The sequence below is a fragment of the Mesoplodon bidens genome, assembly GCF_964165515.1.
Source record: "Mesoplodon bidens genome assembly, chromosome: 10".
NCBI classification, from domain to species: Eukaryota; Metazoa; Chordata; class Mammalia; order Artiodactyla; family Ziphiidae; genus Mesoplodon; species Mesoplodon bidens.
This window is the reverse complement of record NC_138172.1, coordinates 20,826,637-21,114,994: the sequence shown is the minus strand read 5'-3', so window position 1 is coordinate 21,114,994 and position 288,358 is coordinate 20,826,637. Positions and strand designations below refer to the sequence as shown.

Genomic DNA, 288,358 nt, shown 5'->3' with positions numbered 1-288,358 from the left:
TTCTATTTTATTTTATTTTATTTTATTCTATTTATTATTATTATTATTATTATTTGTCTGCATTGGGTCTTCATTGCTGCGCTTGGGCATTTTCCAGTTGCTACGAGCGGATGCTACACTTTGCTGTGGTGTGCGGGCTTCTCACTGTAGTGGCCTCTCCTGTTGCAGGTCACGGGCTCCAGGAGCTCGGGCGTCAGTAGTTGCAGCACGCGGGCTCAGCAGTTGTGGCACGCAGGCCCTAGAGCACGCGGGCTTCAGTAGTTGTGGTGCGTGGGCTGTGTAGTTGTGGCTCTCGGGCTCTAGAGCGCAGGCTTAGTAGTTGTGGCACACGGGCCCAGCTGCTCCGCGGCATGTGGGATCCTCCTGGGCCAGGGATAGAACCTGCATTGGCAGACAGATTCCCAACCACTGCTCCACCAGGGAAGTCCCTGACTCAGGGAATTCTGATGCAAACCATCCAAATTCACGAACGGTGGGCCAGATTGCCACACAGCAACAGGGGGCGCTATTCACTTGCTCTGCAATGAGAATATCAGCTGCGGGCGCTGTGCACTGGCCGGCCTGGGAAGGCTAACCTGGCTCTGTGAGGATCAGGCCCCAGTGAAAACTATCAGAAATGGCCCTTGACCCTTTTCTAATGGCAGAGAAAGGGCCATGAACTTCTGCTAAGCACCCTCGATGCATTAGAGTTTTCACACACATTATCTTTTTTTTTTTTTTTTTTTTTGCGGTACGCGGGTCTCTCACTGCTGTGGACTCTCCCGTTGCTGAGCACAGGCTCCGGACGCGCAGGCCCAGCGGCCATGGCCCATGGGCCCAGCCGCTCCGCGGCATGTGGGATCCTCCCGGACCGGGGCACGAACCCGTGTCCCCTGCATAGACAGGCGGAATCTCAACCACTGCGCCACCAGGGAAGCCCCGTTATCTTTTTTAAAAATTAAAATTTCTATTGAGGTGGAATTGACATAAAAATCAACCATTTTAAAGCCTACAATTCAGTGGCATTTAGTACATTCACAATGTTGCACAACTACCACCACTATCTGGTTCCACATATATGTTATCTTTAATCCTCACAACATTCTGAAAGATCGACTATTTGTTATTTGCATTTTCAAGCAGCAGAAGAAGGCTAGAAAAGTGTTAGTATTGTAGGAGATTGGACAATTAGGGAGGGAGGAAGCTGGCATTCAAATTCAGGTCAGACACCCAAAGCTCTTTCAAATACATGAATGGAGGGAGGGACCCCAGGGTTCCCTATTTTCATGTGTTCTACACATGCCCAATCACAAGTTTAAATCTAACCACAAGGTAAGTCAACAATTTTACCCTGTTATATACCCTCAGGAAAAGAAAGGGAACTTTCTCAGACTATAGGTAAACCCATACAGAGTAAGATGTAAAAGGATGTGTCTTCAGTCGCTGGATCCATAGGATCCAAGCGTGTTCAGCCCTGGTCTGCAGATTAAAGTGGAACAAACCCACTTTCAGGTAGGGTGACCATGTAATTTATCCCCCAACTGGTTACCTTCTCAAAAGAATACTTGGACTGGACACTAGAATGACAGGCCACACAAGCACTGTCCAAGACAAATGAGGACGTATGGTCACGCAATTCATAGAATCTCTTACCAGGAGGCTGAAAAGCCATTACTCCCTCAGCAAAGTCCCAGAGCAGGAGAGGAGCAAACAAAGTATACTGATAAATAAATGAGAAATAAACACATAAAACAGTAAAACTCAACTAGGAAAAATAAAGCCAAGTGAGATACCTGTGAAGATTTAAAGTTACTTGATTGCAAAACAATAGGGGAGAAAGGAGTGAAAAGTAAGAAAGTACACAAGAAAATATGGACCTGGCCAAGCCAAATGAATCTCAGAAATCCGGCACCCATAAAACGAACAGAAACAAAACTTCAGCAAGAGACTGTACCAGAACAATTAAGTCCAACTGAAACGACTCTAAAAGAAAATGCATCTTGAAGCTGGAGCAGCATCTAAATGGAAATCAGATGACCTGGAAGAAGACAAGCCAGCAAATGACTCATAAAAATATCCCTTGAAAAGGAAAGTTAACAGAAAAACAGAGAAACATCCAAATAATATGAATTCTACTAGTTCAGGATCTGGTCCAGCAGAAGGTTTCTTGTGGCCTATCGAGTCTCAGACACAGGAGAGAATTGCCAACCCTGCTTGCAGCCCAACTCACTCCATTGGAAATTGTTAGGCAGATGGCGTGTGTGTGTGTGTGTGTGTGTGTGTGTGTGTGTGTGTGTGTGTGTGTGTGTGTGTGTGTGTGTGTGTGTGTGTGTGTGTGTGTGTGTGTGTGTGTGTGTGTGTGTGTGTGTGTGTGTGTGTGTGTGTGTGTGTGTGTGTGTGTGTGTGTGTGTGTGTGTGTGTGTGTGTGTGTGTGTGTGTGTGTGTGTGTGTGTGTGTGTGTGTGTGTGTGTGTGTGTGTGTGTGTGTGTGTGTAGCTGAGCATGACAAATGTGGAGCTTCCCAAGACTGAGTAAATGAGTTACGCCCCTCCCAGCCTCCCTGACTCCCAGTTCTCAGTCCGTCCGCCTGCCGGGAGCTCCCTGGGCCTCCACAACGTGAAGGGCTTCAGGGCAGCGTGGACTTAAACACCACCTGCTTCCTGGCTGCGGGTGTCACAAGTAGCAAAGATGAACTGAGGCTGTGAGCAGGGTAGTTAAGAAGGAAGGAAGGAAGGAAGGAAAGAAAGAAGGGCGCACGCCTTACTGAGCACAGCAACAAGTCTTCATCATTTTGAGAGGACTTTTGCTTGCCCAGTGTTGCAGTGTTCTACAAGAAGCGCTGCCCTGTATGATTGGGTAGTGCTTGGATTGTGGTGGGTTTCCCCATTTCATCTTGGGTGATAGGAAGAGCAAGGGTTTGGGAATTTTAAAGGCCTGGCCTCAAAGCTTAATTTTTTTCATTAGTAGCCGAGTGACCTTGGGCATATATATACCTTTAGTTTTCCTGGTCTTAGTTTTCTTGTCTGTTAACAGAGAAAAATATCTCGTCTTGATACTTGAAAAGTTCCGGAGTCCCCTCGGGAATTCCCAGGGGATTCATCTCCACCCGGTATGTGCTCACAATGAAAGTCATTCCTTCCCCTTTCCTGTAATAGGAGAGAAATGGTTAAAGGCACGGAAGACTTAAGTGCTTAGTCAAACAATATTTACTGTCCATGTCAGGACTGAGATCCAGTGCTTTTGCCTTTGCCCCAGCACGGGTGCTGTTCTCAGCCTGCTTCACCTCCCTGTGGCTACCTCTGTGTTCACCTGCGGCTGGGGTAGAACACGAGCTCCCAGTTTAAGTGTGGGAATGGCCCTGCTCTCCGTGTGCCTTAAGACTTTCTCCAGTACCATGGCAGTGACTCCTCTTCAGCAAGACAAACCTGTAAGTGCAGAGTGAAGGGCAGGTTAATATGCCCCAGAGGCAAACTCCAATCAGTGAAGGTTAGGAGTCAATGGAAAAATGGCCCCTGGTCTCTCTGTCCTAGTTCCTCCAAGGTTCTCCCTTGGCCTCGAGTGCTCACCCACTTATTCCATGCCCGTTATCAGCTTTTCTCCCTTTCCCGTCTCACTCCATCTCCCTGCCTCTCCCTGCTTCCTGGCTCCCACATAAACCGCCAGCATCCAAGTCCTTGTCTCAGGTCCTGCTTTGGGAAAACCCAACTAAGACAGCATCTGATTTCTCTGTCTTAGGCTTTGCTTTCTGCCTTCTGCTCTCAGAACTGCAAATATCTCACCCCAAGGAAAGCATCATCATAAGGGCTCCGTTTACCGAGCGTTTACTATGTGCTAGGTAAGGTGCAGAGGGAAAAAGGTATAACTACAAAAAACTTTTCTTCTAATGGCGCTAGCCTAAGTTATATCAGTATGGGGATAAGTGTGTTTACCTTTTTCCTCATACTGAGAGCAGAGAGAACGGTGAGGCACACCTGAGGTTTTTGTAATCATGTTAAAGAACGGATGTATGTCACAGGTTCTGTGGCTGCTTTGCTATGTGAGAAGTTAAAGGTCCTCCAGTAGATGGCCTCTTGTAGAGCAGAACCCTTTAAAGAATTTTGGATATGCAGCTGTAGGCTCAGTTTAAGGTGGAGTCACGAAAAGCTAAAAACGCAAACATTGAGGAAGAGGTTATAGGCGGCTGTGAGAAAGAAAAAGTGGATGAGGCCTGGAAGTGTGGTGGGGGCATGTGGTATCCCCAGCAAAACACATTCAGTGACAGATTTCCATGGGGGATGTTTAATAAAACTTTAAGAGTAGCTAAGTTTACTAGACAGCTGTATTTTGCTGGGACGTAAGTCACCTGTGCTACTGAGCATGGGCCACACAATTGCCTTGTGCTAATTAACTCTTGCTGGGGATGGTTAAAGAAATAGTCCACATTTCCTTCAACACAGGGCAGAGAAAGGAAATCAGCAGCCAAAGAGCAGTCACAGTTCAGAGACACAGGGAACCCCAGAGTAAGAAGCTACTAGCAGAAAACTAACCTCCTCCCACTTGAAAACAATCCAGGGACCCCTGGATTTCACAGTGTAGATGGGAAAATAAATTTAGCCAGGTTTTTTTTTTTTTTTTTTTTTAATAAGGGAAAGTGACTCAGAGAGCTGTGTTTTGGGGTTTGGGTTTTACCAGCAGTTGACTTGTAAATTCGTTATCTCACATAGTTCTCGGTGATTAAATGGTGATGCCCATTTGATGGATGAGGATGCTAAAGTTCAGGAGAGTGAAAGTAGATTGTCTGAGGTCTCAAAGGTGAGATTTCAACCCAGCCCTGCCTTTGAAGCCTTACACTACACATCCTGGACTGGGCTTATGTTAGACTAGAAGGGGACACAGATCTCACTCAGATCTGCCCCTCCCCTTTCGGATTATGCTTTTTAAAACCCAGTTTCAAATGTTTTTCTCATTGGATAAAAGTATAAGACAAAAGTCTTGAAGATTTATGAAATTCCCTCTTTTTACTCTCTAATTACCAATTACCAGAGAAGAAATTAGTTCTTCCTTTCACATTATGTTCATCTTCAAAATCCTGTGTGGGACACACACACACACACACACACACACACACGCACACATGCACACACACACAGAGCAGAGTCTACTTGGGAGAGTACCAACTGGAGTTGCATATGTGTCACTGCATTTCTATTGCTGATCATTATAGAGTATGAATTGTATTAGAATAAAAGCTACATCTGGCACCGGGGACTGTGGCTCTCCATGCACATATATTCATTGCAACCAAAACCCTTAATAGCTTCAAGGTTCCCAAGTATTTCATGTCATGGGCCAGGAGAAAGCATTCATTCATTCATTCAATCAAGAAATACTTACTGAGTTCTCTCTGTGCATCAGGCACTCTTTTAGGCACTTGGAATTTAATTAGACCAAACAAACAAACCCCCAACACCTCTGCTCTTGTGCAGTAAAAGGAAAGTACAGAAAATAAATAACATGCATAAGAATAAATAAATTAGGTAATATATTGGAAGGTGATAAAGGCAATGAAAAAGGGAAACACTAGAACAGCGTGAAAGATTAGGAGCGGGGGGTGTGAGTTGCTGTTTTAAACAGAGGAGGCTGCATAGGACTCATTGAGAAGGTGACAATTGTATAAAGACTTGAATATTAATAATCCACGAACAAAACAGTTAGGACCCCAGGGAAACTTTCTGATTGGCTTGGTGATGAAATCCTGGGCCTGACGCTTCACCGGTCTATTGACTGTGTCTATGAAACTCCACAGGGAGGCAGCAGATCCTAGTGATGATGGCAGCCTTGGGGAATTTGGACGATGAAGGCCTTGTGCTTCCCAGTTACAGACGAGGGTCTCAAGGAATCTGTCTTTGACCTGAGTGCTCGTCAAGTTATTTCTTATGTATTCAAGATGTTAGCTGGATTTGGCTCTTCGTAACAACAGCAACAACAGTAGGTTTCACATACTGAGACTTTACTCTGTGCCATGTACTAGTTGCATTGTTGCATTTACAGTCTCTGAGCTTCATCTTGTTGTCCCCATTTCTCAGATGGGGATGCTGAGGCTCAGAATCTCATCACAAGTGAAGGTGGGAACCAGGATTTGCCATAAAGTCTTTGGAAAATCTTTGGACCCTGAGTTGATAGAAGGAAGGAATCTTTAGATTTGTTTATGGAAGTTTCATGTGGGATGCAATTCAGTTAACTGAAAGCTAGAAACTCAGAGATCAGCAATATCAAGAAAATAGTAATAACCATGTTTACTGAGTGGTGCCAAGCACTGTACTAAATGCTTTACATACATCATGTAATTTAATCCTTACCTATTTGCTCACTCCATGCTGGGCATTGTCTATATTGTCATATCAATTTCCCTCCCAAAATAACTTTATTCATAAATGTCATACATGATCAAAATCAATATTCAAACAACCAAAGGTATATAAAATGTAACAGAACTAAGACAAAACCTCTCCCTGCCATGTCAACCAATGTAAGAGTCTTATGTAGTCTTTAATAATTAAAATAGTAATTATCTATATCTGAAGCTATATAAACATAATATCTGAATATTATAAGTTTTTATTAAACAGTATAGAATACTATTATGAAAAGTTATGTCTCTCCTGGTCTTACTACCTAGAAAAAATTGCCAAAATCATATTTGGGGTTTTTTCCCTGGCATTTACCATTAAACTTCCATATTGTATTTATGCTGTTAGTTCTTCACAGCATAGCTATTTTCTCCTTGCTAGCTTGTTATTACCCAAGAAACTCCCAATTTTTGTTAACTCGACCTTTTCAGTTTTTTTTTCCTACTGATTAATTTTGGGGCTTTGATTAATAGTACATGTAAGTTTCTATTTTTAATATATAAAATTTAAAGCATGTTTGCTAACTTTTTCATACTCAGAAGAAGAGAAAATTCGTGAACTCATTTATTGCATACTTATTGTTCACACATTTGTGGTCCACCTTCCTCCTATCTCTTATCACTCACTGGTCAGTTTGCCCCACTGGAATTAATTCACCTCCAATGCTAGTTATATCATCCATCCCTTCTGGGGGAAGCCAGAACGCACACCATTTCCAGAAATGGTGAGAGAAGCCAGAAACTATGGGGTGTAACTGGTTGGCCTCACATGATGTAATTGCCTGGCAGTCGTTACAATGTTAGGTGGGCTGAGGCCCAGAATGCCGCTGTGCGTCTGTGAAACTGGGGAAGCTTGGAGAATCTGAGGCTGTACCTTAGTTGTATTTGTTGTATCTCATACTGTCTTGTTGCCCCTTTTTATGCATTCAGTATTTTCTTGAATATTATTAAGGTTATTTACTGAAATTTGCTAATCTCAACTATTCCCCGAATGATTCTCTAAATGTTTCTTGGAGATTTAGTTGTTCTATTTGTTTATCTTGGCTCTTCCATTTATTGGTTTTCCTCAGATATCTGAGGCTTAGGTTCTTGTTTATTTTCATAATTGTAGAATGTTTATGACATCAACAAACAAACACTAAATGAATATTTATCATATGCCAGCAACTATTATAAGTACTTTTTAGGATCGCCTCCTTTAATTGTTAACTCAGATAAGGAAATGTAGTGCTAAGGGCACGATACAGGATTCAATCCCCAGCCCTCTGATCCTAGAGCTTGAACTCTTTTTTTTTTTTTTGCCGTACGCGGGCCTCTCACTGTTGTGGCCTCTCCCGCTGCGGAGCACAGGCTCCGGACGCGCAGGCTCAGCGGCCATGGCTCACGGGCCCAGCGGCTCCGCGGCATGTGGGATCTTCCCGGACCGGGGCACAAACCCGCGTCCCCTGCATCGGCAGGCGGACTCTCAACCACTGCGCCACCAGGGAAGCCTGAGCTTGAACTCTTAACTACCACATAACACACGGTGTTGTATTTGGTTTGCTTTTAGATTTTATTTTGATTAAAGTTTCAGAAATTTAAAGTAATCAGTAAGTGCTTATGGGAACAACTAGTTGTATTCCATATCCAATCTCCTGTTCTTCCACGGCAAGAAATCTGTAGCCAGGCATGTGTCTGTCCCAAATAAACACTGTACTTTAAGCTCCCTTTGCAGCCAAATGTGGGCATGGGATAGGTCCTGGCCAATAGGATGCAAGGAGTGTTGTGTGGCTTCAAGGAGACTTCCTGAAAAGACTGCTGGTCCCAGCCTGATTTGCTTTCTTCTTCGTCCCTTCCCCACCTTGTTGGGAGGAAGGTGGCTTTGGATTGAAAGGCTACTTCCTAGGGGTTGTGAGCTGGGAGGAGTTTTGTCCTCCTGAGTTTTATTCATGGAATGGAGCTCCCACACCAGAACTGACTACACCCCTATGGAATTTCATCTGAGCGAGAAATAGACTTTCTTATATTTAAGCAATTGTTACTTGCATACATTTTGTTGATGTCGGTGTTACTTGCAGCCTAGTACAACCCTAACTAATATAGTGCTATAAGGCTTATGATGAAAAAAAATAGTTTCCTGGCCTGTGTCCAGCTCCCCAGCCATGTGCAACACTTCCTGCTGTTTCTTCCCATGTTTCCATCCACATTTCTAAATGATTTGTTCTTGCTGCTTTTTCTTTTTTTTTTTAATTTATTTATTTTATTTATTTATTTTTGGCTGTGTTGGGTTTTCGTTGCTGCTGCACACAGGCTTTCTCTAGCTGCAGTGAGTGGGAGCTACTCTTTGTTGTGGTGCGCGGGCTTCTCATTGCAGTGGCTTCTCTTGTTGTGGAGCACAGGCTCTAGGCACGTGGGCTTCAGTAGTTGTGGCACACGGGCTCAGTGGTTGTGGCACGTGGGCTCAGTAGTTGTGGCTCGCGGGCTCTAGAGCACAGGCTCAGTAGTTGTGGCTCACGGGCTTAGTTGCTCCGTGGCACGTGGGATCTTCCCGGACCAGGGCTTGAACCTGCGTCCCCTGCATTGGCAGGCATATTCTTAACCACTGCACCACCAGGGAAGCCCTGCTGCTTTTTCTTGATTAATCAATTTGGTATTTAATGACTGCCTCTTATAGTACATGTGAACTTTACTCTCTTAAAATTTTCCTTCCCCTCACTCACCCTCCCCATATAGATCTATTACAATATATTTAGTTAAACTGATATTCTCTAATTACCTTGATATGCTGAACTAACTATTATCTACTGATGAGGCAAACTTTAAATTTTGGTTACATTTCTTCGTCTTCTTTTTGGTATAATTTTCCTTTTTATAATTGTAGGTTTTCTCCACAATTGTCAGATTTTCCTTTAATCCTCCTATTGGACAGGTTTTTAATTACCATTTTATAGCTGAAGACTTTCAGGGTTTCTTTTTTTACTTTAATGATAATAGCAAACATGTATTGGTTGTGTACATTATGCCAGACCCTGAGCTTGGTGCTCATTTAATATCCAGTAGTGCCTACTGTTGTTCCCGCTTTAAAGAAGCTGAGGCAATAGAGCTTAAGTAACTTGTCTGAGATCACAGAGCTGGTGGGAGGCAGAGTCAGGATTCAGACCCAGGTCTTTCTGACCCCGGAGCTCACATACACCTTAACTCTCCTAATTAGGGAGGGGAGGAGGAGGAAAGGGATGTTGCCAAAATATATAAAATTCAGTGCAGGGTGAGAATGAGCAGACAGAATAGCTGCTGGCCTAACCAGAAAGGAAGACAGCTGTTATTTACCAGTGCATACCAGATAAATATCAGCTCTATCTTAACTAAGAACTCCTGACTCAGCCCAAGATGAAAAGACAGCATTTTGTTTTTGTGTTTGTTTTCTGTTACCAGTTTATAGATGAACCTGCACATTTAACTTTAAAGTAGAAGAAGGGCAAGTGACAGGGGCCTACAGACATTTATTTTCCAAGGAGAAAACTTGAATTAAGCAATTTGCCTATGCCCACAGCTCTGTGGCAAAGGAGGGTCTCACCCTAGACCCTCAGCTTCCATAATCCAGACTCTCCTAATACTGGGACATTTTTCATGGTTGTGCTCTCAAATTTACTGCCTCAATAATCTATGGGGGAAAAAGTCTATGGGGCTTGGGGACGATATTTTTTCCTAGTTGAAATACATGCACACACACTATGAAAAGACGATTCTACTTGTGTATGCCACTGTCCATCTGGGAGATGACTTGAGATGCTCTAATAATGGCACTTCCTTGAGAGAGATTTTGATGATTTGAGGGGAACACAATAGGATCTTTAAAATTAGAGCTGTCTCAGAGATTTGGGGACCTGTCACCAAAATAGAGGTATTGGAAGTAATGAGATTAATAATGAGACATTAATGAAGTAATGACCCATCTCCTGCCAGTTGAGTTAGCACCTGCCTATGTGTAAATAAATAATGAATTACAGGAATAACATTACCTGAGATTTATAGGATATCTCCCAACTGTTTGAAAAAGCTGTCTCTCCCTGAGGATCAGTCAGAGGGAGATTTTTTTTAATTATCTTGAATTACAAAGATTACCATTTAGTAGTGAATAGTCACTTCCTACTGGACTCTCAAAAGGACTTAATTATACTTAGAGAATAATTTGCTCCAGTTTTAAAAATAAACTTGGATATTGCCTAAGTCCCTTTTTAAAAACCCCTATGGGAATATGGTACCTAATATAAATGAAATCAATGTCTACACAATTCCCAGAGTAGCAGTGTAGCCTCACCCCAGTCTATAAAATTAGTATTTTAATCTTACCTCTTGGGGTTTTGGTGAAGGCTGAGTGATGATAATCAGCAACTGGTTACATACCAGGGTGTTCCCAGCACTTCATATACATTAACTTACTATCCTTACAAGCACCCTATTAGGTGGGTACTATTGTTATCTTTATAGGTCGGGATACTGAGGCACAGAGAGGTTAAGTAACTTGCCTATGTCACACTGTCAGTAAGGGATAGATCTCAGATTTTAACTTAGACTGTCTAACTGCCGAATTCCTGCTCTGGGAAAGAAGAAGAAGGTTCGACTGGGACAGAAGCAGAAGGTGTGTGATAAAATCACATGGCGGGTAAAAGCAGCCAGACACAGCAGGGGAAAACAGTTAGGTTATGACTAATTGATGATGCTACGTGCTAGGAGTATTAAAAAAGTGGAAAGAGAGAAGGAATAGTATTTTCAACATTAGGAAAGGGCCAGAGGTCTCTGGGTCCCACCAGTACCACGAGAACCCGTGCCCCCTGGCTGGCCATGCCCTGGGTAGGGAGTCTGGGGCTGGCAAGACCTCAGAAGGGAATGGCTCTAGGGGGGCACCGGGGAGGCTGTACCCTGGACCTCTGGCCACAGCAATGATTCCTCTGCCCTGCAACATGGCAGGGAAACAGAAAGTCTCTGACTTCAACCATTAAGAGAGCACTACATTTGGAGTTGGTTTGTCCTAAATTATAGAGGTGACTTCATTGGTGTTTGAAGGAGACCAATGAATAGCACTACCTTCCTACCCGCCTCCTCAGTTCATAAGCAAGGAAAAGATGGACTCACATGAGAAAGAAGTAGATCTAAGTACAGATTTGTTGTTGTTGGTGGTGGTGGTAAAAGTGAGTTGAAGGAAGTAGCCTGATCTGCAGCCACTTCTGGACCTCATAAGTATTCTGCCCAAATGTAGACCTTCATGCATGTCACCCAAGCAAGAATTAGTATTCATGGAATTACTACTTTGCCTTCTTCCTGGAACGGAGAAAGAAAGATGAACTTCTGAACCTGATTCTTGAAGGAAGTCCTGGGGTCAACTCTTAAATCCTTACTATCTGGTAGTAGGAACAGAGCATAAAACACTCATTTCATCCCAAGTTCACGTTGATCCAGAACCAGAAGAAAAAAAGAGAGTCAAGAATCATGCTGTTCGGTGCTCTGTGACCACCTAGAGGGGTGGGATAGGGAGGGTGGGAGGGAGACACAAGAGGGAGGGGATATGGGGACATATGTATACATACAGCTGATTTTCTCTGTTATAGGGCAGAAACTAACACACCACTGTAAAGCAATTATACTTCAATAAAGATGTTAAAAAAAGAATCATGCTGCTCCGTTCCTTCTCCCAACATTTGTTGAGTGCTTTCTGTGTGCTGGCCAACTTTCTCAATGCTTTCATGAGTTAATTCATTGAATCCTTGTAGTGGCTGAATGTATTATTATTACCAGCTCCATTCTTACAGCAGAAGAAACTAAGGTGCAGAGAGATTACCTCCTTTGCTGACAACTTGAACTTTGAGCTCTGTCTGACTCCAGAGCCCTCGCACTTACCCATTCCCCAAAAGTGCTTCAGAAATGTTACCTGTTTCTTGGGGAGGAGGGAAGAAAGGCTGGATGTGTTACTTCATTACTGTTGCTAATACAAACATGAGGATGGGAGATTAAAGTTCCCATTTTCATCCCCGATCGTGGGGCCGAAAAAGATCATGTCACCTCTCTGATTCTCAGTTTCTTCATATGTGAAGCAAAGAGGTTGGGTGTAACAGGGTGCTACATTTGTGACATGGGTGCAGCTACTCTCTTTCCTCTTGCTGCGAAAACCATTGCTGATCAATCACAGCCAAGGTCTGGGGGGCCTGAAACTTGTACAACTGGGGGTACTCCTTTAAGCAAAAGAATACAGAATCACAAATACGAATATTGTGTATGAAAGGGAATATATGCGCGGAATGAGAAAAGGGTAATTTAGGACTCAAATTATGTTTTATTTAGGGTATGCTCAGCTTCTCTGGATGTTCTTTCTCTCAAAGCTTATTTGGTTCTTTTCCTGCAGATATACAAGACTTTAGAGACTAGCTACCATCCAGTCAGTTAGCATCTATCTCGTACCTATTTATTAGACAAGCTGGGTCCCCTCTGAGCCTCCACCTGTCATGCACTCGAGTTCAAGACAAACTCTGTGGTTTAAAGAATAGCCTTTGTTGGAGAAAGGAGAAACTTAACACAGGTCAATATCAGCAAGAGACGAGAAGGCCTGAGTCCCCATTCTCTCATTACTCCACAGAAGTCCACACCAGATCAGGGTATTCCACTGCATTCTCTCCTGTGGTGGTGTGGAGGGAGTGGGTTGGAAGTCACAGGTTTCTTGGTACTAGGTGGCCTCAGTTTGGGGATCAGCTCTTCAGAAGGAGTTTTCTGGCAATACCAGGTGCCCAGCACCTGGAGACCTTAGAGCCTATGTGATGTTGCAACCTTTCCCAGCAGGGAAAGGGAGCCCCTGGTTCCATGGGAAGCTGAGCTTGAGTGCAGCCCCTCCTTGTAGAAGACAGGCGCACCTCTGATGTGATCCTAGCTAGCCTGTTGTCCACTTAATCTGGAGTGAGCACACACGATCACCTCCAGACATTTTTGCTCATTGCACCACACATTTGGTTCACATTAACTGATGATTTTAAATGGTTTGCTATACAATCTAGCATTTCCTGAGCACTTAATACAAGCTAATCAAAAAAAACTATACCTATATAATCCCACTAACTCTGTGGGATAGGTACTATTATAGGTACTATTATGATCTCCATGTTGTAGAGAAAGAAATGGAGGCCTAGAGCAGTCATGTAATGCATCATCACGCTTAGCACAAGGCAGATGTAGGAATTTGACTCTGATACCAAAGCCAGTGTCCTAAAACCTTTTCCCATAATGACTCCCAGCATGGAAGGGAGGAAAAACCAGGGCTTGGAAAATCAAGCTCAGTCTCAGTTCTGGGACTCACTCTGGCAGCCTTGTTGTCCAGTCACTTCCAGCCTTAGAGCTGGCCGTAGAGCTAACTCCATACCTGAGGGCAGGAAGGATCCCTCCTCCTGGGGTTGAAAAATCCATCAAAGGAGATAAATTTCTAAGTGGAAGCTCTATAAAAATGTTAATGAACCAGAGTTTGTGTCTTTTGCATTTTTGGATCTTTGGTGTCTGTTGGGTACTCGATGGATGTTAAATGAATGATTGAAATGAGAATTCCTATTGGGTCAAGACCTAGAATTTTAACATGGGTTAGAAAACAAAAGGCTTAAAGAAACAGATAAAGTGGACTCAATAATATCCTATTTTAGTTCACATGTCTTTGATAATAAGCCACTGAGGTGAACACATACAAAACTCTCTCTCTCACACACACACACACACACACACACATCACACTACATACACCATACACTGCAAATGATTCTTGAAGCTACGTGTGACTAAATTACCTGGCAAAGCTTTCAATGAGATTCAAAAGATTCCTTTTAAATTGTTGCTGACATCATGCTATCAGATTAATTTTTTTAAATTGATGTGTCTTGGGTGTATCTTGGAGGTAAAAATGAAGAACTGTATTTCTTCCTTTCTCACCTTTCTAGTGTAACTTTCAGGTACAAATATAAATTGAAGTGTTGCTGTTGTTAAAATGACACACTTTTTCACATGGGCTAAGATTAGAGAGTTTCAGAAGAGAAATTTGTAAGCCCATGGTCCAGCCCAGGAGAAGGAAGAAATCATTCAGTTTCCCTGAGTTTACTACCTACTCTGTGCTGTGGATGAGTCAGAGAGACGTTATAAAGATGTTCTCGTCTTAATGTATTTTCAATGTCATTGAAGAGGCAGGGCCTAAATATAGGCACGTTTACTAAGGGTGCAGTTAGTGCCTAAGAATTAAGACTCATGACTAGTGTTATAACTACTAGAGGCTTAAACAGTAAAATAATGTAATTGACTACATACCAAGATTTTGGGGGGTTAGTAGTCTTAGGATTGATTGAGTGATTTAACCATTTCAGGGATAGGAATTTCTGAGATAGTCCTGGTTTTTTCCTCAGGATCATGAGACACCTGCTACATGTTTAGAATCTGCCACATGGCTGTGTCCAAAGGCAATGAATGCTGTATCCAATGAGAGAGATCTCCTTGAAGACTTCTCTCTTTGATCATACAAAAGAACTTTAGCCCTCCCAACAAGCATACTCTTATATTGCATTGGCCAGATCTGGACAAGCTTACTTGCAAGGGAGTCTGGAAATAGAAGTATCTGAGTTTTTCAGGATCTGTAATAGGCGACAAAGCAGTAAGGGAGTTGGAAATTGGCTATGGAAAAGCCAACCCAAAGTCAGAAATAGTGATTAAATGCCAAATAACTGGCATAGACTTAGCTTTCCAAAAGAATTTTCTGCACTGATGGAAGTGCTCTATGTCTGTGCTGTCCAATATGGTGGCCACTAGTCACTGTGGTTACTGAGCACTAGAAGTGCGGCCAGTGTGAATGAGAAACTGAATTTTAGTTTTATATAAATTTAAATAGGCACATGAGGCTAGCATCTACCCTACTGGACAGGGTAGAATTATAAACAGTGTCTTCTTGGAGGTGAGAGGCAACAGAGACATAACTGTGGGCCAGGATAATCTGGTAGCCTTCATGGAGGATGAGGAACTTGACATGGATTCGAAGAATAGTTGGGGCCTGGAAGTTTTCTAAGAGGGTGGACTTGCCCTGAGACAAGGAGGCAGAAGATAATAAGACATTCTTGAGAGATGCTAAGCAGATCAGTTAGGCAGAAATGTATTTTTTGGAGAGGACTGGCCAGAAAACTGAAAAACAGGTTTAAGTCAGATGGCGGGAATATTTGGCCTGTGTGCAATGGGCAACATATGATATTGAGAGAAGAGTAAAATATGAAGTGGTTTCCTAAGTGGGAAACCGTTAGCTTTGTGATGGTAAAAAAGATTAACCTGGTGATGGTTAGAACGATGGATAGAAGGCAGAAGATTCAATTACAACAGTGTTTTCCAAAATTTTCATTTTATGGCACATATGAAAACAGATGAATGTATTGCTCACTGTGGCAATTAGACAATACAGCTCCTGGTCGGGAGTGACCAGTCCAGAGGCCAGCTGCCCTAGGGGTTCACCCCAAGATCTTCAAATGATGATCACCCTATCCTCATACCTTATAGCCTTTTCGTAGCATGGTAGTGAGTACCAGCACACAGCTGGAGCCCCCTAAGTTCGTAGACTGTCCTGGACAAAATAAGTAGTGGTGGTGTATATGAAAAAGAAAGGAAAGAATGTGAGATATTTTACAGGAAAAAGTGGAAAAGAATTAGAGGTAGTTAGGATAGATTTTGGAGTCAACAATAACTCCTAACTTTTGAGAATGGTGATACCAGAAGTAAAAATTTGCAATGTGAGTTTGTTTTGAAGGCACATGGTGATTTCAGTTTAAGATATGGAGGTGAAAAATGGACCCCTATGGTGGACCGTCTCTTTGGTGGTCCCTAGTGATCTATGGCTCTAGTACTCATGCTGTTGTATAGTTCCCTCCCACATTGACTCTGTGCTTAGCCATGTGACTTATTTGGCTGATGAGACATTAACATAGTGCAGGAAGAGGCTTCATGAGTGTCTGTGCATTGAGTCTTGTCCTCTTGGAACCAGCCACCATGATATAAGGAAGCTCAGGCTAAACCACAGAATGTTGGTAGGACTTGGGCAGAGAGATACAGGGCTATTGAGAGTACATCTTGCATGTTCCAGCCTCAGCCCAACTACTAGCTGAGTGTAGGCAGGGAAGTAACTGCAGCAGAAGAACTACTCAGCTGAGCTCAGTCAATCTGAAAATTGATGAGAAATAATAACTCATTGTTATTTTAAGCCAGTACATTTTGGGTTTTTGTTAGGCAGCAATAAATAATAAAAACAATATCCAAATGAAAATGTTCAACAGATCCTTGGTGATATGGGCATGGAACTCAGGCAAGAGGTCTGGGATGTAGATGTAATTTTTTTTTTTTTTTTTTTTTTTGCGGTACACGGGCCTCTCACTGTTGTGGCCTCTCCCGTTGCGGAGCACAGGCTCCAGACACGCAGGCTCAGCGGCCATGGCTCACGGGCCCAGCCACTCTGCGGCATGTGGGATCTTCCCAGACCGGGGCACGAACTCGTGTCCCCTGCATCGGCAGGCGGACTCTCAACCACTGCGCCACCAGGGAAGCCCTGTAGATGTAATTTTGCAAAGTATGCATGCTTCTGTCATAGCAGTTATATTGTAATTAAATTGACTGCTTATCTCCCTTGCTAGACTGTGAGCTCTTTGAAGACAGGGACTGGGTCTTTTGTGTTCACAGCAGATGCTCAAGAGATCTGGGCTGAATAATAGAACAAGACAATTAATATAGTGAGTGTAGTGGAAAGGGAGTGGACTCTGAAGTCAGATAGACCAGTCTTGAACTCCAACTCTCCCAGTTACTATCTGTGTGACCTTTAGTAAGTCACTGATCCTTACTGTAAGATGTAAGTAATGCCAGCTACCTCTCAGAGCCATTGAGAGGAGCAAATATACAGAAGACACTCAACAAACAGTAGCTGGTACTAGTCAGGATAAAGTGATCATAGAAATGTGAGAACAAATGAAATAAATAAAGGAGTAGGTATAGAAAGAGAAGAGCTCTGAGCCTGGAGAAGACAAGTAGGGACTAGAAGAAAGAAAATGATTCACAGAGAGATAGAAAGCAGGAATGAGAGGGTAAGAGAAGCAGAACCAGACCAAGTGGAATGACAAGAAAAGAACAAAGGTAGGGTGCATTCTAATGGCCATAAAAGGGCAAGTCAACCCTACTACAATGAATAGTTATAGTTTATGGAGTATATTTTTATGTTTTTATTCAAACTCAGACACTGCTCCTGGACTGTCACTAGTGAAATCTCTGAAGAAAAAGAGTAGGCTGTCTTGAATGATCTGTGTCTTTACTGAAAGCAGTGGATAAGACAGAATTCTGAGGTATGCCCACTGAATGCCTGATGGTTGATAAGAAAGCTTAAACTTTCTGTGGTTGGGTTTTCAGCATCTAGTAGAATCATTGGAAGGAAGGAATTTGTTGAGAATAAAGAAATGGTACAAGAAAGGAGAGTGCTATCCACATTAGGCCTCTTGGGAGAGATTAAACCTTAGTGTACTAATTCTCTGAAGTCATTTCTCTCTGGAGAGACAAACAACATAAAAGACTGAAAAGGCACAGTTCTTTGAAACATTGTAAAACATCCAATAAAATCAACAACTGCAAAAACAAAATCATCAGTTATGCAAATATCTCTCATTCCATTGCCATGGAGTTGGCAAGAAATTAGGCCAGACTCTCAGTGATATCAGATTCTGTGAGTAAGAACTCTGAAGTTTACATTTGTGAGTTTTGCTGCCGAAGTCCTTTCTTTTTTTAATCAGATAACAGCGTGGGGATTTTGTTTTGGAGGAGCATCTTTCTCCCACTCTTAGTTCATAGCTTTTTTTTTTAATAATGTAATTTTTTTGGTTTCTTTTAAAAAATATATTTATTTTCGGCTGCATCAGGCCTTAGTTGCAGCACATGGGATCTTTTGTTGAGGTGCGCAGGCTTCTCTCTTGTTGTGGCATGTGGACTTAGTTGCCCTGCAGCATGTGGGATCTTAGTTCCCCGACCAGGGATCGAACTGGCATCCCCTGCATTGCAGGATGGATTCTTAACCACTGGACCACTGGGGAAGTCCCTTAGTTCATATCTTTGAATGGCATGGCTTTCACCTCCCCTTTACCCTCTGCTGCAGGAGTAGATGTGTGACAAAGACCCAATCAGCAGAATATCACATTCATGCAACCATGCGATATATTCAAAGATGGATATTTACCCTAAGCCAAGCCAGTCTGGTTCAATCTAAGCTAATTCTGATGTTTCGCTTGAGCACCTGTAAAAGAGATATGCTCCTTTTCTACTGACTGTAAACTTGGGATGATGTAAGCCTGGAGCTGCCAGATACCATCCTTGGAAGAGAAGTTGTCTGACAATATGGTCAACAAAGTAGAAAACAGCATGGAGGAATGGAGAGGGATCAGTCCCCAGTGACATTGCCTAAACCTCTGGATGCAACTATATCTGAGCTTTTTGTTATGTATAAGCTAAAAAAATATCCTTTACTGTTGAAGCCAGTGTGAATTGGATTTTTATTATTTGCATTTGAAAGAATCCTGACTAATAAAACACCAAGAAAATGTGAATGCATTAGTGTATGGAGATGGAAGGGTACCAGACATAGATGTTTCAACATAATTCTCAAGTAGTTCTGTTATATTGGGCCCACTAACCACTCCATTTTAAAGATGAGAACTCTGATACTAAGAGAGATGAATAAGTTTGTCCAATGCCAAAGAAGGGAAAAAAATGTCATTTAAATTGGATGACAAAGGAACAGTCAACAAATTACTATAGGACGGCCAAATCCAGCCCACCACTCATTTTTGTATGTTACACGAGTTAGGAATGGTTTTTATATTTTAAATGGTAGAAAAGAAATTAAAAGATGACCATGATTTCATGATACGTGAAAATTATATGAAGTTGCTACTTTGGAAGACAGTTTGGTAGTTTCTTGTAAAAGTACACATACCCTTACCATATGATCCAGCAATCATGCTCCTTGGTATTTACCCAAAGGAGATGAAAACTTATTTCTACTTGAAAAGCTGCACACAGCTGTTTACAGCAGCTTTATTCATGATTGCCAAAACTTGGAAGCAACCAAGATGTCTTTCATAGGTGAATGGAAAAATAATAACTGTGTACATCCAGACAATGGAATATCATTCAGCACTAAAAAGAAAAACGAGCTTATAAGCCATGTAAAGACATGGAGGAAACTTAAATGCATACTACTAAGTGAAAGAAGCCGATCTGAAAATGCTACATACTGTATGATTCCAACTCTGTGACATTCTGGAAAACGCAAAATTATGAAGACAATAAAAAGATCAGTGCTTGCCGGGGTGGAGTGTGTGTGTGGAGGGGTGGTGGCTGAGATGAATAGCCAGAGCACAGAGGAATTTTAGGGAAGATCCTTTGTATAAGATTGTATTGGTGGATATTCATTATACGTGTAATACATTTGTCCAAGAGTGACCCCTAAAAAAAAAGAGTGAACCTTAAGGTAAACTACGGAGTTTGGGTGATTATGATGTATCAATGCAGGTTCACCCTTGGTGAAAAATGGACCATTCTGGTGGGGGATGTTGATAATGGGGGAGGAAGCTCTGCATGTGTGTGAAAAGGGGGTATGTGGGAAATCTCTGTACCCTCCTCTCAATTTTGCTCTGAAAAATTGTCTTTAAAACAATTATATTAAGTTCAAATTTCAGTGTCCATAAATGAAGTTTTATTGGCACACAGCCATACCCATTCATTTATGTATTGTCTATGGCTGTTTTCACATGTCAACGACAAGAGTTGAGTGGATTACACAGAGACTACATGATCTGCAAAGCTTAAATTATTTACTCCTTTGTCCTTTATGGAAAAAGCTTACTGTCCTTTGTGGTGGAAGATATACACATGAAGAACTCTTTGTTCCTATGGCAGGATATCTACATGTGCACATATTGTGTGTTGTGTATGTGAATACAAGTGCACATACATTTATGCATACATGTATTTTGGAGAATAAGAATAGAAAGAAAACAAATCGGCTCCTTTTCCACTTGGGGATGACCCATTGCTTGGAAGTTATGCCATAGGAGTAATTTCCTTCAGATGGAACAATAATTTTGGAATATTTTTAGCAGCAGAATCCCTTTCTCAAAAGAAATTTCTGGTAATCTCCCAGAATATGTAGTAGTTGAAAGTAGGGCTTTTGTATGTGTGTGTCTCCATCCTTGTCTACTAATCACTGCCCTTGGCCTCACTTCCATTCTCCCCCAGCCACTGCCACCCCTACCAGTTTCAACCATAGACCCCAGACACTGCCTTCATACCTGAAGACAGTTTGAATCACTTAATTTGAAAAGCACAGAGAGATTTTTGCCCTCGGCCAGTGATTTTCAAACCTGTCTGCTTGTCAGAAAGAAAGGATATTACATTTAAATGTGAATTCGTCATTTGCTGCCACACTCCTCAATTCTCTATCAGAAGCTCTGGGATGCGGCCCCGGAATCTGTATGCTTAATAAGCTCTATAGGTGATTCTCTTAAATTGCTAGGATTAGAGTTCCTGTTGCAGGTAATTACAAATTATCTCAGCGCTCTTCATCTCTTTCTTTCTCTTTTCAATAAAATATACGTGCATCTGTTAAAATTCAAACTCTACAGAAGAAAGTTTCTCTCTGGCTCGTGACCCAAAGTCCACCAATTGCCTCTCCACTGGAGTTCAGAGGTGCTAATTTTGGGTACATCCTTCCAGAGATAGCATATACAAGTATTTGTGCCCATCTACCCTTTTCTTTTTTATATCAAAACTAGAAAACCACACACACTTGCTATTTTTCACTTAACCATATTATATTTGAGATCATATATGACATCTGAAATACAGAATTATCTAATTAGTTTTATTGTGTGCATAGTATTATTATTCCTGCACACTACTTCTTCACAGTATTATATCCTATTGAAAGATGGTTGGGCTACTAATCAATAATATGTTGTGTATGTACGTGTGTGTGTGTGTGTCACACACACACATGCACACAGACACTTGGACTTACATGTTTGCTGACATATGTAAATCTAAGGGGTGCATTTCAGAGAGCTTTACATTAATTTCTTATGATAGTGATAAGAATTTGAATGAAACATTCTCTTTAAATATCTTGTTTTTTTCAAGTTTACTTGTTTGGGTTTGAAGTGGCAATCGGGCATAGGAAAAAAGAAGTGCCTGAAAATTGTATTTTTAAAAAATCTATCTAATAAGAGTTCTACTTTCTTAATTTAAAAAGTTACCAACTATCTTCTATGGGCAGCCACTATGCTTACGTTTTTATATAATTTACCTTACTGAAACTTCTGTGAAGTGGATGTTCTTTTTTTTGTCGTACAGATGAGGAAGCTGAGTCTCTGAGTAGTGGCATAAGCCACTTCCCATGTGTTATGAAGTAGCAAGATGAGATTTGGAACTTTGTCTTCCATCTTTAGAAATCCAAGTTCCTTTCACAAGACATGGTACTTGAGCCTTAAAAAAACTAATCTAGTGAGGTGCTATCTAATGATTTCAGGTTTAGATTTTTAAAACCCTCCAGTGACGAGTAGGAGTAGTATTCCACAAACTTCTCTTCTTACCAATGCACCACTGAGGTAGAAAGAGGAGGGACAGAACCCTGTTTCTTCCAACATGTGAGCAGAGAGCTGGGAGATTTATTATATAAGAGGGCTATGAACAGAAATAATAGAAAATAGTCATCCTAACTGAATTCAATATCTGCTTATCTAAGTCTTTCTAAATTTCTCTCCTTGACGGTACCAATTAGCTACACCTCACGAGGAGATTTATAATGTGAGAAGCCTGAAACCCTGGTAATTAGGAAACTCCTCATTATCACTCATCTTTTGAACAGTGAAGACTGGCAGGCAATTGTCAGCTTTAAGTTGGTCAAGCCTTAAATTGGCCAAGGATTTCTGAAGCCTCTCCCTCATGTCAGGAGGAGAAGAAAAAAAAAGCTGCAGAGTTTGGGGCCCCTTTCTTGAACTCTCTGAAATGGGATTCAAGCCACATAAGGGGGTCATCTTACTAGCTGAGGCTAAACATCTACTCTGACCTCTGACATCATGGTTTTTTAATTGGTAGTCTCCATATAACAGCCTAGATTTTCCAGTTTACATCACTTGTGTCCTGTCTTAATACTTAACAAATCACTCAACATATTGTAACTGTGAAGCAGAAAAGGCAGCCACACTCTTAATTAATAATAATGACAGTTAATATTTATTGATTTTTTTTTCACTAAGCACTGCTTGAAGATCTTTCACATGAATCTCTCACCCAACTTAAGCAACACCTCTGTGAGGTGGGTTCTCTTAACTATTCCATTTTGCAGATGAGAAAGCTGAAGCACAAGAAATGAAATAACTGTCTCAAGGACTCATTGTTTGGAAGTTACAGAGCTGGAATTTGAACCCATTACTGACTGACTTCACAGTCATAGGCTGTAAATATCAGGCTCTAGTACATGGAAAAACAAATTCTGTAATTACAAATCTCCCCAATGGAGCAATTTTCTGTTTGCAGGAGATGGACACTTGCCATTATTCTGGGGCTAAATGTCCCTTGGTTAGGGGAAAGCAATGATTGTACAAATGTGACAGAAGATTCTTGCTGGAGGAACCGTGGCTTGAGGAGTTTAAATGCTCTGCAGGGGAACACACAAAACTGTCTTAGTCAATGAAAATCTTCATCTCTGCAGACTATGATTCCTACAATGTCTATATATTATTGCTTGGTTTTGGAGTAGAGTGTGTGTAAGTGTGTGTGTGTAAGTGTGTGTGTGTGTGTGTGTGTGTGTGTGTATTTAAACAGTTGTATGCTGGAGAAAGAGAGCCAAGAAAATAAAATAGCAGGAGGATGTGTAGACCTGATTATCAGAATGAACCAGAGGAATTCCTTGGTCATCTATGCTTTCCCTAAACTCTTTTTTTTTGTGTGGTACGCGGGCCTCTCACTGTTGTGGCCTCTCCCGTTGCGGAGCACAGGCTCCGGACGCGCTAAGCACAGGCTTAGCGGCCATGGCTCACGGGCCCAGCCGCTCCGCGGCACGTGGGATCTTCCCAGACCGGGGCACGAACCCGTGTCCCCTGCATCGACAGGTGGACTCTCAACCGCTGCGCCACCAGGGAAGCCCTCCCCAAACTCTTGATGTCTGAAGCACTTCTGTGGAAGCCCTGAGATCACTCTTGGGAAAAACATGGCCCTGTTGAACACCTTAGAGCTATGGAGAGAATGGTAATTCCCACCACACGTCATCCTGGAAAGAGGCCAGTCCTGACCCCGAAATAAGGACTTCATTGGAAAGCCTAAGACTTCAGGGGTACAAGGAGACCTCCTTCATCTGTTTGGTTTTTATAGACACAGGCAGAAGAGGTGTATTCAAGGTGTCCCAAAGAGGAGATGTGAGCTGTTCCCTGAAACATGGGGCAAAGTTTGGGTTAATTACACACGCAACTGATCCCTCTTGAAATGAAGTGGACCTATGGACTCTGAGAGAAGACAAATTTAACGACTAATTTAAAATTTCCCTGTGTGGCAGTGAACTTCAATTGGTCTGAGGTCTTTGGTAAAGTCTTGCTGAACATTATAGCCTGATCTCAGCCTCCCATTGAGTTGAGTATATTCTCTTTGATTACGCTTGAAATGAGGTGATTCGACGAGGAACAGCAGCAGACTGAGTAAAGACAGCCTGTAACTGATGTTTCCTGGTTCAAAATGTCAGATAGACCACCTGTGTTTATGTATTCCCCTTCCCAAAATTCCACAAAATGACACCGAAGCGATAAGTAAGTAAGTTATTAATCCATATAGTAGATGTTATTGGTGCCCTATTCATATCTCTCAGATTCATCATCCTGTTAGATGACCACAACAAGCATATTGGAAAATAAAGTTGAAGAAACATCTTGGGATGAAAAGATCAGAGACAGTCAATAGAAAAAGAAATATGAGGATTAGAAGGTCAGTTCTACAGAAGCAAAATATGACTCATAGGGAAAAAAAAGAAGATAACAAGAAAAGGAAGAAAGGAAACTATCAAATAATGAACACAAGAAAATTTTCCCCAAATTGAAGGACTTAGGTGTTCAGACTGAATAAGTCCAGCAAGGGCTCAACACAATGATTAAACTAAGACCCATATTATAGTGGATAATATTGTGTGCCACCCAGATTTCCCTACAGGACTGAAGCACTCATTTCCACATGACCCAGCTTTGTTGATAGTTGACAGTTCTCAGATGATTCCCTCTTGGGCATTTAACACTGTCTCAAGGGCGTTGCCTCATCCACGATCAGCCCCTTCTTGGGAATGGCTCAAATCCCTGACTACTCAACAGGGGAAGGGTGCGTAAAGGCTCAGCCTACCTGCCTAAGGTGGGACAGCTTTGAAGTGTTATTCCTCCCCACAGAGCTCTCCCTCTCTATGAGGAGGAAGCGTTGGCTGGCAGAGCTCTCCACAGAACTGGCTGGAGTCTCTGTGGCAGCTCAGCTTCTGCCTCTGCCCAATCCTGCCATCCCTCTCCCTCACAGCGCTGTTTTCAAGAGCAGTCCCCAGTAAGCTTCCTGCACATCCATCTCCGTCTTTGGACCCAAGCTGAGACCATACCAAGGCGTATTGTGGTAACGCTTCATAACTCAAAGGAAAAAAACATGATCGTAAAATCTTCCAGGGAGGAAAAACAGTAGATCAACTATAACAGAACTGGAAGCCAAATGACATTAGTTTTCTCAACACAACAGCAGTACTGAAATCTTAAAAAGCACCTTTTAAATATTTTCATCCTAGATTTAGACTTACTCCTAGACTCTAGATTTTATTCTAGAAATATATAACTATCAAAATAAGTGCAAGGATGGCATAAAGAAATTTTCATGTGCACAAGTACTCAATACATCAGTATCTTTCTCAATCTTTCTTTGGAAAAGACTGGAGTGAAATGATGCAAGGAGGAATAGCAGCAAACTGAGTATTGATAGTAGACCAAAACGAAGGGGTAAACCAAGAAAGAGGGAGATATGAGGTGTAGGAAAATATGGCATGTTATCCTGAAGATTGACAAAGGGCCAGCCCCAGGAATGCTGTCTTTCAGCAAGCTAAGAGAAAAATCAGCCCAGGTAGGACGAGGAGGACAGAGGGCTCTAGGAACCAGGAAAATTAATACTCATTATTAATAAAGTATTAACTCCAGCAGAAATATATGTTTGGACACAAAAGGAAGCATAATTCTAGTGAATTGAATAGTACTTGCAAAATCGTAAAAATGTAAACATGGACTGTTGATTTAGTAAAACATATGACTATGTTGGAGTGTTCTGGAGAAAAAGGAAAATGGTGGGACATGGCTTTGGGCTAAGTCTTTATGCAGCATGTAGAGAAGTCAGTGGATACCTTAGTATATGCAAAATTCTAGAAATAAGGAAGTAAATACTGGGGGAGGTAGCTAGAAGAGTTAAGGAGGCATTGCTTCTGGGGGACAGAAATGAAGGTCAGTGCAAGGAATAACTTTTAAAATGATAAACCTTTAAGGACTGCCTATGTTAGCCTTTTTTTTTTTTTTTTTTTTTTAATGCAGTACGTGGGCCTCTCACTGTTGTGGCCTCTCCCGTTGCGGAGCACAGGCTCCGAACGCGCAGGCTCAGCGGCCATGGCTCACGGGCCTAGCCGCTCCGCGGCATGTGGGATCCTCCCAGACCAGGGCACGAACCCGTGTCCCCTGCATCGGCAGGCGGACTCTCAACCACTGCGCCACCAGGGAAGCCCTTATGTTAGACTTTTAAGGTTATGTGCATGTGTTCACTAAATACAAAATTTATGGGGGTCCCCCGCCCGCTGAGGAGATGGATGAGGATGGGCTTTCTCTCATGGGGTCAGGCATAGACCTGACTAAGGTGCCAGCTATTCAACAGAAAAGAATGGTGGCATTTCTAAACCAATTTGTGGTGCACACTGTATTGTTCCTCAACCACTTCTCTACAGTTTGTGAGGAGAAATTGGCAGACCTTTCTCTTTGTATCCAGCAAATTGAAACAACTCTCAATATTTTAGATGCAAAGTTGACATCCATCCCAGGGCTAGATGATGTCACATTTGAAGTATCTCCTATAAGTGTCACTAGGATCACAAATGAAGCACATTGTGAAACCACTTCAGAGCAATCACAGCAGTTTACAAGACTCTGGACACAGGAAAGTGAAGTAACACCAGAAAATATCTTAACTGTAGTCAAGGATCCAAGATATGCCAGATATCTCAAAATGGTTCAAGTGGGTGTTCCAGTGACAGCAATAAGAAGCAAAATGATATCGGAAGGACTAGACCCAGGTTTTCTTGAGAGGCCAGATGGTCCAGTGCCTGATGGTGAAGGTGAAAAAAATACAGAAGAAAGTTCAGATAGCGAATCTTCTTTTAGTGACTAAGCTTAATTTTGATAACAATTACATATACATGTGTTGGTGCACATTTACATTCTATAAGAAAGAGAGCCTGAGCTTTAACTCTTAGTCATAAAAACATCAAATGGCTACATATTCACCACCAAGCTTCCTCTATGTTAAAAAAATAAATACATAAAGCATTTATAATAATAATAAAAAATTTTAAGTTATTTAATAAAAAAGTTAGAAGTGGTAGAAAATGGCCTGCTCCATCGTGATAGTGGCAAATGGGGAGTGCAAAGATGCAGAGCTGGATGACTGATGGAGATGGCATGCATCAACCAGCACAGACTCATGGAACATGCAAGCATTCCCTGGGAGTTGCTAGAAAACCTTGACAAAGGAATCCTGATAAAAGACTGATCTTCCTAAAATCAAACCATCATGATACAACACTTTCACACTTAGGTTCTGCAGGCAGGTCTGAAACATAATGACAAGTGCCTGGCATCCGTAAGCGCTTGTGCTGATGGCTGATTGCTAACTCAGCACTGCTCTATTCCATACATAGGTATGATCAATTAGCAATGTCTGTCATGGGCACAGAAAGGAGGAGTGGCAGCACATTTGCCTAAACCCTGTAACTTCAGAATCCTTCTCAACACAGGGCTCCAAGAGCCATACCACTGGGACAGTGGGACAACTCTGAAGGGCTGTTCCAGTTTCAGAATTCCTCATAGGATTGATATCCCTGTATACAAATTGCCATTCCTCGTATAAAAGTCCAGCTTCAATATGTTAGTTTGGGTCCTTTCAGAAACAAATGCTAACACAGGATTAACTCTACAAAAGTGATTAGGGGAAATGGCTGTGAGAGAAAATGGAGAGGCTGGGTGACCCTCTCCCCTACCTCATTGCAAATGTGTTCCCAACGAAAAAGAGAGAAAAGTTCTAAGTGCAGTTCTAAGGAAACTTTGGCAAGGCCATCAAGAGTTCTCAAGCCCAAGTCACCCATCAGAGGAGCTCTGTGCCCTCCAGGAATGGGCCTACCTCAGTATCTGTCCACAGTCAGTCGCTGGCCACTGGAAGCGTGGCCTTAGCCCAAGCACAGTGATGCACGTCAGACATAGCAGCTGAGACTTAGTCAATAGTCCTCCCTGCACTTGGAGGTCTGTGGTTCACATTCCCATGGTCAGCACACCCCACCTTGGCAAATGAAGAGAGCTGAGTGGGTTTCAGAATGGCCTGTGGAACTAGATACCTGAAATCACAGGTGTGACCATGGAGTCACAAAGGAAGAGTGAGGAATTACAATGTGGACCAGGCCAGACTGTAGGCAGTAGCAGACAGACTAAGTTGCTGGTGTCTGCCTCCCAACAGACTCATCATGGCCACTGGCCAGGGCTGGATGGGGAGAGAGGGATAGGAACTTTGTTAGCCTGAATTTGGGCAGTGAGGTGAGAGGAAGAACTCAGAATCAAGATCTAGGAAGACACTGATAGGAACCCTCCTAAGTATTTGTCCAGGACTCCAGAGCACTGATCCAACATATTTCTGTTCAATGGCTCAAAGCTGTTCTAATCAGTAATTACATTAAAAGCTACAATTAGTTACTGCACTAGCAACAAAAACAATTAGTAAGCTCATATATACACTAATATGTATAAAATGGATAACTAATAAGAACCTGCTGTATAAAAAAATAAATTTTAAAAAGTCTATGTTTGAAAAAAAAAAGCACCCTCTAAATACTTATTCCTTTGTAGTGGGTATTAAAAACACAGTTCTTGACCTCCAGGTTTTTATAGCAGAGTTGTAGCATAAGCAAACTCAATCAGTGTACACTGCAAACACAGACACACACACACACACACACACACATCCACCCAACAAACAAAAAATGAGCAGTTCCCTTTACTTCAAAGAAAGATGTTTGCACAAAAGAGCCCCTAAAATTTGTTGCTTCATCTGCTATGCCATCAAAGAAACAGACTTATTTCCAATGTTAGATAATACAGTTTCAGTCTCTAGTTGCTGTTTTCCTCAAACTCACGATGTAAGGATCTTCCTATTTTGAATTCATTTGTGTCATCATGTCTACAGAACTACACAGGCCAAATCACTTAGGTTATTGAAAAGCATTCTTTGTTCCATCAAGGGCCAACCATTGGTCATTTAGACATATCTGTTGTAGTTGATCCCCATTAAAGGCTAAGGTCATTGACAGAACTGTCAAAACACATAAGACTCTTAACAGTCATCGTGGTTGGAGGTACTTACAAAGTGCTTAAGATTCTCTGTCGTGTTATTAAATATGTGGTGGGATGGAGTGTCTTTCCCTGCTTCCAAATCTGAATATCTGAGTAATGAACAGCACCAGGACAATTCTAGGTTTGGCTTATATATACTAATTCACAGAGCTTCAATGCTCTGTGAAGGATGAATTTGTTACCATGTTACCCATTAGGGCAGCTGTGTTAGAGAAGTTATTCAAGGTCACATCATGAGTCATGAGGCAGTATCGGAACATGAACACTTGGCTTAATGTGTACTTTTGTGTCCCATCATATGTGTCATTTGGTCCAACCTCGTGTTGCCAGCAGCGGTCTCCACCAAATCTAGACTCTAGAGATCAATCAAGGTACTTGGCAGAGAGTCGTCTTTGTCATCGACTTTCTAAAGCAAAGTCCAAATGACTCTGCTATTGGTTCCTTAATGACACCACATATTGTTTCCAAACCTACCTTCTGAATCTGAAAGGAATAAGGAAAAGACTCCAGAACTTTCAGTTCTTTTGGCCAGTCTGGTAATTATAGTAAAATAATCTACCATTTTATCCATCTCTGGAAAAGTATTATGCTTTCAAAAAAGTGATGTGAAGGGCTTCCCTGGTGGCCCAGTGGTTTAGAGTCCACCTGCCGATGCAGGGGACATGGGTTCGTGCCCCGGTCCGGGAAGATCCCACATGCCGCGGAGTGGCTGGGCCCGTGAGCCATGGCCGCTGGGCCTGCGCATCCAGAGCCTGTGCTCCACAACGGGAGAGGCCACAACAGTGAGAGGCCCGCGTACCGCACAAAAAAAAAAAGTGATGTGAAGACCAACTAAAAACGACAGGAGGACACTCTCTGAAAAAGAAGAGGTCCCCAAACGACAAATGCTAAAGGTGTTGATCACTCAGATGCTAGCTGTCCTCTCCGAATAATCCGACACTTCCAAAGCTGCACACTTATTACGTGCCTTGGCCACAACCCTCCCATTAGCACTAATGAACATCTCAGGGACCTGCCTAGCCACATTCCCATCATGTGTACTGAGCTAAGGACATACTCCACATGGGATACTCAAAGTCCTTCCTTCCCCTGGGAGTTGCTTCATCATATTTTGGGGGGGGGGAGTATATTCCTAACTCTATGTAATAAAAAAACAGTTGAGTTCGTAACATTCTGCATTTGGGAAGATGATTCAGGATTTGTCTGAGAAGTGGTAGCACTTTGGGGTTTTTTGGTTTAAATATTAAAAATAAGAAGGAACATTTGACTGAAACCCAGTTCTTAAAGATACTGTATCATTCTAACCATTAAATATAAGGAATTTCGGTATATGCTTCTTAACTATTATTTTTGTCAAATGTGTAACTCCTGAAATTTCTCCTGCCAACCTTAACTATATTAATTTTACTCCAACTACAAAAAGCAGAAAGAAAGTCATGCTACAATTCCTCCTTCCCCCAAGCAGTTGTTCTTTGGTTCATCTTTAAGAGTTAAGAAAAAATATACTAAAAATTAAAAATATTCATCTAAAGAATGTAACTTTCATGAGGAAATAAAGAGATTAAATAACATTTTACCTTAGAAACTATCATGACAGAAAAAATAATGCATTTCAGTTTTACTCTTAAAAAATTCTTTTGACAATTTCCAGCAAGCATACACACTCTCACAACACAACACGCACGCTCTCACCCATATAAACTCACAAATACTCTTAGACACCACATGTACACCCTCATACATACATTTCCTCATATGCACACCCTCACCATGTTATCTAGATTCTACTGCATAGGTTTATACCTAAGTACTGATTTCTTTTTGGAATGGTCAAAAGAAAGTGTTTTTAAAATTTTTTTAAAAATTTTATTTTATGTTGCACTATAGTTGATTTACAATGTTGTGTTAGTTTCAGGTATACAGCAAAGTGATTCAGTTATACATATACATATATTATTTTTTATAACAAATGTTTTCGGAAGGACTAATTCTGTAGGATTTAAATAGGTGTTCCAGGTGTGTGTGTGTGTCTGTGTGTGTGTGTGTGTGCTCCTGGTCAGATGGGTTTGAGAAATAATGAGATAAGGAAAGTTAAGTAGGTCTTCTTAGGATAGAATCTTAAGATAGACTTTCTCAGAGCTTTTAATGAACTAATGTGTTCTACATATACCTAAGAGAGGTATACTGTATATAGGGCTGTGCTGTCCAATTGGCAGCCACTTGTCACATGGCTATTGAGACCTGAGTTGAGATCTGAGTTGAGATATGCTGAAAGTGGAAAACACACACTGCCGTAGAGAAGAGAAAGTAAAGTATCTCGTTAATAAAGGTTTTCTATTGATTACATCTTGAAATGGTAATAATTTAGATGTATTGGATTAAACAAATAGATCATTAAATTTAATTTCACCTGTTTCATTTTACCTTTATTTATGTGGCTATTATGTGGCTATCATAACCTAAAAATTACATAGTAGGCTTTAAATTCTGAGATTATACTGTCTACCATTAAGATGAGGGAGCAGTCAAAAGTGAAGGTGGTTTTGCATTCACCTGGGAGTGCTGGTGGGACTGAGGATGAATGTTGTGTCTAAAAGTACTTTCCTGTGATCCTACTCTGTGCCAGCCAGGCTCTTTATTAGGCAAGAGGATAGGTCAGTGAATCCCATATACAGTGCTCAAAACACTGCAGTAGAGACCAGCAAGTAAAAACATTGTGCTTTCAATGCTTACTCAAATCAGATTCCTGGGCACCGCTTCAGACCTACCAGATGAGCTCTCTGGGAGTGGAGCATTTTTAATGAGCGCTCCTAGTGATTCTGAGACACACTGAAGTTTAGAACAACTGTGCTAGCTGGGTGCATAAACACAAATAAAAACTTTGTCAGCTTCTTGGTTGCAGACAACAGACATGGACAGCAGCTATCTTAAGTAAAAAGGGAATGAATCAATTGGAAGGAGATCAAGGGCTTACAGAATTAAAGGCAGGCTAGAAAAACAGGCTTGGAAAACAGAAAGCAAGGACATTTCAGAGGCTTGGCAGCAGGAGCTGTAGCTTAGGTCTGGTCAAGACACCACCAGATTTTCAACCTCCAATGGTTTCCACCATCTTTGCATCATGCGTGTGAGATTCAAAGTGTGAGGTAGGTCATGTATATGTGGGGGGGAGGGCAACGTTTGATCTCTTCTGTTTCTGTTTTAGGAAACAGCAGTGAGAGGTAGCTTCTGGGAATAGCCATCCTTTACTACCAGCCCTACAATTACAAATAATGGAGAATCCCTCCACAGGAGAGGTCAAAATACTACTCAGAAAGTGTGTGTGATGAAGTGAAAGAGGGAGAGGTTGAATACTCAACAGCACCCAAATAACCATCATCCTAGAGTAAAATAGTCTCCAAAGTGGACAATCTAGGGGAGCGGTATTAGTTGAGAAGGGGATATTAATATATATTACTTAGGACTCTTCTGTAAGGAAGATGTATTTCTTCTCCCTAATTTAGTTATTTATTTCTCATTTTTTTCATAACATTATGGACACATAAGTATGTTACTCTTTGGGTTATAATCCAGTGCTGTTGTTCCTTATCTTGTTGCTCAGTTGTTTTAACTTTGGCCATTGGGAGCTCTTTCAGATTGGCTCCTATGTCCTCTCTTCAGATTAGTCTCGGGACTAGACTAATCATAACCTTCTTGAAGGTTATGATTGTGTCTTATATGACTTTACAGAATGAATAATGCCTTATCCGTAGATGTCACTGGGTTGGAAGTTAAAAGTCCAAGTTATTCTTCTAATGTAGCAGATACTCTTGAGTGTGAGCTTGTGCAACAAGTAGCTTTTCTCTAGGACAGTAACACGTGCAGAGAGTTGAATGATTTCTAATGCATATCCTGATGCATGATGCCATTCCATTTCCACACCACCCTGTGAAGGTCGTGTTCAAAATACTTGATAACCAGTATTGGTATGAGCACCACTGACCAGTCAAGGCCCACACTGGCCTTGGCTGTGGAGCAGGGCCTCAGGGGCTCTCTGCAGGGTCAGGCTTCAACTCCTTAGCTGCTGAAGAGGTCTAGGTCCAGTCCAGGAGATTCTGAGAAATAAATCTGGGTGTCTAGGACAGCAGTTTGGGGACAGTTATCAGGCATGAGTCAAGGGATGTAGTTCTGTACCAGTCCCTGAAAAAATATCTAAATATTTTAACATTTGGTATAGCCACATTGGTGTATACCAGAACATAACGACTGAGAACTTTCCCTGTCTATAAGGCAAGGGTTAATAGGCCCATTTTATAAATTGAAATCAAATAATGTTCCCAAGGCTGCAGAGTTACAGGTAAGCCTAGATTTTCCAATAGTGTTCTGTTCACAACACCATAAAATTTGTAAATTAAGGAAATTAATTTGAATTTTGAAAGTAAACCAGATTCAGATGCACCTTCTACCTTTCTCAGAATTCCTCCTCATGGTATAAAATGGCACATTATTGCATTCAAATCCTAACCCAAAGATGCTCAAATTGACACCTGACACTTTGATTAGACTTTCTGTTTACAGGGGGGAGAAAAGGTACTTTTTCCTGTCTTTTTTCTTATACACCAAGTATTAAAGTGTGTTTCCCTATTTTCCAACCTGGAACTCCATCTTTCTGCTCCCTGGAGCTGGCAGGTCTCTAAAGGCTTAATGTCAGTGGTGGCCACGTGACTTCCTCCTTAATCTACTTCATTGGACCATCTGTAGCTCTGCACAGCCAAGGTTGATAAGAGGTTGCTGTTCTCATTGGGCGTATTTTTAAATTCTTCATTTCATCCTTCATTCTGCAGATCAGATCCTCATCCCTGGGTAGATGTACAGGTTTACACTTTCTGCCTTCCAACAAGGGAGTCAAATCAGTGCATACACCTGTGTAAATGGATGTGTGTGTGTGTGTGTGTGTGTGTATCTGTGTGTAGGGGATTGTGGATTGTGGGCTCAATTTTGCTTTTTGCTGACTCATTCAAAAGCCCAGAGGTCCTAACTTTGAACAGGTGTAATTAAATTTTTTAAAATTTAATTAGCAGATATCTGTACAGGAAGATGATATTATCCATCACTCTGTGTGAAAATTGCATATTTACTCTTTTCAACGTGATATGCAGGAAAGATCACTGGAATGCATTGGGCTGTGGTTAGGCATCCAGTAAAAATAACCAAAATTGTTTTTCTATACATTTTATATGGAGGTGGAGGTAGATGGTAATGAGTTTACTTTGGGACGGTGTGATTATTCAATTTCTAAATTTGGTAACTCTGCCCTTTTTTTTTTTAACGATAGGAATTATCAATGGGCTTCAAAAAATTGTGCTTATGTGGAGACTCTGAATACAATATTGATACTGTTCATTTTAAGGAAGAGAAGGTCTTCAGATCCCTCTAGAAGCAGGCCAAGGCCTTTCTTTAAAAAAATCCAAACTGAATCAGTTGCCACTAACTACAAAGATTTTGCTTTATATTAAAATCATTCCCTTAACAGAGTATCTAATGAATGTTTAAATGTTCCTCCTGGACCTGATTTGCAAGATTTTCCACAGCCAGGCTCCCTCCTCTGGATCCTTCACTGTTCTCTGTATCTACTAGAACCTTTCCTCCTTGGGCCTTCTAGGAGGAACAGGGCCAGTGAAGATGCAATCCTCACAGAAGATGCAGCAGTAGGCAACCATGTTCAGAGACAGCATGTTTAATTTCTAAGCCTGAAAGTTCCCATCTTAAAAAGGGAAATAATAATAGCACCTACCTTATGAGGTTGTATTGTAAAATAAATGAGATAACTGATAAAAGTTTCCTTACCCAGAGTTAATGTTCAATGCATATCAGCTAGCATTATTGTTGTGTTCAGTCCTTTGGGGCCAGGGCTGACTGGACCATAAGTAAGGGAAACCAGCATCCTATGTCAAGGATGACATAACTTGATAAGTCCTCAGAAATTTGGCTGGATGATACTAAGAGGAAAAGCTATTCTTTGTAGACACTAAAGCTGTAAGGTCAGGATGTAGAAGAAAGGTCACACTGGGAACTGTGATGAACCATAGAAAAACAGTCTCTAGGCTTCTCTGATTTCTGCCTTCTGTGAACACTTTTTGGACTATTCAATTTACTCATTTAATCATACAGTTTTGTTACTTTTGACTTTTGAATGCATGTGTGTTGGTTTTGTGTGTCATTTAGGGTCCAGACAAGAAAACTGCAATTACTCTAGGTGTCTCAAACGGAGGAATTAATATAGAGGGTTGGTTACACAGGTGATGAAAAAGCTGAAAAGTGATACAGGGGACATGAGATTAGAAATAGTGGGAAGCTAGTCCCAGCCCTAGGACTGGAGAGAGGAAGTTTCCAAATAAGTTATCTGATATGTTAGCGAAGCCCAGTATTTGGGGCTATATGCTGGAAGCTGCCAGGCAGGAACTGGGGTCGGGAAGAGACGGGCTATCCTGCAGAAAGGAAGCTACAAAGCAGATACAACCATCTCAGAGGTACCCTGTGAAGCAGAGAGTAAAGAGGAAGTACAGCAGCTTCTGCCCTCCTCTTGTCCTTCAGCCTTGCATCAATGCCTGCCATTGGCCAAACTGCCTGAAGGCCAGAGGCAGTCAACAGAATCTGAGGAATGTCATTCCCTAAGGAATGGAGCTGAGAGCAAAAAGGCACAGGACCAACAAGGGCCCAACTGTATAAGCTGCGCAATGTCATCTCTGGTGTCTCCTGGGTGTTCCCTCTCTGTAAAGCTTTATCCTTGTGGTAGACATGTATTATTGCCTCTGTTTGAGGTGTGATTCTCTCTCTAAAGATACGAGCTATGAGAAGAAGAGCACTGAAATTCCATAGTCAAATTCAAGAGAACAGGCTTAAAAGTAAAAAGGATATTTTTATTTTATTTTATTTTTTTTTTTGCTGTACGCGGGCCTCTCACTGCTGTGGCCTCTCCCGTTGCGGAGCACAGGCTCCGGACACACAGGCTCCGCGGCCATGGCTCGCGGGCCCAGCCGCTGCGCGGCATGTGGGATCTTCCGGGATAGGGGCACGAACCCGTGTCCCCTGCATCGGCAGGCGGACTCTCAACCACTGCGCCACCAGGGAAGCCCAAAGGATATTTTTAAACTCATAGAACTCTGCAGCTCATGTCTCATGTTTGCCAGCTACAAGCTGATGACTCAGAAGATTTGTGGGGGGGGGTTTGTTTGATCAAATCTTGATTATTAATGTGATCAGCCCTTTCTACCGAATCTGGAGGGAATGATTAGCAGGAGGCTAGCTGTGAACTGAACAAGATAACTTTGCACTCGAAAGGGATTCATTTTGCATCCTTAATCTCAAGGATATTTTAAATAGCATTGAAATAAATGCACACAACCTGTGTTGGTGATGGTTTCTGAATTTTGCATATGTAATTACTTTCCCAGTTAGTTCGATGTGTGTGTGTGTGTGTATTAATCACATCTAGATTAAAATATCAAAGCAATTGAAAATCCCAGGCAGTTTTTACATTGTAAAAGCTAATTTTAGTTCATCTATGCAGTGTCAGAAATTGTATCTACTTGTAAACTGTTACTTTGTGACACAGCTTTTGCCATTTCCGTTGCCTCATGGCAGAGAGGTAGATATCAACAGGACTGGCCATTAACATTCTGCTATTGCTAGACACAAACTAGTAAAAGTGAGCTAGACATCTTCAACATCTGGAAACCCTAAGGAAACTCCGTCCAAGCATAGTATTAACTCATTCTGACACTTGTTCCTTTGTTCACGCTTTGCCTTGAGGAGTTCACCCACGGTGTATTTATTATTAAACCAATCCTTGTAAGAGTTATCACCTTACTGACAAACAAATCAAAGACTTACTGAGTTTGGGGCTGAAAATATCCCTGGATGTCCATGGAGACTGGGATTACATGGCCATGAACTCCATGGTTTGTAACATAACATGCTACATTTCACACATTGTCTCTAAGGTTACCCCTTGTTTACTAAAATATTATCCTTCCTGCCATTTCTAGGTGGAATCAGTCCAGCCATATGAATGTAGGTGTAGCCTGTTTTGGAAGATCCTGAGGAGGTTCCCCAACTCTCCACATTTCCATCTCACCATCAGTTCCTGAATATGGGGTCCAGCAGAACACTTATGTCTTATCTTTCACTCCTTTGAGTGTGTGAGGCATTTAGAGTTGGATACTGGTGGTGTGTCTGCCAGGCCCATTTTAACCCTCTTCCTCTGACAATTGCCCCTCTCCATACATGCAGAGGATTGGACCCCAGGCAGCTGTGTCTCTACAACTTGACTTCATCCACATTAATTGGACCAGAGTGGTCAGTCACATGACCCATTTAGGGCCAGTGGGTTTCTCTATCCCTAGAATTTACAACTGACAGACTGCTTTTCAGGGCAGTCTGGTGCCTTGAACCAAGAAGATATTACCTAGGAAGATATAAGTGGCTATTTCAGCCAAGGGCATGAAGTTGAGGAATTACGTGAAAAGAGAGGCGAGAACAAAGAAGATATATAGAGAAAAGCCAAAGAAAAAGAGGTGAAAGTATTGCCTGGTGAATTCATTATCTCTTATTGTACAACAAATCACCCCAAAATGACCACCATTTAGTAGCTCACATAGTTTCTAGGGTCAGGAATCTGAGACTGACTTAGCTGGATATTTGTAACTCAGGATCTCTCATGAGTGTGCAGTCAAGATGTCAGCAGGGGCTGGAGAATGCACTTCCAAACTCACTTGTGTAGCTGTTGGCAGGAGGTTTCATTTCCTTGCCATATGATCCTCTCCATTGTGTTGCTTACTTGACATGGCAGTTGACTCTCCCAAGAGCTGAGAGACAGAGAGAGAGAGAGAGAGAGAGAGTGCACCCTAGATGGTGGTGGACCTTAATTCTTCTCCTGTAGAGTGTGTGCTGGACTTGGTGCCTCTTCCAAAGAAAAAAATATGGAAAGGGAAAAGTAGTAACTGTACAGTGGAGAAATATGGTAGACATCAGCTTAACCAAACAATCAAGGTTGACATCACTAATGATAAGTCATGTTGATATTATATACTCTTGATATGATATGATGAGAAGCTTACCTCACCTTGTGGTATTCTTCCCCAAATCCATAATCCCAGACTAGCTCTGAGAAGATAGCAGACAAACCCAAATTGATAGACATTCTACAAGATACCTGTCCAGTACTCCTCAAAAGTTATAAGGTCTTAAAAAAGAAAAGACTGAGAAATTGTCACAGACTTTAGGAGATTAAGGATATTTGATGAATAAATTCAATGTGGTATCCTGGATTCGATGCTGGAACAGAAAAAAGAACATTAGTAGGAAAACTGGGAAAATCTGAATGAAGACTATAGTTTAATTAATAGTATTAATTTCTTAGTTTTGACAAATGTACCATGGCGATGTTAACATAAGGGAAAGCTGTGTGAATGTGATGTGGAAACCCTCGGTACTATCTTTGCAACTTTTCTGTAAATGTAAAATTATCCCAAAAGTAAAAAAAAAAAAATTTTGTTTAACTAAAGAAGATCCTCGAAGACCAAACAACTAACCAACCAAACAAAAAATGTGCAAAATGACAAGCCCTGGGTGGGATGAAAACTTTTAGGAAAGAGATCTAGGTTAGACTTGTATGTGGGTGGATGGAATAGTCCAAGAAAGCTTCGTAGAGAAAAAAGGGGCTGGTGGCGTACAAAAGAGAGCGAAAAATATAGCTGTAGCATCATAAAATACTCAGATAACTTCTAATAGAATTGTATAAGCTCAGCAAAATGGGGTGGCCATGGTGGTGATGCATGGGGTGAGAGAGAGAATCACATAAACAATGCTAGAGAAATAGTTCCGGGCTCTTTGGTTAACACTGACACAGCATTGACTTTCTGTAGGAGATTGTAATAGTCAGCTTGGGATGCCATAACAAAATACAATAGACTAGGTGGTTTATACAACAGAAATTTATTTCCATAATTCTGGATACTTGGGTAGTCCAGGATCAGGGTGCCAGCCTGGTTGGGTTTCGACCAGGACTCTCTTCCTGACTTGCAGATGGCTGCCTTCTCGCTGCATCCTCATATAGTGGAGAGAGGTGGAGAGAGGGCTCTCTGGTGTCTCTTCTCAGAAGGGCACTAATCCCATCATAAGGCCCCCACCCTCATAACCTCATATAATCCTACTTACTTCCCAAATGCCCCATCTCAAATATACATCTGGTAGGATTAGGGCATCAACATATGAATTTGAGGTGGGGGAGGGACACAAACATTCAGTCCATAACAGAGATCTTTTGAGACAGTGGTATCTAGCTCTGGGATAGATACACCCCATGATATGCTGAGGTTATAAAAATACATATCCCTGAATCTCAGTGGCTTAAATAAAACTTTATTTCTCACTTATGCTCCATGTCCATCATGGGTTGGAGCTGGGGGGAGGCTGTGTTTCTTGTCATCCTCACTCGGGGACCCAGGCCATAAGGAGTCTCTACCATCAGTGATTGCGTAGATAAGGGAAGAGAATGTGACAGATCACTGACCATTAAAGGCTTCTGCCTTGGATGTGACATGACTTGCTTTCATTCACATTTTTTTTGGCCAAAGCAAGACACATGGCCAAGTCTAACTTCAAGGGTATGGGAAGTTCAGTCTTACCATGTGCCTGGAAGAAGGAAAATGGAATACTGGTGAACCGTCCTGAGGATCACCAAGGAATCCATGGAAGAGCGCCACAGGGAGTGTCACTGTCCTTCTGCCTTCTCATCCCCTTCTGCTTCCTCCTTTTTACTTCCCTCCTTAGCTTTATATCTTTTTCATCCTTTTTTCTCTCTTTCTTTCCCCTCATTCCCTTTCCTTAATTTAAACAATTATTTTCTAATCAGAAAAGTGATATATTTAAACTGCAAAAAAATTCAAATCACACTGAAACCTAAAGAAATTTCTTACTTCTTTTCTTCTGCCAGAGATGACCACTCTTAACAGTTAGGATGGGGAACCTAATTCCAGATCATTTTTTTACACAATGCAATTATAAATATTACAGTACATTTTAGGTTTATGAAAGTAAGATCACATAATACATAGCATTTTGTGAAGTGCATTTTTTATTTAACAGTATATCCTGGACATGTTTCCTTATTTTTAAGTCAGGAAACAAAAAAAATGACTACACAACGGTAACAGCAATCATTTGTTGAATACCTAGGTTGTGCACACCACTGTGTTAGGGATGGGGTTCTCACCATGAAACAAGATCCTGTTTCTGTTCTTAAGATTTTTATATTCTATTGAGGACAGATCTGTGCCTGGTCCTGCCTCTGTCGCCAGCAGTTGTGAGACCTTAGCCAGATATCTTGGCATTATTGGGCCTGTGTGTGTGTGTATTTTAAACAACAACAAAAATCAAGGGGTGGGCCGTATGTTCTCACTCTACCTATGAGTCTAGTTCTAACTGTATTAGGACTTGTGTTTTTGTTGTTGCCAACAATAGACACTGACTCTCACCAAGTAAAGCAAAAAGAGGGAACTAACTGGAAGAATATTGTGAGACTTGGAGACCAGAAGGAAGAGTTGAACTATCATGTCTGGGGAAGGGCAGGAACCAGGGGTCCTTGGGAGATCTCTGTAGCAGGAACCCATGGGTTGATTTTGTAGGGTACTGCTATCAGATGACTCAGCTCCAATGGTCTTCCCTCCAGGGGTTTCTGTAGGAGAATGTTCAGGAAGACATGAAAGGTATGGAGTACTGCGATATTATTGAGACTCTTTGTGTTGAAAAACAGGGGAATGTGCTGCAGTTCAAACATCTATGCAGAAGACATTTTCTTAGAGTCATCAAAGTAGAGATTAGAAACCCCCAGACACTGGAACCCGACAAGCTCAATTACATAAAGCCTGTCACTGGCTGCCAAACCTAAGACAGTGATCGGCAGAATAAAAGCAGAAAATTCAGAATAGGAAATGAGAGAGAAGACAGGAACAGCTCAGCCATAAAAGAAAAAAGAATGAAATAATGCCATTTGTAGCAACATGGAGGGACCTAGAGATTATCATACTAAGTGAAGTAAGTCAGAAAAAGAAAGACAAATATATGATATCGCTTATATATGGAATCTTAAAAAAGAACACATATGAACTCATTTACAAAACAGAAATAGATTCACAAATAGAGAAAACAAACTTATGGTTACCAAAGTGGAAAGGGAGGGGGGATAAACCAGGAGTTTGTGGTTAACATATACACACTAATATATAAAAGAGATAACTAACAAGGACCTACTGTATAGCACAGGGAAATATACTCAATATCTTGTAATAAGCTATAAGGGAAAAGAATCTGAAGCAGTTTTCTGTATACCTGAAACTAATACAACACTGTAAGCCAACTATACTTCAAAAAACAAAAAAACAAAAAAAAAAAAAGGAAAAAAGAAAAGAAAAGAAAATGGGAAAAAAAGATAGGAACAGGATGGGGAAAAAGAAGGAAATTAGTGCAGTGAACATCAGTCTTTTGATTGAGTCAGCCTTCCTTCCTTTTTTCCTTCTTCTCTTAAGAGCACCTCCCTTTCCCTTTGGGGGACTGCCCCACCTCCATCCCATGTGGTATTGGTACATCTGTCAATCAACAGTACCCAACTCCCTCTGGTCAAAGGAGTGAACTGCTGACCCAAGCTTTCATCTTGTTTATGCTGTCCTTTGCTGTGTGTGTGTGTTTGTGTGTGTGTAGTAACATTAGTAATAAATTTGGACAGCTGTCCAGGAAAATACTAAGTGTATTTCTCTCTGGTGGTTCAATTACAGATAATTTTTTCTTTTTGTTTATTGTAGTCTTTTCCAAGTCTTCTAAAATGAATATATATTGCTCGTGAAAATTTTAAAAAGGGAGTATGATAAAGGAAATATATACTTTAGTTATTTATGGCTCAGCTTTTTTATGCTGTCTGGTTTTCACAGCTCTTTGATTAACTGTAGAAATGATTGGGAAGCGTGGATAAAAGAAGGTCCTATGTCAAACACTAAAGCGAGTCCTAAGGGTTAAATCTATAATTTATTACTTTTTCTCATCGTAATCATTGCCATTCTTGTTACTGACCCAAATGGCAAATTTTAAAATAACCATTTTCCCCTTTACTTTCAAAAGCCATGTATGTATGTTGTTACAAAATAAGACATTACAAAACGTGTGATTTTGAAAGTGAAATTTCTTTATAATTCCTCCTTTGGCCCCAGTAATAGCCGTTAATGGTTTAATTTATATACACCATCACACGCACACACACACACACACATGCAAAGTTTGTTCCTTAAATGAAAATAGAATTGACATATATTGCTTGCAATGTGCTTTTTTTCATGTAAAATTTATTTTGGACATCTTTCTATGTCTGCCCATAGAGCTCATTCTCACTGTCTCACTTGCATAGAATTCAGCTGTAAGAGTGCATCATAATTTCACTATAGCCTCTGTGCCATGGACCCAGTTTTCCAGAATAATGAAAAACATTGCAAAAAAATTCTTGTATATACATCTTCACATCTTTGTGAGAGTATTTCTGTAGTATAGATTCCTAGAAATGGAATTCATATCCTTACTTTTTTCCCAGGTAACTGATTTGCAGTCCCCATTTCTTAGTTAGTTTGTGTGTCCTACTGAAATGGTAGCAGAGTACAAAGGGCTGAGCCATCCCACATGGCTGTGGATTGAAGGTACTCAAGATTGCTGCTTGATCAAACAGCTTAAATATTAAGAAAACATGATTTTCTGAGTCTGTAGCAGGTTGAAAATGTGTTTGCTTTAATTGTCAGTCAGAGGAAAATATATCCCAGGAGGGTGTATGTCTCCACCCCATCCTTTCCTCTAGTCTATTTGAGAGGCAGAGAAGTCTACTGTCTACTTCTGTGGTGATATGAAGGGCAAGTAAGGCTGTCACTCGGGATGACTGTGTTTACAGTGAAAAGAGATAAGGATCATTCCAAAAACGTCTTGTTTTTTGGTTATTCAAGATATCTGGATTACTAAAATACTAATGGTAAACTTGGCCTCAAAGGTGTCAAATGCTGTTTATCCTCCCCTCCCATACTGGCAGAAAACTGCCTCCAAATCAACAAGTATCCCTTCTCAAGCCCTGCAAGTTAAGAATCCCCCCCCAACCCCCCCAACCCCCACCCCCGACCCAGACAAAAATGTTTATAGAAGTCAAAGCAAAATGTATCCATATAGTAATAGAAATAAAGTTAAACACAGTGTCATACAGATGTATCTTTAAAAGAATTTTGAGCAGAAGAATCAAGATACAAGGGAATTCACGTTGTGTAATTTCTGATTATTTATCTATTGCTTCATAACAAATTATTCCAAAGCTTCTTGGTTTAATACAACAGAAATTATTTATCATTGCTCATGGTTTTTGTGGGTCAGAGATTTGGGAGTGGATTGGAGTGTTTCTGGCTCAGGGGTGCTCATGAAGTTGTAGCCAAATGCCCTTTGGGGCTACAGTCATCTGAAGCCTTGGCTTGGGCTGGGGGATCCACTTCTAAGGTGGTTCAATCACAAGGCTGGCTAGTTGGTGCTGGCTGTGGTGCTGGCTGTTGGTGGGAGACCTCAGTTCCTGTCCACATGGGCCTCTTCTAGTTTCCTCATGGTCCCCTCAGATTGAACAATCTGAAAGTACGCAGAAGTTGCAGTAAACTTTTTTGATAGCCTTAGAGTTTGGTCACACAAACTAGTCCTGATTCAATGTAGGGAGAGAGCACCAGGAGACCAGGATCACTGGGGGCCATCTTGGAAGCTGGTTGGCATAATTTCATTTATCTAAAGCCCCCAAATAGGCAAGAAAAAACTATATTGCTTAGGGTGGCATATTTAGGTGTTAAAACTATAGAAGACGGGCTTCCCTGGTGGCGCAGTGGTTAAGAGTCCGCCTGCCGATGCAGGAGACGTGGGTTCATGCCCCGGTCCGGGAAGATCCCACATGCCGCGGAGCGGCTGGGCCCGTGAGCCATGGCCGCTGAGCCTGCGCGTCTGGAGCCTGTGCTCCGCAACAGGAAAGGCCATAACAGTGAGAGGCCCGCGTACCGCAAAAAAAAAAAACTATAGAAGAAAAGAAGAAATGTTTACTGTAAAAGTGGTTACCTCTTTGAGGGAAGAAGTTGTAAGTGGACAAAGATCATTATTTGTAAAAGAATACATTTATGTTTTGTGCACTTTTCCAAACTGTAATTTATTTCATAATTGCAAGAAAAGATCTTTAAAAAAAAGAGAGAGAATTGACATTGGAAACAAAGTGTTCTGTTCTCTTTTGTGCCTCAAACATAGATTAGTGGATTCCTAAAGGCTAATTTAAGGTATGGTCAAAAGAGGAACAGAAACAATGATAGCAACAATCCACAGTAATAATAATATAAAATTTGCCAAGAGTTCTTATGAGTTCCAGACAATATAAAGCAAAGTGCATTATACTGATTTCCTTATTTAATTCTCACTAACACCAATTTGCTTCTATCACCCCATTTTTACATAAAAGGAAATTGAGATTAGGGTGATTTAGGTATCTTACTTAAGGTCACACAGCTGGTTAGTGGTGGAGCCAAAGAATAGAGCCAGCCAGTAGGCCCTTCTGATGCAGAAAAGGAGGTCAGACTATTACTATACATTTAAACCTATTTTTGCTTAAATTGAACAAACTCTGGAAACCTTTAGTGAATCAGTCAACTAGTCTTTCTCAGTATGTGAGTGGCACAGAGTAAGTACGACACAGATATTTTTTAAATGAATAAAGAAATAAAGATTTATTTATTTTACTTATTTTACAAAAGTCTTGTGTGGAGTGTGTCATATGCCATTCACTGGTCTATGTGTTTTACAAGTATTAATTCCTTTGTGGTCCACTCTAATTCATCGCTAAGAAGTAAGTCCCTGGGGACCGCCCCTTCTTCATTTGCTCCTAGGCCAGAAGTTTTGTTTTTTCCAGCTACTTGACTTTGATCCCTGGGGTTTCATATTTTAGCATACTACTTTGGCAAGCCAATGCAACAGCAGTGCATTGAGTCTTCACTCCTCACTGGGTTCTAGGGGGAAATAAAGATGAATATATTTTCATCTGCAACCTGACAAATGAGTCCTTGTCTTTTAAAACTTTCTGACACTATTTTGTGCTAACATGGTTGGGAACGTCAAATCCCTTGAGGTTTACCCCAGCTACCTTCACAACAGGAAATGTGCATGTATCTTGGCTTATTTTGGTTTCTGATTTTAGTTCCTTTAATAAGTGCTAACTGATTCATTCGGTTATTTTCCAGCATGATATTTTTCCAAATCTCCCACTAGCAAGTCTGAATGTGTCCACTTGTTGCTCTAATGAAGAGATCTCAGCTTCCTTATCAGGAATGCTACTGGGATACAGGCTAAATTCTGCTCTGATAAATCAATTCAGACTAGGATAGAGCATTAGTGATGGAGAAGAAATTAGTTCTTTTGTTCCATCAGTATTTGCCTATGTACAAATGGACACTGTGGAAAACCTTCTAAAAATTCTATTTTCACTTGCAATATCTTTGCTCTCATTACAAAAAGAAACAATGTGAGTTTGCTAAAAAACATACTTTCTTTTACTTGATGACTAACACATTCATTTATTCAATAGACAGTTCTTAAACATCCGTTGTGGTCATGGTTGCAGCCCTCTGGGAGCTCACAGTCTGGGCAGGGAGAGGGGTGCGTTGGCTGTGTGTGTTTGTGGTGGTGATGGGAGTAGGGTTGTGGGGTGGTGGGAGCTGTGTACAGAAAGTTAAGCAGAAATTATAATACAGGGTACTGGAGATAGTATATCTAGGGAACTTAGGGATGGGGCCCTTAAACCAACTGGGAACTTGATGAAGCTTGGCAGGCTTCCTGGAGATAACGTCTGAGCTCAGTCTTAAAGGCTAAAGAAGTGTGTAGGCAAAAGAGGAGGGAAAGATGCCCCAGACAGAGAGAAATGGACTGGCATATTCCAGGAGCTTCAGCAGTTTGGGGTCACTGGAGCTACTCAATATGGAAGTCAGGGAGTGATCTCAGAGGAGGTCCAGAGGGGTAGGAAGATCCAGGACACGGAGAGCTGGGTATCCAATGTTAAAGCGCCTGGTCTTTGTTCTGGAGCAATGGGGATCCTAAAATTTTAAACTAAGGAAAGGACAAGATGAGATTTGTGTTCTAGAAAGAGCCCTCTTGAAAAAATTTCAAAAGCATGCCTGCTTTTTGGCCTAGCAATTCAATCCCTAGGCGATTATTGTGGATGGGAGCAAAGATTTAGTTACTAGGATAGGAGCGGAATTACCTGTAATAGTGGAAAATGGAAAACAATCTAAAGGTCCAGCAATACAGAAATTAGAAAAATAAGTTCTAGTAAATTTACTGAATGGAAAGTATATTTTAAAAATATTAACATGATGTTATAGACGAGGAAAGCCACTTATAATACTACATGAAAGGGAAAAGTAGGTGATGAAATGGTATATTTAGTATGATCTCCTTCTGAATATTTCTTTTTTTTTTTTTTTTTCGGTACGCGGGCCTCACACTGTTGTGACCTCTCCCATTGCGGAGCACAGGCTCTGGACGCGCAGGCTCAGCGGCCATGGCTCACGGGCCCAGCCGCTCCGTGGCATGTGGGATCTTACCGGACCGGGGCACAAACCCGTGTCCCCTGCATCGGCAGGCGGACTCCCAACCACTGCGCCACCAGGGAAGCCCCTGAGTATTTCTTGAAATTATATATATGATATATATATATTTATATATAATGATATATATATATACCTAGGTACAAATATCTCTGGATAGTGGTATTATAGGTGTTTACAATTCTTTCCCTTTTACTTATCTGTATTTTCTAATTAAAAAAATTATTATTTTTCTATAAGAAAAATATGTTTTAAATATTTTACATACAAGCCAGTAACCTCACTTTGGTAGCTGTTTATAGGAATTTAGAGAAGCAGGAATGCCCACTTTGGAGTGTATATCTCCTCTTTCTGCTATATTATCTTATGGAATGTTTGGTGTTCTCCTTCTTACTTCAGTTCCTGTGGCCGAAGATAACTTGGAACAAGAATGAAAGCATGACTTTCACTGATAGCTCTGCATTGGGTTTAGAGTCAAAGTCCAGATGAGGGTCAAACCACTCTTCTTCCATTGCCCTGATAACTGTGGGGTGACAGTCACCTGCTGCCACAGCCTGGATTTGGGCCTCATGAGCTATAAAAGGCACTTCTTTTAAAAAAATTTTTTTTAAATTTTTTTTCTAATTTTAAATATTGAAGTAGAATTGATTTATACAGTATTAATTTCAAAAGTACAACATAGTGATTTGATATTTTATAGATTATACTCCATTTAAAGTTGTTACGAAATGTTGGCTGTATTCCCTATAAAAGGCACTTCTTTGCTTTGAATCTCTCCTTGACGAAATTTTAGTCAGTCTCCTCTGAATCCTCTTCCCAACTAGGCCTTGACTTTTGGACTTCCACTTGCATTGACCAATTTCAGCAAGAATCCTGTCAAGTCAGTTTAACCAGCACCTCCCACCCTCAATATCTGATCACCTTTTTCATCCCGCCATCCCCCAGGAAATATCTGATTACCCGAGCCTGCCTTCAGCAAGAATCCTGTTAGGTCAGTTTAAGCCAAGAATTACACTACACTTTTAGTAACCTTCTACCCACTGACCACCTTCCGCACCCCAGTACACATTCTGTTTCTTGGATATAAACCCCCACCTTTCCTTGCTGTATTTGAAGTTGAGCCCAATATCTTTCCTCTACTGCAAAACCCCACCCATTGCAGTAGTTCCTACACCTATGGCGATAGTCCCCCTGAATAAAGTTGGGCTTACTGTTCTTCAATAAGTGTCAGAATAATCTTTTCTTTAACAGTTCTTAACAAGGTAAAACTCTCCCCAGACCCATTGCTCAGCTCTTAACCCTGATGACTCTTCAGTTGCTCCATTGCAATCAGCTTCATATCCAAGCTTCACAAATTTTGCATTGGATTGTTTATTAATCATCCTCTTTGCTTTGCTCAAATCAGAACTCAGATAAAGTCCACAGAATGTATTTGAGTGATATGTCTCTTTTTTTTTCCAGATCATTTTTAAAATCAAGATGTAATTCACACATCTAATATGTCTTTTAAATCTTTAAAAGCCTGTACCAGTTCCTCCTGCCCCTTTATTTCATGCTATTTGTTTTTTGAAGATTTCTTAATGTCTTGTAGAATTTCTCAGTATCTGGGTTTGTCTTACTGAATCCTTGTGGTATTATTAACATATTTCTCTCTCATTTTTTTTTCTGTGAATTGGTGGTAGTTTTCATATTTTATACCTTACATTTCTTTCTTTTCTTTTCTTTCTTTCTTTCTTTTCTTTCTTTCCTTCTTTTTCTTTCTTTTCTCTTTCTCTTCCTTCCTCCCTCCCTCCTTTCCTTCCTTCCTTCCACTTTCTTTCTTTCTTCCTTCCTTTCTTTTTTCCTCCAAGAACTCATCTCTTTCTTGCCCTCAGTGGTTGCTCCTTTTTCAGACACTTGTAGTATTTACCTGTCTATCACTTTATTTATCCATGAAATCACTTTCATTCCTATTTCTAAAAAGGCAGGGACCATGTCCTGAGTATAGGGAATACAGGTAGCTCATCACTGCTATTTCCCCTATATCTAGCACATAATGTGGCTGGCACAGAATAGGTGCTCCATAAATAGTTGTTAAGATAAATGAATATAAAAGTATAAATCACACACCAGTTATCACTGCCTAGCATTTGCTGCCTTCGGTATGGTTTCTCATTGTGTTGCAGACCTTGACTCAACTCCTGGACTTCGAGCCTCTTGAGGGCAGGAAGGAAGTCAAACACATTCTTGTAGTCTGGGTACCTAACACAATGCCATGTTCATAACCAGTGCATGTTCAATGCATATTAAAATGGGGACCCTTGCCTATCTATCCCTGCTGGATTTTTAAAAATTTTTAATTTAATTAATTTATTTATTATACAGCAGGTTTTTAATAGTTATCTATTTTATACATATTAGTGTATATATGTCAATCCCAATCTCCCAATTCATCCCACCACCACCATCCCCCTGCCACTTTCCCCCCTTGGTGTCCATATGTTTGTTCTCTACATCTGTGTCTCTATTTCTGCCTTTCAAACTGGTTCATCTGTACCATTTTTCTAGATTCCACATCTGTGCATTAATATACGATATTTGTTTTTCTCTTTCTGACTTACTTCCTCTGTATGACAGTCTCTAGATCCATCCATGTCTCTAAAAATGACCCAGTTTCGTTCCTTTCTATGGCTGAGTAATATTCCATTGTATATATGTACCACTTCTTCTTTATCCATTTGCCTATTGATGGGCATTTAGGTTGCTTCCATGACCTGGCTATTGTAAATAGTGCTGCAATGAACACTGGGGTGCATGTATCTTTTTGAATTATGGTTTTCTCTGGGTATATGCCCAGTAGTGGGATTGCTGGGTCATATGCTAATTCTATTTTTAGTTTATTAAGGAACTTCCATACTGTTCTCCATAGTGGCTGTATCAATCTACATTCCCACCAACAGTTCAAGAGGGTTCCCTTTTCTCCACACCCTCTCCAGCATTTATTGTTTGTAGACTTTTTGATGATGGCCATTCTAACTGGTGTGAGGTGATACCTCGTAGTTTTGATTTGCATTTCTCTAATAATCAGTGATGTTGAGCAGCTTTTCACGTGCTTCTTGGCCATCTGTATGTCTTCTTTGGAGAAATGTCTATTTAGGTCTTCTGCCCATTTTTGGATTGGGTTGTTTGTTTTTTTAATATTGAGCTGCATGAGCTGTTTATATATTTTGGAGATTAATCCTTTGTCCGTTGATTCATTTGCAAATCCTTTATCCCATTCTGAGGGTTGTCTTTTCATCTTGTTTGTAGTTTCCTTTGGTGTGCAAAAGATTTTAAGTTTCATTAGGTCCCATTTGTTTATTTTTGTTTTTATTTCCATTACCCTAGGAGGTGGATCAAAAAAGATCTTGCTGTGATTTATGTCAAAGAATGTTTTTCCTATGTTTTCCTCTAAGAGTTTTATAGTGTCCTGTCTTACATTTAGATCTTTAATCCATTTTGAGTTTATTTTTGTGTATGGTGTTAGGGAGTGTTCTAATTTCATTCTTTTACATGTAGCTGTCCAGTTTTCCCAGCACCACTTATGGAAGAGACTGTCTTTTCTCCATTGTATATCCTTGCCTCCTTTGTCATAGATTAGTTGACCATAGGTGCAAGGGTTTATCTCTGGGCTTTCTATCCTGTTCCATTGATCTATATTTCTGTTTTTGTGCCAGTACCATATTGTCTTGATTACTGTAGATTTGTAGTATAGTCTGAAGTACGGGAGTCTGATTCCTCCAGCTCCACTTTTTTCCCCTCAAGACTGCTTTGGCTATTCAGGGTCTTTTGTGTCTCCATACAGATTTTAAGATTTTTTTTGTTCTAGTTCTGTAAAAATGCTACTGGTAATTTGATAGGGATTTCATTGAATCTGTAGATTGCTTTGGGTAGTATAGTCATTTTCACAATATTGATTCTGTCAATCCAAGAACATGGTATATTTGTCCATCTGTTTGTGTCATCTTTGATTTCTTTCATCAGTGTCTTATAGTTTTCTGAGTACAGGTCTTTTACCTCCTTAGGTAGGTTTATTCCTAGGTATTTTATTCTTTTTGTTGCAATGGTGAATGGGATTGTTTCCTTAATTTCTCTTTCTGATCTTTCATTGTTAGTATATAGGAATGCAAGAGATTTGTATGCATTAATTTTGTATCCTGCAACTTTACCAAATTCATTGCTTAGCTCTAGTAATTTTCTGGTGGCATCTTTAGGATTCTCTATGTATAGTACCATGTCATCTGCAAACATTGATAGTTTTACTTCTTCTTTTCCAATTTGTGTTCTGTTTATTTCTTTTTCTTCTCTGATTGCTGTGGCTAGGACTTCTAAAACTAAGTTGAATAAGAGTGGCAAGAGTGGACATCCTTGTCTTGTTCCTGATCTTAGAGGAAATGCTTTCAGTTTTCACCATTGAGAATGATGTTTGCTGTGGGCTTGTTGTATATGGCCTTTATTATGTTGAGGTAGATTCCCTCTATGCCCACTTTCTGGAGAGTTTTTATCATAAATGGGTGTTGAATTTTGTCAAAAGTTTTTTTGCATCTGTTGAGATGATCATATGGTTTTTATTCTTCAGTTTGTTAATATGGTATATCACATTGATTGATTTGCATATATTGAAGAATCATTGCACACCTGGGATAAACCCCACTTGATCATGGTGTATGATCCTTTTAATGTGTTGTTGGATTCTGTTTGCTAGTATTTTGTCAAGGATTTTTGCATCTATATTCATCAGTGATATTGGTCTGTAATTTTCTTTTTTTGTAGTATCTTTGTTTGATTTTGGTAGTAGGGTGATTGTGGCCTTGTAGAATGAGTTTGGGAGTGTTCTTTACTCTGCAATTTTTTGGAAGAGTTCGAGAAGGATGGGTGTTAGTTCTTCTCTGAATGTTTGATGGAATTCACCTGTGAAGCCATCTGGTCCTGGACTTTTGTTTGTTGGAAGATTTTTAATCACAGTTTCAATTTCAGTGCTTGTGATCGGTCTTTTCATATTTTCTGTTTCTTCCTGGATCAGTCTGGGAAGGTTATACCTTTCTAAGAATTTATTCCAGGTTGTCCATTTTATTGGCATAGAGTTGCTTGTAGTAGTCTTTTATGATGCTTTGTATTTCTGCGGTGTCCATTGTTACTTCTCCTTTTTCATTTCTAATTTTATTGATTTGAGTCCTCTCCCTCTTTTTCTTGATGAGTCTGGCTAAAGGTTTATCAACTTTGTTTATCTTCTCAAAGAACCAGCTTTTAGTTGTATTGATCTTTGCTGTAGTTTTCTTTGTTTCTACTTCATTTATTTCTGCTCTGATCTTTATGATTTCTTTCTCCTTGCTGGATTCTTAAGTGCTACAATAAGAGGTACATGTGACAAACGTGTAAAAAAAGTAAAGTATTACATAAATGTAGGTCATATTATTAATGACAATAATTATAATCTCTAGCCATTGCCTTGGTGCTTTTAACAGTCATGGTCCTTGGTTGAAATGTATGGAGCTATTGATCTTTATCACCTTTTTAAAAGAAGAGGCATCTACTCCTAGGGTTTAATTCACTAATGAAGAGGGATTACAGGGGTCATCTGCCAGGGGCCATCCCCAACTTTTTGTTACATGAATTAATGGCATGGAAGTCCACAGAAAACTGTCCATTAAATGGAGTAAAAGGTTTTTAAGGTAATTACTCAAAGCTCTTTTGGTTGCAAGTGACAGAAGCGTAAACCAAAACAGTTCCACCAAAAAGAAAAAAAATCTTTGGTTCATATATCTGAAAAGTCCAAGGATATCTGGCTTCAGGTATGGTTGGAACAGGGAGCTGAAACAATGTTATTGTTGTTTTCTATTTCTCAGTTTTGCTTGTTTCTGCTTCTCTTTGATTGTTGATCTTGTCTCATTCTCTCTCATTTTTGATCAGCTTCCCTTTGGGGCCATAAGTAATAAGCTCTAGCTTTCCTTCCATCCAGCACTGTGCTTCCAAGAATCAGACAGTCTTCCCCAGTTGCCCTAGAAGAAAAGTCCCAAGGAGGACTTCTAGTCATGTTAGGGTACTGTGTCCATCCCTAAAGGAATCACCATGGCTAGGAAAATGGACCCACTGGTGGCTCAGGACTAGTCACATATCCATTCCCACTGGGTAGCGATGGCACTGTCATCAGTAACCCTACTATAGGTAATGGAAGAGTAGGACGAACCAAGAGTAGGATGAGATCAGAAGAAAAGGTGTAGGGGAAAAAATAACAGCCATCTCTGTGTACCTATGGGCAAGCTTACTTAGTTGGAGCTAAGTTCAGGTGTGTTAGCTTTTCTGACAGTTTTTTCCCCTTTGGGTTTGGTCCCTTAGGTCTAGCAGGTCACTATTGGATATAATGACAAAATGGACTGTTTCATTATAGTTCTAAAGAGGTTATAAACTACAGTTCTAACTGAAGTCCTTGATAGCCTTTAAAGGTCAACAGACCAAAATTATGCACAAGAATCTTGTTTTCATCTACATTTTCTGGGGAGAGGGTCCATAGCTTTCCTCACATTAAAAGGCTTCTGGTGAAGCAAAAGATTAAGAAGACTCCAGTGTTTCTCAACGCGGGTACCAATGATATTTGGACAAGACAGTTTGTCATTGTGCAAGATGTATAGCATCTCTGGCCCATACCCCTTAAATGCCTGTAATACCCCAAACTTATTATTATAATCAACCCCTTCTACCACATTCCAACCACCTACAGTTGAGAAACAAGATGAGACTAGGAGTCTAGACTCAATGTTTCCTGCATGTTTTACATTTCCTCTCCCTTCTGGCACAGAATAACACTTTTTAAAAAAAACTTTTAACATCTAATTTCTAGCAGTCTCTATCACGGAATCTGGGATCCCATATTCATGAGCACAAAAAGCCTATTTTTCTTAGGAAGGTTCAGGTTCTGTCATATTTTAATGGTATGGACCTAATGTGAACTTAAAAATGCCTCATGTGAGGCAAACTAGCAAACAGCCAACTCCTGGGAGGTGCCCATCATTAGTCTAGCCTCCTTAGAGTTTTCTCGCAGGGTGATCATTTAATTTTTACTTTTGAAAGGACAAACTCACAGATGAAGTGTTAGTCTGAAAGGGATATCTTCAAGAGCTAATAAATAAAACTGACCATTGAGCAGCATTTTTATAGATTACAAACCACTCTCTTGCATTTGACCTTGCAACAGCTTCAAAAAACAAGTTTGCCAATCTCCTCCTTTACAGATGAAGAAATTGAGGCTTCTAGGAATCAAGTGACAAGCTGATGATTACACAGCACTTTAGAGAAGGACTCGGGATTTCAACTGTGGGTCTTAGAACTTTAAAAGCCACCCTCCAACTCTCTACTTCCTCCCTGATACCTCAAAACACTTTTAAAAGGAGGAAAACACCCTACTGGAACTAATCAGAGGGAAAGACTGGAAGTTCAAACGAGCCATAACAGAACCTGTTAATCTGTTACCTAAATGAGTGCCGGGAAGGTGGGGTGGGGGTGGGGGGTTGACGCTTGTACATTTCACGCGCCCCACAACTGCACGTCTGAAATGTCAGGACAATCTCATTTGAACTCCCAGCCAACTGAGAAATTAAAAGCAGACGGTGACGACGCTGTTTTGTAACTTCGTGCGTTTTAAAATTAACCGCACCTTTCAAGTACCGCTTTAGATTAGAAGTGGCTAATTGGATAAAGGGGAGAGTCATCCAGATGGATGAACAGTATTGTAAAAGCCCAGATTGAGTTACGGGAAAGGAACAAACAAGAACACTTTCTACAGTACTGTTTTACTTACAAAGTGAAGGAAAGTTCCTCCACTCAGTTCCAAACCGAGGACAAGTTGATTTGTCGCAGCAGCGCTGGGAAGCATGTAGCCTGATAGAAAGTCTTCTTATTTTAAGGGAGGCTTGAAGGCTGAAACTTTTCAGTGTCAAAACCCTTTTTTAAAAAAAATAAGGACTTGGCGTGCCCTCGCGAATGTGTGAGCTGGGAGGAGGAGTGATGGTACGAGAGCTGGGCTGAAGTCCGTTCTTATTAATATTAAATAGCCACGTCTGTACCGTTGAAGCAAGTGGCGAGAGAGGAGGGATAGGAGCTGCTGACATTGACAATGAATCCAAACAGGAGTTGCACTAGCGGTGTCTACCACGTTGCCTCTGCCCTCGCTTGGCCTTCTGGGAATTGTAGTTTTCGGGGTAGCGGCTTTCGTGGCAAGCCGGGAGTGCCCCGCCCGGTCGGGACTACAGATCCCAGGCGGCGCCGGGAAGCCGCCCCTCCCGCCCGGGTGCGAGTGTAAACTCCGGGCGCCTGGGTTGGCGGCCGCCGCGGGCCAGCGGGCTGAGCTCTGCACTGCGCGGGGGCGCACCGCTCGGGGGACCCAGGCCCCGCCACCTCCCCTCCGCCCCCAGGCTCGGTTCTCACTTTGGAGCAGTGGGAGGACGGGAAGCGGGAGCCATGCAGTCGGAATCGGGGATCGTGCCGGATTTCGAAGTCGGGGAGGAGTTTCACGAAGAGCCCAAAACCTATTACGAACTCAAGAGTCAACCCCTGAAGAGCAGGTGAGTGGTGACAGCTGGAGGGAGGCGCGGCCGGCGGCTAGGGAACCCCGCGCCTCCCACCCTGGGGCGACGAAAGCTGCTCGCCGGGGCTCTGGGACAAGGACCCCGTGCCCTTGCCCCGGGGCAGAGGGCGAACTGATCCCCGCAGTTGGGGGCCGCGACCGCTGGGTCGGTGCGCCAACGGGGTTCTCCGCCCAGGCGCACTTTGGGGGCGCGGCGGGCAGCCCGGGACGGGCCGCGCGGACGAGGGGACCCTCGGTTGGGGATACCAGCTGCTGAGAGCTGTTGGGGGCTGGGGAGTGTCGCGGCGCGGAGGTGGGGGAGGAGGAGCGCCGGGCCCGGACGCTGTCCGGATGGGAAGGAGGAAAAAGAGTTTCGAGTGAACCCTTTTCCTGAAGATCCCAGCGGGCTGAGCACTTGGAGAGGGAGAGCTTGGGGTGGATCGAGCGCGATGTTAGAGGGAAGCAGTTAGCTCCTGTGTGGTTGCCTCTTAGGAGTCCGACCACCCCTCTGGGAAAACCCGCCCCAGGCGGCCTCCAGGTGAGGTTTCCCAAGGCCCGCCCCTCACCTTCCTGGCCGCTGCACCCCAGCGCGGGAGGGGCGGGGGGGGGTGGCGAGCAGCGGGGGGGCGGGGGGCGTGTCTCCTCGTCCAGCTTGAACTCCCCGGGCTATAGGGTCCCGTTCAAATGCAGGCCTTCCCTGGAGGGGAAGAAGCTTTCAGATGGAGGGTTTGAGGAGTGTCCCCTGTTGGGCAGCGACAAGTGTTTAATTCTCTGGGGACTTAAAAAACTTTCTGGGAGAGGAATGAAGACATCTGCTGCTCTGGCGCCCCACCACCCCTAGTGCCCACTTCCTACGCTGGCTCCATTCCCACTCGTCCGTCGGAACGGGTTGGGTGTCTTCCTTTTTGTCTGCCCTGTGGCTACTCAGGACATTTCCAATGTTTACTAAGAGGGAGATGGTCATTTGAGGCCGTGAGTAGAGAGGGTTTAGTTCCACCTCTCTCAGTTGTGAGGTAAGATGAGGCTGTAACTGGAAGGTTCTGCAGTGCTTCTGCACCCTTCTCAGACCTTCCTTCCCGCCCCTCTCGGTGGGTAGGGCCTGGGTGAAGGGCCCTGGCTGGCAGAGGGGAGGAGGGTCCAGAAATCAGGGTGAATCAAGAGAGACAGCTGAATCAGGAGTGAGGTGGTGTGATGTTAGCTGCTGGGGCACATGGGTCTGGTACTTGATCCAGTGGAAAGTGTAGCCAGGTTTGCTTCTTTCACGGCTGTGTGAGAGTCTGAATCCACTTCGGGGAAGAAAATGTGGGAACAGTGCATGCACTGACTGGGTGGCTGAAGCAGCCTCTTGGCAGATGCTTAACAGAGATTGGAAGGAAACCTCCTGTGCAGTTAGTTGCCTAAAACCAGCCTTTAGTTGATGGTTTCTCTTCATAATGGCTGTTTTGTGTGTGAGCCTAGATTGTGTGCATTGGGGGTTGGGGGTGTGGAGTAATAGTGTGTAAAGGGTATTGTTGGTTATGCTCATTGGGGCTTTATCTGCATTCGGCTGAAGGGACCAGTGTTTTACCGAGCAGTCTCTGCTTTTGCTTCTATAAGCAAATGCTTACATGGCCAGAATGAGGGTGTGTGTGTGTGTGTGTGTGTGTGTGTGTGTGTGGTCCTGAAAGAAATAACCGGACTGTTTGGAACGTTTTTGATGGTAGCTGATAAATAATATAAATGAGTTTGAGAGAGCGAGGAAAATACCATCTGGAAAAACCCAAATGAATTTCATGAAACTCACGTTGGAGGATTTGGGGCCTGTTCTTTTTCAGAGTCGGCAAAAAAAAAAAAAAAAAAAAAAAGACTTGCAAGGGTTGAATGTCCTCAGGAGCTAGCTTGCACGTGTAAGGAAAAATTTGGGGATGTGGGAAGCTCTGGCTTCACACGTTGAAGCTGGAAACAGGTGCGGGACAGAACTGGTGTGCAGAGGAAGGCTAAATTAAAAACGCTGTAAAACTTGTCTGTGGAGCAGACACATGCTCTTTGAAATAAACCAGTGAAATAAAATCTGTGAATAAATATATGGGGTTGGCAAAATTTCTGTATAGTACTGTTTTCCACAGTTGTCTAATGTACTGTCATCAACATCTGTTGTATGACTCTACAAGGGCTGCACGTTCAGGGCCTCCTCGTGGCTTTTTGTTGTTAAGTCTTTGCCGGGGCACCTCCCTTCTTTTAATTTTGCTTGGAAAAAGTTGAAATTGGAAGGTGAAGACTGCTGCAACTATTTTGTCTCTCAGTTTTATTTTCTGGATTGTCTCTTGGAGTTGAAAATATGTCTAGAATCTGCCCACTTGTCACCAACTCCTCTGCCTCCACTTTGGTTCAAACTGCCACCCGCCCTCGCCTGGGTGACTGTCTCTTACCTGGTCTCCTGCCTTCATCCTTACCCGCTTTCAGTGGTTTTTTCATACAGGAGCCAAAATGTTCCTGTTAAAACTGGTGTTCAACCTAGGGGTGATTTGCCCCCCACGGGTCATTTGGCAATGTCTGGAGACATTTTTGGTGGCCACAATGGATGGGGGTTGCTACTGGCCTCTAGTAAGTAGAGGCCAGAGATGCTGCTAAACATTCTCCAGTACACAGGACAGCCCCACAATGAAGAATTGTCTGACCCCAAATTGTCACTGCCGAGGTTGAGAAACCCCGTGTTAAAATGTGTTACATCGGGCTTCCCTGGTGGCGCAGTGGTTGAGAATCTGCCTGCCGATGCAGGGGACATGGGTTCGTGCCCCGGTCCGGGAGGATCCCACATTCCGTGGAGCCGCTGGGCCCGTGGGCCATGGCCGCTGAGCCTGCGCGTCCGGAGCCTGTGCTCCGCAACGGGAGAGGCCACGGCAGTGGGAGGTTCGCATACCGCAAAAAAAAAAAAAAAAAAAAAGGTGTTACATCATGTTATTCTCTCCTCAGAACCCTCAAAACACTCCAGTAGCTCCTAATATCAGTAAAACTCGAGACCTTTAAAATGGTACCAGGCAGATTGTATGGGAAAGCTTCCTGTCTGCTCTCATTGTATCTCTTGCTGCCACTCTCCTGGCCCCCTCCGCTCCAGCCAGTGTCCTCACCATTCCCGGAATACTCCAGACCCTTCCACCTCTGGGCCTTTGTATGTTGCACTTGCTGACCCCTCTTTCTGTCTTTGTCCAGAGAGCAATAGCATTCGTTCCTTCCCCAACCAACTTCACATCTTCCTTTAAATGTCATTCCCACCAAGCCTACTTGACCACGCTCTGCGCAGTGGCTCTCCCTCCAAACTCTCAGTCTTCCTCGCCCTGCTCTGTTTTTTTCCATAGTACTTACATTATAACCTAGTCTATACTTTTCTAATGTGTTACATTTATAATATGTTTCTCCACACTAGACTGCAGGGTCCAAGGGGGCAGGGACTTCTGTCTCTTCCTTGTTTACTGTGGTGTCCCCAGAGCCTAGAACAGAGTTTCTCAACCTCAGTGCTGTTGACATTTTGGACTGGATAGCTCTTTGATGTGGGGCTGTCCTGGGCATTGCAGGTTATTTAACAGCATCCCAGGCCTCCACCTGCTAGAGGCCAGTTGCTCCCCTCCCTCAGCTGTGACAACCAAATTCGTCTCCAGACACCACCAGTGTCCACGGGGGACAGACTCACCCCTGTTGCAGGTTGACTGGCCTAGGACAATGCCTGGCACAATAGTGTTTTGTCGTTTGAATATGTGTTGCTTTCTCCCTTTGCATCCCGCTCAGGATGGGGTGTTTGGTTCTGGTTTCTTTTAAAATAGGTATCCACCAGGGTCTGTCCAAAGAGGAGTTTTATATTCTTCATTTGGGCTAAGCTCAGATGTGCAGGTGTTTGATGAGGAGAGACAGTTTCATTCCTAACCCAGACCTCCTGGCCATTAGGAGTGTGAAGCTGATGGATTTAGATGATGGGAACTCCCTTTTGTTCAGTGACTGGCAAAGCTGTGTCGTATGGTGGAAGACACACACTATGAGAAAAGGTTCTCGTGAAGAACTGTTGGCAGTTTGGTTCCTCCCCAAAGGTTTTTGAAACGTTTGTGTGTTCTCCTGGGAATGAGCCCTGAATGGTGGGTGGCAGAGGAAGAGTGCCGAATATGAGGGGGTGAACCCAGAATTCACACATTGGCACAGTCGGGTCGGGGTCAGATGTGGAACCGTTGAATGGGCTCCTAGCAGGGAAGGGACTCTCTGTAGGGCTTTGGGTCCTGAAAAAAAAACATTAAAAAAAGATGGTAGCATCTTTCAGGTTCATGGTTCTTTTGTTTTGTTTACGCAGTGCTAAATTCTGTGATTTTTTAGCTGCTAATGCCCTTTTCCTGGGCAGACTTCAGAATTGGTTTAATCTAATTCCAGTTTCTCCTCTACTCAAAGTTTTAATAATGGTTTAGATAATGGTTATTTAACTTCCCACAAATAAGAAATGGGAATGAAAGTGAGTATTAGGTTTATAATGGCAGGACGAGATACAGCAGTGGTTCCCAAATGCTGATTCAAAGAGGTGTGTGTGAAGCTGTCACAGGTTTGTGTCGAAATGACAAAGAAAAAGACTGTTGTGTCACATGCACGCTCACACACACGTATTTCTGTGTAAGGCTACTGTCATTCCTTGGACTTAATTCTGAGATTTTTCCCTCCTGTCTTCCTACTAAACATACCCTTTTGTTTATGAAATGATAACCCATTCTTGGCAAGACAGAACTGTCCATCTTTTATTGATTTCTGAAAGTTTTCTTGATTTTTTTATCTGTCCAATCTGCAGGGAACTACTTTGCATGGAGATTAAGAGCATTGTTCTGGCATTTCTGTCTGTCCCTAACAAGCTGGGTGACCTTGGGGAGGCTAGGTGACCTTTAACCTCAGTTTCCTCATCTGGCAAGTGGGGACCTGCCTCCTAGGAGTCTTAAGGACATTAACTGTGATATTGGCTATGGAAAAGTATTAGCATGGTGCTGGGCACATGGTAAGTGCTCGGTAAATGTTAGCAGATGTTGTTCTTGTTGTTATTTCTTTATTACTTCGCAGAGAGTCCTGACCTTCCAGAAAGTGTTCGCTTTTGGTTGACTCCGGCTTTCTTCTCTAAGGCCAGTGTTTTTATGCAATAAAATTACCCCAAGTTTGGTAAAACCCTTTTTGCTTTCCTCCTAATGAGGTGCTGCAGATAAATCTTTCGCACTTTATAATTTTGATCCGGTCCTTAACAGTTTCTTTATGCTGGTTTAAAAAAAAAAAACAGTTGTGGTGTCAGCACATACATACAAATTCATATTCAACATATATCTATTGAGTACATGCAAATTAATACCAATAAACCCAACTAACATTAACTGAGGCCACACTGTGTGCCAGCCTCTGTTCTAAGTGTTTGTATGTGTGTTAACTTAATCTTGCAAAACCCACATAAAATGATAATAATAAATGAGAAAAATAGTGTTAATTATAATTTTGAAAACAGGTGAAACTTATGCAGTGCTTACTACATGCCAGGAATGATTCTGAATATTTTACTTGAATTAACGCAGTTAATTCTCACTTCAACCTTTGGTGTATGTATTTTTATTATTCTCATTTTACAGAGAAGGAAACTAAGGCATAGCAAGTAGATGGGCCTGGATCTGGCTCTGGGCCCGTGCTCTCATGCGCTAGTCTGTGCTGCCATGTGCAAGGCGCGGGGCCTGCCCATGGGGAATCATGCTGCACCTTCTCCAAAACTTGCCTCAGTGGGGTGAGGGAAGGAGAACATGTAGATCCAGCCAAACAAACAGGATGGAGTTTGATCACCATGGGGCGTGGGCATCAGCAGTGGGAATTTAATAGAGGAAGGGAAATTGAGGCTCAATTTTGTCAGTGAATAAGGGTATTCAATTTGGCCTTGAAGGTCGAGCAGTACTCAAATATATTTCTTTATAACATTAAATAAAATGTTAGATGCCTTGGAAGGCATAAGCTTAAAACAGACTTTTAGGATTTCTGATTGCCTTTTATATTTCTAACCAGAATCCCAGCTCTTCCTTGTGGTCTTCGGGCACCTGGGGTGGCAGAGACTGGATGGATGTGCACAGGTTCAGAAGTAGCTGTGCCTAAGTGCTGTGCCCATGGCTTTGCCACTTAACTCCCGTGTCTGAGTTCAAGACAAGACGCTTAGCCTCTTGGAGTCTCGATTTCTTTACCTGTAAAGTGGGATCAGTAGAACCGTCCTCTTAGGGTTGGTGAAGTTTTAAAAGTGAGAAAACACATGTAAAAGTGCTTTGCAGGGTGCCTAGCACATGTTAGTAAGTAATATCAGTTCCTTCTCTTCTACTTTACCATGAGTGCAATTTTCCCCCTCCTCATACCAACAATAAAGCATGTACAGAATTATGTATCTGAAGCAAAATAGACAAGATGGGGGTGCCTTAACCTGGCAGATGTTCAGATTTTATTATGCAAATTGCTTGTGTGGTATGATTAGATGGAAAACTTGATTAAAGTGGAATTCTAAGTGTTGGTTTTGTGTGTTATTGGAGATTTCCTTTTCCTGAGTACTACTATTTATAGAATTATTTAAGTGTATGTATGTGTGTGTGTTTTTAATTCCCTTTTGAGTTCTGCAGGGCAGTTTGCACAGGCTGATGTTTATATCTGCTCCAGTTGTGCAAGAAGTGGAAAATATCCTTTTTTTAGAACAGGTCACATGTGCTTACTGTCAGGAATAGGACCTCAGTGTAAAAAAATGTATCTTGGGACAAATCAAAGTTACTAAATTTCTGCTTCCAACTGCTTTGTTTCAGAACTGGCAGTATTAGGATAAATAATAGAGGGAAAAAAAAACTCTGGCTAAATGTTTTTTGTCATTTTTCAAGGACAGTAAGCAAGAGTTTCCTTTGTTTTGTGTGTGTGTTTTAAGTATAAAACGTACTTTGCTGTTAGGTCTGTCTCATCAAACTAAATTATAAAAATGTGTTTGACTCATCTCCAAATGTGCATTATTTGAAGAAAATAGTCCAGAAGGCAGGTCAAAGATAGTTAATGTAGTCACCACAGGCTTTTGATATTGTAAAGACAAATGTGAAGTTTATAAGGAGGATTTTGTGAGTCTGGTGAACGCTGTGTACTTGAGGGCAAGGAATTAAAGCAAGCCATGAAGTCTGCATCTTTCCTGAGGCAGCTGAGGGCTGAGGGTGAGAGGACCTGCAGGCAGGTCTGGGATCTCTTTTGAAACTCCCACACCTCTTTCTGTTCCTGAGGACTTGGGGAGGAGGACCAGGCTCCTCATTTCTCTAGGTTGGCTCTTAAACATGGCCTCCTTCTTTCTTTGCTGCGTCTTTCCTTCCGTGACCTTTCTTGCACATCATGAAGAATAAAGACGTACACCTTTGGAGTGTTTACACAGAAGTTGAACCGGGGCAGGCTGAGAGGGATGCAGTGCTTTGGGGAGTGGTGATACTGGTGAGAGAAAGACACACAAAGATATAAATGGTACCTCAAAGTCGTGAGCCCCTGTTGTCTTCCCTAAGTCATTTCTAAAACGTCCCTCAGTTGCTTTCAGCAAAGGCAGTATCACTTTGGGGTCAGAAGGACCTAGATTTGTTTGTTTTTCTTCTCTTCCTTCCCTTCCTCCTTTCCCTCCCTCCTTGCAATACTTATTTATTAAGTGCCTATCGTGTGACAGCTTTTCGCCAGCTGTAGGGGATCAAAACTAGAACCAGACAGACTAGGTTCCTGCTAGTATGGTGCTCCTGTCTTGGAGGTGGGGGCATAGCTAATAATGAACTAAATAGATGAACAAGATAAGTTTTGGTGCTATGAAAACTAAATAGAATGTTATGTATAGAGTGTGACTGGGAAAGAAGAGGCTTTATTGGGTGGGTCTTTAGGAATGACCTCATGGAGGAAGTGATTTTGAGGCACTGAATGTCTGAGTTAAATGTGCAGATCTTGGTGATGTTGTTCATTAGCTGTGTGACTTTGGACAAGTTCGCCAACCTCTCTGAACCTGAGTTCCCTCCTCTGTAAAATGGAGCAATAGCTACCTTGCAAGGGTGCTGTGAAGATGAAAGGTAATGCGTGTAAAGAGTTAACAGTAGGCTTGACCTTATAGTTGCTCAGGAAGACGCATAGGACTGGTTTAAGGTAATTTTAAGGTAATATATGAATAGTAGAAGAAGAAATGCAGGCATTAATCTTCCCCATAAGTATTTATAACTTGGTCTTAAGTGTCTTCCCTAATGTCAAGTGAGTCAGAGATGTATACTTGTCTTCATAAATCTACCCCTGGACTAAACGTGGAGATGGGTCTTGATATTTTTGTTATCCTTTCTTTCCTCCAGGATCATCTTACTCGAATTGTCCCATTGCTCATCTCACTGTTGTTGCATTGAGATCATTCAGGTCTGAGCATACTTCCCTTATGTTTAGTTTAGGAATGATTTTTGGCTGCATTTTGAACTACTTTTTGGCACAAAGGAGAGGTCCAAGTCATCTAGGATTAAACAGTAAAACCTGAGATTGATTTCACCAAAGACGCACACCACAAACAAATGACCCATGTAGAACTCCTGACTCCCAGTCCTGTGTTTCAGCCCCTAGATCACACGCTTCCTGTCTACACTGATGTGAAAATGTCAGCATTGGTGCAGAAAGGAAAAGAAGCCTCTTCTCCCACACACCACTTCGCCCTTTCATTAACATTGACATCCATAGGCAATGGTGTGTTTTTAATTCGACCCTTTACGAAAGAAATCTTCAAAGCATTCGAATTTCAGTAGCTGTGTTCTTTGATTGAAGTGCCCACGGAGTGGTAACTTTCAAAAGGAAAAAATCTGGGTTGTGTGGGAACAAATATTTTAAATCCAAATGTAGTGAGTTGTGTTTAGGGAAGGCACTGGTAGAATCATGTCTTTCTATAAGAAAATTGTGGGTTATTGAGCAATTTCAGGAAGGCATCTGTGGCCTGGGCCCTCCCCGCCCCCTCCCCAGAGTGGGATAACTTGCTGACTCATTCACACACATTCCCCTATTTTCCCACGTGGTCAAGGGCAGATGGGAAAGGTGGTTGTCCCCACTGGTGGGAGCATGTGTAGCTGTTGTTTGTAGGATAGGTTTTCCTTCTGGGAAGCTTAACTTGCTTTCATGGGAAGAAGATTTGAGGCAGGGAAGATTTATGTAGCCCGATGGTTAAGGTTGTATGTGAGATTAGGATAAAATAGACAGATAGGAATGCTGTATTTACTTCGGTACCTTTATTGTGATATGTTCCTAAATATTAACTGGTTCTAAAAAGCATGTTTTTCAAAACATACATTTTATTTTTATAACTGGTGATTTGAAACTTAGTGTAGGGAAGAGCACACAGAAATCCTAAAGATGATTTTCCTGTTTAATTTGGGATCTAGTACAATCCCCATGTAGTCTACCTGGGCACCTCAGTGAGATGTGGCCACCTTGTTCCTCTTGCGTGAGTCTGTCCCAAACAGCTGGAGATAGTATTCACAGACACACCAATATTGTAACAATCCCTTCTCCATCAAAAGGATTGGGTATATTTTTGTTCTATTTTTTTGCATTTGAAGTTTTTCACCAATGATGAAAAGGTATTATTTCAGGGTCAGCTTTGCTCTGTGGTATTACTAAGCCTGCATAATCACACCACCTAAATTTAGAATTTTGGCACCTCAGCCAATAGAACACTTTGCAACAAATTTATAATACTTGGGGCAGAGAATGACTATGAATAAACATTAAAATAGTATTGGCCAGTTAGGGTCATTTACTTTCAAGGGAAAAGGATGACATCCACTATACATTCTTGAAAATTCTATTTATTTTTCAAGGTAGGGTTTACAGTAGCTTATGTAAAACAGTCTCTAAAAATATAAGCAACTGGCACTATTCCTGGTGACATTCCAAATAAAAGTTGGCCCGTTTGCTGCAAAGAAGTGTGCTTGGAGAGTAACTTGGAGAGATTGGCCACTGGCTTGTGGTGTATTGACAATCGGTGGGTAGACTTTTTGGAACCACATCTTGCATCACCTTGGCATGGTCATTAATCCACTGGTCTTCAGGTAGATAAACACTAATCATGTCTTATCTAGATAAAGGCTAGTTGTATAAATGCTAAACAATGGGGTCTTGGAATGCAATTCTAATGATACTGATTGTGTGTGGATGCTTTAAATCCTTGTTGATTCAGAAATGAATGAGAGAGAGGATTTGATGGTGCTTGCTTGGTCATAGTGTCATAGTCACTAAGATGCATGCTTTAATGGTAGGGGGCTGAGTGGCAAGCACAATGAATTGGGATTTGTTTCTGGGGTCAGCGATGCACAGGTCACTCTGCTGGCTTAGGGTATCCCTCTTTCTCACTCTTGGGTTCAAATACCTGACATCTTTCTCATCAGATCTCACTGGCAGCCAGCTTCCCTTTCCTTATGCATTTCCCCCAGTGGACAGTAGAGGAAATGTATTTGGCCTGCCTGTAGTCACTTTTCCAAATTATTATAACAACCCCTTCCCACATGCTTAGCCCACGTGCTTGAGTGTCATGGCTTTGGGGTGGAGAATTTGACACAGACTTAGCCACTCTTCTGTATCACAGGGATTGCTTTCAGGGAGTTACATGTTGACTAATGTCACGCATCCCAGGGATTTGCTTGGGTGCTAACAGAAAGAGAGTCTCCCTTTTTTTTTTTCAGTACGTGGGCCTCTCACTGTTGTGGCCTCTCCCGTTGTGGAGCACAGGCTCCGGACGCGCAGGCTCAGCAGCCATGGCTCACGGGCCTAGCCACTCCGCGGCATGTGGGATCTTCCTGGACCGGGGTACGAACCCGTGTCCCCTGCATCGGCAGGCGGACTCTCAACCACTGCGCCACCAGGGAAGCCCGAGAGTCTCCCTTTATTTCCGTTGATCTTGAACTTGGGAAGGTGTTGTGCTCGAGAATAAAGCCTTATCTTGGAGGCAGAGAAAAACGAAATCCTTGTATTGGGTTAATGTTAGTTGCTATAACAAAGTGGCAGGTGATAGTCACATAGGTAGTAGTTCCTGGTTGGCAGACAGCTTTCCTCCGTATGACAAATCAAGAACCCAGGCTCCTTCTATCTTCTGGTTCTGCCATTGCCTAGAACCCTGGCATCTTTTGTGTCTGGTGGTGGAAAGGAAGAGGAGAAGGCACAACTAAGGTCCCAAAGTGACAGGCATCACTTTTGCTCACATTCTTTCAGCAAGGACCAGGTTCATACCGAGATCTGGATGCAGGGGTGGGAACTGGGGAATAGAGACCCCAGCTGGGCATCAACACCACTGTCCTAGGAAAGAGAACACCCTTCTGATGGATAGCTAACCTTCATTGCCATGGTCCTAGTAGTAGGGTTTTGGCTTCTGGATCAAGTTGTGCCTATCTTTGGTTAGGTTTATCCTTGGAATTTTCTGTTATTTTATCAATAAATTCTTTTTCTGAGTAAATACGGTTAATTTGGATTTTCTGCTACCTGAGGGGGTGCTGCCGGAGCTGATCCGTTCCCAGAATCCCACCTCTATGCAGTGCTTCCTATTCCAAGTTCATGGATTAAATCACTGCCCCACTTCCCAACAGCAACAATACATCCGTCACTACCACCACCACCTTAGAGCAATGGTTTTCAAAATGTGGCCCGCAGACCAGCAGCTTCAGTGTCACTTAAAAACTTGTTTGAAATGCACATTCTCGGACCCTACTCCAATGCCTCCTGAATCGGAAACTGTTGGTGGGGAGTCCCAGCAGTCTGTGTCTTTTAGCAAGCCCTCCAGGAGATGCTGATGCACACTCAAGTTTGCAAACTACTTCCCTAATGCTTTTACCATAAATCCTTTGTCTCCACATTAAATTGTTCCTGTTTTGGAATGAAAAATATCCTGGATTGGAGTGTATTTCGTAAAAAATGCCGTGTTGCTTGTTATGGTCAGGCTAGAGATGATCATTGATAATAATCGCTCACTGATTAAAAAAAAAAAAAAGGAAAATCCCCTCTAGAAAGTTAGCTATCAGGTTTAGGTTAATGAAACCAGGTAGGATGCTTGGTTGTCCAGATGTGATCTCTAAGAGACTTGGAGTTAAGCTAGCTGTACTACCATAAGGAGCCCTGGCCCAGATCTTGGAGGGTTGTAGTTTAATGGAGACTCACAAAGTGTGAAACTTGAAGCACACTGCAGTCACTTGACTGAATGATTTGATGGAGAAACAGGGTAATGGTGGTTATGAGTGTGCCCACATGACCAAATTGTTTTTCACAAAACTGCTGAATAAAATTTGAAATACGACTGTCAGCCTGTTTTCCCCTCTTAATGAATTCCAGACAGTTTGTAGAGTGTGGGAGCTTCCAAAACAGAGGGGCGGGGTGACTGCGACCAGGCAGCCTCTGTTTTGTCACATGTTAGGGTGTCCTGACATAACAGATCGTCCCCCTCATCCTGAGTCTCACCAGGCCATCCTCATTTCAGGTGGAGAGGAAAGGGCAGGGTCAATGTTGTATCAGACAAGTAGGACCTATAGGGCAGTTCCGGATTCCTTACTCACCAGGAAATTCAGCCTACTCTTATTTTTAATCCACTAAAACCCAAGCATTTTTATTTTTATTTTTTTCCTTTTGCTGCATGCTGACCTTCTCCAGACAAAAAGCCCTGATGCTTTTTGGCAAAGAATCTGTTCTTATTGTAAACTGGTTAAGGGCTCTAACCAGTCTAAGAAGTCTAGAGTTCTGGGTTTAACCTTCAGAGAGAAGAAGGATTTTTAACTTAAATTTCAATTTGACCACTTACTAGTTTTTCTCTCTTTGGGCAAGTTATTCTAGTAGCCTCTATTTCAACAGAGGACTAAGTGGGGTGAGTGGATAATAGTATGATCTAAGTTGTAGTTAGTTGTGTGGATTAAAAGAAATACTTGTGTAAAATCCTCAGGCTGAAGCCTTGGCTCTTGTGCTCATAACCGGGCCCTCATTCTGGTTCCATCTTTGCCCACAGCACCAACAGGGTTTTTGACTTGAAATGACTTTTTAGTTTTAGACCCTGTCATTAAGAGAAAACGACTCAAAGGCAATCAGCAGGATACAAGAGGGTCCATAGAAGAGAAGGGAAGTAGGGCCAGATCATCCCTCGGTTGGATGATCAACAGCAGGACCTTTGGGAGTGGATGCAGATCAGATAATGGTGAACTTTGGGATGCCTAACAGGGAAGTATTTAAAGACAGCACATGCTATTTACAGGTAAGGCATTACTTTTGTTGCCAGAACAGTCTTTGTCTTTATCAACATGTTTCCTTTCATCGTAATGATAGACTATAGCTAGGTGGAGGAATAAATAATAAGATGCACTAATTGGGGTTTCACAACACCATGCAGGGTAGAAGCCGAGCTCCACGGCTGTGTCCACACGGGCATCTGTCATTCCTAACTGTCACGTTTGAACTTGGCCTGTAGTGAGTTCCTGCTTTATCTTTTCACATTTCACAAGACAGCCTCATTATACAATTATCTCTATGCAGTATAAGCCATAATACTCTGTGTTCTTGAATCTCAAAATCTTTATATCTTTCACTCTTCTAGGATTTTTCCTTCCTAGTAGCACTGCGTAGCGAGGCTGGGTACCCACACCAACACGACAGCTTGCTTTTCTTTTCTTTTTTCCAGCTTTATTGAGGTATGATTGACAGATAAGAACTGGGTGTATTTCAGGTGTATAACTTGATGCTTTGGTATACATATACATTGTGAAACGATCACCGCAATCAGATGACATGCTTTGCTTGAGCCTCACAAAATTTCTCCCCCAAACCTGTGGCTAAACCGATCCCTGGAAAGCAGAAAGGGGGGTTAGCTTGAAGAGCCACCATCTTTCTTAGAAGGAAAATTCCCATTATCTTGCACACATAAGTGGATGTCTTCATCAGTTACAGCTTACGACGCGTACGACGCGTTACCTGGGTAACGAGGGCCCCCGCCTCACTGGCTGGCTGGGAAGATTCAGTAAGGTAATGAGAGTACTACCTGTGGTAAGGGCGCAGTAGATGCTGCTGCCCCAATTACCGCTCCACCTGCTGCTGTGCCTGCATTACTGCTGCTCTCTGCCTGCTACTGTACCCAAGGGCTACTCCTGGTGCCATTGCCATTAGAATTCAGGGGTTTACATAAGAATGAAAGAAGTGGTTCATCTGTGTAGGTGCTGCTGACGCTACCATTGTTTTGTCACTGTTAAGTACATATAGTCAGTTCTCACAACCAACCATATAGTCAGTTCTCATACGTTTGGGATTTATGCAGTGAGTTTTCAAACCTGGACTTGGACTTGGCTGTCACCCAGCAGTCTTCTGGACCACTTCCTCCAGCTCTCAGCTGTTGTGTGCAGAGGGGTGGGAACTAGTTTGATTACCAATTAATGGAAGACATTTTCTACCAGAAACCATACATATATTCATACAAGCACCTACAGGATTCTCAAAACAGTATTTTTCAGAGTATCTTCAGCTTTTCTGTGGTATTGTCCTGACTAATTGAAATTTGGTTCTTGGCTAAACAGTTCCTCTCCTGAGTTTTATAACGAAACAGGGAAAATGACAGTTTCCCTCTTTCCATGTAATTGAAACACCCCTGCCTCCTCCACACACACAGAGGTGAAAGACACGTAGAGTTAGATGCTTTAGGGTGAGATCCAGTGTGCTTGGGGAACTCAGGAGCACAGGACAGAATGAAGCCTGAGAAGGATGGTCAGTCAGAAGACTGACCATCCTTCTCAGGCTTCACACCACCCAGTGTGATGGGTTTGTGAGCTCTGTGTTTTTGTGAGAGAAGAGGATCAATCAGCTGTGCAGGCTGGAGTTAGAATGAAGATACCCATAGCTCAGGGAAGAGGAAATGGACAAGGCAGTTTGGGGAGTTTTCAGAGTAGATTTATTTCTTGGATGTCTCAAGAGGTGGACGTGAAGAGATCTAACTCTCCCTCTTATTTTTTCAGAGTCATGGTTTGGGAACTATTTGGAAGATCCTTCGGTAAATTTTCCTTGCCTATGAGGTAGAATGATGTTCAGTAAACACTTATTGAGTCTACTGTGGAGTCAGGAGATAATGGTGAACAAAAAGGGTCAACCGTAAACTGCCATTGCTTTTGGCAGATGGGTGGCTGCCAAGGGCTGGCACGGAACCCAGATCAGGTCATCGAGGGCTAGAGGAGCTCTTTCTGGGGAAAGAAAAGAGCCCAGTTGGTTGTCACATCAGTTACCCTGTGAAAGAAATACATTTAAGTGATTTATTTATTTATTAAATAAGAGTAGTATGTTATTTAATCCAGTACATCCAAAATAATTCCAAGTCAAAATGTAATCATTATAAAAATTATTATTATTTTTATGGAGGTATAATTGACTTATAACATTATATTAGTTTCAGGTACACAATGTAGTGATTCAGTATTTGTATACTGTATATTTATATATTGTCATGTATATTGGGAGATGATCACCACAATAAATCTAGTTAATATCTGTCACCATACAATAGTTACAAAATTTTTTCTTCTTGTGATGAGAACTTTTTTTTTTTTTTTTTTTGCTGTACGCGGGCCTCTCACTCCTGTGGCCTCTCCCGTTGCGGAGCACAGGCTCCGGACACACAGGCTCCGCGGCCATGGCTCGCGGGCCCAGCCGCTCCGCGGCATGTGGGATCTTCCAGGATAGGGGCACGAACCCGTGTCCCCTGCATCGGCAGGCGGACTCTCAACCACTGCGCCACCAGGGAAGCCCTGATGAGAACTTTTTAAAGATTTATTCTCTTGGTACCTTTCAAATATGCAATACATGATTTTTTGTTTTCTTCTGATTTTTATTTAAAAATTATTTTTTAAAAATTGAAGTATAGGTGATTTACAATATTATATTAGTTTCAGGTGTATAGTATTGTGATTCAGTATTTCTACAGATTATACTCCATTAAACTTTATTGCAAGATAATGGCTATAATTCCCTGTGCTATGCAGTATATCCTTGTTGCTTACTGTAATACACTATTATTAACTATAGTCACCATGCTGATTACATTCTCATGACTTATTTATCTTATAACTGGAATTTTGTATCATTTGAGTGCCTTCAGTCTTTTGCCCACCCCCAATCCCTGCCTCTGGCAATCACCATTCTGTTTTCTGTGTCTATGAATCTATGAGCTCCTTTTTTTTTAGATTCCACATATAAGTGAGATCATATATAATGTAAGAGATCATGTATAGTATAAGGGAGAATATATTTTAAACTGATATTCACTGAATACAGCCTTTAGCTCTTACCTTGTTTGAAGGCTTATTTAAAAAATAATGTGTATTTTAAGAAATCAAGCATCTTTTACTTATATTGGGTTGGCCAAAAAGTTCCATAACATCTTATGGAAAAACCCGAACGAGCTTTTTGGCCAGCCCAATACATAGTTTGATAGGTAATATTTATTCGATTGTCTGTTATTCCTCACTTGAAAGAGGCCCTACGAGAACAGGGAAGTTGTTAGTTCCCTGGGCATCTCTAGGATCCAGTATAGTGAGTGTCTATATATATTTCTTGAATAAAGAGTGACCAAAATGAATGAAGTGTTTCTGGCATGCCAGAAGGGATCAATAACTTTGGGGAATTCTGTTAAACTCTATCAGGAAAATGTGTATGAAAATATCTTGACCTTTTTTCTTACTAACTGTGGACCCTTGTACAGGTTTTTTGAACCTCAGTTTTCTCACCTAAAATATGAGGGTAATAGTATTTTCTTCTTGGAATAGCTGTGAAGATGATAGAAGATTATGTGCACATGCCTGGTAAATATAAAATGCTCAATACAGTAAGTTAGTAGGGGCACTAATTGTAGTTACTACTGTTGGTGCTAGGAGATGAAATAAACATACAGTCAATTTCTGTTGTTTGTGGTAGTAGTTCTGTTCTATGAAGTCACAATGAACATTTAATTTGGAACAGGGTTAGGTTCCTGCAAGCCTGTGGTCACAGCGTATTTGTCACCCGATTGATACATAACCTTGTTTTATGTGTGTTTCTGTTTAAAGACACTTTATTTAATAATTACTGACTCATTAACATTGAACTCATGGGCAACAGCACTGTAAGTCATGTCAGGGAGCTTATCTGGCACTTGCGCTTTTCTCCGTGAGACACCTCACAGCCGTCTCATGCTCAGCAACACTAGACTGCACTTCAGCACTAGGTAGGCTTGGAGGTCGTCAGTAAAGTCACCAACAAAAAAAATACAAAAATGCAAAAAGCATAGCACAAAATGGACACCCCCCCCAAAGGACACTTGTTTACCATGTGAAAATTGAAACAAGGAGAGAGAGCATCACCTTGTTTGACCTCAGTTGGGAATGCATGTTGTGGGTGGCTCAGATCTCTCATTTCTCTGTCCACAAATGACTGTAAAAATGCTACATATATTAATTTTGGGGTTACAGATAAATTTTAGTGACAGGTAAATTTGAAAATAGGGAATCCACGAATAATGAGGGTTGACTGTATTCAAACTTGTTTTCTTGTGCCTGTCTTTCTCTGACAGTTCTTTGAGCTAAAAAACATGCTCACTGGGGAAAACATTTTTAAACACTGTCTGCATCAACATTGTTGTGGACTATACATGAAGCCACAATAATCAAGCTTTTCCAGATACCCAATCTTCTATTTTTACGAGTTTATTTGCCAATAAAAATGACCCATCAGGCTTCCCTGGTGGCGCAGTGGTTGAGAGTCCGCCTGCCGATGCAGGGGACACGGGTTCATGCCCCGGTCTGGGAAGATCCCACATGCCGCGGAGCACCTAGGCCTGTGAGCCATGGCCGCTGAGCCTGAAAAACGACCCATCAAAAAAAAAAAGGCCCATCACTTCCAGATCTTTAAAGTTGAATGGGGCTGTTCAGATATGTTACTCTTTATTTTGGCATAATTTCTACTGTTCTTTAGAAGGTGGAGAGTGAGAATGGGGACCTGGGAAAAGAGCACAGAGAAATTGTGGGGATCACTGCTGAAGAATCCAGCAGAAAGCAGTAAAATGGCTTAGAAATTTTGGTGCAGGCAGTTTTTTTGTTTTTTTTTTTGCGGTACGCGGGCCTCCCACCGTTGTGGCCCCTCCCGCCATGGAGCACTGGCTCCGGACGTGCAAGCTCAGCGGCCATGGCTCACGGGCCCAGCCGCTCCGTGGCACGTGGGGCACGTGGGATCCTCCTGGACCGGGGCACGAACCTGCGCGCCCCCCGCATCGGCAGGTGGACTCTCAGCCACTGCGCCACCAGGGAAGCCCTGCAGGCAGTTTTTGAAGTAACCAGGCTCAACTTACTCATGGCCTAGAAGATAAAGGTGATGTTTTTGACTTCTCAGTGTATTGGAAATTAGCATATTATAATTATAAGCCTAGTCATTATTGTAAACGTTAACTGAGTACTTGTTTAGAGTGCTTGGAATTCTTTTAGGAAGGAAGGAAGAAAAGAATTGTTTTCAGTAGGTCCAGTAGTTTCGAGTGACATAGCAGATACATCATACAATTTAATAACAACAAAGAAAAACAAACAACAACAGTAATAACAGCAACACCTAGCATTTCAGAGTCCTTACTACAGGCTGTGTCTTGTGTTAGTGCTTTAATTTCTTCTGCATTTTGGAAACCGAAACCCACTGGGGTTAAAGTGATGAAAATGATAGAACATTGGAGTTAAAGTATTGAAAGTTGCATCTTTTTCTGCCTTGCATCTGTACCTTTTGCATTTCATAACGTATCCTTGTGTATTATTAAAAGAGTGGCTTCTTCATTTGAAGCAACATGGAGGGACCCTAGAGATTGTCATACTGAGTGATGTAAGTCAGACAGAGAAAGGAGAAATATTGTATGATATCGCTTATATGCGGAATCTAAAAAGAAATGATACAAATGAACGTATTTACAAAACAGAAACAGACTCACAGACTTAGAGAACAAACTTATGGTTACCAGTGGGGAAGGGTAGACGGAAGGGATAGTTATGGAGTTTGGGAATGACATGTACACACTATTATATTTAAAAAGGATAACCAACAAGGACCTACTGTAGAGCACAGGGAACTCTGCTCAATGTTATGTGGCAGCCTGGATGGGAGGGGAGTCTGGGGGAGAATGGATACATGTATATGTACGGCTGAGTCGCTTTGCTGTGCACCTGAAACTATCACCACATTGTTAATCGGCTATACTCCAATATACAATAAAAAGTTAAAAAAAATAAAAAGAATGGCTTCTTTACTTTGTATGTGTATGTATATGTGCATGTGTGTGTGTGTCTGTCTGTCCATCTGTCTTAGTCCTGGGATAAGGAGGGTACCTATGTAATTTTTTTTTTTTTCAGATTTTTCCTGTGTTAGAAAAGTCAAGAAGCTGAAACAGCAGGAATGAATAACTCAGATCTAGTTGAATTACAAACATATTAAGACACGTACTAGGTACGTTTCAAATGCTTTGTATATTTAATTCTGTGAGGTGGGCAGGATCCCATTTTAAAAGAAACTGAGGCTGCGCCATCATAAGTCACTTGCCGAAGGTCATTCAAATAAGGGTGGAACCAAGACTTAAACTGGAGGACTGTCTAACTTCAAAGCTTACCCTCTTATCTGCCCTACTGAAGTGGTTACTGTATATATTGGGGCATGGAGCGGGGAGGCAGGATAGGAAGAGATCAGGGGCAACAACTCATGTTGATTTTGGAATAGAAAGAGGACTAGGTGTCTGATGAAGTAAAGGGAGACTCTGGGTATGGTTGAACATCTTAATCCAAGATAAATAGATCTATTAAAGGTGCTCACAGAGTGCTTGGCTGAATAGTCCTTTGTTTTCAAAGCTGTTTCTGATGATTTAAAGGAGATAGGCTGTGAAGACTTCAAGAGAGGTAGCAAAAGGTGGGACAGTGGATGCTTAATCATTCACAAGCGTGTGGTATTAAGTTATAGATTTTCCTCATTCCTCTTTAAAGATCTTTTTTTTTTCTTCTTCTGGTACGTGGGACTCTCACTGCTGTGGCCTCCCCTGTTGCGGAGCGCAGGCTCAGCGGCCATGGCTCATGGGCCCAGCCGCTCCGTGGCATGTGGGATCTTCCCGGACCGGAGCATGAACCCGTGTCCCCCGCATCGGCAGGCGGACTCTCAACCACTGCGCCACCAGGGAAGCCCCATTAAAGATCTTTGAATGGCCCTAGTTGGTGACATCAAGAAGTCTTGTCTACATACCCATCCTTGTGGGCTACCATTGAACATGTAGCTCCTAACCTCTTGATGTTTTCCATTCATCTCTCTATTTTTCCCCTCTAACCTGAGTTGTTAATTGCTTTTCATGTATGTCTTTATGAAGTCGTAGCCAGTCTATTACATTCTGGACTGTTTATCTTTGAATGCCAAAGGTCTTGAAACATCATAATGTTGTGTAATAAACATAACTTCTGCCTTGACATTTGGGCGTTAAGGACATTAGTCATTGCAAAGTATTGAGTTAAATATTTTCAATAATAGGATATAAGGATCTAATAGAGAGGGAGAAGTTATAAAAATACTAGATGGTGGCTTTAACGATGAGCCGTATATATACTCAGTGGGTTCCAGCAGTGATAGGTTAGACATTCACCGAATGAATGTAAAGGCATTCTTACTTTTTATTAGTGGGAAAGGAGAAAGACGAACACAAATAAAAAACAACACTTAATTCTCATGCCTACTAAGAAAAATGTAAACCATTTGAGTTTTCAACGCTCCTGCTCCTGATTTACTACCTCACATGCATCTTTAGCTGCCACGAGAAAAGTTGGAGATTTCCATGAGATATTATCAATAGGGACTCCTGGGCTGCGTCTTGTCAGGAAGCCCTTAGTCTTTCAGTGATCTGTTTTTTGTAGAGCATCCATCAGGTCATCCTCTGCAAGACCATCAGAGAGCCAGGGATTTCCTGAGCGAATGAACGCGGTGGGTCTTTACTTGTGGAGTTGATTTTATGAAGAGTTTTGGTCAGCATTAATCGTTATGAAACTATGTGCCTGCTTCCCTGGTTTATCTCTCCAGACATCTCCCCCATGGCAGAAGATGGAATCCTCGTCTCTCCATGTCTCTGGGCATCTAAAGATGTTAGAGGTTCATTGGTCTATTTCTTGCTAGGGAGTGTTCAGTAGATATTGGTCTTCTCTGAGGGAATATTGTCTAGTTGAGTGTTTGGTAATGAGTACTGTTATTTCTTGGGGTTGGGAGGTCTAAACTGGAGATACTGGGTGCTAACTGTCCTCTACCTTGCCAGAAATCTTCAGTCATACCGGTCAAAAACTTCTGAGCTAAATACCTTTTCTTTCCTAGAGAGGTTACAACCAAGAAATTGTTTTAATTTCAGACTGGAGAGCGTAAACTGTGTCTGTGGCTGCTGTTAAAAGTTTCTTAACAGCCTGGTTATTTTCAAAGGATGTCCAAGTCAAATGTATCACTTATGGGAAAAATGTTCTTTTCCAGTATGACATCATGTACAAGTTGATAGTTATCTTCATGATCAATGTATGACATTTTGGGTGTTGGAGAGTGTGTGGAAGGGACATCAGGGAAATCTGTGGTAATACTTCTGGAAGGATTATTGATCTCTAGTCCTCCTGTATGTGATTTTCAGTTTATTTGCTCGCATTATTAACTGAGTGTGTAGATAAGGAGGTAGTTTTGAATGGGAGCCAAGTAACCTGTTGATGTAAGTCTTTTTTACGTTTTATGATTCCCATCGTTAGCACCTCCCTCTTTGCTGGCTGGATTCTCTGTCATTTTAAGTAGGCAGCAATTACTGGTTTGTTCAAGAAGCTGGCTCCTGCTGCCAAGAATCCTATTAATTATCACTCCATCTCTCATTTAGTCTTCCTAGTGTTGAGAGAAGGTGCATGTAAGCGTGTGGCAGAGCAGCTACAATCACATCTTTGTAATCATCTCCTTTCTGAGACGGTTCAGTGGACTCAATGTTCAGCCAAAGGGCTGAGGCAGCCATGGTGAGTCTTTTCAACTCTTCTACAGGTTGTTTGGTCAGTCAGGTTTGGTGTGGTTTTCTTCTCCCTCTGACTCTGACATGAGTAAAAGGTAATGGTTGGCATTTATATTGGGAGTTCAGACCTGTTCCAGGTCCATCTGTGAACTCAGATGGGACACCTTGAAATTACTGTGGTGGTTTTTTCACGAGCTGTTTTCTCTCTCTGGGGGAAAAGGAGACCATGGAATTGACTCTGTCTTCAAGAAGGTAATGCAAGTAATAACCAAAGTAACTCACTTTTTACAGGTTCTCGTATAGCATATATTTTTTTGAAGAGTGACAATCTTTGTATAATATTGAATCTTTGGTTCTTGTCATTTACAAATAGTTAGATTGCTTTCTGTCTGTTTTCAGAAATGTTTACTTCACTTATTTCAGTGACATTCTTTTTTTCAGACGTTCCACTGGATCATTTGATTAGGTTTGGGGTGCTTATCCTTCCTTTTCCACTTTTTCTGGTTCTTTTTTTTTTTTTTTTTGGCAGTGTTGGTGTTTGAAGCCGTTGAAGTGATTCACTGCAAAGTGAATTAATTTTCCACATCTTCAGATGTGTTTTCCAGTTGCCCCCACGTTTGTCTTCCCCACCTCTCATATGATTCTGCATTTGTAGTTCTGTCATTCTTGCTGGATCCAGTATAAACGCTGATGTCACTGAATTTCTTAAATTACAGCTGGTGGGGATTAACAGAAATTGTAAGAGAATACCACTTCCTCATTTTGCTGTTTTCTTGACTAATTATTGTCCTTTCAAGTTCTGTAGGAGGATGGGGGTTTGGAAGTAAGTTCTCTGTCTTGAAGTTAAAACAGCACTTTTCTGTTGATGTTATTCTTCAAAAATAATTTGGTTTTTACGATGCTACCCTAATCATTAAGAGTTATTAATGCTCTTTAATAACCTCGGATATACTTTCCCCACTTAGGATTTTGCACATCGAGTTGTCTTCTATCCTGGTTGAAGGGTTTTGAATACTTCCCTTAAGTTTCCTTATATAGAATATTTTTACTCAACAGCCCTTTGCCAGCTCCAGGCTGTTAATGGTAGTAGGTGAAGGGTTGTGATTCATTTACGTTTTTCTCCAGAGCCTTTTGTTCTTTAAGGAATGCCTACCTCTGTCCCCATTGTTTTCTTATTTAGAATCTGAATGTTCTTGGTGAGAGTTCTGGTTGCTCGACACCTTCAAAGATTAATTTTTCTGGATTTCCAGTGCTTGTTCTAGCAGTTGGAGTCTCGGGTCCAGACTTTCTTGTCACCCTCTGTGTGGCTTGATTGATGGCTCCCTAAACCTTGTCTGGGAGTTCTCTGGACTCTCTGGGTGGGACATTGGAGGCCACCTGGAAGTGTGCATAAATGGCGGCAGAGCTCTGCAGGCGGCGGTATTGATTGAATTGCAGTCCATGGAAACAGAAATAGAAAGGGTTCAGCATTTGCACTTTCCTCTGGTGGTGTTTTTGCTTATTTTGTGTATTTGGAAAAGGCAGCCGTATGCAAACTGCTGACTTACTATTTTCCCTGGAATGGAAACCATTTGGATTATTTCAATGAGTTTTAGCTAAGATTTGTTTGTTCACAGTATTAGTTTTGTTTTCTGGTGTCCTCTTTAGAATAAGGCCAGAATGTCTCTTTCTACTCTATGGAAATAAGTGTTCCTTGGTGCCTCGGGATTTTGCAGACCATGAATTTGAAAAATCATGTGTTTACTCCAGAGTCAAAATGGAAACTCCTTAGTGAAAATTATAGGTACATAAATATATCTTTTTGGGTCAGTTACTTTCTTTGAAAAAAAATTTTTTTTTGGCTAAATTATTTAAGATTTCAGAGCAGTCCCTTCTCCTGCTAACTTTTCCCACAAATTACTTTTTCTCATTAAAAAAAAATTATTTATTTTATTTTTGGCTGCACTGGGTCTTTGTTGCTGCACCCGGGCTTTTCTCTAGTTGAGGCGAGCAGGGGCCACTCTTCGCCACGGTGCTTGGGCTTCTCATTGCGGTGGCCTCTCCCGTTGTGGAGCACGGGCTCTAGAGCACAGGCTCAGCAGCTGTGGCGCACGAGCTTAGTTGCTCCGCGGCATGTGGGATCTTCCTGGACCAGGGCTCGAACCCACGTCCCCTGAATTGGCAGGCGGACTCCCAACCCCTGCGCCACCACGGAAGCCCTTTTTCTCATTTTTAAAGAGAAAAAGATGAAACTGAAGAATTGCAGACCGAAAGCATATGTACTCCACTATTTGATGTAAGGTGGTGACTGGTTCTTTTCTGTTGTCTTTGATGATACAGTGGATCTAGTTTAACTTTTAGTGGTAAGATTCAGATTAGGTTTAAAAATAGAATTTCCTTGCTGTAAGAACTATTAAGCACTCATTTGAGCTCCTCAGTATAAAGATGGTTGTTCAACCTCTGGAAAATGTGAACTATAGGGTCTCTATAAGCTTAGCTAACACTTCCTTTTAACATTGTGATAAGTTCTTTGATGATAAGATTTGGGAATGATATAGCTATCTGAAAAAAATTTCAAATATCACTATGGAGTTATTGGTTAAATGTGAGTTTTTAAAAGTTTGGATAAATAGAATGGGGGGGGAGAATGAATAGTTATGAATTGGTTGAATTGTTTGGAATTAGGTATTTTTTTAAAAAGAGTTTTTATATTTTTCTGGGCAATGTCACTACATATAATAAAATGGGAGTTTTATAGTGGGGAGGTGGGAGTTGGAGACATTATTGAGGTAGTAGGAGGACCTATGGATTAGGCTTCGAGGAAACTGAATTTCACTAGGTTGATGACCATGAATATTTTTGTTCATCATTTTATCTCAGCAGATGGCACCATGCAGGACCTCATACTCAGTAAATGTTGAATGAATGCACGTATTGGCCAGCTGTGCCACTCACTAATCGTGTGACCCTCAGCTAACCATTTCTGAGGGCTCTGTCTCCTCTTAATGTCCAGTGAAGGGGAAGGACTAGATCAAGGTGACTGTGTGGTAGTACTCGACTGCTTCTGCCCCCAGCTATACCACTGTAGATACCGCCTACAGTCATCTCCCTTTGTTGTGTAAACCCAGGAGGAGCCTTGGGCCCTTCTGAATTCATTGCTCCAGGCTTCCACGTCTCACCATGGACATTAGGGGCAAAACTTATTTGCTATCCCAGAAGTATCTTCTTTCTGAGGTCCCTTATCATGGTTCCTTGCTTTTGGGTCCTTTTGTTTTTGATACCTCAATCCCAATTACAAGTAGGCAATATTCTATGAAGTCTCTTGCTCAGCAGGTGTTCATAATAGCAACAACAGAACACACCATTGTCCCTCCTTTCATTAATTTTTCTGGTAGATTTAGCAGATAAATATAGAACTTAATGAATGGGTCCAGACAGTATTCCTCTAGCACAGTAAGAGATCAAGAAATGATTAGCTTACCAAAGTTTTCCACTCTTATTTTCCAAAACCCACTTATCCATCAAGGAAGGGATTATTCAACACCTACTACATGCCAGACACTGTGCTAGTGATAAAATGGCCAGTCCATAAGACATGGGCTCTGCCTTCTTGTAACTCACAGTGACATGAATGTGATGCTAGGTCTGTAATTATACCTTCAGGGACAAAAAATGGAGGGGTTGGTTCCTCTGAGGGGAGAAGGGAAGAGTAAAGTCTCATAGAAAAATAAAGTTTGAGTTCATTATGGAAAGATGATTGCCAAGCAAATGAGAGGAGAGCCTTTGGGGTAGACGGGAGCCTTGGAAGTACAGCACAAGTATGGTGCCTTTGGGACAGTGTAAGCTTTTGAATGTGGCTGGAGCACCAGGGAGCATGGCCGGATTTAAGCAGAGGAATAGTACTCTGGCTGCCAAATGAAGAACAGGTTGGAAGATGGCCAAGGTCTAGTGTCACAGAGGCCAGTTAGGAGGGTGCCAGCTTAATAGTCTTTGTGAGAAATGATGATACACATGCACTATTCAGCCCTGAAGGGAGGTTGGGATTGCAAGAGGATACAAGTCTTGGTTACAGATTTTAAGGGCAGTGAGGCCAAATGTAAGATTGTGTGCACACTGCTTACTGGTGGCAGTAGTGGTTGCTCATTCATTCATTCATCCTATCACTGGGTGCCTGTTTTGTACCATACACCTGGGAAGCACAATGGTGAATACAACAGATATGGTCCCTGCTCTCAAGAAGCCTATATTCTCATGGGAGACACAGTCAAGTATTCAGACGGTTATAGATTACTACGTAGTTATAAGTTACATGAGAAAAATTCTTTGTGTCCATTCTATCCACAGACAACCCCCTCCTTTTCTTGCAGCTAACTCATGTTCTGAGCAACATGCTCTCTGCTCCCTATAGGAAATTTTGAGGGGAAAGTTAGGTAAGCATTGTATTGTATATGCCTTGTATTGCACATGCTTAAACACACACTCCCTCTCATTCTCTCTCTCTCTCTCTCTCACTCTCACTCTCTTTCTCTCTCTGATTAAAGGCATCTGTCTTCATTCCAGAGGTAGACAAACACCTAAAATAACGCATATGAGGGTTCCCATAGGCAACTCTGCCCCAGGTAAAGTTCTGGATAGCTTCTGATGTTTTCTGAACTCTGATGTTTTACATGCAGTAATGCTGGTTGTTTAGTTCTAGATCCAAGCAGAAAAATCTTAGCTCTTGTCATCTTTTCACACATAATTGGATCTTGAAGGTGGCTTTGGTGGCTGGTTCAAATTGGCCTTCCTGTCTGTGTTCCAGGTTATAGCCAGTGTTTGGGATTCATGTGCAGGAAGAAGAATTTGTCTCCAGGCAGCAAGACTGGTATGCATCAGATAAGTGGCTTATTTGATAGAGATGTTTTGGTACAGAAATGACAGCAACCACAAATTCTTCCCCCAAATAGAACTCTTCTCCACATTCCCCATCTAACTCAGGATAACCTTTAGATTATAAGGAGTCAAAATTCAGCTGGATGGATCTGATAAGAATTCCGAGGAGGCCATTCTAGGTTCAGGCACTGTTCTTTGAAGATGAAGCATTCTGACTTATGACAATGGTAATCGCAGCTGGTTTAGGTGGGAAAGGGACTTTCCCCATTTTGCATGACTTGGAGAGGTAGTGTATTGTTGGGACCAAGACTCTGGATTCAGACTTTCCTAGGTTTGAATCCCAGCTGTACTGATGAGCAGCTGTGTGTCTGGGCAAAATGCTAAGATTCTCAGTTTCTTCACCTGTAAAATGTGGTAGCCGTTAAGCACGTTAAGCCCTTTTGTTAAACCTGCCTGTGTTTGACTCTCTACTAGTCTGTGACATTGTGCAACTTGTTCACCTTGTATCTTGCTTTCTTTGATAATAATAATAATAGTAATAATAATAGTTCCTACCGCATGAAGATGGGGTAAGAATTAAATGAGATAATTTGGAATAGTACCCAGCACATAGTTAGTTTAGTACTCAGTGTACTTCACTTTCTGTTTTTCTTGCAGTCATTATATTGAGCTTTCTGAAATGTTCTATAATGCTATAGATGACTTATTGTATTCTTTCTGAAAATTAAACCTTCACAAAATGCATTCATTGCTCTGTGCTTTCTTTTTTCTTTCTTTCTTTTTTTTTCTTTAATACAATTTCTGGGTTTGGAGTAGGGTTGCCAGATAAAATACTGGATGTCCAGGTAAGTTTGAATTGCACACAAAGAATAATTTTTTAGTTATACTAGAAAATACATGCCTTGAATATTTCATGGAGTGCTTATACTAAAAAAATTATTCTTTGATCATCTGAATTTACATTTAACTGGGCATTCTATATTTTTATTTGTTAGATCTGGCAATCCTAGTTTTGGGGTAATACTTACCCCTTTACCCTCTGATCCTTTTTTTTTTTACTCACTGAGAGGTATGTGGATGCTTATGCAAACACAGCGAATGAAATCCTTGGAACATGAGCATAGATATAGTTACACAAATTTGATGGGACATTTCCTAGTATCTCTAGTAAATATGCCTCCTAATTCATTGTGAGCAGTGGGACCATCACATTGAGATTATGTTGACACCTGAGTACTATGTAATGAGGAGTTGCTTGAAAATTCTGAAGTGCTCTAGTGTCATTTCTACCCAAAGGAGCTGGGTATTAATAATGACACATTAATGGGGAGGTGTGTATTCCAGAGAATCCTGGAAATCTCATCATTCTTTGAAGGAAAGTACCTCATTATTCTTAGAGTTACCTATCTAGGAATGGTCATACCCAGTGGCTGGCCTGTTTTTCCAAACTAGGAAAATAAACACATCAAGTGGTTAGGTTAATTACTTAGAGTGATTTCATTGTACTTAAAACTTAAGTTAATTTTTAAGTAGGTTTGGGTCTTAAGCTGTTAGACTAGTTGTAGACGTTGAGAGAATTAAATCCAAAACTGAGATTCTTTCCATTCAACCAGTATTTATTTAGAGTATCTCTTGGGTGTGAAGCAACTGCATAGAAGTAGAGAGGAATTGAAAGGATAGTTCTGGTCCCCCAAATCCTTAGTGTTAAGTGGAACAGTAAAGCAAGAAACCATTATGACACAAGACAAAATAAATAAAGTCAGGGTCTTAGGCAAGTAAAGCCAGGTCCCAGATGGCTGAATGTAGGAAGTGATTAAATCTGAAGAACAGATGGAGTAGGAATGGATTACACTGTATTAAGAAGGGCTTCTTGGAGGGTCATATTGGAGAGAATTTTTCAAAGATGAGAATGATTTCATTGGGGGAAATGAAGTGTTCTAGGTGTAGTCTTAGCCTGAAGGTGGCCACATTATGAAATGAATATGTTATTTAGACCTGTCAAAAATATACATAGCACCATCACTGGCTATGACCTCTTCTCTCCTGTGTGACTGTTCATGGTCTAGAATTTCCAGATCAGGAACTTGACTTTATATAGGAGGAGGTGGGCTCATTCCATGCTGGCTTCCTAAATATTTTTTCATGCACCTGCTGTTGCTATGTGTGAGGCGGCCCGAGAGACCTGGGCAACCTTCAGAGACTCTTCGTTAGTCACTTCAAACCCACTGAAAGTCACTCCATTGAAATGTGGGTTTTTCCTGAAATGAGCATTTCCAGTGATCTCTGATTTAAATTGGACAAAATCAACAGCAGAAGAATTTAATGAGAGACTTTTTGTGAGGTACTCTGACCATGGGAATATTTGCTTAAATGATTTTGAAGGCTAGCTTAACTCATTTCCTTTTGGGATATCACTTGTTTATTAGACTTGACCCAAGTCAGAGTTTATAGCCTTAATAGTTTTGAATGGTCCCAAATGATTCTCCAGCTGTGTGCCATTAGCAAGTGGGGAGGTTTCTACAGATGGCATATAATACACAAACAACTGCTTCAGGCATTGTAGGTTTAAGAGAAGAGCTATCCCCATCTTAGATTTAGCTATGGAAATGTGGAGTACTGGAAGGTAAGAGTTACCATTGCAGTAAATGCTAGAATATTTTTCAACAGCATTTGGCTCCAGCGTTTGGAACTTGTAGAGATCACCCCAAACTCTCCAGGAAATGTATTAAAACGGGACAGGGAGTTCACATTGGTCAACGGATAATAAGGCGTGTCATGAGGAACATTGGATTGAGTAGCATGTCCATTGCATGGGAGGGACCACTGATAGTGGGAATGGAAAACTCTAGTTTTCAATTTGTCTATTTGTTGGGCTGTCAAGGTCTAAATTAGACTAGAAATTAGCAAGACATTTAGAGGTCCCTGCTATTTCCTGTTTGTAAATTAGGACTAGCTTGTGTCTTTCAAGTTCAGACAGGTAGCTCTTTGTGGATGTTTTTGCTATTTCAGGTGCTGGTGGGGTGAGATATAACCTAGATGCAAACCTTCCCTGGGTTCTTAGACATGAAAGACCATAAACTGCTTATGTTAGTTTGGGTCTGTCTGAATATTGTTGTTGTTGTTTTTTTCCTTGATGACTGGGCTAAATATTACATAGTTTTAATATCTGCCCTTGGTTCCTACTGCCTTGTTTTTGGCTACTCTTAGTATCTTCCTTTATATATCTGTCATTAAGGTATAATTGAAGCTTGGTGTTTTATGTTTAGAATGATGCATGGAGGTTCGGCTGTGCCAGCCATTCAGGCTTCATAGCAGATGTGGGTTCATGCCAGTTTTTGAAATTTTGTCTCTTTTTTGGGATGTCCAATCTGAGCAAACCGTCCCCTTCTACTTAAGCTGAAGGGCACAGGGAAGCAATTCAGAAGTGATTTCTGCATCTGGACATGTAAGAGGCATCTTGTTGCTGATAAAAAATATTGGCTTGCTAGTTACCTCTCTAACCGAGAGTCATGAAGCCTCAAACGGGATTGCTTTGACAAGTCTTCATGTCACCTCATTCCTTAGTTTACTGTGTTTCACCCAGAGTATCAGTGAATGCCAGTTCTGGAGTGGGCACATAGTGATGGTAGATGACACCCAGGCCACAGGCTGTTTCCCAGGGGCTGCCAGATTCTGTCAGACATTTCACAGCTCTTAAATTCTCTGGATTTGAGCCACTTTTGAATTCCATCCATCAATCCATATAACCAGTTATTCAACTTATATTTATGAGGTTTTACTGTGGGCCAGGCATTCATCTAGGTTCGAAGAACAAAGAAGTGAACGAGATGGTTGAAAATCCTTGTATTCATGGAGCTTACATGGTGGAGAAGGAGAGAACTGTAGAAATAAATATATAAATAAGTAAAATTTACAGTATGTTAAATGGCAATGTGTGCTATAGAGAAAATAAAGGATGGATGGGTTTGGGGTGACATGTAACTTAAAATTGAGTGGACAAGGAAGGCCTCACTGAGAAAATGACATTGGAGGAAAAATCTGAAGGAGATGAGAGAGTGGATCATGCCAGTATTGGGGGGGAAAGGCTCAGCAGACAGAGGGAAGGATTAGGACATAGGCCCTGGGCAGGAGTGTGCCTGATTCAAGAACAGCACAACTACCACAGTGGCTGGGACAGGCTGAGCAAAGGGATAAGTGGTAGAAAAGGCATGAAAAGAAATGGGATCCAAGTGGAGGAAAACCCTGTAGGGGTTTGTACACACTTTCCCATTTACTCATGAAAAATGGAGAGCCTTTGCGGATTTCCAGCTACAGGAGTAACATGATGTGATTAATTCAGGTGGCAGCCCAGTGTGGTAGGGAAAACAATGATCTAAAAGTTGGAGATCATTTAAGTCATGGTTTTGTCACCAGGTAGAGCCATATTAGTTCAGCATTCTGAGCTTCAATTTTTTTCCACCTTGTAAAGCAAAGCTAGTGGAGTAGATAATTTTAAATGACCTTCCAGGGTTTGATACGGCCTCTCTGCATTCACTGATTTCCCCCCCACCGAATCTCAATGTGTTTGAGTATTTCATATTGGCTGATTTCATTTCTGTGTGTATTCAGAGCAGGACCTCAGGTGTATGAAGTCTCATACTGCACTTTAATTTTTTGTAATTTTCCATAAACATCTCACACTGAAAACCTTGCGAACTATGAAGTAATTTTATGTATTGACGTTAAAGGTTGCTCGCAGACTTATTGGTCTAGATCAACACAGATTATAAAGCATTTGTCTTATAGCCTTAATACTAGTTTTTGATTATATGACATAGAGCTAATTTATCGATAGCTCACTGCTACAGTGAGCTATCAATTGGGGTAGAGTGGTAAACAAGAAACAGCTTCTGCCCTCAAGGAGTTGAGTAGGAGGAGACAGGTCTGGTTAAGAAAGTACCACAGAAGGTAGTGTTCATGGCAGGAAAGAGGGCAGGAAGTCATGGCCAGCCTGAGGCCCGTAGGAGTCCTAGGCAGATTAATCAGGTGAACTTTCACACCAGTATTCTTTTTTTTTTTTTTTTTTTTTTTTGTGGTACGTGGGCCTCCCACTGCTGTGGCCTCTCCCGTTGCGGAGCACAGGCTCCGGACGCACAGGCCCAGCGGCTATGGCTCACGGGCCCAGCCGCTCCGCGGTACGTAGGAACCTCCCAGACCAAGGCACGAACCCGTGTCCCCTGCATCGGCAGGCGGACTCCCAACCACTGCGCCACCAGGGAAGCCCCACACCAGTATTCTTTAAGTATGTTTGCACCATCCATTTAGACCTAGTGCTGTGCAAGGTGTGAGGTGTCAGGAGCGTGGCAGCCTCTCTTCTACAGCCCCGAGCAATTTGGCTCTGCCCCAAACCTGCATCACACTGTTTAGTACATCAAGGTCCTGCAATTCACCCTCTTTAGGAGGCAGTGTAGGGACCATCTTTTATTACTTGAGAATGTCCTTTGGGCATCTCAATCCTCTCCCTTCCATCAGAATATTTCTTCTGCTTCTTTTGATGTTTCACTGCCCCATACAGACTGGTGCCCCTGGGAGGTGCATGGCTGGTCAGTTCCTCTGTCTCCCTTGTGGAGAAGTATTGCCCTACCTTTGCCTTATCTCAGGCCTTCCATGTGAACTCTTTTGTCAGGAGTCAGTTGGAGCTCCAGTCATTTTACCCACTGACATAATGTATTCCTCATGTTTTATTAACTGACCTTGTCTTGGGCAGCCTAGAGATGTCGTAAGTTTCCAGGTTGATGATTCTGGACACAGCTTCCCAGGAGGTAGCAGGGCTGCCACTTGGCTAGACTGGCCCTTCCACTGAGTCTCCTGGCACGTTGTGGGGAGTGGGGTGCCGGAGGCACTGCTGCTAGTGGGAGTTACTATGGTTCCTGCTGCCACGACTCTGAGAAGAATGAGGCCAGCCTTTTAGCACCTAAGCTGTCCTTGTGGCAACACGTAGGAGGCCGTTGACTGTGCCAATGAACGCTGTTGGAGCTGGAGGGGAAACTGAGGCCTAGAAAGGTGAAGAACATTCCCAGGTTAGTGGTTGAGCTGGAAGTAGAGCCAGGAGTTCTTGACTCCTGTGGCATTGCCTTCTTTTAATTCTTTTCTACCTCAGGCCTTTGCACACATTCTTTCTGTCATCTTGAATGCTTTCTGAGCACTCTTTTGTCTACTATCTACTCCATCTTTCAGTCTCAATTTAAAGGTTGCTCCTTGCCCCCTCATCTGAATTAGCTTGCTGTGCTATTCTTTTATGGTTTCCTGATCTTTTCCTTCATACTGGGAACTTACATACTCAATTACTTACATAATTATCCTATATGCATCTATGTCTTCACTGTCTGTCTCCCAACTCCATGAAGTCAGAGAGTGTGGCTCTTTCGTTCATCGTTGTGTTCCCAGAGATTAGCCCACGGATAGACACTGTATAAATATTTGTTGATTAAATGAGTCCGTAAATGAAAGAATGATTAAAAGGCAGACCCTGCATTTTCTCTTGTCTATTCATATTAAATGTCTGTGCCTATCCTGGCCAAGGGTAACAACTGTTACTGACTTTGTATATTATTGTGGATGCTGAAGATGTGATTTTTGTCTCCATGTGACTCTGTGGCCTTGTGGAATTCTATTAAAGTTGTCTCTGCAAAAACCAAAACCCAGTGACACACACCAATCAGCATTCTTTAGTTGGTGTGGGCCTGACATGTTAGGCTTTGATTTATCAATTTATTTTGCTGTAGTTGCATTTTTTATTTCTTAATACTGTTTCCAGAAATGAGCTTTAATTCTTTTTTAGATCGTACTCCTTTCTTTTTATTAAAAATGAATAAAGAAACAATTGCTTTTTCTTAACAAGATTCATAATGCCTTTTTGGAGAGATTTGTTTGGGTTTAAAGAATGGGACTTTTAAGTGGATAGGAGTAGAAAACTGAGAGGTACTTTCTCTAGAAGAAAGAGTGAAGTGTGTATGAAAAAGAAAAGCAACAACAGTGGACTTTCTTTTTAAAACTAAATTGTCCTAAGTGTTCATATTGCACAGATGGTCTTTTCCCAAGCTGGGTTGGTGTGTTTAATCTATAGAGAAAGCATACATTGTTCTGAAGTGTGCATTGTGGTTGCACTGGCTCCCAGTAGATTAGCTGAAAGGTATCTATGAATAGTCACACCCTAAATTACACGAACTGAATGGTTTTACAGAGCTGGAAAGTCTGATGCATACTGTTTCCCAGCCACTCAAGCCTCAGGAAAAGAACTGGGGAGGTAGGGAGCGAAACCCAACTGTTGCTCTTTATATTTTCCAATGTGGCACTTGGCTGTGTGACCCTGGGCAACTGACTTAACTTCTCTGAGCCACAGACTCTCCATCTGTAAAGTGGAGATAAAAATACCACCTACTTCAGAGTTATTCGAGGATTTCATGAGGTAGTGTATGGAAAGTTTCACAATGCCCAGCACATGATAAATGCCCTAGAGATGTTATTACTTGGGGGATAGTACAGTGGATAGGGCGGTAGTTTAAAGGTACATGCTCTGGAGGTGCTGGCCTGGGGGCATATCCTGGATCTGCAGCTTATCCTCTGGACCATTTTGACCTAGTAACTTGACCTTTCCATGTTGGAGTTTCCTCATATGTAAAATGAGAATAGTAATAATAGCTGCTATGTAGGATTGTTGTGAAGATTAACTGAGTGTTTGTCAAATCCTGGTACATGATAAATGTTATGTGGATGTTTGCACTTGTGATTAAGAAGCCTGGGTTCTGCAGAGGGATGGTCTGGGATCATAAATCAGTTTCCATCATGTACTGGATGTCTGACCATGAAGAAATTGCTAACTTCTTTTAGCCTCAGTTTCTTCTTTTTGTAATATGGGGATGATTCTAGTTGTAGTGCCAGGTTCTGTGAGAGTTCAGTGAGATAATGCATATGCGTAGTGCTTAGCATAGGGCCTGGACCATGGAAAATACTCAGTAAGTCATAGCTACAGCAAAGGCTTTTGTTGTCATTGTTATTACCATCACTAAGATTGTTTCCGTTTAAAAAAATTTACTGATAATATGTCTCTGTCTTATATAGAGTGTATATTCTAAGATGGATTCCACAAACCCTCTTTGGAAATCAACATGACTAATGTGTGGAAATTGATGTTGAGGTCCGTTGTTACAGTTGATATATTTATATAAATGGAGCTATTTCAGCAAATTGAAAATACTCAGTAAAAGCCTTATAATCATGCATTTGCAATTTTCTGTGTTACAAAAGATCAAAGTTAGTCAGGGTCAATGTTAGGTGGACAGTTTTATATTCATGGAAAATGACTCATAGGAAACGTCAGGAGCTAAACTTTCCAAAATAAAAAAATAAAAAGCCATCACATGAACCATGTTTAAATCAAGTCTGTGTCTATTTCATATCTTAACTGGCATTGTGTTCATGAAGTTTTGACATTGTTTGAATTTCTGCTGTTAAAACTCATTTAGGACTAACAACCATGCATCATAACCACACATCACCGGAAATGGATAAGCACTGATTCCAGCGTTAGTAACATTTTCCACTTCAGTCATCTGGGTCACTGGGTCTACAGTATCCCTATTTAAACCTTTATGTTGTTTTGCAATGTATCTTTAAGTTCAACTTCCCTTTTTTAAAAGGAGAAAAAAACCAAAAAGGTTAGGGAAGCAACAACAGCGATTGTAATCCAGAGCTATAAATGGCGTTTGAGAAAAGCAGGGTTTTGTCTTGTGATTGATCCGGGAATCCCCTGTGTTTTAATGGAAGGTGAGAACTTGCCCTGAACCATTGGGTGTGCAGAGAACTGCAAATGGTCGTACCTAGGTTGTAGAAACTCACAATTCAAAATATGGAAGTGCTGATGGAATTCCTAGATTATATGTTCTGGAAGGATGAGTAAAGCTATTCAATCAAAGGTATGTGGGAGAACTTCCTCCAGGCATGTGCATATATCTGCTGAGATGTGGGTTGGTTTGAAGGCTGGAGCTTGGAGAGAAAGTTAATTTGAGTTCAGTGTCAATGGAGGACCTTTTCAGCCATGATTAGGAGGGTGGGCTTTATTCAAAGGCCAATAAGAAGCATGGAAAAGTTTTAAACAGGAGCCAAAGGATCCTGTTTGTGTTTCTGAAAGATCACTGTGGCAGGGGCACAGAGAGTGGATTGCAGAAGGTGGTGGCAAAGAAGACCAATGAGGAGCAGTGCAGGTAGGAGATGATGCCCACCTGGACTTGCATGGTGGTTGTAGAGATGGATGGGACTGAGAAGTACTAGGGATGAGGAAGCACAGCCCTGGGTGATTGGTTGGACTTAAAGTGGAGAGACAGTGAGGAGGGAAGGATGGCTTTTAGATTTCTCACATGGGCAGGTGGTAGAACAATAGTGCTGTTTACAGAGATGGAGCGCTTGGGAGGGAACAGGTTGGGGAGGGTGGATATTAGTTCTTCTTTGTGTGTGAGGTGGAACAGCTGTCACCTGAGAGAGCTTTAGGGCAGGCATGATTCTGGGGATAGAGTTTGTGTTTCAGTCAGGTTTACATTTTCATGCATGAAACTCAATAGCCAACTAACAGTTGCCTAAACAGATGGGGATCCATTTGTCTCCCATGCAAGAAGCACAGGGCTACATGACCACTGCCATTCTTTTAGTGGTTCCATGATGTCAGAACCATCCTTGCAGTGATTTGTCTTGGCTTATTTCTGATGCTTTTTACCTTGTGGCTGCAAGATGGCTGCTGCTCCTCCAGGCATTACATCTGCTTTAAGAGGAGGGGGAAAATAAGAGGGTAAGACCTGTAGCAGAAAAGCACAAGTCTTTCTAGAAACCCCCTGTAGGTGTCTCCTTGCACCTCATTGGCCAGAACTGTGTCAGATGGCAGCTCTTCACTGGGCACGTTGCTGTCCTGAGCAAATTATGGTTCTGTTAGTAGGAAGCAAAGGAAGTGGAACTTCTGTATGCAAATAGTCGCCTGGTTGGCCTCAGCCAGGTTTCTGGTAAGGGATGAAGGGGTATGAAATGTTTGAGGACATAGAGGAGTTTAATCACATGGATGAGAGCTTTCAATGGACACGTTTTCTCTTAACTCTGTAGTCAGCCCCAAGCTATCATTTCCTATTAATGTGTAAATTATGAGGTGTGTTTAAACTTCAACTGTATTTTTGTTTGTTACCTTCAAACACATATAACTCTGAATTGTCTTTAAAATATATTAAACCCAGCGTTTCCTCTGTCTGATTAAAGTTCTCAACCTGCAGAAGACATTTTTTTCAAATTTATTCCAAATCTTCCTTATCCATAAACTCTCTCTCAGTGGATCGCTTTGGGATTAGAGCAAATGAGGAGAATTCCATTTGGTGTTCTTACTGATATGCATGTACAAGCAGGGATGGAAAATGTCATCCCCTTTACTATGACTTTTGTATCTGTGAAGGATATAATTATTCTGAGTTTAAAACTAGAGAGAGGAAATATTTGTTCACTGTTTTTGAAGGTAATGTTATTCAGGGTATGGTAAGATGCAAATATTCGTCCTCTATTCCAGTTTAATTCAAGAGAGTCTCCCCACCTAATATATGCGGAATTCTCTCAGTGACTGTTTTAGCTAAGAGTGGTTCTGAAGATGAATAATTTTTCAGCCCCTGAGGTAGAGGAGAGGAGCAGAGATTTTGGAAAGAGGCATCTCAAGCCTCCCGCTATGCTGTGCCATCTTGGGAATATAATTTAACCTCTCTGAACTGGTTGATTCTATGAAATTGGGATGAGAGCAAGTGATAGTTTTATGGTCCCTATCACATACATATAGGAAAATACCTCTGCAACAAGGGTGGCTGGGGCACACTGAAGAGGCACGTAAAATCCAAGGGGGTGTAGGATAAGGAGAGATTAATTTCTGCTGGGAGACTTTAAGAAGGCTTTTGGGAAGAGAGGGTTTGAACCCCATGTTGGAGAATGCTGTAAACCCATGAGGGTTTAGGGTGATGGAGGATGGCCCCAGGCTGAGCCCATGCAGGGTATGTTTGAGGATTTCAGAGATTTACTGTTTTTAATAGAGGACAAAATGAGGAGAGCCTTGAAAGTCTGGCTGAGTGAGTTTGGACTTTGTCTCACAGGTGATGGGGAGCGACTGAAGACACTTAAAAAATTCGTACAAATTCAGTTTTGATAGAAGTGGATATAATTATGGGTCAACGAATATGTACATTTAAAACTTTCATAGATTTTAAAAATTAAACTTTGTATCTGAGATAATGGTAGATTCCTAACACACATGGTTTTAAGAAATAATACCCAGAGATCCCAAGTACTTGCCCCATTTTCCCCAATGGTACCATCTAGTACAATATCATAGCCAGAAATCCACTGAAGACTTTTGAGAGGAGTCCACGATATGCCCGAATCTGTGTTTTAAATGGGTGATCCTAGTGGGGATGGACTGGAATGGATTGGAGGTACAGCCTGGAGGCTAAGAGACCCTTTGGAGCTTCTTGCAATGATCTAAGAGAGAACATGAAGACCATGGTCATAGGATTGGATGGGAAAGGATAGCCAAGGTAGTCAGTACAGGATTTGGCAATCATGTGGGAGTGATAAGAGCATTTGATGCTTAGTGCAATTGCTCAGTAAATAGGTATTGAGCACCAGTTGTGTGTCTTTCACTCTGCTAAACCTCAGGTTAAAAGATGATCTGACAGAGACCAGGCACTGTGATTGAGGGGAGGTGGGCCCGGTGAAGCTGTGTTGCACTGGGCAGGACAGTGAGCCCTTTTTAGAGGGGGTAACTGCTATTCTGTTGCTGCTGGTTATGACCATGTGGGAATGTAGATCCAGTGTGGTGCGTGTTCTGGTTTCTCAGAAGCCAGCAATTACATTTTTATGTGAGATCTCCCAATTTTTAAATGTTACGTAGTACAACTTAAAAAAAAAAAGATGCACACTAATTAGCACTCATCTGTGGGCTTGGTTTACTTCATTATTGCCAGTTCCTAGGCTCTCTTTTCTCAGTGGAATGTTTAGAGCTTATTTCAGGAATGTTTAGGGTTTATTTCAGTTATCCACTGCTGTGTAACAAAATCAGCCCAAACGTAGTGGCTTAAAACCATAACTGTTTTTACATGTATATGTATGGCTGAGTTGCTTTGCTTTGTACCTGAAATTAGCACAACATTGTTCATCGGCTATACCCCAATATAAAATAAAAAGTTTAAAAAAATAACTGTTTTATTAATTCTCTCTGTTCTCAGTGTTGACTGGGCTCACCTGGGCAGTTCTTCTGCTGGTCTTGCTTGGGGTCCCTCATAAAGGTAGAGTTGTAGGTAGATGATGGCCAGGGCTGGAGAACTCTGGAGATCTGTCGTGGGCCCTGATACAACTGGGATTTTGTCTTCCTCCATGTAGTTTCAGGGCTCTGATGGCATCTCCCTGTGGTCTCTCTAGCAGGCTAACTTGGTTTCTTATATGGTGGCTCAGAGATCTCCAGAGTGAATGTTCCAGGAGGGAGTAGCTGGAAGGAAGCGAACAGTCTCCTTGAATCTGGGTCCAGAATTGCCAAAGCATCACTCTTGCCACCTTCTGTTGGTTAATGCTAGTCACAGGCCAGCCCAGATTTATTGTGGGAGAAAACTACACAAGGGCATGAATACTGGGAGGCCTGTTTGGTTCATTGACTACAGTCTTTGGAGACTACCTACAACTGAAGTCTAGGTGTCCGGATATTGGTGACATTGTTGATCAAGATAAGTTGGGAAGGCAGGGCAAATTTTTACCAGCCCATGTTACTCTGAAGTTTTTGAGAAGTGTCTGATGCTAAGTTTTTTTATGCTGTCTGTGATTCTGGAGAGAATTTAGTTTTCAATACAGTGATGTCCTTTGGAAACGTAACTCATTTGTAGTTATTTGCTTTCTAGTCCTTTAAAAATAATAATATTATTAAGTGATGAGACAGATTGATTCTGGTTTTGGTGAGTGTGTGTTTTTCAAATATATGACCAGGTTATTAATTAATGTTGGATCCCTAGTCATGTATTCTTTCAAGAAGGAAGCCCTCAAATAAAGTCTGTCGAATAAGAATCCCAAGTCTTTACTGGCCCTAAATAGGTGCAGCTGTCCATTATTATGGCACTTTTGTATTCCTAAGTATTCCTTGAACCAGCTACATAATTTGCAGGGCCCAGTACAAAATGGAAATATGGGACCCCTTATTTAAAAAGTAAGAATTTCAAGATGCTGACAGCAGAGCATGAAACCAAGCCCAGGCCCAATGCACTGCGTGTCACACGCCCCCCACGCTGGCCCTGTTTAGACCCTGGAACATGTGTGCAAATGTTGAGGTAAAGTATGTTTTTCCAGTTGAGGGCCATTGGCTCTAATCAAATTCTCATTCGATTTTGACACCCAGAAAAGTTTTAGAAGCACTGCTTAGACAAATCAGAAAAGGTGGAAGCTTTGTGTTTGAACAGTCCTCTCCTCCCAAGCAAGCAGTATACCTTTTGGCCACAGCAACTGGTCTTGGCAGACATTAGGCTGAGCATTCTGCTGTTCATCCTCCTGAATTCCAGTGGCAGCAACACAGCAGGGATGGTATATGTTGCTGAGTGTTTGATAGGTCGTCTCCGGAATGTACTTGCTCCCTTTTTACTGAACTCTGTTTCTGAAACATACAGAATAGATTGCCTGTCCAATTGATGGGCATTTAAGTTCATTTGGAACAGACAGTAGCACTGTTCGTTATGCTGGGGATTTGGAGATCAACATTTCTGGAAGGCGGTTGGTGGACTTCAGATAGGTCTGCTGCATTGCCCGACTTCACAGGGTTTATCAGTTTGGTAGGGCTGCCAAAACAAAGTACCACAAATGGAGTGGCTTGAACAACAGAAATGTTTTGTCTTATAGTTCTGGAGGCTGTAAGTCTGGAATCAAGGTGTCAGTAGGGCTGTGCTCCCTCTGAAAGATCTAGGGAGGGATCTATTCCAGGCGTCCCTCCTGTCTTCTGGTGGTTCCTTAGCTTGTGGCAACATAACTCCAGTCTTCACACGCCTTCTCTCTGTTCAAATTTCCCGTTTTTATAAGGACACCAGTCATACTGGATTAGGGGCCTGTTCTACTCCAGTATGTCTTCACCTTAACTAATTGTATCTCTAATGATCCTATTTCCAAATAAGGTCCCATTCTGAGGTATTGGGGGTTGAGACTTCAACATAAAAATTTGGGGGGCACACAATTCAACCCATATAAGGGGTATTTTCAGATCGTGGTTTAGGAATGGCAGGTCCTGGCATTGTGTACCGCTCAGCCCAAGCGGCCCTACACAGAGGACTTGCCCTGTATGGACCTCAGCCTGCTATAATAATTTAGAGAGGTGTTTGTGGAGCTGGTTATTTATTTATTTATTCATTCATTCATTCATTCATTCATTTATTTATTTATGGCTGCATTAGGTCTTCATTGCTGCACGTGGGCTTTCTCTAGTTGCGGTGAGCAGGGGCTACTCTTCATTGTGGTGGGCAGGCTTCTCATTGCGGTGGTTTCTCCTGTTACGGAGCACGGGCTCTAGGCACGTGGTCTTCAGTAGCTGTGGCTCGCGGGCTCTAGAGCGCAGGCTCAGTAGTTGTGGTGCATGAGCTTAGTTGCTCTGCGGCGTGTGGGATCTTCCCCAGACCAGGGCACAAACCTGTGTCCCCTGCATTGGCAGGTGGATTCTTAACCACTGTGCCATCGGGGAAGCCCCTGGAGCTGGTTTTTTAATAATACATGAGCCACTTTGAATTACTTGTTTGGGCCCTTGACCTGTAGCATCATAAGCTCTTAAATTATTTTTTTAATTATCCCTGTCAGTCAGTAGATGCCAAGGTCAAATTACTGTCACACCTACATGCCTGACACTTATAATAGAATAATAATAAGCTAACATTTATTGAATGCTTATTATATGCTAAGAACTCTGCATGCATTATCTAATTTTATCTTCACAACAGCTCTATTATATAGTGGCTGTTCATCTTCCATTTAACAGGTGCGGACACTGAGATCACATATGGTTGTATGACATGCCCATAGTCACATAGCTCATAAAGTGGCAAGCTGAGATTCAAATCCAGTTCTGTCTGATTTCCAAACCCAAGCAACATTACATTGGATGTGCCCTGTATTTTTAGAGGAATGTTTGCATATGACAGTTCACCGTTCAAAGCCTGTTTTGTCATGGGCCTTTTCTTTTTTTCTATATCATTCCCTGATTAAATATTCTCCACCTATGTTTATTTCTCTTAGGATTCTTAACCTTTTGCAAAGTAACCACCAGGCTTTCCATAGGTTTTATTGCTATCTACTTCAATAAATCTAGGAATGTTCATCTGAATTAATTGAAATTACAAATGGTAAATGGGATTATGTTCAAGTTGTGTGTTTTACAGATCCTTAAGAGAACATAGAAATTAACTAATTTCCTTGACACAGGTAAGAATAGAGCCTTAAACATCGCCAGAGAATTTCCTAGTAGTGATAAGGAAATTTACTGTCATCTAACGTATACTGCTTTCAGTATAGTGTGCTATATGATTAGAGTGAGGAGACGAGTTCTCTCGAAAAACACCTTTTTGCTTTGTTCCTTCTTGTCCAGGTAGCAACTAGAATTCTCTTACTCCATCAGAGTGATAGTCCAATTAAATTCATGCAGGTGAATAGATAGGTTCTTTTGCAGGTGTGTGAACAATGCTGGTTTGGAAGCAGAGACTGGGTATCCTCTGACAGATTATGGGTAAGTTCACCTGCCAGAAATTATATTTTGCTTGGATGCTTCTTGTCTCTCTTGCCCATCTGTACAGTATTAAATTGCAGACAGTATGATAGAGTCATCTTTTTAAAAATCCTGGTTATTCTTGACTATTAGTTTATTTGGGCAGGTAGAAAAAAGAAAGATAAGGTGCTTTATTTGACTGTAGTATACTTAGTCAAATATGTACACAGAAACACATACATATATGTGTATACAGACACACACACATGCGCGCATTTATACACACACATACATCCACATAGAGCCTTTGTTAAAATGGCGTGTCAGCTTATGTGGCTTTCAGCACAATAAAAATTGAGGATTTCCCTACTCTAATTGAAGTATTTGCCAGGGGCTATGGGATAATTTATTATACTTATTTGTAAGGTTCTATAAAGGATGTTTTGAATAATCCAGAACATGTTTTGTTCCCCCATGTGTCTAAAAGCAATGTTTCACAAAGTGTAGTCTGAGGGTCACCTGTGTCAGAATCATCTGGGAGCACATTAGATATGAATTTCTGGGTCCTGGGACTCCAGCCATACTGATTTCGAGGTTTCCAGGAAACTGCATTTTGCTCATCTCCTTTGTGATTCTTTGCCACACCATCCTTTGAGAACCATGGTCTGATCTGTATGAACAGGAGAATAAAGATTCAATTTAATTTTCTCCTTTTTGGTTTACTTTCCTCTTGTCTGTCTTTCCTCCTCCTCCCCTTCCCTCAAATGTAGTAAAACTATTTCAAGAGTTATTCTAATGGCATATATTTTTTGTTGTTCATGAAAGCCTTTCGTTAATTTTAGCAATATCACAATTCCATGTTTTCCTTTGTGGTCTATATAAAAGGAGCCATTGGGGAAGAGAGAGAGAGAGAGAGAGAGAGAGAGAGAGAGAGAGAGAGAGAGAGAGAGAGAGAGAGAGAGAGAGTGTGTGTGTGTGTGTGTGTGTGTGTGTAGAGAGTGTGTGTGTGTGTGTGTGTGTGTGTGTGTGTGTGTTTTAATACCCACTATTCTGCATAGCAAATCTCCAGGAAGGAACAACATGCTGTTTGTTCTTTTCTCAGGATGAACCATGGCTTTCTTTGCACAAGTGGGTATTGTCATCAGTGCTTTTCAGCAACTTATGATCCTTCCTTTTTATAAATCCCAGAATTTAGTGTGGACATTTAAAAAGTTTCTAGAGGCTACTTTTTGGGGCGAGTGAAGGGAATCAGAATTGTTTGAGCAATCATTTCGAGGATTTTTTCTGGGATCTCAGAATAGGCAGTAAAGGCTCCCTCAGTGTATGGTGTCGAGGACTTTGAGGTCTCCAAGTATAGGAAACAGTCATAAAACTAGAGGTTTTAATGGATTTTTAGCAATAGGAAGTTTTTAACCAAAAGTATTCCTGACAGGTGAATTGCCTCCCTTCCTCCTCCATATTAGAGAAATTCCTTTGTTGAGAAGCTGAACTAGCAAGATTGTCTCCACTTTAATCCATGGTAAATAACTAGTTGGATTTCAAGAGATTAGGAATTTTCCAGGTGACTTGGATGGATGCTTCTAAAGGTATATTAGTCCAGACAATGATTTTAGAGACAGATTCTTCTTTGTAAAAGGATTTTTTTAGCCTAGGAAAATCATAACTTAAGTATTATAAAGTTAAGAAAATGTGGTGGTGATTTCTTCTGAAGTGTCAGATCCAAGGTATGTTTTCTCTTGGAGACCCTCAGGTCAATCTCAAGCATCCTATATTCCAATCTGGAAAGGTTGGCCTGGATTGTGGGCTCCAGCAACTAACTGTTTTTTGTTCGCTTGGATTGGTTAATACAAGTGAGAGTCTGTTATTTTTGCCTACGTGCTGTGGTTGGATTTTTTTTTTCCCTAGTGGTACAAGTCTCTTATCTTCCTGCTGTGTCTCTTCCATGAAGGCTTTGCACTGGCAGAGAACCCCTGGCTGCAGAGCTGGGCTGATAGACGTGGCACTGAGTATAATTCGGGTTATTCTGAGAGGGGCTTGAGCGTTCTTCATGAGGGCTGAGGCTGGCTGGCTGAGTGGCGGTAATGTGCTGGGACACTTGTGTCCTGAAATAACAGCAGTGGCAGCAGCAACAATTTAATAGCAGTAGCTGGCTGATCATGTATTGATACTTCCACTGTGCCAGGCACTGTAAGTGCCTTCCATGCGTTATCTCATTTAAATTGGCAATAGTCCCATCAGCTAAGCACCATCTTTAATCTCCATGTTACAGATAATCATCTCAAAGACAGGAGACTACTAAGAAGTAGAAGTGGAACTTGAACTCTGATCTCTTGGGTGCCCACATGAGTGCATTTAACAACCACATTACATTCTCTCTGACTGAAGTACACATTGTTACCGGCTTTTTTTTTTCCTCGCCTTCAATCACATCATAGTTTTTACTAAGTAATTCATACTTAGTAATCTAGGAACCTAAAGACTCTCTTTCCTTATTTTTCATGAGTTGAGGTTTTGAGTGAGTGAGCAAGTTCAACCTTGGGAAACTGAGCTTGAGCATGGACATTCAACATGAGACCATGTCCATTTACTGAATGCTGGGATAAAAGGAATCTTGGAGCGGGGGTAAGGGTTGGGAGGGTTGGGTAAGAGAGAAAGAGATAGGTGGACACACCCAGGGTGATTTTTATCTTCTTAGAGGAGCAAGAGGGATATTAAATATAATTTAAGAACTAGAGTTCAGAGGTGAGCCAGGTAATAATGCCGTAGGATGCTTTATGTAAAAAAAAAAGTTGTGTAATCAAGTAACTAAATTTGGTAAACTACCTTCTAACATCCAATTGGAGGGCGTCAACAACCAAAGCACCCATAGCACCTAACGCTTATTGAGTGCTTCCTGTGTGCACCTTAAGCACTTTATATATACCAGTGCTATAAGGTAGGTATTATTTTGATCCCAATTTCACAGATGAAGAAAGGTTATCCTGCTATTGTGTGGCAGAGCTGGGATCCTAACCAAGGCAGTATGGCCTCAGATACTGGACTCCTACCTACTAGTGCCTCTTTTGTGACATCTACTGAGCACATATATATGTGCCAGGCCCCAGTCTTAGTTCTTATTTATGCTTACTTTTTAACCTTCTCAAGCATCATAGTGTGCATCAACATATTAAAGGTTCTGAAATGTCCAACAAACACACTTGTTTATCTTTGTCCAGTTTTTCTCAGATTTACTTGAGTACAGAATTCTCCTGTCTTTGGAGGGGAGGAGGAGTGACAGGAGAATATCTGCCTATGTGCACTTGGGGAAATGATGAATGAGAGAATCATTTTATTCTGACTTTGCTTCCCCCACAAACGCAGGTTTGAGACATGATTTATTTTCAAAACAGAGCAGATTCCCTGAGAGTCTGGCCTCATTCTATAACTGCCCAGTGTCTGGTGACCTTCATCAGGGCTCCATCTTGCTGACCCTGGGGCATGAATACCTGCTTCTGTCTACTTTATGGGAATGTTGACAGTAAATGACTGTGAAGCTCTTTGAGCTCCTTAGAAGAAAGAAACTATTGAAGTCCAAGGTCTTTGTAATGTCATATCAAATATCCAGGGTTCCTTCATTTTGGTTAACATGGAAAAATGAATGTATGTCCTAGCAGCACAGATTAGGTAGTGTTAGCTTACTCAGGGGAGGGAAGGAGATATATCTGGAAAATATTTACTGCTCCCTGGAGTCAAATGTTCAGGCTCTTATAGGCGGCACGGAGATGATTGCTCACAACACTTGAGTAACATTGTTGTTGAGTTCCCTATAAGACTGTGGGAGCCATAGAATTGTTTGTGTTGTCTTACTCTTTTGAGGTACAAATATCTGAGGCCAGAGACCCAAATGCATACATCTGGGCATACATGCTTGGAAATGTACACTATTTTAAAAGTTTTGCTTTAGCATTAGAGTTTGATCAGTATATCAGGTAAAAATCCGTTCAGTTGTAAATGACATAAAATCCAGCTCGAGCAAGAAAGGAAATTTACTGGTTCCTTGAGGTGAAGAATGCAGGTCCCTTCAGGGTTGGTTTGAACTTCAGGATTGTTTTGACTGAGAGGCCTGGTGTTAGTTAGTATCATGGGTCTTGTTTCTGATACCGTCCACTGTGCCTTCACGGTGACATGTCACCTTTGGTCTGTTTTTGGTTCTACCTCATGTCCAGATGTCTACCAGATATTCCTGAGGCTACTTGTCCCTTCCACATCCAGAGAGAGAGTGTGAGAGAGATTGAGAGATTAGATATATTTCTGGAGGACCTTTCAGAGCAGCAAGGAAGATCAAACCTTTCTTATTAGCCAGACTTAAATCATGTTCCTGTTCATGAGCCAGTGCCTCTGATGAGGGAATGGGTTTAGGCTGATTGGTGTAGACCATGGCGCCATATTCTACTCCTAGATTCTAAGGTGGCGTGAGCTTTGCCAAGGAGGTATGGAAAATCAGATGGTTTCCAGAGTAAGTGAGAATGGATACAGATTTAAACTTTTGAGACTCATGGCACAATTTACCTGACTGTTTTCTCTTATACACTCATGTGAGCAGTTACATGTAAAACTGGCCAGTTAATGAATAAAAGACCTAGATCAAGATTTAACTTCTAAAGGATTTAGTTTCAAGCTCCTCTCTTTCTTAGTAGCACAGGCTACACCAGACCAAACTGACGGATTCTCTTCCTTTTAGCTTGTTGGAAAGTGTTGATGTTTTAGTTTTGAATTTGTTTATTAAATGGCATTAATTTGAATTTCTGTCTGGCCAGTGGTTTTCTATACCAAATGCGTTTTGGATGAGTGAATCTGAGGTTTCATTAAGGAAATATAAATTACCCTAGCTTTATTACTCTCTTCTTTGTATTAATCTCAGCATGACTGCTCCTTGCTTCTGACATTGAACTCCTGTTTTACTAAATAAAGGACATCTGTTTCCACATTGGTGTCCTAGATGCCTGGCATTACATTTTATTCCATAAAAATTATGCCACTGATAAAAAGAAAATCATTAATATTGAGAGGCATAAATTCCAAGATTGATGTAGTAGTCAGAAGTGGATTGAGTGCTGACTGTGTGACAGGGATGCACTGTGCTAAGTGCTTTATCTGCATTGTTCTGTTTTTTCATCACAACAGCCCTGGGAGGTGCTGTCATTACTTCCATTTTATAGATGGGGAGACTGAGATTAAATAATACACACAAGGTCACATAAACAGGAAATTGTGGAACCAAAACACAGATCTCTTTGAGTCTTGTCCTCTTAATCACTATTCCCTCCACTATCAAAGCCAGGATATTTAGATGTATCTGCTCCATCTAATGTTAAGTTTAGAATTCCTGGGAAGTTGCATTATGTCTTTAAATCCTTCTGAAGTTAGTGCTTCTATATTCTAGTAGTGGTAGAGGATTGAAAAAGAGCATTTGCTAGCATGGATCTTGGAAAAACCTGACCTAAGAGCCTTTCATGAAAAATGTGCATTTTTCCTGATAGCCAAAACAGTTTTGAAAAAGGACAGAGTTGGAGGACTTACACTTCCTGATTTCAAAGCTTATTACAAAGCTACAGTAATTTAAACAGTATGGCACTGACATTAAGACACAGAAATAGACCAGTGGAATAGAATAGAGAGCTCAGAAGTAAATCCTTACATACATGGTCAGATGATCTTTGACAGGGGTGCCAAAACCACAAAATGGGGAAAGGACAGTCTCTTTGACCAATGGTGTTGGGAGATATCCATATACAAAAGAATGAAGTTGGGCCCTTATCTTACACCATATACAAAAATTAACTCAAGATGGATTAAGATAGAAATATAAGATCCAAAACTATAAAACTAAAGGAACATGGTGGAAAAGCTTCATGACATTGGACTTGGCAATGATTTCTTGGATATGACACCAAAAGCACAGGTAAGAAAAGGAATGATAGACTAGTGGGACTACATCAAACCTAAAAACTTCTGTGCATCAAAGGACTTAATCAATAGAGTGAAAAGGTAAGCTGTGGAATAATAGAAAATATTAGCAAATCATATATCTGATGGGGTTAATCCAGAATACATAAAGAATGCCTCAACTCAACAACAAAAAATCAACCCAGTTAAAAAATGGGCAGGGGCTTCCCTGGTGGTCCAGTGGTTAAGACTCTGCCCTCCCAATGCAGGGGGCCTGGGTTCGATCCCTGATCAAGGAACTAGATCCTGCATGCCGCAACTAAAGATCCTGTGTGCCGCAACGAAGATCCCGCACACAGCAGTGAAGATCCCACATGCTGCAACTAAGACCTGGTGTAGCCACATAAATAAATAAATAAATAAATATTTAAAAATGGGCAAAGGACTTGAATAGACATTTCTCCAAAGATGACATACAAATGACCAACAAGGATGGGAACAGATGTTCAGCATTACTAATCATAAGAGAAATGCAAATGAAAGCCACAATGAGGTATCACCTCTCACCTATTAGGATGGCTATTATTAAACAACAGCAACAACCAACCAACCAGCCAACCCGGCCAAAACAAACAAACAAATAAACAAACAACTCAGAAAATAATGAGTGTTGGCAAGGATGTGAAGAAATTGGAAACCTTGTGCACTGTTAGAAGGGATTGTAATATGGTGCAAGTGCTGTGGAAAACAATATGGTGGTTCCTCAAAAAATTAAAAATAGAACTACCATATGATTCAGCAGTTCCTCTTCTGGGTACGTATCCAAAATAACTGAAAGCAAGGTCTCGAAGAGGTATTTTCACACCCATTATTCACAACAGCCAAGAGGTGGAAGCAACTCACAAATATCTATTAATGGATGAATGGATAAACATAGAATGGAATATTATTTAGCCTTAAAACTGAAGGAAGTCTGTTACATGCTACAACCTTAATGGACATTATGGTATGTGAAGTGAGCCAGTCAGAAAAAGGCAAATATCATATGGTTCCACTTATATGAGGTCCCTAGAGTAGTAAAATTCATAGAAACAGAAAGTAGAAGAAGGGTGGTTGCCAGGGGCTGGGGGAGGGGGGGAAAAGGGGAGTTTTTTAGTGGGTATTGGGTTTCAGTTTTGCAAGATGAAAAAGCTTTGGGGATTGCATAGCAATGTGAATGTAATTAACACCACTGAACTGAACACTTAAAAGATGGTAAATTTTATCATATGTGGTTTTTTAACCAGAATTGAAAAAAAATTGTATTTGTCTCCTGCTACTAATTTAACTAATTTGAGTTATTTGAACATCTTCAAGTTGTAAACCATGAGCCTACAGGCTGAATATGGACCACAGACATATTCAGATGGATTCATAATCTTTTTTTGACAAAATATGCATTAGTGGTCAACATTAAAAAAAATAGGAAATTTCACATAAAAATCTCTACTTCTAGCTTCTCTTGGAAAACTGGGCCTTGTCCAGTCAACAAATGACTGGAACTGAGGAGTAGCCAACCTCTTTTTAGATAGGGCATGAGACAGACTACATTTCTCTCATCCCCTATTTTCTTATATCAGGTCCAAGACCCTCATGTACAGTTGATCCCTGAACACTACAGGGATTAGGGGAACCGACGCTTCTCAATCCATGGAAAATCCACATATAACTGCCCCTCTGCATCCGTGGAGTCATCCAACCACAGATGGTGTAGTACAGTAGTATTTACTGTTGAAAAAAAATTTGCGTATAAGTGGACCCATACAGTTCAAACCCGTGTTGTTCAAAGGTCAACTGTACATATACTGACTTCCTGGCCTATTTATAGGTTTCAAATATTAAACGCCTTAATTCCTAATTCCTTGTTACTACTGATATTGCCCTGTGGGTGCTCTGCTGGTCCTATACTAACTAATTAGGGTCTGTCATCTCTAAGTAGCCTATTGTCTTTTAGGTCTGAGAGTTCTGATCTGTCTTTCTGTAGGAACAATATAGACTCAGTGCTTTTTTTTCTTTTTTTCTTTTGCTGTTTCACTTGCAGCAAATGTCCTACAAGTCATGTTCTAAATATAGATGTGTTAAATTTCAAATGTGAAAGTTTTTGATGGGTCTGAAGCCAGTTTGCTAATCAGGGCAAATGCTATGATTGGCGCCAGTGTTTACAGACCCTGGGGGTATTGTGAAATCCACCCTCACCACTGTGATTCAGCTCTGGGGTGGAAAGAAGCTCCTTGACCCCTGAACAGTTCCCTAAGTTGTTTTTCTTCTTAACAGTGTGGTGGTTCGTTGAATGTCATAACTTAGAAAAGAAAAATATATGTTCCTTAGTTCATTTTACTAGTGCTGGATTAACAGTGCAGTGATAAATCATTTTTGCAAGCAAGAACAAATCATTTTTTTCTGAGTTTTTTTATGTGCCATCAGCAAGTAAATGCCTGTCTATAGAAAGAAATCCAGATACCCCAGGGCCTGCCTCTTCATATGAAGTTAAAAATAGTTACTTGTGCAAAATGTAAAAATCTTGGCGATTTGAAAGTTCAGACTGGCCCAATTTTTTATCTTGTATCTTTTTTTTTTTTGTGGTACGTGGTCCTCTCACTGTTGTGGCCTCTCCCATTGCAGAGCACAGGCTCTGGATGTGCAGGCTCAGCGGCCATGGCTCACGGGCCCAGCCACTCAGCGGCATGTGGGATCTTCCCGGACCGGGGCACGAACCTATGTCCCCTGCATCGGCAGGCGGACTCTCAACCACTGCGCCACCAGGGAAGCCCCTATCTTGTATCTTTTAAATCTAATTATTTACTCTTTCCAGGTAGGGCTAGTGCTGTCCATCGTAAGTAGCAGCAACATACTGGAGAAGCAGCAGTTTCAAAAAATTTTCAAAGCTACACAGTGCATGACATTCATGTGTGAGTGTGTATGTATGAGGCGTTACTAGAAATGCCTGTATGTTTCATGATGGGTCTATTTCATTTGTGTAGTAGAACTTGGAAAATGCATTTTCATGCATTGAATAATAGTGACCAACAGTAGAGGAGGGCTTAGTTTCCAGTACTGGTGGAGTAGAGGTATTTGGAGAAATTTCTGGTAATGAGACTTGGGTAATTAAGTTGCTGTGCCCTGAGAGTTACTCCTTAAAGGGAAGCCTGATGCTCCGAGTCCTTATCTTCACTTGCCAGAAGTTGAGGCTGTCATCTAGCAAAGTTGGTGTCTGAAATGAGATATGACTGTCGTTGATCCCATCACTATCTGGTGCAGAATTTTTCAAGATGAGCAGCGGATCAGAGAAATCAAACAAAACAAGACATTTGAACCGAGCTGTGCTTTGCTGGCTGAAGGGACCTGAAAAGGAACAAAGTGACAGACATTTGGAGTTGCTTTCCCAAATTTGGTTTCGCTGCTTTTATCCATTAAATTGATCAACAGCAGCACTCACTGGTAAAAACAGGAACAACAGACTCAAGTTTTGCTGTCAGTTATTACAGTGATGTTCTCTTTTTTCTTGCCCCTCTCTTCTCCTCCTCCTTCCTTTCTTTGATCCTTCTCTCCCTCCCTCCCTGCCTAAGTTCAATTTTCTTTATAAAAATTTTTTTAATTCCAAAGGAATAATAACATAAAGAAAAACCTGTTAATTTTCCTCCTCGCCATCCCGAATCCTGCCCTACTAAAGAAATCAATATTAATAATTTGTTTTGGATCAACAATCATTCCCTTGCTCACGCAAACAAGATCTATAGACAGAGAAATTTATTTGTTTGAATTTTTACAAAAATGGACTCATGTTGTATACTGTTACTTTCTTTATTCTCCTGACACTATTTTGTGGCCATCTCTCCAAATCAATACATTAAGCTAAAAATCGTTATTTTTAATGTGGAGATATTTCATAGTATGATTTTATCATTTCTTCACATAATCCCCTGTTGATTGATTCTGTTTACAGATTCCTCCCCACGCCGCCACTAAAACAAATAGTTTTGCTGATTTTAACTGCATATTTTTTTGAAAAGCCTTTACGCTGTGTGATATTTGAAGAGGAAGCTTAAAGGGCTTTTTAGTTTTCATTGTGCATCTAGTTATTTTCTATACAGTTTCATCTGGTTTTATGAGTTTAAGTCTTTAGCTTTCTAATTTGCTAATTTACCTCTCAGAATCTTTGCATTTTGGTTACCTATGTTACAGTGCAGGGTTTCTCACCCTCAGCACTCTTCTTATTTGGGGCCAGGTAGTTCTTTGTTGGGGGTGCCATCCTGTGCACCATAGGCTATTTAACAGCATCTCTGGCCTCTACCCCTTAGATTCCAGTAGCATGCCAACCCCCTCTCAAGTTGTGAAAAATGTCTCCAGATACTGCTAAATGTTCCCCAAGTGGCAACAGGGCGAGGACCACTGCTGTAATGTAGAGTGTATACAAAGTATGTGGCAGAGCTTTATTTTCCTTATAGGTTCATCTGTACTTGACAACATGAGTCTCGTGTTACATAGTATTGTTAGAAATTACTTTCAGGACTTGCCAGGGGGGTCCAGTGGTTAAGTCTCTGCGCTCCCAATGCAGGGGCCCATGGGTTCCATTTCCGGTCAGGGAAGATCCCGCATGCTGTGTGGCGTGGACAAAAAAAAGGGGGGAATTAGTTTCTATCTTGGGTTCCAAATAATTTGGAATGAACCTCAGTTGGCTGATGTATACAAGACAGCCTTGGACTCTTCTTTAGCTTATGCCATTTTGGTGTCATACGGTGGTGCGTTGACAAAGGGCCCTCGCTTGTAAGCCACACTATTTTTTTTTTAACATCTTTATTGGGGTATAATTGCTTTACAATGGTGTGTTAGTTTCTGCTGTATAATAAAGTGAATCAGCTATACATATACATATATCCCCATATCCCCTCCCTCTTGCATCTCCCTCCCACCCTCCCTATCCCACCCCTCTAGGTGGTCACAAAGCACCGAGCTGATCTGCCTGTGCTATGTGGCTGCTTGCCACTAACTATTTTACATTTGTTGTGTATACATGTCCATGCCACTCTCTCACTTCGTCCCAGCTTCCCGTTCCCCCTCCCCGTGTCCTCAAGTCCTTTCTCTATGTCTGTGTCTTTATTCCTGTCCTGCCCCTAGGTTCTTCAGAACCATTTTGTTTTTCTTTGAAGATTCCATATATATGTGTTAGCATACGGTATTTGTCTTTCTCTTTCTGACTTACTTCACTCTGTATGACAGACTCTAGGTCCATCTACCTCACTACAAATAACTCAATTTCATTTCTTTTTATGACTGAGTAATATTCCATTGCATATATGAGCCACGCTATCTTAATCAGATAGTTTGAGTATTTCTTGGCTGCGGTTGGGGTGACACCTACTCAAATTAGGGAAGCATGGGAACGAGACGGGAATGCCATTTGAGTCTTACATCATTTTATTCCAGTAGGATTTAGGTACTTCTTGTGGTGCACAAGGTCCTGCCCATGGCCCTCCAGATATTTTAAATGTGTAGGAGGCAGTGGCACCCACGGAGCCAACCACGAGCTGCCCCTCCTTGTCCATCTTCTACAGAGTCTCCCTAACTTCTGACCTTGGGCAAAATAGCCCCAATTGGGAGGATCATGGGGGAGCTCCCTATTTTCCACATATTCTATAATTTTTCTCTGCAAAGAGATGCATTGTGTAGTGCTCTAAGTAGCTTCCCATTTTACAAGTGACTATTTATGGATGATTTATTTAATTAACAGGGTGTCTGGTACTATACCTGAACAAGGCTGGGCATCAGGTCCTTAATCAGAAATGTGGCCCCTTAGTGTGTAGTATTGTTTTTCGTGTGTTTGTTTTTTGTTTTTTGTTTTTTACAGAAAGTCAGATGGCCTAGTGTTAGTTTGACTTAGTGCCTTTTTCAGATAGGTGATTATAAGGATTACTGATGTTTCTGTGCACTGGAGAATAAGCCATGTGCATCTCCCTTCTTTTGCCTTAGTAATGAGCTAAGATGACTGAGATTTGATTCTCACGTCCTTGGTTGGCATTTTAGTTGTGCTAGCTTTTTTTGGTCAAGGTAATAGACAAACATTAAAATTTATGTGCACTTAAAAAAGTTGTAATGTCATCCAGACTGCTTTGCATCCGTGATTTATTTATACACACACCTGTAACTGCCCACACCCACACACACCCATGTGGCTATTACCCAGATCAAGAATTAGAATGATTCCAGAACTGTGGAAGGTTCTCCCGTGTCCTTCTCAGCCAATAACCACCCCCCAGAAGAAAAACCATCAGTCTGACCTCTATCACTCTGACTTAGTTTTACCTATTCTTGAACTTCATGTAAATGGAATCATTTGTATTTGTTCCTTTGCCTCTTCTTAAGAAAGCCTGATATAGAACACTTAAATTAAAAAAAAATTACTATGTAATCACTCTTCATATTATAAAAAGATCACCTTTGGTTTTAAAAAAATAATGAATTTTCCTTTCTTGTTTAAAAAATCAATCTGTTCATAAAATTCAAATGTATGTACATAGCAAGTATCTTAAATCAATCTTACATATTTCAAATACACATAAAATTATAAGGATATGATACACATTTTTAGATTATCTGTGATTTCTCTTAATATCAAGTATGCTTTTTAATTTTTCTTTTTCTTTTTTTTCTTTTTTTTGCGGTACGCGGGCCTCTCACTGTTGTGGCCTCTCCCGTTGCGGAGCACAGGCTCCGGACGCGCAGGCTCAGTGGCCATGGCTCACGGGCCCAGCTGCTCCGCGGCATGTGGGATCTTCCCGGACCGGGACACGAACCCGTATCCCCTTCATCGGCAGGCGGACTCTCAACCACTGAGCCACCAGGGAAGCCCTTATTTTTATATTTATTAAAAAATTTTTAATTTCATATTGGGGTATAGTTGATTTACAATGTTATATTAGTTTCAGGGATACAGCAAAGTGATTTAGTTATACATATTCATATATCTATTCTTTTTCAGATTCTTTTCCCATATATGTTATTACAGAGTATAGTTCCCTGTGCTGTACAGTAGGTTGTTGATTATCTGTTTTATAAAAAGTAATGTGTATCTGTTAATCCCAACCTCCTAATTTATACTCCCCACCACCTTTCCCCCTGGTAACCATAGTTTGTTTTCTAAGTCTGTGAGTCTACTTCTGTTTTGTAAATAAGTTCATTTGTATCACTTTTTAGATTCCACACAGAAGTGATATCATATGATATTTGTCTTTGTCTGACTTACTTCACTTAGTATGACAATCTCTGGGTCCATCCATGTTGCCGCAAATGGCATTATTTCATTCTTTCTTATGGCTGAGTAATATTGCACTGTATATGTACCACATCTTCTTTATCCATTCATCTGTCAGTGGACATTTAGGTTGCCTCCATGTCTTGCCTATTGTAAATAGTGCTGCAGTGAACATTGGGGTGCATGTGTCTTTTCGAATTATGTTTTTTTGCGGATATATGCCCAGGAGTGGGATTGCAGGATCAAATGGTAGCTCTATTTTTAGTTTTTTAAGGAACCTCCATACTGTTCTCCATAGTGGCTGTATCAATTTACATTCCCACCAACAGTGTAGGAGGGTTCCCTTTTCTCCACACCCTCTCCAGCATTTATTGTTTGTAGACTTTTTAATGATGGCCATTCTGACTGGTGTGAGGTGATACCTCATTGTAGTTTTGATTTTCATTTCTCTAATAATTAACAATGTTGAGCATATTTTCATGTGCTGTTGGCCATCTGTACGTCTTCTTTGGAGAAGTGATTTCTCTTTATTTTTGCTCATGTGCATACCATACCAAATTATATAGAACAGGGGTCCCTTACATCATAAATCACATAAAATCCTTTGTTTTGAAACACAATTTTAATTTTCTGTTGTTATTTTTGAAGGCTGGGTTTAGTTGGTATTCCTTCAAGGAGTATGGCAGTAATTCTTTTTGATGGAAAAAGAGGATATGATCTGACAGGATTTTTTCTTTCAGTGCCTGTAAGGAATCTTTTGAAATAGTTTTCCAGGTAGTAAAACGTTTAATGCCGTTTGGATGCACTGTAGTTTGTGAAGCTGACAAGCAACATCTCTTTGGAGTGGTTGTGAAACAAATCCTGGGACAGATTGACTTGTTACTTAGTCCACATCTGTTGCCTAGACAAAAACTAAACATTTCAAAATACTTGGGCAAATGCCACAAACAAGTGATGCCTGGGGATTACGCTATTAAAGCAGAAGCACCAGGACCACATTTAGATGATAAAGGTTGCAGAAACAATATCCACTTAATAGGAGATTTTTATTGTAGGTTTTCTGAGTCTAATATACGGTAAATGCATTAACAAAGAGAAAGTCTTGTACTCTAAGTTTAGAAATTATTTTTACTTGCAGTATTCAGCAATTTGCATTGTATTTTGGTCTAAAGGGTATACCCCTTATTATTTGGCTTTCATCAAAGCAATTTAGTGCCACATGTGAATGAAAACTGGGTTAGATCTGTCGTAGTAGCTGAAGGTTAGGGTGACACAGGGAAACATAAAATGCCAATCTTTGTGCCTAAGTGCTTTTTTTTTTAACCTATGTTCTCACATGCTTTTTTTTTTTTGACATTAATTTTTACTGCTTTTTCTCTTACTAATGGTAAGAGGGCTTTAGTTGGTTTTTTTAATGTATAACATAACACATTGATTTTTTCCCCCGTTATTTATTTAAGTTTTTGGCTGTGTTGGCTCTTAGTTGTGGAACACAGGATCTTCGTTGAGGCATGCAGGATCTTTTGTTGGCGGCTCGTGGGCTCTTCATTGCAGTGCGTGAGCTTCTCTCTAGTTGTGGCACGCAGGTTTTCTCTCTCTAGTTGTGATGCGCGGGCTCCAGAGTGTGTGGGCTCGGTAGTTTTCAGCACGTGGGCTCTCTCATTGAGGTGCCCGAGCTCAGTAGTTGTGGTGTGCGGGCTTAGTTGCCCCGCGGCATGTGGGATCTTAGTTCCCCAACCAGGGATCGAACCTGCGTCCCCTGCATTGGCAGGCGGATTCTTTACCACTGGACCACCAGGGAAGTCCCTCATATTCACAGAGGTATTTTGTTGTCTGGGTGGTGATATCTACAAATCATATAAAGGAATATTTGTTAGAGCATCTGCTGTTATACTAAGGATCATTCATTACATAATTTTGGGGAGTGAATAGGTTATAGGAAAAAAAAAAAAGGATTCTTTTGGCCAAACAGGAAGGATTTTCTATTTTGTTGGACTCAGTGGGAGGAAAAAAAAATCCTGTTGGAGATTTATGTATTTGAAGGGGTACAGGTCATGATAGTTGAGAAATTAGGAATTCAGGGAGCCTCTTTCATCTTTTTCTGTTTTCATGAATTCTCATGATCTAACATCGTCCTCTTTGGCTGTAAGTGACATTTATTTTCAGTCTTGATTTTGAAATGCTGTTACTTTAATTATATATATTGTGAAAAATAATATAATTCCCCATAGATGACTTGATTGTCAAAGTCATTTCTTCTGCCCATCTTGTTGGAAATACTCAGTATTTTTTCATCTATAACCAAGGTTATCTTTATCTTTCTGAACTGTCAGTGGTGTGGTGACATATGTAGTGATGCAAATCTGGGACTCCCAATGCTGTGGGTTAGAGATTACAATAAAAATACAAAAGTGAATTTCAGAAGCAACATGCATTTTAGATTTTCCAGAAGGCTTTAAACAGATTATAGGTAAAGTGTTGACTCATAGTTTTAGTTTTTAATCAATCTGTATCTTGATTGAAAAGGAAAGACCCTCCAGAACTTTATTGTCTTCATTGCATTCGAATCCCAGTTCTATGACTTACTGAGTCGGGAACTGTTAATGGGCCCAGTTTATGCCTCTAGCTGACCTGGCTCTGCCTCAGTTTCCCCATCTGTAAAGTGGGGATACTGCTGCCCATATGAATCAGTTGTTGGGAAGATTAAAAGCCCAACTTATTTTCAACATACTAGCCCAGTTCCTGGCTCCATAATAGTTGATACTTTTATTATTTTTATGCTAAGAACACTGTGTTGTATTAGTGGAAGCCAGGCAGACTTTATTCAGTTCCTGTTGTTATCACATATCAGCTGCATGGGACCTCGGCCAGGTCACTTAAGTGACTCTGAGTCTCAGTTTCCTCGATTGTAAAATAGGAATCCTAATATTTACCATTCACAGTTGTGAAGAAAAACGATAATATATTTATAGTGCATAGCATAGGTCTTGGCACGTCATAAGCTTTCAGCAAATGATAGTTGCTGTTGTCATTATGGTTTTTGGTATTATCATTTTTATTATTATTTGATGATGTGTCTACATCGCAAAATTTCTGCTGCCATTTCCATAGCCCAGCTACTGTTATCTCTCTCTGGATTATTGTAATAGCCCTTTAACCCTTCTCTCAATGTTGGGATAAAGACCCTAGATCATGATCTGTCCTTTGCCTACCCCCCTACCTTCCGCCCCCATTTTCCCACGTTGCTTTCCTGTAAATCTTTCTGTGCTTTGGCCACCATGGACTTTATTCATTTCTTCCAATATGTTATGCTACTTCTTTGCACAGGGCCTTTGCATATGCTGTTTTTTTTCTCCTTGAAATAGGCCTGACCTCTTTTTCCCTTCCCTTCTACTTCTTCACTTCCCTCCCTATCCCCTTATTAAATATCCTCATAGGTCCTTGTGCTTAATTCTTTAAGTCATTTGTCATGTTAAAATTTTTTGTGCTCACTTAATGAATTCCATGCCCTTCCCCCACCACCCCCCAGACTATAGGTTCTGAAAGAGTAGAGGTACTGTCAGATTTGGATCACCACTGGGCCTTCATTTAGTTCCCCTCCACAGTCGTTTGTTATGGGAGGGAGGGAATGACTGGATGCATGACTGAGATGGGAATAGAAAATAACTGGGTAACATTTGAGGAAATAGACGCGGTAGTGGGGTGTGAGGCTCATCGCTGGGGAATGCAGAAACAGGCATATTAGCTCATGGTCTGGCACGCCGCAGAGGAAGAATTGTGTGTTTGCACAGGAGGAGAAACTGTGCGAATGAAGAAATGCAGGGAGGAAGGAAGAAGCTTAGCAGGAAATAGTTGTGGAGGGTTGGAAAGAGGAAATAACTGAGAAGTGACTTGATAGAAAATTGTGCATTTATTTCCTCTGCTGTAGCTCTTATTTTTCTGGTGTACACATTTGACACCTTTGGTTTTTTTTTTTTTTTTTGAGTCTGATTTGTAGTATTCTCTTTTTTTCCCTCCTAGGATGCCATGTCCATTTATTTACACAAACTGATACACCAAAAATGAGCAAACAGACAATGGCAATGTAGCCTCCACGTTGTTTTCTCTTCCTAGGACAAACTCTTCCTCCCCTTTGTCAGTTTCTTTCCCTGTCTTAGTAGTTCTTCTGTCAAAAGTACACTTTTATTTTCTTGGGGTCCTCTACTCTGAAATGGATTTAAATCCCCTTCCCCTGCTCCCCTTACCATTTATAATGTTTAAAGATTCAACATTGGCGTCTCATTTCAGCTGTTCATGTCACTATAATGAAGGGGGAGGTGGATTTTTCGGGGCAGAAAGCTCTTCGAGACCACTGTCAGGTGCTGGGTGGTTGCAGGGGGTGAAGAACTAACTGCACGTCTCTAAGTTGAGTGTTTTTCTTTTTTAGTCTCTAACCTTTTCTTCTAGCATTATGTTAAATTAAGGTGTAATTCACAGAACATCAAATTCACCATTTTGAAGTATATACTTCACTGGTTTTTAGTTGGACTTTCTTGTTCAGTCATCACTATTATCTAATTCCAGAACACTTCCATTATCTCCAAAAGAAGCCCTGTACTTTTCAGTAGTTAGTTCCAACTCTCCTTTCTCCTGTCCCCTGGCAACCATTTATCTACTTTCTGTCTTTATGGATTTGCTTACTGGATATTTCATATAAATGGCATTATGCAACATATGGCCTTTTTTTTTGGCTTCTTTCACTTAGCATGAAGTTGTCAAGGTCCATCTTTGTTGTAGCTTGTGTCAGTACTTCATTCCTTTCTATGGCCAAGTAATATTCCATTGTAGTGCTATTCCACATTTTGTTTATTCATTCCTCAGTTGATGGACATTTGAGTTGCTTCCACTTTTTGGCTGTTATGAGTAATGCTGCTCCGAACATTTGTGTGTACGTTTTTGTGTTGTAATATATTTTCATTTTTCTCAGGTAGTTACCTACAAGTGGAATTGCTGGGTCATATTGTAACTCTATGTTAAACCTTTTGAAGAACTTTTAGACTGTTTTCCATAGCAGCTATACCATTTTACATTCCCACTAGCAATGTACTAAGGTTCTAGTTCCCAGTTTCTCCATATTCTTGCCAACACTTGTTATTTTCAGTTTTTTTTAATTGTAGTCATTTTAGAGTGTGTGAAGGGTCTTTATGTCTGACTTTTTAAATGGTGGGGCTTGATCTTTCCCCCCACCTCTGCCACTGCCTCTTTCATTTTAAAAAATGAATATTGTTCTTGTCATTTTTATTAGATTTTGAAATGAGCCTTTGCTAGGACTGAGGGAATCTTGAATAGTATTTGAAATACTACTTTATGGTTGGGAAACAACATGCTTCGAGAAAGTAACTGGACCAGAAAATAGAAGTTATGGCCTACAAATTAGGATTTATTCTACCAAACTAAGCCTCAAGTAAATATTCTCATGTATAAATTATAGAAACCTATCATTATATGAAAAAAGTCAAAAAAGAAATTTGGTAATAAAAATTTGTGTCCCTCTTTGGTTTGGTTTCTTTTCCTTGTGTCTCTCTATGGTTTGGTTTCTTTTCCTTTGGTTTCCTTTCTTTTCTTTTTCTTTTTTTTTTTAACTTTAAATACTTTTTCGGCTATTTCCATGATGATTAATAAATTCATTTATAGACTAATCTTGTAAGATCTTTTAAATCCCATAGAAAAAGCTCTGTTAACATTAGCCAACCCCATTTTTATTCTGTTGTTTCAAGTGGAAACATCATGGCTAAGGGCCCAGCATTAAGAAGCTTGAACAATTATAGACTCTTTATCTTCCCATTCATTAGATATAATTTAGTATTTAAAGAAATAAAATTGCTCAATTTCAGTTAAAGTTTAGCTGTCTTAGCCCTTTCTAATATTCTCTATATGGCTTTTCATTGTAAACCCTGAACATGTCAAATCAACAGCAATATATTTTTGTTACTCTCTAGTATAAGATCAACACTATCACCCATAAACATGTAATGAGCACTTGTATTATGTGTGGAAACTGATCTCTGATCTTTAGGAGCTTACAGTTGAATACAGAGAACGTTGATGCCAGTAGATATTATGGATGTAAAGCATTTCCTCTTTGATGGAAGAGGCAACTATGATATAATTGACATGGGGATTTTAAGATATCATTTCCAGATTTCATGCAGTAGGGAAACACACTGAACTCTGGTTATTCCAGGGAAAGAAAATTAGGAAAAATGTTGGAAGGAGACAAATATTTGTTGACGACCTACTGAACGACAAGCTGTGTTTGGAGATTGATTATGTGGAGTATGGTGGGTGAGAGCTTGGGCTCTTGAAATCAGATGGCTTCAGTTTGAATCTTGGCTGTGACAACTCTCATTTGTGTGATTATTGTGAAAATGAGAGTGAGTGCCCACAGTCCATAAGGGTGTTGTAAGGATTGGAAGGAATCAATTTAAATGACTCCTCTATTCAGTGCCTGGCACATAATGGGCATTCAAATAATGTTTATAGTTTTGTCAGAATTTTTTGTAATTATAGTTATTTTAAATTTAATTATTAAAACCATTACTTAAGAAAAGTGGTATTACATACATTTTTTATTTTTTTATTTTTTATTTTTTTTTGCGGTACGTGGGCCTCTCACTGTTGTGGCCTCTCCCATTGCAGAGCACAGGCTCCGGACGCGCAGGCTCAGCGGCCATGGCTCACGGGCCCAGCCGCTCCGCGGCATGTGGGATCTTCCCGGACCGGGGCACGAACCCGCGTCCCCTGCATCAGCAGGCGGACTCTCAACCACTGCGCCACCAGGGAAGCCCTACATACATTTTTAAACGAGAAAATGAGGCTTAAATAATCAAGAAGTTTGCCTATAGCAATGGTTCTCACCTGGGGATGATTTTGACACCCCAAGAGACATTTGGCAACATCTAGAGAGAGGGCTTTGGTTGTCACATCTGGGGTACACGGTGATACTGACATCTAGTGAGTAGAGGCCGAGGATGCTGCAGAACATTCTGCAATGCACAGGACAGCCTGTATGATGAAGAATTATCCAGACCAAAAGGTCAGTAGTGCCAAGGTTAAGAAACCCTAGCCAAGAGTCATGGACCTTCTAGGAAAAGGAGTAGGATTTGAACCAACTTTTCTCAATCATATGTTTATATTTTCCCCTTGAAACCATTTCATTTCTTCATGAGAATCCAAGGAGTGAAATAAAGTAAGTTTTGACAAGTCCCTTTAAGATAGTCTAGTGGCTTGGGACTGAAATATGGCTTCATGGAGAGGGTGACAAACCAAGTCCAGAGAAACTGAGGTGATTTATTCTTTCACCATTCATTCATTCATGTATTGACTTGCTATTCATGTTTTAATTAATGTGTTGATCATTAAATTCTCCACACACTTAGTGAGCACCAACTCTGTGCTAAGTAATGGTCTGTATTCTCATGAAACTTCTATTCCTCTAGCCAGACAACTCTCAGAAATGGAAGAGAACATTTCTGAAATGTAGCATAAGAAGTGAAAAAAAAAAAAAGATTCACTATAAGAAAATCCAGTTTATGAAGTTGTCTCATTTGAATCCTCACATTGATCTTTGTTCGTTTATTCATTGACTGCTCAAACGTATGTATGCATGGTATCCTCTTTTTTTTTTTTTTTTTTTTTTGCGGTATGCGGGCCTCTTACTGTTGTGGCCTCTCCCATTGCGGAGCACAGGCTCCGGACGCGCAGGCTCAGCGGCCATGGCTCACGGGCCCAGCCGCTCCGCGGCATGTGGGATCCTCCTAGACCTGGGCACGAACCCGCATCCCCTGCATCGGCAGGCGGACTCTCAACCACTGTGCCACCAGGGAAGCCCCTGCATGGTATCCTCTTGCTAGGAAATGTGTTAGGTCCTGGCACTGTACACTCAAGGAAATCTGTCTTCTGTTGAACTTTGCATAAATCCTTATATAGCCTTCAGAAAGAAATTGCAGTTTTATCATTCTCATTACCAGTAAAAATCTTTTTAGAAACAGGAGCTATATTGGTCTGTGTTTCAGATGACTCCTGAAATGAGGTTAATGCTTGGAAAAGAAAGAATCTTCCTTGGCTATTGACTGAGCCTTGTGGTTTACTCTTAATAATTATTTTAGTATGAAAGAGTTTGCTGGGTTTTGTGGGAAGTATCATAAAATACCTAATTTTCCTAAAAAAAAATGCTTGACTTATAAAAAGAGATTGGAATACAGCAATTCTGTTTTTTAAAAAAGTCTCTATTCTGATAGAAATTCCTTTAATGACAGAAAGCAAGTGTGCACATGTATACACACACACACACACACACCCTCAAAAAGATGTATCAAAGGCCTTGATTCTTAACAGTTTGTACTTTTATCCCATGAAAAAGCAAGAATTACTACTCATATTATTGTTATTACAAATTTCATTGACCTAATAGCTCTTTTTTTTTTTTTTTTTTTTAAGTAACCACAAATTTCCCCATAGTGAGGAAGAGGCAAACAGTTTCCTTGATGCTGGGAAGTCCCTTTCTTAGAAATGTATATTCATCATGGATGAGCTAGGCTAATTTTTTTTTGGTTTGTTTGTTTGTGTTCTAATTGAAATAGAAGAAAGAGTTTGTGAGGCAGATATACCCTGTGCTATCCAGAGGAAGGACTGAGTCAGCACCACAGATCGGTTTCATCGGTCACTCTTGTGTAGTCCGAGCCGTTTAAACAGTTTAAAAGTACATGCACTGAGAAGCTTCATTCTTTACTATGAGACAGCCAACTCTACGATCTTTCTGAAGTTCTAAAAATATATATAACCATTTGTCATGACAGATAGTATTATATTTTGTTTCTTGATCAATTTTTGCCAGTTTGGTTTGTCTCCCCTGCCCCTCACATCAACAATTAATCTCTCTGAAACCTCTGCACACTTTTGGGGTTGAGGCCCCCCTTTTTATTCTGGCTCCCCTCAACCCTTTCCCCATTGTTTACCACTTACATTTTTTCTCTATGATTCTTCCATGTCCAACATTGGAAAAGTTTTTTATGTTTAAATCTCTTTAAAAAATACACATTAGCACTTGATATTTTTGTGTTTATTTTTTAACTGAAATTTTGGAAAGTTTACATACACAAGCGCACTTAAGAGTTGATAGTTTCAGGGCTTCCCTGGTGGCGCAGTGGTTAAGAATCCACCTGCCAATGCAGGGGACACAGGTTCAAGCCCTGGTCCGGGAAGATCCCACATGCTGCGGAGCACCTAAGCCCGTGAGCCACAACTACTGAGCCTGCGCTCTAGAGCCCACGAGCCACAACTACTGAAGCCTGCATGCCTAGAGCCCGTGCTCCGCAGCAAGAGAAGCCACTGCAGTGAGAAGCTCCCACTCACTGCAAGCAGAGAAAGCCCGCGCACAGCAACGAAGACCCAACGCAGCCAAAAATAAATAAATAAATAAAAGAAAAGAAAGAGTTGACAATTTCAAAATGTGGTTTGTGTTTGCAGCATATATGAGGGCAAGATTTTTCATTTGGCACTAATGTGTTTCCTCGCGAATTCATTTTCTTCTGCTTTTCTAGAGCCTCTGAAGGCTCTCAGAGGGGCCCTGAGGGGCAGAGACCATCCTGAGGGAGGGAGTTCTGAGTCCAAGGAGAACCACGGGTGTTGGCTGTCTTGTGGTAAGCCCAGCAGGATGTAGTCCTAGGACTTCACCATGCAAATCTTGTCCCTTGAAGTTGAAAAGCTGTGAAACAATTTTGTTCTACTCATTAGAAGAGTGAAGCCACAGTGGGGTATATGTGGAGGTCTTACAGCTGTAGTACACGTGTACTGCTCGTGATTCTAAATCTAGTTTTTAAATAAAGCTTGCCAATTTCTGGATGTCTTATAGAGACAGATGTTACAGGAATCACTCTCTGACTTTCACGCTTGTTGTATTTAAGCTAACAAGAAACTGAGTCTGTAAAATGACATAATTGTGTCTTGTGCCTTTTTCTCACCTGATAATTTCCTTTTGCCGTCTTAGCTAACCAGTTCAAATCAGAAAAATAATTCCTCTATTGCCACATGTTTCTTAACGTCCTCTCCATTTTCTCCTGATTTGAGATATTTTGTTCTTGTTAGATAGAAACTAGAATTTTAAAGTAATATTTTAACAAATATTCACTATTTTACCTAAAATTTTGAAGATAACTTGGTACTTTAAAGGCACTTCAGCTAAAAACAAGAAGCTCTCTACAGTCTCCACTAGCTCTGATTATTTAAAGATTTGTTCTCTTTTTCTGGGGTGGAGGGAAAAAGAGTGAGGCCTTCCCTGACTACCTGATGTTATACTAAATCACAGCTACCTGTTGGTTTCTGTCATAGTGATTAAGGACATCCATGAGCACGTATTTTCATCATTTGCTTATTTGCTTGTTTATTGTCATCTTTTCCACTAGACAATACATGCTATAAGGGCAAGAAGAATGTTCATTTTGTTCACTATACCTCAATACTGAAAACATTCATGATATGTAATAGACACTTAAGTAGTTGGTGAATGAATAAATGCATTTTTAGAAGAATGGATATAGAGTTATTATAATTTAGTCCATTTAATGTGAACTAGTTATGTGAAAAACTACCTTGCAAAAGCAAATTTCGGGTTCAGGGTATCTGTTTGAAGTAATAAACTTATTTATTTTTTAAACTGAGGGATTTTACTATTGTATTTTTAGAAATGAGGTTTTTAGAAATGAGGAATTCATTTCATAATAAAATGTTCTTAACATTGAGGGTCAAGAGCCAATTTATAATTTGAAGCTAAGGATTCTTTTCTGGAAAAATATATTTAGCTCATTTAAAATTTATGCATGTAACAATAAAATTTATGGACCTTTATAGGTAGACCCTTGAACCCATATGCTAAGAACTCAGGCTGTTCTCTCTGAAGCTTTGTATAAAGAACAAATCTCTGAATCCCACTACTGGGCATATACCCTGAGAAAACCATAATTCAAAAAAAGTCATGTACCAAAATGTTCACTGCAGCTCTATTTACAATAGCCAGGACATGGAAGCAACCTAAGTGTCCATCGACAGATGAATGGATAAAGAAGATGTGGCAATATATACAATGGAATATTACTCAGCCATAAAAAGAAACGAAATTGAGTTATTTGTAGTGAGGTGGATGGACCTAGAGGCTGTCATACAGGGTGAAGTAAGTCAGAAAGAGAAAAACAAATACCGTATGCTAACACATGTATATGGAATCTAAAAAAAAAAAAAAGTTCTGAAGAACCTAGGGGCAGGACAGGAATAAAGATGCAGACATAGAGAATGGATTTGAGGACACAGGCAGGGGGAAGGGTAAGCTGGGACGAAGTGAGAGAGTTGCATGGACATATATACACTACCAAATAAAATAGCTAGCTAGTGGGAAGAAGCTGCATAGCACAGCATGATCAGCTCGGTGCTTTGTGACCACCTAGAGGGGTGGGATAGGGAGGGTGGGAGAGGCAAGAGGGAGATATGGGAATATATGTATATGTATAGATGATTTACTTTGTTATAAAGCAGAAACTAACAGACCATTGTAAAGCAATTATACTCCAATAAAGATGTTAAAAAAAAAAGAACAAATCTCTGAGAGTTTAAAGATGGAACTTTTATACTTAAAACTCTGTGAGCCTATGGACTTGTAATTAAAACCGCAGTTATTGTTAGATTGGTTCCATGTGTAATTAAGACAGGAAAAAATACAAGCCAGTAAAATGAGTAATGCAAGGAAATTCTGATGCACTGCTTCCTTTTGAAGAGGTTTTTACACATTCATCCCTGTCTAGTTCTCTGTTGAAGATTCTTATCTTGGATGCCTAAATTGTTCAGAATTTTCATCATAAAGGAAAACAGTTGAAGTGGCCTGCCTTTTCTTGGGGAAGCTCTCCAGGAAAGTATTTCTAGCTGGGCCAGATTCTCTCTTTACTTTATATGATTTCCCCCAGCGTGTTGGTTGGTGGTCTTATTGCCTGATTTCTCTTTTATTTAAAATTCCTGTGTGCCGCTGTAGCTTTCTGGAGCTATATTAGGGATGACCTAGCACACCTCAGACCTGAGGAATGCTTGGATGTTATTTTATGGCCTTTGGCAGTCAGTGGATTTCTTACTTCTTTCTGTCTGATTAATGGGGAATTCAGAGCTATAGTTAGGAGATAGTTCACCTAAACTATTACTGCTTTGATGGATTTAATGATAAAATGTTGGCTAGTGCCCAAAGCAGATACATGAACTGTGCTCAATTTTACATTTACCTTGTGAAAGGCAGTTATGCAACAAATGCCATATATATATTTTTTATAACTGGTGGTTTTTATTAATTGATTTTTGGCTGCGTCTTCGTTGCTGCACGTGGGCTTTCTGTAGCTGCGGTGAGCGGGGGCTACTCTTGGTTGCGGTGTGCGGGCTTCTCATTGTGGTGGCTTCTCTTGTTGCAGAGCACGGGCTCTAGGCGCGCAGACTTCAGTAGTTGTGGCTCGTGGGCTCTAGAGCGCAGGCTCAGTAGTTGTGGCACACCGGCTTAATTGCTCCATGGCCTGTGGGATCTTCCTGGACCAGGGATCGAACCCGTGTCCCCTGCATTGGCAGGCGGATTCTTAACCACTGCGCCACCAGGGAAGTCCCTACAAAAACCTTTTGTATTGATTAAAGCCAATTAATAAATGGAAATGTAATTTAATTTGTTCCTCACCTATGGTTGAATGTGATGAGTCTTGATTTCCTACAATGACATATATACAGGCAACACCTTCGTTTACTAAGTGCAATAATTAAGGCAGAACATTTTTTGCTGCACCTCTGTGGTGGATAAACCACTTCGATACCTTTATTTGGGTCAAAGTGTTCTTTATACAGCCTTTGAGGTACTGACCTTATCAAAGCAGTTGATCTTCCAGTGACCCATTTTGGAATAATATGGACACAATGGTGCTTCTCTAGAGTTGATCTAAAGTAGTGTGTATTTAGTAACTAAGCAAAGTTATTCTCAGTGCCAAAGACTATTAAGACTTGGCTATATATTTGATGGTTCTCCCTGTTTAGCAGTTTGGTATGTTGGAAAGCTACTTGGTAGATCTTTTTTTTTCTTTATATGAATATATAGATTATATTAGATTTTTTATTATATTAGATTTTTTTATTATATTAGATTATATTAGATTTTATACTCGTCAATATTTCAGTCAGTATTTATTGATTGCTTTATATAGCTGCTCTAGCAGTAGTTACCAGGATTCAATGATGAATCAAAACCAGGAGAACCATATAGGTTTTAGTCTAACTGGGTATCTTTTGGAAGGCAAAGGTGGTATGCTTAGTAATTATTCTATGATAACAAGTGTAAACTGGGATTATTCCACGAAAACTGGGACTAGTGGGTCACTTTAGTTCACACAGGCAGGGTCTCTGTCCTCATGGAGCTTGTAGTCAATGGAGGAGATGGAAGTTAATCCAATAATCAGATAATCAGACTTCCCTGGTGGTGCAGTGGTTAAGAATCTACCTGCCAATGTAGGGGACACGGGTTCGAGCCCTGGTCTGGGAAGATCCCACATGCTGTGGAGCAAATAAGCCCGTGCGCCACAACTATGGATCCTATGCTCTAGAACCTACGAGCCACAACTACTGAGCCCATGTGCCACAACTACTGAAGCCCTCGCGCCTAGAGCCCATGCTCTGCAACAAGAGAAGCCACCGCAATGAGAAGCCCGTGTACCGCAACAAAGAGTAGCCCCCGCTCGCCGCAACTAGAGAAAGCCCGCGTGCAGCAATGAAGACCCAACACAGTCAAACATAAACAAACAAACAAATAAATAAATATATAAAAAATAGTCAGATAGGGCTTCCCTGGTGGCGCGGTGGTTGAGAGTCTGCCTGCCGATGCAGGGGACATGGGTTCGTGCCCTGGTCTGGGAAGATCCCACATGCCGTGGAGCAGCGGCTAGGCCCGTGAGCCATGGCCGCTGAGCCTGTGCGTCCGGAGCCTGTGCTCCGCAACGGGAGAGGCCACAACAGTGAGAGGCCCCTGTACTGAAAAAAAAATAAAATAAAATAAAAATAATAAATACCAATTAATAGGTGTTAAAAAATTATAAAAGGCCATATAATAAGGGAATTTGACCTGGCCATGGGGTTAAGGAAGGCCTTCCCAAGGAAGTAAATTTTATGCTGAGTTCTGGTAGAATATTTCGGAAGGAAAAAGCATGTGCAAAAAGCTTTAGGGTGGGAAGGGAGTATGATGTGTTCCAGGAACAGTAAGACGGGAGTGACACAAGCATAGACCTCAGTGTAGAGCATGTGCGGGATGAGGCTAGGAAGCCACACCACACAGAGCCTTGACTGCCCTGGAAGGATTTAGATCTTTACCCCAACCGAAATGGCAAGGTATTATAGAATTTAAAGGGGGGGCGGTCAGGTAGGTGGAAAGGTCACATGAGCAGGCTTGGTTTTTGAAAGATCGTTTGGGCTGCAGTGTGAAGAAGAGATTGAGCAGGGGTGGGTGGGGTAAGACAGGACTGGGGGCAAGAGGAAATCCGGGGAGAGTGGTGAGATAGTTTTTGTGTTAGTCCAACCAAGAGACAACGGTGACTTTAACTAGGATGGTAACTTATGGTGGAGTTAGAGCAAATGACTGGATCTGAGAGGTATTTAAGAGCAAAACTCAAAAGGACTTGGAAAGAGGGTCTTATGGGGAATGAAGGGTGTTCGGAATTCTTTTGTGCCCACCTGTGATGATATACAGTTCTCTTGTATCCACTCAGCCTGTGTCATAAATTAAAAATGGCAACACTGAGCAGAAACCACAGAACAGATAGAACTAGGTTCACTGACTTCTGAGAAGTGACTGGAGATGGTTCCTGAGAAGTCAGAGACTCAGAAAATATCTTAACTATTTGGCATCGTCAGCATACCCTGTAGTGTGTGGTGGAAATATAGCACAAAGAATGAGCTGTGTCGGGGGGAGAGTACAGCTCCTTACATTCTTATGCAAGAGTTGAACTATATAGTATGATCCGAACCAGTATTGCTGTGTGATTGATTTCTTACCCTGATCTCTACTCAAGTAACCTGTAGGGCAGCATGACTAAGGTCTCATTTAGGGTGCTAAAACAATAATTTTGTAAATAATACCCTGGTGCATTGAAGGGGTTAAGGTAAGGATGCTCAGACGCTTCATCTGTGATCAGGGTGCACCTTAGACATTGGACCCAACTAGTTTATCACATGGTTCTTTCACAAGGCTGTTGCTCATATTGAAGTGTGATGTAATAGAACTTTTGAATTAAAAATAAAAACCCACAGGGTCACGTGAGTGTGGATAAACACTAGGGAACTAAGTATATCTTTCTTTGTAGAACATAGTGTTGTGGGTAGAAGACTTTTGCTTTTGCACGTGCCATAGCATCAGGCTGACATTAGTATTTATGTATTTGCCTGATGATGAAATAGTAGTTGTTAGTAGCAGTTTGCTTTTTCCCTATAGTCTGGATTATATCTCATTCATTCTGCCTTCTTGCTGACATGTGGGGATACTTTTTAGCACCAGTTGAACCAGGCCTGTTTCTGGGGCTGTCTTGCAATCTTAGCTCAGATACTGTACTAAGAACACCAACATTTATATTAACATAAGAGACATTCTGTTTACTCCTTAGATATTAAATACCAATTTTATGGCATTCTGAAATTCTTAAGTGTATCTTAAGTGTTCTTCCAAAAATACTGTTTCATTTAGATAAGAAGCAGCACAGGTTCTTCCATGGGTTTCTCTTCACTTTTGCTTTTACCTCTTTAATCTCGGTGAATTATGAAATTCTAACCCAGTTTATACATAGAGATCCAGTTTGCATTAGCAGTCTTTTTTTTTTTTTTTCCCCTTTGGCTTGACTGGAGGTGAGGAAAGATGTTGTTAGGAATTTTCATTTTCTTCTACTGTCTCCTCCTTTTTGTTTTTCTTTTATTTGTAAAGCTTAGTATTTTGAGCAGGCTCATCTGCCTTTGGTCCTCCATCCTGAGCCTGGCATTGGCTAGTTAGGAGAATTGGATGTTGTTTTTCAAAAGCTTAGTACAGATTTTGATAGCTTCTTGAAGGATTTGATACTGAGACTGACCAAGGCCAGTGTTCAGAAATAATTTAGGTGGCTTTGACTATTGCTTGCCAACTCATTGCTTTACTAAGCTTTGAGTCATATTTTAGATTAAATGTGGTTAACTTTTTCCGTTCAATTCTTAAAACTCTACACACTGAGTTAGATATGTGGCTTAAGTTTAAAGTGTGTTTGCCATAAGTGGGGTTCCTAGATTACTGTCCAGTGTGAATTTGAACAGTCCAAAGATTTATTTGGTGGCAATATGCCCAGATTTTGGAATTAAATAATAGAGCTATTATTCAAAATAACTTTTTTTTAACGCATCAGTTTTTTTAAAAAATCTTTACTGAAGTATAATTGATTTACAATGTTGTGTTAGTTTCTGGTGTTTAGCAAAGTGATTCTTTTTCATCTTCTTTTCCATTATGGTATTACAGGATATTGAATATAGTTCCCTGTACTATACGGTAGAACCTTGTTGTTTATTTTTTATAAATTTATTTATTTATTTATTTTTGGCTGCGTTGGGTCTTCATTGCTGCACAGGCTTCTCATTGTGGTGGCTTCTCTTGTTGCAGAGCACGGGCTCTAGGCGCACAGGCTTCAGTAGTTGTGGCTCACAGGCTCTAGAGCGCAGGCTCAGTAGTTGTGGCGCCCGGGCTTAGTTGCTCCACGGCATGTGGAATCTTCCTGGACCAGGGCCAGAACCCGTGTCCCCTGCATTGGCAGGCGAATTCTTAACCACTGTGCCACCAGAGGAGTCCCTGTTGTTTATTTTATATGTAGTAGTTTGTATCTGCTAATCCCAAACTCCTGATTTATCCCCCCCCACCCCCTTTCCCCTTGGTAACCATAAATTTGGTTTCTATATCTGTGAGTCTGTTTCTGCTTTATAAATAAGTTCATTTGTATCATATTTTAGATTCCACATATAAGTGATATCATGTGATATTTGTCTTTCTCTGTCTGACTTACTTCACTTAGTATGATCATCTCTAGGTCCATCCACGCATTGTTTCATTCTTTTTTATGGCTGGGTAATATTCCATTGCATATATATACCACATCTTCTTTATCCATTCTTCTTTTGGTGGACATTTAGGTTGCTTCCATGTCTTGGCTATTGTGGGTAATGCTACTATGAACATTGGGGTGCATGTATCTTTTTGAATTATAGTTTTGTCCAGGTATATGCTGAGGAGTGGGATTACTGGATCATATGGCAACTCTGGTTTTTTTAAGGAACCTCCATATTGTATTCCATAGTGACTGCACCAATTTACATCCCCACGAACAGTGTAGGAGGGTCCCCTTTTCTCTGTAGCCTCTCCAGCATTTATAATTCGTAGGTTTTTAATAATGGCCATTCTGACCATTGTGAGGTGATACCTCATTGTAGTTTTGATTTGCATTTATCTAATAATTAGTGATGTTGAGCATCTTTTCATGTGCCTATTGGCCATCTGTATAAAATACCAGTTTTGATCTTTGATCAAAAGATCAGTTTTGATTAATTCTCTGAAAAGACATGTAATTTCAACATTCTCTGTATGATAAGTGGAGCACATGCATTACTCTAAGTTTATTAGAGTTTTTCTTAGCTTAAAAATCCTCATTCATGACAAGGAAATAATAATGCCTACCTTCAAGAGCCATTATGAGAGATAAATAAGAATATTCATTCATTTGTTTGAGTAACAAACATTTGTTAAGCATCTACAATGTACAAAGCACTGTACTAGACATTGGGATATGACAGAGAACAGCATGAGGTCCTTACCTTCATGGAGCTTATGATCTACTTCATAGTTGTAAAGCACATAGATGAGCAGTAAATGGTAGCTCTAATTGTTGCTGTCCAAAATTTGTCTAAAACTTGTGATCTAAAAGATGTTAAATTATTTGAGAATTTCCCTGATTTTGAATTTGAATTAGAGGTGTTAAAGAATTCCTACAGATATATTTGCACATAAATTTTAAGATTCTAAAGCAGTGATTCTGAACTCTGACTGCACATTAGAATGACCTGGGGAGCTTTTAAGAAACCACAGTACCAGTGTCAGGAGGCTGCCCTCAGGGATTCCAGTATAATTGGTTTAGGGCGGGACATGGGTACTGGCCATTGAGGAGCTTTAAGAAGCTCCTCAGGTGATTTTAATGGGCATCTATGGTTGAGGTGTACTGCTTTACAGGTAGTAATATTTCATGAGTATTTACACATTGTGGTTAATGGTAGATTTGCTAGTGACATACCAGGATGTTTAGCCTGATGTGAGAAGAGGAACTCTATCATTAACTGTGGATTGACCAGTTTCAATGATAGGTTTCAGAATAAAATATGTGGCTTCAAAGAATCGGATATGTGGACTGTAGGTATGACTGCCATGGTGCATCTCTGTCACCTTAGGTAAGTCACTTTACCATGCAGACCTCAGAATTCTCATCTTTAAAATGAGAGATTTGGTTAATGGCAATACTAGCATTTTTCTCTGTTATAATGTATTATTTTAATGCCCCAGTCTATGAATTACCCTGTTACCAGGATGATTTCCCAGCCTGCTGTATTGTCCTCTCCCTTTCCCATAGCTAATCAAACCCGTGGTGGACATCCAACCAAAGTCTGTCAGACCATCATCTGGCCAAAAGACAGCTAACTCACTCTTGAGAGAGTTGGAGTAAAGATAGAAACTTTATTACAGTCTGTGAAGCATGGAAGAATGAGGAAGGGGTAGGGGAGTTTGATGATAACCTTGGGCCACGTCTGGACTGAGGCCGACTGTGTAAAGAGAGCCTAACTAGGGTAGGTGTGTGAGGCGAAGCACAGATGTCATGAGAATGCAGCAAGATGACCCATGAGAGAGACGGCAAGGAGAGCTTTGTCTTTGACCTCATCCCAGTTCCAGTCCCCAGGGTCCCCGCTGTATCATTCCTGTCCTCAGGCAACTGTGAGGTGGCCTGCTGTGTCCTTATCATTTCTCCTTCCTTGTACTCCCCTCAGTGGGTTTCTGTCCTTTGCAACCCCATATGCTTTGAGTAGAACATTAGGTTAGTAGAAACTTTGGAGAAACAAATGGGGCAATGATAAAAATAGAAATGGGGTAAGGAGAATACGCAAAATAGTGCGATATTGTGGAAAGAATGAGGATAGTGAGTTAGAGTCTTAACTCTGTCCCAAAATAGCTCAGTGACCTTATCCAAGGTGCTTGACACTAGCAGGCTGGTCTAAAATGGGAATGGTGCAATCTCATAGGGATGGTGTAATGAAAAATTAGATAACAGTTGTAGAAATGCTTTGAAAAGGTAAAAGGGTATGTCAGGGAGGGGCTCACCTTGGTAACGTATTTGGAGAAGGCAAGTTTTGAGATGTTTGCTCTGAGAGACAGAGATAGTAGAGAAGAGAAGCAGAGTTATAAAATATGCCTGAAGGACCAAGTTTTTAAGTATTGATTTAACTCTAAGTAGACTATTTCTTTCCTTCTGTCAATTTTTAATTTTCACAGCTTGATTTTTCTTTCACTGGTTATTATTTCATTCTTAGAACTTCTAGTTATTTGTTGCCTAAATTGTTTTATAGGGTTTTTCTGATATATAGTTTTAGATGCAGTTCAGTTTTTTTCATGAAGTTCTGCTGCAAATATGGGTAATATCAACAGAATTCTGTGTGTTATGAGTTAATGATAAAGTTACTGTTTTTCTTTGGCTTCAGTGAAGAGTAAGGATTGGGTCATGAGTGCAAGCGATTTAGCTCGTTGGTTTCCTTCTTGTCCTCAGTTGGCACATCCTAAAATCATTTTGTGGTCTCCCACTCAGTGGGCTGGGCAGACAATGGGAAACGTTTATGATTGGAATCATAGGGGTGTCCAGAGTTCAGGACTGAGGGAAATTGGCCCAGCAGTGAACACGCTTAGCATTTGGAAGCCTGGCTCAGACAGGATTTTCTCATCCTTCTGCGTTACTCTACAAGGTAACTTTTCATGGACACAGTTGGGTAATTAAGAAAGATAAAGTAAGATAAAAGGAAAATTTGATTGGTCAGTAGGTAGAATGTGTACACAGTCTTTTCTATCATTTGTGCATTTATTTACACTGAGTGGAATAATTTTTCCCTCCTGGAAGTGCTCTTATGTTTCCTAATGTATTTGGGCATCATTCCCTTTCTTGGAGCCACTTACAAATTCAGTTTATATCAGAGGCACAAACATAAGGATTTTTAAAATAGATTTTACCGCTGGAAAGACCTAGGCCATTTTTCCTTGTGTTCCAAATTGTTTTCTATTGCTTTAATGGAAAAGGAAGATTATCAAATGCTGCTCGTAGATCTGACATTGGACCATGGGTTTCTTGAATCATTAGCAGCTTTTATGGAGTTATCTAGCAGCCAAATATTTAAGATTTCTTTAAAAGGTATGAAGTTTATTATGTCCAGTGAAGTATGAATGGAGCATGCAAAACTGTTCTTTTTAAAAACTTACTGACCAGACTTCCCTGGTGGCGCAGTGGTTAAGAATCCGCCTGCCAATGCAGGGGACACGGGTTCAATCCCTGATCCAGGAAGATCCCACATGCCATAGAGCAACCAAGCCCATGTGCCACAACTATGGAGACTGCTCTCTAGAGCCCGCAAGCCACAACTACTGAGCCCACACGCCACAACTAATGAAGCCTGCATGCCATAGAGCCCGCGCGCCACAACTACTGAAGTGTGTGTACTCTAGGGCCCGTGTGCTCTAACTACTGAGCCCACGTGCCTCAACTTTTGAAGCCCATGCGCCTAGAGCCCGTGCTCCACAACAAGAGAAGCCACCACAATGAGAAGCCCACACAGCGCAACGAAGAGTGTCCCCTGCTCACCGCAACTAGAGAAAGCCCGCGCGCAGCAACAAAGACTCAGCGCAGCCAAAAATAAATAAAATTATTTTTAAAAAAGACTTACTATAAGTTGATTAAAGTTTATAGAGTTAAGTGCAGTGGAAAATCAGTAATTTTCAGAGGGTGCTTTTGTTTTTTGTTGGTTGGTGTTACGAACAAAAAGTGAAAATATTTAAGGATCACAGATAAAATTCTGTAATAGGGCACTGGAAGAGGGTCACTGATCCATTCTTTTTTAGGGACACATTAACTACAGAAACTTAATGGAGGGCTATTAAGTATTTAATTTAAGTGTCCCTGGAAGATATTATATACTTATCAATATTACGGTTGAGTATTGTTTCATTTAACCTTCTATTGGTGGGTTAAATGGTATATGACTGGCTCCTAGAAACCAGAAGAGCTACATACCATTCATCAGGTAGTTGTGTGAAAGGGCAACTTCTTGATTTCCCTCTCAGAGAATCAGTTCTCCACAGACTTTTGATCATCTTCCCAAAATGATGCATTCATAGTGTCTGATGACCCAGGCTTGTGGTACATTTTATAAAGTATAACTTAAATATTGATTCATGGATTCATTCAATAAGTCTTTTTTCCCCATTCTGTATTTTTAACTTGTCAGTTTTATGGCCATTTTTCTCTGTAGTCTGAAATTTTGGTATCTTTATATCCAGAGACGCGCCAGCTATTAATTTATTGGTTCATGCAGAAACAAGTGCAATACTTTCAGGTGTCTCTTTCCAGTGGAGTCACATTGGGGTTCACTTAATTTTCCAGCAACAATGTGTAGTAACACATGCAAAGTGTTGCCAACCAAGGATGTCTACCTGAGCCTTGCTGCTCTGGAAATTTTTTGGAGGTCGTGTCATGCCCCTGTGACTGACCTTAGCCACTCTGACTGCACCCACTCCCCCAGCCCTTTCCCCCCCCAGCAAAAACAGGTATTCACCCTAAATCACAAAAGTGAGGAAAAGAGTTTAAATAGGTAACAAAAGTTAGGAAAACTTTTCTAGGGTAAACTTTTCTGGTAAACTGGTACAGCATGGCCCAAGGCCTCAGGCATACAGAAAGAGATGTTCACCGTAAGACAGTGTGGCTCAAGAGCTCAGACATACAAAAAAACTCTGTCAAGCAGAATATTCCAAGGGCTCCGAGGTTATCGCCTAGAAGCCAGTGAAGGTCAGTCCTGAAGACAGGCCTACCTTTGGAATGTGCAGGGTTTGAGCAACCCAGGCCTGCTGAGTTAATAAGTCTTTCCTGCCCACATATCTAGTAATATTTTATTAAAGGATAATCATTGTGAATATTATGCTGTTGCGTCTCTGGATTTTGTTGCCTTCCTTTAAGAAAGGTTGAGTTTTCTCCTGGCAGGCAGTTAGTTTACTTGGGCATCAGCTTGATTCTGTTGAGGTTGTTTTTATATTTTGTGAGAGTGGATCTTGTGTAGTCTTATCGTAGGCCTGGTTTATCCCTTCTCTCCACAAAGGCCGTACCTTTCTGGACAGTAGGTATGGCCTTTCTGGAGTCTCCACTGAACGCTGCAGGTGTTTAATGAAGTCTCAGGCAGTTTGGCCTTTGTCTCCCTGTGCTCCGTGAGCTCTGAAAGCTGTTCTGCTTATAGCTTCCCAGTAGAGGTTTTTTTTTTTCCTGGTAGTCATTCTTCTCTGGTAGTTATTCTTTGCCCAGCCTTGCAGAGTTTCACCCTCTGCACTTGTGTATTGCTATTGAGCTAAAGGCTCAGGGAGACCCATAGGAAGATTTCAGGTTTCTATTTTTTGCACAACTCCTTCCTTTCCTGTACTCTGTCTTGCATATCCCAGCTACCTCATTCTCCCCACATTTCAACCTTTTCTTCTCGGCTCACTGAGATTGCTCTGCACTGCCTAGGTTGCTCCTCTCTGCCTCACAATCTGGAAAGTACTTCTAGGTAGAACTCTTAGGTGGCTATATTGCTCATCTCATTTGTTTCTCTTCCTTCAGGGATCACAGTCCTGAAATGCCTGTTGTTTAATGAGTGAAAACTGTTGTTTCATATATTTTGTCTAATCTTCTAGTTAATTACAGTGGGAGAGATAATGTGGTACCAGTTACTCTGCATGATTGAAAGTGGAATTTTTTTCTAATGTAATTTTTATGTAATGGTTAAGATCAGAGGTTGAGATTCAGACACGTGGACTTCAAATTTAGTGTCCAGCATTTACTATCTTTTGATCTTTGGCAGTTTATTAACGTCTCTCTGACTTAGTTGCCTTATCTGCAGAATGGACATAGTAATATCTAAGTCATAGGGTTTTATGAGCACTATTTTTTATAGTGCAAGTAAAATGCTTAGTGTAGCTCCTGATACATGTTAAGGCTCGATCTATGATGTTGATGATGATGACGACGATGACGGTAATGATAGTGATGGTGGTGGTGGTATTTGGCTGTACTTGCGGCATTAAATGAGGATGTTACATGGGAAAAAAGTGCTGTTAGGTTAGAAAGTCAAGGTACCACATTTCTTGTGGCAGTTAAGTGTCCCCGAAGTGTGATAGGATCAAGGAGAACATAGACATTTTCCGTTCCTCTGCTTGAAGAACTGTCAGAGAAGTTACAGAAAAATTCACTAATGACTTCCAGGCATGGTAGCCAAGAGTTGATGCTTGTTCTGAAACTACTCATATAGACTTTAGGGATGCAAAACTCCTGAAGACTGTGCAAAATGCCTTTGAAAATCAACCTGATTATATCTTTAATGTTTTGTTTCTTAGGCTGTGTGATGGATGTGTTTATTATATTTGTCCTCGTTCTTTTTGGTATACCTGAAATGTTCCATAATTTTAAAAACTTGTCTTACCCCTTCACATAATCCTGATGTGCATGTTTAAAAAAACTATTGAATTAAACATACAAATTGCAGTATGATGGGTAGGATAGGTGTCACTTAGGTTAAGTTTTAAAATATGTGTAGAACATTGCCATGTACTCATAATGACTCTGTGTGTGTGTGTGTGTGTGTGTGTGTGTGTATGAAAAAGTTGGCTTGGAAAGAAACAGCAATTCTAGGAAAGCAGTTTCTTTGTGAGGAGAGAAATGAATGGGAGGGAGAACAGGCAGGGGTACACAGAGTCTTAAATTGAATCCCTGATATTTTATTTCTGACAAAAATTGAATTAGAAATTTGGAATAACGTCTTAAGATCTGAATGGTGCTTACATGGGGATTTGTTATATTCTTCTTTGTATATTTGGTACATATCTTAAAAACAAATATAATAACAAGTGTTCAGGTTGGAAGTAAAACTCTTTGCTTCAGTGCCTTGGTTCATGTTATATCAAGACTTTTGGGGATGTTTCCAGGAATGTGATTATAAAATTCATTACTGTCTTACTCCAGGACAATTGCAGAATATAAAGTTATGCTTCGGGACCAGGAATACTGCTCCATCTGTATATATATTTGCAGCAGTTATTATTAGGATAAAACTTGGTGGGTGGTCTACCTCAGTTTGAATTTTGGGAATCAGAGTGCAGGTACTTTCTCCTGGGCCAGTCTATGCTCTCCATCTAATTTCCTCTCTTCTGAGCCGTTCAAATCTTCAAACTCCGAGATGGCTTCTCACTGCTAGGACGTCGTCCGTACAACTTAAGGAGACGTATGAAGTCCCCCCTGTTGTTCCTCCCAAACATCATCTACTCTTTCTTTTTGCCATCCAGCCATACTTTGCTTGCTTTTTTCTTCTTTTTTTGTTTCCTCTCAGGTTTCCTGTTCATTCACTGGTTTTCATTCCAGGTGTTTCCACTTGATTTCTCCCTTCATCTATAACTCCCTCCCTGCTTCCCTCAGTTTTTTTGACTAACTTTCTTATCATCCATCAAATCTGAGCTTCAACAGCCCTGCCTATATATGTATGTGTGTATGTATGTATTTATCTGTCTGTCTGTATGTATGTATCTATCATCTATCTCTCTCATTTCTTCCCTCCCTCTTCCCTTCTCTCTCTCTCTTTCTCCTTATCTGTCTGCTTTCTACAATTCCCCAGTATTAATGCTCATATTCTTAGAGTTATTACTTACTTATTCATCTTCCAGCTTAGATTTTAAGCTCCGCTGAGGAGAGACCATGTTTCTTTTCCTTTCCCCAGCACCTCTGTAGTGTGTGTGTAGTGTCTGGTATAATGTAGGCACTAAATAAATATTTGTTGAATGAATACGTGAATGAAGTACAGTTTGAGCTTTTGACCTTCATATTCTCACTAGATGTTAAGCTTTTTAATGGAAACTACTGGATTTTAATAAAACATTTGGGAATTTTATGACTATTTTCATAAAACATTAAGAGCATTTGGAGTCAAAGGTATATTTTAAAGTCAGAAGTAATGTTAGAGTCTGTGGGCATTAAAATAGGTTAATATTCTTTTAAATTGATTTTAAATTTTCTTACAAGGAGCACATAGTTTGGAAAAAAATCAAAGAAGAGTGAGTGTTTCAAATGAAAATCAGCATTCGTCAACTACACTGTTTCTAATCCTGTCTGATTAATAGGTTAAAACTTCAGTAGGATTCACCTTCAAGAAGAAAAAGATATATACATATGTACATCAGAAGATTATAATGTTTTAAGAAAAGCACCTACAGTTGTTCAGTTGAGGCTATGCTGGGAATAAAAGGTTCATACTGAAGGGACTTTTAAAGTCACGATTTGTTTTTTAAAAAATGGCATATGAAGGGCACAGTGTCTCTTCCAGTGTTGGCTGGTGTTTCCTTTAACCTTCTTCCTCAAAGGCCCATCCTAAAAAAAGGTTCAGCCTTGGTTTTTTTCCCTCTTTCAAAGACAGTATCTCAAAAATGGTACTAATTTAAGCCCTGCTAAATGTCCAGATGCAGCACCTGGGAAAAATGAAGTTCAGAAGTTCAGCATTTGGAACTGCTTAAGCTCGGAGAATCTTCTTGCTGCGGTTGCATGTCTGGTTCTAGAAGCTGGTAACTTCTTTCAGGTGGGCATTGATCCGTTGTAACAGATGGCCCCAAGTGTGGATGTCTCAGAGAGTGAGGCCTGAGTGTGAAGTTGTCCAAGAAGTTGAAACACTTCTCAGAATATCTTCTTTTCCTGATGACAGCTTTGTCATTCCAACTAGAACTTTCTGGTTTGGAAGAGTGAACTTAATGAAGCATAAGAGAAGCCTTTAAGCTGTGTTGTCCAATATGGTAGCCCTGGCCACATGTGGCTATTAAACACTTGAAGTGTGAGTAGTCCAAGTTGAGACGTTCTCCAATTATAAAATGCACACCAGTTTTTGTATGAAACAAATAATGTAAAATATCTCATTAATCATTTTTAATTTTGATTAATGTTGAAATACTCTTGGGCACACTGGGTGAAATAAGGTAAAATTGATTTCACCTGCTTCATTTTTTTTTAATACGGTTACTAGAAAATTTAAATTTACGTATGTGGCTCGCTTTATATTTTTGCTGGGCAGTGCTGTTTGGGGTAGAATCTTTACCAGGGATCTACATGAAACTTGGTCCTACTTACACTTTGACGTGACTGTTTACTTTAATACATGTCAGTTCAGATCTGGAATGAAAAGCTTGAACTTTCTAAATTAGTTTCTTCATAACTTGCCATTTAAATGGAGCAGTAAAAGCAAGAGTAGGATTTTTTTTTCACTTGTACAAGAAATTTCTAGAAACTAAGAGCTTTGCAGAGCTAAAAATTCATTCCCATTGTTTTATTTTTAAGCTCTATTTTAAGTTTCTGCCAGGACGAAAACGTTCATTCCCTTTTGGGTTCTGATGGCCTGGTAAAACTTCTTGGTAAACCCGGGGGATGTGATAGAATTGGCACAGGAGAAAATTAATTTGGTTGGGATCCATGAATGGAACGGAGGGAATGTGCAGGGCTTGCAGAGTCCATTGTCATCCATCACTGCAGAGGTTCTGCGGCGATGCCGGGCTGCCCAGCACGCTGTCCTTTGGACAGCAGCAGGTCAAGATACCTTCCTTCCCGAAGAGCCCTACTCTTGTGCAATAGAGAAAAGCGTAAACATAGAATATGTGTGCAATTATAAGCCATGTACACACACATTCAATATGAGTGCTTGGCATCTATTCCTGTGTGTGGGGGTTTTTCTGGAAAAAAGTTAAATGGGGTTTTCCATAACTTTTTTTTTTTTCTCTTAAAGCATTTGTTGTAGGATATTTTCCGACCCTACATTTTTCCAGTAACTTGAGCTCAAAGCTTATAGCAATGAGGTACTTTCTTGTCGAAGGTGAGTCAAAAACAGGAACCTTTTAATTCTGTCACATGATGGCGGATGTTATAAAATAGTAATAGCACAGAGTTCATTTTTTTCCCCCTTTAGTCGTCAGACTTTTAGCTGCTTGCCGCCTTCACCATTGCGGAAACCAGGAATTCAGAAGCGTAGGTTGGATATTCGCCGTAGAAAATGCATTCAGGAGCGTACACATTAAATGGGTTATAAATAGTATCTGCCCTGACAATGCTGGAATTTTCTCAACTTCTGGAGACATTGAAGTCTTTGTTTTGTGGGTCGCTGCCCTCTCCCCCCACCCCCTAAGCTTGAGTCATAAAGCCTGAAAAACTAATGAGGTTGCTGAAACTTAAAATCTACTGAGTAGCATGTACGGGAAGCAAGGAGAGATGGCAGAGACTGTACGCTTGGATTCAAGGTTGCTTCTCTCTTGCAGTCCTGAACTTGCTTACCTTGTGTTTTATTGTTTCAGGCCCTTGAATTTATTGTTTTCCTTCAATAGGATCAAATTAGACTGAAAAAATTAAAAGAAAACATAAGTAGATAGCAGCAAAGTTAATATTAGCTCCTGAATACTCTGTTTAGAATAGGAAAGAAAAAGAAATTTATCCATGAAAGCAGAAGTACAAGCCAGATTAAGTTGCTTGTGTGTGTGTGTATGTATGTATGTATGTATTAGCCATAGAACTAAGAATGGTTTTTACGATTAATAGTTGTTTTCAAACACTTAAGGTAAAAATAAAAACAAAAAAACATGCAATAGAGACCATATGGGGCCCACCAAGCCTAACATTTTTACTGGCCCTTGGTTTAGAATGTGCTTGCTATGTAACACTTGATACTCAATATATAATCAAATAAAAGTTCCTTTCTTAGATTTTGTTAGTTCACCCAACAAATATTTCTTGAGTATTTGTTCTGTTCTTAGCACTGTCCTAGATACTGGGGAAATAAAGTTAAAAAAAAAGAGAGACATTTCTACCTTCAAAGAGCTTAGCTTCCTATGGAAAAAAAAAAAAAGACCAAACCTAACCAAATCGAATGGAAATAAGAAACTGGAAGGTTCAGTCCCAGGAAGACAAAGCAGCTGAGTGTGAGATAGAGAGCAACAGAGGGGGTTCTGTGCAGCTCACCCTCTATTCTTCCTTCCTTGGACTGTGCTGCGAAACGGTGACTAAGTTATTTCCCAGATTTCAAATTCACCCTCTCACCCGCCCACACACAAACACAGAACAGTGTTTGCTTTTCCCTGTGATTTCCTTATTTTTCTATTTTATTTCTTTTCCAAAGTCTCTTTTGGCCCCAACTGAAATGCATTCATTATTCAACTCAGGCTTTTTGAGTCCTAAATTAGGTTGGTGTTCACAAGGAATATTTCTTTTCTTTCTTTTTTTTTAAAATAACATTTTATTTTATTTTATTTTATTTATTTTTTTAACATCTTTATTGGAGTATAGTTGCTTTACAATGGTGTGTTAGTTTCTGCTGTATAACAAAGTGAATCAGCTATATGTACACATATATCCCCATATCCCCTCCCTCTTGCGTCTCCCTCCCACCCTCCCTATCCCACCCCTCTAGGTGGTCACAAAGCACCTAGCTGATCTCCCTGTGCTATGCGGCTGCTTCCCACTAGCTATCTGTTTTACATTTGGTAGTGTATATATATGTCAATGCCGCTGGGACGAAGTGAGAGAGTAGTATTTTTATTTATTTTTGGACACACTGCATGGCTTCCGGGATCTTAACTTCCCCGACCAGAGATCAAACCTGTGCCCCCTGCAGTGGAAGCACAGAGTCCTAACCACTGACTGCCAGGGAATTCCCAAGGAATGTTTATTTTCATTCTACTTTTTCAGTCAGTTTTTCTGTGTCCTTCTACTTAAGGTTAGTTGCTTATATGCACCATATAGTTGGGTTTTGAACCTTAGTCTTCTATGCTTTTTTCCTTTTTTCTGGAAATATGGATTATGATTATTTTATTTCTTTTAGCATCAAGGTCTTTCCCCACATCTGATGTTCTCTAAAAAGCCTGCATTTTGTGATCTGTACCAAAGTGACTTATTGACCAGTGTTTGCTTGTTTATTTTGGATCTTTCCTGTTGTTGGAATCCTTTATGACACTACCTGATCATTAATCCTGCTCTCCTAGCATATGAGTAGTTGAATATAATTTCTTTTCTGGTTCCAGAGATGCCCTCCAGCCTGCATTTTGCTTAGCAGAATGACCAGAGCTTGGACAAAAGACCACGAATGACACACACACGCCTGAAATTATCCTATTACAGAACAGTTAACACATTCGTGTGAATGGCTAAGCAAAGGTCAAAATATGAGCAGCATTATTTATGGCTCAGTGAGTGATTTTATATTCAAAGTCCGTCATCATTTGTCAGAAGACTGGTATTATCAAAGCTGTGCCATGCTAAGGACCATCTAAAAAGTGATTTGGGACAAACTCAGCATACAGTAAAAAGAAGACAGTTTAGATGTATCCCAGGAAACAAGAACCCTGCACCTGACTTGGAAGTAGTTCTGTTATTCCTGCTGTTGTCAGACTTGTTTGCCTCTTGAAAAGTGAATTTTCCTCCCTCTAAATCAGTGTTGTCAGTGTTTGTTTCCTGCAGTGCCTGTGGCACTGAATGGGTGGGTGTTTCTCCAGTGCCTGGTTCCTGTAGTGCATGGTGGCCAGAGCTGCATGTAGTAGCCGCCAGCTTCCTCTGGCATTCTTGAGGACATTTGGAGCAGAGTGCCTCTGGTGGGCCACCTCTCTGTGAATAGCCTTCCCTGGCATCCTAGAGGATGGAGTCCAGTAAGTTCCACAGGTGCAGCACCGCAGTGAGTTTCCTGCCATGCAGAGAGCTCAAAGGACCTGGATCTCAGCCCTGGGGAGGAAGACTCTGAGCCCTAAGGGTAGTGACTGCTCCTTATATCTGCCATTCCTATATTCTTTAGAGTTTTGTTTACTTCTTATAAGCTAATTCCCTGTTGAAGTTAATCATTCCTTATATTAAACTTTCTCCATTCAAATTACTGTGTGGTTTCTTTCTCCTGATTGGACCCTGACTAATACAGGGTCCCATCAGCAGCATTAGGCTTCTGTTCTTGCATTGCAAGAAGGTAAGAGAGTCTAATGGATTTGTACAAAGGAGCATGAAATCAGAATGTATTGCAACATAAGCTGTTGTGTATTTCTCTGCGTTTATCTGATTGAATGACCAGATCTTAGGGAAAACTGGAAATATGCAATTATCTGTGGTAAAGGTGGAGGTTGGTGGTGCTGATGACCCTAGAGTAAAAAATCCACAAAAGATTTTGTCTGACAACTTGACCATTCTGCTTTGTGTGGGACCTTCAGGGTATGTGAACAAGGCTGCTGTGAGACCCAGTGGTGAGTGATATAATTCAGTTTCTGGGGATTGTCTGCAGAGCTGTAATATCTTACATTGATAATCAAAGGTTGATTAAATGTACATGTCAAGTTTGTTTCCTTCTACCCTTGTATCATGTGATAGAGTTGCAAGCAGTTGCTCTTTTGTTCCCCTTTTCTGTGTGAATGCTGCAGCAGTGTGATACGAGCAAGTGTAGGGCTCAGAAAAAAGGACTAGAATGAGGTGCCTTGAGGATTATTGGGTCTGATTCCTTCAATTTTTGGATGAGGACGCTGACCACAGGTGAGGTTAAATGCCTTCCTCTCAAGAGTATGCACTTAGAGAACAGAAGAATACACCCAGACAGATTTTTTGGACTCCTAGTCAGTTGTTTTCCCCCAATTCCAGTCTATTTACAAATCTCTAATGATTTTTATTTTTTATAATTATTTTTTATTTAAGTATAGTTAATTTACAGTGTTGTGTGAGTTTCAAGTGTACAGCAAAGTGATTCAGTTATACGTATACATATATATATATTCTTTTTCAGATTCTTTTCCATTACAGGTTAATAATATATTGAGTATAGTTCCCTGTGCTGCTAGACAGTAGGTCGTTGTTGTTTATCTGTTTTATATATAGTAGTGTGTATATGTTAATCCCAAACTCCTAATTTACCCTCCCCTCTCCCCCCGCTATCCCCTTTGGTAACCATAAATTTGTTTTCTGTGTCTGTGAGTCTATTTCTTTTTTGTAAATAAGTTTATTTGTATCATTTTTAAGACTCTACATATAAGTGATATCATGTGATATTTGTCTTTGTCTGACTTACTTCACTTAATATGGTAATCTCTAGCTTCATCCATTTTGCTACAAATGGCATTATTCCATTCTTCTAATGATTTGTTTTCTCACATTTGTACTTAAGATTTGTAAAGCTTGGGAAGATATAGTATGTGCTTTATTAAAGAATATTTGAGTCTAAATACATTAAAAGGATAAAGTAGAAAATGCCTTAAGTAGGTGCATCTTCTTTTGATTAAAAAATATTTTATTGAAGTGTAATCTGTTTAGAGAAAAGTGTGCTTATTGTTAAGTGTATAGCATGATGTGTTTTTATAAAATCCAGCTCTCAGATCAATTAATCAAATGACATCTGCACCCCAGATGCTCCCTTCCTGTGTCCTTTAGTCATTAACCCTCCGAATGGTAGCCACCATCCTGACTCCTAACAGCATAGATTAATTTTGCCTGTTTTGGGCTTTATAGAAATGGATTCAGTCATACAGTCACACATAGGTACTTACCTGTGCCTGGCACTTATTCATCACGATTATGTTTTAGAAATTCATCTGTGTTGCTGTGGGTAGTTGTAGCTGATTCACTTTCATGATTATATGGTATTTCATTGCATACATTTTTTGAGATTTATTTGTCCATTCTCCTGTTGATGGGTATTTAGGGAGTTTTCTAGTTTGGGGCATTTACAAATGGTGCAGCTATGAACATTTGTCATTGTTATTATTATTTTTTAATGTTTGGACATTGGAAGACAGTGAGTTGTGAGGTTAAAGGCACAAGCTTGGAATTAGACAAACATTAATCTAATGTGTTTGACTTTAATCTCAGTCAAGTTATTTCCATCCTTGAGCCTGTCTCCTTATTTGTAGTGGGCATACTAATTCCAGTCTTGCAGGGTTTTGGAAAAAATTGCATGAAATGATGGATGCTCTGCACAGTGCTTGATACATAGTAAGTTCTCAAAGAATGGAAGTTGCTGTTATTTTTCAAGTTAAGCTTTTCTAAATTGTAACAAAGCATCAGCATAATTCACTGTCTGCATTCTGTTGTTGTGCACAGTGTTTTTGTGTTTTTCAGAGCTTGCACGTGCTTTGTTTGAATCTTCTTTATCTTCTCCCTTCCTCCAATACTGCACTTATTACCTGCCTATTATAATCCAGGTATAGGTGCAGGTATTGACGAAGAGTTTTGTTTTGTTTCTTTTTTTTTTTTTTTTTTTTTAGCAGACTTCATTCTTGAGTTAACTTCTCAGTTTTTGCTGTATAGGTGCACCATTATAATACCATTTGCTTATTGCTTTTTCTTATTTTGCCTTAATCAGCTCACCGTTTTACTTTGCTTTGCTCAAAGATGCAAAATCCTTGCCATAAGGGGTTTGTATATCTGAGCCTCCGTGACCTGGAAGAAATGAGGAATCAACAGTTTCCCTCTGTAATTCAGTGTTATTTACTCCTGCTGCCAGATGATGTGATAGATGCTCTGTGGGGCTTGAAGGGAACAGTCTTGAAGGCCACCTCTAGACAATTCATGTTATAAGTACCATTAGGAATATCCTTGCCTTTATTTACAGTAGGCCCAAAGTTAGGATTACTTGCCTGGCTGCCAGCTAAGAAGTGAATCAGTGAGTATTGACTCTGTGTTCCGCCTCAAGCAGGCTTTCCTGTGGAATGCACGTTTAGTTGGACTGTGAGGAAAATCGTTAACTCATTCCGACCTAAGGAAGCTTTGTGAATGGCTAGAAATTTCAGGATTATGTTTATGTAGTTTCAGAGGTTGTATTTTGGGATAAAGGATAATTTAAAGAAAAAAGAAAAGGACAATCTGTTTACTTCTTAGAAGAGTCATATGTTGGTTTTGTTTATAAATTATACTTAATCCAATTTTATGTAGGTTATATATTATATAGGATAATTTTCAAGTAGTTAATGTTAACGAACTTAGAATAGGTAAAGGAAAATACTGGTGGCCCAGGCGTATATCATTTTAGTAGAATTTTAAAAACCTCTTTATACTAGTTTGCACAATAAATATATTTCTGAAAAGCTGCAGATATATAGACATAGGAGGTAACTATATAGACTACATTTTATAAATGGATTAATATAAAATCACCATCATATTTAGATGCTTAAAATATATCTCATTATAATTAGTTTACTAAATGTAGGATCTGTTATAAAATGAACAATCTGTTCCTAATTTCTATGTTTAAATCTTGGGATAATTTGAAGTGAGGTGTAGTCAATATTTTAACATATTCTTGGAGTTTGATATTAATGAGCATCATGGAGTTGATAATTTTATTCCTAGATGGTTGAAATAAGTATCTGACAGAAATGTAATAGAAGCAGAACGTTATTTTTCTCATTATCAGCTGGAAAGCAAAAGCATTAGCATCTGAAGTGGATGCTGGAATCTCCAATATACGTGTGTATATGTGTGTGTGTCTGTGTGTGTGTGTGTGTGTGTGTGCGTGTGATCTGAGTCATGCTACTCCAAGTATGATTCATGGACTAGACTGTTCATGAACTATGTGTCGGTCAGCAGTGAGGTATGAACAGATATTGAGTGTTCAGAAACCTTTATAGCAATTGGACAGAGTGATTTTTAGGTCTCTTGAATCTAATACAAATTTGGGCTTGCATATTTGTGTGTCTGTTTTGTTTTTCATTTCATTTGTCTTAGAATTCATTTTTATTATGTTTACAAAAGTATTGATCTGGGGCTTCCCTGGTGGCGCAGTGGTTGAGAGTCCGCCTGCCGATGCAGGCGACACGGGTTCGTGCCCCGGTCCGGGAAGATCCCACATGCCGTGGAGCAGCTGGGCCCGTGAGCCATGACCGCTGAGCCTGCGCGTCCGGAGCCTGTGCTCCACAATGGGAGAGGCCACAACAGTGAGAGGCCCGCGTACCGCAAAAAAAAAAAAAAAAAAAAAAAAAAAGTATTGATCTGTGTTGGATTTGAAATTTAAAAAAAAAACAGACAAACTGATGCAAACCACAAATTACAAATGGTTTGAGAAGCATTGGTGAGAAACTTGCGTGACTGAGGCAGAAAGCTGGTATAATTTCTAATCTTCCCTAGGCATGTTTTATGACATGGAATACTGTGCTCATGTTGCATCGAGCTTTTCTAATCCCTAGTTAACCATATCCTTGAACCTTTCCAACATAACTATTCTGTCTATTCAGTTGTGACATTTTGATCCACTGATTTCCTAGAGTGATTTGCAAAGAAGTAATTCTTTGGATTTATTCATTCATTCAACCATTATTTATTTAATGAGCATCTAACTGTGGGCCAGATACTGTTCTAAGCACTGGGAATTCAGCAGTAACAAAACGAAACAAAACGAAACAAAACAAAAAACAATCTCGGTTCTCTTCTAGCTTGTATGAAGAGAATTAAAATATATAAATATATGTGTACCTACATATGCACACACACACACACACAAACACACACACACACGTATGAACTGCAAGGCGGTAGATTAGGTCCACATGCATCCAGTTCCCCTTGGGCTATGACTGCATGCATTCCTCTACTCTTTGGATGTTAAGGTCACTAGTGATGTAGTTTCGTGTCTGAACCCTGTGACTAGCAAAGAGCCCCCAGGTGACGCATGTAGTTGGCTTCCCTCAGGGCTGTTGGTGTTTGAGCATGACCTCCCTGAGTTGGTGAGGACGTTGGCACAAGCACAGCCTCAGAGACTGGAGGAATCCTGGTGTCCACTGTCCTGAGCTGCTGTCTCCCTTTGGGATGTCATTAAATACAAAGTTAGATCCAGGGTGTTTCTTTGGTTCAGCTGGAGGGACTGTGATCTCCTCTAGGATGTTGTGGAGATCCTGGGAGTCTAGCAGGGAGATGTCAACCCTCTGAAATTAGGACAGCATTTTGGGTGTGCGCACTTTTTGGGGTGAAGGCTCCTAGCTTTCATCAGCTTCTACGAGTAATTCATGACCCTCAAAGCTGAAGAATCATGGATATCCAGTGAGCAAAGAGCCTTTTGCAGTTTGGCTTCTGTTGTTTCATCTGGTTGTATCTCCTGTTTTCTCCTTTGGGCTTCCCTGTGGCAGCTAGACCTGCCTCCTCGCTTTTGCTCCGGCATGCCAGGCATGGCCCCATCTGGGATGCTCGACCTCCAACCATCCACAGAGCTCCTCTCCTCACCTCCTTTAAGCCTTTGCTCCATTGTCACCCTCTGGGCTTGCCCTGACTACTGTTTTTAAAATAGCATTCCCTTCCTGCCCCTATCTTGGTCCTTGGTGCTTTATTTTTACCCTAGCACTTGCTGCCTTTAACACCTTAGATGGCTTAGTTATTTACTAAGTTTATTGTCCATATTCCCTTTCTCACCCTGATGTTCCATAGAAGTAGAGATTTTTGTCTCTTTGTTCACTGCTGTATCCCCAGCACTTCAAACAGTGTCTGACACATAGGAGGTGTTCAACAGATATTTGATGAATAAATAAATGAATAAATGAATGAATATGGGCTCTGATTCTCCCTTTCAAAGTGCACAACATGGAGCTTAAATTCTGCCAGTTTAGCTGAGATTCCTCGTGTTGTTCTGTGTGTATTTCATCCCATCCATTGTGGTTTCATGAATGTCAGTTCTTATGTTGCCATAAATTGACTTCCAATATTTTCAGTAATTTATTTTTCTTTCCATGTTTCAAGTATTCCCATGAGGCATTTAAATCTTTTTCTTATTGATTTTCACCGTTTATTGAATCTTACTTTATCCTAGACCCTCAAAGTGTTCATGGATAAAACCTAAGGCAAGTTAGCTGGCCTCTCCATCCCTCAGTTTCCTCATCTGTAAAATGGGAATAATAATAATATCTAATCTTGCAAAATTGCTTTGAGGGTTAAATAAGATGATGCTTGTAAAGCAGATAGCACAGTGCCTGGCATAAATATTGGTTGCATTAATGCTGATGACAATATAAGCATCTTATGGCTCAGCATAGTGTCTGCATGTGGCAGTCACAGAGTAAATGGCAGTAGTTACAATTATTATGGTTTTCCCTCCCATTACCACCACTAATGATATGGTCCCACACAATCATCAGAGAGTAGGGCATTAACAGAAAATTCTAGAGAAGGTTAAGGGTTGTCCTCCCTTCCCTTCCTTTTTCTCTTTTTCTTCCTCTTTGTTTTTTATACACTGTTACTTTTCCCTTTCCATGCAATGGAAGACCTTTCAGGTTTGAAATTTATTCTTCACTATGCAAATCTGATCTCGGTTGCCACCATCATAACCGTACTCAGTTTTCTGGGGGGGTGACATTCCATTTGAATGGATAGCAGTAGGTCCTTGAGATGTATTTCCACATACGTATTTCACAACAATCAGGATTTCTGGCAATGGTTTAATTTTTTTGGAGGGCATTTCAAGGAGCTGCCTTGTAAATCTCTGAATGCCTGGGTTATTTGCTTTCAGTCTTTTCCTCCTCAGTGCCAAGTTAGTAAAACTCTCTAGATTTGAATCTTACAAGTAATCAATCAGCAAATGTTTATTAAGTTTATATATGAAAGACTTTTGGAGCAGCCAAATGTCAGGGTGAAAGGTGAGCTTTAGGAAGATCAGTCTGGGGGCTGTGTGTGTAATTGGTATTGGAGGTGTTGCAAATCCAGCAGAGCAGGGAGGAAGGGGCTGTGTTGTGGGAAATGGCAAGAACCAGAAGTGCAGCAGTGCCAGTGGGAATGGAAGCTGGGCTGGTGCTCGGGATGTATGTATGTCTGGCTTTCCTAGGTGCCACCAGCAGTCTCCCAAAGCAGCTGCCTCAATTTACATTTCCACCAGCAGTGTCTGAGAGTTCTGGGTGGTCCCCATTCTTGCCACCACTTGGTTACTGTTTTTGCATAACAAATCATACTAAAACATAGTGATTGAAAGTAATAGCTATCATTTCGTTATCTATTGATATCATGGTTTCTGTGGGCCAGGCACTCCAGAGGGCTGTGCTGGGAAGTTCTCGCTCAGGATCTCTCATGAGGTTGTAGACAGATGGTGGCTGCCAGACTTTCTGAAGGAGGAAGCCGTTGGTGGTCCACGTATACTATACCCCTTCTTATTATCTTTCTCCATCCCAAGGCACAGGGCCAGACTAGGGTGAGCCAAGAGATGAAGTCCTGGCCCTGCCAAGGAATGAAATGAACATTTATTGAGCATATACTATGGGCTAGGTCTTGTGCAAGCTGCTCCACTATTATGAGGTTTTTATTTCCTTCAGCATGCTCTTTCCCTCAGAGTTAGCTTCCTAGACAAGCCTTTCCTTAAGAACTCTGTATTTAAATAATATTCTTCTTTATTTCCATCTTAATTGCTCAGTTTATCACCTTCATAGCTCTTTTTTCTGTTTACACTGTGTATGTCGTTGTTTGCCTATTTATTACCTGTCCAACTACCTTCCTCCACTCCCTAGCGCTAGACTGAGGGTTCATGATAACAAGGACTCTGCCTCTTTCGTGCAGTGAAATATAGGACACCCAGTGAAATTTGAATTTCAGATCAAAACAAGTAATATTTTAACATAAGTGTGTCCCAAATGTGGGACATTTAAAAAGCATAAGTATATCTCAAATACTTAAAAACTATATCTGTGGGCTTCCCTGGTGGCTCAGTGGTTGAGAGTCCGCCTGCCGATGCAGGGGACACGGGTTCGTGCCCCGGTCAGGGAAGATCCCACCTACCGCGGAGTGGCTGGGCCCGTGAGCCATGGCCGCTGAGCCTGCGCGTGGAGCCTGTGCTCCGCAACAGGAGAGGTCATGACAGTGAGAGGCCCGCGTAATGCAAAAAACAAAAAAACAAACAAACAAAAAAAACTATATCTGTAAAAATGTATGTCTCAAATGTGGGACATACTATACTGAAATATTTCTGATTTATTTGAAACTCAGATTTAATCTGATGTCTGGTAGTTTTATATGCTACATCCAGGCCGCCCAAATACCTGGTATTTAGCATATTGTGTGGCGTATAATAGAAGCTCTGATTTATTTGAAACTCAGATTTAATCTGATGTCTGGTAGTTTTATATGCTACATCCAGGCCACCCAAATACCTAGTATTTAGCATATTGTGTGGCATATAATAGAAGCTCAATGAATGTTTGAATCAATGAATGAGTAAATGAAAGAGTTCATATCTTTTTCGGGAACAGTTTTGCAAGGTGGATATTATTAGTTTAAAACAGGTATAACTTTCTACCTTGTTTGAAAATAGGATTTGGAAAAGGGAACCCTCCTACACTGTTGGTGGGAATGTAAATTGGTACAACCACTATGGAGAACAGTATGGAGGTTCCTTAAAAAACTAAAAATGGAACTACCATATGACCCAGCAATCCCACTCCTAGGCATATACCCAGAGAAAACCATAATTCAAAAAGATACATGCACTCCAGTGTTCGTTGCAGCACTATTTACAATAGCCAGGTCATGGAAGCAACCTAAATGCCCATCAACAGAGGAATGGATAAAAAAGATGTGATACATATATACAGTGGAATATTACTCAGCCATAAAAAAGAACAAAGTAATACCATTTGCAGCAACGTGGATGGACCTAGAGATTGTCATACTGAATGAAGTAAGTCAGACACAAAAAGACAAATATCACATCCTGTTGCTTATATGTGGAGTCTAAGAAATAAAGGGTACAAATGAACTTATTTACAAAACAGAAATAGAGGCACGAATGTAGAAAACAAACTTATGGTTACCAGGGGATGTGGGGAGGGATAAATTGGGAGATTGGGACTGAAGTATCCACACTACTATACATAAACTAGATAACTAATAAGAACCTGCTGCAGAGCACAGGGAACTCCACTCAATACTCTGTAATGGCCTATATGGGAAAAGAATATAAAAAAAAAAAAGAATGGATATATGTATATGTATAGCTGATTCACTTTGCTCTATGCCTGAAACTCACACAACATTGTAAATCAACTATACTCCAATTTAAAAAAAATGAAAGAAAATAGAATTTATGTTTGCTTTAATTTTTTAGTGTGCCCACGGAGTACTGAGTCTGTACTCCCAGGAGGCACTCAACACATGAGTGAATAAAAGCTCGATTCTCTGTGTGGTGGGATTTTACAGGTGACTTTAATTTTATTCATATGTATTTTAAAAATTTCTTATCATGAATGTTTTTAATAAAAAAAAGTTTTCAAAACTTGGTAAGAGTAACTGGGAGAAAAACGATAGGGCTAAAATCCCTTATCCACAATTCCAAAATTCAAAAGTTTCTAAATGATGAATGACTTTTTAAAAAAAATCTCACTTGGCAGAATTACCTGCCCTGAAATGACACAAGGCTATTTAGAGTCTTTATTATCCCACTTAATATTTCTTCCAGAAAACATGAATATTCAATTAACATGGTTGATTATGAGCTGTTGCCCTGATCTCACTAGGGACATTACACTCTGTATATACTTCATTATTGTTACAAAATCTAGAAAATTCTGATGTCTGAGACTCCTCAGTCCCCAGGAGTTTTTCTGAAGAATGTTTGTGTGTGTGTGTGTATACATACATGCATACTATGTACATAGAAATTTCGGGAATGATACATTGAAAATTGTCAACAGTGAATATCTCTAAGAGAAGGGATTGGATGGTGAGACAGTGAGAGATGAATTTATGCTTGAGTATTTCTTATTTTTCTTATTCTTCGTATTTCTGATTATAATAAAATGATTGCCTTTTTCAATGAAAGAAAGAGTAGAATTGGCTGGAGGGTTTATTTAGGAAAATAGTGGTGTTATTAATGTTAAAAGACAGTTTATCAAGCAGGCTATGCCTTTACATATTAGTTCAACATTTCTGACTGCTGACAAGGACCCAGAAAAAGTTATACACACACCAGGCAGCCTATTGCCTTTTGGATAATGTGTGCATGGTCTAGTGGCAGGGAATTTGCATCAGCAAAAACGCTCATTTCTCTTAAAAAAATAAAATCAAGGCACCCAAAAATGTGATGAGTAAATGAAACTGCTGTTATTAGTGATGGGTTTGGCATGTTTGACGAAGTCTGAACGATTACTCATCCTCTGTACGTTTGCAGAAGTGCTTTAACAAAAGCCAGATGCATATGTACTAGCAGGGGTTAGTAGGTGGATGAGAGGATTAAACCCACTGAGTTTTTGGAGCCCTGGTTTGTAGCTGTTTTTGGCTTGTCGACAGGCTACGTTTCTGAGTCAGCCTATAGGATGGCTTCCAAGGGTAAGTCTGATTTTGCTTTTCTGGGTTTAAAATATAAGTGGTCAAGGAGATGTGACTAGTTGCCTTTTACATTGGATTCTTTTCATTAATAGTGCATGCATTTCTTCTATGAGAAAGACGTTTATCTTATTCCAGCATATTCTGGTGTGCCTGCTAGTGATTTTTATGGCTTTACCTCACCTCCCCCTAATTTTTAAAGTGAAATGTCTGAGTGCTGAAGGGATTTGCAAGGGGAATTGCAAAGGTCATATGTAAGTTCTACGGCTGGCGTGTGGAGAGCAATGTGACTGAGCCAGAGCCCTCTGTGACCCTTTCTTTTAAAGAGGATGTTTCTAATGAATTAGTGTAGCGTGCTGTACGTGCTTGTTTATGACCTTAAAAATGGTTTAGTTCTTGCTGAGTGGCTATTACTGATGCTTTATGACATGTTATAATGGTTTCAACTTGCACATTTTTTTTTGGATTAAAACAATGTCATGCATCAGTCAATGTGAAGTTCATTTTTCTTTTTTTTTCTTTTAAAGGGACTCAGGAGAACATTCAACATTAGAATAAGTCCCTGGATTCTGACTTCAGAGAATGTTGGTTCTCGAGGTCAGAAAAAGTGAGGATTCGCCAAGCTCTTACAGATGAGCTTTGTAGTAATTGCTGATGAAATTATAAAACACTGCTTTTCCCACTGGATACTAAATGCCCCTTTTCATTAGCTACAGTATGGGGAGCAAAATCATGTGATTTTTTTTTTTTTTTTAATGTTTAACCATAACTACTTCTAAAAGGCAGTTTTCATTTTGTGGCTGCTTTTTTTTCTTCCGGTGTCTAGCACAGTTGAGGACTTTATCTTTTTTGTATCTTTTTAGGACACTCTGGTGAATGATGGGGTCTGAGTAGCTCTCTAAATGGAAGAGGGTGCCAAGGGGCCTGGGCTGGAGGGGCAGGAGGGGCGTAATTGCATCTCTGCCAGGCGTGCTTGTGTATATATTGCCCTTCTCCCTTCCTCTGCAGCTGAGGGAGTCACTGTGATGTGAGGACAGGGCATGTCGGTGGCCGGTAGCTTTTCCGAGCGGCAGTGACATCTCTGTGGGCTCAGAAGGGAACTTGCCTCAAGATTTCCGTTCATTCATGTTCAGTACCCATGAGGGAGAAAATTGATCTGCTCTAAATGTAGTCCTTCCTCAAGAAAGACTGATAGATAAAAAGGAGTAAGGGAATTGCTGTTGATGTTTTAAAAAAAGAAAATACATACATCAGGACTTTGAAAAATCAAAACACTTGTGTTCTTAGCGGAAGTCTGAAGCCCTGTGCCAAAGGCTGCATGAAGCTGGAGGTTAATGTGACTCATGTGTTTTTTCGAGCATCAGTAGTTCTTGACTATTTGGGGTAGGGGTGCAAAAGTTTCAATAATTCAACTGGTCGGTAATTTAGGAACTGTTTCCTGCTGATAAAAGCAAGGGTACATTAGAGAGTCGAATGTGAGATGAAACGTGAGGCTGCCAGGAGACCTCTCCCTTGCTGACGGTGAATTCAGACCATGCTCCTAGGCCTTGCTTCCAGGGCTCCTTGCGAGGATGTGGCTCCTCTGCTGAGATGTGCTTCGGTGGGAAAGTTATGGGGTTCACTTTCACCCCTTCTCAAACGCAGCCTTTCCAGGACTGCTTCTGTGGGTACCCAAGGTGAATTGCTGTGAGGTTTGAGAAAAGCTGTTGCCCAGGGTGAGCTGGAACACTTAATCTACCATGTCACACACACACAGGTAACTTCGAAAGGGACAGGAATCTTGACTGAAGCCTTAGCTTCCACCTGGAAATTGTTATCATAATTGTTATCGTAATAAGACAGTGGTCTTTTTCAATGAGAGAGGGAGAAGCCTAAAATGTGGTGGAGGCTGGCACCTGAATGGCATATGAAGATGTAACCCTGTGACCTTTGCCAGTGTTCCCTCCGTCCCCTGGTTTGGAACCTGAATAATGACTTAGCTAAGTAGCTTATTTAAAATTTTTTTAATTTATTTTATTTAAAAAAAATTTTAAAGAGAAGAGTAAAATCATGTATCAGTGATTTTAGAGCACACTATTATGTGTCTAGATTATCTCACCTCTTTTTTTTTTTTCACCTCTTTTGTTTTTGTCCTTATTGCCCTCATTTCTTAGTGTTTCTCAGCATCTCATCAACTGGCAAGAGAAGATACAACCCCAAACAGCTTTCTACACCTGGTTGCTTGGTAGCCAATTTAACTTAAATATATAGAATGACATATATATTTCACATTTTATAGAAAAGAAAATTCAAGAATATATATATTTGAGCCTAGTCTTTGATACACACACAGACACACACACATACACATAAACACACACCTATATATATTTATGTGTATCTATATCTTCCACGTAATTTACTAAACTCTTAAATCCATAGTCACACACAAGCAAAATAAAATCTTAAAATAACCTTGCTGGAACAAATAAAGAGGGAAAATTGGTAGGCAGACTTAATGACACTTTTTTTTTTTTAAACATCTTTATTGGAGTATAATTGCTTTATAATGGTGTGTTAGTTTCTGCTTTATAACAAAGTGAATCAGCTATACATATACATAGATCCCCCCAAATATGGAATGCTTCATGAATTTGTGTGTCTTCCTTGCGCAGGGGCCATGCTGATCTTCTCTGTATCGTTCCAATTTTAGTACATGTGCTGTCGAAGCAAGCAACATGACACTTTAATTTACTACTTAGAAATATTCAAATACAGCTTTGTTTTGTGTCGTTAATTTTGGTGGTACAGTATTTGGAAAGGTGACAGATAAAAGGGCAGGATGCAATTCTTGAAGCTGTAATTTGCAGGTGGCTGATAATACAAGTCCATTTTCTTTTCCAAATGTGCTATTTATGTAATTTATATTTTTAACCAGTCTTAGAACTAGAATGAAAATAGTAATTAATCTTAAGGGCAAGAAATGTTGCAACTATGCCAAATTTGGAAACTTTAAGAAATTCTCTAGGTGGTTAAGCCCAGTCTATTGAATATTCTAATTTGCATGTCATAGAGCATGGTGCTCAACAGATAGTGCGTGCTCAGTTAATGTTAAATGACTGGGTCAATTTGACAACAGTTTTTGTTTTTTTTTCTTAAAGAAATGTAAGCATATTTGAGTTAGAAGTGGCAGGCCAATTTAAAGCCAAGATAAGATAAATAGAGCAGGCAAAATAGTGCACGTGGCAGGGATAGTGGTGTTATATGTACAAAGAGAAAACACTGAAAGGAAGAACATCAAAATGCTTGCGTATTAAGATGATGAATGATTTTTATTTTATGTATTTTTTTGTTTTCCTTTACTTTTGTAAAGTGAACGCATGCCTCCTTTGAAGTGTAGTCCTTTCATGACACATATTAGGCTTCGTATAACAATTTGTTAAATGCCGAGTTAGTTGATTTATAGTGAAAATGGTACACATCTTATATGACGTGAATGGTATCCCCTGGAGTAGGGGGAGCAGCATCGTAGCTTCAAGGAGAACTTACATTCTAGTGAAATCATTTTCTTTTAAATAACATTTTATTTAGTATCCCAGTATTGACCGTTCTTCCCTAACACAACATATGCATTTCTAAAACAATCACTAGATGATGGAAAATCATGCAATAAATAGCACAGAGTCTACAGGAAAAGCGGGGCTGGGGCACAATACTCAAAAACTTCATTAAGAACATAAAAAAAGGAAAGCTAGGAACCTTAGAAAAGCAGTAGAGTTTTACACTTGCTAAATGGTTAAGCAGTATGCAAGTACCACATAAACTTGGTGCTTTGCCTTGAAAAGGCCTAGTGTTTGCTTGGGGAGGTGGCTGAGGGGAGGGTGGCAGCTTGTAAACCATGGTGAGGTGGTGGAAGGAAGCTGGTTTTAAACTGGGTGGAAAGTTGTAGCAAAGCTGTGGGTGGTTGCGGTGTGTAGTGCGCATGGTAAACTGAGGGTAGCAGGCAGGTGTTTGCGGTGTCTAAGTTTTGTGTGTTTCTCTACTGCCTGACTCAGGTGGGTGTGGTTTTCTGTGTTCACCTAGTGTTTCTTGTGGACCAAATCATACATAAGGAAACTCAAGTTCATGTGGGTTATGCTCAAATTGTCCCCTGATGTGTCAATCATGATTAGACAGATTTGCATGTTCAAACAAGCATTAGAACTAACTCTACATGAGACAGATGAAATAAAGTTGCACTAGTTCCAGGTACGTCAAGAGCCCAGTTTGGAACCCAGCCACCCTTTCAGCACCCCAGGGATTCCAGGGATCATCACTGTGTGTCACCGTGTGGACTAGAGCTTGCTTGTCCTTTTGATGGTGCCCTGCAACAGATACAGAATTTTTTTTTGTTTTTTTATGGAGACATTTGGTCCTACCTTTGTATCCTTCCTTGGCTGGTGACTGGCAGGTTCTTCAACATCCACAAAGTTCAATCCTACTGCTAGATGGACTGTCCAGTAAAGCAAATGGCTTTGAACTTAATGGTCCCATAGAATACCTCACTCCAGATCCTCGTCAGGGGATCTAACCTTGCATCTGGTTCTACTCAGTACTTCTCAAATGCTGCTAAGAAAAAACAATATTTATGGATTACAGTCCGAAGGATAAAGGTTCATCTGTTATTCCGAATACTCTAGTAAAACAATGAGGAAAGAAGGCAATGTCATTTGAAAAACCATTTTCCAAGGTAGCTTTTACTCTGATTAAAGAAAGGCGTGTGAGGATTTTATATTTATCAATAGTGCTCACTGGTTAAAAAATAGTTAAGGGAAATCTACTGTAAAATCTATACCTGAAATAATCCAGACCAGCAGAAATCTCTAAACCTGACAATTTGCCCCTACCCCCCACCCCATTTCCCCCCAACCCCAGCAGTTAGTTTTATTACATTACACTTAGTATTATGCTCTCGGTCTCCTTGGAAGGTCTTCATGAGATAGAGCCCCATGAATCCTGATTGTATGGGGTGCCTATCTTGTGGATATTCCAGTGTCTTCTTTATGAAGATCCTTGGGAAAAGTGTCTCTCTGGTTTTGATACCACAAATGACTGTACTTCTACTCAACTTTGGGTTTTTATTTTATGGATATAGTTAGTCATGTAACTGATCATGTCTTCTTCCTCTTTATGGCCACAGGCATGTTTTCTTTAACCCATACTTTTTTTTTTTTTAAACCAAAAGAAAACTAGTTTGCCAACATTGGAAAATGAGAAGATTTCACACAAGTGTGTTTGAATTTCCAGCATCTATTGAAAAATCAGATCTGGCAATGCTGGGATCACATGTCTCCATGGCAACCGTGGGATCCAATAAAGTAATGCCGTTTTCCTTAAAACAAAGCATGCACTCTTCCCTGTGTTTTACCTCCTTACTTTAACTGCTTGGCCCTTGTAGACCTTGGACTCTGTGCCCCGTGGCTTAGAAAGCAGTTTGTGACTCCTCTTTAGAAAACGTGCAGACTCTTATTTGCCTTTTGTGAACTAATCTTATCCCTAGGGTCATTTAATTCTTTTTTTTCTTGAATTGTCTTTCATCCTGTTTTCTTCATCTGCACATGTTAGTTTTCTGTTGTTTCATCTTGGGGTGTTGTGTGCTTTTACATAAGCTGCTTTAAGTTTTTTGGGGGGAACAAACAAGGTATACATAAAGAAAAATAGGAGAGTGATTTTTTTCCCCCTCAGATCATTTTATTTTTATTTTTTGCCTGGTAAGAATTTAAAACAATTACAGCTCTTTCTCTGACCTATTTTAGAGTCTGCTTGATTCTGGTACCATCCAGAGCTCTGCAATTTTTTGCTGGGGTTTTGTTTTGTTTTGTTTTGGTAATTCTTCATAGAGACTCTGAGAAAACATTGTCTTGTACCTAAGATTGGCTGGCATCCCATGATCTCTCATTAAGAACTGAAAAGTTTCTGTTTTGTAAGTAAGTTCATTTGTATCATTTTTTTTTAGATTGCAAAACAGAAACACACTCACAGACTTAGAGAACGAACTTATGGTTACCTGGGGAGAAGGGTCGTGGGGGGAGGGATAGATTGGGAGTCTGGGATTGACATGTACACACTACTATATTTAAAATAGATAACCAACAAGGACCCACTGTACAGCACAGGGAACTCTGCTCAATATCCTGTAATAACCTAAATGGGAAAAGAATTTGAAAAAGAATAGGTACAGGTATATGTACAACTGAATCACTTTGCTGTACACCTGAAACTAACACAGCATTGTTAATCAACTGTACTCCAATATAAAATTAAAAAAAGAAGAACTGAAAAGTTAAGTCAGAATATTTGTTCATTCAGTTCTAGGAGGGAAGATTAGGAAACCATGAATCTTCTTAGAGTTTATATGCCAATTGCAAAGACCCCCAAGAAGACATCGTTCAGTGCCCTGCATGTGGCACTGCTGTGACTCCTGGGGACAGGGTCAGAGAAGACAATAGTTGCTGCTGGTCTGGGACCTTCTGTTCTGAATGGTGCTGTTAGATGTTAGTGTAGCCTGAGTAGTGTTGAAAACAACTCTGAATTGATCAAAATGTGGCATCATTAATTTCTATATTCTCTTCAGGATTTACGTATTCTTTTTTAAAATCTGAAGACTCAACAAATATGGGCCAACATTCGCCCTTGGATGGGTTTGTATCTAGTTCACCACACCCTCCCACCACCTGTGTCTGCATGACATTGAGGCTGAATGTCATGTGCCCTGTGTCCCTCCATTTCTCGATATGTGACTCTTGTTACTTAATGCCACACTGGTACACCACCCTAACTCATCTGCTGTTTAGCATAAACCACACTTTGGCATATTTTCCTACTGCCGCAGTCACCTTCCGCATGCTTCCCAGCCACTCAGCTCTTTCCATAGCATTCACGTTTCATGAATTGGATTTTTATCATTGTCCCTCTTCTCTGCAGTCTCAGGGTTGTAAGCTTCCTCAGCAGGAGTGACATGGGTGTGCCTAAGGGTAGGTCAAAAGAACACTGTGCTTATTCACCCAACACATATTTATTGAGCACCTACTCTTGTGCCAAGTGCTGTCCCTGTGCTGGGGATAGAGCAGTGAATAAAATGGGCAAAGATACGTGCCCTATTGGAGTTAGCGTCCCGGTAGGAGTGGAAAGTTCTATGAAGAGGAATAAAGCCAGGAGGAGTTCCTATTTCATTTGAGGCTCAGAGGTTAGACCTCGCTTCTGAGGTTCCTTTTTTTTTTTTTTTTTTTGCGGTACGTGGGCTTCTCACTGTTGTGGCCTCTCCTGTTGTGGAGCACAGGCTCCGGACGCGCAGGCTCAGCAGCCATGGCTCACGGGCCCAGCCGCTCCGTGGCATGTGGGATCTTCCCGGACTGGGGCACGAACCCGTATCCCCTGCATCGGTAGGCGGACTCTGAACCACTGCGCCGCCAGGGAAGCCCCTGAGGTTCCTTTTAAACAGAGATGTGAATGAATTAACTGACTGAAGAGTAAGCCATGCAACCGTCTGGGGAAGAGCGTTATAGGCCAGGAGGGCAGCAGGAAGAGTAAAACCCCTGAGGAGGGGACATACTTGCATTTGGCATCAGGCATCGTTTTTAATTCAGTGCTGCCCTTCCTAATGGTATGAATTAGGGTCAGTTGCGTTTGCAATGGATGGACCACGTCTGTGCACTCACCTCTAAAATGCAAGATTCTATATGGGATTCGCAGACACACGCTACTATACATAAAATAGATAAGCAACAAGGATTTACTGTATAGCACAGGAATTATACCCCATATCTTATAATAGCCTATAATGGAATATAATCTTCAAAAAAATGAATTGCTATGCTGTACAACACCTGAAACTAATACCAGTATTGTAAATCAACTACACTTCAATTAAAAAAAATCTCATTAAAATGCAAGATTCTACATTAGAGAAGGACCATGCCTTTCTCACTAGTCTCTACCCAGGGTCAAGTCTGACCTTTGGCTCTTGGTAAGTGTTGAATAAATATATATGCAATTAACAGATGGACACATAAGGTGTTGTAGAAGCATATGAAGGATCTCAAAAGCAGGGTCTTAGCTGGGTGTATGTCACTAGTTCACAGATTAAAGACAATAAACATGGCCAGCTCTGAAGCACATGTACTAGGAATTTTTCCTTAATGGTGACTCCACATTCTTTATGCTCAGCAAGCTGCATCTACAAAGCACCACTGAGGAATATATGATGGAGGAAAGGGGCCTGGACTGTGCCTTGGTTGCTGTATCTGTTGCTGTTCATTGGTATGTCCCAACTTCTAGCAGGGTACCTGTGGGCTCAGAGTAGAAACTTAATGAATATTTGTTAAAGAGTGAATAAAATCAAAGCAGGCATACATTTTCATTTCTTTCATAAAGCAATGTTGGAATCACTCTGCAAAGATATGCATTCTGCCTGTTTTCTGCCCAAGAAAGATATACTAGGACTAGAGAAGATGAGAAAGATTAAAATGGTGTCAAGGCCAGGCAGAACAGTTACTTACCTTAACAGTTACTTACCTTAACTCATTTATTTATGATCCTCATTTACAGATGGAGAAATTAGAGTTAGTGGCAGATGCAGGAAGTTTGAGTCCAGGGGTTGTGTTCTTAACTCCTGGAGTGTGTTGCTTGTAGAGAAGGATAACTAGCTGGTATAGAAACAGAGGTATGAAAAGAATTAAATTCCACTCAGTGGACTGTGTTTGTGGCATTAGTAATTGATGATCCTTAATGTTGATAGAAGTTTCTTTCACATATGACACATTTCAGATGGAGAGAAAGGTCTGATTTGTAACTTATCCTTCTCTAGTTTATGTATGCCTCAAAGACTCCTTTGGTTCAGTTTCTTGAGAATGGATCAGGTTTTCTGAAAGCCATGTGGGAATATTTCCTAACATAAATCTTTGTTTTGTTCTGGTAAGACATGGGTAAATTCTAAGTGCTATGATTACATTCCATGTGCTTCACAGCCTATCAGCTCTCGCCCTCACATTCGAGTTTAATCACGTGCTAGCAACATTATCCTCTTGTCAGCCTCGATTCCTCCCTTCTGTCCCCAACTCACGAACAAATTCTTCTACTTTATTATTCTAGGACAGTTAGGTTTTCTACTACTATTTTGCGTTTTCAATGGCATGAACTCATTTACTAACTGTGCTTTTGCAGGAGAACAAATTTAAAGGTGAAAGGAAGCCTGGTGAATTTCTAACAGTCTGCTGGGTTCGGGGGGAAGATCATTGGAACACCTTTGTTTTCCTTTCCTGTGCTTATGTGCTTTCAAGTGAGGGGAACGTTGTGATTTTCATAGCTGGTGTCAGCCTCTACGGCACAGGGAGGCAGATATCCTGGCCATCTTTCTGGGAAAGATGACAATGATTGTGTTTTCTCATGACTTTATTTTTCCATTGCTGACTATATGGCAGTATCATTCTGGCAAATATTGGCTGGCCATGGAACATTTTTAAGTACAAGGGTTTCATGAATATTCTGTCTATTACCATGGCTGAGGAATCAAAACAAAATACTCTGTGCACATTTCCTCGAGCATTCATGGATGGGTTCCAGTGTGTTACTTTTATGTTAGCTCCTAGACTGCGTGAAGAATCTAAAATAAAATATTACTGAAAACACAGTGATTAAGAAGAATTGGGTATAATATTTTGTACCATTTTCCTTTTCTACATAGTAATGACGTGAATGGTGACATAGGTGAACTGGGTGCAGAAAGACTTTGCAAGAATTTATGTCTTTAGACTCTTGTTATGGACATGATAGTATTGACAATAACATGTAATGTCTGTCTAGCTCTTGATAATCTCTGTTCTCACATAACAGAAGAGCAGACACTGATGATATTAAAAAATACCCTCCCCCAATATCCCAACGATTGTCATAATTTGTTTTCCCCCTACTCTAGAGTGTGCTTCTAATGTATTTATGTGATTAACGAGAATAAATAATTGCATGTGAGTGTACAAGGAGTTTACAAGGAGAGTATTTTAATGGCGGCTTTTGGCACTGGGGCTTTATTTGGACAAGGATCCTTCTACGGTGCCTCATGGGTCTAAGAATGCAGCAGGTTGGCCCAAACATGAATCAGCGAGTTCTTTTCTGGTGCAGTTTTGGAGGAGTTCTTTTGGGGAAGCCATGTCAGCATCAGGCCAGGGTGAAAATGATGGCGATAATGATGAAGTTGTTAACAATAATGGCTACACTGTATTCAATGCTCACACATATTCAGTGTGTCAGGTGGGTATCATGCATTATTCCATGGATTGTCTTACAACAGCCTGTGAAGTTGGGGCTCTTCTTGTCCCCATTTTACAGACAAGGAAACAGGCTTAGAGGGGTTTAATTTTCCCCTGGCTGTATAGCTAATGAGCGGGGGAAGAACTTGGATTTGAACTCCGTTCTTTCCTTCCTTCCTTCCTCCCTTGCTTCCTTCCTTCCTTCCTGTCTCGCTCTTCCTCCTTCCCTCCTTCCTTCCCTCCCTCTTTCGTTCTTTCTCATTGCAGGGGAATTAATAGGCACATCTTGTTTGATTGTGCTTCGATTTATTGCATTTTGCAGATACTGCCTTTTTTACAAATTGAAGGTTTGTGGCAAACCTGCATCGAGCAAGTCTATCAGCACCGTTTTTCCAATAGCATTTGCTCACTTTGTGTCTATATGTCACATTTGGTATTTCTTGTAATGTTTGAACTTTTTCATTATTTTTGTATTTGTTATGGTGGTCTGTGATCAGTGATCTTTGATGTTACTATTGCAAAAAGATTACAACTTACTGAAGATTCAGATGATGGCTAGCATTTTTTAGCAATAAAAAATTTTAAAATTAAGATGTATTTTTTTTTAGACATAGTACTGTTGCGCACTTAATAGACTACAGTATAGTGTAAACATAACTTTGATATGCAGTGGGAAACCAAAAAATTCATGTGATGGTCTGGAACCAAACCCACAATATCTCTGAGGTCTGCCTGTGTTTATATGTTTTTTTAATTGGTTTATAACATGTAAGTTTCATATGTACAATATTATATTTCGGTTTCTGTATACACTGCAGTGTGCTCACCACCAAAAGTTTAGTTTCCATCTGTCACCATACTGTTGACCCCCTTTACCTATTTTGCCTTCCACCACCTCCTTCCCCTCTGGTAAACACTGCTCTGGTATCTGTATCTATGTTTGTTTTTGTTTGATTTGGTTTGTTCATGTTAAAAAAATTTCACATATGAGTGAAATCATATGGTATTTGTCTTTCTCTGTTTGACTTATTTGACTTAGTATAATATCCATAATTTCCATCCATGTGATTGAAAATGGCAAGATTTCATATCTTTTTATGGATAAGTAGTATTCCATTGCACATATATGTAGTACAGGATGTGAACCCAGTTCTTTCTGACCCCAGAGCCTGGACTCCTACCTCATTCTCACCACATCCTTCCTAGAAATAGGAAACTCTTGTCTGGAATATTTTAGTGATCTGCTACCTAATTCCCTGCTTCCCTCCTCTTTCCTCTTTAGACCTTTGTCCTCCCACCAGCTTTCTGAAACATGCACCTCTTCATCGAAGGCCCCCTTCCGTCCTTCTTTGCCTAATGCATTCTCTGTCTTCAGGACTTCCATACCCTGAGCTTTCTCCTTTGAATTCTCACAATACTTTGCTCCTCTCTTAATCGAAACCCTTTGCAGCTAATAGTCAGCTAGTCAGGTATTCCAGGGATTCCTAGGCTGTGGCTGCAAGCATTCAGCTTTGCGTGTCTGTACCTGTGTGAATTTTTTCTGGAGGCAGTCCATAGTTTTCATATGAGTCTCAGAAAAGTATTTGACCAAAAAGGTTCAGGTATTCTTATTTATAGGAGTCTCTGCCCTCCTCCAAGTAATGAGCACCTAGAGGGGGGGAGCATATCTCATTCCAATTTATTTCCTTAGATGGCTATAATAATATATTTTTTGAGTAAATAATGAATACATAAATATCTCTATAAGTAGAGCCATGGGTATAGCCTGTGGGTTAAGAACTCAGGCTCTAGAACCAGACTGTGCCTTGGATTGAATTCCTTCTCTGCAAACTCTTCAGCAAGTGATGCAGTCTCTCAGAGCCTCACTCTTCTCATTGGTAAAAGGGACATCATAATAGTGTTTAAGTTAGTGGGTTGTTATTGAGGAATAAATCAAGGTATGGTATGTAAAATGCTTAGCACAGGAGTGCGTAGCATACCTCCCATAATTAGCTGCTACTATTAGTAGTAAGAACTTTTGAAAGAGGCTGGAGGATGAGAGTCTCATGATTTTTCTAGTTACTATCATGGAGATTTTACAAAAAGATTTATCATGACACTTTGAGTTTTCAAAGCTTAAAACCATCGTGTTTTCTCTAGCCATGGTGGCAGGTGCAGCTCAGAGACGTCCCTGAAAAGTTGTTCTTGGACATTTCCTTTCCCTGTGGCCTCAACCCTGGCCGTGTAGCGGCTCAGGCTTCATAGATGGATACCCTGAAATGCCAGCTAATGGAAATTTTGTGATATGGCCACTCTGCCCCCGAGGATTTGGACATATGCTTTTTGTGTTTAAATCAACAGAAAAAAAGTGCAGCTGTAGCCACCCTTCTGCATAATCGTTGAAGTAGCCCTTTTCCTTGCATGTCTTGGAGCCCCTGAGTGCCAGGCCTGTCACTTACTGTCCCCTCTGTGCATCGCAGGTAAGTCCAGTAGGTCAGATGAAAGGCAGAGGCCGGCAGGGCATAATCACTTATTTACGTAGCACTGATGAATAGCTGTACACAGATCAAGGCATACATGTTATTTATAGTAGTGCGGCCATAGGGTCACATTGGCAAGAAGCAGCCTCTAGAAAAGTGCTTTAGTTGGATAGTTATGAACTCTGGCTCATTACTGTGCACTAAATATAGAAAAGGGAGTTTGAAATCTCTTTACAGAAAATATATTGTGAGCTGGGTTCATTGACATAAGGGGAAAAACTGTTGACTCCTATTTTCCCAGAGTTTTTTACGAGTGTATACCGTTTCTTTTCATCACTGGTAAATGTATGACCTTTAGTAAGTCGTTTGCAAATACTATTAAAAAAAAAAGTCTTTAAAAAGTATAGCAGCTTTAATCACTGTCATCAAGAACTGGAGACACCCCAGATGTCCTTCCACTGGTGAAAGGACAAATAAGCCATGGTTCGTATATACAATGGAATATTAATTTGCAAATAGGTACCGATACCTGCTGCAACATGGATTGATCTCAAATATACTTACTAAGGGAAAGGAGCCAGACTCAAAAGTCTCTGTATTAAATGATCCCATTTATATGACATTCTGGAAAAGACAAAACTATAGGAATAGAAAAATAGGTAGTTTCTGGGGGATGGGGTTGGGTGATGTTTTGACTCCCCAGGGGCAGCCTAAGGAGTGTTTAAAATGATGGAATTGTTCTGTATCTTGATTGTGGTGGTGGTTACATGAATTTATGCATTTCAAAACCTCTAGAACTGTACAGCAAAAAGGTGAATTTTAATGTTATATAAATTAAGAACAATTTTTTTAAAAAAGAATGACAGCGTGTACCCAAACACTGAGAGAGAAATGTGGACTTGCTTTGAAAGGGGCAATGCATGTCATTAAAATCTCATAAGTATCTTTTGATTAGCTACTAGAAGTCAGTGCTTTATAGGAAATCAGAAAAGAAAGTACTGGTCTATATGCTCAGTGGCATAACAGTCAACTTTGGTAAACATGCACAAAAAAATAAAAGGGAACATTACATTTGTATTATGGAAATTTAGACAGAGGAGAAAAAGGCATCTAGCTGGGATCATGGATGATTTTTGTTAAAGTGAGGAAGGTTTGTCAAGGTATTAATATAATCTTGAAGAATGGGTCGATTCTTAAAATGTTTTTTAGTAAACTTTTAATGAAAGTATAACATTCCTACAGAAAAGTATACACATCTTATGTGTCCTGCCTGATGAATTTTCATGGAGTAATCCAGTCTATGAGACAGACCATTACTAGCATCCTTGCACCTTCTGCTAGTTAACCCTTCCCCAGGTATAATCACCATCCTGACTTCTAACATAGATTAATTCTGTCTGGGTGTTATTTAACTTTATACAAATGGAACAATACAGCCTGTACTGCCATGTCTGGATTCCTTTGCCCAACATTATGTATGTGAGATTCATCCCTGTTGTCATATGTGGCAATAGTTTATTCCCATGGAATATTCTGTTATATGACTATATCACTATCTCTTCTGCTGTTGATGGGCATTTGATTTGCCTACAGTTTTGCACTGTTATGAGTGGTGCTGTTATGAACATTATTGCTATATGCTTTTTGGTGAACATGCATATACATTTCTGTTTGCTGTGTGCCAAGGAGTGGAATTATTGGGTTATAAAGTATGCATATGTCCAGCTTTGGTGAATACTACAAACCGTTTCCAAAGTCTTTGTACCAATTTACACCCACAGCAGCAGCATCTGAGTGTTCCAGTGGCACCATTCCTCCTCGCCAACATTTAGTAATGCATCTCTGTTTCATTTTACTGAAGAATGTGTAGAATCTTGGTAGAAAGGGATGGTGAGTGCATGACGGGTATTCCAGGCAAGAGGAACAATTAATCAAGAGCATACAGCTGGGGTTAGAGAATGAGTGCAGTAGTTCCCTGTTATCCACAGATTTAGTTATCCATAGTCCACCACCATCCAAAAATATTAACTGGAAAATTCCAGAAATAAACAATTCAGAAGTTTTCAGTTGCACACCATTCTGTGTAGTGTGATGAAATCTCATGCTGTCCTGTGCCGTCCTGCCCCAGACGTGAATCATCCCTTTGTCCAGCATATCCAGTCTGTTAGTAACTTAGTAGCCATCTAGGTTATCAGATTGACTGTCGTGTTCAAGTAGCCCTTATTTTACTTACTGATGGCCCCAGAGTGCAAGAATAGTGATGCGGGTGATTCAGATATTCTCTTACTGTGCATAATTTATAAATTGAACTTTATCCTAGATATGTATGCATAGGAAAAAGCATAATATATATAGATTTCAGTACTACTCATCCATTAGGGGTCTTGGAAAGTATCCCGTGGATAAGAGGTGGGGGACTACTGTATGTTGTTTGTAATGTTTGCACTACTTATAATCGTTAAGACTAGAAAGATAAGTTGGCCTTGATTGCCAGTCTAAATAAGACATTTGAAATTCATTCATTCTATGTTGATAAACCATTAATTTTATTAAAATAATAGCATGGAAAATGAAATATTGCCATTTGCAGCAACATGGATGAACCTAGAGATCATCATACTAAGTGAAGTAAGTCAGACAAAGACAAATATCATATGGTATCACTTATATGTGGAATCTAAAAAAAGGTATAAATGAACTTATTTACAAAACAGAAATAGAGTCACAGATGTAGAAAACAAACTTATGGTTACCAGGGGGAAAAGTGGGAGAAGGGATAAATGGGGAGATTTGTGATTGACATATACACACTACTATATATAAAATAGATAACTAATACGGACCTGCTGTATAGCACAGGGAACTCTTAATACTCTGTAATGACCTATAGGGGAAAAGAGTCTAAAAAAGTGGATATATGTATATGTATAACTGATTCATGTTGCTGTACAGCAGAAACTAACACAGCATTGTAAATCAACTATACTCCAATAAAAACAGAAAAAAAAAAAAAAGTAGTAGCATGGAAGCAGCAAAGCCATGCTTTAGGAAGAGTTATCTAGTAGTAGGTGTAGGATGTACTGCAGGGAGTGGGGAGCGCAACTTAGCCGTCCAGGCCAGAGCTGGATCATGGCAGAATAACTGTGAGGGCAGAGGAGATGCAGTGTGGTGTTGACAGGTAACATATGATAAGTGACCAGACAGTGGAGGGTTAAGGGCAAAGGAGAGTGAGAGATACCTCTGACCTGATGGTACGTACCTTAGCCAGATAGGTCAAAATTAGCCTTAATGAGTGGAGTATACTTGTTATCTCTATATCTTCACTTTCCTTACACTCCTTTTTAATCCTTCATAAAAAATGTGAAATATACACATAGAAGAGCACCTGAAACCTATCAGTTAAGTAAAGAACAATAAGATGAATAACCATGTCCCCGCTATTATTCATCCTGAGATATAAAATACTCTAGAAGCCTCACCTTTGATTACATCCTCCTCTCTATCCTACCCCCAACTGAGTTCACCACCACCCTGAATTTTACGCTAATCACTCCCTTGCTTTTCATTATGGTTCAGTGTTGCTATCTATGACTGCATGTCTAAACTAGACTTTGAACTATAAACAATGGAGCCATATGGCAGTATTCTATGTGACTTGCCTTTTTCAACATTGTTTTTGATTTGAAAAAGGTAGAGGCATATAGCTGTAGTTTATTCATTTTCACTGTTGTGTACTTAATCCATTGTGTCCATAATCTTCAATTTATTGATCTATTCCTCCTTAATCCTTACCCTCTGTGCTGTGGCTTTAATCACTCAACATAATTTTTACACGTTGACAAAATACTGTGGCATGTGTAACTCAAGTATGTCAGTGTACTGTGTCCCACCGACTTTAAAAGCTGTCTGATAGACACACTGAAGTTTTTGCTTATTTATTTAACACTTACAGTGAGTTAGAACTACTCTGTCCCCTGTATGGGAGAGCTGCTTACTTTAAAATAGAGTTTCTCACGCGCAGCACTATTAAACATTTGGGGCTGGATAGTCTTTATTGTGAGGGGCATGCTAGCCCTTGTAAGGTGTTTAACAGCACCGTGGTCTCTGCCTCTAGATGCCAGTAGCACCTGTCTCCCCGTCTGTAACAACCAAAAGTGGCTCCAGACATTGTTACATGTCCCTTGAGGACAAAACTGTGCCGTTTGAGAACCACGATTTTAAAGGATTAGGATTCAATGAAAAGGCATTGAGTTACCATGACTGACAGGAGAGAATCATCAGTGTAACCTTCCTCTTACTTCCCTGCTGCCCCATCCTGGCTCCAGGTTAGAGGTATGATCTTGTCTTTGGGCAGTGGGCCTTCCCTGGTCCTGGAGATCAGCCATTTCCTCTTGCAAGTGCCTTGGCAGTTTCACTCCATGCTGGTGACTGTTTTCTATATTCTCTCTATATCTGCCACTCTCTTTGCTCTGATCCCACCTACCCTAGAGGTAGTCTTTACCTTATGGGTCTGATGAGAGAATCATGCTTATTGCATTTATAAATTGCTTCCATTTCTCCCAAAGCAAAGGAAAAGAAATATTTTTTGATACTGTCAGTTTAAAAAACTATAATAAACACATGTTAAACCAAAGTTAAAAGTGCCAGTGAACTATAAGATGATCATATTTCAGACGTTTTTACAGCATTATTGATAGTTTGATATTAATTTGGGCTTAAGGAGTTATGGAACATATGCAGAGTGGTAAAATGATGGACCTTTTGATCTTTAAAATTAAAACTTTGATCTTCAAATTTTAAATTAAAATATATATAGATGGTACATGGCTCTCCCATAACTTTTTGTATGGGTTTTTTTCATGTCCAGCACAAACCTGTATGTGAATCCCAAAGCATTATAAAGTTGGCTCCATCTAGTGTATAAAAATATTATACAGCTAGGAAAAAAAAAAAAACCCAACAACTCTACTGGGAATCTCCTCTGATACTTTATTATGAAATTAGAAAAAAGGCAAACCAAAACAAAACTGGACTATAAGTTATATTTGTGCCCCAGGAGATAACACAGGCAGAAGTGACCTTCACAGTGTAAGAGGAGAGGTCATTATATATTGAAATACAGCATGCCTAACATTTTGTTCTAACAGCCTTGCCTTTTTTTTTTTTTTCTGGACGGAGGTCTTGTTTACAGGCACTATCAACCATCGTGGCGTCACTTCCATTGTGATATTCTCGGTCCTACTGGCCTGGCCCCTAGTTTTCCTGTATGGAATCATATCTGTCAGTCATGTTCACTTTCCACAGTTAGGAAGTGATTAGGGCTAGGCCCATGTACTATGATTTCAGAGCCCTGGATGATTTTCTTTATCAGACTGGAATTCTTTGTAGCTGTTCGCTTCTCACTGCAATAGACTAGCCACTATTTCTGGGCTGTGTTTAATCTTGTTTCCCCTGAAGGATTCTGACACATTCTTCATTTCTCTCAATCAGGGTTCCCAGATTTGAGCTGTGCTCATACTAACTTCATGACCTTTGCCCCCATATTCCATATGGAGGCTTAAATAAATAAAAAATATATATTTAAAGGAAATGCTATAATAAATGGCAACGACAGATGGATGTACGTGTAAAATAAATATAATGAAATTGGAAGAAAACTGTTAGATCCTGACTAGCTGTGTGGTCTAGAAGGGCCTGAGTATGAGATCTGAGCTGTTTTTGTTACAAAAAGCAAGTGTTTCGAGATTGAAGACACATTAGCATCAAAAAGACACTTTTCCCGGGGTGAAAGAAATTGGAAAGGACCTTTCTCACTGTGTAATTCCATGGTCATTGAATGTGGAGTCTGTATGTCTCCATTTGAGACCATCCTGTATCCCACACTTTGAGAAACTTTGCTCACGATTTACCATCTTTGCCAAAGGAAGTTTGTCATGCTACCCCAATCTCCAAAGGCCTTGTTTCCCATCGAAAGCCTTTTTGAGTAATTCTTTCTTTTCTGAGTACTTCCTTACTTCTCCCATTAAAAAGTAGAAATTGTGCTGATATTTCACATTTTCTCTCTTTTTTTTCAACTAGATTAAGTTATTTGGGAACAAACGTTGTGCATTTCTTTACATTTCTAGTGAATGCCATTAATTTAACTCATGCTTGGTATAAATATTCAGGGAAGCCTGCTTCATTCCTGTTTTTGTTTTTTTGTAAAGGTAGATTACACTCAGAAGTGACCAGAAAAAGCACCATGGTCAATTCATTAATCATTTAACCCATTGACAAATAGTTACTGGGTTCTTTCTCTGGGTCTGGAATTGTGCCTGGTTAAAGAATGAAGAGGTGAACTAAACAGGCATGGTTTATGCCTTCATGGAATTCAGACTCTAGTGTGGGGTGTGGGGAACAGACCACTAAAGAGGCGGCTCCATTGCAAGGTTCTAATTTTAGAATTAGTTTGCTTCTGTGATTGTTGAGTGGCTCACAAAAACTTGGCACAGAGAACCCTAGCGAGAGGCGTGTGGGCCCTGGAGTTTCAAACCCCAGATCTGCAGCTCATCAACATCTTGACTCTAGGCAAGTTACCTCACTCCTTGTCCCTGTTTCTTTATTTAAATAAAGAGAGGTAAAATAAAGGTACAGTTATCAGTGTGATGATATGATGAATTCTCTGTCTTTTCTCTTCCCCCCTCTTTTTTTTTTTTTTTTTTAAAGAGGCAGAGACACAATCTTATTTTTTCAGATTTTCAAATTCCCTGCCTGGCACACTAGGAAATGAAAACACATTGATCCTTAATCCAGTATTAGAAAGCAGATGTCCGTATTAATGGGAATATCATTGTGGATGGCGCTTAAAGATGGCAAATTCATGCAACTTCCAAATTGTCTGTTTAAATTAGTAAATGATTTGAGCATTCTGAGTTGCTCCAAAACATTTCTGTCTTCAGAGTCTAAGGTCTATGATATATCATTGATGTACTTCAAGCATGTTGAGTAGTGCCTGGGAAGTAGTAGGTGCTCAATAAATATTTGTTGAATGAATGAGTTTTAATAAATATTTTTCTATCTTTTACTCATGATTTTGTCCATATCTTTTAAAAATGAGCCAGCGTTGTTTGATATGAGGAGCTTAATAAGCTTGAATGGGTGTGGTGGTGATTCTCTGCAGCTCCATCACCAGCCTCATCTGTAATAGCTGGCAGGTAATAAATACTTGGTAAATGTCAAAGCAAGAATTAGGTAGTTTTGTTAGGCACTATTTTTTTTTTTTTTTTTTTTTTTTTTTTTTTTTTTTTTTTGCGATACGCGGGCCTCTCACTGTTGTGGCCTGTCCCGTTGCGGAGCACAGGCTCCGGACGCGCAGGCCCAACGACCATGGCTCACGGGCAGAGCCTCACAGGTCCAGCCGCTCCGCGGCATGCGGGATCCTCCCGGACCAGGGCACGAACCCACGTCCCCTGCATCGGCAGGTGGACTCTCAACCACTGCGCCACCAGGGAAGCCCAGGCACTATTTTTTTTAAGGACATATAGCTTAATTTTTTCAAGCAAAGATTTCATTTTTATGTCACTGCATAGCAGTATTACTTGAAATTACAGAGGCTATTAATTTAAAATATTGGTTATTTTAACATTTTACTATCAACATATATATACGCTTTGATTATAGGACTCCCTAGCGTGTAAATTAGATTCAGAATGCTAATGTGTATCCAATTTATGATGATTGATTAGATTTAATCAACAGACTGGAAGGATTTCTGTGCAAATATTATTTTTTTCATTTCAAATCCTATTTGCTCAGCATAACTGAAACAGGATGTCATTAATATAAGAGTGAGTATTGAGATGCTTTAGAAGTTTGGGAAACTTGATTATTGACATAAATTTAACCTATGGTGATCTTCTGAACACAGAGAGGTTTGATTTGTTATACTTTTGCTTATTTAAATACATTATTTCCTGCTTGACTTCTGAGTATGTTTATATAGTAAAAATACAAATTAAAAACATAACTGACACATCGAGTCAGAGCTGAAGGTTCCCTGGGCTAGCAATTTTGTCTGTAGCTAAGACAATCATTGAAAAAGCATTGGTAGTTGTCCACTCTCAGAAGTTTCAGATCGCCATTAGCATCTTAGTTTTTAGTTCTTCACTATGAATGAATATGTTATTCACAAGTATCTCTAGACCCTTCCTGAGCTTACATTTATTTTCATACTGCATAACCTCTTCAAATACCATGTTTCAAAAGCATTTTCATTTTTGTCTCCTAATAATAACTTTTATTTGTCCTACAACTTGAAGTTCTTTGATTCTAAGGGCTGACTTTTCATGCCCTACAGGGTACTGAAAGTGTCCTTTTTCCTTGCATAACATTGATTGAGTGCTGTTTTTTTGCAGGTACTGTGCTAGGTACTTTTCATACCTAACCTCATTTAATCACATAACCTGTTAAATAGGTAACATAAATATCTCCATTTTACAGATGCAGATCTTGAGAGTCAGAAATGAAATAAGTTGCTCAAGGTAAAGCTACGAGTTGAACACAGTGCGTGGGGTATGTGTGTGTCTACAGTACACCACCACACTATGCTGTCTCCAGTTGAAAAACGGTGCTAAGTTTACGTCTGTAAGAGAGACTTATCAGTTGTTTACTTATTTATGAAATAGTGGACCTCTCAGAGGTTTTGTGCTCACAGGCCAAAGTCACTGCCCTGGATTCTTACCACATGTTGTACAAATGAGAGCTTTCACACCTGACACACTTTCGTACCACCTTCCACCATAGCATTGTGATTTCCCTTGAGAAACAGTCTGTCTCTACCTTCAGCTCAGTTTTTGGGATACAAATATGGGATTTACATGAATGGAATAGAAAGTCTAACTGACAGAGTACCCTTCTTCTTTATTTTCATCCCTTTTCCAGTTCCCCCTTGGACCATAAAGGATTAGGTGGTTCTTTGAGCTGCTGATGCCTTGGTGTCTCAGAGAGGGAAGCTGGGGAAGGATGGATTCACCTGCCTTGTAGCCAGGACCTCAGCTAAGGTGGTCTGTGGAGGCCACTTCTAATAGCTGAATATTGTGTTGCTTTAAAATACTTTAATATCTTGACTCTTGCTCGGAAGAAGAACGAAACTGATGTCTTTGTTGATGACGATGGGGTTGCACTCTCCTGCTTATGTCCTCAACACTGTTAGGAGGATGGCAGACACACCCTATGTGCTTATTTGCTCTTCAAGCTTTAATTACTTTAAAAAAAGAGTTACTACAGGAAAAGACAAGTCCACATTTTTCTTTTTAAATAAGTTAAAAGTCCTGAAGGCGAAGATTTCACTTCTTATAAAGTCGTAGTGTGAGTAACTTTGTGCCCCCCCACCATGGCAACAGCCTTATCTTTTCCTATTTATTTACCTAGATAAGGAAATTAATTGCATTTTTACTAAATTTCTCATTTGAGGAAATGCCATCAAAGTGGCATAATCTCAAATCAGTGTTTCCCTCCTCAAGTTTGTGTTGTCTCACAAACTTGGCTTATTTTGTAGATTGTGGTCTGCTTATTGCAAATACCCCGCTGCCATTTATAGAGAACAAAGAGACAGCTCCTGAATTGCCTTTAATGCAGAGCAAGTATTTCTTTTGAAGTGAACTCTAACAGATAATATCAGAGAGCTCAAGGGAAGGAACTAATCTCTCGTATTGATTTTTTTTTGACGGGTGGTACGCAGGCCTCTCACTGTTGTGGCCTCTCCCGTTGCGGAGCACAGGCTCCGGGTGCGCAGGCTCAGCGGCCATGGCTCACGGGCCCAGCCGCTCCGCGGCATATGGGATCCTCCCAGACCGGGGCACGAACCCATATCCCCTGCATCGGCAGGCGGACTCTCAACCACTGCGCCACCAGGGAAGCCCTCGTACTGATTATTCATGAAAGACCAAGCTATTTCTCCCTTCTATTTCTCCCTTCATTAATTGCTTAAAATTTTACTTTGACAGCATTTGAGATGTCTCTTTGTAGATTATATCTGTATTCTCAGGACAGAGTTTTCTAAACAGTTTTTAAAAAAACGTTATTTTTTTCTCCTGGATATTTGTATAAGCATCTAACATTTCTTAATGTTGACATGAGCCTAGATTAAGTTTACCTGGGGTCATCTTGGTCTTGTCTGCATTTTCCTTTTCAACCTTAAAGGGCTTCTTTGTGAGCCAGGTACAATGATCCGTCTTTCAGAAGATGCTGTACCTTCATTGTTACAGGGAGATCTGTTCCTGGTAGTAGAAAAAAAAAAAAAAAAAGGAACAAGATGAAAGAGGTAAACGTTATTGAGTGGTACTGAACACTTATTTCTGCAGGTAAGTAGTCATTAAAAATTTCCCTCAGTCATGCTGTGAGGGGTTCAGATTAGAACTGCTGGGCTGCCAGTTCCTTGTAACTTTGTATCCTAATACCTTATCCATAAAAGTGAGTTGTGTTCAGCAACTAAAAGCTTCCAAACGAAAAGTATACAATTGTGAGTCCCACTTATACCTATTGACTTCCTAATTAATTAAATGCCATCATCAAATTATATTTCAGAGCTCCTTCATTACCTGATCTTTTTCATTTTGTCACTCATCCATCCATTCTTCCATCCATTTATCCATCCATCCATCCACCCACCCATCCATCCATCTAGCAAAAGTTTATTGAGCACTTACTTTATCCCAGGCACTGAGAATGAAATAAATACAAAGAAAGAACCCTGCCCTCAAGGATGAAAGACAAACAAGTAAAATGATTAGAAGTTGGAGTAAGTGCTATAAAAGAAAGAAAAAACATTTACTGGGAGAGTAAATAGCAGAAGTGGGTGTTCCTGCTTTAGGTAGGATAGGGGGCAAGGGAAGCCCTCCCTAGGGAAGAAACAGAAAACCTGTGAGACCTCATCTGAAAGGTGAGAAGGAGCCCCCCTGGGAAGGAGCCCCTGGAGCAGCCATTCTGTCCTTCCTCCTCACTCTTACCATGGGCCTGTGTACGTGAGTTTGGGATTTCTCTGAGGTGAGTCCCAGAGAAGCAGAGCCTCTTGCATCTTCCTGTTTATCTTCCCCACAGCACTTGAGAGATGTCTCTCAAATGCTGGGTGCATCAATAAATGTTTGAGTAGAAGGGCCTTTCGGTGGCATCTTTTTCCAGAGCATGAACACGATGGCATGTGGGGAAAAGAGGGGATGTGTTTGTTACTCTGGAGAGTAGTTTGTGAGTTTTGTAATCACTTTCATGATACTCATGAATCAAGGCTTTCACTCAACAGTCAAAGCATATCCATTGAAACTCCAAGTGAACACTTTAATATATCGAACTATTCAAGTAAAGACTTCTTTATTCAACAAATAAAGGGAACTTCCATTCTTGGGTGTTTTTCTGTCACTCCTGGAGAGATAATTTACATAGAATATATTATATGTAATTATGTATATTATAATATGTTATATAATAGTGGTTCCCAAGCCTTACTTCACATTGCCCTTTATGAGAATTTTTTTTAAAATATGGAATTCAAAACCATGCCTTTGGAGAGTCTCAATCATTTGTTTGGGGAAAGATTCTTGACATTTGTATTTTTAAATGCTCCTGAGTTGATTTTAAGGAGATGGAGTGGGGAGAAATGTCCCCAGGTGCTTCTGATAGGAATACAGGTTTGGGAACCATTGGCTGGGATCACAATAAAACGTGATGGGTAGGTGCTTCCTAAATTGTATGTAGGGGGTAGTTCATGGGTCAGTATAGTCCTTGGCATGTATTAAGTCCTCAAATGTTAACTATTGTGAGGGTGGTGAGTAGAAGTAGTTTATTGAAAAGAGCAATAACTATCAGAAGGAAAGATATAAGAAAATGATGTGCTTTGGGGGCAATAAAACATTTGATACCCAAATAAATCAAGAAGAATTCTGACTGTGATAAAACAGTGGTTCTACTTTTCTTCAGCTGAGTTTTGGACAGGATAACGAGTAAAACCTCTTATCTCTTCCCTAACATGTTCAACATAGTGATTGAATTTTTCCTTCAAAAAAGATTGTGGCCCAAATTTAGCCAAAAAAAAAAAAAAAAGAAAAGAAAAGAAAAAGTTGGCTGTCACTTGGATGTTTGATAGTTTTAAGTTCCATTTTAGTTAAGGTTGTCTTTGAAAAAAGTCAGTAAGAATTCTGATGACTCTAGTTGATTTGCTGGAATTTGGGGCAAGGAGTAGTAATTAAGATTTTAATTGTATTGGAGTACAGGTAATATTTTTATTCTGCATTCAGCGTTTTGTATTAAAGAATAGTATCTTTCTTTCTCCTCTGCTACCAATTCTTAGTTTGTGTTTAAATTTAGGGCTTCGGCGTATATATGCATTTATGTATATATGTGTGTGTTTATACATGTGCATTTGTATACGTATATGCACTTAGGATACATATCTGAATAGTACAAATGTGAACAAGAGAGTTGCTTATACATTATAGATTAATCCATTTTAAACATATGAACATCAACCATGGACTATTTTTTTTTAACATCTTTATTGGAGTGTAATTGTTTTACAATGGTGTGTTAGTTTCTGCTTTATAACAAAGTGAATCAGCTATACATATACATATGTTCCCATATCTCTTCCCTCTTGCGTCTCCCTCCCAACCTCCCTATCCCACCCCTCTAGGTGGTCACAGAGCACCGAGCTGATCTCCCTGTGCCATGAGTTGCTTCCCACTAGCTAGCTATTTTACATTTGGTAGTGTCTATATGTCAGTGCCACTCTCTCACTTCGTCCCAGCTTACCCTTCCCCCTCCCTGTGTCCTCAAGTCCATTCTCTACGTCTGCGTCTTTATTCCTGAACCACGGACTATTTATTTTACTAGGTTCTAGGGATACAATAGTAAACCAAACAGACATGGTTCCTACCCCTCAGAAGACATTTGTTGAATAATTGCATGACTACTTGAGGGGCAGTATCGTGGAAATCTATGTAATGTTTTATGAATTTTGTAGATGGTGTCAGATGTGTAGGTCAAGCTTTATTCCATTTGCCAGTGGGTATTTCATTGCTGTGTTCAGGGAGATCCCCCAAGAACATTAGCATAACATAGGTATTTCTGAAGTACCATGAATAAGTTGAACACGTGCCCCTTAAAGGTAATTTTACTTGGACACTTATGTAAATGGTCAATGGTTAGCCTCCTTGGGGTGGTAGATTGTCCAGGACAAAATATCAGGCGATGTCATTGGCGGGACACGCCAGGGGAGCATTTGCTACCACATTCTGTCCCTGCTGGAATGGCTGGAATTGATTCCATTGGTTTTGTGATCAACGTTTGAGAGCCCACGGAGAGCACAGGTTTTCCCTGTGTGTAAGCATGTAATAAATCAGGGTTTCAGTTGTAAAACTTCCCCCGGTGCATTGTAACTTAATGCAGCTTCAAATAGTGTCCAAGGTGGGAGAGAGTCCAGCTTGGTCTTTTAAAAAAATCATCCCCTTTAAGGTCCTGATATGGTAATTTCCTACCCTCTCTGTTTTCTTTGATCTTCCAGTTTCTTTATGTTTTTGTTTTACTCTGTTGCATTTCCATTGGTTCTGTAGATTGGTCAGTGTGCATCCAGAATAGACAGTTCCAACTACAATCATAATTGTAAGAGCTATTTTTTTTTTTTTTTTTTTTTTTTTTTTGCAGTATGCGGGCCTCTCACCGTTGTGGCCTCTCCTGCTGCGGAGCACAGGCTCCGGACGCGCAGGCTCAGCAGCCATGGCTCACGGGCCCAGCCGCTCCGCGGCATATGGGATCCTCCCGGACCGGGGCACGAACCCATATCCCCTGCATCGGCAGGCGGACTCTCAACCACTGCGCCACCAGGGAGGCCCTAAGAGCTATTTTTTAATTGAGAGCTTACTATGTGTCAGACTGTGCCATACACGTTACATATATTGTTTACTTCAGTTTTAACAATAACCTACAGGATAGCCATTGATCATTTCCCCTTTCTCAAGTGAAGAAACTGGGGCATGGAAAGTTTAGTAAATTTGCACAAGGTCACAGAATGAGTAAGTGCTGGGATTTGAACCTGGTTAAGTTGACAACAGAACCTGTGTTCTTCTTTTTTTTTTTTAATTAATTAATTAATTAATTAATTAATTTATGGCTGCATTGGGTCTTCGTTGCTGCGTGCAGGCTTTCTGTAATTGTGGTGAGCGGGGGCTACTCTCCGTTCCGGTGCACAGGCTTCTCATTGCAATTGGCTTCTCTTGTAGTGGAGTATGGGCTCTAGGCGCATAGGCTTTGGTAGTTGTGGCTCACAGGTTCTAGAGCACAGGCTCAGTAGTTGTGGTGCATGGGCTTAGTTGCTCTGCGACACGTGGGATCTTCCCGGACCAGGGCTTGAACCCATGTCCCCTGCATTGGCAGGCAGATTCTTAACCACTGCGCTGCCAGGGAAGTCCAGAACCTGCGTTGTTGATTTTTATGCCAAACTGTGCTAGAGGCAGGAGAAGTGAGGTATGGAGTAGTTTAGTAAGGGGAATAGTGTAGCATCTTAGTCATCTGTTAACCCTAGTACCCAGCACAATGCCAAGTGTGTAGAAACTCCTCAATAACTATTGTTAATGAATGCAGTCATTTGCATCAGGGACCTGGCTTCCCCACCCCACCCCCATTCCTTCTATTTATTGGTCTTTAGCTTTACCAGTAATCTACCCACTTTAATCCACTTCTCTCCACTCTTGTCCCTTCTCCCCTCCCCCATAAAGTATCATCACCTCCTACTAGGACTATTGCAGTAGCCAATCTTGCTCCTTCTCTAGGTGGTTCTTGATATAGCAGCCAGAGGGACCTTTCTAAAAGCTCAGATGTGAGCCCATCACTTCCCTGCTTACACCCTCTCAATGGTTTCCTGTTCATCTTGGAACAAAATCAGTGACTCTTCTCTGGTCTCCCAGATCCTGATGGTCTGGTCCTAGCCGCTGCTTTAGTCTCACGGACGCCATGATTTCCCTTACTCTCTGTCCTCCAGCCACAAAGAATCTTCCTTCTAACTCCCTACTTCAGGATTCTTGCACATGTCATTACCACTGCTCAGAAGACTCTTCTCCCGTGCCCCCCTCCACACCCGTAACCCATGACTGCTACCCCCACTCACTTCTATGCCCAGAGGCCCCTTCCTAAGGGAAACCTTTTCTGACCCTTACATTTTAAGCTTTCCCAGCTCCTTGTAGCATTTACCACATTTCATGATATATTTGGGTGATTATTTAGTATGTGTCCCACTAGACTGTAAACTCCAAGAGTTTGCACAGTGCCTGGGATGTAGTAAGTGTTCCATAAATATTTATTCAACAAAAGAAAAAATGAAAAATGAACAAAGAATAAAAAAAGCCAGAAATAGCTTGTCGGAGACTCCTGGCTGGATATTTGCTATTATTAAAGGGAAATTAAGGGAAGATAATTTCATTACATTATGAAATTCAAGTTGGATTATGGTTTATAGAGACTGCATTGTTTTCCAACTATGTACTTCGGAGACAAACTCTTAGGCACAGAGAGGTGAAGTAACTTGCCCAGGGTACACAGCTAGTCCATGTCAGATGTCTTTGTTCTGACCTCTGAGTTGTGTGTAAGGAGAAACAGACATATTTTCATAACTGTGCAGGACATCTTTGGTGTGCTGAGTCTGTAGGAGCTGCATCAGTATTTGATAATATTGACATCATGTCACAATTTTAAAGCATCTTTTGAGAGCATGTATTATTATTTCGGCACATCCAGAATTTAATTAGATGACAATCTAAGAATACACAGATGTATGGCCTAAAGATGTCCTAAAAAATAGAGCCCACAGTTGAAGCAGCTTGTGTTACCTTCCACCAGGACTGGGCAAGGGAAGCCCTCCATATATTCTTGGGGTCTGAGGGTAAGGAATGTTGTCCAGATCTCTAGCTTGTCAGCAGGAGAGCATGTGCAGTAATCAAGCTCCAGTTCCAAAAATGCCTGTGCATGGATGCAAGGCAGCTGGAGGTGTGTGATGAGCTGTTGCCAGAGATCCCCCCAGTTGAGAAGGGGCACAAGCTGTCCCACAACCCTCCTGGATTCTGTGGCTCTTTTAAGTGTTAGAAATTCACCGGTATGTGAAATTACCTCAGGTTTCACGTTCTCTGTAATGCGCAGCCACTGCAAGCCTCCACTGGTACCTGTGCTCGGGAGGGCTAAGTAAGCATCCCAAGGTGTCACCTGGCTGCCGGGTTGGATTTCTGGTGGTGCCTGTGTCCTTGCGAAGCCCCCGTTGCAGGGTGAGGCAGCATTTTTGTCCTGCAGGTACAGTAGGTACTGGATTAAACAGGTCTGCTGTTTCAGACAGACACCAGGCACCGTTGTAGCACGAGCTGTGTTTGGATTGGAGTTTCCAGGGCCTTATCAGGAGCCACCCCTAGTGACACAGCCAGTGCCAGAACTAACTTTGACTTTCACTCTTCACCAAGGGCTTGCAGAGCACCTTAAAGGAAAAAAGATGGAGGCGCTTAGAGTTCAGATGTTCATGCCTTGTTCCTTTGAAAGCTTATATCTGTAAGTGAAGTTTTATTCTGGAAATAATCCTGGGACCACTTGACAGGAGTTTTGTTTTTTGTTTTCTGTTTTTGTTTTTTTTTTTGTTTTTTGAGGGGAGGACAGAGAAAGGGGAGGTTCTATTCGGAGTTAAAAATACTGGAACTGTTACTCTGTGACTGTGGCTTTAATCGGCTTCAGCTGTAACCTCTAGTAGGTGGCTATGACAAGGATAACGGCTAATTTGTGGGGGGAGGCGGGATTGAAATGCTAGCCCATTAGCTCTGCCTTCTCTTTGGAAATGGAATGTTGGTCTTAAATTAATCATGCCAAAAATGACTGCTTGAAAAATCTGAGTGAGAACAGAGCTTGATTTATGATTACTAGGTAGACTGCAGCCCAGCTTTGTGATGAATAAAAAAGGGTTTTCTTCGGGAAAACGAGCGTGCTTAGTGACATTGGTCAAAATTGCCCCATTGCAAACACTTTGGATATTTTGCTTTCTCCCCCCCCCCCGCCCCCCCTCGCAACTGTGGAGTAGTAACAGTTGCATTAATAAACATCTCGTTTGCATTTCTGCATATTGATTTTTTTTTTTTTCTCTTTGAGAGGAAAACAAAACATCCAAAATCAGAATCATCTGTCTGGCATAGAAATGTAGAACAAGCTTGAAATTGGCACTTTCAAAGAAATACTAAAATGGAGAAATGCTAAATGGATCATAGCTCTCCCCTCCCACTCCCCCATTTCCTTTAACATTTACTTTCAGTGTTAGGTGATAAGATTTGAAAACAATACTAAAAGCTGTGTCCCTAAGTGAATAAGCATTCAAGCAAATCAACTTAAGCAAAAGCCACCTCTGGAGCTTAATAATTATTTACTGAACGTTCCTGGGTCATGAGAGAGGTTCTGATTAAGTCAGAAAAGCATTATGTTCAGCAGCTTGTGAAGGTGTGTTTAAAGACGGCAAGAATAATGGAAAAATACTCAATGTAGTAGAACTATTTTGAGAATTTGATTCTGAAAGAAATAAAATTCCCATAAATGTAATTGTGGTAAAAGTTCCTAATGTTCAGTAGGGAAATCTTTAAAAGGTTTTACAGTAGCTTTAAAAATTATTTTTAATTTGCTATTTTTGCTGTATTGTTTGCTTTTATAGATGTTTTTCATTGTATGTCCTTAAAACAGTTTAATTACTCATTTATCTAAAATGATAGAACATTTTATGAACAGAGTATACATAATTGTATATTTAAAATGTCATCCTGTTAGAAATGTTATAATTTTCTGCTTTGTAAATCAGATACTAGTTAGGGAGATGATGGCTATTCTTTGTGATTCATACCCCACAAAAATGTCCCCTATAACTTACTAATTTTTGAAATATTATTTTTAAGCAAGTTAATGGATATCATGATTGGATAAAACATGCCATTCAGCTTAAGAACAGTAGTGGTGTCATCCTTGAATTTACACCCAAATTAATTCTTAATTTCAACTACTTTTGCTTAATTGATTTTGAATTTTTTTTTTCTAGTTAACTAAAATACTGGCCGCAGGAACATGCTTCCTTTATGAACCCACAGAATGAAATTCTTAGCACACATCTTTGACAAAACTTGTTCACTGAGCTGTTGCCCATTAATTTCTTTGTGCCTGCTCTTTTGGGGAGGGCACACACTGTGAATTAATTGTTTCTTTTGTATTTTCCTCTAGGAAAGCAAAGAAACACCATAGCAGAAGGCAACATTGTAAGAGATTTGGCTTCCTAGAAAATAACTTGTCAGTTTTCACTAGTTTCAAGTTACTAGGAGCCTCAGAGGGTACCAATCCAGGAATTGAAGTACAGCACAGAAGAATCCATTGCCTATTACTTATTGTCTGCAGGGTGTGCTGGCCACTACTCTAAGAATCTTACTTGCATTAATACGTTCAGTTCTCATACTTGCTCTATGACAAAGGTACTTTTTCCTACCTCCATCTTGTAGATGACAAAATTAAGGTTTGGGCAGGTGAAAGATGCTGCCCATGCCATATAGCTGAGAAACGATAGAGCTGGGATTTCAACAGAGGTATTCTGGGCCCATGTCTGTGCCTTTCTCTGTTCCGTCCTATGGATTCTCATTTCAGATACTGAATGAATTGATGTTTCTTCCTCTGCCTTTTAATTGAGTGTGTTTCTCCGATGCTCAGATTTCTGGATTATCCAAACTATAACTCCTTTGAGCTTTTGAGTGGCTATGATTAGTCGAGTGCCACAGTATTTGTCTATCAAATGGATTTCCTTATATCCAATTCAGTGTTGATTATAAGGTGACTGTTTGGGGGAGATGAAAACTCTACTAAATATATACAATGATTATATGACCTATTCTGACTTGAGAACTCTTAAAATGTGGAAGGAAAGTTTGTCTTAGAACTAAGGTAATACAGTAGGTCTCTAGAACTGAGCTTTTTGGGAAAAATGTGTTCTCTGCCACTGGATGACTCAAGCAAATGGTTCGACTAAAAGTCTTCCAACACTAAGGTTTTAGTGTTATCTGATTTTAGGAGGTGGGGTATCTGTTAGAATAGAGACACCAAATTTACTCTTTGGATAGATACTTATTTCATCCTACTATATGCTAAGTATTCTTTTAGGTGCTGGGGAATTTATATGTGAATAAAACAAAAATCTCTGCCCTCATAGTGCTGGCTCTATCTGGTCATGAAGGGCCAGGAACATGCCAGCTCTGTCCTTAAGTCTGGTTCTCATCCTCGTGGTCCAAAGTGGCTGCTAGTCCTGCAGCCATTACAGCTAAATTCAAGGAGACATGATGGCAAAGATGGGTTTCTCTTTAGGGAGAATTTTTGGACGTACCACATGACCTTTCTGCTTAAGTCTCATTGGCAAAACTTAGGCATGAAGCCAACCTAGCTCCTGGAAAGCTGGGAAATGTTGTGAGTGGCAGTGTACCAGCCTAAACAAGGAGAAAATAGAATGGATACTAGATTGTTTGAGTTGTAGCTCTTAGGCTGAAACATTGATTTTTTTTTTCTTTTTTGGAATAACTTATTTTCTAAAATGCCACAAAAATGAGCTATGGTATAACAGAGCACATCCAACTGACTTAAACAGAAATGGAGATTGAGAGTCCCTTGTAAATCAATATCCTATGTCTAGGGTTATCAAGGCTTCAGGGTTATCAAACCATCAAGGATGGTTTGATCCAGATGCTCTGTGTCATCTAAACACTGGCTCCTTCTTCATTCTTCCTTCTTAGGCTTCTGTTCCCTCTTTCAACTCACTTCACTGTTTCGTTTAGTTTGGCTTTCTTTTCACATAGGTCCAGGAAGTTCCAGATTTATATCCTAGCATCTTTCCAAACATTAGTATACATAGAGGTCTTTTACCCCACTATTTCTAGTCAGTATTTCTGTTTCTACTCAGCATAGGGCTGACTGTTATTGGACCATTTTAGAGCACAAGCACATTCGATGGGTATGCTGATTGGTCCAACTTACGCTGTGTTTCTATGTCTGGAGTTGGCAGCATCGCCCTAACCTACCTTGTGAACGGAAAGTGAGGAGACTGATTTTTCAAGGTGAAATCAGGGTACTTTGCCAAAGAAGTGGGACAGGATGCTGGGCAGGCATAAGTAACATGTGACCACCATAAATCATTACCACTATTTGTAAGGCTGGCTTTTAAACCATGACAGGTGCACACATTCACTGCTCCTGAGATCACAATTGGTACTTTTGTCTTGATTTCCACACAGTATTGCAGACTTTGCGTCTTGGTTGATATGTTCTAGACATGCAGTAATTGTTAAGCGATTAAGGCTTCTGAATCTTCTCTGACCTGTTGTGACGTTGTCTAGACAAGTGGACAGAGCATGCCCTGTGACTGGGGCAATTATTTGAGTAGAGATAGAAGGCTTTTCTGTCTTTAAGAAGATCCTTCCAATTACTTACACACTCATGTCTGAATTCTGTCATTAGATTGTCATAGTTTTGGATAAAAAGTTCCTTCTTTTAAAATACTCTAAGTGGGATGTCTTGTCATGCCATATCAATTACTTACACCTTATAGGCGAAATTTTCAGAGCCTTTTAAAGCATGGCGTCTAGATATGAATGAGATTCCATAGTCAGACAGTGTAAACAAGAATTCTAGAACATGGTCTAGTGAAAGGCAGCTTGATAGGAGAGACAAGAAGCGTGAGTGTGGGACCCTCAACTTTATCTGCTTTATAGCTTTTTGATAGTAGGCTGACGGAAATAATTTCTTCGAGGGGAATTGAGAGTTAGGAGCATGGAAACCCGTGGTGGCATCTGTGGGAAATGGAGGACAGTCATGGCCTTAAAATGAGGAAATGGCACCCTCATATCCTTGTTGGAAAATATCTTTTAGTAAGAGAGTCTCCTTGGTTGGAGTGTATAGAAGTGAGAAACTCTCTTTGGGAGGGGTGAAAATAATCAACTTAAAAAAAATCTGATGAGGAACGTTGCCTAGAAGAACATTGGTCTAATATTACAGAGGTCTCAAACATTTTTGGTCATCCCTCCTAGTTAAAGTAAGGTTTTTTTCAAGCAGACTCTCTCAACGTGTTTTTATTTTACTTATAAATTTTATACATGTGCCACTATACTAATACTATATTATAATATACAACATGTACAAAAATAGAAAATAGAAATGATGGATAAGTTTTATATAAATTTTAATCTTTTCTTCCTGCACTCCAGGGTATCATTTTTCTGTACCCTCTTTTGAATATTGATATATTGGGAATCTCATTATGTTTCTTTTTGGTTTTGATATAATCAGTTATTGAAATTACTCTTACTGGCATCTGTCAAAGGTCCAGCTTAAAGAATACTAATCCTGAGTAGATACGGAGAGACTACGATGTTTTTAAACTAATTGGGGTCCAGGTGTTGAAAAGTAAGAGTTTTAGCTTTTTAACTTGCGTATGATTGCTGCTTCTTGCTTTTAGAATGCTTTCCTCCTTTTGTACCATGGAGAGTAAAGAGCTCCAGAGGACAGGTGTTCTGTCCTCTCTGGACACCATGCTACCCTCGCGTCTAGCAGAACCCGGCCCTCGGAAATGCTTTGCCAAAGCATTCAAATATTCGTTGAAGGAAAGAAGAGGAGGAAGACAAGCTGCACTTTGCAAGTCTTTTTATTTCCTCCATGCCAGAAACATGTGGTTTTTATCGTCTGAGCTGGTAATGTTACCAGAAAAAGCTGGATGTTTGGCATGTTTTCATGTTTTTTTCTTGACCACTAAAACCAAGGTTGGTGATGCCTGAAGTCCACAAGATCTCAATTTTTGAAGCCAAACTGTGAAATCTGGTACTTTCATGTTTACATGAGTTATACTCTCAGTTATTTTAAGTGAGATATATATTTATCACATATATCATATATACCATATATCAGACATACCATATATTTCATATATATATCATGTAGACAAGTAACAATGTATTTTCTTATTGGTACTTGCGTCCACCATTCACGATGAAGAAGTCATCTTTACGCTTACAAAGCGATGACTTTGGAAGGAACGGAAAGGTTAAGATGATGGAAGTGCTGATCATTCTAAAATGTTAGATACCCAGACTGCCATTTAAAAAGATATGTCCATTTACTGACTCTTATTTCGGTGATTTATGCACTTGGACTTACTTTCTAAAGACTCTTAAAATTTTCTTTTTGCTGACAGAACAACATTTTTGTAGATTCAACCTGTGGATTTTTTCCTTATGATAGAGTAGTTGTGTTGTAACCATGACGATCCATTGGCAGTATCTGCACAAATGTTTTTGTCTGTTTGATTTTATAGCCTGTTTGGTAGGAGTAAGTAGTCCTTCCCATTTCATTCCGTTCAACATGTTGGGTTCAGTATCAGAAGGACTCTTCAGAGCTCTTGTGAGGGTTACTGGAGGTTGGGAATGGAATGTGCATTTCCTCAGACATGGAAGAAAGTGTTCTGGTGTAAGAATCAAAGATGTGTGTTCATGTCCCAGCTCTTCTACTAAACAAATGGGTAATCTTAGGTGTTCTAGTTTCTAAACATGGCATCCGAATCAGGAGCAGAGGTTTTGTAGACACATTGATTCCTAGGCCTTAGCTAACCTGAAGTCAGAATTTCTAGGGATAGAGCCTGGGCATTTTGCCTTTAGACAGCGGATATTGTGGCAGCCAGTCTTTTGCATTTGGAAACCCTGGTAGCTTAACCTGTTCTCGGTATAGCTTTCTTACCTGTGCATGAGGTTAATTATCATGCCTTCCTGCATCTCCACTGTGTATGTGAACATTAGCCATTGTGCTTTCCTGGACATAATTACATTGTATCCAGTACAGGCAAATGCTAGGCTTTGAGCTCTATCACCTGAATGATTATAAAGAAGATTAGTTTTTCCTGGAGAAAAATGCTAGGATTTTTACTTTATATCTGGCGAGAGAACTGCAGGGTAAATTATCTTCCCTCCACTCCTGCAAAACTTTGTCAGATTCTCTGAATTAAATAGGGATTGTCTAAACCTTAAAAGGCAGATCTGCTATGGTCCAAACTTGCATATAGGCTTATGAAAATTCACTTCCTTGCATCAAAAAAGAAGTAGCATGTTCATGGTTTCATATTTTTTTACTACTAATTTTTGAGCTCTGTTCCAGTTTATGTGACCTATGTTCTGGTTATTGTGCTAAGCTTTTTACATCTATTACAAATTTTAATCCTCCTAACAATGCTGAGAGGCAGATATATTAAACAGTCTATAAATAAGGAAAACCGAAGCTCAAAGAGATTGACTGACTTGGCCATGGCCACAGGTTAGTAAGTGTCAGGGCTGTACTCTGCCTGAGGAATTGAAGAGAGGAAATGCAGGGGAAAGTGTATCAGCTCCTTCCGCCTGAAAGGTAAGTTTCAACTGACAACCAGATTCATGTCTTGGATGACGATGATATGGAGACCAAAGACTGATTCCTAAAGTCTGGTGAGGGGGTATTGGCATCACTGTTAAACGTGAAGGGTGGTCAGGCAGGTGTTGTTTGGCTGGCAAGGTATTGGATTTCATGGAATTTCTGATACATTTAAGTGGTTGATCAAGGCAGTGGAATTAACTCTGAATTTGGGAACATACCAGATAATTCAGAGCACATGTCCACATACCTCTGTCATCACAGAGAAGAGGCAGACGTTGAAGGTTAAAAATGTAAATTCAGCCATCGAGGTAGGAACTTGAGTCACATTTATGGCTATTTATGTAAGTGTCCATATTCTAGCCACTGTGTTGAGCACTTTAACTTAGCTCACTCGATCACTGCTGTACATTTAGGGGGTGGGTTTTGGAGAGGCTCAGAGAGGTTGAGTGGCTCGTTAAAGAACAGATTGCTCAGCAGTGACTGAGCTAGAACTTGTGTCCAGTTGATGGCCGTCCTCCTTGAGTTACCACTGAGCATTTCCCACTTGTCAGGGAGGTTGCATGTCTGACTTCAGTGATTCGGGTAAGTGCCAGTAAAGGCATTTGTCTCCCCTTCAGTTGGCTTTCAAAGGGTGATTTCTTGTGGTGAGATGTATACCTTCCCATGTGGAACTAGGTAAGAGCCAGATAATCTACATAATTGACTTAATTTTAAGGCATCGTAGAAAAATTATATGACCCTGGCTTTAAACTCTATGAGATTAGAAACCAGGTGTTCCCAGCACCTGGCACAGAGGAAACACTCAATAACTATTTGTTGAATAAATGACCTTTACATAATCTGATTAAAAGGAATCAGACTGATGGAATTAGGATTATCTAATGCAGATTGGGCCCTGGATGAGTTCAGTTAGCTTTAAAATTAAATACATTGAGACAACTCGGTCTTGCTTATTAGTAGTAGTTTAAGCATCAGGTCCTCATTTTAAAAATAAGCTTTTGGCCACCTGTAATATTGTCACATAAACCTCGACTTTGAGTTTAAAACATTATGCTCATTTGACCTGCTAACATTTTGAAGTGTAGGCATCTTCATTTTTGTCAGCAAGGTGATAATTGCCCATTCAATTATTTCTAAGAGAAAGCGATGTTTAAAAGACCGAGAGTAAGGCTGAGGATCTGAGAGTCATCTTTAACATGGAAATATCCCGCAGGGAGTGTGTGTAGTGAAGTGACTACTTTTTCCTTTTTTTGAGAAGATTTATTAAAATGTCAATTAGCTGAGCCCTGCTAGATTTTCTTTTGTGGAGTTTTAATTTATTTATAGGGGTCTACCATATAAATATGTATTTTTTTTCCTGATAGGCTATTTCAGTAAGTGCTTTAAATGATACTGTTGTTGACTTTAAAGTCTGCAGCCTTAGTGTGGTTGATAACTAGTAATTTTAACTTAAGATGTCGCAAGAATGCTTTACTGTTAATTGAAAGGATTTTCCCCCCTGTATCACAGCCAATGGCTTGTCTTGAGCAGCTAATTAGTGCGATTTTTCCACAGCTGCATTTGCTAAGGCACAAAGGTTTGCTCCTGATTTTATCAAAAGGATCAGTCTCTCTGGGAATGTTTTAACCTGACAGGCTTTGAATAGTAAGACCATCTATTTATTTATTTATTTATTTTTAAATAGCCTTCTTCTCTGGGTTTAGGAAAGTACGTTTGAGCTCTGAACACATACTCACAAGTGGGAAAATGCATTTTCTTTTGATGTCCCTTTAGCAGAAACTTACCAGGTGAATGGATTATTTTTGAGGAATGGCTAGGTATTTTTATGGTGTGGATGAATGTATGTTATAAAAATAATACAGAGTATTTACATTGTTCAGTCTTTGTACATCTGTAGGAAACTATAAAGGAAAGGGGGATTAAGTCTTCTGGATTCTGAAGACTTCCAAGAGAACCAGTGTGCTGGATTTAAGTCAGTACTTTCCCATCCTATTGTCAAAATACTGTCTGTGATGGATCCAGTGTCTTCTAGCCAGACGGTGGCTTTGATCACTCAAGTTATTTCTTCATGCTTGTAAATTAGTTCATGTTCCTCATGTTCTTAAATTAGTGGCATATATTCTGCCATTGAAAAAATATTATGGCTTTATTACGGTTTGCAGGGGAAAAAGTAAAGAGAAAGAGATTTACCTATAATTCCACTGCCACGGTGGCAACTATGATCATCTTGCTAGTCATGTGTGTATTTGTGTACATACACACTCTCTCCTTATTTTAAATTAGAATGTAAATCCACTTTTGATCCTACTTTTTAATTTACTCTTAGGACATGCATTTCTCACTTTGTAGTTGTGCGATTAAAAAAAGATATATTATCAAATCTATGTATCATAATTTACTTTTTTTTAAACCTATTTTATTCTTAAATCTTTTGAATGGTTTTATTTGTTTCCTCAACTTTACCGAGGTATAACTAACAAGATTATTTAAGGTGTATAATGCGATGATTTTTTACATGTATGCTTTGTGAAACACATTTATCACCTCACATGGTTACTATTTATTTTCTTTTTTGTGGTGAGAACACTTAAGATCTGCTCTTTTAGTAAATTTCAAGTGTACAATACAGAATTATTAATTACAGTCACCGTGCTGTGCACTAGATCCCCAGAACGTACTCATCTTATAACTAAAAGTTTGTATTCTTTGACCCACATCTCCCCTCATAATTTACATAATCATGTTCATATTAAGGGACAAATTTAGGTGGTTCACAATATTGTGCAATTTGTCAACAGCTTTGTAATGTCAGGTTTTCCACATTTTGAATTTTTTTCTTAGGAAAATTATCCATCGATGAAATTTCTGAATCAAATTGATAATACTGTTATTTTCTCTTTTTTTGATTAATTAATTTACTTTTGGCTGCCTTGGGTCTTCGTTGCTGCACGCGGGCTTTCTCTAGTTGTGGCTAGCGGGGGCTGCTCTTTGTTGCGGTGTGTGGGCTTTTCATTGTGGTGGCTTCTCTTGCTATGGAGCACAGGCTCTAGGCGTGCGGGTTTCAGTAGTTGTGGCACGTGGGCTCAGTAGTTGTGGCTCACGGGCTCTAGAGGGCAGGCTCAGTAGTTGTGGCTCACCAGCTTAGTTGCTCTGTGGCATGTGGGATCTTCCCCGGACTAGGGCTTGAACCCGTGTCCCCTGCGTTGGCAGGTGGATTCTTAACCACTGCGCCACCGGAGAAGCCCAATACTGTTGTTTTCTTAAAGGTTTGTGATAATGTATACAGGCAATGGCTCAGGGTAGCATTATCTTTGCACTTATTCTTGTAGTGAACATTTTTTTAAGTTGAATCCTACCTTGAATGCTTTCTTGCAGCTGGCTTTTCTAAGTTTATTATATTGTGTAGTTTTTATTCACAACCATAAATATATCTCTACACCATTTTTAGTGGCTATATATAGTATTATAATATATTAACTTATCACAGTTTATTGAACCAGTTTTCTGTGCTGAGTAATGAGTTAACTGCTAGTATAAGTTTTATTATGTAATTTTCTGGAACTATGTGAGGGTGCAATGCAAACATTTCTTCATCCTTTAGCATGTTTTTTTACCTGTAGAGTTTGAAGGTTCCTATCTTTAAGGAATTTATAAGGCTGGTCTGTGATTTAATGGCTTTATTTTGCCTTTGTTAGAAGATAAGGACAATATTGGGATTTATACTCAAGGAAGGAAGCTTAAAGGTGCAAATACTTCTTTTGGAGAGTAATTTTGGAGTGAATATTTTATCAAATGTTACTCTTTTTTCTGTTTCCAGTGCTAATTAAGATTTTATATTCTTTGCCCTAAATAGGGATTTTTTTAAAAAAGAAAATGATATTACTGGAAACAATTAAAATTTCTAGATAATAATAATTGCAACAGCAAACCTTTATTAAGGCAGTACTACATAGCACTCATTAAGGGATTTGTGTGCCTTATTTCATTCATTATTTTATTTAATCCTCACAGAATCCCTAAGAGGTAGGGCTTTAGCGTATAAATGATGCAAAAGACATTTAAAAAACATCTCCCATTTTAATAAATGGGTAATTAAAAAAATTATTGTTATTCCTCTTTTTTGGATATGGTAACTAAGGCAGAGAGGTTTAATTATGTGTTGATGTCGTAGAGCTGGCAAGATAAGCAATAGAAAACCATATTTAGGAAAATCAGGAAGTCCTTTCTTTTTGACTTACGACAAGGGTTTAAGCTTTTTAAATAATTTTGGGTAGTATAAGTACCAATACCATCAGAGGTAGGCCTCATGGGGAACTCACAAAGTGTGTGTAGGATAGGGCTTGCCAAGGCGAATCAGAAGAAAAGACAGTATAAAGAAAACCAGGGAAAGAAGAATTGGGTTGTCAAACTAGCTTGTCTTCTGCCCTCTTTCCTGAAGACTGGGGTCGAGTTCAGTGTTAACATTCTGGTCCAAATGCTTCTTTCATTAATAATTTTTACTTCCTGTATCATAGAAAAATTTCCCCATGACAAAGTTCACCTTTTCTTTAAACTATTCTGTGTTAGTAAACATTTTAGATATCTTCAAGGAATTTAGATAGCATGTAGGAGTAGTTATTTGGTTAGATCTGGCTATAAAAAAGGAAATCAAACAATTTATTTTTAAATGTGGAAATCTGGGTGCCATTAAGACGCCTCTCTTCTTGGCACTTCATATGGTGGCACTATATTTGGTGGTGATGAGTAGTATGCAGTATAAAATGTCAAAAAAATAAGTGTATGATAAAAATGCCTAGATGCAATCAAGCTGACTTGTTTTAATTCAACTACTAATGACTTAAATCCTGTCAGCTCTTGATTTTCAATTAGGTGGAATACTACTCTGCGATCTGATTATATTTACCCAGGCTCATTTCATAGTTTGGTGCAATTTAGGATACCCCAAAATGCAAATGAAGGGTTTCATTAGGGAACTAAATTTGTGTTTTTTGGTTTTCCCACAGCGGTTCCGAGGAGCATCCTGGGGCCTCCAAGCCTCCAATAAGCTCCTCCAGTATGACATCACGCATCTTGCTACGCCAGCAACTCATGCGTGAGCAGATGCAGGAACAGGAACGCAGGGAGCAGCAGCAGAAGCTGCAGGCGGCCCAGTTCATGCAACAGAGAGTGCCCGTGAGTCAGACGCCAGCCATAAACGTCAGTGTGCCCGCCACCCTCCCCTCTGCCACCCAGGTGCCAATGGAAGTCCTTAAGGTACGTGATTGTCACTCTTGTTGGTTGGGCCAAGCCTTCTTCCTCTTCAACATTTTCCATTTTCTAGGTGTTTTATTTATCTCATCGTGTATTTGGTTATATTGACCCATGTGAATCATATTCATAAATGTCAACTCCATTGATTTCTACATAGCTTTGTATTTCCAAAGAAGGATGCCAACTAACTGTAAATTTAATAGTAACCCTCACTAAATGGGGGAAGAGTGTTGATGTTTCATGAGAAATTACAAGGAGGAACAGATGTTTGTTATAATGTTATCTTCCCATCTTTCTTTGGGAAAGTTTCAAAATGTACATGTTATCTGAAATGAGCTTCTTCTAATAGCTTGTGTATATTTTTTCCCTAAATACGTTCCATGGCCATTCTTTAGTGTTCTTCTTTCTTGAATAAATAATCTTGGCTGTAGAATCTGATTCTTTTAGAAAGTCTCTTCAGATATAAAACAGTAGAAGCACTTTCTACGCTTTAATAACCAGACTGCATAATCCTTTAACTGAAGTGAGTTGTCTGTTTTGGGTCTCTTTGATTTCTTGCTAGAGTAGAAACTGCAGGAGCTTGTTAGCATCATTCTGTTGGGGACATATAGCTTCCTAATTACCACGGGAAATTGTAACGAGTCTAAGAATAGAATTCCATCTCACACACGGGTCCTGCACATCACATTGGGAGTTACTCCTTGTTTAAAGATAAACATTCCAAGATGTTAAAAAAAAAAAGAAATTAGGTTAGATTGAATTTTTCATTATCATTTCAACAGAGTGCTATTTAAAAAATTAAAATTTGAGAAAAAAAGCAAATTGAGCAATCTTACTAATGAAGAAAAATGTGTCTTAAGTCAAATTGGCAGTACATATTTTTATTATTTAAATTTAGAAAGATATAGCACATTATTTAGATGTTTGTTACGTCAAATGTTTGTTTTAAAAAGAGTATTGAAAAATAAAATAAAATAATAAAAACAAAAAAAAAGATAAACATTCCAACTCTTAAATGTGACTGATGCAAGTAAAGTTAAAAGAAAAGTAAGGGGACTTCCTTATTTTTTAATATTTTTAATCCCATCACCTAATTATTTCATTCGGAAGTGTCCCAAGTATTACTGTTCATTAAACAATGTGAACTTCACCAGCCGGTGATTGATTGTTGGGCATTGTATTCATTTCTGTGCTCAGAAAAAGGACATCTCCCACTTTTTAAAGTTTACTATGAAAGCAAATAGAGAGGATGCTGTGTTTTAATTGGGAAGCAGTCTATGATTCTTACCAGGAAGTAGGAAAGGGATTCTTTAAAAACAAATTTTAAGTCAGTTGTTTTCTTATTTGCAGAAACTCTTAAAACGTAGTGATGAAGTACTGAAACTCTTTCATAGAGAAACCAATTAAAATTCTGTTAGGGTGGAAAAGATCCAAATGGTTTAGCATAAAATTTTACTCTATTGTGATTGAAGTTCTGGATATTGCCACAATTAATGGGTATTTCATGCATAACCCTATCCTCCCTCCCCGCCAAGTAAAGGCAAGGTTTTCTCTTGGAAATAGATTTTACATTAAATCTTTCTGTTCTGCTTGGGTGAAAATTGACAGTCACTAGGTTTTTACAGATCTAAGATTTATTTAATATTTAAGTTGTCTGGTGTTCACAAGAATCATAATTGTTTTGCCTATACCTTAGATTGTTTAAAGTTGTATGAATTAAGTAATAATAAAATAAAATGTGGAGAAATATGTCTGTTTTACTTACTATAATAGTCTGTTTTTTTAACCTGAAGGACAAATTTTGGAAGAGATGACACGGACTTGTGTTAGTAGTGGTTTATGTCTAATTCAAAGGTAATTCTTGATATTATATTAAAATATATTAGCTGAAATCTATATTCCTATTAAGGCAGTTATATTCAGTGGAAGAGAAATTACCCAAATATGTTGAAAAATCATTTCCATATCATTTTAAAAAGGGACATCGTTTTAAAAAGTTTTTATTACCTAGAATATGTAATATCATGGAATGATTAAAATTTAAATCTATACTAATTGGTTTGAATAATATTCCTGTTTTTCCTTATATGTTACTATGTCCTGGTAACACTGGCCTTAGCTGCAACCCTCAATTTAGTTATGCCAGAAATATGTCCTAAGTTAAAGCATGAATAAATTGTTAGAACTGGGAGACCTAATCTAAATAAAAATGAACAAGTGGTAAATTTATATTTCATACTGAATTAGTTTAATCTCTGTTTAACTTGTGCATTTTTATACTTCATTTATATAAAGTAGTGAAGTGTGTCATATAAATGAAAAGAAAGAAGTGTAGGCATAGCAATGCAGATAGGTTTGGTAGCTATTTAGACAGATTTTAGTATCCTTAGGTAGGTGGAAGATCAAATAAAAATATATGATTTCATATAAGATGGCATTCTAAGAGATTCAAGTTACATTTTAAAGGAGAGTATCATAAATGATTACTTCAAATACTTCAAATACTTAGTACTTTATGAAAATACTTTGCATATTTTCAAAAGTTTTATGTATGAAAATATTATGAATTATTTATTACGGAAAGGTAAGTGAGAGAAATGTTTTTTTCTTTTCTCTTTTATAGTTTTTAAATCATAAGCATATTATTATGAAGTAAATGGTTAATAGAAAAACAGCTAATTTGCTTAATCTTGGCCCATTTTTCTATGAATATACATTTTCAAGGCATAACACTGAATGTACTAATTTATATATAATGATACAGATTATTTAGAATAAATATCCTTTCTAATAGTATACTCTGAGTAAATTCATCATTTAATTTTTAAAGATTTAAATTGCTGAAATAGAACATACCTGCTTCTCAGTGGAGGTAACTGTGTACAGTCAGACATGCTAGCGTGTGCAGACCTCTCCTTCTCCCACTGGTTTGCAAGAACTTGATAGAAAATCACACACACAAACTCACGTTACCAACATTTTGCTGCCAGTGGGTTGAATGACTGATTTTGAAAAGCTAAATTAGTATTTTCTGGTTAATCCCTTTTCTTTTGTAGAGTTATGCTTAAAATATGAAGCTTTATAAAACATGTTTTAAATTGTTGACAGCTTCTAGTAAATTTAGGACTAATCTTTGGAATTCATAGGGATTGGAAATTCGCATTACTTATTCCTCACATGGTCGTCGTTCAGCCTATAAATTCATGAAGCTTTGCAGGATTAGCCTCTGGTTTCTACATTGATTTAATTAATTTATGGCTTTATTCATACTATTGATTTTTATGTTAGGCGATATGGAATGATTAATCGTATTGCTATGTATTTACATATTGGAGATATCCTTTAGGTTTCTTAATAACAGCCCTATTCAATTGGGCATTGTAATTTAAGGATGCTTCTTTGTCGTCAATGAACCAGTTCCTGGAGTGCATAATGCATTTTCCACAGTAGTGAACAGACTCTGTATGTCAAACTGCAAATGAACAAAGTATGTCATTAAGAACCATTAATGGAAGCGGTTTCTTCCACAGGTGGGTTTTTGACTTGCAAGCCTGAGGTTTGAAATTTGATCTATAGCTTCTTTCAGACAAAAACAGAGGAACCAGGGAAAGGCCTTGTGGACACCTGTGAGGTCTCGTGGCTGAAGAAGCACCACATAGTAACCACTGCATTTTTGTCCGCACAGCCATCAAGCACGCATTTTCACTGTCTCATCTCTGTAGCTCTGATTGAATATAGAAACACCTGGTTGCTCTAATCTTGGACTGGCAGGTTCATCAGAATTCCTCCCCCTGCATGGACTCTGACAGTGTATACCTTGAAAACCTTAGTGTATAGTTTGAAAACATTTCTCTGTTTAGAAATATATGGGAAATTGCAAAGGATTTCCCTCTCTACTTCCCTTCCTTCCTTTCTTCGCCTTGGAATTGAAAAATTTAAAGGCAAGGTGTTTTCTCTGGAGTAAATTGTATATTGAATTTTTCTTTCTCCTGAGGAGAAAGCTTAGATGAATTTAAAAGAAAAAATTATGTAATTTTGGTAATTTTAGGATATTTTCTTTTAAGTAGTTTGAAGGAATTTATTTTTAAATTTTTCCTTTTTTCCAAATCATCTCAGGTAATCCAAGGAATTAGGCAGATGACTGCAGAGTGAGAAAGGATGCTTGCTGTTCATCAGATACCGAAACACATTTTGCCAGGGCCCTCTATATTGTAAACTAAACTTATGTTGGCATTTATTGGGTGGTTGTCTCATGGTGTGGCATCCCATTTAGATGGTGATTCTAACAAGTCAGGATGGTTGGATATCCTGTTTTCTTGTCACCATGTCCGACAACCAACATTCCATGAGATTTCACTGATGAGGGAAAGGGTGGGTGATTGAATTGCTGGCCTTTCTCTGTAATTTATGAAATCTACCTGATGTTGAATTGTCAAGGTGTGGGTTATGCTTTAGGTATAATACAGAAATAGGAAGAAGGTGTGTGGAGTTACAGGTCAGTTGGTGGGTTACAAATTAGAAGAAGGGATGGCTCCCACACCCCATTATGCATTTGATTTTCTTCCAGGTTTAGTCAGGAATACAGAACCTTGATAGCATCACATTGGCCAAAAGAAGCAAGAACAGATGCAGCATGTCTCAGATCGGCTTGCCTTGGTCCCCTTAGTTAGGGAACCTTGCTGGAGGTGCTGACCCCATAAGAAAGGACATCTGAGTAGTCTTCTAATCTCATAGGCCATGGGCCATCATATATTTCTGTTACCAGTCAGTGTGATTTACACAAACATTCAGTGAGCTTTGATTTCAGGATTGTTTATAAACTTCAGTGTCCTTTTGTTTTTGAATCAAACACGGTGTTTACAAGGGCTCATCTTCTCTTGGGGACAAAGGGATTCAGTCTCCATGTTCCACAAACATCTTTTCATCTTCCTAGAGACCTTGTTTCCCTATAGGGTCTTTGAATCTCTCGGTCGTATTACTTTGATGTGTTCAGTGTCACATATAAGGTAATTTTCTTTCCCTTTAAAACTTATTTTTATTGGAACTCCACTCAATACTCTGTAATGACCTATATGGGAAAAGAATCTAAAAAAGAGTGGATATATGTATAACTGATTCACTTTGCTGTACACCTGAAGCTAACACATTGTAAATCATCTATACTCCAATTAACAAAATAAAATAAAAATTATAGACAATGCTTGTTAACTTGGGACCGATTTAAGCAGTGTGGAAGGAGAATCCAGCAGGACACTCTTCCTCCCTTCCTCTGCCTCTTCCCTTTCTTGAGCTCCTAAGAGGGAAGCTGCTGTTAACAGTTTAGGGTGCTGCCTTCCTGACTTCTGCTGCTTTCCAACTTACAGTTCCCTTTTGTGGGAGCGAGGTCTGAACAAATGTATTAGGCAGTTTAGATCAGGTAGACGTAAACCCTATCTTTCTTTGTTCACCTTTTCCGATGCCATGAAAGAAGTAGTTTCTTCTCTTTCTGGGTTGTCTGTACTTCTGAGAATATTGCCTTAAACTCCCTGCTCCTTAGGCAGAATGGAAACTTCTTACCCTGTGTATTGGAAACACTTAGATCATTCTGGTGGTATAAGTGTGCGCCAGTTTGCCTGGGCAGCAACCGGTGGCCCATTTGCTTCCCATGCAAATGGGAATGCATACCTCCGTGGGTAAGGGGTTAGTCATCTCAGGGCTGTCCCAAGAAAATACTCCGTAGAGTTGTCTTACATTGGTGAAATCTAACTCTAACTTAACCCAGGCTAAGTAGGGCACGCATCTCAGTAAATGTGCATTGATTAGTTTCAGACGTCTTTTTCTTCCAGCACTGCTTTTAGTAACTAGGAACTAGTAATGAAATGCTGGCTGAAGAAAGTCATCTTTGCTTAGATTTTTAGGCCTGGTCCACTTGAGAGAGCAGCCCTGTGGGGAGCAACTATCTAAAACAAAATAGCCAACCTTGGGCTTCCCTGGTGGCACAGTGGTTGAGAGTCCGCCTGCCGATGCAGGAGACGTGGGTTCATGCCCCGGTCCGGGAAGATCCCACATGCCGCGGAGCGGCTGGGCCCGTGAGCCATGGCCGCTGAGCCTGCGCGTCCGGAGGCTGTGCTCCGCAACGGGAGAGGCCACAACAGTGAGAGGCCTGCGTACCGCAAAAAAAAAAAAAAAGTCAGCCTTGACATAGCTAAGCCTATGAATTAATTCCACTTTTCTGGAAACATTGAAACATCAGCTGTAATTCCATGTTCACTTGTTAATATTGGCACACAAACTGGAAATGATTTCTCCCACTATGAGCACATGGCCATTTTTATGTGGCCAAGGGGTACCATAGAATCGAGGTGGTGTGATCTCCTCAGGTAGTGGATTGGGTCCGCTGTTGTCAGTGGACACCTGAGCCATGCAGGTTTAGGAGGGTCACCTTCTCTTTAGGGACGAGGATCTTTATTATCTTCTCAAAGAGCTACTTTGCCATCACTGAAGTCACCTTGTGGGTTTACATGAGGAGCAGCTGCTCACCTTCTCTTTTTCTGTTGTTAAAAGAAGCCATACTGATAGGCGCAGTCTCTTCTCATTTACACAGTTCTCATAATCCTATAACTGGAGGTCAGGGTAGCATCTCAAGGAGAGTACTAAGGTCTGAGGCCTAGGAGTGAGGACTGAAAATTGGAGTGAGCCTGTTTTTATCTGGCTTTAAATGGTAATTTCTTTCTAGTGTGATGAAAAGAACATCACATTGAAGAATATGTGTGACCCATAGCACATGCGGTCTTAACAGGGGTTATTGTCCCCCAGGGGTGCAAAAATTGGCTCTTGAAGGCCAAAAAAATGTAAGATGTAATGGTTTCTGATCCTCTAAAGGGCCATATTACATAAGCAGATATACAGTATATGTACCTGTTACAATTTCCTGTGGTTGGGGATGAGGGGAGAGGTAGTTAGGGGAAAAAAAAAAAGGTCTAAGGAGGCTGCTTAGGGGAGGTGATGATGGAAAAATAAAGACTTGAGAAACATTCCTGTTTCTATGCTGAATCTTTAACTCCTCTCTTTGTGTTGTGTTTAGAGAACACTTAGGCTCTTATAGATGTGCCACCTGCCTTCCAGCTAGTCTGTACCTCCTAGAGAACTGTTAGAATAGTAGTCATGGTTGGCATGTCCAGCACTGGGCAGTTATTACTAATGTCCCCATTTCACAGATGTGGAAACTGAGGCGAAGGGGTCCAGTAGCTCATTGGAAGTCGATGAAGCAAATGGTACAGTCAGGATTTGAACTCACTCAGTTGGACTCCGTGGCCCCAATTTCATAACCATTGGTGGTAGTTCCTCTCCTAGAGTGAATGACCTGAGAAACTTTAGGAGGCAGAAGTAGCAGTGTTTAGTTTCTCAACTGACATGGTAACCTGGGACCTGTAGCAAATGTTTATTACAGATCTTCAGGCCATAGCTTAAAATTTTTATAGGAATTACTGGTATGACTGTGGTACTACCTAAAGCAACTTTGAGGAGGACAGGTGATGACTGCACAGACATTAATTACTGGCTGTGTTAGGTTGTAAGCTGAACCCTTCATATCTTTTGTTTTATGTATCCCTCTAGAAGCCCTGTGAGATAAGTACAATAAGCCTGATCTTCCGCAGGAAGATGCATAGAGAGAGATAAGTCACTGAAGTCACACAGTTAGACTCCTCAGCCTACTTTATTTACTTATAACCACATACCCTGCTTCCTCTATGTTTTCTACATAGCTCAAAGATAGCCTCTAAACATTTCTAAAAAAATCACCAGTAACAGACTATGGTAGAGCAAAGTGGGAGGTCGAAGAGAAACTACAGAGGAGTCTCACAGGCTTAATGGAAGGATACTTGATCTTAAGCATTTGAAATTAGTAAGGGGCCATCCATATTGAATAATTAAAGTGTATCCCTGAGTCTCCACGATATGCCAGATGGAAGACCTGGATGCGTTCTTGCTGTATAAAAAGACCGCCTAGCCACATTGACCACTATGGTAATTTATGGTTTAGTTATAGTCATCATTATTGGTCAAAAAGCACTACAGTGAGTTTCTGTAACAACATCCAAAAATCATAACTCAAGATGACTTATGTTCTAGAAATCCTATTGGCCCAGGCTATTACAATTCATATGCCTTATAGTTCTATACATTTCAATAATACATTTGCATTGTTGTAAATGATTTTTAAAATACTCAATTTGGTAGACTTAGCACATGTTTTTTAATATGAATTTTCTCCTGAGATTATGGTTGCGTTAGAGTTTTTCTTGCCCTGCCCCACTGTAGTATGTATTATAACTTTTGCTGTATTTTAGCACTTAAAGCTGGAACTTTATTAGTTCTGGTTCTTTTTTCTGTTTGCTTCTAAGTTAATAATGTCAGCTGTCATAAATCTAATATTAATGTATGAAAAGGTCATGAATCTTCTTCACAATGTTACCTACACAATCCCAACAATTAAAAGAAGGACTTAGATTTGAAAGACCACCTTCTGTAGGTATGCTCTTGAACAATAGAGATTGTGGACATGTGTAAGCAAAATCTAATTTTAACATTGCTCTACTAAAATAAGTGGGTGGGATCTGTGTTTAAAAATATGTAAAGTAGTACAGTGGCTTTGCACAAGGTTAGAGCTGCAATCAGTACTAGTATATTGGCTCTTGCCCTGAATATGTCTCTTGTTATTGACTTCTTTGAGCATCAGTCTAAACTTTAAGGAAAATTTAGCTCCCAGCAATACACTAGTCTTTTAGACCTCGTTTATAAAGTTAGATGTTTTTGCCTATTAATTTATAGTTTGCAAAAATGAGATGAATCCAAATTGGAGCAGATAAAATAGAAGGTTATTAAAGTAGAGAATGGTTCTAGAAAAAGAACTGTTGTAATCACTGTTTTAAAAACTAGAGAACATTCTAGAAAAGGACCTAGATGAATCTATACCAAACGGTTCTTACTCATTACCTCTGGAATGGGTTTGGGGATTGGAGATGGTGGTGGTCAAAGGCTTTATTTTATTTTTTTAACCAGGAGAGCATATGCGTACATTTTTCATATAATTAAATGGGCATCTCTTAATGCATTTTATTAGGAGTCTTAGCAAAGTTTTTTTCACCTGTAACTCTTTTGAACAGCCGAACTCTTCCATCACGTGAGTTTACTAGATGTGTGCACATTATGTAAGTCTAATGGTCTTCCTTAAAGGAAAGATAACAAGGTGTAAGGGTCCTGAAAATTAAAATGAATAAAAGGATTTGAATCACCAGGTTATGAATAACTTTTTTTTGAATTTAATTTATTTTTTTATACAGCAGGTTCTTATGTGAATAACTTTTAAAAGTTGTTAAGAGGCCCAACGTGAAAAGCAAAATTCAGATTTCTACTACCTTACCACCAGGCATAGCTTTGTTGTAATCTCCCCTGTTGGCCCTGAGTTTCGTATAATTAAAATTTAGGAGCTAGAAATTTTGTTGAGACTTAATTAGAAGTGACAAACCAGAGACATTCCTGCTGGTTAGGAAAGGCTTAAGAAATTCTTATTGGCTAAATTACAAATATGTAACATTTTTTCAGAACACTGCATGGTAGTTCAGACTGCCTAAAGGTGACAAGATTAGCTCTGTTTTTCTAGTGAAGTAGTAAAAATTAGATTAATAAGTACCAGGCAAAGAACCTTTTCCTTTTTTCAAAAGGAATCTTACCTTGAGTACTTCTGGCTGTGGAAATCGGTGCCTTAATTAGCCACATGTTCTTTTTACCTCCTGGGAAATAAGTACGGGATAAAATTGGGGATCAAGACGTAGTCGCACATTGACTTAGCACACGCCGCTAAGTAATTCATCAAGGAATGTTGGTAATTAGTCCTGCCTCTTTCAACTCTTGGCTTATTTCATAAAACCGGTTGATTTAAAATAATTCCTGCTGATTTATTACCAACACGTTTCAAGACTGAGACTTGGCTCTTAAACAAAAGCAATATTGTGCAGCGATGGAAACGCGCCCTCTTGTTTTTGTGTTTTTACAAATTCTGAAGGGCATCTATAGTCCCCTATTAACTTTGTTGCATTTTCTTTTACCCCATTCAGCATTTTCTTGGGCTTTCTTTTGTCTCTTGGTGAAGAAAAAGGGGGAGAAAATTAGAGAAAAAAAAATTCCAAGCTCTTGGAGGTTTTGGATGTGAGGTGCTTGTCAAAGTGTATTGACTCAGTGTGATTTGATGGAATTTAATTTGAATCCTTTGTCTGGTAAGACAGGCTGTCGTGATGGCCTTTGGTCCTCCTGCATTAAGTGTTTGGTGATATTAATGACAGCCAGGTTAATCTTAAAAGATTGAATTTATGAGAAGTACAGAACCTTATGACTTCAGCCTTGTAGCCTTGGTATCCAAACACTGCACTAAATTATTCTTTGGATGCCAAATTCCCCTTAATGCCCACTGATGTGTGCTTCATTATGCTTTGAGGTGCAACCATAATCAGCATCCTTGTTGAAAAACCTGGGATTAGATTAGATGACTCAGAATTGGAGCGTATGAAGCAGATAGTCTCCAATACTTAACTGGGTGACCTTAGGCACATTTCCTGTTCTTTCTGGTTCTCAGTGTCCTCATCTGTGAAATGGAGGTAAGAGTGTCTGGCCTGGAGAATTTTTGTGAGGGTTAAATGAGATAATTCATGTAAAGCAGCACTATCCAATAGAAATAGAATGTGAGCCACATATCTAAATTTAAATTTTCTAGTTAGTCACATTAAAAACAGTAAAAAGAAACAGGCAAAATCAGTTTTAACAATGTATTTTATTTAATTCAGTATATCCAAAATGTCATTTCAATATGTAATCAATGCAAGAATTACCAAGTTTTTGCATTCTCTATTTTTTCCATATTAAGTCTTTCATACTAAGTCTCCAAACTCAGGTATGTATTTTACACCTATAGGAACATCTCCATTTGGATTCTAAATTTTCATTGAATTACTCAATCTGTGTTTAGATGTTATGAGATTTACAGTTGAAAAGGTAGATTCATATCTACCTATCAGATTGTTTCAAACACATTTAAAAGACTTCCAATAACTAGGTTGAGTATAAGTCTTTAAATTCAAGTTTAAATGAAGTAAGAAGTTCATTTCCTCAGTCACACTGGCCACATTTCCAGGGCTCAGTAGCACATGTAACCTATGGCCTCTATATTAGCACAGATCAAAAGCATTTAGCACAATGCTGGGTTGATGGAAAGTGCTCAGTAAAGGATTCTGCTTTGTTGTTGTTAATAATGAAAAATATAAATATAGTAGTTATTATTATCAAATCCAAATTCCCATCTTCATTTGCTGCCATTATACCTACCCAACACGACTGCTTTCCTACTGCCTTCCTCCCTACCAAAGAAGACCCAAAATTTTTTAGTCATTATTTTCTTTGTCACAACCCTTTGGAGCCCAGGTTAGTTGACATATCTTATGTATGGTTAATATTTCCTGTCAAAACACCCTTTCCCAGGAGAGCACAGCAGAGTCACCCTTGGTAATGTGGCATTTGGACCCACCTCTGCCAACAGACTTCCATTCAGGCCTGAGCAGTGACAGCTCTTAACTCGTTAGTCACACATCTTACTCATACTCTCAATCCAGTTTCTTCTCAAACCTACACATATCTCACTTAAATAGCACCTGTGCAGCGTGTTAAAGATGACTAAAGCCTCAGGAACATATAAGCATCTCATCAATGTTCGTTGTGCAAAAAAGACATTGAAGGAAAAGGAGATCAGTTAATCCTAGTTCTCCTTTAAATGTGTATTCAAAGTAGCTGAACGAACATGTTGGACATTGAAACCTACTTTTTTAAAGGAGTTTTATATATAATTTTTATTGGTGCTAATGGTGCTAAGGCAATTTCTTCCCTCAGTTAACTTGCAGTACATTTTTAGGAATTTTCAGCACAGCTGCTAATTTCCCAAGCACCTAATTTTCTGTTTTATACTAGTTTTTGACCACTTATTAAACCGGAAATAGTACACCTAAAATGACATTTATATTTTATTAGATACCTTGTCATTCTTAATGCAAACAATGAGTTGATTATACTAGAATCAGTAAACTATGAAAGATTTAATGTGTTCTTCATATAAACACTAAGAGCCTATAGAGTTGCATTTTTGTTCAGTTACAACAAGGGAGAAAACCAAGGGAGTAAAAATATTAACCATGCCATAAGTTCCAGAAAGAAAAATCTTTCTATTGTTAGATTTTATGATTTCCTGAGTTTGGAGTTACATATTTTCTCGATGTTTATTACTTATTTTATTATCATCTTAAAAATAATATAAGTTGGGCTTCCCTGGTGGCACAGTGGTTGGGAGTCTGCCTGCCGATGCAGGGGACACGGGTTCGTGCCCCGGTCCGGGAAGATCCCACATGCCGCTGAGCGGCTGGACCCGTGAGCCATGGCCGCTGGGCCTGCGCGTCCGGAGCCTGTGCTCCGCGGCGGGAGAGGCCACAACGGTGAGAGGCCCGCGTACCGCAAAAAAAAAAAATTAAAAAAATAATAATAATAATATAAGTTAATAAATATGCACACCATTGTAAACTTGATTTCAATTTTCCCAGTAGCTTTCCAAATTTATATTAAAATCATATACCTAAAGAATTTTTTCAACTCATTAATTGGCATAACATTGATAGAATTCATAATACAACGTTAAGAGTATGAGACATTGTGCGCATTTATACTGACACTTAGGACCACTGACATAGACGGGGGAGGAAAGACAGAACATTCTGGAAGGACATTTAATTGTGATGTAAAATCCTCATTCAGCTTGACCTGAAGCTTAGGTGTGTAGAACTTAACTCCAAAAGGTGTTTCTGGGAACGTTTTCTGTAGCTCAGTGGTTCTCAAAATGTGGTCTGGGGCCTGCAGCCCCTGCATTACCTGGGAGCTCTTTACAAATGCAAATTCCCTGGGTTCTCCTCAAACCTACTGAGCCAGAAACCCTGGGGGTGGAGCCCATTAATTTGTCTTAGGCAGCCCTCTGGAAGATTCTAATGCAGGCTCATGTTTGAGAATCAGTGTTGTAGAAACCTGGAAGTTAATTTATAAGAAACGTAAGTAAAATTTGGAAATGCTAGTGCAAATAAGGTCAACCTCTTAGACCTAAAGTAAACATATAAAGAGTTATGGAAATCTCCAACAGTGGTACAATTGGTAGGCACTTTGTTTGAGGAGAGGGGGGTGAGGAAGACAAGCAAAGGAAATGTTGCTTTCAGGTAAAATTGATCAGTGGAAGTTGCAAAATATCCAATAGCTTTTTAGAGTCTTTTGGTACATCTCGTTATACGCAGATGCTTATGCAAAGTTGATAAAAATAGATTGATCCTGCCAAATCTTGGGGAGATGAGTTGGGGATAAAACAATAAACTAAAATTATACAGTAGTTCCCACTTTAAGTCACAGGAACCCCTGTGCCTTTGTAGGAACTCTGAGGGATCAATGAATCCATTTGTCCACAAACATTTATAAATTAAATATCCACCTTACTTACATATACATCTCTTTTTCAAATAAATGTTGATGCTGTTGCAATGAACAAAGTACAAATTAATACCAAGGCCATATATTTCATTTTATTCCTTATCTTTACACATTTTCTTAATCAACAAAAACTAAAAGCACAAATCCTAATCAAACAGGGCCTGGAAATAGTTGACTTATAAAAAAGGTTAAGAGCTACTTCTTTTTAGGAAACTTTTTCTTAAACTATCAAGTGTTATTTCAGTTCTACTTCTAGAATCTACTTTCCTCTTTTTCAAATTGGATTTAGTTAATGGTAACACAGAATGCCCTTTTCAGAGTCCCAGGGAGCCTAACATCTATCATTTTGCAAGCAGCAGACCCTTGATGGTCAGTCTCTGACATCAAAGGTCTTAACTGAAGTGGCCATAGTCTTGGCTTGCCCTTTTACACTGGGGCATTGACATCAACAGAAAGTGTTTTTTTTTCTTTTTCTTTTTCAGTATTAGTTTTCTGCTGGAAGGCAGTATATCCAGTGCATGAGGCCAGCTTGCCCCCGGGTTGGAATAAAACAAATGTTCATTTTTGGAAGCTCTATGGCAAGACCAACTCTTTTTGATGCTGGAGTCCTTAATTTGCACACCCAACATGCGGACCCAAGTACAGCCTTAGAAGAGGCATGGCTCACATAGGAGCCATAAAGTGCCCTTTTCTTCCACCAGAAGACATGGATTATCTTCTTACCTCCCTCCTAGTAAGAGAAGAAAATCAGAAATAACTCAAAAGATGCCTCTTGTGAACTTCTGCCCTGATCATGAACCTTGTTCCCTAGACCTACTTTGCTCTTCTGTTAGGGTTTCCACTTTTCAATTAAAATTCATTCAAAAACTCTTGCCCCTAGGTGTCTGATTAGGTGTCACACCTGCCCTCTGGTTGCAGCATACATGTTTAAGGGCATAAGCTCTAGAGTAGGATGCGCAGTGCCCAAATCCTTTCTGAACCTCAGTGCCCTTGTCTGCATGACAAGGGTAATAAAAGTCCCTAGCTCAAAGGGTTACTATGAGAAATAAGTGACATGATGCTTGCAAAGCACTTAGCCCTGTGTCTAGCACAATACTTGTTCATGTTGATCACTGCCATCAGCATTTCAACCAGAGTCACACACCAAGTCCATGATGATTGAACCACACAATGGGTTCTTGAGAAATGATCAAAACGTTAATGTTTTGGCAAAAGGTGAGGGAATTTGATTCTGCATACAATCCAGAATTAATTGCTCTAGATGTGTATGGAATATATAAAGATTCATTTAACCAATGATTATTGAGTTACATTTCAGCAGCAAGGAATTTTTATTCTTAAAAATCACCTGACTATGCAGTTTCCCTTAACAGTGACTTTTTTTTTTGGAGGGGGGGAGTGGGAGGCTTGGCCACAGTTTTTAACTTCTCCCCAAATTATACCCATTACTTAAAATTCTTAGAATTTGTTTTGATGATGTACGGCCAAATTAGGCAACAATTAAATAAATCCCTACCTATAGAAAACTCTGAGGAAAATGGTAAAAATTGGGGCTAATTTTCAAGAAACATTAATAGGTGTCAGAGGCTGTCAGAATGCTCTGATTCTGAAATTAAACCTTACCTTATAGGTTGGGAATCAACAATTTTGGATCTGGAACTCTGGTTAAAAACAAGTGACCATATGCAATTTTATTAGCTGTTCACTTTTGTAAGCATTATTATTTTTAGGCAATTAGAGATTCAAAGTACATTTAACCACAGCCTCTCATCTCCGAGCCCCAGGGCCCACTTTGTAGAGCCAGTCAAGTGATAGGGATCATTATCTATGTTCAGAAAGTTTTCATCGCTAACCAAATTGCATAATTATTTTTATATAGTCTGCAAGTGCTTTGACTCATATGCACTGGGATTACCTGACTTCTTCTTTACATGATCTGCCCTTTTTTTTTTTTCTAGTTTAAGATCCTACTGCCCAACTCCTATTGCTTGTAATTTATATGAACTTTTGATCTTTTTTTAGTTTTTACATTTCAGAAACGTGTCACTTTGAGTATTCTGTACTCACTAGTAACTACTTGCTGACCTTATTTTTGCTATTAAATCATTTATCTTATTTCCATGATACATACTATCTTGAGATAAGACAAAAGGCCATTCCCTTCAGCCTATCACTACTTCAACGTCCCTTCAACGTTCACTACTTAACAGTTGATACTACAGCCCTAAAATCAAGCATCCATGCATAGTATCCATGCCCAGGCATGGACCCGTAGTATGACCTTGGAGAAGTTGCCTTTCTGGGCCCCAGTTTCCCCATCTGACTAGCTGGTCTCAGAGTTCCCGCCTACATTTAGTAAACCGTCTGTACTTTTTCCTTGAGAGGTGACCACCTACAGATTACTAAAATTTCATTCATGATAAGATAAAGAGGACAAAGGACTTTAAAAGCCCTTGAAAGAAATGTTAGGATTGTTTTAAATATTAGATACACAGAACAGTTGTCATGATAAAGAGCATCCAGCATCTATATTGCTTAGAGTTCCACGGTAGTTTAAGTTTCTCCTTGAGGGTGGCAAAAGGTGGTTTGGAAAGCCTCTTTTATTGTTATTTAGTTGTTTTATTATTTTGTCTTTGTGTGTTTTGATAATAATAATATTAATAATACTGGCTATCACTTATTGCATCTCTGAGACTTTACTGAAAACCTTTTAAGCAGAGACTGAGCAAAGACTTATTAGGAATAGATGATGAGGAAGTTGACCAAACTGCCGTGAGTTTTTTATGCAGACATTTTAAAATCCATATTAAATACTTAATTCTCAGGTTTACTAAATCTCTAACATGAAAATTTATTTCATATTTCATATTATGACATAATTTGTGGTCATAGAATGTTCTATAGCTTTTAGTTCTTTTCCTTATTAAGAAGAAAAGGGGTTGAGGCTAAGGGTGTTTATGATTGATGAGTGAGTGTGAAGGCGGGAGCACATGACTCACTTCTATATATTTTTTGTTAATTTTCCTTTAGTTTACATACTAATACTCATTTTAATGAGAGAGAGAGAACTGACGTGTTTTCTCTCAAAGGCTTTCCTTTTTCTTCAATTTTTCCTTTTTTCCCGCCTTGGAGTACACCTTTGTAGATGTTAATCTCCCTCCGTGTCTCCTTCCCTGCTTTGCTTTCTGCTTTCCTCCCTCCCTTCCTCCTTCCCTCCTTCCTTTCTTTCCTTCCTTCCTTCCTTCCTTCTTCTTTCCTTCTCTCTTTCCTTAAAGGCACAAATCTGGAATTACACAGCTTGCCTTTGAATCCCAGCTCTGTCATTAGGTAATCTTGGGCAGGTAATTTAGTCTCTAGTCTAAACCTTAGTTTCCTCATCTATAAAATGGGTATAGTATCAGTACGTCTTATTCTGGTGTAGTGTGTTTCTTTAATGTGAACACCTCCAATCTTAATGGCAAATAAAGAACTCATGCTGTAACATAGAATTCCTTTTGTTCCTTTTCCACAGCATGTAAATGTTTGAGGCAGTCAAGAGCAAGATTTATGATATTTAAAGAGAAATCCTTAGCCATAGACGAAGACTTTACAATAAGCCAAATATCTACAAAGCATCCACCCCTCCTGCAGGTTTAGTGGCATCTAGGCTTCAAGAACTGCTTGCCTTTCCATGGTGCCCCACTCCTGCAGAAGATTTGAGTGCAGAGGAAGAGCTGTAGAGACCTTTCTCTCTGAATTAACACAGTGCACTCACAACGAAGGCTATGTCCAGGATCAGATTTTAATTTTTAAAGAAATGATCTACATTAGAAGCACTTACCATACAAGTTCTACCTTTTGAAGGGTGGAAGCAGGGGACTCAGGGTTGAAAACTGCCTGTGAAGCTGGCTGCAAATGCCAGTAGAAATTTAACCAGCTGGTGTTGAATTAGAATATACTGATGGTTGTTATTCACGCTCTGGTTACAAAGATCCAGAGGTCTAGAGGGGTTGCCCCTAACCTTCTCCTTTCCTAAATGCCTTGTTATACATAGTGTGTGATTCTGCAGAACGGGACATTTTCTCAGGACTGTATAAATGGAGTTAGAGCAGAAACACCTGAATCCACTTCAGAGTTGTGATCATCTAATGAATTAATGTATGTGAAGTACACAGCACAGCCACTGAGGTGGTTGCCTTTGCATGGAGTCTTGAAGGACAAGTGGGAAAGCCCTGCACAAATATTAGCTAGTGCCCTTAAAGCCTTCGAGCGCTGCAGTGTTTCCTTCTCCAACGATGAAGGCAGTCGGGCTGCCTTGCGGGGTGGTGCTGTGGGCACATAGAGGGACTGTAGTTCTGCCTCAGCAGGTGAGGCAAGTATCCCTGGAGTGGTTCCTGTTGAGTGGAACCGTGAAGAACAACAAGTAGGGTCATTCCAGAAGGACTAGGAGAAGGGAGCAAGGCGTGAGGAGAGGAAGGAACCCACAGTGCACGTTCTAGATGCTGGTGTGAAGCAGTGAAATGCAAGATAGTAGAAGGTGAGACCGAGGGAGCCTTGGGAGGTGACGCTGGTCGTGTGAGCAGCAACCAGGTGATAAAGGGCCTGTACATGACCCTGAAGAGCTTGGATCCAATGTAGCGGGTGTTGGGTAGCTGCTGATGACATGTGTCTTTGTTTGTTTCCATGTGTTTGTTCATTTATTTTCATTTTAGGGGAGGACAGGGATGGTGAGGTGGGTATCTCTGGGAGCTGGTGGAGGTGGGAGATCTATCAGTTTTAGAGGAATATGATTGGAGGCAGGGAGGGTGTCAAACTAATTGGGGGAATCAATTAGAAAGAATTGGCTCTAGAAGACTTAGGAGACATAAGAAAGCATTAGTTAAAAAAAATTAAAGGGTAAAGTGAATGGAAACTTACTAGATAAAAAGGAGAAGGAATAAAGCATAATACTCTATCCATTTTACATAGAAGAAAATTAACATAGAGATTAAGAAATCAGTTTACACCTGGCGTTGGCAAAGAATGTCCACAGGCCAGGTTCTGCCTATTGCCTATTTTGTAAAATTTTATTAGAATACGACCATGGTTACTCATTTTCATATGGTCCATGGCTGCTTTTACACTATGATGGAGGGTCAAGTAGTGCAACAGAGAATTCATGGCCCACTAAGCTGAAAATACTGACTCTCTGGGTCTTTCTAAAAGAAGTTTGCTAGTCTCTGTACATGGCTTCAAATCTTCCGGAGTGGGGATTGTATCTCTTTTGTTCACCTCTGATGGTGAGCATTTTACATTGTATCCAATATGTAGTAAGCCCTCATAAAAAAAAAAAGAAAAACTCTTATTGAATGAATAAATGAACGAACAAACTAGCAAAGTCAAATCTACTTGATTTATAGCTTGTGCTATTCACCATTCTGTACTAATTCTTATAAAGCTATTAAGTGGGAGTTAATATAAAAAACATATATTTTATTGAGTGCCAGCAATGTCCAGGCATTGTTCTTGGTGTGAGGATTTTTATGGGCCCTTGTCAATCTCACTGCTAACAGAGGAGGCAAGTGCTAATCAGATCATCACAGAAATGATGTATAGCTGCAGTGTCGACAGGTATCAGATAAGAGAAGGGCACAGTGCTATGGGAGCTGGGAGGATTTGATATAGTCAGAGAAGGCTTTCCTATATTCACCTGGCCCGTGGTCTGAAGAGTGTATAGATTTCAGTTTGGCAGAGAGAACTACCTGTGCAAAGGCCCTGTGGCAGCGGAGAGGCAACAAAGAACAAAGAGAAGGCTGGCCATGCTGAGGGTGAGACTGGAGAGATGGGCAAAGGTTTTTGTGATCAAGATATGGGAATCCACCTGCTCCTAGAGCCAAGTCTGAACTTGAGCCACACATTTGGGCCTCAGTAGTATAGTATTTTAATCCAGAGAGAGTATGAGGTCACCAGAGAGAGTGTTGTGAGAGAAGATGTGGACCTTGAGAAGAACTCTGGAACACACCACTAGAGAAGGACAAAGTATGGAGAACCTATGAAGAGATGCAAAAGCTAGGAACAAAACTTGGAGAACTTGATGTAATAGAAAAGTTTGGAGGTGGAAGAACAGCTGATCAATTGTAGGCATGACATGTGTGTCCAAGAAGTGAAGGATTGAAATGTGTCCATTAGATTGTTCCATTGGGAGGCCACTGTGACCTTTGCAAGAGTAGATGTGGAGGGGAAGGAAGGAGGAAAGTTGGAGCTGCCGATCTGTAGAATGAATGAACAGAGAGGAAAGGGAAATGAGTATATATTCATTCATTTATTGAACAAGTAGTTATTGAGCATCTGTGTATGCGGGATCCAGTGTTGATTAAAACCAGACATAGACCTTGTTCTCCTCCCCAGGATTCTCCTCTGCAGACCTCTTGCCCTTTGCTGCCGTGGTTGGCTGACCCCTGTCTCCACACACCCACTCCTTCTTTGCTATTAATACATTTAGGCAGCTAGATCTAGCCTGTTTGGCCAGGAGACATTGTGGTTCTTTAGGGCAACTTGGGGAGGCTTACTGTAAAGTGGGGGAGATGGACACTTAGTCACACAGTTTTCACAGCACCACCCCAAAAGGTGAACGGACAATTTAAAACTCAAGTGTGTGCTATGAAGGAAAAAAAGAAGGTTCTGTGGGAATGTACAGCAAAAGGCAGGGGAAGAGTTTTTGTAGGGAAGAATTCTCTGAAAGTGATCCTGGAGCTGAAGGAAGCGTAGGTGTTAACTCTGTGAAGTCTGTGGGGAGGTGACATTTCAGGGTGTAAAGAAAAGCATGTGGCCAGGGCCCTGCAGTGCCAGAGGGTTTGGCAGCTCCAGGAAATAAGAGAATAAGTCTGGGTGGTTGTGGGCAGAGAGTGAGAGTGAGAATTGTAGAGTCCAAGGCTAAAAGGTAGGCAAGAGCCAGAGGCCCCAGGTCCGTGCAGACCATCTTTCGGATTCATGTCTTTATCCCAGGAGCAGTGGGGAGCCGTGGAAAGGTATTGGCCAGGGTCACCAGACTTAAGTTTTAGGAAGTGTTGTCTGCTGTTTGTCGAGAGAGCATGAGCCTGTTATTCCTTTCTGAACCATCATGGGCGGGTGATCTTGCGAAGAATTCTCATCTCAAGGGGGTGTCAGTCCTCATCTGAGAGTGTGCGCACCACAGCTCTTCAGGGAAACACCAGCTCCCATACAATCTCTGCTACTTTGTCCTGACAGCATGAAAGTTTCTCCTGAAATCACTTGGAGAAAATTCTTCTGAGGAGAATAATGTCCTTGTTGACTTTGTAAATCAGGAGACCTGAATTTCTGGATCAACCAATTGCAGGCAAAAAGAAAAAGAAATGCAGGTGACTTCGGACAGAAATGATTTTGAGGGCCACTGGCTTTATTTAGGTTTGAGTTACCCCTGGGTGGTATCTCTCCTTGGGGTCTACCTGGGGCCATGACAGTAAAGCAGACACGTGTTTTCAGAGACTTGCCCTCTTCTGTACTCCTGTTGTTAGATCTGATGAATCAAGAAAGCCTTACTAAGAGTCAGTAACTTACATGATTTCCCCAAGAAGTCTAAATGTTAAGAGGACTTGACTTCTGCTGGCATGGGGTGGGGTGGGGGGGTGCGGAAATGATGGATTTTCAGAGAAAATAATGGCTGGCAGTGATGGGGGCTTTCTCTGCTACCCTTCGGATCGCAGTGGGTGGGCGGCCCCTTCCTCTGCTCCCAGTTCAGGCTCACCTCACCCAGCCCTGTTGCACCTGGTTTATTTTTGCCTCAATGATAAATAACCTTTCTCCCCAAAATTAAAAAATGTGATACTTCCCTGTCTTGTTCTTCCCTATCTTCTCCTGTTTCTAAACCCTTTCTGTCTCTCTCGCTCTCTTTTTCCAAGAGTTCCTCCTTAGTCAGTTTTGCATAATATGTGTGGTACCATTACTTGAATTTCTTTTCATCCTTCCTGGTGCTGTTTATCCAAACACCTCCCACAGCTTTGTTCTCTGTGCTTACACTGATTGACTCGTGAGGTGACACTGACTAGTGACCTTCTTTTTGGGCTCGAGTTGACACAAGGTGATAGAAGAGGATAAAGAGTGGATGGAAGAATGCAGCCAGCTCTTTCTTCATTAAGGAAGAAGCAGCTTATATGAATATAAGAGGAAGTTATGTTGTGAATATTTGGGGAATATTTGACTAGATAATTTGTTCAAGAACAAAAGTAACATAATTAAGGCAAATAAAGGATGAGGGGCAATGCTCCCTAAGGGAAAAATGCAATAGATGGACAGAGTATTGATAAAAAGTGATTATACAGTGTCTACTTTGGAGATTTTACTTTGTGCAAGTCCTGTATTTGTTACTATTAAACTTAGAAGAATTTGTCTGGGAAGGTAATACCTACATAGGAAAAGTGGGTTTAAAATATGTTAAGCACTGGAAGTCCCCCTTTGCACATCTCCCCAGAAAAGTGTTTCAATTCAAAAGAAGAAGAAGAAAAAAAAAAACCTGTGAGGATGGAATGACGTGTGTGAATCGATTCATGTGTTGATGGATGAAGTTGCTACAGTGTAACTTTATGTCTATAACTTGGGTTTTGATTGTAATTTCAAGCAGCATACTCCCAGATAAACTAGATAAAAGGAATTGCTCTTTAACTAAGTTAGCAGTGATATGAACCAAAGGGATTTTTAAAAAATTTATGGTCAATTAATCTTTTTTTTGTTCTTTTTTATACAATTTTTAAAGTTTAAACTCTATTTACAGTTATTAAAAAATATTGGCTATATTCCCTGTGTTGTACCATACATCCTTGAGCCTTACACCCAGTAGTTTGTACCTCCTACTTCCTACCCCTCTACTGCCCCCCCGTAACCATTAGTTTGTTTTTTATATCTGTGAGTCTGCTTCTTTTTTGTTATATTGACTAGTGTGTTGTATTTTTTCAATTCCACATATAAGTGGTATCATACAGTATTTGTCTTTCTTTGTCTGACTTATTTCACTTAGCATAATGCCCTCCAAGTCTATCCATGTTGCTGCAGATGGCAAACTTTTGTTCTTTTTTATGGCTAAGTAGTACTCCGCGTGTGTGTGTGTGTGTGTGTGTGTGTGTGTGTGTGTGTGTGTGTGTGTGTGTGTGTGTGTGTGTGTGTGTGTGTGTGTGTGTGTGTGTGTGTGTGTGTGTGTGTGTGTGTGTGTGTGTGTGTGTGTGTGTGTGTGTGTATAACCGTATCCTCTTTATCAATTCATGTGTTGATGGACACTTAGGTTGCTTCCGTGTCTTGGCAATTGTAAATAATGCTGCTATGAGAATCAAAGTGATCTTTAAAAATCCAGTATATCTTCAGTAATATTTTGCTTCTGTGTTAAAATTAGTAATATTTAGCTTCAATTAGAGCATTTTTTCCCTAAATATGAATAGTCCGCTATTAATAATGCAAGTGTTCTGGCTCTTTTTTTAAATTATGTTTTTATAACAGTTTTTACCATTTCCATTTTGTCAAGGTCTAGATAAATTTCATGGGTTTGAGCACAGCTTTCTATTTACAAACCCAAGCTTTTAGCCATTATGCCATTGATACTACTCTTCTATTCATCCTCCATCACTCTCCCATGGTTCAAATTTCTTTACGAATGCCTTTGTCGGCATATACTTAGAATGAATAGTGCATGAGCCCATGGAGGTTAGCTATTGCTCCATTATTTTTCTCCCAGTGGCTCATGGTCTAATCACCATGTTTTGAGATAGGACAGTTGGTCCTATTTTATGAGTTGCTCCATACTTCTTTATAGGTTATAACCAGATGAAGAAACTGATTATTACGATAGTAAATTGTGAAAACAGGCATTTAACATGTCACCACCTGCCTCATTCAGACAGTTGCAGAAAAACTTGGGCGGTACTTCGAGTTTCCGAGATATATTGTGTTTTGAGTATAGCTTCCTATCCTATGTCATTAAGAGCTCGTGGTGTAGGCAGTTAACTGACCTGTTTATCCCAGCATGAGTCTATCTTGCAAATGCACATACTACAGACTTGGAGTTGGCCCCTCTGTGCCTGCACAGGGGTAGTAGAAGGAAATGGAGCCCTGGCCCAGTCTGGCAAGGTTGGGGGAAGTGGCACAAATGCCATTTGCTTTAGAACTGTTTGCTTTGCATTGGAAATTGAGATGTGGCCCCCATCCAGCTGGCAGTGAAGAGGGGGCCTGACTCGTAGATTTTGTCCCCCATGCTTGGTGAAAATAAAAGAGGATAGGTGGCCATCAGTGAAATTGAAACCTTTTACAGCAGAGTCATAATATCTAATAGGAAGAAATACTTTCGTGTTTTGTGGTTGTTCCTTTTTCTAATTTTTTCTTTAGTTTCTCCAGTGATAGGTTATTTCTTGTGCATCCTCAATCTTTCCATTTATATAAACTTATGAACCTTCCATACTTAATATATTTATTCTTAAAGTTCAGTTTTAACTTCATGAAGACATGGATCTTGGCTTACTGCTGGGGCCTCAGCAAACAAAATATTACTGGGACATACTGTGGGCTCAATAAATGTTTATTGAAAGGAATTGCAGTTTAATCCATGACTCACTCTTCATCCCTTGATTTTTCTGTTTGAGTGAACTAGCTGTCCAGTGAGCTTGTGAGGATGATTTATATTTTCCTCCAAATGAAGGGTGAAACAGAGAGCTCATAGGTTATTCTGGTATAAAATAGACCCCTTTGAAAACCAGCCTGAGGCTTTTTTTTTTTTTTTTAAAACATAGGACACACTGGTTTGATCTTCTGACAAAAATACTACTTCTAATTACTGTGCAGTCTTTGTTACACTTATAACCTCTGGAACACTGAGATGGCAACACATTCAAGTCTTTGTCTTTAAAGATCTTGCCTTTTGAGTTGGTTATTAGCAGTTCATATTTAGCTGGAATTGCATCTGTAACATTTTAATATGTACTTTATATTTCAAGGTTAAAAACACCAAAAAACCCCACCCCAATCCAAAGGGATTTGTTTTTGAATTTTAAAATTACTTTTTTTTTGTTTTACAAAAATACAGAATAGTTGAAATAATGCAATAATGGTATTTTCTATGAAGTCTCATCATTTCCAATTTTGTTTGTAGAGATTATAAGCTGTGGTCTCTTAGTCTTCAAAGAGTTTAGGAATTAGATTTCCCTTTTAAGTTGACCACATTTCATGGGTTTTAGTTTCAATTATTATGAAGCCATAGAGATGAAAATTCAATGTGTATGGTAAGAACAGTTTTTTCCCTAGGAAGTGGGTCTAGTTTGCAATTGAGTTTAGTGATTTCCAAACTAGCTAATCATTGGGATACCCTGGTGAGCTTTTAAAAATAAACATAGCTAGACACAGACCTATACTTTGGAAGTGCCCTTTCTATCTTTATTTTTTAAAAAACTCACTCATAGTTTCTGATGATAAGCAAAGTCTGGTTTAGAACACTGGATCAATGAGTTCAAGGTAATGAGTATGATTTGTCTATTGCTGTATTGATTGTACTTACTCTCTTCTATGACCTGAGACCTGCTTCTGACCATGACCAATTCTCAGATGATGAGGCAGGTAAGGTCCTTTCTGAAGACAGATCATTTTGTTAACTACATCAAGAAGCAGGCTTGTCTCTGGAAGCTTCTTTCTTTCTTTTTTTTTTTTTTTTTTTTTGGGATCGATGGTCAGTGGAGGGGTGTTGTTGAATTGCCACTAGTTGAGACACAGTGGTCCTTCCCAGAATTGACTGGAGTTGGAATACAGAAACTCAACTCCCTTCTAGACGTCATAGCTTCTACCTCTGCATTGGTGTAGGAGGTGTTTCAGGAGTGTGTGAGCAAATGGCCCTGGAATCAGATCTCATGGGATTCTTTCTGCCTCTGCCATGTCCTATATGTGTTTTCTTGGCAGCAAAATTTTAACTTCTGAGAGCTCCTGTTTTCCCATTGGCAAAATAGGAAATATGTGATGGCAGTCTTTAGAGAGGTAAAACTGAAACTTTGCTTTATCACTGTGGTTAATAAATGCCATAAAGCAATAATAATAATAAGATAAAGTTGTTGGAGATATGAGATAATGCCCATGCAAGCACAAAAATAAGTGCGAAGTAAATGTTAATGGCTAGTATTTTTACTGTTAATATTACCACAAGTTTTGAATAAAAACTCTAGAGGCAACTTGTCATGATTGATTTGAAGCAGTATTGCTCATAATTGTTCATTACTTTTGTCCTCTAGAATTTTTATTCATTTCACAAATACTGACTTAGTTCTGACTATGTGCCAAACAGGGTTACTGCACACTGGAAATACTGTAGTGAACAAAAGAGACAATACATAACTGATAGTTTAAAAATTGACACTTCATTGCCATTTGACATCCCCACCATTTAACCATACTGAAGACCAAGAGAAAGGCTGAGATACTTCCCCAATTTTAGATTTTGTGTATTTGCCCACACCAGGCATTGACCAGCATGAAAAATAGCAGCAGAAGTGCTGACAGTGTGCTCATAATATCTTCTGCTGGTCTGCCCTCTGTCTCCATGTGTCCTCGGCCAATTGCTTTTCCAACCAGTAAGACCCAGTTCAAACACTGCCTTCTCTGTAAAACATTCCTGACTTTTCCTCCCCTCCCCTCCCCTTCCCTCTCCTCCACTCTCCACCCACCTCCTTCATGGAATTTTGCTTGTATTCCACTTACAGCACTTACTACCACTTTATCCTTTCTACTACCATTAGTTATTTTCACCCTAAGAGGCTGTAAGTAAGGAAATGACTTCCAGGTCTTTGCATGATCCTGGCTCTTAGGACAGTTCCTAGTACATATTAAGTAGTTGGTATGATGCAGAGTTAATTGAGAGAGAAAAAGAAATCTCAGTCTACATTTCTCCACTGCTCTGTAAAACAGGAGTAAATAATACCTACCTACAGGGTGGTAAAGATAAGTGAGAATATATATATATATATATATATTCATATATATACATGAATGTTGGCACAGCACAGTCATATTTTTGAGGCATAATTGACATATGATACACTGCACATATTGTGAAGGTATATATTTTGATAAATGTTGATATATTATACACCTGCAAAATGACTACCTCCGTCAAGACAATGCACATGTCCTTTGCCCTCAAAAGTTTCCTTGTGCCTCTTTAGCATCCCTCCTTCTCACCCAGCTCAGCCTTTCTCCCCTCATCACCAGGCAACTACTGATGTGATTTCTGTCATTATAGATTAGTTTGCATTTTCTAGAGTTTAATAAATAAGGATTTATACAGTATGTACTCTTTTTTGGGGGCAAGGGGTCTGGCTTCTTTCAACCATAATTAATTTGAGATTCAGCAGTGTTGTGGCATGTATGAATAGCTTGTTCCTTTATATTGCTATGTAGTATTCCTTTGTATGGATTTACCACAATTTGTTTATCCAGTCACCCTTTAATGGACTTTTGGGGTTGTTTCCAGTCTTGGAATATTACAAATAAAGCTCCTATAAACTTTTGCATACAAATCACTGTATAAATGCATCCTTTCTTTTCTATTACATGAATATCTGAGAGTGGACCAGCTGAATCATACAATAGGCATATATTTAAGAGACTTCCAATTTTTTTTTCCAAAGTGGTTTTACCACTTTCTATTCTCACCAGCAGTATATGAGAGCTCCATTTTTTTTTTTTTTTTTTTTTTTTGCATTCTCTCTAACACTTGGTATGGTCAGTCTTTAATTTTCTGGTAGGTGTGTATAGTGATAGACCTGTAACACTAGCTCATTTGTGGTTTTAATTTGCATTTCCCTTTATGACTGATAATGTAGAACATCTTCTCCTTTACTTATTTGTTATCTGTATACCTTCTTTTAGTGAAGTGTCTGTGCAAATCATTTGCTCATTTTAAAACTGGGTTGTTTGTCTTTTATTTTGAGAGTTCTTTATTTCTTCTGGATCTAGAGGTCCTTTATCAGATATATGCTTTGCACAGGTTTTCACCCAGTTTGTGTTTCATCTTTTCATCCTATTAATAGTGTCTGTTGAAGAGCAAAAGTTTTGAATTTTGATACAGCCCAATTTATTAATTTATTCCTTTACTGTCATTTCTAAGAACTCTTTGTCTAACCCAAAATCATAAAGATTTCCTCCTAATTTTTATTCTAGAAGTTTTACAGCTTTAAGTTTTATGATCCATTTTGAACAATTTTTGTATATATTGGAAGATATGGGTTGAAGTTCATTTCCTTACATATGGATGTCCAGTTGTTCCAGTATCATTTGTTGAAAAGACTATCCTTACTCCATTGCATTGCCTTTGTACCTTTGTCAAAAATCAGTTGTTCATGTATATGTCGGTCTACTTCTGTACTCTCTGTTCAGTTCCAGTGATCTGTCTGTTTTGATACCAATATCAAAATTTCTTGCTTACTGTAGCTAGTAAGTCTTTTTTAAAAAATAAATTTATATATTTATTTTTGGCTGTGTTGGGTCTTCGTTGCTGTGTGCAGGCTTTCTCTAGTTGCAGCGAGAAGGGGCTACTCTTCCTTGTGGTGTGAGGCCTTCTCACTGTGGTGGCTTCTCTTGTTGTGGAGCACGGGCTCAGTAGTTGTGGTTCGTGGGCTCTAGAGCGCAGGTTCAGTAGTTGTGGTTTGTGGGCTCTAGAGCACAGGTTCAGTAATTGTGGTTCATGGGCTCTAGAGCGCAGGTCCAGTAGTTGTGGAGCACGGGCTTAGTTGCTCCGTGGCATTTGGGATCTTCCTGGACCAGGGCTCGAACCCCTGTCCCCTGCATTGGCAAGCGGATTCTTAACCACTGCTCCACCAGGGAAGTCCGCTTGTAAGCCTTGAAGTCAGGTGGTATCTGCCCTCCAATTTGTTCTTCTGTTGTTATCTTTTAAAGTAAAATTTAATGGTTAATAGTTGTGTATATGGTGACAGTTTTTAGAGAGGTAAAATTGAAACTTTGCTTTATTACTCTGGTGAGTTAATGCTATGATCTAGCATTCTGCTAGATGTCTTTCTCTTAAGATAATTTAACTGAAGCATTTCAGAATTCTCCCAAATAGCAGAGGGGTGAGTTATGTATAAGTCCATTTGTTTAATCTTTAATTTTTTCTAAGTCTGATTTTTCATGGTCTTTAATGATATAATTATTTAACATTTAGGAAGTGACTTCAGAGTGCTTGTCACAAGACTGATTAAACCCTGGTAGCTTCCGAAGTGGATTGCAGAATCTGTCCAGGAGGATTGTGATTGAGGTTTTTTTTGCTTATTTTATAAGATGCCTAAGTGGAGATGGTCTACAATGATGACTGGCAACCATTAGACTGTTGGGTATGATTTAGAATAGATGCTGTCAACACACTGCCTTTTCTACTTCTTTGCTCACAGGTACACAATAAACCAGCAGCTTTTATTTGTTGGCTATTTAATATATACTGGTCACTGTGCTAAGTACTTTACATAAATTGTCACGTTTGGTACTTGTGTTGTCAGTGTGAGGGAGGTGCTGTTAATGACTGTTTTGCTTGGAAAGAAGTTAAACAATTTATTGAATGCCACACAAATAGGAGTGATGGAGTTTGTATTTGATCTCCTCCCCGTGTCCCCAAATAATCTTATGTTGCTAACCACTATGCTGCAATGCCCTTAGTATTGATACTTAAAGAATGAAAGGGATTTAAAACTTGAAATATAACTTAAATAAGCTAAGTATCTCTGGAATTTTTTACTTTCTATGTCCAAAACTTTCCTGTATATTATCTCTTTAGAAGCATTGGATGAGAAAAGCTCATCCAATATTTAGAGATGGGGCCCTGTGGGTCAATCTGCTTGAATGAATAAATGGGTCATTTATTCGTTGAGTAATTCAACACAAATCTGTTAAGTATTTATGTGCCAGGCACTGTTAGAGGTGCTGAGAAAACAGCAGCGAAACAAACAGAAAAACAAATAAAAAACCACAAAGGTCTTTCTTTCATGAAGGTTGTATTCTACTAGGGAGAGACATCATGGACAGCTCTGTGATTATATGGATGAAATTCGTCTACAAGTAGATGTAGTATTCTCCTCCAATCCCAGTCTAAAGGCCTGGATTACAGTGACAAAAGTTATAGCTGGAATTACCTTTGATTTTAGACAGGAGACCCAGCCTTCTGTCCCTGTCAGTTTTGAGCACTATCTAGTTTGGGTAGATCATCTGCTTTACCTTAGCTTAGGCCATTGGCTGTCCTTTCTAATACTGAGTTTTCCTCAAGACCACTCATTTCTCCACATACTCTTTAAATGTATGAGAGCATACTCCCCCAAACTTAGGCTCTGCTCTTGAGGATAAACAGTATCTGAAAGAAAGAAGAAACAAGATATTTCTTCTGGGCTCAAAAAGAGTTTCTCAGAATTGTCTCAGGAGAGGCTTAAAAATAATAAATATTTATTTGGCTTGAGTTTCAAATTGACTAGTATTTCCCTTCATCACCTTCTTCCCATTAAAAATAATTACTAGGTAGTTGAATTTTTAAAAATTTGACAATTAAAAAATAGTTGCACCTTAAGAAACATAACAGGGCTTCCCTGGTGGCGCAGTGGTTGAGAGTCCGCCTGCCGATGCAGGGGACATGGGTTCGTGCCCCGGTCCGGGAAGATCCCACATGCCGTGGAGCAGCTAGGCCCGTGAGCCATGGCCACTGAGCCTGTGCATCCGGAGCCTATGCTCCACAACAGGAGAGGCCACAACAGTGAGAGGCCCGCGTACTGCAAAAAAAAAAAAAAAGAAAGGAAAAAAAAGAAACATAACAAAATCATTATTGTTAAAAAAATCATATTAAAATAGCAATATTAAATAATACCAAATAAAATAATGGTAAGACTTTTTTTTTTTTTTACCACATTGATATTTGTGTTTTTGTGGTTTGTTTACTACATTGCTATTTAATCTCTTGCAGTGTGTGGAGAAATGGACCCTTATACACTGCAGATAATAATGCAAATTGGTGCAATTTTTCTGGATGAAAATTTGGCAAAGTGCATTAAAAGCTTTAGTGTTTTGTTTATGTTCTTTTATTTGGTAATTCCACTCAGGATTTATTTTTCTCCTTAGGAACAATCTGAGAGCTTTTCTTCCTATAGGAGCAAACACAATTTCTGAAGATTTGTATTAGAGTTAGTTCCTTTGTACTATCAGTTTTGCTTTTAAGTTGAGATTATTTATGTGATAAAATTTATTTAATATAAGTCCTTAGAAAATATGTCTTTGATGATTATGATTATAGGAAAAGGTGATTTCCTTTACAAGCTGCTAAATTCTGTTAAGTTTAAACCACACTTTCAGGAGATGATATTATAAAAGTTGAGACATTAATGCTGTGATTATTTGACTTTTAACATGAAAGGCCACAGAGGTGATTCTTAGTTATCATATAAGGTTTTAATCTTCTGTATTAAATATGAATATCATTGTTAGTGATGTATTTAAATAGTGAATCTATTTGTATACAAAAGTTCTCATTTTAAAAAAAGTTGATTTTCCAATCTTCAGAAGCCAATGTTACGGATTGACAATTTAACTATAATATTTATGGGTTAGTTCCCTAATAATATTATTAACAATAATTTTCTCTGAAAGAATTTAAAAAACAGTTTATACTTTCTTTTTCTTTTTCATTTTACTTTGGAAAATTAATGAAGCACAAATGCAAATGGGACAAATGAAAATGAAAGATCTCTTCCTATGGCTTTTATTCTTGAACCATTTTCAAGGAAGGTAGAAGTAGTTAAATAGAAACAAAACTAAAAGACAAGCAGTAAATAGGAAAATAGTATCGATAACATAAATGACAGGCATAGGATTAGTAGCCACAATATATAAAGAACTTATAAAAATCAATAAGAAAACAGTGGGTTGAGAGGAAGGGCAAAGAAAGATAGAAAATTTACAAAAGCTCAACCCGATTTATAATTGGAGAGCTGCAAATTCAAATGATAACATATACTATTTTATGTACAACCAGATTGGCAAAAATTAGAAAGCCTGATAATACCATACCATATTTGGACAGAACAGGGAAATCAGAACCCTTATATGTTGTTAGTGGGACCATAGATTGTTCAAATACCTTGGGAACAATTTGGCAACATTTAATAAAGTTTTCGATGTGCAGAACCTACCATCTAGCAATTCCATTTCAAGGTTTATATCCTAAAGAAACCACAAAGGAGACACAGGAATGTTCACTGTGGCATTGCTTCTGATTGCAACAAATCACAATCAAACTAAATGTCTATCAGTAATGGGTTGGGTTACATCATAGCATCAGGAATATATATGAATTAGATGTGTATATGTTATTGTGGGTAGATCTGAGCAATGTAATATCAAGTGATAAAAGCAAGTTGGTTCAGACGTACATATGGTCAACATTTCTATTTCTTTAAATAAAATCATCCAAAATAACACAGATGCTTTATAGGTGCTATGTTGTAAAATGCATAAAACATGGACTGGATGGATACACAACAAATTCTGTGTAATAGTTGCCTCTGGGGAGGGAGAAAGGGGAATAAGACTGGACGGGGGAACCTAAGGGACTTATTATTATCTCCAGTATTTAATCTAAAGCCAACATGGCGATATTTGCATTTTTTTCACTCTGGGTGCTGGAAGATGGTTATTAGTGTATCATTCTTCCCAAATTTTAAAAATTGAAAACAAAAAAAGAGCGATCACTTTAAGGTAAAAAAAGTAATGAGTCAATCCCAACCTAAGAGACTACCAAAGTGCTTTATCATAGAAGCTTTTGTGGGGGGGACCTCTTACTGTTGTGGCCTCTCCCACTGCGGAGCACAGGCTCCAGATGCGCAGGCTCAGCGGCCATGGCTCACGGGCCCAGCTGCTCCGCGGCATGTGGGATCCTCCCGGACCGGGGCACGAACCTGCGTCCCCTGAATTGGCAGGCGGACTCTCAACCACTGCGCCACCAGGGAAGCCCCTGTCATAGAAGCTTATCATCACTTTGCTTAGTTAGCTTCCTTGGGTCCAGTCTTGGGTACTTTTTAGTTGTCTTCCGTGTTGCAATTTCCCCTTACACTGTAATTATCTTCAAGGCAGGAGCTTTACCTGTAATTTCTTTGAAGTCAAGCGTCTTAAAGTTTCCTAAAGAAAAGGTGACACTCATTCTTTAAGCTGCTTGTAAAAATTGTTAGAAAGCTTCTCAAACCTGTTGGAGTCAGCGTTGGGGAGGGTGTGGGTAGGAGGCCACTCAGATCCTCTTTTGGTGGGACTGTAAGTGGAACAGCCTTTTGGCAGAGAGTTTGAGCAGCCTCTACAAACGTGTAAAACAGGCACTCTCTTTGCCCAACCATCTTCCACCTTATAGATTCCAGCCCCTGCAAAGATCATATATAACAGTGCAATGTGTTCATGAATGCAACAATATCCAATTCCGTATTACTTACTATAGTAAGTTGGGAACCACCTAAATACCCTTCAATCTGGGAATTATTGAAAAATATATTAATAGAATGGAACACTAGGTGGGTGCTTTTAAAAAGGGAGATAGATCTAGTTGTCTATAATATAATAATACATATTTTTTAAAAAGCAAACTACGAAAATGGGCTTCCCTCGTGGCGCAGTGGTTGGGAGTCCGCCTGCCGATGTGGGGGACACGGGTTCGTGCCCCGGTGCGAGAGAATCCCGCATGCCGCGGAGCGGCTGGGCCCGTGAGCCGTGGCCGCTGAGTCTGAGCGTCCGGAGCCTGTGCTCCGCAATGGGAGAGGCCACAACAGTGAGAGGCCTGCATACCACAAAAAAAAAAAAAAAAAAAAAAGCAAACTACGAAAATGTATGCATCACACAACCAAATGTTTGTTCTAAATGCATATATTATACACTACCAAATGTAAAATAGCTAGCTAGTGGGAAGCAGCCGCATAGCACAGGGAGATCAGCTTGGGTGCTTTGTGACCACCTAGAGGGGTGGGATAGGGAGGGTGGGAGGGAGAGGCAAGAGGGAGGAGATATGGGGGTATATGTATAGGTGATTATCTTTGTTATAAAGCAAAAGCTAGCACACCACTGTAAAGCAATTATACTCCAATAAAGATGTTAATTAAATAAATAAATGCATATATTTTATATATATGATTATATTTTTATTTAATTCTATTTGAATTAGCCTAGAAATATAAAAAGTACATGTTAACTCTAAAATTGATTAAAGAGTAGAACTCAAAGAGAGGAATGAGATGGGGCATTGTGTTCTAGATTTACGTTTGTCTCTATTGTTTTAAGATTTTTTTTTTGAATTTTATTTTATATTTTTTATACAGCAGGTTCTTATTAGTCATCCATTTTATACACATCAATGCATACATACATGTCAATCCCAATCGCCCAGTTCATCACACCACCACCCCCTGCCGCTTTCCCCCCTTGGTGTCCATACGTTTGTTCTCTACATCTGTGTCTCGATTTCTGCCCTGCAAACTGGTTCATCTGTACCATTTTTCTGGGTTCCGCATATATGCATTAATGTGCGATATTTGTTTTTCTCTTTCTGACTTACTTCACTCTGTATGACAGGCTCTAGATTCATTCACGTCTCTACAAATGACCCAATTTCGTTCCTTGTTATGGCTGAGTAATATTCCATTGCGTATATGTACCACATCTTCTTTATCCATTCGTCCATTGATGGGCATTTAGGTTGCTTCCATGACCTGGCTATTGTGAATAGCACAGCAATGAACTTTAGGGTGCATGTGTCTTTTTGAATTATGGTTTTCTCTGGGTATATGCCCAGTAGTGGGATTGCTGGGTCATATGGTAATTCTGTTTTTAGTTTTTTAAGGAACCTCCATACTGTTCTCCATAGTGGCTGTATCAATGTACATTCCCACCAACAGTGCAAGAGGGTTCCCTTTTCTCCACACCCTCTCTAGCATTTGTTGTTTGTCGATTTTCTGATGATGCCCATTCTAACTGGTGTGTGGTGATACCTCACTGTAGTTTTGATTTGCTTTTCTCTAATAATTAGTGATGTTGAGCATCTTTTCATGTGCCTCTTGGCCATCTGTATGTCTTCTTTGGAGAGCTGTCTGTTTAGGTCTTCTGCCCGTTTTTGGATTGGGTTGTTTGTTTAATATTGAGCTGCGTGAGCTGTTTATATATTTTGGAGATTAATCCTTTGTCCGTTGATTCATTTGCAAATATTTTCTCCCATTCTGAGGGTTGTCTTTTCGTCTTGTTTGTAGTTTCCTTTGTTTAAAGATTTTTAAATGAGCTTGTTTTATCATTGTTTAATGAGCAGCATAGTAGTGTTACTGGTATTTGAGTGACATTTCTGTCCAAATATATGAAGGAAGCAAGTTGTGTGTTGCATTCATGTTTTATGCCATTATTTTTCTTTAGGAGATAACTTCTTCCGTGAGAGCTCTCATTTGCCCTACGTTTGTAATATAAGGTTTTTCTAAGGTTCCAAAGAAGAAGCTGAGGTAATGGAGCAGTGACATAGTTGAGTCTGCATGAAGGTGACTCAGTTTTCAGCCCCTGCGATACTTGAGCACCAGGCGCGGTGATGAACTGCGTCTCATTTATGATAATGCAGTCGACTCTTCTTGGATATAAATAATAGCACAGCTCATTGGACAGGAGGGTAGAGCCAGGCAGTTCCACAGGTGTCACCAGCATGTAAACTAGCCAGTGATTTTATATCGTCATAACAAACATGCTAATAGCATGATAAAGTGCATGCCCTTGAATTGTTTTGGTGCTAGTACCTACTCAGCCTTTCCATATCCAGGATGACAGAAAGATGTAAATGGCTTTTGTGAATGCATTATAGATTTGATATTGCACTTTTTATTGACTGTGACATGATGGATTTTGGCACTTTAAATAAGAAGGGGAATTCTCCCTCTTTTTGAAATGTGAATTAACAAAATGCTTATTCTTGGGAGACATTGGTTTTGTGGGCTTCCTCATTTGTTTCCGTTGTGGTACCCCTTCTCCTGCTCCTTTATTAGAGAGACTTACACACAGTTCATACTCATCAATACTTGCTATCAGAATTGAACAATTTTGTTTTCAAAGAACAGTTTTGCATTTCAAAAGATATTGAAACTGGACCATGCAGTGAACACCCTCCAGCAGATGAACTTGACCCTCTTCTGTATTTATTGTCTGTCTGTGCAGAAATGGTTACTTCCTCCAACTTAGGGACGCTTCATCCGCTTGTGAGGTGGCAGTAGTGGACACTTACCTACCCCATGGGCGTGTTGGGTCAGTGCCATCACTGCACAGTGTCAGATGAGTAAGTAAGTGAACAAGGGTGACTGCTAAAGGCTGAGACTTTTTGCAGGGGTGGACTGTAATAGTTGCCTGGTTGTTTTTAAATAAGAGACTAAGAAGAGGAACCCTGAGCTTGTCTTCCTCTAGGGGACCTGAACCTGTAAAAATAATGAGCAGTTCAGGATAGTTGACTATCCATTCAGTATTTGCATATTTATTGGATACCTGCTATGAACAATGTGTACTGAGCATAGGAGGAGATGTAGAGCCTAATTTAGTAGGTTCTAATGGAATGGAAGCATCGTAAAGTAAGTGTCCTTTTTTTATATAACAAACAGCACTTGTATTCCATGGATCAATCACTGTGCAACACACAGATCCAAACATGGACTTTAAACATCATCCGTTGCTCTTTTCTACAAAGTTGAAGCGAGATGCTTACTCCCTGCTTCCACAGACCACATTTACTTGGAAGGTGTAGCCAGAGAGAGACACTAGCAGCTCATTTCCCTGGTTTCCTTTGGGAAGAAATTATCAGAGAATCCATTCATTTGTGGGTTTTCCGTACCATAGAACTCTTTTCTCAACCAGAGCTTGTATTCCTTTAAATGCAAGAAGTGTACATCACAATCAGGCATAATAAAAATGGCTCATACCATATAGTTCTTGTTTGTGTGAAAAGTTCCTAATACTTAAAAATTAACACCCCCTTTATATATATGTACATAAGTATATCTGCATACATGAATGCATATATTCATATATATTTAGGTATATACCTATTTCTATAATCAACATATCTATGTATACACATCTACATATATATTTATAAAAGTAGCCAAACCTTAGCCCTGTATCAGAGTTTTTAATAGCTAGCAACATTGGTTAATTTTAAAGAGATTTGTTGACAGGATGTTGGGATACCTGCAGAGTTATTAGGTAGGTAAGAGAACTAGGCTTGGAGCCATGAAGCTGAAACACCTCAAACCGCAGCATGGAACTGGTCTGCAGAACAACCACTGAAGCCTGCTCTATTGCCCCTACTGCACCAGAAACCCAGTATTCCCGCACCATGGCCACCCTCAGGGGTGCCCACTACTTATCTCTAGCACATCAGTCCCATGCAAGTACATCCAACTGGTGGATCCTAAGTTACTTGTTCTCTCCTGAGCTGCAAGGGAGGCAGGAAAAGAAATATCTATGATTCTCTACTTCTCTAGTAGAAGGCTGGCTCTGCAGCAAAAATAACTTGGCAAATTGTTATAATCATACCAGAAAGTTTGAAAGGTAGAGAAGATGAAAATATCATATTCCGTTGTTCTGATATAAAGTATTTTAAAATACAATTTTCTTAGTTTTAAAAAAATTCATGTTTTTCTGTCAGTGCAATTATAGCTTTTATATCTGCATTTTATTTTCAATGTCATGTGTTTTTAGATTGCTATATATGTCCCATATGTATCATTTTTAATACAAATGAATGTACTTTGTCATTCTTCTAATGTTGGAGATTGCTTATACATTTTCATTATTATGAAAAATGATGTGGTGGATATGTTCATATCTGAAGCTTTGGCATCTAGATGTTGGATTTAGGGGTTAAGAGCCCAGAGAGAAATCTTATTAACTCTCCATTCTCTAGTAAGAAAAATCAATACATGTAACTTACACCTTTCTCTAATTTCAGCATAGACACACTCCTGACTCCTTTTGATGTGAAATTTTATAGGTTCATAATTGAGTGAGTTAAATTTGAGGCTGTTTAAACCTTTAAAAACATTTTATGTAGGCAAGCTATATTTGTCAAGCAAAAATTTACTAAATAGCACTGCTTTTTAATTTAATATTAGGAAAACAGATCTATGACCAAATAGTAAATATCCTGTATCTAGACTAGGTAATTTGATAGACATCATAATAAGCTTATGGCTGTCATATGACTATTAACACTTAAAGTGAAACATTTCCGGTTTATCAAGATCACACATTTTGGAATGAAACTCTCCTTACTTTGTGGATGTTCTGAATCAATTACAGTATTTACAAGTATACTCTTTTAGAATTAAATGATATTATCATAAAATGAACATACCATGGTTTATTAGCCAGCTCCCGTGGTAAATCTGTCAATCTACTATTGCCATCTTTAGAAGACTTGCTCTCTCCTGTAGGATTGTGGTTCATGCAACGTATTGTTTATTAGAAATAGAAACATAGTACAGTGCACTTAGTCAGACACTGTACTAAGAACTAGCGGACAAGAACAAGAAGGCCATCTGTTCCGCCGTCAAGGAGCTCACATCAAGAAGGTGATTTTATAGTCTGGAAGGAAATGTGAATAGATGCTTTTGAAAAACCACAATAGACTGTTTTGGGAAATAATGACCAAAAAACTCATTTGTACATTTTTAAGTTGTTGGCATTTAGGTTAGTGTGCATGATCTGGGGACTCAGGTCTGGAAAATTGTTAGGTATTGTTCATCATTTTTGACTTTGAAATCTGGGGATATTTGACTTGATACAGTTTCTGTCCTCTTTTTTTTTTTTTTTTTTTTTTTTTTTTGCCACTGTTGGTTAGCCCTTCAACAGAGTCTGGGGTGTAATTCTGCTCTTAGGTGAGGGTGGTTGCATGTATGGCATGATATAAAACACATTAGTGTGGTGAAATTGGAAGGGTTAGGAGGAAGCATAGGATTTTTCCACATTAAGTCTTTCCTTCTATCTTATTCCTTATATTCTTCTTATTGATGATTCCATGTATCACTCCCTTGATACCTGGCGCAGGGCTATTTGTAGCTCCAAGTATTTCCTAGAATTGAGACGTTACAGCATATAGTTAAAGAGTAGGGGAAGTAAAATATAATTTAAATTAATAATCCAAATCAGAGCTCTACTCTCAGAGATTAAATTGGATGTGATTTGCAGGATCTTGGTGGGTCAGTTGGCGAGTATGTTTTGTGTTTTAGAGATGTGTATAAATCCCCCTTTTGAGAAGATAGAGCCCTGGTCTTTTTCAACAAGATAACATCTGTTCTAGTCCTGCTACCCTTGCCTGTGTCCATGTTAAAATTCTACTTTGATCAGTAGAAAGATAAATACTATAATGCTGTCAGGATTTCTCTCTATATAGAATTATTTCTGTGGTTTTTTCCCCTTCCCTTTTCTCATTTTTATTTTCTAAATTTTCTCCAACCGTATCCTTTACATTTTTTAATAATAAAAGTCATAAAATTTTTGTTTCCTCCCTAGTTTTGAGGGCAATAATAAGTTCAATAAAATTCCCTCAGTGGTTTTTCTCTGATACATTCCTTCTTGAGGTGACAATTTTGGAGTTCTTTAAATAAGCACATTTGCCATATCACTTGTAGCACAGCATTGATGACTCCTGAGAAGTGAGGCCTCCATGAATCCTGTGTATTTTGGTTAGTTTAGAACCCAGCAAACTTGCGTTTAGATCTCTGATTGTGTGAGAGCAGGCAAGTGACATTGGACTAGTTATTTAACCTCTCTTTTCGGTTTCCTCATCTGCAAACCAGACTAGTGATAGCACTTTACTACTGCTGTGAGCATCAAGTAAGGTTCACATCTGTAAAGGCCCGAGCCTATGCCTTATACAGAAGAGATGCTCAATAGAAGTTAATTTTCTTTTGTAATTTTATTTTCTTTAAACAGAGAGGGTAAAAATTGTGTTAAAACTCAGTCTTCTGCCCTCTGATGAACATTTTGAATATGGATAATTACATGGCTTGTTGTTAAGTAAATAATCTTGTTGTATCTAAAGGAAAACCAACCAAAAATATTGCATTATCTGGCTTTTCATGACATGCTTTTCCTTAAGGAAAAAGAAATCATTTCTATTTTTTCTCTCTATTTCTCATCATTTTATATCAAAGGATAACTTGTAAACATATTCAGTGGTAAAGTTATAACTGCATCATTGCATATTGCAATACTAAAGGGAGAGAACACTCAAATTCAGCTATTGCAATGAAATAATTTTTTGGAGTACTAATTAGATAAAACAGAATATAAGGAAGCTTCAGTGTAGCAGTTGAAATTCACTTACCATTTTGCTAAAACTAAGAGCCCATTTATGGTCATTTCGAGCCACACTCCAGGCATCATTTGAGATAAAACTTTTTTGAGATGATATTGTTTAATTAGTGCAATTTCTTCCACTTTAGCTTTTTGTTTGTTTTTCCTTTCTGAGTGTTTACAGATTTTTTTTTTCCCTAAATGTAGAGGATGGGGAGGCAGATAGCAAAATAAAGCCAGAGCTAATATCTTTAAGACCAAAAAGAATTTGCCATTGAAATAACTAGGATTAAATTATTTTATATAAACACCCAAGGCAACATTTGTGTGTGTGTGTTTGTATGTCTAAGAACTGTTTAAACATTTTTTTATGACTTTTATGATGGGAAATTTGCAAGATACTTAGAAGTAGGAAGAATAGCATAGTGAGCCTCCTCGAGCCCCATCATTCAGCTTTAACAGATATCAGCATTTGCTTCACTTCTACTTCTACTGCTTAAAGCAGTTAGAAAATAAAAATCTGTATGTCATATACAAAATTATAAATTAATGGCTTGAAAGTTGTTAAAATATACTGAAAAAATAACTCCTTTTTTAAGATACAGGAAATGAATTGATGAAAACTTTGTTGTTTTGTTATTGTAACTTGGGAGAGTAAGGAGGATTTATGTGAAATGTAAAACTAAGAACTGACGTACTCTGGCTTTGTTTGCAAGTACAGTAATGTTCCTTTAGTATTTATCAGATAGAAAAGACTTTTCAGTGATATTGCCAATGCATTCACAGTTGCCAGTGCACTCAGAGATGCCAAAGCAAGTTCCCAGTGTGCTGGGAATCATTAGAATTGTTTGAATCATTAAATGGTTTGGAATTGTTAGGATTGTTTGAATCATTAGAATTGTTTGGTTTGGTTCTGTGTAGTTTTAGGACACAGTTGATCATTATTGTGTAGAATTGATAATTCTCAATTTACTTTTCCCACCCACATCACTGTCCAGAACTCAAGTTGATACGAGATCTTGGAGTTTGAATTAAGCTCTTCACAGTGACAATGACATTTCCTCCTCCTTCCATGGAACTAAAGGGTGTCCTTTGCATGTTAAGACCAGGCATGAAGTAACTATTGACTATGAAACTCAAGATACATGTGGAAGCGCATCAGGCGTTGATGAGGTATCTACGCCATTCCTTTGGCTTGACTGGTTTTGTTGCCTTTTTTTCTGAAATCTACCCCAGAGAGGTTTGGGGTGGTGAATTGACACAGCATCTCTTAGTGTAGGGCTTCTCCACTATCGAGATGGGGGCTGGGTCATTCTTTGTAGAGCAGGCCCGTTCTGTGCACTGTAGGATGTTTGACATCATCCCTGGTCTCTACCCACTAGATGCCAGTAGCAGCCACCCAACTGTACCCCCAGTGGTGACAACTAAAAATGTCTCCAGACATTCCCAAATGTTCCTCAAAGAGCAAAATTGCCTGTGGTTGAGAATCACTGTTTTAGAGTGTAGGACCATCTTACGTGTAAAGTTGTGTGTGGATTTCCCTTTCCTTTGTCCCCATCCTAACTCTCCATTTGTAAGCTCCTTGAGGAGAGGAATGAGGGGTTTCTTTCACACTAAGGTCCCTCTATTTACTACATGTAAGATAAAGACGTTTGGGGACTGACTAAACCACTGCCTTTTGTTTTTGTTTTTTTCCCAACCATTGGGCCACTTAACAAAGGAGTAATCTGGACACTTCTCTTCCCTAACTTTTTTTTTTAATTGGTTTACCATTAGGTATATGGCGACAGGCATTTCAGTGATAACAGTGGCTCATTTTCTTTCTTATAAAAGACGTTACTATACTGTACAATGGTTTAACCTTTCCTTTAAAAATCTCATGATACAGATGCTTTCGGTTAACAAAAATTCCTTTTGAGTCAGGAAGATTCTGTTTGCCTGCCGATCCCACCCCTCCCCCAACACATCCCCCGCCTCCCCCCCAGAAAAGAAGAAAGTAAGAAGAAGCATCAACCCTTAAACTACTCAAAGTCCTGAGGCAGCTTTCCCATAACAGATGTTCACATTGACTTCTCTTTTGTAAAGTTCTGTCTTCATTGGCCCACTGCTGGCCTGAGGGCTCCTTCTGTTTGCTTAGGAATGGGGTTGTGTTTGGCTTAATGCCTAGTGTCCACCCAGGTGATCATCATATATTAAAGAGAGACTATTTATAATGAAAGTGTGAAAACAAGTACTCAGGAGAAAAACATATTACAAAGGGTCTCTACAGTTTCACAATCAGCAATACTATGCTGAAATATAAATTCTACAGATAACTCATAACATGGTAGTATTTAGTGTAGTGGTTGGGAGCCAGCCTCAGATTTCTCATCCCTAAAATGGGAATAATAACAGCCCTTACCTCATAGGGTTGTAGTGAAGATTAAATGAGCAAATCCATTGAAAACTTTTAGGAAAACTACCTAGTATATGAGTTCTCAGTAATTACTTCATTTTCACTTTTTAATTATTTTTCTTCTTTATGAGAAACCCTAGTATGTTCCCATATTCTTATGTCTTTCAAAATTCCCACTTCTGTTCTCAAAAGAAGTATTTTGTCCCTTTCCTCTTCACACATTTTATCCATTATTTTTGTCACACAAAGAAATCCACGTGGGGCTATCTCAGTTACATATATTGATTTTGTATAGGGGTGTGCTACCTTTTTACATTTTTTATAGATTTGCAGCAAATTTTAAATCCCTCTGAGAATTTGCTTTGTAGAGTGTGGTAAATCTTTTTTTTTTTTTTTTTTGCAAATGAACAGGGTTTTTTTAGTGAGGAAAACCAAAACTCCTCCTAAATGTCTTCATCAGCTCAATTTCAGATGACTGTACTTTTTTCTGTGACATAAATGTAGATCATTAGCCACTTTGTTTGAAAGAGGTTGTCCTGATTTTGATCCGAGAAGGTCCATATGAATTCAGTTTTGTACCCTCTGCACAAGTTAATAAATATTTCAGGGCTTCCCTGGTGGCGCAGTGGTTAAGAATCTGCCTGCCGACGCTGGGGACACGGGTTCGATCCCTGTCCCAGGAAGATCCCACATGCTGCAGAGCAACTAAGCCCGTACGCCACAACTACTGAGCCTATGCTCTAGAGCCCACGAGCCACCAACTACTGAGACCGTGTGCCACAACTACTGAAGCCCACGTGCCTAGAGCCCATGCTCCCAAACAAGAGAAGCCACAACAATGAGAAGCCCTTGCACCGCAACGAAGAGTAGCCCTTGCTCGCCGCAACTAGAGAAAGCCTGAGCACAGCAATGAAGACCCAACACAGCCAAAAATAAAAACAAATAAATAAATTAATTTAAAAATAAATAAATAAATAAATAAATAAAATTTTCATTTGTAGCTAAACTACACACTCCTGATTCTATCACTGAGAACACTACATGGGCAGATCCAACTTACTTTGTTAACAAAATGTTTCTGTGAGAGGCGCTCAGGCTGACAGTACAGAGGAATGACCTGGAGCATATTGAACACAGCGATCAGTTCATGCAACATAAAGTCAGCTCCTTTAGAGGAAAGCTTCAGGCAAAGACCGAGAACAGTGAGCAAAAAAGCAGATATTTATGCTTGTGGTAGGTTATTAGATTGACCAAGTGCTTACTTAGTAAATATGCTACCATAGGACTTTTCTTTTTATAGAAAAAGAAGATAGAAAATGAATATAAATGAAGTATCTAGAATGTAAATGTCTATGCACTGTATGAATGTGGATAGGTTGTTTCAAACTTAAATAAAATCAGAGAGAATAACATAATGAGCCCCTCATATACTCATCACCAAACTTCAACAGTTATCAACTCATGGCTCATCTTGTTTGTTTGTTTTTTGCGGTACGCGGGCCTCTCACTGTTGTGGCCTCTCCCATTGCGGAGCACAGGCTCCGGATGCGCAGGCTCAGCAGCCATGGCTCATGGGCCCAGCCGCTCCGCGGCATGTGGGATCTTCCTGGACCGGGGCACGAACCCGTGTCCCCTGCATCGGCAGGCGGACCCTCAACCACTGTGCCACCAGGGAAGCCCTCATCTTGTTTCCTGTATATACCTCCCTCTTACCTGCAAATTCTGCATGTAATTTCATCTTTAAATGTTTCAATATGTTAGATCTCTTCCTAGAAAAATGCAGAGTCAAAAGTTTGCATACAGTTTTCAGGAGTTTCCACTTTCCCTAAGCCCAGATTAAGAATAAGTAGCTGAGCTAGCTCCTTTGGAAGTGGGAGAGAGAAAAGCTTTCACAAAGTCTTCTGTATGATACTCCAGCTAACAAGTGTCCCATGCTCTATGATTCTTGTTTCTCCCCATTTACTCTTATCTTTGGCATCCATCTGTGATATTTGAGTCAGCCAAAGAGAAAAAGATAAAAGGATACCGAAAGAGGCTGAACTGCCTCCCTCGTTTTTGCCCTCTGCACTCCTTCAAGGTGACCTTTTTTTTTTTTTTTTTTGAGATGGATGAGCTAAATGATCTAACAATAACCTGCTTGGATGTGAAACAAAAAATCCAGGACTAACAATAATAGAGGGCATTATTAATTTATTGAGCATTTACTACAAACTAAGTACTTTTCGTGCATTCTGTCACTTAAACTAATCAACAAGATGAGCAACTACTAGGTAAGTAGTATCCATGATCCCATTTTACAGATAAAAAACTGAGGTTCAAAGCAGTTAAGCAACTCGCTTAGGATTTGAGGTCAGATCTCTCTGAAATTCTAGCCAGATACTAACAAGACAAGGCTGCCTCTCTCCATTGCACTCTGACAGTTGGCCATACACTTAGCTTATGTGTTCCAAGCAGGTATACATGGAATATTTTACAACACTGTGCATCATTTATAGTTACTTCTTGGTGTTAGTGTGAGACATTTCAGAGCATTGTATAAGAAAGTCCTTTAACGTATGTGCTATTCTTAAATTAGTTTTGATGGAAGCTAAGAAGCAGCCAGAGACAAGAGCTAGTAGTATATATCTCATATCCAACTGCATCTTAATATTTGAGTCCAAGGCATCAGCAGCTCTCATATGTGTAGCTACGGGAGCCTCCTAATTGTTTCTCCTGTGTCCACTGTTCTTTCCCATCAACATCAATCCCAGAGTGATATTTTACAAATGTTCATCAGGTCTGGTCACTTCTCTGCTTGAAACCCCCCAAAGGCTTCTTATAAGCAGCAGAGAAGAAAAATCAAATTCCTTTCTGTGGCCTACAAAGCTCCATAATATCCGGTCCTGACCATCCCTCTCAGTTTATGCACTGACCTGGTCACCGCTGCAGCCCCGCTGGCTGGGTTATTGATGTCATTCTTGTTTTTCAAAGATGCCAACCCGCTTCCGGCTCAGGATTTAAGCTCCTCTGATTCTCAACACACATGGCTTCTTATCATTTGGGTTTCGGCTGGACTGTCCCTACTTCAGAGTAGCCTTCTTTTCTCCCAGTGGCTTTTTTTCTTATCTTTTCTGCATTGCACTTGTGTCACTCACTGTGGGAAGTTCTTTCTTTGTTGATTTGTTGCCATCGTGTTTGTCTCTGCTTCCCCACCTTCAGTATGGCTTTTGCGGGCTCAAGAACTCTGCTTCAGTGGCTGCTGTATCCTCAGTGCTTCCATAAATGCTGGTTAAATGAATGGCTGGGTTGTTCAGTGGGGTAGTTACGATGTACCTGCCTGTAAAACTCTCAGTCGGAAAGTGCTTGTGAGCTGATAGTGTTATTGTTGGAGTTGTTAATTCCAGACTGGAATTTCATTATCACATAATCTATACAACAAGTTTTAGGAATTGCCCAAGACAATGCATTTCCTCAAGAACGAGGAGGACCCCTCAGTCTCATGATCTAGGCCCTAAAGTCTGTGTTATTATGAGGTGGCTGCTTTTGCCAGTTTTCGGCTCGTGTGGACTTGACCTTCAAACCAGCAGCATTCAGCTCTCATTTCTGACTGACCTTTTACTTCGGCCCAGGGCAATGTTTTCATCTCTGACAAACTTGACCACTGCTAGTTTCTTAAGAGTGTCTGTCCTTATGAAAAGGGATTTTGCTGCCTGTGTCATAATGATCTCTAATACCCGATAAACTGCGAACAATAGGGGCATTTTGGGGGGATGCTGAAACAAAAAGGCGTCTGCAATTCTGAGGCAGTGCTAAACTGGGGCACATAAAAAAGTTATAGCACGTGGAATGCTGCACTCGCAGCTCCCATCAGGAGGGGGGAGAACTCGACGGTCCTTACAATGAGCTATTATTTTAAGGGCACCATGGAACCACGTAATTGCAGCCCTTTATAAAACCATAAAAATGTGTCAAACATTGTACAAACTCAGACTGGGCATGAATGTTAGACCAAAAATGTAATAAATAACGTAGTCTTCTTAACCTGATCAAGTATTTAAAGAAAAAATTGAAATGAGGCAGATTTCACCATTATGTAACAACTTCATGGGTTTATTTGTGGTTTTTAAAATGTTCAGTAGAGGAATTCTGCCTGAATATATTTTTGTTTGTCCAAATCCACAGACTTTAATTTTTGTGGAATTTATAGATTTTTTTTTAAAAATTACAAAATTAGTGCCATATACATTATAGAAAATATTAAAAAGAACCAATAAGGTAGCAGCCACCTATAATTTAATCATCCGGAGACAGTCATGAAGAAGATTTTGGATGAATGATTTGTAACTGGTTTTTGTGTGTGTGTGTATGCATATGTATAAACAACATTTTTAAGTCAGTTTAGGGTCACAGTGTATGTAGTGATTCTAACCTGCATTGTGTTCCTACTTACATGATGAACTTTTCCCCTCATTTAATAGTTTTATAATATATGGACTTCATTCACTGTATTATATCCATCTATATGGGGGCAATTCCCCTCCCCACTCCAAGGACATTTGTAATGTTGGAGACATTTTTGGTTGTCAGAACTGGCATTGGGGGGAAGGTGGTACTGGCATCTACTGGACGGAGACCAAGGGTGCTGCTAAATATCCTATAATGCACATGCAACCCCACAACAAAGAAGTACCTGGCCATACGGTCAGTCGTGCTGAGATAGGGGAACCTTGAACTTATATGGCTCCTTCATAATTAATTGAATGCATTGCTTTCTATTAGATATTTGTTTCCAATATTTTGTTATTAGAGTTTAATGGTTGGCACACTTTCTGTAAAGAGCCAGATAGTAAATATTTTAGGCTTTGGAGGATATAAGGTCTGTGACTCAACTCTGCTCTAGTATTGTAATAGCTTGAAAGCAGTCTTAGACTATATGTAAATGAATGGGTGTGGCTGTGTCCCAATAAAACTTTATTTACAAAAATAGGCGGTGGGCACTACAGTAGTAATTTGTCCACTTCTGTTTTAGGCAATACTCTGATGTACCTCTGTGTTCTTACATCTTTGCCCTTATATCTGATGATTTCCTTAGAAAAGTTCTTGAAAGTGTGAATTGCTGGATGAACATGTATGTACCTTTTAAAAGTTTATATCAATTTATTTTTCTTTCTCACTCACATCATATGAGATTGTTCATTTAGTGTGGTTTATCCTAATCCCACTTATGCCACCATCATTCCGTCAGATTTGGAACTACCTCCTGGAATGTGGAGTGTGAAAGGTAAAGCAGGGTTTGCCAATTTAAATGCCTTCAGGAGCCAGGCAGATTAATGAGTAAATCAGGCCGGTTGTCAGTGTCAGAATAAGGAGTGGTAGGAATGTAGCAAAATGAAGAACAGGTGTCCCATCAAAAGAGGGAAGCTGCTTCTCAACTCTGCCCCCTGCTGGCCCACTAGAAGGTGGTTCATTGTTGCTAGATCTTCTGTTTTATCCAGAGAAACCAGAAATCCAAATTTTAGTATGATAACTCCCAGTTTTTAATTAAATACTCTGTAGGCCATACCTGTGGACTCTGCCCATGGGCCACCAGCTTGAGGACTTCTGCTTTAACTGTGACTTATCAAGGGGTCTACAGTTTAGAGATGGAGACAGATCTCCTGTATCCTGGCCCTAAGCATCGTGGATGAGAGCTATAAGAGTTGGCAGCCTTTGGGTCTGCCCTCCTAGAAAAGGAAGCTTTATAACTCAGATTAGGGAGGTGCACTGTGAATCAACAGCCTGGCTTGGAGATATTACCTCCAGAGATTTCTGAATTAGTTAGGAAGAGTGAGGGTCTACCACTTCTCCATCTCCTCAGGACACTTCTAGAGGCTTCAGGATCCTAGCCTCCAACCTGTACAAGGCCCTACACAACCTGACCCTTTGTCCTTAGTTTCTAGTCTCTCCCCTCATTCATGCATTTCAGCCACACTGCCTCCATTCAGTCATTGATTATCCAAATATTTGCTGAGCTCCTACTATGTGCCAGGCCACGTTCTGGACAAAGTAGAGCAGGGTATGTATGGGGATGGAGAGCACTGGCAGGGTGGGAGTTGGGGTCTGTAAGTTCTTAGGATGGTTGTGGGAGATAAGATCAGAGAGGTCATGACCCCAGGGTGGAGGGGGAAGGGGGTACAGTAGGCTGGAGTCTTCAAAGTTTTCTGTGCATAAGAATCTACCTGGAGAACTTGTTAAAACATAGATTTCTGATCCTCACCCAGAGATTCTGATTTGTTAGCTCTGAGATGGGGCCCAAGAATATGCATTTCTAACAGGCCCCATAGGTAATTCTGGTTTAGGGACCCGTAGGCCATTGTAAGTAGTTTGTTTTCTCTCAGACATAAATAGGGAGCCATTACAGAGGGGTTCGTTTTGCAGAGGAGTGACATAATCGGACATATTTTACAAGGATCACACAGTGTATTGAACACAGGCTGCAAAAGAGCACAGACAGAAGTAGGTGGAAGAATCAAGAGGCTTTCAGTCATCCAAGTGAGAAATCATGGTGGCCCGGATCAAGTGGTAACAGTAGAGATGGTGAAAATTAGTTAAATTCGGGATATATTCTGAAAAGGAAGCCAGTACTTCTTGATGGAGTAGATGTGGGGTGTGAAGGAACGAAATGAATCAAAGATGACCAAGGTTTTGGAAATGAGCAATGAGGTTGAACGGGATGAAGGTCATTTTTTTGGCAATTTCATATGTTTCAACCTAATGGAAGAATGGGGGTACCATCTACTACGATGGACAAGACCATAGGGGGAAGAGGAGGATGGACACTTTAAGCTTGAGACGTCTGCAGTCCTCCCAATGGAGTAAGCAGGTGGAGCTGAGTGTGGAGTTCAGGACATCTAAACAGAGTGTTTAAATCCAGGAGCCTGGCTTAGGTCACCAGGGCTGTGCGTGCAGAGAGAGGAAATCAAGCTCTGAGCCTTGAGGCGTTCTGACATTTACGAGGGAGAGAAGAGGAGAAAACTAGCAAAGGCCACTGAGAAGAAATGTTGAAAGAGGCAAGAGGAAAATCAGGCGAGTGCGGTCGAGAAGCAGCCAAGGAAGGAATGTGTGTGAAGAGCCTCCTTGCTGTTCCCTGAGCATGGGAGGCTTCTTCACACCTGAGGACTTTTGTACTTTGCTGGGTTTCTCTTCCCACCCGTCTGCCTGGCTCATTCTCTTCCCCAACTTCAGGTCTGTGCTTAAATGTCATCTTCTGGGTGAGCCTTGCCCCAAACAACCTGTGTAAGATGAAGACAGTTGCCTGGCATCTGGTTGGTACTCAGACAGTATTTGGTGAATGAATGTGAAGATATAAGTCTTTTGATCGGGGCAGAAGTCCAGGTGAAAACGTATTAAAGCCATGCACTCAAGGTGTGGTGTGGTTTGTGGACCAGCAGGGTGGGCATCCCCTGGGAGCTTATTGGAAATGCAGGACCTTAGGCCGCACCCCAGACCTACAGAATCACACAGCACTTAACAAGATCCCAGATGATTTATATAGACATTAAGGCTCGCACCCAATCCTGTATTTAGTTCTTTTTGTATTTGGTAAGAGGACGACTGGGTATACTCTCTGACAGTAACAACTCAAAATAAGAGGTTAAAACTATGAAAATCCAGAGTCCATAGTTCCTTCTGTATTCAATCAGTTGTCGTCATATGATCTTTAATAAGTTGTGAGGAGAGGCTTTCAAGAATACTTTGTAGGCTAGCCAAGTGAGTTCTTAGTTTTATTTTGAATTGACCTAAGCTAAGAGTGAACATATAAAATGCACAGCATCAGGTACATGGTAGACAATTTTGAGCTAATTGTTTTCTGTGTTTTAAAAAATCTTGGTACTTATGACATATCATAAGTAGGAGGTAATAAGCATATCCTGTGTTCCTATGTCCAGTTATATGGAAAAACAACTATAAAATTATTTATACATATACTGTTTCTCTTTAGAAGAACCACCTCACTCTTCAAACCTTGCTAAAGCTTCAACAAAACAGGAAAGCTGAATTCTAGATTGGCAAAACTTTCTTACAGAGCACTGGTTGACATTTTCTGTAAACAGTAGATATTTTAGGCTCTGGGGGCCATGTGGGCTCTGCCGCTGTAGTGTGGGCGCAGCGTGGACAACATGTAAACGAATGGATGGGGATGTGTGCCAGGAAGCTTTATTTATGGACACTGAAATTTGGATTTCATAGAATTCTCATGTATCATGAAATATCATTCTCCTTTTGATAGTTTTCAACCATTGAAAAATATAAAATCTATTCTTAGTTTCTAAGCCATACAAAAACAGGGAGCAGGCCTGATTGGGCAGGTGGGCAGATCCCTGTGATAGAGAAAAGGACCTGGGCATATCAACCTTGGTCACTTCTGACTTTCCTTTATTTAAGTACTCATTGTTTTTGCTTTTTGTTTGCATATGACTTTTTAAAATTGAAGTATAGTTGATTTACAATGCTGTATTCATTTCAATTGTACAGCAAAGTGATTATTATACATATGTATATATCTATTCTTTTTCAGATTCTCTTCCATTATAAGTTGTTACAAGATATTGACTATAGTTCCCTGTGCTGTACAGTAGGACCTTGTTGTTTACCTGTTTCATATATAGTAGTGTGTATCTGTTAAATTCCAAACTCCTAATTTTTCCCCTCCCACCCCTGCTTTTCCCTTTGGAAAACCATAAGTTTGTTTTCTATGTCTGAGAGTCTGTTTTCTTTTTTGTAAATATGCTCATTTGTATCATTTGTTTAGATTTTGCATACAAGTGATATCATATGGTATTTGTCTTTCTCTGCCTGACTTACTTTACTTAGTATGATAGACTCTAGGTCCATCCATGTTGCTGCCTATGGCATTATTTTATTCTTTTGAATGCCTGAGTAATAGTCCATTGTGTATATATACAACATCTTCTTTATCCATTCATCTGTTGATGGACATTTAGGTTGCTTCCATGTCTTGACGATTGTAAATAGTGCTGCTGTGAACATAGGGGTGCATGTATCTTTTCGAATTAGACTTTTCGTCTTTTATGAATTTATGCCCAGAAGTGGGATTGCTGGATCATACGACAACTCTATTGTTAGTTTTTTGAGAAACCTCCATACTGTTCTCCATAGTGTCTACACCAATTTACATTCCCACCAAAAGTATAAGAGGGTTCCTTTTCTCCACACCCTCTTCCAGCATTTATTATTTGTCTGCATATGATTTCGATTCTTCTGTCTTAGGTCAGGATTCGTATTCTTGTCCTTCTTTTTTGTTAGGGAGACCTTTGTACAGGTTGTACAGCAAACACGACTGAGTGAGAACATGTGTTCTGGACTGGTGTTTTCTTTCGTGGTAGTGTTATAATTGTGGGACTGAAAAGAATCTTGGCACCTCTCAGATGTGACCCTGGGCAAGACTTTGCTGAAATTATTTCAGAAAGCTAGCTTCCTCTGTTTCATCATTTTCTCAGGGATGGTGATTGCATTGTTGACCATCTCTGTACATAGTCCTTTAAAAAACAGTATGAAAAGAATAGTGGTTTGGGAGTGGTAGTGGATAGCAATTGATTGAATTATAATCCTTTTACTATTTCTTTAACTTACTGAGCAAAAGAACACATTCTCTCTCTAAACACAAAATGAGAAATCTAAATACTTTGTTGACTTGTTAAAAAAGTAAAATCAATTATAAACTAAAAGGATTATGGGAATCTTCACTCAATTTTATTTTTATTCTGGTTTACAAATAGTAGAAGGACTAGAAGGACAGTGAACATCAGATGGGGATTTTTTTTCCTCCAGTGAATTCTTTTGTCAGCCAATTTGATAGTATCTGCAGGCACCATCTTACACTGATGTGCTCCAGGATCTCTTTAGAATGAAACTGGTGGAAAATAACCTGTCAGTGTCACCTGGGAAGTGGCGAAGCTAAACTGTGACAATTAGAATGTGATTTATTCCAGTTCTCTTGCTATCAATTCAGGATCTGAGTGAAGAAAGGAAAAAGGGCAAAAAGATAGTAGTAGTAATAAGGAAGAAAAGTTTCAAAGCCAGTGGACTTTTGCCCTTGATCCAGAGAGCTAACATACTTTATTTATGTGAAATATAAGTTACGTCAATAAAATACTCTATTTCGATAGAGTAAGAAGTATTCCAGGTTTATTTTGTGGTCTGTGCTTCTAGTGCTCAGCAATACCCAACTTTTGGTATCCGAATTCTGTGGTATAGTTGGTTTCAAGGTCAAAAACATGAAAAAATTATCAGGAAATCATGCAGACGTTTAACACCACATATGTTTTCAGTTGCACGCTTGTTTGGCTATTTAAAAATTAATGAAAGGGAAATCACTCACTAAAAAGCTATGGTTTAGGATGGCTGAACACAGAACATTATATTTATATGGCTTTGAAAATATTCCGAGGACTGTAGTATAGAGCCTCATAATAATGCTATGAGAAGTTAGGGCAATTAGTGTTTCCTTCCAGCATCTTCTGGCTATGAGGGAAGCAACACACACAGAGGTTGTGTCGCACACCACCACCACACAGTGGGGATGGCATGGCTAGGATGGGGTGGAGATAATGCAACAGTACTAACTGTTCCAGATCAGCGCTTCTCAAAGTGTCTCAGAGAGCCCTGGGGGTCTCCAAGACTCCTGTGGTTCTGTCAGGTCAAAACTACTTTCATAATAATACCAAGAGGTTATTTTCCTTTTTTTCATGCTCATCTCTCACGTACAATACTATGCCATTTTATATTAGGGACTTGAACATCTGTGGATTTTGCTATCTGAAGAGGTCCTGAAACCCATCCCCGTGGATTCTGAGGGATATCTATATACAGAAGAGTTTTACAGAGGCTACATGATGTGTTAAAATGTCGTTGTTCTCATGGCCAGTGGACTATGTGCTAGTGGATAATCTTATGTTTTAAAAATCTCTAAGTCTTAATTCCTAAGATGAGAAATATGGATAGATATAACCTACATAAACAGAAGAACTTCAAACAGTTTAAAAGCATCCTAGGACAAAAAAAAAAGTTTGAGAATTGCTGTTTGAGATAGGTTGCTAAGCCTGGTAGAGGTGTGATTTCATTTAATACAGAAAACACCTCTAAGAGGCAGGTTCTATTGTCATTCCCATCGAGCACATGATGTGACGAAGGCCTGGAAAGGTTAATGACTTGCAGAAGGTCATAAAAGTAGTAAGCTGCAAAGTCTGAATTTGAACCCAGGTTTCAGCTTCTTAATTCTTCTGTTGACTGTGCCGTCAGGCATGATATCCCTGTCAGAGAAGCACCAGGAATGCTTGGATTTGATGCTAAGTTCTCAGAAGAGGAACTAACTTCTCAAAACCTAGGCCATCCCCTGCAGGGAATGTAGTTAGGAAGATTCTCCTTGTGGGCATTATAGAGCAGAGACCACATTCTACTGGCTTGTGGGCTGAGTCCAGCCAACAGATTTGTTTGATTTGTCTTCTACAATATGAAAAATCAAACAATTCGGTGTCATTTTTGTAATCTGGGAGATTTCATTTAAAAAACAAGTTCAGATTGCCAACTAAATTGAAAAATTGGAAGATCTAGCTAGACTGGAATAGTTTTCCCATATGGCCACAATCAGTTGCAGATTATGTTAGCTATTCCTTTTAGATGAAATATCTGCCCTCTAGTTTGCCACAGGCCTCATCACTCCCTATTACACACCACAGATCATGACCTCATTTATGTTACCTGTTTTAGGTGTTTGGAGTGGAGACATCTGGGGATGTTCTGTCTTCTCCATAGTGTTTATAGCCAATCTGTTCTCAACTTACTTAAAAAGACACTGACAGTAAAAGGGCAAAAATACATCCCACTCTGACTACCCCAACCTGGTTGTAGTAAAGACCTCACTGACAATGCCAAATAGAAAACAAGTTGCTTTTTTCCTTACTGAAGCTTAAAATTTTGATTCATTAAAAATAAGGATCTGCCAGTGAATTAACATTTATTTTTAAATGTGCAGCCCCTTGTGTTTAAAGTGTAATAGTGAAATAAGCACATTACACCAATTGCCCTCATTTTATGTTTATTTTAGAAATGTCTGTCGTCCTCATCATTATCGTGTCTGGACCCTTTATGAAACTTAAAATGTCTCTGTGAACCTCTGTGTTAGATCAGTCATTTGAAACAATTTGAGGTTGTCAACTGAAGGACTTCATTATCCTGGGCATTTGGATGGAATTATTGAATTTCAAATTCTTGTGCTTAAAGTATCTCACCAATTCAGCAGTGCATATCAACCATTATCATAATTTTTAGATATATATTTGTTTGCCTTTTATCTTCCTTTGCCTCCCCCCAGACTCTCAGGGTCATAAATCTGGCAATTATATCTACTTGCTCACAATGTGTATTCTGTGCCTTGCACAGTGTTTAGCACATAATAACAGTAAATAATGGAATGAATAAATGAGGAAATCTATAAATGCATCAGTTGTGTATATGATAACTCTTATTCTTCTCTAGCCCCAAGAATTATATTAAAAGATTTTTTAGTGAAAAATTTTCTGCTTCCTAATTTTAGGATTAAATTGGGGAGATGTGCATTTCTTATTTTCCACATAAATATATATCCAAAACTGCCTCTGTATGTATGTATTTTTCCTTTTCTATTTAGAATAGCTCCCACTCTTCCTGATGCAAGGTCAGTAGGAAATTTATATATCTGTCCAGCTAAGAATAAGATGCACATTGAGACCAGGATGCAAGATGAGGCTGTTGAACTTGAAAGTTCATCAGAGACTCCCCCATACTGAAAGACACTCTTTCTGCATTTGGAAGGGCTGAGTTATTCGGCCATTAAAAGAGTCTCATGTGTAGCTTTTAGGCAATGTTCTCTAAAGGGGGCATCTAGCTCTTAACCTATTGCTGAAAGAGAAATACCATTGTCTATTAATACTACTGGAACTAAAGATGAATAGTGAATTGGCCTTGATCTGACAGTGAGTTTGACTTTGATAGCTCATCCCTTAAAAAGGTTCTTTTATATTTATGAAAAAAAAGTATGACGTCAAGCTGGGTGGGGTGCGAGGGGGGTTGATATCAATATTTAAGAGCAAACTCGTAGGGCTTCCAAAAAAAAAGCCCTTTGTGTGAACTTTTTTTTTTTACATGCATAACTAATTAGCTTAGGTTATTATAAGCAGGGCTGCTGTGATAAAGTTTCCGGTGGTGCCTCGGGATACCTTGTTTATAGTACTTTTCTCTATGCCAGTCTACGAATCGGAGTTACAGAAAGTAGAGGGAGTGAATAGTCTACCGTTATTTGTTGGATTGGGGCCACCTAAAACGTGGTTATGCTGGAAATGCTAGAATATAATCACTATCAGGTGAGCTTTATTTTTATATTTAGTCTCTGAAATGTAATCAATAAATTGAGCGTTTCACCTTTTCATGTTATTGTAGTAGACACAGTTTTCAATAAGTACATGTCTTCCCATTTAATGCTGTTTATTGTTTGATACCATAATCAGTAATTCAATGTAGTTTTGAATAAAGTAAATATTAGTAGGATTTTTTTCCCCTGGTGCATGGCTGTGCTCTCTCCATGAGCTCTTGTTCATGCCTCTAAGATTAAATTGTGTTTATCAAGGAAAAAGTGACTAAATTGAGTATCATTGATTTTTTTAAAGTTCTTATTCTCTATTAATGTCTATAAGAAAGAAGGGAAAAATAATGTTGGTGGCTTAATATTCATGCCTTTAAAAACACATACATAGAAGTGCTATGTGTTTGAAAGAAACTGCTTAATGTGGAATTGCTTTTTATGTTGAGTTTAAGATCTTAATTAAAATGTTGAACAATCATGTCCAAATGCAAGTGGGAGGAACTGATCCACAACTAGTTGATTTAATCATCCGAATGTTTCTGTTTCCGTTCTACAGCCGTTTTATAGTTGTTCCTTAAGGAGCATTTATTGTGTTTTTTTAAAAACAGAAAGCGGTTCTGTTTGCCAAAGAAAACTGAAATGAATCAAGTTATGCACCTTCTTCCAGATTGTTGTTTTGATCTTAACAAACTCTTTCAGGTGTGTTGGGGAAATTTTTGCCCTACAGATAGTGGCAAATTTTTAGTCATCAGACATGAGAAGAAGGGCACAAGATTTTAAAGAGATGATGGACCGCCAATTAGCAGGGAAATGAAACAGGGCAGAGTATTACCCCAAATCCTAAGAGTTAGCCTTTAAACTTCAGTAGTATCAAAATCCATCAGCACAGTGCCTGGTACCTAACAGGGGCTTAATAATCTATTCTGTCGGTGGACTGGCCCGTCTCATGCTTGTGCCTGAAAGAAGAGCTGTCCGAAACTCACCAATAACAGCGCTCTCTTCTCTTCCCTCCGTGGCTATGTTCAGGTGCAGACCCACCTCGAAAACCCCACCAAGTACCACATACAGCAAGCCCAAAGGCAGCAGGTAAAGCAGTACCTTTCTACCACTTTAGCAAATAAACATGCCAACCAAGTCCTGAGCTTGCCATGTCCAAACCAGCCTGGCGATCATGTCATGCCACCAGTGCCCGGGAGCAGCGCACCCAACAGCCCCATGGCTATGCTTACACTTAACTCCAACTGTGAAAAAGAGGTAATTCATGTCTCCTCCCCTCTCCTTTTTCTTACACTGAATGACTGTCTGTTGGATCTCCCTCCCGCACTTGACCGTGGACTCCAGTCTGTCCGCGTGGCCACCTTTGCTGGCCATTGTCCCCGATTCCCTGTTCTAGTTGTCACCCTCCAGCCTCTTCTCCCTGTCACCATCCCTGGGTTATTGGGTTATGGCTCCTGGCAGGGGACCTGGCCCCCTCAGAGCAGAACCTAGATGCGAGGACACTTTTTCTTCCACCCCGTTTCTGCTTCGTTAGCTGAGTGTTCTCTTCCATTCCTTTCCGTTTACAGAGCAGTGAAAATGCAAGGAGAGAAGGAAAGGTGGAAAAGGGAGAGTAAAAATAGAAAAGGTGTCGGACAGGCGGTTTAGAAGTTCCGCTTGCTGTGAACGTCTGGGATGTTATTTTTATTGCTCCCTGAGTTGGAAAGGAAAAAAAAAAAAAAGCACAGAGTGTGCATGGCTGGATTGGAAGAATATAGCACATGAAAATCTAACAGAAAAGCAAAGATTTCCTTGCTGGGTGAATTCGGTTTCCTAATAAAAATGCCACTGCTGGTGAAATCTGCTTTTTGTAAAGGCTGGGTTGGAGACAAGACTCAAATGTACCTCAAGCTAATTGTTGCATCAAAATTTGAAGCATACCTAACAGGAGAGTTGTGATTTAATACGTTATTTCCAAATATGAGATGATGAGCTTCATTTTAGTGGAGTTTGTCCTCTGAAATGTTCATGTGATTCAGAGGTGACACTTCTGAAGTTTGGTTGATTTTAATTTCTAGAGGGACTAAGTCTTTTCCCTTTTGCCCAAACCAACCATCTTATTCTTCTCTGTCCATGTTTGTCATCTGTCAAGCTGATTTGCTGGAAGAAGTTCTTCCTTCATTATTTTGTTTCTCAGTCAGATTACACTTTATCGGAAAGCTTAGTTCATCTTGTTGCCGCGCCATCCGCCTCGTGTGAATATGTCATTGAAAAGTCATTTGCAAATCCAGATCATAGGCTGATTTTGCTTGTGTTTTTGCAGGGATTTTATAAGTTTGAAGAACAAAACAGGGCGGAGAGCGAATGCCCAAGTATGAACACGCATTCACGAGCGTCGTGCATGCAGGTACTGAATGACTCAGCAGCCGAAAGATGTAACGCTCTGTAATGAGGATCTATATTTGTGGCTAATCACACTTTCCTGATGACTTAAGGGTTTTTCTCCCCCCATTGATTTTTTTTTTTAATTGAGGAAGCTATGAACAGAGCTATTTTCTTCATAATGTCTCATGATTTAAAAATTCCTAGGGAAATGATACTTAAAATGCATTTTTCCCTGAGTTGCTGTAAGTCATTAAACAGTGCTTAAAATACGTAAATTTTAATAAAATAGAATGTAAACTGCTGTACTTCATTTAGATACCATCATCAAAATATGTTATACAAATTTATAGGTTAGCAACTTTGACAGGATTTTTGTAAAACCAAGATGTGTGTGTGTGTGAGATCTATATATTGTTTTATAAAATGGAATCTCATGGAAAATATATTTTGAAATTTTATTTATTCATTTAATGATAAATCATGGATATTTTCCCAAGTAATGAAAAGTTCTTCTATGACATCCTACTTAATGGCTATATAAATCATGCTATACCTATTTATAAATATATTTATGTATTTTTAATGTGTATATATATATGAGAAAGAAGAATAAGCAACACAAAATTATTATTTTTTTGCTTTTCTCTACTGCCTTTTATCAACATGTATGACTCTTTTCATAAGAGAAAAAATTCTCTCATACCAAGCCCACTAATTTCATTTCCCTAAAAATAAAATAAAAATTTTACGTAGAAAGGTTGCTCATAAGTCTTCTGGCCCATTTTCCAGTTTACCAACTCATTTAGAAAATCATCTCTTAAAAAAAAACAAACGAAACAGATACAGCTGGTGTACCTGGAAAGGAAACAGTGTGCTGACAGTTATTCAAAACTGACCTCCAATTCTTCTCAGGGGTCACTTAATGCCACTCATTTTTTGAATGTTTACTATATTCTTGGTACTGTGAGCACTTTATATGGTTTGTCCTGAAATCTCACAGGAATCCAATAAGGCCATGAGTATTATTACCCCCATTTTACAGATTGGGACACTGAGGCTCTTAAAGGTTAAGGGTGTTGCCCCAATCCAGAAAGTGGGAGAACCAGGATTCCGACAAGCCCCATGATGTTGGAGCCTGTCTTCTTTAATTAGAAAATGGCAAAAAGACACAAAGGAGCATCCCTCTGAGTTCTGAGATTTCATTGTGTACTTGTGAAGCACGATTAAGACCCAAGTGTGTGTGCACACACACACCAAGTAGCTCAAACATATAAGGTGTTTGCGAAGAAATGTTTTCACAGACTTGTCTTTGCAACTGCTGCAATGCACGTGTAATCACTGTTGTTTATTATCATAACTAATGTTTTGGTACTACAGGAATAAAATTGATCTAGAGGGAATATCAGCTCCACGACTGTAACGATAACCTTGTCCTGGTGTACTCCTCTGGGAGTGCCAAGCACACTGGCAGCTGTACAAGGAGAAACTTATTTTACAAGTCCTTGTAAGATTAGTGCAGGGATACCCAGTGGCCTGGGAGCCACAGTGCCCCACACACCCCTGTGGGAGCAAAGGGCTGAATTGCCATCTGTGGTTTTTTATTCCAAGGAGGGTGTGGGAAAGGTACAGGGCATAGTCTTTAGAGGAGAAAAGGAAAAGGCAGCTATCATTCAAGATGAAATTCCCTGGTTCATCTTTCTTGTTGAAGGCAGGCAGTTCTGCATAAAAGTTCAGAACATGGTTCAAACTGCGGCTCTAACCCTTCTCCAACGTGTGACTTTGGGCAAGTTGCTTCTCATATATCTCACCTGGAAAATTGCTATAATAATAGCACCTACCCTGATAGGGTTATTGTCAGGATAAATGACGCAGCACATAAAAAGTCCTGCGCCCAGTGTCTGACACCTAGTAATCACTCACTAAGTGCTGGTTGCATATGTCATCCTCATCCCCCATTAGTGTTAATGGTCTTCAATAATATTCTTATTTGGGGAGGAAGAGGACAGTTACCTCTTAGAATCTAACTAAAGAATGTTATTGCTTTGGGTCAGGAAAGACCATGGATTTCTTTTTGGGTTGTTTTGTGGTTTTTGCTTATATCTGTCTGTTTTCCATTGCCTTTTTCCTTCAGATGGATGATGTAATCGATGACATCATTAGCCTAGAATCAAGTTATAATGAAGAAATCCTGGGCCTGGTGGATCCCGCCTTGCAAATGGCAAATACGGTATCGGTGATCTTTTATTCTACAAGAAAATCTTGTGACATTATTTCCAGTGTTTTCTCCCTTTTCCTGAATTTTCAGTTTATCTTTGCAAGTGATTCATTGAAAAATGTATTGATGAGGAGGCAGAGTAGTATCTCAGGATCACAAATAAATGACTTAGACATCAGAAATTAAGAATTTCTCATGAGGGCTTCTCTGGTGGCGCAGTGGTTGAGAGTCCACCTGCCGATGCAGGGGACACGGGTTCGTGCCCCGGTCCGGGAGGATCCTGCATGCCGCGGAGCGGCTGGGCCCGTGAACCATGGCCGCTGAGCCTGTGCGTCCGGAGCCTGTGCTCCGCAATGGGAGAGGCTACAACAGTGAGAGGCCTGCGTACAGCAAAAAAAAAAAAAAAAAAATTCTCATGAGTTTATCAGTAACCCCAAGATGAAGCTCTGCATTCCCTGGAGTCCATGTCCACTTTCAGTAGCACGTTAGATCTTCCAGTTGCCCTTGACATCTGATGCCCAACTTAGAACACTGCTGCCAAGGGAAATACTCTGGACTGTGTTATTTACAGTGGTTTTCTAGTTGGCCTGAAAAGTTAATGCACTTTTTAAAGGAGATCCCTTATTATTCACAGGTGATAGAGTGACATTCAAGTTACCCTTCTTCAACAGCAAATTTATTCCAATTTTAGTTAATTAATCAGGGGTCATATTTGCTCTTCTCTGTTACTTATTCCTGTTTGCAGTTTGGAGCCTTGCTTGTAGAGTTCATTTTCTTTCACTCCTTCCATTTTTGTCTTATTTGGTCCTTGCAGGAATTCCTTGGGTCATTGCCCTCCGTTTTAGGGTTAGGAAAAGTTAGGTTGTGTTGCCCTAGATTACACAGCTCGGATGTGTCAGAGCCAGGACTCCTCAGTACATCTTTGAATGCCTAGTCCCATCCTTTTCTGTTTTCTATACGAGCAATGCCATGAAACTATCATATTCTTTAGTAATTAGTATTTAAAAGGCTAACTTCCATGGTGGTAAGGGGGTAAAAGGGAGTTGTTGTTAATGGGTATAGAGATTCAGATTTGCAAGATGAAAAAGTTCTGGAGATGTGTTGCCCAACAATGTGAATATACTTAACACAATTGAGCTGTACACCTATTGGATTGGCCAGAAAGTTTGTTCGGGTTTGCCCAGAAAACCCGAACGAACATTTTGGCCAACTCAATAAAAATAGTTAAGATGAGAAATTTTAGGTCATGTGTTTTTTACCCCACATACACACAAAAAAGTTTTAAAGACTAAATTCCAATAGTAAATTTCCTTGGGAAGGGAATGTGGTAGCTCTTATTTATACTAAAATCCCTAGAAAACCAATTTTTTTTTTTTTTTTTTTTTGCGGTATGCAGGCCTCTCACTGTTGTGGCCTCTCCCGTTGCGGAGCACAGGCTCTGGACGCATAGGCTCAGCGGCCATGGCTCACGGGCCTAGCCGCTCTGCGGCATGTGGGATCTTCCCAGACCGGGGAACGAACCCGTGTCCCCTGCATCGGCAGGCGGATTCTCAACCACTGTGCCACCAGGGAAGCCCCGGGAAGCCCCCAATTTTTTATAGTTAAGTTTTCTTATCTATCTTGATCCAGTCCTTTAAGTCACTTACTTGAAGTCTTGAGGGTTAAGGACGACTCCCCTCGAAACCTCTACGCTTCTTCTGGGATCCTTAGTTTTGTCAATTTCCTGTCCATTTAAACTCACCCCCTCATTTTGAAAGAACTAAATATTCTTTCTGACACGTTTCCGTGCCAAACTCTTCCCAACTTCTTTGAGCCCTTGCTTGGCTTCTGTGGAACCCTCTCGCTTCCAACTTTTGCGCATCCCATGAGGCAGACTGCACTTTGGCAGCTGTCAAAATCCTAGGACGAACAGGAGCAAAAACCTTGGAGGAGCTTGCACTGGGGAATTTATAAATATACCCAATGCCCTAGCAGTACTGATTAGCAATGGCCCAGTCATCTCAAAAGAACTTTGCTGATGAGGGTGGTCATTTTTCCAATGGCATCAAGTGGATACCTGAGCACACTCAGGAGGACTGTAGAATTGGCATGACTTTTAAAAATTATTCCTTTTTAAATTTTTCCCCAAAGGTGAGGACCTTGGGTGTCACCTGATCCAACCTAGTACTCAATGCGTTAACCTCCTCTTACATATCCTTTGTATTCCCCACCAAAATATCAGGCATTTGGCTTCTTAAAAGCCTCCAGTGAAAAATATGCACTCACTTACAAGTGAAGCAGTAAAGCACAATAGTTGGGAGTTGAAGATTTATGATCAGACCTGGATTCAAATCCTGAGTCTCCATTTACTGTCTGACCTGGCCCATTACTTTGCTTCTTAAAGTCCTCTGTTTCCCCGTCTGTAAAATGGGACTGATCACTGTTTCTACCTCACATGGTCATCTCATAAGGTATGTACAGCATTTAGCATTGGAAACATAGCTTGTACTCAACAATATCTAAATTATTAAATGTAATTTATTATAGTTTCAAATAATTTTGATAGCATTTTTTCTGGGTGTTATTCACTCAGCACCTGTAATGTGTGAAGCTCTACGTTAGAATAATACCATACTCGATAATGGAAATATTTCTCATAGTGAGTCTCTCTGTGAATTCCAGATGTGGGTCCCAGTTTGCCTCATGGAGAGCTCGTCCTTGTGACAGCTCTTCTGGAGATGTGACCTTTAGGCTGAATACCCACGTCTCCTCGGTCAGTCTACATTAGAGTAGACATCCTAGTCTTTCATTATCCGATTGCTCCTGAACTCATTTTAAGATTGATTTAGCATTTATTAAAGGCCTCATGTGTGACCAGTGCTGGGTAAGTTGCTGTGGATGCAAATGACTCAGGTCTCCTTCCTGGTCTCATTGGGCTTACAAGTTTAGAAAAGGAGACCACTTCAGACCTTGAATGGAGAAGGATAATTCAGAAGCAGAGAGGCCATCTCAGGGGAGTTCCCGGATAGGAAAGAACCCCCAGGTAGACTTTAATTAATTCCCAGTCAGGAGAGGAGTAACCTGCTGCCACGCTCAGGAGTCACTGACTTTGTCCCAGCATCCATTTCCCTTCTGTGTTCCCCCGCACCAGAGCTTTCCCACAAGAAACTATTTTAGCATTTTACTACGGGCAGGAAGACACTGTAACATAGAGGTTTGGAACACAGACTCTGAGCCAGACATCTGAGTTCAATACATACTCTGGAGTGAGTTATTTGTCTTCCCTGCCTCACTTTCCTTCTCTGGAAAATGGGGACAATAGTAGCATCTAAAACAATAGAATCCACGTGCAAATTATAAGAGTTAATCTACAAAAAAACATTTAGGACAGTCTTGCCTGACATGCTGTCACTGAACGTTAGTTACTAGCTCTTATTCATGATAAATTTGGGTTTTAATTGTCAAAATTAAATAACAAAGCCACTACAACTCACTAATGTTTTAATTTTTTTTTCCCACAGGGAAGTTTAAACTGAATGTTCTTTACGTTGGGCATTTTTCCTTTTATTTGATTCTTTGAAATGGTCTATTTCAAGTAAACTACTTTAAAAAATAAAGTGGAAGGAACACTTAGAGAGGAAACTATCCTGAGGGAATTGGAGTCTAGAAATAACTATTCTGAGAGCACAAGGGCCCTCTTGTACCATCACAAACAAAGAATAAAAGTCCCAGTTTACTTGTGCTAACAGTACTCAATTGATATTCAGAGAAGGGGACCATCCAGAGAGAAAAAATAATAACATTTTACAATTATCATTTACTTGGAAAAATATTCATTTTGGTAGAGCAGAACACTGAAGAACTTGATTCAGACCAAGTTGAGGGCACATACCCACGTGTGTCTACCTTCTCTTTATTTGTCCTAATTAGGTTGCGGCTTTCGTCTGTCCATTGTGTAGCTTGTGCACTGGAAGTGAAATCTTGTCCATCAAGTTAATGTGCTAGATAAAAACCCAGCAAAGACAGAATATATCCATGTTAACAGAAGATGCCTCTTCCTCTTCCTTAGCTCCAAAGGTGTTATTTTGACCTAATTTTGACATTAACCGTGTTTATGAGGCGATTTTTCTAATTCAGAAGGGGAACCACAGAAGCATTTCTTAAATTTGCATGGCTAGGAGACTAATTTCTAATTAGAAAGCCATATTATTTTAATCAGCCTTCCTCTGAGTAGATTCAACAAGTAGCAGTCATTAATACAAAGAGCAAAAGCCATCATTTAGAGCGGAGTCTTTCAAACCTTGGTACTATTGACATTTGAGATGGATAATTCTTTGTTATGGAGACTGTCCCGTCCATTGTAGGATGTTTAGCAGAATCCCTGGCTTCTACCCACTGGATGTCATTCGCACCTTGCCATCCCACTGTGACAACCAGAAGTGTCTCTAGACGTTGATGAATGTCCCCTGGGGAAAGGGGCAAAATCACCCCCAATGAAGAAGCTTTAGGGTAGTGAGTGGTCGCTTTAGCTCTGCAGATCCCCTTATTTCTGTGCTTAGATCTGCATTGCAGTCCGATAAATTGGTGCAGTGGCCAACGGGATGCTTGGCAATTAACACGGCAGATAGTTTTGTTGATCAAAGTGAAAATTAGCTTGACTGTCCCAAAACTGTAGACTGGGTATACAGTACTTTCCAGAAAACTATATTACTACACATAGCAGTTTATCAGTCACTTAAGAAGCAGGTACTCCGGTTCACCTACTTTTATCCCGTTTACATTTTACAAAACCCTGTGAGATGGGTGATATGATTTCCACTTTTCAAAGAGGGACATCTCACCTCAGAGACGTTAATATCATGTAGCAGGTCAATGACAGGCAGGTCCTAACCTGGGTCTCTGACTCCTAAGCCCAGGCTGTAAATGACTGTACTGTTAATTTCTAAATTTGAGTATCCACACTTGGTTAGTGAGCAGCTGGGTTTTTATTTGCTCAGGTTCAGTTGGAGATTAATTGAAAATTGCAGTTTCTAATTGGTTATTATCAGCAGGTTGATCCTGCCCCCCAAACACTACAATTAACATGCAGTGTGAACCTCCTATCAAAAACCTCCACTCAGACACAGCAAGACTTTTCTTTTTGTAGAGTCAGCAAGATAAGCTACACAAAGTGCCTTTCTACTTCTGTGCCTGGCTCAGAGTAGGCGCCCACAAAATTAAATTTTCCCCAGCAAAATATTCCAGCAGACTCTACGCTGCCCACTCCTAACCAGCAAGTATTGGAAAAGCAGCCAAAGCGGGAAATCTTTTAGAGAACTCTCCAGAGGGTTATAAGCTGCTTTTTCAACTGGAAGTAATGAGGTTTGACCTCAGTGGAGTGCCCGATAAGGCGTCTTGTTATAGAGATTTTAATTCATCTCTCTTTTTGGTCAGCACTGCTGTCAGTCCAGGCAATCTTCTCTGCAGTTTTTAACCCCTTCCCAATCCATTCCTTTCTGGGTTTCCCCCACTTCCACCCCACTTGTCCATCCCTCCCTCTCCCCATCTTGGGTTTGTGTCTCTCTCTTCCTGTTTCCATCCTGCCCCTTGTGTCTTTGTCTCTGTCTTATTCCTAGTTTTTGAGTTTTTCACCCTCTTTTTCTCTTTCTGTGAGTCTGCATTTATTAAATATATGTACATATAACATCTTCCTTTACATTGTGGTTAGAAAATGTATTCTTGTCCTGGAGAAGCTTATAATAGAAGATATCTGTTCAACATAGATCCAGTGATGACTTAGAGGGTTTTTTTAAAAAAGCTAGTTGCATTTATCACTTGCCTATTGTTTATCTCTAACAAATATCATAATAACACAATTACATGCTTTGCATACAATTTGCATATGAAGCATAATACATATGATCTATATTTCTCGAGCTATGGAAACAATTGTTTTTAGCTTGTGGCATTGAATCTGAAGTCACATTCTTGGTTTATTAATACCTGGTAGTTCTTCCCAAATCTAAAATTCCAGGATAGGAGGATAAAGCTTTGGAATCTAGAAGGGTTACCAGATGTCATACCAGCTTTGTAAGTTTTGACTCTCTGACTGTACAGTGCTGTATTGAGACATTTGAGCACCTTTCACTTTGCTGTATTAAGTTGGACAAGAATAAAACTGAACACACACAGGGCAAGACTGACCCTGAGAAGGTGACCTATTTCGTATAAAACCACTAAGTGAAATGACAGCTAATAATCAAAGTCACTTTTTTTTTTTAATCAGTTCCTTAGCTAGAGGCCCTTGAAATGTGGTTCAAGGGCATTTTACATTATCACAATGCATTGTTCATATGCATATATATAGTAAGATATGTGTAATCCATTTTATGTACATGATTTAGATGCTGTCTTCACAAAGGAGCAAAAGACTGAGTGGAGAAGAGAGATGTGCCCTGCTGATCTGTCTGTGCTACCTGCCCCCAACCCCAATTATATCAGAGCAAATGTCATATTAACATGTTGGAAAATACCTTATTCTTTGCGCAGCCTGCCCCCATCTCTCTAGCTAGGAGTTTAGTTCATAGAGTATTTACTTAGAAGCCATGATAGGAATATGATGGCTGATGACTACCAATGAGGGGAAACACATTTGATTCTATATTTCACGGTATAATTTCATCTGTATGTTAGTGGTTATTTGAAAGAGTGAAATGTGTTGTATTGTGGTATGGTACAGCCTTTACCAGATACCTCTGGATTACTAAACATTTTAATCATACTTAAATGTTATCTAAATTTACTTTTCTCAGATTCAGAGTAAAATTCAGAGTGTATAATCAAGTAAGGGAAGGGCTGAATGACATAAAATCTCACCTGGTAATAATAGTTACAGAAATTATTTAAGTTAAGCTGGCAATGGGAAGCGTCTGCCATGGAAATAGTGAAGCCACCTATTTAACAGCAATTAATATTTAGAACTTTATTTCAGAGGAAATGTCTTGGATCTCTTTCATCTACAAAAACGGGTGCATCAAACTCATGACAGTGAACTAGTTACAGGAAAATGCATATGTTGCAAAGGGAAGTCATTGTTGGGAAAAAAACAGGTTCATTACTTGAAAATATTCAATTCAGAACAAGAGACAAACACTCTTAAGATAGTTTAGGAAAGCTAAATATTTCTTTCGTTCTTTTTCTTTTTCTTTTTTTTTTTTTTTTTCAAATGTAAAGTTTTGTTCTTTTATGAAAGCCAGTGGGCTCCCTCTTGTGGCTTTGTGAAAGATTTCAGTTTCAAGAAAAATAGGTTTTTAGCAGTAAGGAAACCATTTCTTTTCCAATAAGAAAACACTGTTAATTGCTTTTCCTTATAAAGAGAGAGAAAGAAATAAGGGAGAGAGGAAGAGAAGGAAGGAAAAAAGTTGACTTTGATGAAAAATGTGATTTGGTAACAAAGCCATGCCACATATAACCCTACCTATAATAATAGGCAATATTTACTGGGTGTCTTCTATAAGCTACTACATGTGCTAAATAATGAGTTTGCACGTTATCCTTTGTCTCCATGCTCAAAATAAACCTATAAGCTGGGTAGCAGAGTGATTTTATGGGCGTGAGATTCTGCCTCCTTTCCTGTCTCTAAGGGCAACCCCCTAAGGAGACCATATATCTGTGAATGAATGAAAAGGTAAACATCTCATCTTTTCCTATGTTAAAAATATCTTTTTACATCAAATCATTTCTTTTAAATAAAGTCTGGAATAGGATATGGGTTTTAGCTGAATAACTTAGGAATCGTTCAACAATTCATTTCTGTTACTCTTTTTCTCTCTCTAGTTACCTGTCTCTGGAAACTTGATTGACCTTTATGGGAATCAAGGCCTGCCACCACCGGGCCTCACCATCAGCAACTCCTGCCCAGCCAACCTTCCCAACATAAAAAGGGAGCTCTCAGGTAAATACCCAGCAAACGGGCCTCTTACTAGAGATTTTCTGTTAATTTTCTGGTAAGCAAAGTTATCCAAATAGTGACCTCCAGAAGTATTTCCAACTCGCAGACATACTTTTTTAGGTCTATGCAGTGGTTAAAACATTGAGCCATATTTTAAGATAGAGGATGTATCCTTGAAAATCTTTATTTCCAGTATTGAGACACTGGGAATCAGGCTGCCGTAACTCCGTGACACCCATTATTGTGTCTATGGCTGCTGTCCCCTTTGGGGTGAGGGCAGCAGGCAACACTTTCAATTATGAGATGTCTCTCCCTAGTCTGGTGTTTTCCTTAGTTGCTCGGTCCCTAGAAGCCTTTGAGTTTGAGAACCCTAGTCTGAGTTTTCCTTTGACACACATTCAAGCCCACAGTTGGGATAGGGTAAGAATATATTTCTTACATCTTCAGATGCCTCCTGTTATTTTTGCTGTATCATGTGCAAAAGATTTATTACACGGAGTGAAAAATTAAATCATCAAATGGAGCAATGGGTATCGTTTGTTCTTGAGGCAAGTGTGAAATTACCTATTTCGCCATTTTTGTTTAACACTTTAGGGAAGGCATTTGGCCATTAAAACATGATGAAACTGTATTAGAACTGGTATTCTACCATGCTGGGTTTTATGGCCTTCACCTCATCCCCCTTTTTGTTATTTGATCCTTGCATCTTACAGGATTGGGTGAATAGACTGAGACTATGGAATACAGATTTGGTGCAGAAAATTCCTGTTCTGTTCAAGGGTATCTTTAAAAAAAAAAAAAAAAACTTCAGAAAATTGTGGCAGGAGAATTTTTTTAAAAAAATCATTGATTTGGTTTAAAAAAGATGATTAATTAATACACAAAAACCATCAAAAGCTGACAAACAAGTAGACACCATACAGGAAGGAAAAGTACAATGAAGTCTTAGAAAAGATAGCTAAATTAAATCTGTATTAAATAATGATAAAATATGGTTAGAGTGACATGTATAAAGTTCCTGAGTGCAAAGTGGAGTTTTGAATTATGTATATGATTGTTTCTTCAAAAAGAAAAGAAAACAACAGAGGCTGGGGGGAGGAGGAGAAAATGGGTAAAAGGGATATACATTTATTAAATTTTTTAAAAAGCAGATATAACAGACAATATACTTCTAGAGTCACTGGTATCTTAGAAAATGACCAGTACAGACTGGATAAGGGTAAAATGGCAGGAAAAGGAGAAAAGGGCCAGGAAGTGAGGTTCAGACCACTGATAGTTTGGGAGGTAGCCTAATGTAGACAAAAAAGAATAGGCTTAGGAGTCAGCAAATCTGACCTAGGAGGAAGAAACATTATGAAGTCCAGTTTTCCCACCTGAATTAGGGTCCAGTCAGGAAGCAGAAACCACACAGGGATTGGAACAGGGAAGCTTTAAAATAATTATCAGTTGGGCTTCCCTGGTGGCGCAGTGGTTGAGAGTCCGCCTGCCGATGCAGGGGACACGGGTTCGTGCCCCGGTCCGGGAGGATCCCACATGCCGGGGAGCGGCTGGGCCTGTGGGCCACGGCCACTGAGCCTGCACGTCCAGAGCCTGTGCTCCGCAACGGGAGTGGCCACAACACTGAGAGGCCCGCGTACAACAACAACAACAACAAAAATAAATAAATAATCAGTCATGTACAGGCAAGCAGCTACTAAGAGAGGAAAAAACTAAAGAATACCTAAGGCTGCAGGGGAGTGCCCAAACTTGGAAGAGAACCCTCCTCCCCAAGGCCAAGAGGCCAGCCTCTGTGGGAAGGATGTGGTTGCTGCCACTAGATGGCAAAGACGTTTGCTGGCTGCCTTGACCAGAGTTGGTCCACAGTTGGTGGATTGAGGGTGACAGGCAGAGAACCACAGGGTGGGGTGGGCAAGCTGGAAAAAAAAAAAAAAAAAAAGAAAACAATAAAAAAGTTAAGATACTGAAGTAGAGGGTGTATGAATAAAAGCTGCCTGTCATGCTTCTATGTGAGAGATTAAAAAAAAAAAGGAAATGATTTGGATTGATCTTCCTAATTGAAATAATTCAGCTTCTGAATTATTTATTTATGTATGTATCTATATAAATACATATAATAATAACCATATAATAAATATATGCTATAAGTAATGCTGAAAAGATTTCTATTTTGAAATAAAGTTCTGAAATGATAGTGTGACGTTTTGGATATCACTTCTGAAAAGGAAATAACAGAGGTTCCTGAATCCCGGGATTAGTGAAATAACTTTTTTTTTCTTGTTTTATTTTGCTCTCTGTAAGGCGGAAAGTAATCCCTTACCACAGAGATCTCACCAGAGTTGCTATGCAAATAGACCTTTCAAAATGGAGTTGCTACTAAATGCCTCTGTACCCTATCCCTATTTTTGTTTTTATAAACTGAGACTAGTAAGTAGTTGCCCCTAAGAGTCATTGAATCATTTCATTCTAGCAGGTTCTGACAGAACCTGGCTCCAAGTTCTTAAATAATGAGTTCATTTCCAGTAATCAGTTAGAGATCCAATTTGGAAGCCTCTAGGCTTAGTTTTCACACCTTCGTAACATATCAAAGAAAGACTGAAAAGATCTATTGCCTGAAAAGAAAATTTCACTCCTGATAATACACTATCAACAGCAAATTCCCATAGTTTCTAGTTATTTATTTTTTTCTTATTCATACCTGTATGTTTACAGCCTGTCAGACATCTTTGTTACTGGTCTTTTGCCATTTTGTAGAAGCTGAGTTTTTGCATTTATTTGATATATATTGCTTTTGGAAAAAATGTAAGCCTTTTAAAAGTCAAAAATTTTTAAACCCTGTTTTTATTCAAGTCATGTAAGTGTCCATTTCTTTAGAAAATAGGTGTTTTGTAGTTTATACTATTGTGTGCCTTGAACAATTCTAATTTCTAATGACTTCATTCACATGCACAGCGCATATTTTTCCCACAGAGTCTGAAGCAAGAGCATTGGCCAAAGAGAGACAAAAAAAGGACAATCACAACTTAAGTAAGTTGGTTTTATGTTCATTATATTGGAGTTGATGTTTCCCATTATATCAAAAAATTTCCAGACATTTTGGAAGAAAATTGGTTTCACCTGTTAAAGGTACATTTTATGGAAGAAAATTGTTTTCTGGAGAGACCAAAGTATAGTATATAATTTTCCCTGTATTTTAAACTCAGATCAAATTGAATATCACACACACACACACACATTTTCAGTATCTTGAGGAGTTTGTTGTTTTGATTTTTGGGGGGTTTTTTTTGGTAAGAGGGAGTCTTGATCCCCACCTACCCAAATATAAGTTGCTCACACTGGAACTTATTTTAAAAAGGGGATTATGGGATCACCTTCTCCAGTGAGATTTAAAAGAAAAAAATTAAACATCTGGAGGGGAGTCATTGGGTGACATGAGGAAGCCTCCTAAATTTCTGACTTTACCTGTGACTTAAAAAAAGAAGTTTTCTAACATTTAAAATTATTTTTTTTACGTGCTTAATTTACTCTTGGTCACATCTTCATGCTTTTTCCTGTGAAAAGTTAAGATTTTTTGTTTCATAAACAAGTGAAAGAGGCTGAAAATAAAAAAGGGATTGGGCTTGGAAGTAGAAAATAGTTTGTGTGTGTATGAATTTCTCATCTCTTGCCCCTTATCCTCTTTTTCTTAAATTGATTTTTAAGGATATAAGTTATGTATAAATACTTTGTCCTTATAAAAATGATAGAATAAGGCCAGAGTTCTCTGATTCCTAAAAATAATCATTGTTGGGTTTTTTTTCAATTTGCTGTTTGTCTTTCCAACCTCTTTCCAAGTATTTAAGAACAGACACCCTTACACTTGCATGCAGAGGTTATAATAGAATGGTTTTGTGTATGATTTAACACCAATAGTATGGCATTGTCTGTATCTGTTACTGCCTGCTTCTTTAGTCACCAGTATGTCCTGAAGACCTTCTGCTGTTATGCATGTAGATCTATCTACTTTTAAAAAGCTGTTGCATAGTATTCCCCAGTGTAACTTATGATATTTCATAATCCTCCTACTGCTAAGTGTTTAGGTTGTTGCCACAGTGAACATTTGCAGACATGCCTCTCTGTGTACAGGGGAGTTTGTTTCTCCAGATTAAATGCTAAGAAATGGAATCACTAGGTCCTTGGGGGAAGGAGGTTGTGTGTGCGTTTCTTCTTTTAATAGATCCTGCCCTTCCCAGTTCCTGTTTCACATAGAAGAAGCCTTCCTCATCTTTTAACCAAGAGATTTCAACTAATATTTCTAAGGTCTCCTCTGGCTTCAAAGTAATTTTACTGTAAGATATTTCTTCTTTTAAAATACCTTAGAAATGAGATAATGACAATTTCTCCTAACTGAAATGTGGAAACTAAGTTGGATGTTGTGAAAAACATAATCCACCTTTACTGAGTCACCTAAACTCTCAAGTTCAGGGTTGTCAGTAAAGTATAAATATGGTCAACTCTGAGGGCTATAAAACAACCTTAAGATCTCATTGAACTGTTGGAAATTAATACTCAAGTTTCAATTGCCCACTGGCATAGCTTTTCCTCTTCTAGGAATTTATCTTGTAAGAGTCCTTGCCAAAATGGGCAAAAGAATACATTCATTTATTCACTCATAGCTACTTTTTGAGCCCCATTATGTACAAGGCACTTTTCTACAGAAGTGAACCACATAGACAGGTCTCCCACCCTGAGGAGCTTACATTAGAGTCAGGGGCAGACAGAATAGATGAGCGGTCAGATACACGCAGATGGTTTTTACAGCATAGGATAAGTACTGTGATAGGAGTAAAAAGTACACGCGACCTTTGGCAAAAGTAGTCATTATACCTTTGAAAAAGAGGGAGAAATTGGAAATAGTCTAAATATTCATCAGTAGAGGATTTGTACATAAATTATGGTACATCCTTATGAGGGACACTCAGTGCCTCTTAAGAAGAATGGGGTTGATCTGGTTTACTTGTCTATAATGTATTACTGAGTGAAGAGAGAAAACTGCAGAATAATATGTATAGGATCCAATTATGTAAAAAAGAAAACACTGTGTGTGTGTGTGTGTGTGTAAGAAGATCTAGGAGTCAGCCTTATCATCGACAGTTTCCTCAGGCAAAAAATGTTGGGTGTGTAAAGAGTTTGTTTTTACTTTTTTCTGTATACACTTTTACATGTTTTGCAAATTTTTGCAAGCTCATATCACTTTTATAATTGGGGAGGGTAGGCACTGAATTAAAAATAAAATGTAGTACATACAAATGTTGACGATGAAAGGTGTCAACAATATGCTGTTGAGTGAGAAAAGATAGATGCAGAATGGCTTTTAGTGTAATTCTGCTTTAACAATGTCATTCTTTATTCAATACATAGTTATCAGGGGCCTACTGTGTGCTAGGCTCATATAGGTACTCGGAATGCCTCAATAAATAAACATATAAATAAATAAACAAAAGTATGCAGATATTAGATGGTTTAGAGCTCTATATATGAATGGAAGAAAGAAGTATGTAGATGTTAGGTGGCAGAAAGTTCTTTGAGGAGACATAGTGCAGACAAGGGGGTCAGGATGGGAAGTGGTGGTTCACTTCTAAATAGGTAGTCAGGGAAGGCTCATGGGTAAATTTGAGTCACCTCACCTGAGGGAGGTGAGGGCAGAGCCATTCACATATCTGCGGGAAGAGTGTTCCAGGCAGGTGGAGCAGCAGTAGAAGGTCCTAAAGTGGGGAGTGTGTCTGGCTTGGTTGAGGAAGAGCAAGGCCTATAAAGCTGAGGGTGGGGGGGAGCACAGGTGAGTCACCATAGAAAGTGTGGTCACAGTGGGAGACAAGTAGAAATGAGGTCAGAGAGATGGGAGCCCCCAGATCCTTGGAGGACGCCTTGAGGACTGGGTTTTTGTCTAGGTGAGAGGGGAAGCGATTGGAGGGTTTTCAGCAAGAGATTGACAGGCTCTGACTTATGTTTTAACAGCTGCTGTGTTGTAGTTAGACTAACGGGGGTAGGTAGTGATGGGCATGGGTGAAGCAGAGATACCACTCAGGAGGATTGCAGTAATCCAGGCAAGAGATGATGGTGGCTTCTATTCAGGTAGCAGTGAAGGTTTGAAGTGGACAGGTTCTGGAAATATTTCGAAGGTAGAGAGAGCAGATTTTGATGATGGATCAAGTGTGGGATGTATTGATAAAAGAAATAGAGGTACAGAATTGATGCCAAGGTTCTTGTGTAAGCAACTGGAAGGATGGAGTTACAGTAAATGAGCTGAGAAAGACTGTGGGTGGAGCTATTTGAGTGGGGGATACCAGGAGCTCAAGTTTGGAATGCTGGGGCTGCCTTTTGGCCCTCCATATGGAGACATCTAGTAGTCAGACTTATGAGTCTAGAGTTCCGGGGAGATGACTGGGCTGCAAATACAAGCATGGGAGTCATCAGTGTATATGTGGTATTTAAAAGCATGAGACTAAATGCGGTCACCAGGAAGTGAATGTAGACCGAGTAGCGTCCTAAGAACTGTGTCCTGGGCGCACATCTAGGCCACGTGTGCGTTTATTCTTAGAGCATAAAAATAATCACAAAGGATATATAACAGATTTTACAGTGTTGGTATCTGGATCATTGGGGATTTTTATTTCATTTCATGTGTTTCAGTATTATTTGTTTTTTTTTAATGCTTTTTATATGCTTGGAAAAAGTAGAAAACATGTCATACTTCAGAGTTTGGGGGGAAGTTAGCTAGAAGATCAGAGGTCCAAAAATTTCTTCTTCAGAGCCATTTAGTATCACTTACTGTTTCTATTTTATAAAAGTCTGATAATAAGACAGTATTATACATAACTGATTTAATCATAGAAATAATCACTCAGCTAAGAAAAAATGCAATATATATTGAGAAAGTAGTGAATAATATTATTTATCTAAGTGTGCACAATATTAGTGAGTCAAATATAAATATATACTAGGTTTTAATATGTGTAAAGTAAAATATTAATATCTTTAATCCAATTTATTAGACTTTAAGTTATTTGGAATTTGTCAGACTAGCTAAATTAAAAACATTTATTAACTCATATGCCTACTATTTCACCCTCTCTTGAGAAGATGATAATTTAGTTGAACATTCAGCTGGATTTATAAAAGAAGAATGCTGTTAGGATGCATGGTATAGTTAAAGATGCTTGACTTCTAGGATTATTTTATTCAGTATTGTAGCCCCTGGACACGTCTGCCTATTGAGCACTTGAAATGTGACTAGCCCAAATCGTGGTATGCTGTAAGTGTAAAATAGACACTGGATTTTGAAAAATTAGTACCAAGAAAAGAATATTAAATATCTAATTTATACATTTTTATATAGTTTACATGTAGAAATTATAATATTTTGGATATATTGGGTTTAATAAAACTATTAAATTATACCTCTTTCTTTTTACTTATTTAATGTGACTACTAGAAAACTAAAAATTACATATGAAACTTGCATTATATTTCTCTTAGGCAATACTGGGCTAGAGGAGGGGTTTTTGTATGATCTGTAGCCTAAGAATGTTTTTTACATTTTTAAATGGCTTTAAAATATCAAAATAAGAATAATATTTTGTGATATGTGAAAATTATATAAAATCCAAATTTCAGCATCCAGTGTTTCTTGCTAGTAAACTAGATACAAAAATTGTATCTAGTTAATATTAGTACGTTTTGAATTTTGTTAGCACAAAATTTGTGGAAATCTGTTTTCTCTCTTGCTGTGTATGTACCTAATAATCTGCTTATTTAATTTTGCTATTTGGCCCACAGTGTACTCACTATCAGGCCCTTTGCAGAAAGCTTGCTGCCCCTGGTCTGGAGGATCAGGGCTGAGTACAGGCTGTTCTCCACTTCTTGCTGGGTGTCCTTGTCAGGTCCCCAATACCACCAAGGTAGTTTTGTCATTTGTAACTGAGGATGGTAACTCCAATTTCAGGAGTTACTAGAGTCAAATGAGAAATTACAGTCTCAGGGCTTCGTAAATGATGAAGCTCTATACAAAGCTAGCTCATTTTTTAAAGGGCTTTACCCTCAGTACCAAAACTAGGAGAATAACCAGGAAATACAGATTCGTTTCTGTTGTCCTGACCCAGCAGAATTAATATGCACATGCCTTTAATGAGATATGCTAAATGCGTACATGTCACCGTTACTAATAGCCCTTTCCTGTGCTCTTTTCTTGAAGTTGAACGAAGAAGAAGATTTAACATAAATGACCGCATTAAGGAACTAGGTACTTTGATTCCCAAGTCAAATGATCCGTGAGTACAATTGCATTGTATATTTTTTCGTACCTTAATGTTTTTTCATTTGTTGCAAAAAGCACACAGTTATAAAAACTAAAGAAGTACTCCCTCTCCCTTTGTTCCATTTGTGAATACTTCTTACACCTTTCTTTTGAAATCTGAAATTTCGAGAGAAATGAACTGAAATTGAAATCTGAAATTCCGAGAGAAATGAACTGAATTGTTCAAAAGTATTATTGGACATGAGCTGTTCAGCTTTGGATGTGAGGAAGTGACTTCCTGAAATCTGAGAATCCTTGGCAACTAAACACCGAACTACTAAAAAAATTCTTTTTTTCAGTTCATGCAGGACAGAGATTTCAGTAGCTGATAAAGCAAGATTCGTTAGCTGTTTGTTTGCCAACAAACTCATACAATATCTGTAGGCATGGAGAGCTGATATTGGAGATTTCAAGTTTAACAATATTCAGCAGACAAAAGGTCAATTTTTTTCCCAAAAATTACATGCCCTTTATTTTACCAATCTAGGAAAAAGAGTAATTTTTAATTCTCTTATAAACACAAGTCACCTAATTTGGATTTCAGCTTTCAGTCTCTCATGCCGCTCTTTCAGAGATAACGGTTGTAAAGATAATTTTCCTACCAGCAATGTCAGCAAATAAGACAACAAATACACAATTTTTATCCATTAGAAATTGGCCCATTTGAAGTAAGGGGCTCGAAGATGTATACATTTTAATGGCTCCCACAGGCGGTCTATGAAATTAGCCTTTGAATATGACCTTTTAGCTACCTAATAAAATGTAAAGATGAAATCAAGCATTATTCATGCAAGGCTTATTAAATTTACTATTCACATTATTGTCAGGGAATTTGTGACAAAATAAAATAAAACCATTGCCCATTCTAAGGTGGTTTTGATGAATGTTCAAGCGCAGTCTCCATCATCAACATTTTGCTTTCCCAGGTTTCAAGGAAAGCTGTTTTGAAACTCAAAACATTCAAAATCTCAGTTCTGCAGCACAAATGCATCCTACGAAGGGGCTGTGACCTTCATTTCCTATAGTCAGTCTTGCATGATAGTTGAAATTGAATTCCCATTTTCCTATTCTTTATCAGCTTTCACTTTTTAGCATATTCTTTTAAACTGTAGCACGTGGATCTCTTTAGCAACATATTATGAAATTATGGGGCTGCAGTGAAAGCCTCTATTTGCATATCTCCTTTCTCTGTTGTATTAGAATACTTGTGTGTTTATAATCTGAACTGATAACAATCTTTAATTGTAGGCATTGTTTCAAGATGAAATGGACTGCAGTCTGTATGGGGGTTTTCCTATACCAGGTTTCTGGAACAGACTTTGGGGCTGCGATAGAGACATAGTCTAGCTGATCATGGTCTCGGCCCCATACCCTCTCCTGCCCTAGAGTAGATCTGCTTTTATTGACTTATATATTAGGGATTTGTTTACACTTCTGTTTAAAAAAAAAGGGTCGCTCTCATTGCAAAAAAAAAAAAAAAAGTTTGAAAACCCCAAAGCATAATTGATTAATTGGGTCTCACAAGGAAGTAAAACCCAAGAAAACTGGTTGGAATAGTCTCTTCTTAAAAACAGAGTGGCTGCTTGCCTGTTTCAGTCGTGGTCTCTCACCTTACTGGCCTAGTGAAGGCATCTTTCATTATAATTTTATTTCTCTCTAGCGGCTGAAGTTTCTGTTAGTTTCTTCTTAGCCCTGAACATTAAGCAGGTTGGCTTTGTGCTCACTCCGAGTATCTCAGGACACCTCCCTGGGTTGCCATCTTTGGTGCCCAGACCCCAGGGATCAACCCCTGGGAATTCTCTGGGGGCTGTAATTCAGCATCCCATGGGAGAGCTTCTGTTTTGTTCTTTGTCTAACCCATATGAAGATCAATTACTTGGTGGCTTGTTTTAATGGCCCTCCATTCACACATCCCAGCTGATACTTCCAATCTCCTTTTAGCAGCTACAGATTATGGGGTAGGAGGTTTTCCATACATTAAATTGTTTTTGTTTTTATCATTGTCATTATCATCATGAATATTTTCTATAAAAGAGCTCAGGTTAATTTAAAGCACTATAAAAATATTACTATTAGTTATAATTCTATTCTTAATTGTTTTCTGGGGTGCTCTAAACTTTTCAACTCACTTTTACCTACATTTTAAAGGACATTCTTAATGTTCTCATATAGGAATACAGTAGCGCTATAGTGTTTAAAAAGTGAAAGGCACCAAGCTCAGGCTACCTGGGTATGAATTCCAAAACAGTCCCCTACTAGATGTCTGACTTGGGGAAGAATTCTCATATTTTATTTTTCTCATCTGTTAAAAAAAAAGGGGGGGAAGGAGGATCAGAATATTCCTACCTAGTCTAGTTGTTTTGAGCACTCAGTCACATAAGAGGAAGAGTAGTTTAGGGCATGGGGTCTGGCACCAGATTCTCCAGGCTTCCCGGCTGTACCACTTCCAGGCTGTGTGGCTTTGGGAAAATTACTTAACCTCTCTGTGCCTTTGTTTTCCAGTCTGTAACATGGGGATAATATTAGTGCCTACCGATTAAGGTTGTTATGAGTAAATGAGCTGTAAAGCACTTTGAAAAGTACCTGTCATGCAGTAAATACTGTTTAAAGATAGCTATGGTAATTACCACGTTGAGTCCTTAGCACAGTGCCTGCTGCATTGTTTGAACTGCATTCTAAACTTTTCCCAGCATATTCATATAAAGTGCCTCCTTTGATTCTAACAACATACCTATGAGGCTGCTCATACAAGCATGGTATCATTGTTTTGTAGATGAGGAGGTGGAGATCAGAGAGAGATTGATATTCCTGGGAATATTCATGATAAAACCCAAGGATGCCATTTTTATGCCGCATACAATCAAGTAGTGGGATCTCACAGAATTTTTTTTTAATCATAGCTTATTCTGTCTGAGTGAGTTAACTTTTATAGTCCTAGAAATCTATAACTATTGAATACAGTGTTTAAGAGTATTGACTTTGTCATCAGCAGACCTATTAAGTCCTGACTCCACCTTCATGTAGCTCTGAGACCGAAGACAAGTTGAATCATCTCTGATTCAACACGTGCACAACGTCCCTCTGACTCCAGGCGCCTGTGCGGGTGAAAGAAGATAACGTAGAAGTTATGGGTGGACGGTGTCCAGCGAGTTGCCAGCACTCAGTGAATGATAGTGATTCTCAACTGCTAATGGTTATCTCGTCTTTAGAAACTGAAGGCTCTGAATACTGAACTTTCACGGAGCCTCCAATCCTAAAGCAGTCTGTTTCCTTCCATTTTCATCCCAGAGACATGCGCTGGAACAAGGGAACCATTTTAAAAGCGTCTGTGGACTATATCCGGAAGTTGCAACGGGAACAGCAACGTGCTAAAGAGCTTGAAAACAGACAGAAGAAGCTGGAGCATGCCAACCGGCACTTGTTACTCAGAATACAGGTACCAGGCGTGTGCAGGGTGAAGGTGACTACATGTTAGTGACTTGAAGATGGGAGAAGAAGTATGATGAGCCATGAGGCAGTTGATTTACGTGATCCTAATACAGTCTGTACTCATTATTTGTGGATTCCGCTTTGTGATTTTGTTTCCTCGTAAAAATTTATTTGAAACCCCCAAATCGACACTTGTGGCCCTTTCACGCTCATTTGCAGACATGTGCAGCATGGCAAATGCGACTTGGCTGGTGCGTTTGCTCCTAGTTAAGGTTGGGCAAGACAATGCTCTGTCCTCTTGTTTCAGCTCACACTGTAAACAAGTGTCCTTTTTTGCTGTCTATTTAGTGCCATGTTTTTCACATTTTTGTGGGTGTTTTGGGTGATTTGCTGTTGAAAGTGGCCTCTGAGCATGGCCCTGAAATGCTTTCTCATCTTCCTAAGCACAGGAAGGCTGTGATGTGCCTTACGGAGAGAAGTTTCATTCAGGCATGAGTTGTGGTCCTGTTGGCCTTGAGTTTAATATTAATGAATCAATGATATGTAGTAAACAAGGTGACTTCAAACAGAAACACACATAAAACAAAGTTACATGTTGATCGGTTGGTGAAATGTTGTGCGCAGATGCTTGCAGGACCCTAATCCTCTGTTTCCTCCAGGAACAATGGTTCGGCATTCACTAATTCAGTGTTCATAGCAGCTCTGTAGCACGTCTTTTGCCATTCATGCTCCTGTGACCAAAACACCATAGACTGGGTGGCTTACACAACAAACATTTATTTTTCACAGTTCTGGAGGCTGGGAACTCTATGATCAAGGTACTGGCAGATTTGTTGTGTGATGAGGGCCTGCTTCTTAGTTCATAGATAGCTGTCTTCATGCTGCAACTTCACAGGGCAAAGTGGGTGAGGGACCTCTCTGGGGTCTCTTTTCATAAGGACACTCATCCTATTCATGAAGTCCCCCCGCTTGTGAGCTAATCGCCTCCCAAAGCCCTATCTCCAAATACCATCACGTTGGGAATTAGGTTTCAGCATATGAACTTTGGGGGGCATAGACTTCAGTCCATAGCCATAAGTACTGCAAATCTTGAGAATTGAGAGTAGTTGTTAAATACAAAGATACCTTAGTATTGAGTGGGGTGCAGTCCATGGTCAAAGCTCATGTTTATAGGAAACCTGGGACACCCAGAAGATCTTATCATCAGGGTATAAATTTTAGAAATAATTACAGATAATGAAGTTGTACCATATGTGTCTTTAGCTTACACACTCTTAACAGGAGAAATACTAATTTTAATTATACTTGTAATTCATCTGTCATTCCATTTAAGGAGTGTACATACCAACGTAACCATGAGCTGGGGGATCCCTGCAATATCAGCTCCTGGTGCTTCGTCATCACTTGGCTTTTCATGCTGAATATAAAGATGCACCTTCCTCTGGAACTCTCTTGAAGAAGAGAAAGAAAAACTGACTCCTTGCTAATGACTAAAGGAGTTGGCTAGGGTTATTTTAATTTACTTGCTGACTTTGAACACAACCAACCCGTAAGGGTCGATGACGTTGTATCTTCTTCTTAAGTAGATGGACCCACTTGTACCCAGTTTCGCCATAGAACAATGGTTGTTTTTCAGGTTTCCAATGCAGCTAATTATGGAGTGGCAGTGTAGAGTATGGCACTTTAGAGACTGCCTGGTGGTGCTTATTCTCTGATGTTGAACTTATTTAACAGAGTAGTTTACTTCTGATTTCCAAGCTTGTTAATACCCCACAACACTGTTGACATTTCTAGATGTCACATCTCTCATGTCATGGCAATGATCTTCAGCCCTGGGTCAGAGAGGCAGAAGGTGGTTTTTCTCTAGGGGGTGCCTTTTGGAATGTTGGTAGTGAAATAGAGGTTATGTGTCATTTGAAAATCTCCCTTCCCTGCTTTCTCTTTTTTTGGCTTTTGCTGCTTGTTTTATGTTCCATCTCTTCAGTAATCAGACACGGGTCTTTCGTCTCTTGTACTTAGTATATATACCTATTTATAAAAGCAACTTATACTAATGCGTCATTTCTTTATACAAATAATAGAATATAATGACTGTTTTGAAAGACAGGCTAGGTTTTGTTTTAAGTTTCAAACATACATATTCGTGTGAAATACGAATACCGTGAAAAATATGAATTGGAAGTTGCATGGTGACGATGTCTTGGGTTTCTTCCAATGTCAATGAAGCAGCCTTTAGAATTTCTGTGTATCATGGAAAACATTATTAATTAGGAAAGCTGTGCTGTGCAATGAGCCTGAGTTCTCTAGGTGAGATCTATCACATTATTTAGCAATCTAAGTAACACTTTATTCAGCTGGTAAACATTTTAAATTAAACAACAAAAGATCAGAGTAAGATGGATGCCTCTCTTAATCCAACTCTTTTTTTTTAAGACACACTACACGTGTGAGAGCGCTGTTCTTATTATGTGGGCGTTGACTTACCATTGTGCATGTGTTCAGCTTGGGCCTAAGGGGTTCCTTTCATTTTCACCCTAAGTGATACATGCAAAAATCTTCACAGAATAAAGAGCATGAAGCCTTACTATCACTGGGACTGCAATTTTATTAAGCAGTCCAGGGCTTTGAAATGATGCCCAAGGAGACTTGTGTGTCTGGAGACTGTGTGAAGGAACATGCAGATACTGGTGTGACATCTCAGGCTCCCATCTCTTGTACTGCATCTCGAGGAAGACCTTGCTAATCAAACATCCTTTAATACAGGCTGAACACAACTTTTCAGGAACATGTGTTTCTAGGCTTGTGGGCAAAGGTTGAAAGGTTGTGTCCTGTTGGAGAGTACATTTCCCCCTCTCATGATGCAAGGTGACTTGCTTCAAATGTATATTCTGTTATTTTTATTGTATCACAGACATAGGAAGATGGCATTGGCTTGTAGAAGCAAATTGCTCTTCAGGATCAATTGGGGTCTTTACGGTTCATTGTAGGGGGGTGGTCTAGGCATACTCAGAAAGGGAAAAGGAAAAGAGCTTGTTTGGAAGGTATTTGAAATAAGGCACTGGGGCAAGTCTCTGACACTCAGGAAGTGAATTAGTCACCTAGGGCTGCCATTACAAATACCACAGACTAGACAGCTTACACAACAGAGATTTATTTTCTCCCAGTTCTGGAGACTAGAAATCCAAGATCAAGGTGTGGGCAGGGTTGGTTTTTCTGTGGCTTCTGTCCTAGGCCACCTTTTCCCTGTGTTTTCCCATTCTGGTGGCTTTTCCTATGTGTGTCTCTGTGTCTTCATCTCCCCTCACTGATATTAGATGAGGACCTACCCTAAGGATCTCATTTTAACCTAATCACCTCTTGAAAGACACTATCTCCATGTACAGTCACATTCGAGGTCCTGGAGGTTAGGATTTCAACATAGGATTTTGGGGAGGGAACACAATGCAGTCCATAATAGGAAGGATGTGAAAAAAGTGTAGGAACAGATTGAGGACTTTCTTGTGGAATTAAAAAAAAAAAAAAACTCCCTTTGCCTTGGTGAGATGGGTTAAATGATGCATCCCAAACTTCAGTTACTTGTATGGAATTTTCATAACTTTTGCCATTACTACTCAATCTTTATTAGTTCCCAGTGCCCTTAATATCTTAGTAACTTTTTCATTGCACCTTAGACCAAAAAAATACCTACCATTTCCTTCTTAGGTGCTAACAACTTAGTAGCCATTTGAAAATATAAAACATATAAATTGAAAGAAAACTCACATTTTACTTTTATTTTTAAATAACCACATTACTTACTAGTGAGATAAGTGTGCCTTTGAGGCACTGCACAGCTTCTCCAACCTTGGAGTCAGAATGGACGCTGCCACCCTCATTTCCCATTCCACACTGATTTTCATGCAGGAGTTGGTTTTTTCTTGTTTTCTTTTTTTTTTTTTTTAATCACAACAACTACCTGAGACCCGGCTTTGTGTTGATACGATGTGATGGAAACAATGTAACACAATCTAATACTAAAACTGTAAAACTGTCTTGAGTTTGATCATTCTCGCAGTAGAGTGCATTCCCCTTGAAACTTTAAAAATATCCCCAGTGTCCTGGGAGTTCATTATAGTACCCGTAGATATCTCTGCACAGTGTAGGGAGTATAGACCTGTACTATTTACTGATTATTTTCCTTCAATCAGCTCACATTTTGACATTTTATTTTTACATTTTTTAACTTATCCTCCCTGTTAACATTGACATCTATGAGAAACTGTCTCTGTATTTCATACATAATAAAATCCATATACCACCTAAAAATCATTTACTGTATTACCAGTGATACTCTATGTACTTTAAGAAATATGGTGTTTATTTTTTTTAACATTTTTTTAAATTTTAATTAATTAATTTATTTATTTTTGGCTGTGTTGGGTCTTCATTGCTGTGCGAGGGCTTTCTCTAGTTGCGGCGAGCAGGGGCCACTCTTCATCGCGGTGCGCAGGCCTCTCACTGTCGAGGCCTCTCTTGTCGCGGAGCACAGGCTCCAGACACGCAGGCTCAGTAGTTGTGGCTCATGGGCCCAGTTGCTCTGCGGCATGTGGGGTCTTCCCAGACCAGGTCTTGAACCCGTGTCCTCTGCATTGGCAGGCAGATTCTCAACCACTGCGCCACCAGGGAAGCCCCAATATGGTGTTTATTAATTTGAAAGAGCAAAAGATTTTTATTTTAACACTTTATTTTTTTGCAAATGTATGATTTTTTAAAATTAATTAATTAATTTATTATTTATGTTTGGCTGCATTGGGTCCTTGTTGCTGCATGCAGGCTTTCTCTAGTTGCGGTGCGCGGGCTGCTCCTTGAGGTGGCTTCTCATGTTGCAGAGCATGGGCTATAGGCGTGCGAGCTTCAGTAGTTGCAGCGCATGGGCTCAGTGGTTGTGGCTCACGGGATCTAGAGCGCAGGCTCAGTAGCTGTGGCACACGGGCTTAGTTGCTCCGCGGCATGTGGGATCTTCCCGGACCAGGGATCAAACCCGTGTCCCCTGCATTGGCAGGCGGACTCTTAACCACTGCGCCACCAGGGAAGTCCCTGATTTTTTAAAAATACTTTTTAAAGAAATTTTAGGTTCAGAGCAAAATTGAGCCGAAGGTGTGGAGAGTTCCCATATACCTCCTGCTCCCACACGTATATATAGCCTCCCCCAATATTAATATCGCCACCAGAGTGGGGCATTTCAACACTAGATGAACCTATAGTGACACATCATTATAACCCAAAGTCCCTACTTGACATTAGGGTTCACTGTTGGTGTTGCACACCTTTTGGGTTTGGACGAATGCATAACAACATGTAACGGTCATTATAGTCTCATGTATTGTACAGTAGTTTCACTGTCCTAAAATCCTCTGTGTACCACCTCTTTTAAGTTTCTGATTTTTATTTTACTTTTAGGAACTTGAAATGCAGGCTCGAGCTCATGGACTTTCCCTTATTCCATCCACGGGTCTCTGCTCTCCAGATTTGGTGAGTCGGATCATCAAGCAGGAACCCGCTCTTGAGAACTGCAGCCAAGACCTCCTCCAACAGCACGCAGACCTAACATGTACAACGACCCTGGATCTCACAGATGGCACCATCACCTTCAACAACAACTTTGGAGCTGGGACCGAGAGCAGCCAAGCCTATAACGTTCCCACAAAAATGGGATCCAAACTGGAAGACATCCTCATGGACGATACTCTTTCTCCTGTTGGCATAACTGATCCACTTCTTTCCTCGGTGTCCCCTGGGGCATCCAAAACCAGCAGCCGAAGGAGCAGTATGAGCATGGAAGAAACCGAGCACGCTTGCTAGCAAATTCTCCCTGCTCTGCATTCTCACAGACTGCTTCCTTTCTTGATTAGCAGATTTAATAATTTACCTGAAGGGGTTTTCTTGATCATTTTCCTTTAATATGAAAAATTTTTTTTCATGCTTTATCAATAGCCCAGGATATATTTTATTTTTAGAATTTTGTGAAACAGACTTGTATATTCTATTTTACAACTACAAATGCCTCCAAAGTACTGTATGGTAGTGTACAGTATCCGTGAACTGAATGCACCCCAGATTTTGGGTTTCAGAGCAAGAGGATTTTTGCATCAGAGAAATTGCTGTCCATTTTTATCAGGGGAAACTTGGTTTGCTATTTGCATGCCTGTGACTTCCTTGGAAATGAAATGTAAAGTTTAATTGAAAGAATGTAAAGCAAGGAAAAAAAAGAGAAAGAGAGAGAGGAGGAGGGTGGGGAAGTAAAGAAATCCATACTAACACTTTTCCATTTTGTAAATGTATTGATTCATTGGTACTGCCTTAAAGATACAGTACCCTTTTAGCATCATTTAGTCTTTATACTGCAAACTATTTAAAGAAATACTATATTCCATAAAAGAAAAAAAATGCAAACATTTTCACGTATATTGTCTGGTTAGAAAATGTAACTGATACCTTAGGTGCAACTGAAATTGAAGGGAGATATAGACCAAGGCTCTGAAACATGGGGTCTCATCTTGTTCTCATTCATTCTGTGCTCTGTTACAGTTTTCCTCATCAGTGAGTGTGATTCAGTTTTTCATAAGATATATTTTATTTTGAAATGGAAATTAATGTCCTCTCAAAGTAAAATGTTGAGGAGCACTGAAAGTTTTCCTCTTTTTTTTTTTCCTCTTCAATTTCGCTTTTGATAAGAAAACCAAACTGGGCACATTTCTAATTGGCTTTACTATTTTTATTTTTAAATTATGTTTTACTGTTCATTTGATTTGTACAGATTCTTTATTATCATTGTTCTTTTCAATATGTTTGTATTAATTTGTAAGAATATGCATCTTAAAATGGCAAGTTTTCGATATTTTTACAACTCACTGGTGGTTTTCCACATTCTTTGTACACACATGAAAGCAAACTTTTATGCAAGGTCTTGCGTTTAAAGAGAGCTTTGTGAATATTTTGTATATTACAGTCTCACTCAGAACTATTTTCCACACATTTAAGCTGTAGTATAAATAGGCTAAAACCGGCTTTCTAGAGAGAAGCAACTTACATATTTATTTTTAGTGATATAAAACTAGCAATATCCTTGGAGAATGATAACCATAGCATTAATATGCCCGTTGTGGTCATTTAAATTGGGGTTTATTTCAGCAAACCTGCTGAATGGTTTTTAAAGAGAGAAATACTGTATTGGCCAATTACTGTTACTTGATAACAATGTTTTAACAAACAGCAATGTTGTAAAGTTAGTTTCAGTGCATTACCTACTTGTATAGTCCTATGCAATAACAGTAGTGTTACATATATTCTATCAGGCCTAGATGTTTTATACAGATGACAAATGGTGTTAAGAGGCAGGCTGTTGAATGGAGTTTCTCAGTAGCAGCCTACAATTGAATAGCAAGTGGCATAAAGCATATCCATTCAGAATGAAGTGCCTTAAATATAGCAGTAGTCTCTAGCACTGACTGAACTGTAATGTAGGAGAAAGTTTCAAGATGGTATCTATAATCAAGAGGAATGTGTAGCATGGTGCCTATGTAGACAATATAAGAGCTTCCAATTTTCCTTCATATATTTTTAATATGAAATATATTTTAGTGACAGAGTGCCAACTTCTTTCATCAGGAAACCTTATTCAGGAGGTATTTGTGTGTGTGTGTGTGTGTGTGTGTGTGTGTGTTTAAAGAAAAACAGTTTAAATGTCAACTGTGAATTGGTGATGGATATTGGAGGGTTCAGACAGAAGGACTGTCAGATGTATGAATGGATGGCTTACGTGAAAATAATCAACCGCATAGTTACCATGCACGGTGGGCAATGAGAATCCTTGGAAACATTGATGATGCTATCAGTTTTACAGCTTTATGACTTAAGGGGGTAGGGAAAATTAGTTCCCATTCTTTCAACCCCCTTAATTGTACAACTCTTTTCCTAGAATAGTGATGCAAATCTGCATGAACAGCTAATTGTACCATAGTGTTCATTGATACAATCATAGCAGTGTCTATTTTTCTCTTCATATTTATATAGGGGGAGGGGAGCTGGGCACAAAAGTCGAAGATCGCGATGGTATGATGCTAGTTTTCCTTAGCTGATTTAGAGAGCTCTTAAAGATAGAGCAAGTTTGACTCACCCATGGCCCAGGGAATTTGGCCAGGGTTAAGCCACCTTCTAGAAAGCTTTGTTGAAAGAAAGCATGGCATCTTGTACCACTGCCCTGACGCTCGCAGCTCCTGAGCTCACCATTGCCTGCTTCTCCATCCCCTTCTTAACAGACAATTTCTGGGAGGGGGCAGGTGAGCAAGCTCAGGAGAATGCTGCAATCTCTGGGGTGGTTTTATTTATTTCTTTTTTGCCAAATAGAGTGTGGATGCGCTTTAGAGACTAGCTAAGCCAAGAGGTGGTGGTTTGAGCTCACTGTTCGTGACAAGGAGAATGGTCCACACCACTCCCCCCATCCCTGGGTGCAGAATTGTGACTTGGGATTGGGCCTCCATATGGAGTGACCAAAATGCCAAACTTGTCCACCTGCCTCTGGGTATGGCAATGGAAATACCAAACCTTCTGACTTTGCCAAAAACCATACAACCAACCTGGTCATACATAGGATGACAAAGTTCTTTCTGGTTGTTTTAAAATACTAAAGCAATAAGAACAAATAAAATACATAGGAAGTTAAAAGATATAAAATAAAGCACAAAGGAATGCACTTACTAATTTTTTTTAAATGCACTGGGGAAACGTTGATGTTGATAACAGTATATAAAAAAAACCCTATTTCTTGAAAAAAAAATGACAAATGACTGTCTCTTGCGGACGCTTGGTACTGTAATGTTAATACTAGTCACCTGCTGTTGGATGCAGCAATAATTTCTGTATGGTCCATAGCACTGTATATTATGGATCGATATTAATGTATCCAATGAAATAACTGAACTGTTGTTCTTGATAGCCTCATTAAAGCATTTGGTTTTTCACATAGTGGTGGCCAATTGTGTTTAGTTAATGCCAATTTTGAATATTTTTTGCTTTATCAAAAAATAGGAGCACACATTTTCTTCTGATTTAATGAATAACAAATTGCATGAAAAAAATTTAAATACCAATAAGTACTTTTTTTGTTTTAAATGCCACTCTAAGATACTACTTTTTGGTTTTAAAGATTTTTGATTACTTTATGACTTGCACTGAGATGAACTATAATTATGCAGCTTTCCCCCCTCTGAATTTAGGGAGTTTTAAAAGTCCCAAATGCCAAGAATTCATTTTAGATATAGGAATTTTATTTTAAATGTTTCAGTGAGAGGTAGCTTTACAAAGAGAGAAATTGTCAGAGAAACTCTTGCATATTTACGAAAAAGGTATTGGGTTTTTAAAATACAAATTTGTGATAATGAAAGCTTAATATACCCAGGTTGCCAGCTTCTGGCTGTTTTTTTTTTTTTTTTTTTTTAAATACAGTACTTAAGAATCATTTGTTAAATGTTGGATTTGAATTGGGAAGTGTCAGACAAAACATGTCTTTATTCCCTAGCTAGACCTTAAACTTCTGCCCTTAAAAAAAAAAAAAAATCATCTGGTTTCACCTCTGGAGAAAAGGAGCAAGAAACTTCCCGTAACATTTCTGATCTGATTGTCAGCTTTTTCTTAAGCATGATTTTTTCCCCTTAAATTGTAATATACAATAATTGAGCCTTTTCTTTTTCAGAGTTAGTTGAATCATTTATATTTCCCATAGACATGTGATTGTGTGATGTCTTAAAAACGTGTACAAGTAGGAAGATTTCGTATCTGAACAAGAGAATTTTCTGGGCTACACTGAAAGCAGGTAAGTTGAAAGTTGGGGCTTTTCACCTCAGGGGGGGTCTGTACCAGGACTTTAACCCAAGTTTCTGACCTGTTAATAAACATTCACTTCACAGTCTATAAGGATCTTTAATCTCTAGCTCCCCGCCCCCCCAAAACTGTTACCTGAACATCAGACATTGGCCTACAGCTTGGATGATTTTATTTCATATCCACAGACTTACCTTTCTTAAATTTTTTATTAAGCAAACCTACTTAAAAAACAAACATACATATCCCTGAAATGGCAAAGCATGGACTTTCAGCTAAATTTACTGATTTTGAATCTCATCTCTGCCCGTTTCCAGCTGTGTGATTTTGAGCAATTTACTTAGCTTCTCTGTGTCTCAATTTTCTTTCTGTTCATTGGAAATAATAAAAGCAGCTACCACAGAGTGGTCCTGTGAAGACTCTGCAAATTAATACACTAGGAGTTTTGCTTGACAGCACATAATAAATCCTCAGTAAGTGTAGCTATTTGTATATTATCATCATAAACACTTTCATTATTAAAATAGAATAACGTTCCCAGGGCCACCTAAAACCATCATATGTATCAACAGAAGCATGCACGTGTTGAGAAACACTGCATTTTAGTATATGACTAACGTCTGTGTGAATTGGCAAGGTGACGGAAGCCAGGCTACTTTGGAGAAAAGGGCATCATTGTCTCTAGGATCCAGGATTAAAATATTTTAAAGAATTAGTAATAAACCCAATTTACATTGTAAAAACATCTTCAGCACAAATGACCTAAAATTTAAATTGTTTTAAACCTTTATACTCTGCATGTATGCCTCTGCCATGAGAAATATTATATTATTTCCAGAAAATTTGTCTTGCTGTAGCTGAAATCTCTATTATATTCCTTAGAGTGTTAAATTTTTTAATCCTTTATGATATACATTGATGTTATGTATCTAAAGAGTGGTGTCTTGACTATATCCTATCCGTTCACTTTCCTATCAATATTTAAATGTTTTTCAGGTTTTTATTTTCAGTTATACTTACATTGGATGACTTCTTTAGAACACCATCTGAGGAGTTAATCTTCATAATCCAGCCAACATAAATGAACCTTTAGAATTACCCTGTTTTTATTTTTTTGTGTATGCCAAGATTTAATGCATAGCCAAGTAGCATGAGGAAAGCTCATTTAAGAGGAGTGTTGTAAAGTTAGATTTTCATTATATTTAGAGAGAGATGGTGATGATCTCTTAATTCTTTGCTGCCACATCTGAAGCTCAATAGCAATGGTTTCATGTCCTCACCCATACTAACATGAATCTGTAATATACAGCTTATGCAGAATATAAATGGTTTCCATTCCATTCCCAGTTTTCCCAAGAGGAATGTTACCTGCTTCCCCCTCCAAATACAGAGTACATTTGCCATATTAAAATTGTCAGACTTGTTTGTATATAAAATTTAGACATGGCTAATCTTATTTGTGTTCAATATTTATAGGTCTTTGGAGCCTATTACCTATACCAGATATACTGGAAAGTAATACAACTGTACCCAAATCCAAATAAATCTCAGCAACATGTCTGAATGGTAAAGGCAGTTTGCTTTTGAAAAATTTGCATTTTAAATTTCTAATTATGGAGTCAGCTGAAGTTATATCCAAATGGGTGCAATTGTCACTCAAAGTTCCTTACATATTATTCAGACAGCAAAATCTGTGTAGATAGAAGCCACTAAACTACTGTTTCCCAAACTTTGCTTTGTGGAACTAGTTCCACAAGCTGTTCCAAAAGTTGCTTTGGGGAATGGGGGTTTTGGAAGTCGGGGTAGGAAGCAAAATGCTGTAGTTAATTTTCAGAGAGTTAACTTTGGGAAATACTGGGTTAATCCAATTTAAACAGGTATCTACTGCAAGACTTTTCACATTCTAAAATATGCAAGTGTGCATTGATAGTTTTCGGGACTGGGAATAGTATGTAATGTTTCCCAATCTTTTTGACCACAGGAGCGTGTGCGTGTGTGTGTGTGTGTGTGTGTGTGTATAAAATAACTGTTAATGGTTCCACAGAACATAGTTTGGAAAATTCTGGAGATTTTTCAGAAATTATATAGTTGATAAGGATAATTCCTTCTGTTTTCCTAAGGTAATGTGCTTACATTTGTTTATTGTTCTGTAGGAAGAAAATGATGTCATTAAAACATTATTATTCATGAATAAGCATTTTAGCTTAGCTTTTCATTTCCAATGAAAATATAAAATTCTGGTTAAGGAAACTATTGCCACTAAAATATAATTATTCCTGAATTCAAAAAGTAATTTGTGTTTTGATTTTTAGTGAACATATAAATTCTGGTTATGCTCATATTCAGTGTACCTTTTCTATAAGTGGTAAAAAAAACAAAAAAAAAGTCTCTGGGCACCTGATATTTGGGAAGTCGGGTGGAGGCCTTGGGCACAATACAATTGGTTTATAACTTTAGGTCCTGCTCGTTGGTGTTTTGGTGGAAGGAAGATAGGAAGAATTGCATGAGGTTCAGAATTTACAGAGTCTTGTCAATGATTTCTTTTTTTAATGCAGGCAAATCCTAACTGAAGGACCAGTTTAAATCTCAGAAGTTCAGTTACTAATTGGTTGTAGACCAACCCAGAAAAACTATGCTAATCATCATGTACCTGAAGTATATTTTAGTATTTATAAAGACTGCTCTAGAATGGAAAAACCCAGTATTGCAAAGTCCGAGGGAAAACACATTAACACATCTTTTGCACTCCTTACAAATGAGATCAGAGATTTCTTTCATTCATGGTGTTCAGTTCCCACTCTTTGCTTGGAAATAAATGGTGAACAGAGGAACTTCTCTACAATGGGAAAGAGGAATTTATTGGCTCATATTACCATACAGTCTAAATGGTGAATGTAACTTCCTGTGTGCCTGAATTCAAGGGCTTCAACAAGGTGCTCTCTCTGCCTCTCTGTAGTTTTCTTGACTCTGCCCTCCTCTCTGCATGTGAGTCTTCTCCATGAGAACTCCTCTGGCAGTTTCAAGGTCCAGTTGAAAGCCAGCACCTCCTCTCTCTTGCTAATACCAAGTCCCTGTATTAGTTCTGATCAGGCCAACTTGAGCATGACCACCATGGCCCAAAGATGGAACATGCCAATTGGCCAGGTCTGGGTCATGTGGTCCACTCCGGTAGATTCAGTGATCGGCACCTAAACTATGTGGAGCAAGAGAAAGGGAGGTGAGATTCACCCAGACTCCAAAGGGTGATGCTGCTCTAAAAACGGGGAGGTGAGAACTTCAGGAAAGCAGAACAACAGATACTCATCTCTGTACCTTTGGAGAAGATTGGGCAAGCTCTACCTTTTCCAATCTCTTGCCACTCCCAGATGCATCCATTTAGGATCTTTCTTTCCTCTATCTTAACCACAGGATGATGGAAAGGGAGGGCAAGAAGGTATTAAATCCCTACATCTGTATCCCCCTCCTCATCATTCATGGCTAGGTTTTCATAAATTATTTTCCAACTCTTACCCCTGCGCCCCAACATAATGCTCTACCAGATGGAGATCCTAAGACCCAAGCTTTTCAATAAGATTAAATTTAGAGAATTCACTAAGCACACGTTCCTCTAAATACACGTGGACTCTTCTGTCATTTCCAAAGCCCACTGAGTTGTCAGGATGTTTTCAGTTACAGGACAGAAGCGAAACTCCCTTTGGCTTAAACTGAAAGGGAGGATTTACTGATTCACATAGAAAAACTCCAGGATTGAGAGTTGGAGTGTTCAAATGACACTTCCTGAATCGGTGCCTCTCTCTTTGCCCTGCTCTCCTCTTTGTGGGCTTCATTCTTAGCCAGACTCTCTCTCTGTGAGGTGGCAAAATGGCCGACGGTCCCAAACCACCCTTGCTGTTTATCCACCAGGCTGGAAAATGTGTTTCTGTCCTTCCAGAGTCTCCTTGGCCTGAATTGGCTGGTAGGCTTACTCCTGGACCAATCACTGTTGGCAGGGGCGGGGCATAGGCGGGCCACGCCCAGTCATATTTCCACCTTGAACCAGGTGGACTCAGTCCTTCTGGAGGGGAAAGGGGCAGCCTTGCAAGCTGGAAGGTGGTCCTCCCATGGTCCTTGTTAGGTGTCCTTTCTGCTGGTGAATGTCTAATTTTTGCTCTTCCAACAGTTGGCTCCTTATTTACATTTCAGATTAAAATTTACCTCCTCAGAGAAGAGGGCACTGACCACCTTACAGAAAGGAAGCTCCACTTCTGTTTTCTTAACACACCATCTTATTTCCTTCATACCCTATTTTTTCTTCCTCTTCTACTGCTTATCCCTCTTCCCCTGTCCTTGCCCCTCTCCCTCCTCTCCTCCCCTTTCCTTTCTTAAATCAATTTGAGCTAGTTTCCTGCCACTTGTGTAAAAAATAATCATATCTGTGACCAGCAGACCAAGACTGGCAAGTTTTGCCACAATATTGTCAATAAAAATACAGTCTTGTTTAAAACAAACAAAAAAACATAGATAACATTGGAAAAAAGTTGTAGGTTAAAAGAATCTGTTTGCTAGGACTGTGGAAATATCTGTTTAGAAGCACATGTTATCACATCTTATTTACATGAGTTCTTGGGAGATGAATTCAATTATGAATAATTTATCTCTCTAAATGGCCAAAAGTTTCTCTTCCCTGTTTTTGATGATAGACTTTCTCAAGTGTATTATTCTCTGCCTCTTGAAACAGAATATAAAGAATATAATTTTACCTGTGCTTGATGGTACAGGACCATCACTTCATTGAGCTGTGATTCAGTGGTATCCTTGGGGGCTTCAGAGGTGGAATGGAGGTTGAGATCCTTATCTTAAGAGACCTTAGAGAGCAGTGCTCTTACCCCGTCTCCTTTCCTCCTCAACCCTTCAGATTTACAGCTACGGCTCTGCTGTGGGTTTGGGCAAACTGCTAATCCAGTTAAGTCATTAACAGTTAACAGAATTGCGTCTTGTACGAGGAAAATCTGGCCTGTGTGAAGATCTGGGTGTTCTCATGTAGTGCATGAACTTTAGTGCTTTGATGTGGGCTGTACAGAAACTTTTTTCTCCCCTAGTTTCCTGTTTTTTTCACTGGACTTTGGCTCATAGAAGTTGCTGGGTTTGTGACCTAGTTAAAGAGGTTTTGCTATGATTAGAAACACAGGCCAGACTCCTTGGGGTCATGAGGTTGTGTTTTGCTATGCCACTTGTAAGCCATTCTTCTTTCTTTGCTTTGCAGGAATTCCACTAATTTAGTTCAGCTCAGACCAGGGTCAACAAAGTTTTCTGTAAAGGCCCTGATATTTAATACCGTGGACTTTGCAGGTTGAGAGGCAAAATCAAGGAAATTAT

At 39.8% G+C, this 288,358-nt stretch overlaps 2 protein-coding genes across 9 annotated transcripts; both read left to right on the top strand.

Moving 5' to 3' along the window:
- Positions 1-26,250: 26,250 nt before the first annotated feature.
- LOC308624431 (WASH complex subunit 3-like) lies at positions 26,251-26,976 on the top strand. The gene has a single exon (XM_081247637.1). It carries the CDS (start codon positions 26,275-26,277, stop codon positions 26,851-26,853), a length of 579 nt encoding a protein of 192 aa, XP_081103763.1. The 5' UTR covers positions 26,251-26,274; the 3' UTR covers positions 26,854-26,976.
- Positions 26,977-54,988: 28,012 nt separating this feature from the next.
- On the top strand, positions 54,989-282,148 carry MITF (melanocyte inducing transcription factor). Of its 8 annotated transcripts, none has more exons than XM_081246300.1 (10): positions 54,989-55,326; positions 193,028-193,277; positions 249,926-250,153; positions 251,199-251,282; positions 253,392-253,487; positions 261,270-261,387; positions 264,334-264,408; positions 269,615-269,690; positions 273,005-273,152; positions 278,585-282,148. In XM_081246300.1, the coding sequence occupies exons 1-10, from the start codon at positions 55,223-55,225 to the stop codon at positions 278,984-278,986; spliced, it is 1,581 nt and encodes a 526-aa protein (XP_081102426.1). In that variant the 5' UTR covers positions 54,989-55,222; the 3' UTR covers positions 278,987-282,148. The 8 variants fall into 8 exon arrangements, with proteins under 8 accessions (XP_081102426.1, XP_081102425.1, XP_081102424.1 ...); XM_081246299.1 differs by having other exon boundaries at positions 55,127-55,326; positions 249,926-249,985; positions 264,352-264,408; XM_081246298.1 differs by having other exon boundaries at positions 55,127-55,326; positions 249,926-249,985.
- The last annotated feature ends 6,210 nt before the right edge of the window (positions 282,149-288,358 follow it).

Excerpts from the sequence above, each read along its gene's own strand:
- LOC308624431 (XM_081247637.1), top strand. The coding sequence starts at position 26,275 with ATGGATGAGGATGGGCTTTCTCTCATGGGGTCAGGCATAGACCTGACT.
- MITF (XM_081246300.1), top strand. The coding sequence starts at position 55,223 with ATGCAGTCGGAATCGGGGATCGTGCCGGATTTCGAAGTCGGGGAGGAG. Across the intron at positions 251,283-253,391 it reads CACGAGCGTCGTGCATGCAG|ATGGATGATGTAATCGATGA; the intron begins GTACTGAATGAC and ends TTTTTCCTTCAG. Across the intron at positions 264,409-269,614 it reads AAAGGACAATCACAACTTAA|TTGAACGAAGAAGAAGATTT; the intron begins GTAAGTTGGTTT and ends CTTTTCTTGAAG.